At 37.7% G+C, this 288,358-nt stretch overlaps 1 protein-coding gene across 1 annotated transcript; it reads left to right on the top strand.

The window, feature by feature from the left end:
• The first annotated feature begins 123,277 nt into the window (after positions 1-123,277).
• On the top strand, positions 123,278-280,386 carry adarb2 (adenosine deaminase RNA specific B2 (inactive)). The gene is made up of 10 exons (XM_059524286.1): positions 123,278-123,521; positions 226,879-226,965; positions 227,584-228,509; positions 253,213-253,327; positions 264,245-264,413; positions 266,756-266,913; positions 267,088-267,250; positions 274,900-275,081; positions 277,975-278,156; positions 279,795-280,386. The coding sequence occupies exons 1-10, from the start codon at positions 123,449-123,451 to the stop codon at positions 279,954-279,956; spliced, it is 2,217 nt and encodes a 738-aa protein (XP_059380269.1). The 5' UTR covers positions 123,278-123,448; the 3' UTR covers positions 279,957-280,386.
• The last annotated feature ends 7,972 nt before the right edge of the window (positions 280,387-288,358 follow it).

The following is a 288,358-nucleotide window of genomic DNA, read 5'->3' as shown; positions in this document are numbered from 1 at the left end:
TCAGGGAGTACCGAGTATCAAAGCATCATAAACCATTACAATACAATGGCACCGTGCAGCACTTTCTCTAAAGCTTTCCAGCTCCAGTGGAAAGGGTCATCATCAACCGTGACTGTCCTATAAAGATCCCAAAACACAGTGGAGATAAATATCCCTGGCTTACAGTTGGTGGTACAAAGCGTTTGGAGAGATGTTAGCAAAGCACTGTTCTAAAATAGGTTTTTGCCTCCGGATATGTATTTATTCACATACGCTGAGTAAATGGACCACTGCATAATGTTCCTCTCTGCAGAACTACACCTGGGGCATTTAAAATAGCTCGACTTTAGGACTAAATATATAAAATATGCGTTTTGGGACAGTGTGGAAGGATCATGGTGTGACGCAGAGGTCAATCCAACATAAATGAAACACTCATTCATTGTAAACCATATAGGACAACCAATGAGAACGCATCAGTTATATGGTGAACGGGTTTCCAGAGGTCAGCATGGAAAATATTACCCTTGACTGCTGTCTCTGTGTCAGCATCTATCATGGAGATGTATGTAGAAAGCAGTAGCATGAATAGAGTCCCTTCTATTTTTCACCAACAGTCAAGACTGCTAGCTTCGATGCAAATGCTATTTCCTGCTTGAGTTTTTCCTCGGCTGTCTTTAACGGGCCGAAAGAGTCCACTGAGATGTAATCATGCAGCTTCAGCATCAGATATGCTCCCACACCTTATCAGAGGGCCGGAAGAAAAAGAAGAATGGGGAAAAATCACTCCAGTCGCACATGGAATGGGATAAAAATGAGTAATTTATGATCGTAATCAACTGCCACACTTCTACAGTGCCAGGTGGAGAAAGAAAGAGAGAAAGAGCGAGTGATATAGAAATATGAACAAGCAAAATCTGAATAAGTTGAGGAATATAAAGAATAATAAGACCACAAGGCACAGGAATGCAAAGGAAAATCTGAATGACAAAGCTTGAACTGATAAATGAGATTGCAAAAAAAAAAGTAACTGCATAAATTCAAAATCCCTGTCAATGAGGTTTTTTTTATGCAATTTAAATACTCATTTTATACTACACTAGATTTATTAGCTTGTTCTTGAGAAAATGTGAAATGTGAGCAGTGTTTAAAAATGGGACAGACAGATATAGCTTCCTCTGACATTTTTTTCATATACAAAATAAATAATTCAATGTAGATGTATACTAAATAGGGCAAAAACAAATCACCCTAATTTACATTAACCATTTCAAAAACATAACTTTCAAACTGCTGAATCATTTTTGTGAACCAGCCCAATCCGTTCAAAAAAAAATATAAAAAACTTTGATTCTGTTCTTTCAACACTACATACTGTAAATGAGATGAACTGATTCACTAGAATTATTCAGACCTTCAAATGCTACATATGAGAAATATATGGCTACAACAAAGCATCCTGAATTACATAACAAAACCTAATGACAAAGGAAAACATTGTACAGAGACTTGGATATTTGAATCATTTTTGTAAATCTTTTCATTTACGTGAACCTTCCAAAAAACCTATTCACTGGAGTAAAGAGGAATTTTGAATGAATCTGATTTTTTTTTAAAGCTACATATGTGAGGGAGAATCAATTAAGACAAACTTCACATGAAGGAATCAATATGGAGAATGAATCAGAGGACCGTTTCAGATGAACCAATTCATTCAACTTTCCAACACTACATATCAGGAATGAAAGAACAACAGAATTCCTTAAATTGAGTTGGCGTATGAAATTATAATAAAGGGACTTGAACAATTTACTTGAATAAATCAAGAGTCACAAAGCTACTTATCCAAGAAAAAATCATTTAGAATTAATCGATTAACGATATATCCAGCGCTATATACAGGAAAAAAAAGACGATTAGGATGAACCAGTTCACAGGCTCAGAGAAAGAGTGCTCCATTTACGTGGCTGTGGTACATGTGATACATACTGCATTTTGTTTTATAATTGTATAAAGACTCGCAACTGGAAAGCCTGTGAAAAGTATATGTTCACATTGTGCATTATTTCATGCTTGTGTGATACAGATGGCTGCAATTTGAGCATTTATTACCACCATCATCACCTTTCAAAATCATTACAGTCTCTTCTCTGGTAAATAAGTCTTGATTAATGTAGCTAGACCTTTAAAGATTGCAGATCGGAAATGCCTCAAATGATGTTGAAGTGACTTCAAATGTTAAATGAGGCAGAAATACAAATTAGCCTGCAAATGCACAGCACTGCTTATTAATGGACACATTGACTTCTGATGTTCACATAGTCCTCGGAGAGAACAGCAAAACAGACAGTGATGACATTCACACAGCTGATAAAACTGACATATGCACATCATTAAATAATGAGAACAGAGAGATGATAGGAAGAGAAATATTTGAAGGTAATGAACAATGATAAAGAATAAGAATTCCTTAAAAAATCCTATTTGTGGACATAATATGAACCAGTTGCATTCACTGTAAATGTGTCATGTTTAGTTAATGTTAGCTTCATTGCTATAAGATCTTTATTTAAACATTCAGTCAAGGGATTTAAGGTCAATATAAAATCATACATTTATACAAATGCACATTCCTGGTTTATATCATGCAATTCTGATTTTTTCTTAGAACTGTGAGATATAAACTCGCAACTGCAGGTGACAAAACTCAGAATTGTGGGATATAAAATCGCAATTCAGATTTTTTTTTTTTCTTCCTTGAAGATGCAATTTTTTTTTAAATGTGAAATATAAACTCACAGTTGAGAGTTATAAAGTCCAATTCTGATATAAAAAAGAAAAAATTTTTCAGAGTTGAAAATGTATATCTCACATTTCTGACTTTTTAACCCACAGTTTCTTGTTATGAAGTGGTGGTGGAAACAGGCTTCCATGATCTTTAGCCATTGTTTTAGCAAATTTACATTAGTTCTTGCTTTGTTCTTGCACATAGCACCCAGTTTTCACTGTTCAGAGACATTCAAATCATTTCCCACTCTGCATTTTTTCTCCCTGAATAATTTGTTTGGAAATATGTCACATTTATATGCTGTTACATATTATGTCAGAATTTGCTGATTAGTATCTTTGTAAGACATCCGACTTTTGTCAAAAATATATAACAAATCCTAAGAAACCTTTTGTGCTTTGTGCTGTTGAAAACATCTTTAAGATCAGTCTCACTTAGCTAAGTGTACTCGGGGTGCCAGACATTTGCATTGTGAGATTAACCTAAACTGAATGCTGCCTGACATTAATTTACTTCAAAATCAAGCCCCCTAAAAAGTCACTGAATAATTTGTTTACAAGTTTATGGGAAGTCGTGGCCTAATGGTTAGAGAGTCGGACTCCCAATCGAAAGGTTGTGAGTTCGTGTCCCGGGCCGGCAGGAATTGTGGGTGGGGGGAGTGCATGTACAGTTCTCTCTCCACCTTCAATACCATGACTTAGGTGCCCTTGAGCAAGGCATCGAACCCCCAACTGCTCCCCGGGCACCGCAGCATAAATGGCTGCCCACTGCTCCGGGTGTGTGCTCACAGTGTGTGTGTGTGTTCACTGCTCTATGTGTGTGCACATCGGATGGGTTAAATGCAGAGCACAAATTCTGGGTATGGGTCACCATACTTGGCTGAATGTAATGTCATGTCACTTTCACTTTTTTAAGTTTCTGTTCATTATTTTCACCTGTTCTTACTTCATTATAACTTGTTAACAGTTTGATTCAATTTCTCAGTTTCAGAGTACTGGCATTAGGTTTAAGGTTTAAAGGAGCTTTCTCTTCTCTCTTGCTCTTCTATTTCATATGGTGTTGTACTACTCAAATCATACAAATATGCCAACCATTAGCCAAAGAGTAAAATATTTGTTTTCTCAAGAGAAAATGAATGAGGGTTGATTTCAAAATACACCAGGCTTAAATCAGGCCATCAGTTGTTCAATCTCTGAAGACTTTCATTTGCAACGAAGACGCATAAACCATGCTTTACTTTCTTTGACACAAAGATTAGCTGAAAATGTTATAAACTTTTGCCATAACTCCCACTGTAATCCTTTATTTTTCATCCTCTGTCTGTTTTCCACCAAAATAAACATTCTGCTTTATCTTCACAAACACACACTTGCCCATCTATTGATGTCAACTTCTCAACTGCAGACAGTCAGCCCTCCTAATAAATTAATCAGGCAGGTTAAATAAACTAGCTTTCACTGCCAATCATATCTTCTTTCAGGTAGAGGATATATGAAGCCTTTTGATGTGCAGTGAAAAAATGGCAACCAAATTCCTGCACTCTTCTTTAGATGTTCACTTCCACGTTTACCATCTTCACAGCTGCAGCCAAATGATACCTCTGTCAGCAGTGAAGGAAACGTGCAAAACAGCGGTGACAGTAAAGACAGCCCTTATGCTGTCTGATGACATATTGGGGGAAATGTCATGTTATACGGAATGTTATTGATTTGAGCTGAATTTCACAAGTTAAAGTATAAGAATAATGTGAGATGGCATGTAGCAGGGTTTTTATGCCAACTTGCCTCAAACCGAATTAGGATCTTGTTTTTCTAAATTAATCACGTTATTTTTGGTGCTGACAGCTTTGAGTCACAGTTATTCAGAAGCTGGGAAGATCAGTTTTGACACAAATGGAAATGATCCAGCAGTGAAAGGATTGGTGTGTTATCACATCTGCATCTAAGAGTGAAGGCACTGATATATTTCAAGTGTTGAAGAACAAACTGGTATGACAGGCCAAAACAGAGGTCCTTTGAAATACACCTTCAATCTACCATTGGTCCATGTTGATGTAAATGGGTGCCATCAGAATGAGAGTAAAAACATCACACTATTCTGCAAGTAATCCACACCATTGCAGTCCACCGATTAATGTCCTGTGAAACAAAAAGCTGCATGTTGGTAATAAATATATTCCACATTGAGATGTTTTTAACTTCAAATTTGTTGCTTCCTGATGAGTCTTCTATCCATAATTTTAGCTTTTTTCGACCAATTTAGGAGAAACATATGCACAGATCAAGGACTGTTTACAAACAAAAAACAGTCCAAATATGTGGGTGGACTGTGAAGTGAGAGGGATTAAAGATGGACTTTTTCACATGGAGGACGTTTTATTATTGATTATGAACTTGATTTTTGTTAATTAATTTAATTAGTTAATTCATTAATTAATTTAAAAAAGTAAGACTTGCCTGAGGCGAGGCAAGTTTATTTATATATTGTACACAATGGTGATTCAAAGTGCTTTACATAAAAGCAAGTAAAATAATCATAAACAATAATCACATCAATAATTTAAGGAATTTAAAAACATTTATGATTTAATAAATGATTTAAAAATGTATTTATTTTGTAATTTAAATAAGTTAAAAATAATTATATATAAAATACATTGCAATCAGTTAGGACATAGCACAGTGCTCATTGCGTTAATGCACATCTAAAAACAGATGAGTTTTGAGTCTAGATTTAAATGTGGCTTATGTTTTAGCACATCTGATCTCTTCTGGAAGCTGATTCCAACTCCGGGCAGCATAAATCGAACTCCCCTTGTTTTGTAAGAACCCTTGGTATTTCTAACTGACTTGATCCTAATGATGTGAGTAGTCTGTAAGGTTTATATATAATGAGCATGTCTGCAATGTTTTTTGGTCCTAGGCCATTGAGTTATTTATAAGTAAAAGTATTTTATAATCAATCTTAGATGTCACTGGAAGCCATTGTAAGGACCTGAGGACTGGTGTGATATGTTCAGATATTCTGGTTAGTCAGAATCCTGGCAGCAGTGTTCTGGATGAGCTGCAGCTGTCTAATGGTCTTCTTGGGAAGGCCAGTAAGGAAACCATTACAATAGTCCACTCTTCTGGTGATAAAGGCATGAACAAGTTTCTCCAATTCTTGACTGGAAACAAAACATATAATTCTTGCATTGTTTTTAAGATGATAGTATGCTGATTTATTTACTGCTTTGAGATGCTATTGAAACTAAGGTCTGTCTCCAGAATCACACCAAGATTCTTGACTTGATTTTTAGTTGTTTGATCTGTATGCATTTACCTTGATACATTTTTTTTTCCAAATAAGGTTAAAATAAGGTTAGGTAAATCTGGATTTCATCAGCATAGCTGTGATAAGAAATTTGGTTCTTTCTCATTATTTGACTTAATGGGAGCATATACAGGCTAAACAAGAGAGGTGCAAGAATTGAGCCTTGTGGGTCTCCGCATGTCACGGACGTCCATTTAGACTTACACTATGGTCTCCTACACAGGCAGAGTTAAATCAACAGTATTCAAGGGCAACATAGGCAAAGCAGAATCATAACCTGAGTCCATGCAAAGGGTTGAGGCAGGCGGCAAAGAAAGAATAGAACAAATTAAATAAACAGGCAAGGTCAAAGAGGCAGGCAGAAAATGAACAGATGGGTATAAACAATCCAGGTAGGCAACAGGTAATCAAACAAGGTATAAACACTTAGGAATGTCAGCAGTAGCGAAACAAGGCTTCACACAGAGGTTTGGGTAGGCATTGATTAAATAGTCAGGACAATGATCAGCACCCGTGCAGGTAATCAGTCTCAGGTACGGGGAGATGGAAAATGAAGTCTGCAAGAACAGTTAATACCCTGGTGACGGTTCCCTCTGGTGGTAATATGGAGGGAGCAACAGAGGCTAGATACGTGACAAGTAGTACCAGCACTGATATTTGTCTAGAATTAGAATTAAAGCAAATATAATTTATTATCTTATTGAGCACTGTCTCTGTGCTGTGATGTATCGAAAACAAGATTGGAAATTGTCCAGCATGTATCTTTGTTTCAAGAATCGCAATCCCTTGTACGTAGAAGTCTGTGGCAGTTTATTTAGCAAATATGTTCCACAAGAGGCATTTTCTTTCTTGTCTGTTTGAATGTAGGCAGCTGTGTCTTCCCATTTCTGGTATGTAAGCTGCTGGCAGTGGTAGGCAAAGAGTCTTCTTTTTGTGGTATTATTCCAGTGCAGAGTAAAACATTTATCTAAAGTAAAAATGTTTTTTGCTTTAAGTCAGTGGTTCTGCAGAACTGCAAAACTTTTTTATATGATCGTATGAAAATTAATGATGGAATAAATATAATGGCTGAAAAAGTGGTTGATTACTATTCCACCAATGTAAAATGATCTCTGCATGTGCTCATCTTGTAAAATCAATCATTCTGACTTGACTCGAAGGCAGGATAAAGCCTCAAAAGTTTGCTAAAAAGACTGTCTATTTAGCAAACAAAAATCTGTATTTAAAGAGAGATCTAAATGAAACAAAAAAAAATTTTTCCACAAAACATATGCAACATAGGATGAAATACCACAATTCTCCTTCCATCGCATTCTAGAAGTCTTGCAGGACTGCATTTGGAGGTGATCTACTGGGAATCCCTGATGCACAGAGGACTCATAAGTGACATTTAAACAAGGCGCTGCCTGTAATGGTATGATGCATCCCAATGTGCTCACTGATTAATAAACGTTCCCTCGGTCCCATTTCGCAGATATACAACCCCGTCAACACTTCTCCCATTGCTGTCGTAAGTAGTTTTCTGGACAAATGCTTTTCAGCTTCAGCGAGTTTCTCTTGTTTTTTCTCTCGTAGTTTTTATGTACCTTTGTTATGTGGCTTCTGCCTTCATGTCTTTGCCTGATTACCTGTCTCAAAGGCCGTAGATGAACATAAATCAAACCCCTTAAAGGGCTTTTTCATAAATTTCTCCATTAAGTGACACCAGCATGAGGAATGTATATGATCAGCGGTCCCTGATGAAGGACTACTGTAAATAGTCTCTTCATTTTATTATCAAAAGCAATCTGTGCTTTATAATGTTCAGAAGCTTGAGGTAGGTAAGAATTTTTTAATGGTTTCGAAAGAAGTATCTCATGATTACCAAGGCTCTGTTTATTTTAACAAAAATGTGGAAAGATATATTAAAAAATATTAGTACAACAAATAACAGTTCTTTATTTAAATATATTTTACAATGTAATGTATTCCTATGAAATGTAGTCCTAATGTAAACTATGAAACTTTTTTTTTCAAGATTGTTTGATGAATAGAGCATTTGAAAACAGCATTTTTTAAATGATCTTTATATTATTTTTAAATAAAAAAATGTGTACACACATATAATATACATAATGAAAAATATTCATCAATAATTCATCAAATGGCTGTGCATGTGATACAATGTGACATAATAAAGTTGTTATACAATGAATGTTGACATTTTCTTCTTCACTTTGTTATTCCCTTAAAATATTAATGATGATCTTTACATTTTTGAGTGAACTATGGTTGTCATTTACTAAATAACAGCCACTATATCAAACTTCAGAAACAAATTTAAGGTATACATTGTTGCAGTTAATATATATTTTACTTTAAATCAGGAGTTAATATGCAAAATCCCTTTGAAAATATGCTACATCTCTGTATAGAATATCACTCGCAAAAACATTAATCAGTGCTCCTTCACTATAGACTCATATCTTCTTGTGAGCTTTGTTTATATTCATAATTCACTGTCTTATCCAGTGCTTTTAGCTGCCGGTTGACCTTTGTACAAAATCTGTGTTTCAGCTGGTCACCCTATTTGTCCCCTCACTACACTCCAGTGGGAAAGATAATTAGGGTTGAAATGAAGTGTGTGTGTGTGTGTGTGTGTGCGTGTGTGTGTGTGTGTGTGTGTGCGTGTACACACTTAAGGGATCTGCTCTGTGAAAATGGGCTGGTCAGTCCTCACATGCTCAATTTCTTATTTACGACGTTCTTGTGCATCTAATGTAAAATCAATGCATCAATGTGAGGGGAAGTTAGACCCCTGCTAAAGATAATGAGAAACTACTTAATGATGTTCCCGCTATGCTTTATTACTGGAGGAGAACTGCAGATGTCAGATAAGCAGTAAAAAACAGTGCATTCAACTTGAACAGGTTATCTGAGCTAACTTTTGCTCACTCTGTACAATAATGACTGATTCAGCAACTTTGAGGCAAACCAAGAATTTTAAGAGTTTTTAATTTAAAAAAGAAATTAAAGCTGATATCTGAGGGAAATGTAATTTAGTGCATTCAGCAGTATTTTCTTTCACAAATGCTACATTTATAAAGTTTTAATCTGCAATCAATTTATAAAAATTAATTTATTACATTTTATTTTATACTTTAGATATATTTGACAACCACCAACTATGGGGACTGCTCAAGTGCTTCAAAGTTAATGTTTTTATTGATTTGTATGGTATCTTCAAGCAGAAGATGTTTAAATGTGTTTTTGGGTAAAACCTCAGATTAAATCTTTAAATCAAAATGTTAATGTTAAATATATTACTTATAAATAATCAATGCAACAAGTAAATTTATTTTTTTCTGTTTTTATGTTATTTTGTCCAAAATAATGTTAATTTTGGATTTTATGTTTGTAAACATAATGTACTCCAAACATATTAGAGATACTGTCATTTACATGATAATTTATATTAAAAGGTTTTACATTCATTTTGTACTTTTCTACTTGTTTCAACATTTGCTTGAAACATTCTCAACATTTATTGTTTAAAAAAGCTAAGCATTAAATACTGAGTAGGGCTTCTTATTACATGTTTGGTGTTGGAACACAATATATATTTTCTTTCCACTCTCATCGGCACAGGCTAGATTGACGTGCTAGTGGCAGCATTTCCCATACGCCATCTGGTAAGTAAGCGAGAACAGATGGTTCACCTCCAGATTGGGAGTATGTTATGATACTCTCCCACCCCGTAAAGTACAACTAAGTGACAGTGAATATTGATCAGTAAAAAATGGAGTAAATGAGTAGGAAAATTCACTGATGCTGCTAAAATCAATTCCTGTTAATGCTTATGATAATGGTTACAGAGATACTAAGCCACTGGGAACTGTTGTGGCTCAGTGAAAAGAAAAATCTTATTTTGGCTGGATCTTTATAGAGACAATCAATAAAGCGACCCCAGGCCCATGTCTGTTATATGTGATTCTCCACATCTGTTTTTTAGGGGCCCCAACGACAGGTGACACATACAAGAAGCCATTTTCTGTGATCAATGTCCATTTTGTACATTCACTGTAATGCTTTTTCTTTTTGTCCGGCAGTACTTGATGCTCATGAGTGTATTATAAGGCTCATAAGTGATTAGCCATGGTTTATTCTAACCTTGCCTCAGAGCAAGTTAATTTCATGTGTGCATTCACTGATATTTTATATTTGAAAGTTGATGTTATTTTATTGTTATAATTTATAATCTGACACAGTAATGTCGGGTATATGGAGAAGAGAAGGGGGACTAGCACTGAGCTCTGAGGCACACCAATGTAATTTAAGTTAGATTCTATTCTATTCTATTTACAAAGATGAGTTAAATATACTTATAATTAGAACGACATTAACACATACACTTAAACTAACGACATTAACACATACACTTAAACTATAGTCTATTACATTAACAAGCATGCTGTTATACTGAATTTCAGTATGGTTGTGATGGTCTTGTATGGTAGTTATAGCTGAATCACACAAAAAAAAGTGTTACTACACATGTACTCTCTCATCTTCTCCCTGTTTCCAAATTAATGTTATGTTAATGTTATTTTATTGTTAATTTTTTTTTTGTAATTGAGCACAGTAATGTTGGGTAAATGCAGAATTGAAGGGGGCCTAACACTTAGCCCTGGGGCACACCAATGTAATTCAAGTTAGCTTCCTCATCTTGTATATATACAGGTGTGGCCGCTCAGCCCGTGACGAGTAGGTGCAGGTGTGTCTGCGCCGTTGCCAGGGCGATGCTGATGAGCGCTCGGGACACGTGTCCCAAGATGCATAAATTATACAGTACTAATAATTAAAAAGTCATGGACAAGTACACGTAAGAAGTAGCCTATATCATTAGCAAGTATGCAGTTATACCAAGTTTTGGTATGGCTGGGATGGTCTTGTACAGTAACTGTGGTTGAATCACAAAGTTATTCTCTCTCATTCTCTCCCTCTTTCCGAATAAATGATTATTCCATTAAAAAAAAAAAATGCTTTTTCTAGTGAAGTTCAGCTTCACCTCTGAGCTTTTAGAGCTTTTAGCAGGGGTTATCAACTCTGGGCCTCAAGGTCCACTTTCTTGCAGAGATTAGCTTCAGCATTGATCAAACTTACCTAGATGTACATTTTCAGTAATCCTGAAGACCTTGAATAGCTTGCTTAGGTGTGTTTGATTAGGTTTGAAGATAAACTATGCAGGAAAGTAGATCTCATGGGCCAGAGCTGAGAATCCCTGTTTTAGAGAATTGAAAAATATATGCTCTTAAATCTGAGTTTACCAGATTATGCCTTCCTCACAGAGTAATGGCAAATTTCCTGCAGCACTTCTTTTTGAACCCCTATAAAGACCTTGCCATCTGTCAGTGTCACTATGGAGACAAAGGGACCACGTTTAATTGAAAAACAATGAAAGGGCAAACAGGAGGGTCAGAGCAATATTCACTGCTGCTTCCCAGGTCACCTCCCTTCTTCCCTAGCACTGTGTCCTGGTATTCAGAATTAGCCGCAGATATGTCAGGGCACATCATGTTCAGTGAAATGTCCCGTCCTGGTCTTTATCGCTGAGGTGAGGGGACAGATATCTGAACGGCCTTATCCTGCAAGCCCAAAGGTAATCAATGTTGAAGGGAATATGCTTGCGTGATGTGATTGCTGCAGACGTGGTGGTCTATCTGGTGGGTGCGCCTTGACTGGACGAATGTATTTTGTGGCATGATGGGCACTGGCATTTCGAGAAAAGCCCTGGCTGTTTTTTTTTATATATTTATTTTTATGTTTGCTGTCATTTCAAATACCATCACCATGGATGTCAAATAAACTGTGAAAAAAACACAAAAAACAATATCATTTCTGTAGATGCTTGTCGAATAAAATCAGTTGATCAGGCAATGGAATTTTTAATCAAAATGAACTGTGAATTTACTACTTTTAGAAAGGGTATTGTGGAAAGAAAACACTCTAGAGGTTAGGATGACATTGTGCTTTAAGGCCAGATAACAAAGGGTCACTGATGCCCAATGGGCCTTATGTCTTTACACAATGGCATCTTCATTTCCAACACCCACAGTAACCTTGCATTGGCATTGCATCATTCAATCCCCATGGGTCATTTTCAGGAAGCAGAGCCATTTAAAACATGCATGTTCAATAGAAAAGACTATTGCTGAACTTTTTAGAATGTAATATACATTGGAGATCACCATAGGGGGATCCTAAACCTCCCAGTTTTCTGATTAGTGATCATCCAGTATTTTATTTTATTATTATTTTTTTTAATCTCTACTTCTGATATCATTACCCATATCCTTAAACATGTCCTTACAGCATTCCAAGTAACAAACCTCACGTCTAACCCAAAATATTACATAATTGTTACCTTGTTACAGTATATTTGTAATACATTTGAATAGAAAATGTTTTGTTTTGTGGTTGCCCTGATACTGTACATTTAAAATGTCTAGTAACGGCATTAGATAGCAAATACAATCATACAAGATATTTTACTGTCAATACTTGTGCAGTTTCTTGAAAAAAAAAAATTAATGTCTTCAGTTCAATTCTTTACACCAAGTGCAGACATCTGGCAAATAATCTGACTAATTCAATGCACTTTAAATGTTATCAATGGCAAGTCATGGGTACGGTGGCCGAGAGAGATCAACACGCTGCAACTAAAGAAAACACATGCAAATTGAAAAAACACCAGCAAATGAAGAAAACATCTTCATCAGTTTGCAAATAACGAAACGCGCTGCAAATCCTCACAACACATGCAAATAACGAAATGCTGCATATCGTCACAATAAATGCAAATAACGAAATGCTGCAAATCCTCACAACACTTGCAAATTAAGAAACGCTGCAAATCCCCACAACACATGCAAATTAAGAAACAATTAATGAAGCATTGCAAATTTATTTTCATTAACCTTGAAATTATATTTAGTTGAGGATATTAGTTACTAAGTTAGTAACGTTTCATAGTTAATCATGTAATTATTCAGCTTATTTAGGCTAATAATATCCAAAAGATAAAGGAATCATGCAATCAGGGGGTTTAAAAAAAAAAAAAACTCACCCTTCAGTTCACCACTGACCAGTAGTCACTGCCTTTTAAGCAAATCCCAGCCAGGTCCAACACTTTTTGGGGTCTCCTTGAAACATTTCCATTGTGGTCAGTGCTATTTGCAGCATGTTTGTTAATTTGCATTAGTTGTGAGGATTTGCAGCACATTTTGTTAATGCATGTGTTGTGAGGATTGGCAGCGTTTCGTTATATGCATGCGTTGTGAGGATTTGCAACACTCAAACTGATGAAGATGTTTTCTTTATTTGCTGGTGTTTTTTCAATTTTCATGTGTTTTCTTAAATTGCAGTGCGTTGAGCTCTCTCGGCCACCGTACATGGGGTCATGAGAATCTAGGGTGACCATACGTCCTCTTTTTCCTCTGCATGTCCTGGCTGGGATTTGTAAACTAAAAACATGTCCAGGTTTTGGCTTTGCTTGAAGTAGAAAGCATGTCAATTGCAAAACAAAATCATAATCCAGAAAATTTAGGCTATTTAGAAAGCATGGCCAGGACAAAAATAATAAATAAATAAATAAATAAAATGACTATAAAGTCAGTTATATGTGCTAAAGAAAGATATAAAATGCAGGTGACTGTTGATTTCTGTGCACAATGAAAGACTGACATATAAAAATAGAGAAAAAGGAAAGATAGAAAGATCTGCAGGCTCAGCAGAATGTGCCCGCCGGACTCTCTCTTCTCCGGCGTGCTTTCAGGCTTGACTGAGTGCTTAGCAGACCCAAGTGACCTGGTTAAATGTACCTGAGTACGGCCCCACATAAAACAACAGCCTGATTCTCTCAGGGCACGAATCTGACAATGCACCACATCTAACATCATAACACAGCCAGTGTGTGGTGACAGAAGTGACACTATCTGCTCTAACAAGACCTTCATATCCTGTGTGCAGGAACTCTTCTTGTGAACTGCCCATACAGCAAATAGGAAGATATTTACATAGGATTATGTGAAGCATATCACAGCATAGTTTTTCCATAAGAGGTAGGGTGTCTGTGACAGATGGACTGCACAGTCCGGGATCTGGATATGCTATTAAAAGCTTAATGATTACTACTAAAATCCAATCATAAGATGTAATGAACCTATTATTTTATGTGGGGAGTTGTAAATAGGTGTGACTCCACAAAGAAATCCATCACGGTGGCCCACCGAGCAACTCAGAGAAGGCATATCATATTTAATAAGCAAATCAATAACATTCATTATGGACAGATCATCCCCATGAACAACAATATAACAGGATTGCATTTCCAGCACCACAGCCTGCATTAAAGATAATGCAATTTACTGCAGTGTCAAAGAGCAAAGCTCTGGAAATGAGAGATTTTACCATAAACACTTTTTTTTCCTGACAACTAAGGCTGTATTTCAAGGTTTAATATTTTCTAACACATTTTATTTTGCAGTTTAAGCAAGACTAGCACTTCTAGTATTCTGTGGTTTATCTGAACCAACAAATGTGATTTCCATCTCCATCTCAGATTCATTCGGTGGTCGAAAATACATTTTGTAATATTTTTGGACTCCTTTATCTTGCTAACATTTAGTATTTTATCCATCATAAATAGACATAACTTAATAAAATGTTCACTCTTTTCATTTAATTCTAAATTATAATGCCATGTACAGTAAGTATGAATTAAGTTATATGTTATTATGTATTATAGTGTATTATAGTATACTATATTTACCTTGATTTTTTTCCTTCAAAAATCACGTGTCAGATTTAATCTCAAGCTTCTGACTGACACAACTGCCTCACGTATGCTACCTTTTGGGGGTGAAAAAAAAAAGTTGGTTAAAATGACATTTCAATTGCCAGACAAGTCTATAATAACACATTTTACATGTTTAAAGGCTTTTTCACTCACAAAAATAAGAGAAGGCATGGCACAGTGCTTCCAAGAAAGTTTTAATGTGACCTTAATGTGAATAAACACAAGAAGAAGTGGCAACAAATAGTTCTGTGGTCACTAAGGGGCATATTTTACACATTTGCTAGGACACTTTCTCTTATTTCTCTTAAGTCACATTATATGTTTCCACAGGAAGTTGTCTCATTAAAGCTGTTTCTTTATTTTTCGGTCAAAGTAGAGAAAACCTACCTTCGCAAACTTTTGCGTTCACTTGAGGTATCACTCCGTGCCCCTAGATTCCCAAGACTCTAAAGCCTAAAAATAGCCTGCGCTAGCTCATAAAGCATGTGTCCTTTTGACAGATGGATATTAAAACCATCCATGCTTTATGTAATGCCACATTAAGCATCTCTCATCACCCACAATGAAAGGATCTCCACATGTACTCCTCCAGCTTATAATTACCATTAGAATTATTCGTCTTCCCCTCATCAGGTTCCAGACAACCTGTGGTTAGTCTGTACACTTTAGTGAAGAGAAACTGTGAAGGGTTCAATTACTCCTGAGAGCATTCTCTCTTCAATCGGACTGGTAATGCGCTCCAAAGCCAGGATGATTGGATTATTCTGCCTTACTAGATACGCACAGATGCCGATCGCTGTTTTTTTTTTTAATGACAGGCTTTAGGACACGAGTGCAGTCATGGATCACCTATCTGACAGTCATGAACTTGAGCCAGAGCAATAATCGTGTCGAGTTAATTTGAGTTTGGTTTTCTAGAGTTACATACAATGGTGTCAAAATGGTCTAGTAGTCCAGTGGTTTGGGTTCAGGACCCAGATTTAAAATCGGATGTCATGTTGCAGCAGCGGCACTGAAATTATATTAATTTAATATATTAAATATTGTATAAAAATGCAGCTTTATTTACATGTCATTTTTATAAATGTTTATTGTAAATATTATTAGTCTTATTAAAATTCTAAATGAACGTTTTTATTAATTAATAAAATACTTATTATTAATTTTTTTTATGAACTACAGTGTTCAGTGGTGTTCAATTGTCAATGAAAATAATTCAAAACAAAAAAGCAGTGACATTTGTCAAGCTTAAAAAAAATGCATATTTATCTCTTTATTATATTTTATCTTTCCAGGTTTAAATACCTTATTTTTAAAGCAAGCATTCTCTTACTTTGGACCCCGTTTAATATTTTCAGTGTGTGTATAATTGTATTTTTTTATTTTATTTACAGAATTAGAGAAACACTTTTTCTTATCACATTACCAAATGCATGTGCATATTGCACTTTAATAACGTAAATACTTAAATCTGCAATGGATGGTCTAATGATGCCTTTTGATTAAATGTACTGCTGAATTGGTGGGTATGGACTTCATTTACTGTAGTTTAGGAATCACCTTTGCAAATACAGACCCTTTTTAGGATCCCTGTGGGATGCTTAATGTAAATGCCATTATGCATTATACAGGAACTCAACAACATTAAAGGCCTGAGTCTGTGGCGACCTGGTTGTTCACTCTCCCATTACGAGCTGGGCCATCTGTCAGTCTAACCAGAGATAGATTCAGAGAGTGAGTCTGTTCCACTTGGATGAACTCTCTGTAAAGCAATATTTCACAAGATACAACAAAAAATAGAGCCTCCACCTGGGATTTAACCTACAAGAGTAATAACATACTGTGTGCACTAGATCTAGCTCTGCTGTTACTGCCATGTTAACCTTTCCCATTCTACACTTACTAGAAACAAGGGGAAAGTACTGCTATGTGTTCAGGTGTTTCATTTGGTGTAGAATATATTTACAGCGCTGGATAGATGGCATGGTTACATACTGTTTATACAAGAGCAGTAAATTATTCATAATGTACTGATTCAACATTTTTTTATTTATTTTTTTCAGTCTGAAACTCTTCCAGATTCATAGTACAGCACACAGCAGCCACTAGTCAGGTGACTATAATTTCACAGATAATGGAGAGGCCACATAGTTTATTTTGACATTTTTACAATTGAATTAATTAGCTTTTCTTTGGGAACCCCAGTTTGGGAAACCTCTGCACTTCATGATATTGATAACAAAGAACGAAAAATATTTTCTTACCAGTCAGGGTCAAAAGTAATCTAAAAGTTATTAAATTAAATGACCTAATATAAGTAATCCAATAGATTGTGTGACAAACTTCACTTTCTATCATGTAGTCTGTTATCATTAATGGACTACAATTTGAAAGTAGTATTCCCAGTACTGTATACAGTATTTAGGACTATACAGTATTTAATAATTCTAGATTACATTTAATAAAAATAAAAATGATAAACAGTGAAAATACCTAATATCTAAAGATATTAGGTATTAGGTTTTTGTTTAATGAAACCTTGTTTCATTTCACATCGTTTTCATTCATCATGTTTATATTTGACTTGTTTCGTTTGCAGACTTTCACATGTGAGCACTTGGCAAAAGTCTCCACTCTCCATTTCATTTCTCAACAACTAGGAGAAACAAATGATATTTTAATGTCCTATTCAGTTTCGTTAAACTTGAGATGTTGTAAATACATTTCTATCAAAACACTCTATATTGGTATCCTGGCAAAAATAAGCATATTTTGATACTTTTGATATTGATACTGATATTGATACTTTTTTTCTTTTTCTTTTTTTTTCTGAGAATAATCTGAGAAGCAGGACACTTATTGTAAGAAAAAAATATATAAATTATTTACCTCTATTTGCTTTCCATTTGATCTAACCACATTCTAGAAGCAACAATCAATGTAATTTAAAGAGATCTATTTTTTTATTTAAATTTTTTTAATAAAAGGTTTGGTAGTGGTGGGCAAAAGTATGCACTAATGAAACCAATCTCTTCTATTTGATTACACACACACACACACATATATATATATATATATATATATATATATATATATATATATATATAATTTTTTTATGTAAAGATAATCTAAATCCCACATTAGTTCAAATAACACCCGCCTAAACTCGTTTCTAACTCTGAACTACAGACGCCACACTCCTCCACACTTTGACTCAGAAAATTCTCAAAACACAAATAAATAAACAAGATATGAAAATGAAACGCATCAAAAAAAGTGGTACTGCAGTGTTGAAGTGCCGTTTCCAGATGGCGAGCGCGGCACCGACTGAACTACGGAGTGACTGAGGCATCATTAGGCATTTATGAGTGCATATAACCAGCTCATTTGTTTCTATTTCTGTCTGAGCGCAATGAGGCTCATGAAAATCAAATCAGTCTGATAATGGTGTTCATTATGCACAAACTTCATCTGTAGTTGCGCTGTTTGAGGTCCTGCCCCAAAACAGGCATTGTGTTGGTTTGAGTGACACATTAATTTGCGTCGCAGGGACTCGTATCTTCATAATAAGTTTAAGTTTTCCTCTTCTACTCTGCTACAGATTTATAAGGAAGGGCAAAATGAATGTTCAGTTGTGCGATGAACAGCATAAATGTGTGCAAACATATATGTATGCATGTGTGGAGACTTGCAGAAGCACAAAGTCAAAAAGAGTTGTGTTCATTAAGAAATTCCTGGCTCTTCAACGAGGAGTGGGTGAGACCCGGACGATGAATCACTGGAGGCAGTGATTTTTAGCCGCCAACCAAAATACCACACCATATCCACGGCATCTGTTTTCCTCAGCTGACATTTAGATACAGCTATTAGTCAGCCATAGGGGTGTATGTGTCCACAGAGGCATCGATTTACTTCGTTTTATTTATTTTCTGATGTTACGGAGTGGTCGGTTCTGTTAAAAACAAATTAAACCACATCAGACAATTGAAGGTCTTGTCATGAAACGTCAACAGAAAATCAAAACTGATTTTACATCAATCATTCTTTCCGAACTGTATTTCATTAGGCTGTAATAACTTAAAACCGATAGTTTGGACCTCGAATCTTTAGTGGTGAGGATTTTTTTCTTGAAAGTAGGTGGCGACTGTCTCTGAGTGAGTCACTAAAGCATTCGTTCAACCAAATTGTGGAAAAAAAGTGATTCATTCAGGAACGACTTACCACAAATGTACTGTATGCTGTATATGCAATATGAAATCATATTGTGATTCTGCTGTTAAGATTATTTTTCATTGGTGGAACAAAAACTGGCAGTATTTTGTCTAAAATGTAAGATGATGAATGTTAACTGTGTTTATTTAACTGTTGCATAAAAGCCAAATCGCACTCATTGTTTTTCAGCTTAGTATTAAGTAGAGTTAATTTTAAAACACTTGTAATCAGAATACAGTTACTTTTTATTAATTAAATGATTACACAGTATTCATACAATGGCAATAATTAATTCATAACATGTTAATGTTAATAACAACATATGGAATATATTTTCTTTGTGTTTCTATATCCATATGGTACATGATTATCCTATTTAAATCAATGTGATAAATGACAAAAGTAATCTAATCAAAAAGTAATCTGATTACATTGTGTAAAGTAATGGATTACGTTACTAACTACAATTTTTGTCATGTAATTTGGAACATGTAACAATTTCAAAGTAATCTACTCAGCTCTGGTTATCAAACCTCCCACCTTGAGTATTTTGTGTTTTCACTTGTTTTTTGTCTTTGGCGAACATTCTGCTTTTGATTTCTGGGTTTAGACTTTTTTTTTTTTTTTTACTGCACACAGGTACAGATTCTCCTTTTGTCTCCAGTGGTAAATCACTATAAAAATTTTATTATGTTGCTAATTTTCGCAGTTTACCAGGAAGTGACGATTTTGTTCTCTTTGAGTCATTGGATGGAAACTGTGCTTTATTCGCAAATGTATTATGTGATACTCCAGTTTTGTGCATAAATTTAATTTGAATCTTTGGATGGAAACATAGCTAGCAATTTAGCTGTTAATTTTAGGTATTGGGTCGGGTTAAGGGAACTAGAATATGTTTGTGCAGAATAAGGCATTAATATGTGCCAAATAATTACTAATAAAAAGCCAATATGCTAGTAATATGCATGTTAAAGTGGAGAACGGATGCTAATTGCACTTTTACAAGTTGTTTGAACTTAAATGTGTGTTGGCAGTGTGTGTACACAACCATCCTATTATGAAAAAGATCCACCCAGTGTTTTTTATTTTTATTTTATTTTTTTTATCTACTAAAATCTTTATCCTTTCTCAAATCAAGCTGATCTCAGATGCTTGAGTGACGAGTGACTGTCATCAGTCCACCATTGGTTCACCACCGGAGCAGATGTAGACAAGAATGTCTCCTAAGCGATTGAGGTGTTTTTTTTGATGGATGTAATAATGAACATAGCATTGTCATTTAATCCTGACATCAGAGCTGCTGAAGATGCAGTGGATTACATTTGTTTCTAAAGGGAATGCACCCCTGATCTACATAACTGCATCTATCTTCCCACAAATCATTTGTGGTCCAGCTTCACCAACAGAAAAAGTGAGTATAAGTTTTTTTTTTTTTTTTTTTTTAACAAATCTTAGCTAATTTCCATTTCTAATAATGTGTTAATTATCAAGTTTCACAAGAAATGTGGCTAAAGTAAACAGTCTCTCTCAGAGCAGCTTGGAAGAGAGGGGCGGGGTCAGCAGACCTCATTAACATTTAAAGGAAAATGCTACAAAATGGCTTGCGCTGAAAAGAGCTGTTTTGACGGAGTAAAAAAAGTATTTTTTTACACTACCATTGATAAATTTTAACTGCACTATTTTACAAGCTTTTCATTAAGACCCTAAAGAATCAAATCAACTTGTTGAAAATGGCCATCCAATGGCCCCTTTAATAAACAACTAGTTATGAGTGAGAATTAGTCCTTAAAATAAAGTGTTACCAAATATATTTATATGATACCATGCAGTCATCATCTCATGTGAGTGTACACTATTCAGATTCACAAAAACTTTATTTTGTTGTGTGTAAAACTTACAGACCAGGTTGACTCAGTTTAACTAAAATTGTGGATGCAATGTGAGTGGGAGGAGCAAACTGAAGTTAAATTAAATTTGGAGTGTTGCCAATAAACATGGAAATGGAAAGCAGCGGCTGCAACATTAATCTTCCTAGATCTTTTCAATATCATCTGGGATGATTTGAGGAGAATTTGTATTCTGCTTGCTTTGGTAACCTCTTGAAATTGTGCTGTTCTACCTCACAGAGCATAGAGTGAATAGTATCATATTTCACGCTGTTTCAAACCATTAACCTGTCTGAGGCTTCACTCTTTCCAATTTCAAACAGGCTGCTATTGGAAAAAGTACTCGAAGACCAAAAAAAGGATGTTTCGGTCCTTCAAACAACTGGCATCTCTCTTTTGCAGGAATGTTTGAGAGAATGACGGTGTGGATGGGATTATGTATTCATAATGGTTAATTCCAAATGAAAAGCCTTCACATCTCCCTGACATTTTGAATAATTAGTGAATTTCCAAGAATCACTGTTACTATTGCTTATACATAGTGCTTAAATTTTGAAAAAGCTCTAATCCTAAGGTGCTAGGGACTTGAAGTACACTTAAAATCATGCAGCCTGTTTGATAACCATAAACGATAAAACAAGGAAAAAAGACTCTGGGGGTGCTTTCACAACACTGTTTTCAACTAAAAATGGAAAACTTTGAATGCATTTTGGAAGTTCATTTACACAAAAATGCACAACTTACACAAAGGGAAGTCGTGGCCTAATGGTTAGAGAGTCGGACTCCCAATCGAAAGGTTGTGAGTTCGAGTCCCGGGCCGGCAGGAATTGTGGGTGGGGGGAGTGCATGTACAGTTCTCTCTCCACCTTCAATACCACGACTTAGGTGCCCTTGAGCAAGGCATCGAACCCCCAACTGCTCCCTGGGCGCCGCAGCATAAATGGCTGCCCACTGCTCTGGGTGTGTGCTCACAGTGTGTGTGTGTGTGTGTTCACTGCTCTGTGTGTGTGCATTTCGGATGGGTTAAATGCAGAGCACAAATTCTGAGTATGGGTCACCATACTTGGCTGAATGTCACGTCACAACATCAGTTTTTTGAGATCCTGCAAAACGCAAACTTTGGAAAACAGGTTTCAAAGTGCACATTTTTGAAAACAATACCATTGATGTCTCTGTGTAAACTACGAAAACGTGAATTTGTGAAAACGTTCAAGTTATGTGCATGTGTATTGCATGTTCAGTCTATAGAAATGTAAAAAAAAAGTACATAGTGTTTCGTTATAGGGATAGCGCCATCTACTGGGCTGGCATGCACAATACAGCATTTTTAGTTGTTCTTGTGGATCTGTGTGAAGAAGGCTCATTTTGACAACATTGATATCTAACTTTATTTATTTGTTTATTTTTCAAAGTTCTGGTGACCACTTAGAAACACCCTAGATACGGCTTCACAACACCTTGGAGACTAACCTTGACATCTTAGCATCATGGTGGGGAGTTTATCATGAACAAGATCCACTCATGTTTTCTTCAGAATCTTTAAGAATCTTGTTTGATAGTATCATCTGTCATGTCCAAACGTTGTCCAAGGTCACTGAGTAGGGAAGGCTATATTTCAGCTATCAGCTAATTAGAACTCCAGTGATCATAAGAGAGTAATGGAGTATAGAAAATGCCTACATCAGATCACATTAGAGCCAGCAAGGACAGTTTTCAAACCATTGAGCCATTAGAGAGGACGAAAAAGATACATTTTAATGAGTAGCCAATTAGGAGTTCAAAGGACCCTAAAAAATAGATTACGTTATAATAATTGTGACTTTTTGTGTATAAAAACTTAAAAAAAAATATATATATATATATATAATTTGTAATGTGATTTGCAAGTGTTTGCCGTGCATTAAAAATGTACAAAGATGCAATTATGAATATTTGTCCATATATTGCCTGTAGTAGTTAAGGTTTTCTTTGGACACTGGTCTTTACACAAGAACAACACCTTGTGTTAATGAAATAGTCATGAGACGTTATTGCGTGACCATTTTGCAAATGCTATTTTTTGTTGCTCAGGCATGTCAAATTGCTTCTCTTTACGGGAAATTGTTTTTATGGTGCCATAATTAAACTGCTATTGCACATTCTCCACTCACACAAACTGCACATCAGTTCCTTCTTTTTTATTATCTAATTTATGCATCTTGCAAACATACAAGTAACCCCCCCCACCCCAAAAAAAAAAAAAAAAAACTTTCATTAACCTTTGATACAGTAAACGTTTGATTGCAATATAGCGTTTCTCCATCAAAGGGATGTTTTACTTTCCCTTTTTCCAATCGCACTCTTCAAATAAACCATTAAATGCTATTTCACTTCAAAAGTGCAGTTTACATATGCTAATAGGGCACTTAATCAAAAAAGCCACACAGGAAAATGCATCCCACTGATTTGATTGGTATGAGATATTGAGTGGCATTTGAAGAACGCCAAGACGTGACTGTATTTCCCACAATGCTCACACATTGCAGCTGATGTTGCTAATGTCTCACAGAGGTACAAAGGGCTGAAATGGACGCCATAACAGCAGTATGAGAAGTCAGATAGGAGCGTCAGATGGTGGCTGGGGCAGTGAAGGCGAGGGCATGTTTTTCTCAGAAACAGATGTGGGTAATTTTGGCTATGAAAGAAAATGTTGATACAAAATTAGCGAAATCAAAAGGAAATGGGCGGATCGGGGGGAAGTCAGGAAGGTCGCATTAACAGCTTGTTTTCTGAGTGGTGATTAAACTAAATCGCTCTGACACGTGGACCTCTGCTTTAATCATTCACATTTTAAGCAGTCTTAAGATGCTGATTTGGGAGTGGGGTTGTCACCTCTTAGCTCGTAAACCCTTGTTTGAAGTGTTCATGTTATGCCTTGTTTATCGGTGGAAAAAGAACAAATTTGTTGTAACAAAAACTCCCTTTTCTATTCTTCCTCCCATCATGCCTCGCATCTCTCTTGAATGTTGAGCCACATTAGACTTTGAATATCTTTATAGGCAATTAGTTTACTATGAGCAACAACAAGGTTACTGGTCCTGTTGGCAAAAGCCCATTAAAGGGATAGTTCACCCCAACATTTAAATTTGTTAACATTTACTCACCTTCATGTCATTCTAAACTCATTTAACTTTAGTTTTAAATAGTTTTTAGTTTAATGCATTTTTCTTGTTTTTTTTTTTTATTGTGGATAGATAACTCTATTTTAGATAGATAAATCATAGTTGACAATAACAATATCATAAATGTAGTTCTTCTAGCTAAAGAAAGGTATGGACTTGGATTGTACATGTAAATGAACAAGGAACACTCACAGCAAGTTCATATGATGCAATTTCAAGTTTTCCTTTCTCTTTGGAGTGTTACAAGCTGTTTGTGCATAGATAAGATCCCTGAAGTTGCAAAGACTAAAGTCTCAAACCCAAAGATATAGTCTTTATAAAAATTAATTCTCTGCTCATCCTCCTTAAACGCTTCTTTTAAACACACCCCCACACGTCTGCGTCAATGTGTTGGAAGATTTACATAAAACTGCCCAAATGTTTATGCAAAGAAAGAAGGCATAACTTTGATTCTCGCTATAGTATTGTTGTGGAGACGCTGTGTGTTTCATAGTAAAAGTGAAACTACTTTGTTTGGTTTTCCAAAAGACGACACAACTACAAATCAGTGGTTAAGTTATATTTACAACACTGTTCCAGAACAGCTCAACCTAAATATTCAGATGTGTGCAGTGCATTTTACGGAGGACAGTTTCCTGAACCTGGGAGAGGAGCCTGCAATGTTGGCTGTTCTCATGAAAACAAAGTCTGTTTTCATATTTAAAGAACTTGCCACTGATGATTTAAACACAAGTTTTAAGTTGTGTAGAGTAGTAGCACATGTTGTTTGTCGTTTCTCTGAACACAAATCCAGATATGGTTTTATGTTTACACAGCGCGATACCCAACGTGTAAAAAGACAGTATAAGTCATTATAATCCGTAATTATGTCCCCACTGGATGTAGCAAATGCCTCGTTTGTAAAGGGTTTTATTGGTTTTGTCTCGTTGCGCTAGGACATGGGATCACAGTATGGTTAGGGGCATAACATTTCTTTCACATGCTTGAGGCATTCGGCCAATCACAATGAGCTTTGAGAAAAAATCAATGTGTTTCAGAATGGCAGGGCCATTGAACCGACTCTGTTTATATGCATTCTAGAACTTGCTCACTAAAATTATCAACATAATATATATATATATATATATATATATATATATATAAATATCTTTCAAATTCAATGCCACTAACATGACAAACTAGCCCAGAGCCTCATGAACAGAAACAGAACTTTTAATAATACTTGAAAAAGTGCTGATGAGTTCTGACTGCATGTGCATGGATTGATGGTTTACAGAATGTTGGTTAACAAAAATATACGGAAATATATTATTTTATATTTTAGAAAGTGCAGTGCTAATGCTGTATGTTGACATGTCACATATTGATCTGCCTCACACTTTGCAGTTGGCTTTCTAAGTGATGATTAGTTGACAAGTCATTCATTTTGGGCGTTTAGCACGCACTGGTCTAGAATGATGATTGAAAAGAAAACACACACACACACACACACACACACACACACAAAAGGAGACAGGTTCTGATGACTTAGTTTTGATACACTTATCACGTACAATCACTTAATTACTTTGTAATATAAGGTCTTGATTAGGACAGCGGTGACTGAAATATAGAAGCCATTTTGCCTTATCATTAGTCGGATTTTCGACTAATTATAATTTGTAATTAATGCAAGGATAATCTGATTTCTCTGATTATGTGAGTGATTACATATTTCAGATCTGCATACTGCCAGAGATGCTTTCAATTCTGAAAATGCCATCAGTAATAATAATAATAGTTGCATCCACACAAGTGGGTAAAATTATTAGACTTGGGAATGATTAGGTGAAAATAAAAAAATAATAACATGAGAGAGAGAGAGAGAGAGAGAGAGAGAGAGAGAGAGAGAGTTTACTTTTAAACCCAACAAGTAGACCATAATTATTGTTTGAAACTTTGCAAATAATTGTTTTAGTAAATAAACTTAAGGTATATTTTTGGTATAATATTTCATCTTTTTATTATTTCTTAGGAAAATTATTATTTAAATATTATTATTATTATTATTATTATTATTATTTGCCCACAAAATCAAAGTAATTTTACCATTTTTGGACAAGACAAGGTATAAGTTAAGGTTGTAATATATTGTGGTGCAGCTCCACAAAAACATAAATATAATCATGAAACAAACATAGAAACAAACGTGAAGCCCGTTGAAGAGACATGACACTGACGGATCCTCTTTTCCTGTGAACCTGGACTGTTTGCTCCTTGTCTCTCAGCGGTAATTGCACATGTCAGAGTGTAGCATCTACAGTGTCCGTTCATAGCGTTTGAGATGTTGATTAGAGATTCTTGCATGCCCTCTTCTCTGATTTAATGTTACTCTAGTTGAAGAATGAAGATAATTTTCTCTAATGCCACATGTTAAGATAATTGCACTGTAATTGCCTTATCAAGGTGTCATAGAGGAGAGGGATGCAAAAAAATAGAAGCTGCCAGGAGTTCTGCCCAGGATCAGCCGGCAGCGACTGTCATCATTACCACCTTCAACGGCACTTTTTACAGAAAGTAAGGAAAATGCGTGAGCCGTTGTTTTACCTATCTAAAAAAAAAAGAAGAAAAGGTCAGACATTCTGCAAAGCTAAAAAGTGCATTATCATCCCGCTATACAATAAGATATGAAGTAAATTCCCAGGAGCATGTGTAGAAATTCCCACGCTTTCTGTAAAGTTTGATCAATACTTTGATAATGATGTTGATTTGAGAGGAAATTCATATAAATATCAAGTGTTTTTAAATAATAATTTTAACTTACATAAAAATGAATGGGTATCATAAGTGTCAATTGAAAAATTGTAACAATATCTGAAACTACATGTGATATTTATTACAATCTAATGGGTTTTTGATATCATTTAGATGATATTCATTATTAGTAAATTCAAAACATTAAGGTCTAATGGTTTACAGTCTTATTTGTATTAATGTTGTTCATTATGTTAATAAAACTTCAATAATCCCGAATATATATATATTTTAATTATTTATGTATTTGTTTTTTATTAGTGTTGTCATGATACTGGACTTTCTAACTTTAATATGATACCTTCAAAAATATCTACACTCAATACCCACAACATTAAGGACATATATTTCTAGATATGTATTAAAAGATATATGTAACAAAGCTACGACATGACAATTAAGTATTTTATATATTAACGAAAACTGCTTGAAAAATTCACAGTTTACTTCAAAAAGAGAATAATATTTTTTTCATATTTTTGACGCAGAATAGGATGATATATGCATTATTAACACTTTAGCTTACTACAAATACTATAAAATCATATGTTTTCTGCCTCATTCTATGGTAAGAAGCAACATCAGATCACACAAGGAAGTTATTTCAAACACTCAACTGACTTTATAAAGTGGAACTGTGTAAAAACATGTTTATAAATGGTTTATAAATGCTTCTGAGAGAAAATGCAGCTGGTATTGGTGTACACATATTGTATTGAAAAATCAATATTTTTAATCTGCATATGTGTGAAATCTAATGCACTGCCAGTGCCATAAATGTCTTTGCCAAACATTAGTTATCATTTTTCTTTGCATGGGAATGGCAAGCACAGCTGGGGACAATTGAAATACATTATTGATTCCATTATATTGTCATCTAAAACTACATATTCCCTGACTCCTGGTTGCTGTAAAACTGAGTAAAAAAATTACTGAGACATTTCATATTAGAGAAATAATTTGATATTCTCCTCTTAATTTAGAAAGGTATTGAGCAGTTTGGTTTCCTGCAGAGTTTAATATTGAAAAGGGTATGTTGCATGTTAATAATCATCTTAAGCACTACAGATCAATGCACATGTGCATATATTTTAAAATTTACTGTTTGATGTTTAATATTGATGTTTTAATTGTAGAATATGAACGACTGATAGTATAACACCATCGCAAAGCATATTATTTACCATATCATTTTATCACATACATACATATCAGAATTCAGTCCTTACAATCATGCCATGTCCATATCATATTATAATTAATTATTGTAAATTATTAAAGTAAACCATTCAAATCATAAAAGTCACACTGACATGGGTGAAATGGCAGTAAACAGGCAGGGGGTGTGCAACACTGTTGCGGTAATGACACTGCATACCCACAGTGCTCTGATTAATAAGTGATCTCACACAAAGAGGCCTGATTGCTGCACTGTTTCTCACAGAGAAGGACAAAAGAGGTAAAAAAAAAAAAAAAAAAAGAAGAAAAAAATAATACAATTCCAAGGTTAATTTTAAATCTAATGTTTGTGAGTTTGGCCAGATTATATGGTTCTTAATCCCAGACAAATATCATAATACAACTTTTTGATTTAGTAACAAGACATCTATATGTTTCCTTTAAAATTATATTTTAGACAATATTTTTAACTTATAGACTAATAAAGAAATAGTACACCCGAAAATGAAAATGTGTAAATGACTCAGGCCATCAAAAATCTAGATGAGTTTGTTTCTTCATCAGAACAGATTTGGAGAAATTTAGCTTTACATCATTTCTCACCATTGGATCCTCTGCAGTGAATGGGTGCCGTCAGAATGAGGTTCCAAACAGCTGATAAAAACTTCACAATAATCCCAAGTAATCTACAGTCCGTCAGTCAATGTCTTATGGAGTCAAAAGCTATATGTTGGTAATAAACCATCATTTCTTATCAAAACATTATGGTCACACTTTATTTTTTAACAAACCATTAACTCTGACTTTTGCCTCAATAAACCCCTTAATTTGCTGATTATTAACAGTTACTAAGGTAGTTGTTAAGTTTAAGTAATGGGTAGTAATGGGATGTACTGTAGAATATGATCATGCAGAATATGTGCTTTACTAATAAACCTCAAATATGTTAATAGACATGCTTAGAGAATTGTTTCTTATACTAAATACTTATACTTATACTTATAAACTTTAAACTGTTGCTTCAGGCCAAAATATGAGTCCACAATACATAATAACTCTTCCTCCACTGAAAAGGTCCATTCCTTGTTTTTTCACATCAAAATCCAGCCACATATTTGGTTTAGAACACAGTGTGTAAAGGTACAATTTGTAAGATATTTGCCACAAAATATCAATTGCATTGACTTTGTATGTAATCTACTCGCGCAAATCGTTGAACCCACGTTAAATCCATGATTTATCTTTCCGTCTGATTGATGGCCGTCAGCGGTTTGGTACAAGACAACAAATACCATCATTCCACGCTCCTCCTTAGCGTCATCAAACCACGCGATTGTTATTGTTTTGGTAGTGCCCACTCTCGTGGCAGGTCCTACAATCTGTACCTTTAATCTGTGCATATTTCTCTCTTGATTCACATAAGATGACTTTTTCACTGGAGAATGTTATTAATGGATAGAGGAGTCGTATTTAGCTGGAAGCAATGATTTGAAGTTAAAAACATCATGATGAATTTATTTCTTACAATTAGGGAGCATTTCACCAAAAACTATAGAACACCCAAGACGTGTCACTCGTATAGTTTTGAATGGGGAAAAATGCAATGCTCAAAAGCCCTGCCTTCTGAATGAAAGAGCCAATCATTAATTGGTAAAGTCAGCGCATCACAGCAGCTGCTGTTAGACGTCCCGGTTGCTATAGAAACAGTGAGCATTCTGAGACGTGCTCTCTGGACAGCGCATGCACACTGGCAGATCAAGCCTGAAAAATAAGTATTTTAACATTTATGATGGTGATGTCAGATTCCTTTGGTGATTTCGAATATAAAATTTAATCATAAGCTTTAGTGAACAGTTTTGGAGAGTTTGAAGCTTCCCCATTCAAAGAGATAGGAGTTACACTTGTATGCCCAACAGGCCTTTCAAAGATGGCCGCCAATTGACATGACTTGTCTTAAAAGGACTTTGAATTCCCTTTTCAAGACATAAACTGATGGATTGGAGTTGTGTGGATTACTTGTGGATTATTGTGATGTTTTTATCAGCCGTTTGGACTCTCATTCTGACGGCACCCATTCACTGCAGAGCATCCATTGATAATCAAGTGATGTAAATTTCTCCAAATATGTTCTGATGAAGAAACAAACTCTTTGATGGCTGAGGGTGAGAAAAAAAATTTGTGAACTATTCCTTTAAATTAAGGGTTATTCAAATAATTGACTCTAAGTATAGCTGTCTAATTGTCTTAATATATTCATTTAAACACAGGCCTTTTTTCATATTTCATGCACATAAAAGTGAGTCAGCTTTAATAAATGGTGAAGTGCAATTGTACTTAGTAACGTAAAAAATACAGTAACACTTCAGGCTCGAGCCAATGAGTGTTCAAAGAGAATGAAGGACTTGCTTCCTCTTGTGAATGACTGATTTTTTGCAGATTTGTTCAGCAGTGAGTACTGTGGGTGGATTATGGGAATATGAAACCATTGAAGGAATAGCCTGACAATAGTTTCTAAGGTTATACAGTTGGTGCTCTGGATGAGCTCTTGCACTTTCTCTGTCACTGTTTGTTTTTAGGACATGCTGTCAATTCCATCGCAGCTCAGAGATGAAAATCTAAATGGACGCTTGCAGTGACCGATGTGACATCCCCGCTTCAGACGGCGGCAAAACAAAGACGCATTTGACTTGTCAGTTCGCACCTCTTTAAGGAAGCGGTGCACCTAAATCACCCTCCGTCATAAATAACCAGTTCTTAATGGAGTAATTTACACACAACATTCATCGACAGAACTTTTATCCTTCGGCAAATGTCAGGCATTTACCGAATCAATGGTGTGAGTTATGAAAAGGGACGGAAAGCCTTGTCTCCCCTCTCTTCTCAATAACAAAAGCGGAAGCACATTAAAAACCAGCATTGATGGCTTGTCGTGAGTTGCAGCCAATGATCTTTCGCTGCACAAGTTAAAATTAAAAGGCTGTTAGGGGAAAATTGTTTTCTCTGGTCATCGGTCACCTCCTGAAAGGCCTTTTATGGAGTGATTAATTAAAGGCTTGAGGAGAGGAAGAGAGGGGGCGGAGCGGTTTGATCAAATATCCTGCATCACGAGTTAATACTCCTTAGCTTCCCTTGACTAAGAGTTATTGCAGCAGTTCATAATTTCGTCTTGGAAATGGGCGAGAGAGGATCTTCCTTATAGTAATTGAGTATTGATTTGAAAATAAACAGCAGCTCAACTCCCACCCAACTGACAGGCCGTCCCTCAGATGCAATCGACAATAAATAGGCCCCGGGTTCATAAAGTTATGGATCACGCTGATACAGTCAAGCGCAGTGTTCTGCTGCAATCTTTCCTCCGATATATATCAGATTTTAGATGAGCCATTTATGAAACTTGTCGTTAGGCCCAGATTGAGTCTGTAGACTTTTTTTTTTTTTTCAAGAATCTGTGGAAAGGATTTAAAAATGATACAGTGTGACCAGAGAACATTAAAGCATCACCAAATTAAACAAAATAGTTTATTCGATGAAAACACATTAGTCTGTATTCTAGTGTTAGAACAATATATCAGCTGGTAGTTAGCATTTATTAATTACCTACATTGACTGATAAGTTTTTATGTTTGGTCAATGAGTGTCAGAAGCAGAACATTTATTTTGAAAGCACTAAGAAATTTAGTGTTTCTTCCTTTTTATTTTTATTTTTTGTTTGTTTGTTTTTTTCTGTACAAAAAAAATGCTATAATATGATTGCAAAATTAAGACTATCTAACTGACAAGTTTTAATGTTTGGTCAATGAGTATCAGAAGAAGAAATTTTATTTTGACAGCAATAAGAATGTCAGTGTTTCTTCAGCTTTATCCTTTTTTATCTTTATTTGTGAAAAATGCTATAATATGATTACAAAATCAAAACTTTACTAACTGACAAGTTTTAATGTTTGGTCAATGAGAGTCAGAAGCAGAACTTTTATTTTGACAGCACTAAGAATATCATTGTTTCTTCCTTTTTATACATTTAAAAATATATATATTTTTATCTTTCATATTTATTTTAGTTGCACAACACCACTCATTTTGCTGCTTGATACTGCAAAATACCATTATATTTTAGTGTATTATCTTAATTATGTACGCACTGGTTTGTGGTGCAAACAGTTTTACCGTTTACCGCATGTTGTTATTCTTCCCGTTATTTTGCTATAGCGGCTAATGAAACTTTCGCCCATGTGCTTACTTCCACATTTAGGAATAAGGTGGATAATATAATTACAGAATCAGGACAGATTTTGTAAAATGAAAAAAAAAAAAAAATCTTTTTTTTTTTTTATTATTCATTTAATTTAATAGTATGTAAAAATGTGTATATTAGTATCTTGGTATTGGCATTAGATCACTAGCGTGAACTTGGATGCTTCAAGACACACTTAAATTCTTAAATGTGTCTACACACAATCCGTTGAACAAGAAAGTATGCACTGCATTATTATCTCTGCCACTAGGGGCAATGTAGCAGATATTAGCAGAAACTGTCTTCTAAGATCATTTGTTGTTTCAAGTCAACTACTGTCGGATCAAGATGAACTTGCTGGCAAAGTTAGATAAAGGTAACTACAATTTTGAAATGTTTATAGTTAATAATAACACATCTGATATAATGCCACAGACATTTAAACTTAGCAGCCCCTGCTGGTAGATGTTATAATTGCACTATGATGTGGACAAAATACAAGATTTTCAAGAGTACATTTTTATTGTAGATGTTTCGCCAGTGATACGCTTTTGGTGGATTCTTATTCATTTAGATTAATGGGAGTGCTAATAAATAGCTCTCTCCAAGTACAGAAGATCATCTGTTGTCGCCACAGACACAATGTAGATATTTGCATCTGTGAACTTAAAGTGTTCCTGGCCTTAGCTTTGCTGTTTTGCTGTCTCTCAGATACATAAAATGTAGCTTTTCGTCCTCAAGAGAATGATTTCTCTTTTTTTGTTTTAAAGATGTAGTCATAACGAGAGTAATATGTGTAGTCCTAATGAACCATGAATGTTGATGGGGAAAAAATCAAAAACATTTTGGCTGCTAGTTTAGCTCTTACATTTGTAATCACCCAAGACTTTCAGCCACTGAGCCACTGATTAAGACACACACACACTAAAAAGACCCTGTGTAACTGAGGGAGGTTGATCGCCGCAGAGCCGGAGCGCTAACGCTAATGCCGTTCTCACTGTTAACCTTTGAGTAATCACTGTTGAACTGGCATGAGCCGCACTCACATTACCGCATGCCCACGCTCGCCATTAGCGCTGGACAAATGTGCTATTCATTTTCATTAGTGCCAGCTTCACCTCTGATTCCCAGGCAGCAGCTTATCATTTACACCATTCATGTATTTTTAAGTAAATTCAACCATTACTGAGACATTTAGGGAAATTCTAAAAATCATTTCCATGTCATGTCTCTCTCAAACTGAAGATAAATGAAGATAAAATAAAATAGAAATGAAAAATGGAAAGAAAGCAAATGTAACAGTATACATTCATGTAGCATAACATATATAACAGCATAAGATACATTTATATTATTTGGATTTTACATACATAAAATCTAAATTTCTTGGTCTCTATACACACACACACACACACACACACACACACACACACACAGTTCAGTATTATTTGAACAAAAATACATAAAAAATGTAATGTTGCAAAATATTATTGCTATTTAAATATAAGATATTTTATTTATATATACTGTATATTTATAGTATGTACTGTATATAAATACAGTATACATGACAAGCATTTTGGTGCTGGCTTACAGTAAAGGATAAAAAAAATGAACAAATGTAAAATGCCATAGCTTGATGTATTGCACATTAGCATATTCAGATATGCACAAGCTGTTATGTTTGCTTTTTTCAAGTAATTTAAATTAATTCTCTAACAGCTCATTATATTCTACACATTTGTGTGTGCAAATATAAACAAGCTGTTGCATTTGCTCCTGATTTATGTTTTTTTGATATCATTTGATTTGTGATGCTTCGCTAAGGCCATTACACACCATTGACTAACATTTGTAACATGTTTGTTGATTTATCGTAATGAATGCATGCTCTGTAGTCTGTGTCAGAGAAATAATGATTTTTTATGCCTCTGAGCAGCATCGCCTGAGTTTTCTTCTCTTAACGTAGGTTGAGTTTTATCATCTGTGGTGGATTGTGTTGTCCTGTTGTGCTCCGTGCTAGACCGCTGTAGACACAAATTCAGCATTTACCTGAAACCATGCAGCACAGGCCTAAGACGCCATTTGTGCCTTTTCTGACTGGGAATATGAATGGGAAATAGGTTTGTGGACCCTGTGGTCAGTCAGTGACATGCCTGCATGGTGTATCTCATGATCTTCAAAAATCTGTGGAATGGATTTAATAAAGACATTCGTGCTCTTACGCAAGGCAGTGCAGAGACAGAGACATCACAAAAATTTGAGAATCTGCCACTCCAGCTCTTACGAAATAAAAATTAAATATAGTTTTGTAGGAACAAAACTTTTCTGAAGGAAATGTCTGCATGTGCAAAACTTAGTATTCCAATCTTTATCCTGACTGCAGCTATATTGTTCTGATCCTTTAAAATATAAGGGATTATATATATATATATATATATATATATATATATATATATATATATATATATATATATATATATATATATATATCAAAACAATATATATATATATATATATTTTTTTTTTTTTTGGTACAAAACTCAAAACCCAACAGGAAGTATGTTATTTTGTACTTCCTGTGCAATTTTTGTGCAGTTTTGCCATTTCCAGGCCTCGTACTTTGAAGAAGTCCTCCTACAGTTTTAATTAAATCATCTTTAAATCTGGTGAGGGTTATCATTAGGCCATTGTGACGTTAAATTGGCAGCATGAAAAATATTGATGTTTCACCATGAAACAGGAAGTTTTTGTAACTCAGCAAGCATTGTCTGATCTTCCCCAAATTTCACACGCTTGATAGGTGTTCTGTCCTGAACACATACAGTACCCATATTCAGTTATAATCATAGCGCCACCTGCTAGCAACAGGAAATGACTTGGCTTACACTAGCTTAAACATGAAATTTTCTATCTGCCCCAAACATCACGTGTCTGGTAAGAATACTGGCCTGAAGACATCTACATGTCAATATTCAGTTATAATCATAGCGCAACCTGTTGGCAACTCAAACATACCACGTTCAGTCTGCACCAGACTTCCCAAGTTTGATAAAAGTTCTGGCCTGAAAACTTATGAGTTATAATCATAGCGCCACCAGCTGGCAGCAGGAAGTTTGGCACATATAAATAACTTTTATATATACCTTGTATATTTTCCTATTTAAATGCATGTTGCCCACCATCTGCTGTTTTCCTAAAGCCACCAGGTGGCGGTGAACCCTTTCATCGCTGCTGGTAGCTTTAATTTTTTCTTGAAATTCTGAGTTTATTTCTTACGAAGCAGACAATTCTCGGAAATGCAGAATTGTGAGATAAACTCAAAATTGAGAAACGTAAATGCAGTACTTTGAGATATAAACTTGCAATTCTGAAAAAAAAATGAAATGTGAGATTAAAATTTCAAAATTAAAATATATTATAGATAAACTGTATATGTTTGCTAACTTATCTCTTTGCATCTCTAAACAGCACTGTCTTAGTGAGAAATGTCATGTGGCCTTTAAGTTGCTACACTATATAGGCTACCTGATAAAATCGTCAGTGCAGCGCTGAAAACATAAACTGCGTGACCGTTATTACTGTTAACTATGTGAAATGATATGGAGCCGTAATGCGGTCAGGAGAGCTGCCTGGAACTACGTTCGCCGTGCGTTTCCCAGAAAATAATTGCACACCTCAGAATGTTCATCAGCCAATCAGATTCAAGCATTCAACAGCCCCATAGTATAATGTAAGATATAAACTCAGAATCTTGGAACTACAAAAGAGAAACTCAGAATTCTAAATGAACATTAATTACGTTTTTTAAATTATTATTATTATTATTATTATGAGAAGAATTAATTAGATGTTAACTTGCAACTATGAGTTTACACTTTTGCAATTGTGAAGGAAAAAAAACTTAATTGTGAGTTTTTTATTATTTTTATTCTGTGGGAGAAAAAAAAACTGAATTGTGAGATGTAAACTCATAATTCTGAGAAAAAAGTCAGAATTAATAGATATAAGCTAGAAACTGCAAGAAAGAATGTCATAATTCTGAGTTAACATCTTACAATTCTGAGATTGTATATTATTTTATACCTCTGAATTGCGATCTATTCCTTTTTTAATTGGTTTATTCTGTAGTGGAAACAGGCTTTCATATCTGTGCAATGTAATACAGAGAAAAGAATACAGAAAAATAATTCTAAGCAATTCATTGATGCTCCCATGGATGGTTTAAAGACACGCAAGAGAAAAAGAAAAAAAATCTCCCGACAAGAAAATAGCCGAAATACCTATTATAGTGGGAAGTTAATGGTGCGGCACAGGCACTGATACAAATAGCCGAGGAAGGGCATTTCACTCAGATAATGGGGTGGAAGGTTTCTGGCATGAGGAGATTCATGTACAGACAAGAAACCTTTGATGCAGTGACATTGGAGAAGCCATAAAATCTCAGGTGTAAAATAGTGAGGTGGTTGCTGGCCCCTAATGGGATCCTTAGCTTACTGAGGGTTGATTTAAGACGGCCTGACCCGAGGAGCTGAATTATTGTAATTAGATTCAGAAATGGAAATTTAGTGAGGAATTCAGTTTCAATTAGGAATGTGTTTAATCAATAATAACATATGAGTTAACCAGTTTGCAAAACTGTCAAATATCATACAGGTAGTCCTGCATGAGGAAAATCTATACTGTAATTTATAATGAGGCTGACATGCTTGCACCATTTATTTTTCTGTTTTTTGTTTTTTTTAGGCCTGGTAATTTTTGTCACTTTTAAATCCATTCAAAGCTGCAATTATGTTTTATAATTAAGACAAGCCATATTTTTAAGTATCTGCATGAATTAAAATGTCATTATTAATATATTGTAGTTTACTCTGCAAACAGGGCTCATCTAAATGATTTCACTGTGTACTGATTTGCAGACTACACCAAACAAATTAAACCTGTTTTTCTTCTATTCAGGTATAGCAAGCAATAAATATTTCACTGAAATAACACAGAATAACACATAATGTAGAATTGTTCTCTAAGAATTAATTTCAAACACATTTTTTAAAAATATGAGGTCAAAATCAATGCTGACTTACACTGAAAATTATAATTCCATGAGCTGAATGTCTTTTGACATTTTGACATCAATTGTCAATGCAACAATCGAACATAAACTGTTAAAGATTTTGGAGGTCAAAACTTTAAATTAATTGTTAAATAAAAAAGGTTTGTAAACAGTGTGCATGAAAATACGGAAAGCTGAAAGGATCAAAATCATTTGTCATATTCCAATAGAAAATGGACCAAGATGCATTAACAGAGATCTGGACCAGTTTTCACCAGACTTATGCAAATATCCTAATGTCATTTATGGTTAATGGTTGCCTCTAAATATGAGAGTCATGACTTTTAAATCATTTCTGAGTCATCAAGCATATTTTAATTACTCTGTTGATTAGAAAATCAGTGATGAATAAGAATCATTATTTTGTTACAATAGGATTTACACAGTGGTGAATTAGGTGTCAATGTATGCTGCCAGTTATATTTATTTATACATAGTGTGTATTGACTACTAAAATACATAAAATATAAATTCTAGAGCTAAAATATATATGTGCAGGCTGTGGTCTCAAAAAGTACTGCTATGTTTTTAGTTAATGTGATGACTTGTACTGAGCCGGATCATAAGGCTTCGCATTATATTACATATATTATGCTGTTCTATAGTATAGTGAATTATTTTTAGAAGAGTCAATAACAAGCTTAGGGTAATTTTTAATTAAAACAAGCGAAAAGTGCTGGACTGTTTACTGCATTACTCTGTCGCCAATGTCGCATCTTCTCTGATAAGGGTGCGTTATGGCTAATTTATGGCTAATAATTAGGCTGAGCTTCATTCTAAATTTCTCATTAAGCTGCAGGGGCTGTCACTCTCAGTGTGGAGCCAGCGCTGACACGCCGTTGAAAGTAATGCGTGTTTAGAAGGCAAAGATGGCACAAGTCACAAACGTCATTAACAATCTCTTTCAGTGCCCTTGCACTGTAGTCAATTACCACCCTTCATGTTTCATCACTCTAGACTTCATAAAAAACAACATGGGAAGATCAAATCAATTCCATAACAAATTTATGTTTAGATTTTCTGAAGAAATTATATGAGTGATACATGACCATTGGTGTTATTTTAGTATTACTGATTTTATACAGTTATAACTGTTTTAAGTTTTTTTTTTAATATTTTGGATTATCTTATATATATATATATATATATATATACACAGACCAAAAGTTTGGAAACATTACTATTTATGATATTTTTGAAAGAAGTTTCTTCTGCTCATCAAGCCTGCATTTATTTGATCAAAAATACAGAAAAAACAGTAATATTGTGAACTATTATTACAACTTAAAATAATAGTTTTCTATTTGAATATACTTTAAAAAAAAATGTATTCCTGTGATGCAAAGCTGAATTTTCAGCATCATTACTCCAGCCTTCAGTGTCACATGTCAAATCCGGTCTATCACATGATCATTTAGAAATCATTCTAATATTCTGATTTATTATGAGTGTTGGAAACAGTTCTGCTGTCTAATATAATTGATCAATAAAAGGTTAAAAAGAACTGCATTTATTCAAAATAAAAATTCTAATAATATATATTCTAATAATATATTTTCTTTACTATCACTTTTTATCAATTTAACACATCCTTGCTGAATAAAAGTATTGATTTTATTAAAGAAAAAAAAGAAAGAAAAAAAAGTTTGTGTTTTGAAAGTGTTAATACGTTTTTTTTTCATGTACTTTTTTTATGTAAATTAAAATTATAATTTTTTCTCAACAACTAGCTGGAATATCTCAAAATTTCTTTCTTTCTTTCTTTCTTTCTTTCTTTCTGTGACATTTATAGACTCATTTTTGTGGTGTCATATACATTAACACTGACGTACAGAAGCTGTTAAATGATTGATTATGCTGTTTTATTGTTAATAAAACAAACAAGCAAAAACAAATTTTTGCAAATGTGCATGTAAACAATGACTTTTTATGTGAAATTAATTGTAAAAAAAAATGTAATAAAAACTAATATTGAATTTAAACTTAAAATACACCCTTTTGCATTAAGTTATCATTTGAAAATGTTATAAAAGAAAAGTTTACCCAGACCAATCCAAGATCTTTCTAGGGAAAACATCCTACTAGGAAAAAAGAACAAGTGTAAATGTGTGCATCAGTAAACTGCTGCGAGCCTTTCTTTCATCCAGCAATTGTTTGTTTTAATTGTTGAATTCTTTCTTCCCCTACAGATAATCAAAAAGATCCTTTATCTCCCTCAATAACATTTGATGTGCAATTGATGTAGTTTCTTATTAATGATAACGTTCATTCTGATCTTTAATTAGCAGCTTTTGTGTTGAAGACAGATTAAATAAACAAAGGCTTTGAGTTAAACGGGACCCTAATGAGAATACTAGGCAAGAGGAAAACATTTTAATTATTGTTAATTATGCAAATAAAGGTATAGTTTCATTAAAATGAGACAGAAAGGTAATTTTAGTTCAGAAAAAAAATCATACTTATTATTATTATTGTGCAGTGTCTACAAACAATCATTATCAATGACGCTTTAAAAGCGAGTCGTTGTCATTGCTAAATTCAGTTGCTTGGATGCCAAGTGTCTCTTTGCTTTTCATATGAGTAATGCATTTCAACAAGCAAATTAATATGCCTTTTATAATGACTAGACAGAATTTATCAACTCGTACATGTATTTAATTTCTTTAATAATTATTGATAAGTAAATGCTGTTAACAATCAAAACTATACCACTACAAAACAACTCTGGGGCCTCGTCCGGGATACGAACCTGTGACCCCTCGAAAAAGGAAATACTGGGAAAAAATTGCCTTTCATGTTTTACGGTCTCAATGACAGTCGATAACAAACATCTGCAGTATTACACACACACACACACACAAAAAAAAATATATATATATATATATTTTTTTTTTGTGTGTGTGTGTGTTTGTGTGTGTTTAATATGTATATGTAATATGTAAGTAAACAATGTAAACACCTTTGCATACTGTGCAAATCTTATGAACTACATTCCTATTTTTTTAATTTTTCCCTTTTTTTTGGAGCTTCTGGACTATATGGAAAACAGCACATGGGAGAGTCTGCTAAATATTTCCTTTTCTGAGAATCATGGAAGAAAAAAGACAAAAATCGGTTCATAAACTAAAAAGTAAAAGTTTTTGATGTATTGACATACACTGTTGAGACTGGGGAGAAAGTTTCTGATTGCCTTTTGTAAGTATCCCTAAACTTCAAAGCAAACAAACAAATAAATGAGACAATAAATGAATAAATAAGTTGAAGCTGTTTAGGTGGTATTACTGTGATTATGGCTGCAGCTCAGGGAATGAGGGACAAATTTAGCTCAAGGTCCTACTGTGAGGATAAAGCTTATGGAAAAGTGCATGTGGCTGCAGTTCTGGGCTGCACGCTAACAGCTCAGAGATGAAGTGCTGACAGTTTGGCTTTAAATGGGAAGGAGCTCACAGGAGAGACCATTTCTGCTGCTTACTCTCTTCGTCAGAAAGTCCTGATAAACGTATTTAATATTCTGAGCATTTTTGAGCCTCAGAACAAAATCCGTGCAAAGCACAGCCATGTCAACATGAAATTAAAATAAGGATGCATGGGTTCATTATTATACTGTACATCCATGTCTATTAGTGTAATTGTCATGTACTTTCAGGAATAAAGAAGAATGCAGTTTTCTATAAAATATTTATTTAAATGTTAGGTCTATTCCTCAAAACTGTCAAGAGTGATGATACATTTCAATAGCACTTGGACTTACCTTATCTGCCTCTGCATGTTAAATAATTATGGCAGTAGGTGGTGATAGGTTACTCTATGAGTGACAAGTCATTATGATTGATTAACTGAATCATTCAGTCAACTCATTGTTTCAAAAAAAGCTGATTCATTCGTGAAAGAAGAACAAGGGACTGCCTATAATACATTCAGGAACAAGACAAGTTACTGTCCTTTCCTCATGAATAGATTTGTTAAAAATGTTGATTAATTAAAGAAATAAACAAGTTATATTTCTATACAAGTCATTGAATTATTCACTCAACTGAATATTAAGTCATTTAGGATTCTGTGTCAGTCAGAGTTTTGTAGTTTTGTTAAGAAATGTTTTAAACAACGGACTGAAAATAGACTAAATGACTGGCAATTTTGTGTCTAAAATGTAAGTTACTCAGTGTTGATTCCTTATTTATTGTAGTATAACAGTTCAAGCTGCTGCTAATGTCCAACATAAATACAGAGATTGCAATTCTACTTCAATGTTTTGAATTAAATTTAAATATTTTTACAGTATGTTTGAATACAGTTATTTAATTACTTTTTATATTTTTGTATTGTGGACACTGATATTTGCCATTGACCCACATGCATTTTCCTGTCAGAAGTCAGAACAGAAGCTTTGTATTTTCTGCATGCATTCACACATATGGCCGGCAGTATGGACACTGATGAGTGCTTAAGCTTGATGTGTTTTGAGAAAATGTCTCTCAGTCCCCTGTGACACACACACACACACACAGCTGTTACACAGAGCTCTTCTTTCCCTCTGGACTCATTTCACCCTCAAAGTGGCTCACCACCCTCTCCAAATCTCTCTCCAAACAGGTTTACTCTCATCCTTCACGTCCGCTGCAGTCGATAGTCCTTGCGCTGCTCTTAAACCCATTACGGATGTGCTTCGGCCAACTGTGAAACCTCTGTCTGCTCCATATCTGCTGCCAACTCCAGTCAACACTGAACCCCAACAGCCCAAAACATCCACGGCTGTCATACAAGAAGTTTCAGAGACCACTGAAGGACTGAATCCGGGTTCCAGTGGAGAACAGGTTTGTAACTACATTTAGCAACATACAGCTAGACCTCTCAGCTAGTAGCACCACAGCGGTTCTCAAAGAACAAGCCAGGATCCAAACATACCTTAGCATCTCTTCAGAGTGTCATATGCAGAAGGGTACAGTTTGCTTTTTTTTTTTTTTTTTATTGCATTCACATAAAATTTTGCATGAGAAATTATTTTAAACAGAGAATTAATATAATAAAAAACACATTTCTTAATTTAATCATAATCCCCAAACCATAGCATAGTATATTGAAATCAAACAGATGCAGAGGTCTAAAGATGAACTGTTTTTTATGTTAATTACTTTCTAGTTAAAAATCTAAATATCATCACTGTAACACATCAGTTATTGATGTGTACATTACATTACCCTCAGTTACAGTTTATATAATTTACAGAAACAAAATAGGACTGGAAAACAACCATGCTATTAAAGCATGTGGTTCATCTGCATACATGTAAGTGAGCAAGTAGACAATTTGTTATCCTTTGAAGATAATATGTCCACTCAATAAATTTATTACCTAAATGAACACAGAGACCTAGATACTTTGTACACCATACAGAATTACGGTAACAATCAACGGCTAGTGTTTGAGTATAAATGGATCATTTTGAGTTGAGAATTAACTCCAGATATCACAAAAAAGTAAGTTACTAAACCTAACAACAAAATCAACCATAAAACAGTGTAAATACAACTCGAAAACAGTGAAAATAGTAAACGTTTTAAATATTCATGCCCCAGTTCATGATGGGAAAACGGGATCATATTACACAATACATTAAAGCTGCTTAATCGTATTTTGATCTCTAGTAGGCTATTTTATTCACATTTGTATTGAGCCTAAATGTAGGCCATTGTAAGATTGAGAAAGTATTTTCCTACTACTGAAATACTTCTTGAAGTATATTTTGATATGTGAAAGTTGAAACTAAATATATTTTCATTTAAATGAATAAATATAAATATATATATTTAACTGAGCTTCACGATACCTAGTATTTATTTAACACACACACACACACACACATTTATTTTTATTTTTATTTTATTTTTTTCTGCCAGTTAAGTGAAAGTGAGTCGTCAGCTAAACTGTTTGGTTATCAACATTCTTCAAAAATGTTCTTCTTTTGTGATCAGCAGTGAAAATAAAATAAATACATATTTGGAATGATTCATTATTCTCTGCTGGTAGATGCTGTAACTACACCATCCCTTTCAGTCAATCACTCTCGATGTCACGTCGGTAATGACCAACAAATTGAATCTCGCTTATAGAGACCAATCCACTTCGAGTGTAAACTAAATGAGCCAATGCACATTGGCATACGATGATTGCATCCAGCTGCCGCTGATTGCAGCGCAAGTATTTCTGGGCAGCAAGTGTAATGCATATTCAGCTTTTCGCTTCAGAGCTGAGCGATCACATTGCTTTGCTCCTGGCTACTCTAAAGAGAGAAGAAGACTGAATGAGTTCAGCACACTCTTGGAGCTCTTGGTGTTGGTGGTACAGCACTTCAACAGTGGTGATTTCCCAGGCCCCTGTCAAACCTGGTGGTGAGCAAAAGAGGAAGAGGCCCCGGGACGGGTGACCCAGAGAGAGAGGGAACTGATCTCCAGGGGATGGTAAATGCACTTCTTCCTCATCTGGAGGAGGCGGGGTGGAGAATCTGGTCTCCAAAAATCTCAACAAATGAGCGTTTTCTCTGTCTCTGGGTCCCAAAAGGGCATGGAGAGTCGCGGATGGACCAACACCGGGCCACACTCATCCTCCTCTGTTGCCATTAGGCAGCGGCAGACAGTTCGAGAGTATAATCAAAGGCCCTACTCATGCACCCTCTGCCAAACCATGGAACCAGGTAAGCGTTGCACCGCACAGTCAGACCCCTCTTCGATCCACATGTTCCACCTCGCTGCCCCACTGCGGGTCCAGCTTGTACGGTGTCTGGGTGCCTCACTACCCTAACCATCCCACTGGCTCCTGCAGACTTCCCTTCCATTGGGTCGTAGTACACAGCAACGACCCAATGGAATTGGGTGGGTTATGACCGATCTTGGACCTGCTCGTCTTGATCCGGGACTTTCACCGGTTAATGTTCAAGATGTTGACGCAGAAAACGGATTGACTGGAAGGACACATACTTGAATGTATTGATCCTTCTATACCACAATCCATTGCTGTGGTTTCCATTCGAAGAAAGAGCATATCAGTACAGTCTCGCTGCTTTTTCTTCTATTATGGGCATATTCAAGCCGCGCGCTTCAGTTTGAATCTGAATAGCGCGTTCAGCGCGGGGGCGTGGTCACATTAGATATAATGAAGGGAGAAATGAAAAACAGACATCGCGTTGTTTTCATATGGATAACTTTATCACAGAATATCTGTTTTCGGCGGCACTTGTTTAGTTTAAAAGTAAACATGTCAGGCTTTATAAAGATATCTCTCTCATGTCTCTCTGTTGAGTATTCACGGAGTTACAGTTCATTTTAATGACGTGTTTGTAAGTGAAGATCAGCGCAGACAAAGGCTGCAGATAGCACACCTTGTTTGTTATCTTTATTTTATAAGTGCACAAAGGTTTGTTGTTATTATGTCTGTATCCAAAAAAAAGTAGACCCTTTACAGATTCGATTGATGTATTGCTCTTATCTGTACGATTAAAACTGAAAGTGTAATTTAAGTTCTTTTTGGGGTTATCAGGAGAAAATGACACAAAAAAATGCGTATCCGCGTTAATCGACTTCAAAGGGTATAAGTCTATGTGCCTGAGATTGCTGTGTACTACGTCCCAATGGAAGGGAAGTCAGTAGGCAGGCATGATTGGTTATCAGGTTCTTTAGGGGGGCAAGAAGGTTAAATCCTTCCTGGTCACCATCTATACCCTCATTGACCTGACTCTAGTGCTCAGCGCACTAAAGCAGGTCCCATTTGAGCATTTGCAGACAGTCTCTTTCAATGAAAACTCTGTTCTGACTGCATCGGCCTCCATCAAGAGGTTAGGGGACCTGCACAAATTTTCAGTCGACGAATCATGCCTAGAGTTTGGGGTGGCTGACTCCCAGGTAATCCCGAGGCCCCGACCCAGCTACGTGCCCATGGTTCCTACTACCCCCTTCAAGTATAAGGTAGTGAACTTGCAAGCACAGCCTCCGGAGGAGACAGACTCAGCCCTAGCTTTGCTTTGTCCCATCCAAGCCTTGAGTTGCTATGTAAACTGGACACAAAGCTTCAGGACCTGAAATCAGCTTTATGTCTGTTACTGAGGCCGGCAGAAGAGGAATGCCATCTCTAAGCAGAGGATGGCCCACTGGAGAAGGGGATGCCATCACTCTGGCTTATCAGTCACAGGGTGTGCCCTGCCTGCTCAGGTTTCAAGCTCACTCTACTAGAAGTGTTACATCCTCCTGTGCTCTGGCCCATGGTTCCTCGCTGACAAATATTTGTAGAGCTGAGGGCTGGGTGACCCCCAACCCATTCGCTAGATTCTATAGCAGTCATGTGGAGGCAGTATCCTCAGTGTTCTCACCTCAAATGGGTAGAGGCACTGAGAGTCCCTGGTATAATGTCGGCTTGATAAAACTGCTCCAGAGTGTCCATAATGTATACCTTGTTGAGCTCCTCCATCCCCTCAGCAGCTAGACGTGGTGGAATGTCCAGCGCCAGGCCATCACTTGATGAATCTGTTAGAACTGGTAGAGGGCTTGGTTCCATTTGTAGAGACCTAAGGGGATCCCATATGTGTAAAGTCCACATTATAGCCTCAGAGCCTGTGTTTCCCAGGCAGACTTCTGCCATTTCCAAGAGGGTTATAATTACCTCTAATCTTCCATATGCACCTAAATGGTTGTTCATATGTGTAAATGCGTCCGAAACCTCCTTCAGGATGGATGGGGCTTCTGCAACATTCTTGTTCCAAGTGGTATGGGTACGTTTTCCCAGTGTTATCCAATCTCACTGAGTGGGTATTGATATAACAACAGTGACTGGCCTTCTTGTTGTGAGCCCCGGCCTACACCAAAAAAGGGGGCGTAGGAAGTTCACACAGGATGCTGGAAGGGGCAGCATCCATGGCAATTTAGTAGGGATCATAAATGTGTCGGTCATTACCGATGTGATGTCGAGAGTGAACAACTGATAGGGAACGTCTCAGTTACGTATGTAACCCTTGTTCCCTGAAGAATACGTTCACGTCACAGCTCGTCACCACAGCTGATGTACCACTGCAGAGCAACCAGCTCGGCTCCTCCGCAAAAACCTGATCAGCGGCAGCCAGACACAATCATTGCATGCTGATGTGCATTGGTCTGTTTAGTTTATACTCAAAGTGAATTGGTCTCTCTAAACAAGATCCCAATTCAGCAGTCATTACTGACATGACAATTCAGTTCCCTCCTTTAGGGAATGAGGGATACATACATAACCATTTTCAAATCACACTCGTACTTGGACATAACCACAATAGGCCTATTTGATGACAAAAATGCAGTATTACATGTACATGGTAATAGAAAAGCCACACTAAGATGCATTACTGTAAGTAATTAAAAAAAAAAATTACCTCATAACAGTATAGATTCTATAAATCTAAAATAGGGACTGCAAATAAATCTTTGGTTGTTTACTTGATTAATTAGCATTGTTATCATGTTTAGCATTATTTGCTTTGTCCAAAAATTGTTCTTACTGTGCATTTTAATAATTTAATTTTGTTAAGACATTTAAAACAGCCGAATGAAGAATTAAAGCTTTTAGGAAGCTGCAGAATAAATCATACTATCTTAATTAAACCCCACAAGCATTTACACAGAATATGAATAAAATAACAGGCTCTTGTGAAACCGGTCTTTGAGAAGACAAGTTATGAAGATTTATGAACGCTTTAAGAACTTGAAGAATTTCATTATTTTACATCTCTATTATGATCTTTATAAGCATGCATAATGAAATGCCTAATAAAAGATTTAATAAATGGACTTCAGTTTAAAGTCAGATGGATTTGGCACGGGTGGAGAGAAGGGAAGGAGAATAGAGGGGGACGTCTATTGTACACTGAATATAGAGGGCTGTCACAAATGGATTAAGTACTCAGTATAAAAAATGAATTCAGTTTCAATTAAAAGAGGGTGATGGTTGTCTATTTCAAGTCTCTCAGCTGGAATAAAGAGCCAGAATGAGTGGGACCTGTGGAAGGAAATATTGAAATAACTGTAATTACAAGACACATTTTCACTGTCTCCCCATGAAGGCACTTGTCAATAGAGTTTAACAAAAGCTTAACCAGCTTACAAGAACGTTCAGTCTGAAGAGAGCTGGGGTCGGTTACAACAAACCCTTCAAGTTAACAAAACCCTTAATAATACCCTTACAGTTTTAATGAAGGGAGTGAAATGAAAATGATGTGTTGCAATCAGGCCCTTATCATAAAATAACTTCTGATTAATGTTTATTGATTTAAATATTCATGCCAAATTTCATAAAACTACAGTTGGGGGGTCAGGTTCTGATATAATAAGGAAAGAAACTGATTAAATCTGATGTGTTCAGAACACTTGAGGTATGATCATTATCTTTATTTAATTATTTTACAATTTTATATAATTTTACCACAGATACACTGTAAGGGTGTGGTCACATTTGCAAAATGTATGTAAAATTGCAACTTGGATGGGCAAATAATGACCACTGTCCATTGTAATATGAAAGGGGCCATCTAGTAAGAGCTCTGCATGTAAACCTCACGCTGCTGGTGCCAGTGACCCAGATGTGAATGAAGTTTAGGGTGGTTAGTGTAACCGGGACAAGCTTGTATGAGCTGTGCAGGTAAACCTCACTCCCCTGTCCTTAAGAGGTACACTAGTGATACTAAAGGCTTTAGCATTTATGTTAGCACACTTTCCTCAGGCTGATGCTGACTTAAACCATTAGAGTCAGTTACACTGGTGACCTGGGTGGTAATGCTGTTTGGGGGGTTAGTGTAACTGGAGCTAGCTATGTTAGTATGACAGCCTATGTGAGCTGTGCATGTAAACCTCACTCCCTTGACCTCATAATGCATACTAGGCATTGACGCTAAAGCCTTAAACATCCTGGTTAGCATGCCAGCCTCCCATGCTGGTTGATGCAGATTTGAATCCCACTCAGAGCAGTATAAGTAGAACCAGATATATTGGTGACGTGACCCGGATAGGAGTGGAGTTTGGGGGCTAGTGTAATCGTGGGCAAGCTAGTAAGAGCTGTGTAGGTAAACCTCCTTCCAGTTGCCTCGAGGTAAACCAGAGATTGCACTCTTGTGCTTCCTAGTCAACCCTTGTTTTAATCACAGAATATGGGAGAAGGGCTTAGTAATGGGAGCCAGCAAGTAAAAGCAGTGTAGATGGACAGAGTTCTCTTACGAGAGCTCTCTCGTACTGCGTCTTAGCTAAGACACTACGGGGAAAAGTCTCTTTTCACGAAATACTGAAGCAAAAAATTATCCTTAATTTTGTATTTTTGTAAAGTGCATTTGAGCAGTACACAGCCATAGGCGAGACGGCTCGTTCGCTCATTGGCTTGTTCTGCGGCAACTGCACAGCCTATCGAGCGCAGGCTGATGCAACATCAGACCAATAAGGGCGCTTCGCGCCCTTCTTGCCACTTCCCGCCGAAACGGGTGTGGCCCAACCTATAAAAGGAGCTCGAAAAGGCTGACTCACCTGATTTTTCATCTCTTCAGCGAAGCTCACGCATCGCTGGATCACGGAGGAAGCAAGCGCCGTCTGAGAAGCATATCAGCGGGACGAGCCATTCTGAAGCTGATGGCCTCGCCGCCTTCCACTGCCGTTCCCGATGTTCAGCGTCCGCTGTCTGCCGATGAGTCATCCATGGAAGTGGATCTCAGGCCCGCGTCGGAGGAAGAGGACACGTGCTCTCTGCTTGCTTCGGGCAGTGAGGGTTGGGCGAGCTCCGTGGATATCGCGCCCTCTGCTCAGAGGCCTAGCAGACGGGGGAATATCGATAAGGAGCTGATGCGAGTGCTCGCGCTGGCCGCGGCGAGCCTCGGCCTCGAGTGGTCTGCACCAGCGCCCCCTTCCCATTCCCGGCTGGATGGTAGCTATCTCCCGGATGAGCGTTCTTCTTCAAGCTCAAAGCACGCCCCCTTTCTTCCTGAGCTTCACGAAGAAGTGGCGAAAGCTTGGAACGCTCCATTTTCGGCGAGAATCCGTTCATCTGTTTCGCCAGCATTCTCCACACTGGACGGTGCTAAAAACAGAGGCTACCTGTCACTTCCGCCGGTGGAACAGGCTATAGCAGCGCACCTTTGCCCGCCCTCTGCTGGACGGCGGACTAAGGCGGCGTTGCCATCCAAAGCCTGCCGCATGACGTCATCGATGCTCGCACAGATCTTCTCTGCTGCTGGGCAGGCTGCGTCTGTGCTACACACCATGGCCACGCTGCAGATTTTCCAGGGCGATCTCCCCTGCAAGCTGGATGAGATGGGACCTGAAGCGATCTGTCTCGCGGATCTGAGGAGTGCTTCGGATCTCTCCCTCCGCGCTACTAAGTCCGCTGCACAGGCCATGGGACGGGTTATGGCTTCCGCTACGGTGGCTGAGAGGCATTTGTGGCTGACGCTTTCTGACATCAAGGAGTCTGAGCGCGCTGCGTTCCGCGACGCGACGCTGACTCCTGCTGGCCTCTTCGGATCATCTGTCAACGAGTTTGTGGAGAGATTCGCCGAGGACCAGAAAGCTTCGCAGGCATTGAGTTGTGACTGCCTCAGTGTCTTCTGTAATGTGCAAGCCTGCACGAGTGCCCGCTTGCCTGCACAAAAAAGCCGTTATCACGGCTAGCCAGATGTTTCACGAAAAGAGTGTTTTTTCTGGTGTTCCGGCCACGGCCGATGGTGCTATAAATGTAGTGACGATGCCCACTCCTCAGTGCCCATCTCCACATGTAAGCACAGCCCTGCACACAGGGCCTGCGCCCATAAAAGCGACTCAAGTCGATCGCGCACACTGCATAGTAAGCGTGCCCACCCCTCAGTGCCCACAATTACTATGTCACACGTGTCATGTGGTTTCTGTAAAAACGAAACCCGTGCACGCTCGTCCGGCCACGGCCGATGGTGCTATAAATGCAGTGACGATGCCCACTCCTCAGTGCCCATCTCCACATGTAAGCACAGCCCTGCACACAGGGCTCGCGCACATAAGATCGACACAGATCGGTCGAGCGCGCCGCGTAGTAAACGTGCCCACTCCCCAGTGCCCACATACACTATGTCACATACAACGCGTGGCTTCTGTAAAAGCGACGCCCGTGCACGTACGCTCTGCACAGGCAGACAGCGAGTTGAAAGTGGTAAATGTGCACATATGCAGCCCACAGTTACTCACAGACATATCGAGTCCCACGGGACCTGCTCAGCCTTCCCCCAGTCGGTTAAGCGCCGGGACGGGGTCGAGGAGGAGCGATATGCCCGCTGTGATCAGCGCGCTCCCCGCCTCAAATGCGCAGCACACCCGAGCGCCGCCGTTGCCCAGTCAACAGAGCGCGCTTCGCATCCAGCCCTTAGCCATTCATGCAGATGCATGGTCAGCGCTTCCAGGGCTTTTCAGCACGCGTCGAAACTACGGTCAAAGCAGAAGTAGCACACATACTTCGGGCCGAAATATCAAAACTGTTGAGCAAAGGGGCTGTAGAGCCTGTGTCTCAAGCTCAAAGCGAGGGGGGGCTGTACAGCAGATACTTTCTGGTGCCCAAGAGAGACGGGGGTCTCAGACCCATACTGGATCTAAGACAGCTGAACAAGGCATTGATGAAACGCAGTTTCAAAATGCTTACGACCAGGAAGCTCCTCGCGCAGATTCGCAGAGGGGACTGGTTCATATCAATAGATCTGAAGGACGCGTATTTTCAAATACAGATAGCGCCAAACCACAGGCGATATTTGAGATTCGCCTTCGAGGGCCAGGCATACCAGTTTACAGTCCTGCCGTTCAGCTTGTCCGTGGCTCCTCGTACGTTTACGAGGTGCATGGATGAATTATTTGGACGACTGGCTGGTTCTGGCCCGATCATGAGCGGAGCTCGTGGAGCACAGGGCCGTTTTACTCGATCACCTCGAGAAGCTCGGCCTCAGTGTCAATTGGGCGAAGAGTTCGCTGAACCCCAGTCAGATGATTCTGTTTTTGGGTATAGTTCTGAACTCGTGTTCCATGACGGCGCGGCTGTCACCACAGTGCGTAGCGAGTTCTTTCCACTGCGGCGCGACCGTGTCGCTCAAACACTGTCAGAAGATGCTGGCCCTCATGGCCTCAGCATCTCTGGCTCTGCAGCTGGGCCTGCTCCGCATGCGCCCCCTGCAGTTCTGGCTGAAGGCACGGGTGCCGCACAGAGCGCGGGCGTCTGGCCGGCTGCATCTCAAGGTCTATCAAAGCTGTGTCACAGCTGTTGTTCAATACTGCTTGTAGCACCTCTTTGGAAGAACCAACCATGGTTCCCAGATTTGATGCAGTTAGCAGATGTCGCCCTGTGGCCAGTGCCGTTGAGGAGGGACCTCCTCTCGCAGGCCAGGGGCTCGATTTGGCACCCTCAACCGGAGTTGTGGTCCCTCCATGTGTGGGCGCTCAACGGTTACCCGCTGATCTCGCAGTGGGAGTGCTAAATACCATCACTCAGGCTAGAGCTCCGTCGACATGACGTCTGTATGCCTCAAAGTGGTCGGTGTTTTCCAGCTGGTGCACAGCTCAAGGATATTCACCCCTTAGTTGTGAGGTGACGGAGGTTCTCTCCTTCCTATAAGAGCTGTTGGATAAGGGCAGAGCCCCATCCACGCTCAAAGTTTATGTGGCGGCCATCGCAGCATTTTCTGAAACAGCGCTCGGTCAGTCAATAGGAAGGAATGATTTGGTCATCCAATTCCTCAGAGGAGCTAGGAGGCTGAATCCTCCCAGACCTACTGGGATACTGGGATCTCCTTGCAGGATATATGTATGGCGGCAGGTTGGGCCTCGCCGTCTACATTTATCAGGTTCTATAACCTGGACGTTCCCGCCTTGCAAGCAAGGCTGCTGTCGGTATAGTCGAATCAGGGCCCTGAGGGGAATTCTGAGTTCATGAGCGCTATGCGCTGCCGACTGTTATATGGGCAGTATTGCGTAAGACCCGCATTGCCACATTGGTCAGGTCTTGCCTCGGCTGTGTGATGTCATATTGCCGCATCTACGGATGCTGCTAGATATGGGACGGAGGGCTTCCCCCCTTCCTGTCCCTCAGGTGACTGTGCACTGTAAGTCCTGGGTGTTGCTTCAGGTTTATTGGTGTGTGATCCCTGCGCGCACAGCGTTTTACATTGGGTTCCCGTAGCATCTTAGCTAAGACGTAGTACGAGAGAGCTCTCGTAAGAGAACGTACTCGGTTACTAAACGTAACCTCGGTTCTCTCTAGAAGAGCGAACGAGTACTGCGTTCTCTGCCGTGCGCACGATTCACTCTGGTTCGCTTCGACGATGAAATAAATCAGGTGAGTCAGCCTTTTCGAGCTCCTTTTATAGGTTGGGCCACACCCGTTTCGGCGGGAAGTGGCAAGAAGGGCGCGAAGCAATACAAAATTAAGGATAATTTTTTGCTTCAGTATTTCGTGAAAAGAGACTTTTCCCCGTAGCGTCTTAGCTAAGACGCAGTACTCGTTCGCTCTTCTAGAGAGAACCGAGATTACGTTTAGTAACCGAGTACGTTTCCTCCAGCTGGTAGATGCTGTAACTCCATATTGCTACCCAAACTAAGAATCCAGGATCATTTCAAAATAAGAGTCCTTTGAAACAAAAGAACAAGTTACAAATGACAACAACAGAACTGCAGCTGCCATTGAGATGAATGGGAACGCAAACTTAAAGTTTTCTTCAGGTATTATAGACTTGCTTGGAGAAAGCAAACATTTTTTATCAGTACATTCAAATAAACTACATTCAGCTGCTGGAGTTCATTCTAAGTGAATTCCCCCTGAGTGTTTAGAATCGACAGCAGGAACTTAATACAATGCGTTACAAGAACTGATTGATGTAAGCGTCAAAGTTATAATGCCTAAAGCATATCAAAGCACAGCAAAGAGGAAAAAAACGAACTAATTTAAACTTTAAACCCGTCCCTTCTTAAAAGCGTCACCATGCATTTCCTCTGGGGAAGCTAATTTGGGATGTAATAATCTGTTTGATAAAAACTTATCATTATTGATCTCTCTTTAAAAACCTTTTCTAAAAGCTGAAAGTCTTTGAGGGCCCTGTAGAGTAAAGCGACTGCTTGTATTCGGTCATTTATTTCCTGCTCTTTGTTTTCACCCCAGGGCTGGCTCATTGCTCGATAACAAATGAGTGCTTAGAGGGGGAAAGGACCAGAAGACACACAAAAAACAAGGGCTTCATGTTCAGCATGCTATCTGCACACACTTACTCGTGTTTGTTGCTCTTTAATTAAAGTCCAGACCATGTGAAGTCAAATCTCATCCTCTCTGCTGCTCTATCTAAGAAGCACGTCCTGGCTTATCACACGTGTATTGATCGTTGCTGGAAGGTATGTTTGTTGGAGAGAATTTGACTTTATTTTTGAAAGGAAGACGTCTCGAGCAGCGATGAAGACTTGATTTTGTGGGATGCAATGGTTATTTTGTTGAATATACGCTAAGGTATAAAGTTTGAGGCCATTAAGGCAGCATTTTTTTTTTTTTTTATTAATAGTGCCATCAACAGTAAAATTGTAAAATATAATTAGTATTTAAAATAAAAAGTCTATGCATATCTAATTTAAAATGCAAAGTTGAATTTTTAGCATTCATTATTCTTCAGTATCACATGGTCCTTCAGAAATAATTATATCTATCATTCTCAAAGTTGAAAACAATTGTGCTGTTTAATATATGTATATATATTCGTTTTTTTGTGAGAATATTTTTGGAAATTATACTTTTTCTAACTGACATTTGATACTTTTTTAAACCTTCTTGACAAAAAAATTATATTTTATGTACAAAATACTTCTAAATAACTACTTTTGGGTGCATTATACCAACTTTAATCCCACTATGAAGCTTTATTTAGTGATGAACTATGAAGATTTAAAATAAATAATAATAATGATAATAATAAATTAATAGAAAAATACTAAATCTTGTTTAGTATCTCTTGTCCTGTTGTCATATTCTGTAAATAAAATGAATTGTGAACAGCAAATCATGCTGACTTGAATCTCTGTTGGCACCATTTGTGGCTACCAATATAAAATAAATAATAAATAAGTCATTTAAAAGCATAAATTACAAGACAAGCAAATTAAAATCACTAGAAGTACAAGCTGTTTTTGAGATGTTTTTATTTTAATTTTTTTTTTACGAAGCCATTAAGGTCAAATTAATAATTTTGAAAATAAATCCCCCGAAACTAAAGTGATCCATCAGTCACGATTGTTTAAACAGACGTCATCTCATGCAGTGTTTGTGTGAGATGACATTTTGAAATGGCCTGTCACCAGACTCCTCGTGCCAACTATAAGGAGTGAGAGAGCCTTCTCAAGTGTCTGCGGGTTAATCAGGAAATTAATTTATCTTCCTCGCCCAGGACATAATGAAGTGTGGAGGATAGAGGCATCATATAATGGGGTGAATAATTACACTGAGACATGCACGAGGCAGAGGGAGAAATGGGTTGGTAATTAAGACAGAAGGAAAAATGCCAGCGTCAGCCGCGATGCGGGAAGGCCAGGTAAAACTCTACACCTGCAACAAAAGGACAACAACATTAATAACACACCCCATTATGACTCAACCAGGCCGTTGTTGATTTATTTAATCACAGAAATAGAGGGCCAGGATCATAATATTATGCATTTTTGTATGCGTATGAGTTCCACTTCTGCAGAGCTACTTATTCATAATCTAATTGGGTCATCTTCACTGTTGTTGTGCATGGATGAGCATGATCAGTTGTTGTTTTTTTTTGTTGTTGCTGTTTTATTTTTCCAAAGAATGTATGAATCTGACATAAATGGTTCTTTGAATCTTGCAACTAGATGAGGAGAGTTGTTTCTTTTCTGAGCATGTGAATACATTTACCTCGAAAGAAAGAAAGAAAGAAAGAAAGAAAGAAAGAAAGAATGTAACTTATAGCCATTTATTTCTTCAAGCGCTATAATGTTAATTATAATTATAATAATATAACTTTTCTGAAAAATATTCCAGATTCTGCACATATGATTAAAAATTTTAGGTCATGTAAATCCTGAAAAAAAAAAATGAACGAACGAACAAACAAACTATAAATGAGGCATTGAAAGACCAAAAGTTTGAAACAAAGTTCAAGCCCTGATTGAATCTGAAAGAAAAATTGATTCCACATCCCAACGCTTTATAGAGTTGGTAGGTGTTGTAGCAAAGCTTTGAAAGATGTGCGGAAGTGTCACATGAAGTTCACCTCAGTCATTAACATGAAGGGCTTTGTAATCAGGGTAATTGTGGATAATAACTCAGATCAGAGAGCAGCGGTCCCTCCCTCTGCAGGGGACGGGCACCCTAAGGGCTTCTCCCACTGCTTTTGCAGATTAATCAGCTTTTGACTCTCAACATATTGGACAAATAGTTCTGGCACATCATGATTGGAATTAAAGAGATGTTTCGGAAGTTAAAACTTTTATTTTTTTGTTTTGATCCCAATACACTTTTAAGATGCTACCCAGAGAAAAATGTTTCTCTCTGTTAAGTCTACTTTACAGGAATAGTGCACCCCAAAGTGAAAGTTAGCTGAAAATGTATAGTCAGCCTCAGGTCGTCCAAGATATAGATGAGTTGTTTCTTCATGGGAACAGATGAATGAGAAATGTAGCATTTCATCACTTGCTAACCAATGGATTCTCTGCAGTGAATGGGTGCCGTCAGACTGAGAGTCCAAACAGCTGCTAAATCATCACAATAATCCACAAATAACCCATACCACTTGAGTCAATCAGTTAATGTCTTGTGAAGCCAAAACCTGCATGTTTGTAAGAAACAAATTTACTTTTACATTTGGTCATTTAGCAGATGCTTTTATCCAAAGTGACTTACAAATGAGGACAATGGAAGCAATCAAAAACAACAAAAGAGCAATGATATACAAGTGCTATAACAAGTCTCAGTTATCTTAAAACGTAAGGTGTTTTAACATGAAATCATTGCTTCTGGCCAACATAGTCCATAACCCATAATAAAACTTCCTCTAGTGAAAAAGTTCATCCCCTGTTTGCTTTCACATCAAAATCCACCCACATATTTGTTTAGATCTGTTTCGGATGGAGAAAGCAATGTTATAGGTGGAGGTGGAGGTATTATGGCCAGAAACAACAGTTTGATCTTTTCCTGAATTATGTAAATTCGAATTTTAAAGTGTGATCTCACTGATGTTCCAGTCAACTAATTAACCTTGAGTGCTATTTGAAGAGGACAGCTACAGGGCATTTTACAAAACATTACCATGAGATTGTGCTGTCAGTGCTCACAACTGAAAGCACCATTAAACTCCAAAAAGCACAAAAAGGAAAGCGGTTCAAATTATGTGATATATCTAAATTATGACCTATATTCTCAATGTCAAATGCAGAAATGTTCACTCATGCAATTATGGCCTCAAGGTTAGGTTATTGTAATGCTTTATTTGGTGGTTGCACTGTAGTTGCACAATAATAGTGACTTGACTGCATATTCCAAGTTATCTAACGTCATAGATTTTGAGAAACTAAATGTGTGAAAGATAATTAAAATGTTTGGAATGACCAAGGATGAGAAACGATGACAGCTTTTAAATTTTTCGGCTAAACTATTCCTTTAATTAATTTTTTCGATAGATGCGAAGCGTAAAACCAACGTTAGAAAAATTACATAACTAAGTATTGCAATGCCAAAATAAATAAGTATTCTTTTATTCCAGCTGGAAAATTTACAAGAGAAAACATCTAAATACTCTACATTACCTGAGACTATTGAGAAAAGAGGGTCTGAATGCTCTCCAAATGAAAGATTATTTTTATTAATAAGTCCAGCTAAAGCAATGCATCATCTCTGAAACATAAGGAATGAGTGCACAGTGTCTCTTTGTCAGTGTAATATAACTTTATCAACCTGATTAAAAAGTTTGTAAAGTAGGACAGCATTACAGAACAACAACTTGATGCACTGCAGACTTTGCCGAAAACGAAAAGCACCCGTCCTTTGACTCCATTAGTCAGGTGATCCATACAGACATTTTGTTCATGCAATATTTAAATGCAGCACCTTGTTTTATTGGTGGCACTTATGCAGAGCAGATGTCTGTTCACCCGCCACTAATATCATCAGAGCGGGAGAGGAAATGTTTGTCTGGTGTCTCTCTTTGAGATATCTCTCTTAATTGCTGTTATTTGTCGCTGTGGAATATTGATAGCGCTGGAGGGAAAGATTGGCAGCTGCATGAATCGTTATTAGCTGGCCTGTTGGCAGAGGCGAAAGGTTCGATATACAGACGCTCACCATCGGCAGGGCCCGGGGGAGACTGCTACCCTCTCAGAAAAGAGATAATTACCCATCTGAGAACCACTGCACCCGGGGCATCAGCCGTACACACACACACACACACACACACACGTCCCTGGTGCCAGGGAGAGACACATATTGTGATATTTACACAGGTAACTAAGATTGATAATTGGTAAACTATCAGAAAAGAAGACAATAATAGCTCTTAAATAACATGAAAAAATAAGCAGCAACCCCTTCTATGAAATCTATATATGTAATGCATTACAAATGTATGCTTAATGAATTCATATTGCCTCATTATTGTAATCTCACATATAAAATATTTTAAAGCTTAGGCTTACCTTTTCATTATTAAACAACAGTTATTTCAAATGCTGTACTCTGAATGCGTGCAGTGGGATTTGTTTGCAAATATATGATTTTTAGAAAAAAGTAATTAAGACCACCCCAAATCTAACCGTCACTGTAAACAAATTGTATGAAATTTAGGGGTGGGCGGATCGATCTAAATATCGATAGTATCGATGCCAACACTGGTATTGGTATCGGATCGATACAATTGTAATTGAATTGATAATTTAATTTAAATATCTCTCATCTACGTTCATTATACTTTGCTCGTGTCTTCTACCTCTAGTCTACAATCCTGAGCAACCGCTGCAGTGCGTTCACATACTGGCTGGCCCACTTTGCTACTCCTCCCCCTCCTGCTGCTCTGCTCTGTGATTCGTTGTTGTGTCGTCACGTGACTCACTGACACAACGCGCCGAGGATCAGCGAACAGAGTGAGCGAAGCTGATAGCACATTGAAGTCCAGAAGGGGGGCTCAGGGAATGTAATTGCACACACTGTAAAACATCATAGGCCAAATAAGTTATATGAACTTACTTTTCCTCTTTAAATTGTCATTTTAAGTTTTGGATACTGAACTTAAGTTTATAAGTTATTGAAAATTTAAACGTAAAGTCATGTGTTGTCTTGACTTCTTCTGAGTTTTGTCTGGCTTGTAAAGTTCATTTAACTCGTGTCTGTAAGTTATATGTTGGGGGAGGGGCGATACACGGAGAGCGCGAAATACAGAGAGAAGTCATCGCCATTTTGAGTTAATGCAGCTGCCTGGAGACCTTACAGCAATTCATGTCGGGAACACAAAGAATGCGAGGAAGGTGAGTTTTTGTTTTTTTATTTGTAATGATAAATGAATAATGTTGCGATTTATTGCATGTTAGCCAATTTGACTGTGCTTCGCGAATGTAATACGACAACACAAGTTTTCCCCTCATTAATTCACTGTTTTCCAGAGCCTCAAGCGCTAAAATATTTATATCACTTTGGTTCACAGTGCTTATATTTTAATTGGTCTTCGGCCTGAAGTCTGCAGGTATTATTATTTATTGCATTGACCGTGCTCCGCGAGTGACCGTGGTCAGTTGAACCGCCGTCTGTGAACACCCGGTCAAGCCTGTCGCCGCCCGCATTTTGCTGCACGTCTATTTGTGGAATTAAAGTGTCGCGATACATTAAGCTTACAAAAAGCTTCTTTCTCAGCTTTTTGGCCACGCCACGTATTTGTACTGTAATAAAAAAATAGACATGTTCAAATCCAGGCAGCGGCTGCTTGACCTGGTGTAACGTTACACAGATGAAGACTCACTTGACTGGGGCAATATAAGGACACAGGGTTTTCCCTCGCTAATTTGACAGTTTCCTAGAGCCTCAAATGCTAAAATAGCTTAACATTTAACTTCGGTTTTCAGTGCTTATATTTTAGTTACTTTTAAACGTTTCTGACAGCTGTTCGTCTACTAATTTGTGTATAGCACAATTTCATATGCTTAGTTTATATTGCTTCTACTGATATGCTACTGCTTTTTCACTCCATAACAGCTCTTCCTCTTCAAAGTTATTGTCAGCTCAAGATAAGGTTTTCACCCTGCAGAGTTTTCAAGAAGCTGATTTTAAGGACATTCTTGTTACAATGAGGTACAGTTAACACATCCTTATTGAAATTAAAATCTTTTGCTGTTGTATATATAACTTGTATATTTTCTTGCAGGCCTAATGCAGTCACACAACATATTTAATGCAGACCATGCAATTCTTTTTGTACAATTTCATATGCTTAGTCTATATTGCTTCGACTGATATGCTACTGCTTTTCTGCACCGTTACAGCTGTTGATTCCTCTTCAGTTATTGTCACCTCAAGATATAAATGTCACCCTACAAAGTTTTCAAGAAGCTGTGTGAAGGATGTTCATTTTACAATAAGGTAATTGTGAACTTGCTTATTTTTAAATCATTCTTTATTCTTGATTTTATTACTTGTCATGACCTCTATATATGACCTCTTTAATCATTTATGTTATAAGATGGCATGTGATTTACATATGTGATTATTTTTCATCTGTACTTGCTGCCCACTACTAGTCTCCATTTTTCCTCCTGTCTTGTGTCTGTTTCAGATGAGCACAGAGTTCACCATCGATCGTCTGCAGTCATTCTTGGATGGACTAGATGCCTTGGTGTCTTTTAGAGCTGTACAAAGCATCTGTAACATCAAGCAGGAGCTTGAGCCTTAGCAGTTATACAGTGCCTTGATACGGAGGTATGAATAAAAATGAACCCAATTTGATCAGTTTGCACAAATATAAGTGTTTTAATGTATATATATATTGGAGTCACTCAGTCTTGTTTATGATTGTATGTAGGACACAAATTGGAACAGAAGAAAAGCTGCCTTACTTGGCCTTCTGCGCTTCCTTTCAGAGGAGACTTCTGAGATAATCAAGATGTGTGATGTAAGAAAATATATTTAAATCTTGTGAATGTACTGATGATACTGAATTCATTGTAGAGCAGTATGTGTTAGTGTTGTCACGGTACCAAAATTTCAGTATTCGGTACCGATACCAGTAAAAATCCACGGTTCTCGGTACCAAAGCAAAACACAATATGCTAATAAAAAAACACAAAAAAAAACACACTTTTTATCCCTAAAAATAAAACCAATGCCATTCTTTATACTTATTTAAATTTGGGATTAAAGTTTTTTTTTTTTACAAGTATTACAATTAGACAAAAAACAATAAACAAGTTTCACCCAAATTTTATTTGTCTTTTAATTAATGAAATTTGAACACATTCTATTTTTTGGTAAATAAAGGATTTGCTATTAAAATTAAAACATGGAAGAAATATTGTGTGATTTATTTCTTTAAAAAGTTTTATTAATTTTCTCAACAGTAGTAGCAGTATCACATACATTCTACTAAATAATAGTAATATTTCTAGCACACTGCATTCTTGTAAAAATGAACCTGAAATAAATACCTTTAAACTGACACTGGTTTTACTCAAATGAAACGGTAAAATGCTTGTGAAGTGACTCAGAACAGTTCTGCTGATGTTGTTTATGTATTAATGTCCTCATTGAGATGGCAGATGCTGAAATCACTGCAAATGTCACGCGCTTCAGTCTATGCAACCCTCTACGGACACCTCTGCAATTGAATCGCCATTGGCCATTAAATATTTTAGTTTACTCGCCAGACTGATATATAATTAGAACTTTAGTAATTAGAAGTAAACTTGATAACCATGTTTAAATGCATTTTAGTCAATTTAACTGAACATTTTAACTGGAATGGTGGTGGAGGCTTTTTTTTGTCATTCAGTGATTCTGTAAAAAAAAAGGAGGTGAGAAAAACTAACAAGAATACTGATAAGATAATATTGATACGAATTCTAATAAGAAGAACTATAAAAACACACTAAAGATTACTAAGGATTAATTAGCTGCTGGATTCATGAATATTAATCAGGTTTTGTGCATTTGCTGGAACTGATTTGCTGAAATCAAAACGAACGATAATAGGTGAGCGCCAGCCAATGAGATTGCCATTTGCGCATTACCTCCACAAACTTACGTTATCGGAAAACCCAGCTAAAAGCTGACGATTTCCATAGATATGCCACTATTTTGACAGGAAAAAATACAACCAAGAATAGTTTAAATGTAGTGCGTCAATTCTCTCTCTCGGTCTCTGCGTGTGTGTGAGAGAAAGCGACAGCGATCTGTGTGCCTTCACACTAGAGGTACATTAAACACAGGTGCGCTATGCATCCATTGAGATGAACTGAATCACACAGATCGCCTGACTGAGAGTGAAACTTTAAAGCGCTCAGTCAGAGAGTGTTTGGTGAGTCAGGGGCGCTGCACAAGATCCCGGGCCCTATGCATAGGCAGTCCTAATGGGCCCCCCTCCCCTTGAAAATATATATTACAGGCTTTTCAAGGGCCCTCTCTTCCTTTGGGGCCCTGGTAATCAGTACTGGTTTTACCCCCAGTCCAGCGCCCCTGCGCCGAGTGAACCTATATCTGAGCTAAACTTATACTTGGCGTCTAACTCACACAATGGCGAGTAAAATCTGAGAATTTAAGGAAGATTTAGTAGCATGTGCGAGTGGTGTACTTGCAATGTAGAGGGTCGCTATGTAGCCTAGTATACAAACCCGCACGTCTCTGCCATTCATTAATTCACACAGAGACACGCAGAACATGCAGGATTCAGATTTCAACCAACTTTTGCGGCTTAACATTTAAATACTGGTCCATATGGAGATTTGATTTGATTAATTTATGCTAACTCTGAGAAATTCTTTGACTGTCCATATTAAAATGTAAGTTTCATTTTCATGACTGGATTTTGAGATTCCGTCCGCGTCTTCTGCTTCGTGGTAATCATAGCGCTGTATGCGTCAAGAACCGGGTTTGAACGGGACCTCGGTACTACCGGTACCTAAAGAAACCTGGTACCGTCACATTTTCATTTTTTTAGTACCGACTTGGTACCGAAGTACCGGGTCTTTTGACAACACTAGTATGTGTAGGGAAAAAGTAAATCAGCTTAACTATTACAATATATTTATTATTTTATCCCAGTAATAATTTATGCTAAAATGCTTTTTTGACTGTCAGTTAATCTAAGTACTACTCTATATATCATGCCTAAACATGTCATCAATAATATAATGTACAAATATAACAAAATATTAAAGTTTTTTTTTTCCTTTTTTTGGCTTTATCTGGAATATCAAATGCTGAATGTTGGTCAAGTGTTTACTATAAGGAAAAACCTTTGAGCATTTATTGGAAATATACCAATTTCACATGTGTGTTCTTATTGCTTTTAGTGAGAGTTTACTACATGAGTATTGTTCAACACAGTCAATCACCATGTATTGTACAAATCATTCAAAGGTCAGAAAGCTACATGTACTTGTTTATATAGAGAACACTTACAATCTTTAAAGTGATTGATGAGCCGTTATTTTGTATCATTACACACGGCCTGCCACTCCTCATTTTTCCCCAATTCATGCCTTTTTCTTTCCCCCTCAGTTACATTTTCTATACCTCTTTTATACCACTCATCTACCTTTCTTCTAGTTCTGTATATTATTAGAGAATCTTTGATGTTTTGATGAAATGGATGTTTAAGCACTTGTGTTCTTAAATTTTTAAAACCTGTTTTGCTACAAGAATTATGTATATATGTAACCAATGTTAAAGCTTGTACATTACTTGAATTTATTTCAATACATTTTTTACATTTTTGAGCAGAACAGTTACAAGTCTATTTATTATGAGCTGATTTGAGTTTTCTTGAACTGATAATGTAACATAGTAAGTTGTTTTAACTCCATTAGTTTAAAAAATTATAAAACGTAACTTCTTGAGTTGAAACAAAGAGTATCTGTAAGTTGAGTTAACTCACATTTTTAAGGCAGCCGGTGAACTTTCGTTTATAAGTTTAACCAACGTGAAATGTTTTACAGTGCAGGTATATTTGTTCTTTGTTTGTACATCAGTAATAATTGTGTGCACTTTATTTCATTTGCTTTTAAAAAGGGAAAAAAGGGAGAGATTTTTATTATTCTTAATTTTTTTAAAGGCTGTAAAGAAAGACAGTGCCTAATAACTAATAATTTTGTGGACTTCAATACATTAATAAAAAATATTGCCTAAATAATTGATCATTGATTCACCAAAGAAATAATGACATAGACCTACTGCTCTCCCCTACACAAAAGTTTTTTTTTTTTTTTTAAAGTAAAAAGTATCGTATTGGTATCGGTATTGGCAATACTGACCCTATATGTATTTGGTATCGGATCGAATTGTATCGCCCACCACTAATGAAAATGTGAGAATTTAATCATACAAATTTGAGTACAAATTCCTGGCTGGTGGAATCATTTTTTCAACCCATCAGTTTAAAAATAAGTGATTGTGTCATTATGTAAATATGATCTTTCTGAAATCACCAGTAACTCGTTTGAACAAGCAATGTGTTCAAAACCGTGGAATCATTCAGAACCAAAACATTGCAAAAAAAAAAGGGAAAGAGACATGCTGATTTACAGCCATAACACTCTCTAGCTCGTGTGATTTACCTTATTGCTACTGTGAAGAGAATACTGCATAAAAAGTTCATTATGAGCATCAAAAGGTATTTTATTATTAATGTGCTTTATTTCTAAGTAAGCCTAAACTGCCCTAGTAGTTCTTGGTGCCACTGTAGATTTAAAGAAGACAAAATAATAAACTTCCATTTTCGACAGATACCGTGTGTGGTATTTTTACTCCACTTTGTGTGATGTTACAGTTGAAATGTATTTGGCAAACAGTAAACCTGTACTTATCGGGTGTTGTACTGAAGTTGAATGTACATTTGATTGCTTACATTTAATCAATGAATTCAAATGGCAAAGGAGACCCACTATTCGCTGGTTCATCAATCCTGTATGACAAAGTGAAAGTGAGTTGAGATAATTGTGAAGCAAGAGGTTTTTAGTAAAGGTCAAATGTAGTTTGTTCAGAGGCTCAGCGTGAGGATTTGTGGATTGAGTTGGCAGTTTGCCAAAGTACTGCCGTTAACAGAAAAGATGCTGCTGGAATACTTTCTCAAACATAAATGTAATTTATCTGAATCTAAAATGTAAATGTCACAGTTATTGAGTTGAAGTGTAACCATATCAGTTGAGTGTGACTCACTTATTTTAGGTGAAGTATTACTTAACAGCAAAAACATTTGGGTTTCTCATTTTCAAGCAGTGTTAAAACTCCACATGCAAAGCTGTGTATAATCCATAACTACATTGAAAATGCCTTATTAAATTAAATTCAAATCCAACCTCTTGACTTCTGTTTGAATTGAGGTAACAAACAGGATGCAGAATTGCAATTCAGATTTGAATGTAAGAACAATTGAAAGACAGACTGGCAGAAAGAATGACAGAACAATGGATGGATGGATTGATGGATGGATTGATGGATAGATGGATGGATGGATAGATAGATAGATGATAGATAGATAGATAGATAGATAGATAGATAGATAGATAGATAGATAGATAGATAGATAGATAGATAGATAGATAGATAGATAGATAGATAGATAGATAGATAGATAGATAGATAGATAGATAGATAGATAGATAGATAGATAGTGAATTCTCCTCATTGTTTGCGTTGTGTTTTTACGGTCACACAGACAGTACTCTGGTGGCATTTATTTCCTCTTGAATTGTTAAATTCCTCCCAGGATCCTGAGTGTGTATCTCTGCGTATTCTTGGCAGAAGTACAGACTCCTGCACACAGCATTTCAAGTTGGAGTGAGCAACACCTGCCGCATGCCCTTTGGAGTCCAGGCCAGCGGGACTTGATTAATCATCTTACGACAGACTCTCCGTCATCATACCAGCTTTAATTATGAAGGCTATAAATATTTTTTTTTTCTTGAACTGTATAGATCATCTGCACTAAGGCGTCCACAACAGGTAGATATTTTGTCTCGCCGCCGGAGACTCTGGTGTCATTGAGTCAGGGTGATGTATGGCTTAAGTGCCGATTTCTCGCTTGTGAAATACTCCCTGTCTAACATTACTTATTGTCTGTATCTGGCACCAAATAAAACAATATGAGAAATTATATCCATTATCACAGAAGTGCACAGGACGTGTGGGTTTAATAAATAGCTGCATCTATCCGAAACGAAGACAAAAACAATGAAGGAATGGCAAGTCTTTTACTCTAGGTATGAATGCTGATAATAGCACTGTGCTACACGTGGAAGGCAAATGTGTTTGGACTTTATAGACTGATAAATCAATGGCATTATATATTTTTTTCGACTGAATTTATTTAATTTTAATAAAAACATTAGATTTTTTTTTATTTATTTTTTTATATAGTTTTTCAAAACCATATAAAACCAGTTTTTTATAAAAGATTATATTTGTAGGATTTGTGTTTTAAACCAGATGTAGTCGTAGTAGTATGGACATTTTTAATTGCCATTGACCCTAAAAACACAGCGCAGTGCTATCTGTTTGGGCTCTTTACAGCCTGGTTGGTAAATGGGATTCTCATAAAGGGGCGAGATAATAGACCTGCATTTGTCACTCTTCCTAAACATTTATACAAACAGCTTACTGCAAGCTATGCACGGATATCAACAATCCAGATATGCGTTGCAGATACGCCGCACACCAAGACGTATTAGAGATGCTCACGGGACAGAAGAAAGGAGACGGCTCTAATAAATTCAGTAGTAGACATGATGTCCATTCATCTCCCGCTGCCGCTTGTTGAATAAAAGCTTCCATGAATTCAGTTTATTATCTGCCGACTGCAAAGCCTGTGCCACTTGATTTCCCTGAGCAGTCGATAAATTGAGCAAGGCCAAGGCAGCACTGTATATGCTGCCAAATAATGTGTGTAAGCCTGAGAGAAACCCTTTCCCCTGATTCTTCCTCTGAGCATTAAACCTGTGAGAGTGGCTTTCAAAATTCATGGGGAAAGTGGTGTGTATGAATCTCTGGCTGTGCTTTCAAGCTGTATTTTTGGGCTTTCAAACACACTGCAGTAATGCGACTTTCCCTTCAGTCTAATAAGGACTGCACTCAGGATGAAAAGGATTACTTTGTGTATTTACATGGCACTGTGTTCATGAGCCCGTATTTCAAGAAAACACTGAGTGAGTATAGGAAACGAAGAAGTGCAGATTAAAAAATAGCAGTTTATTTCTGGGATATAACAAATTTGACATTTAAGGGAAAATCAGGAAGCTGTTTTCCAGTAGCAGACTGTCTCTTGTCATGAAAGATTTTCCATGTGAAAGTGGGGAACCGGAAGATTCTGGCAAGTAAAAAAAAAAATAAAAAAAATAAATAAAATAAAATAAAATAAAATAAAATAAAATAAAATAAAATAAAATAAAATAAAATAAAATAAAATAAAATTAAATTAAATTAAATTAAATTAAATTAAAAATATTTAATAAGGTATTTGGTTGCAAATGATTTTATATTTCAAATAAATACTTTCCATAATGTAATAAAAAATATCATGTTTTTTTCTCTTTTTTTTGCAAATTTATTAAGCAGTTTTTAAAACTGATAATATTAAAATAAATATTAAAATAGACAGCTGTTTTTTTACTGTAACAATATTTCACAATATTACTCCTTTTTGCCGTATTTTTGATCAAATAATTATTATTGATTGATTGATTGATTGATTGATGGAAAATAAATAAATACTATCAGAAATATAACCTGCATTGCAAACAGTTGTTTGTAAAAGTTAAAGTTTTACATTTATGTCTTTACTTTTTCATTTGATTAACCTCTCTTTAAGGCGTGTTTTGTTTTCTTCAGTTTTACTTTTTGAATGATTATTTCCCAGTGTTCTTCTGGTCACTGTATGCAAATGATATTGGCAAATATAAGCTGTAAACTACTGGTTGGTTACCCTTTAATAAAGACAATTTTACTTTCAGGGAAGCAAATCAAATTGCATTTGACATAGGCTTTAGACAAAGCGCGCTCAATAAATTCCTGCGAGAAAAAACCTCGTCAACGTTTCCTGCCGATTGTCACGGAAGGATAGAGAGGTGAAAGACTTTCAACATGAATGACGCCTCCATGCCGTCCAAACGGACCCAGTCATGAACCTCTCCCTATCTCAGCCCTGCAGACATCCCTTAAAATAGCCAACGTTTGAAATCCCTCTGCAAGATTTCCTCTGTAATGGAAGAAAAGCTGACTTTTCCCCGGCACTGCTAATAAACTCACCAAACCTCGGCCTTTCATCCTGCCATTTCGAATGCAGGAAGTGTTACTTGCTGATTACTTTTAAACATATTGCCTTTGACCTTCTGTCAACTAATTACCATAATACCCATCATGCCGTGCTGAGGAGAATGAGCGGCTGTCTCTTCTTTTGTGTAATAGTAATTGCGTTCTTAATTTTAGAGGTTAAGCGTACTAATGGCACGCAATGATTCGCCTCTTGGGAGGTTGGTTTGGAACAACCTGCAGAAATAACTTAGAAATACTCAAAAGCACCTCAGAAAAGCAGTTACCAGTTCAAAGATTGGCTCAGTTCAGTGACAGTTTCAATGACCTGGTAGATTGATTCAGCTTAGTTCGTTGCTGCAGCTGCTCATTTTAAATTACTGGTAATTTTAAAAGTCTGATCCACAATTTCCAAATCGGTGATGTGACTGTGAAGACAAAACCAGAGACAGCCGGGTGAAGTAGTGCTTGTCCCCAGTTCTTTTTTACTTGCTAAAATTATTCTTTGACAAAATATTAAAAGACTTCATATATTAGCGTTTACCTGCAAAAAATAGTTAAAAAGTTGGGGGTTGGTAAGGTTTTTTTTTTTTTTTACAAAATACAGTAAGATCAGTAATATTCTGAAATATTATAACAAATTTAGAAAAACTGTTTCATATTGGAATATATTTCATATGTAATTTATTTGTATGATGCAAAGCTGAATTTTCAACATTATTACTCTAGTCTTCAGTGTCACATTATCATTCAGAAATCATTCTGATGATTTGCTGCTCAAGAAACAGATTGATTGATTGATTGATTGATTGATTGATTGATTGATTGATTTGAAACTGTAACACATGCTCATGTGTTATGTCTGAATGAATCATATAAAACATAGTGGTGGTCCTGAGCCACTAATCTTTTATAACCTTGTGAAGGTTGAACATTTTCAGATAACAAGATTTTTTCAGTATAACAAGATGAGAGATAAGAAATATACATTTTATAATCAAATATTGATTTTTTTCATCCCCCTATTTAGGTGGCATGGCATCATAGTGACATTGAAAACTGCTGGGAGCTCACATTTCTCCGTAAGAGGTCACTGGGATAATTCTCGTTCCTCTCGAGGTTGGCTTTTGTCATGTTTTATCAGTGCTGACTCTGTTCGATTCAAATTAAAGGTTAAATATTAATGATCGCAGTTCATAGTCGCTGAGAGCAAAGCATGATTGTACGATATCACTTAATGCTTTGCTAGTTTACAGCTATTCCCAAAACAAACAAACAAAGAACATTGTTTAAACGATCAGACGGTTAAATTGAGGACACTGATGAACTCTCTTAGCCGGTTATTTTGTGCCATTTATTTTTAAAATGTGCGCTTGTGTGCACATGTTCCGCTCTGAAGACAGTAATCTAAGTTCTTGGTAAACTCCTACACTGTAATTATGAAGTAAAGCACTGTAATCACCCACTAAGACAGCCTTTAATTACCCATATACCCCTATTTTACATGTGGTTGCTGATGTACACACACTGTTCTGAGCACATACTGGACATGTTAAAACTACAACTTCTTCTTTATATAGATTGTACAGCATGTTACATTACATTACCTTGCTTCTTGTGTGTTACATGACACTTTCACACTGAGTTGTACTAAAAGTGTGTTTAGTCTAAAGATGACTATGAGTGTGGCGATGTTTCATTACGTTTGACTATTTACATAAAGTGGCAGTTCAGAAATGAAATCTGAGTGGCACTAAATGATTAATGCTTCATTGAGTTATAAAATAGCATACCACCTATACTAAACTTTTCTTAAATGATATTAATAGTAAATGTAAACATGACATAGAAATATAATAATTTTGCATGCTATTTTAGCTTCCTTATACAAATATTTGGGATTTGTATGTGTTTGCATCGCAAATGTAATGATGCACCAGGTGTGCTATCGAGCAAGTTTACTAGAGTCAGTTATGTGATGCAAACATAAAAAGGTGTAAGTTTATAAAGCCTGTACTATGGTATAAATGTTTTGTGGTCATTGCACAATATTGATATGAATATTGATAAATACTAATATATATTAATCAATTATCTGCACCTTGAATCATAAATGATATGAAAAGGAATTAAAGTGTTTGGTGAGTTCCTTCCTGTAGTATTCATTTCAACAGGACACCGCAGTGAAATGTATGTATAGGTGTATATATATATATATATATATAGGTACATTATTTAATTTTTGTCAAAATGTAGGCCTAGGGTCACATTTCAGCCTGTGATGGATTTTTGGTATCAATACATTTCAACAGTCTACATGAAACATATTTGACCCAGTTACTTTTCTGCGCAACTGCAGATTATGTTACATATCCACGTTACATTGATTGATTTTTACAAGTTAACTGTTTAATCTGTAATCACAATCAGATGACATATAATAAAACTTCTGTGTACATTCATACCTGTGAAACATCGGCAATATGCTCTAAATTGTAGGTACACGTGACGTGACTCTGCTGCTGGTGTAACATTATTCAGCCCTATTTTTGAAATTGTCTTATGAAAAAAGATTTAAATATAAAGATGTTGATCAAACTATCTTGGGGTGGAATCAAGTTTGAACTGTTAATGTCCTTTTCAGGATGTAAAATCTGATGGAAGATGAAGGAGGGAGATTGTAAAAGGTTGATATGGTTTTAGGGATGGCGGGGAGTCTTCCAGAAATAGCTGAAGGCTGGAAGCCTGTGTTGATACATTATCTGATAAAGAGCAAAGATGCCATCTGTTCTAGAGGTGCCATTATCTACAAAGAAGAAAAGGGGAGCGAGTGAGAGAGAGAGAGAGACTGAGAGACATGACAGCATGACAGCATCACTGCATTGGTCTATTGATGGACAGTCTCCCTTCAGCCCCCTTATGACGACATTCACCGTTTACTGCAGCTGATATCACAAATCCCATCTCTGCTGATGTGCTGAAGAGAATCTGAAGTACGTTAAGTTTACTTGCCAATTACTCATTGGGCCCTATCATGCACCCGGCGCAATGAGGCGCGACGCAAGTGTTTTTGCTAGTTTCAGCACGACGCAGTTCTCATTTTCATCAGAACAGATCTGGAGAAATTTAGCATGGCCTCACTTGCTCACCAATGGATCCTCTGCAGTGAATGGGTGCCGACAGAAAGAGAGTCTGAACAGCTGATAAAATCATCACAATAATCCACCCCACTCCAGTCCATCAGTTAATGTCTTCTGAAGCAAAAAGCGAAATAGAGTCCATAATCCATAACAGTGAAAAAGTTTCTAGTTTTGTTTTGTTTGTTTGTTTTTACTGATTTATGATTTTATTTTTTTATTTCAGATTCACACATTTTTGACAGTTCTACCCCCAAGAAAAAATAAATAAACAAATACAGTAATCTCCACAGCCGCAGCAGGAGGTGGAGATTGATTTACCTGAGTGTGGCAGGTCTTTGGTTATCTTTACCCTGTTCACCCAGGCCTGCGACGTTCCCAGCGTCGGGATGGGAAAAGTGGGGCAGTGAAGAAGGTTCAGTAATGGAACAGGAAGTCTTATCTTCCCCAGCGAGCTCCATCACGCTCCACCTGCCAGGGATTAGATACCACACCTCTCCTGCTACAAAAATGATGCATACCATAGAATGCAGAACTGGTTCTTGCAACTTGATTGTTTCTAGGAACTAGGAAAATATGGCTACACTACAAACAAACATATTATAGTATATGAAGTGAAGTTACTTTGAAAGTTACTAAAGTATATGAAGCTCATTATTACTATTATTATTATTACAGCATATGATTTTTTTTGTAAAAAAAAAATTAAAATAAAAAAAAGATAATAGGATAGATCCTTAGTTTTTAACTGCAATTTCAACATACACAAATAAATAAGAACATACAAACATATTTAATCTAAGTTATAGGTTGCAATATAAAGGAAAGAAACAGCAAATAAAATGATAAGGCATATTATATAAATTAATTTCACCTAAGGAAGGAATTACCTTAAGAAAGAAAGAAAGAAAGAAAGAAAGAAAGAAAGAAAGAAAGAAAGAAAGAAAGAAAGAAAGAAAAAGACAGAATAGTTTTTTTAAAAATTGGTACAAATTATATTGTTTTAAATGCTTTCTTATTAATAAACACTGAGGTGTACTTACATACAAATTCAATTCTGGCTTGAGGATGCTAAAGTGGGGTTTACGTTTTGTGTATTTATATTTATGATAAATATATTACTCCAGAGAGACTGAGTAAAAGAACAGTCCCTAAACAAATGACTTATAGTGTTAGATGAAGCTTCACAAAAACAGCAGAATTTTTTTTTTATAAATGTATTGTGTTATGTGTCTGTAAAAAAAAAATAAAAACTGTAAACCGCGTGTATTCTGAATTTAATGTTTTTAAAAAAAATGTATTGTAATTTTCAAACATCCCCCTTTCTTTCTTTTGCAAACCATTATAACATTGGCTTAGGATTTGTCTTCAGGCCCGGCAGACCGTCATGTGTCCCTGCAGGTAAAATCTGACTCTGTGTACATGCAGGTTTTCCTCTGGAGAGTATTAGCTCCTCAGATCACTGACACCCACTTGACCTGGATAGAGCTGGCCTACTTTAAATGAGCTCCGAGCCTGTCAGGCCCAGAGCAATGAAGATTTAAAACTCACATTATTTACCTCTTTGAGTACTGTTGATCCATCGAAAGACTTTGTTTTACTCTTTGATGCTTCTCCTATGGAAATATCAAATGGTGCTTGTATGCTTCAGATTCTAGACTATATTTTAGAATCACATTCTCACTTAGATTTTAAAGTTAGTGTAAATCTGTTATTTAATGTGATCATCATGTGCTCAGCATTTATCTGTCACATTGCTGGTGGGGTAATGTTACTCTAGCCACATATTTTAAAAAATAGCATGCGTCCTCCTGTGAATACATTGTGCCCAGTCTTTGGACAGTAAAACATGGCTGTGCTAATAACATTTAAGTGTTAGGCTATAATATCCCTACCAGTCCCTCTCTTATAATAACTGCGATCAGAGCCAAAGCCAGCATCAGCGTGGAAACAAGATGATCATATTCTCTTTAGGTTTAATAGCCACATCTATGTAATAGTGCATGGATGAAGCAATTGTCCAGTGCCCATCTGAGAATACAATAGAGCACTGCTAAAATGATATGATGGACTCTCTATTATAAAAATAACTATTGACTTTGCAACCTCAATAACTTTCGATTTTTTTTCCCCTGCTTCCTTCTTTCTGCACATTAAACATGGATTGATGTCCTTCTTCAACTTTTACAGACTTTGGCTTTCATATTCGCTTAGATGTAGTGCTAGGATTAATAAATGTAATTATAAGGGAGATGGATGAATATGATCACCTTTGAATTATACAGCTGTGCTGTACACCTGCCTACTAATATAGTGGCAGTTTGTTAGTCCTGTGTCTGTTATTATCACTGATTCAAGACACTGTCCTATATGATATAGAAGAGTGAGATATTTATACATTTGGCAAATATTTTATTCATAACAATTTGCACTGTATTTAGCTTATACATATTATCAGTTCATGCATTTCCTTTTACCTTTAGGTTAAGAATAAAATTAGAAAATTAATCTATATAATTATTTATGCATAACTGGTAGTATTTGTTGTACTGCCTCTTAATTTATTCTGTATTTAAGTATAAGAATATTTCCATAGTAAATGTCCAGAGATTATTAATGTAGTGTTATAATAATAATAATAATAATAATAATTTCAATAAGGAAAATTTGGAGGGAATAACTGTGAAAGTCTTTCATGTATGTACATTATGTATGCATGTATGTATTTGTTTGTTTGTTTATTCAGTCAAAGAATGATGTTATGTTATGTAATTCAGTTATGATGACAGTTAACACTAAGCCTTTTTGTTAAGAAAAAATATTAAATAAAATAAATTACCCTCAATCTAAAGAGAGGGGAAAATGTTATTTAAATCGCATTATAGAATTAACACAATTTAAGATTTTATTGTAACAAGAATTTTTATATGTCATAGTAGTATTTAGAGTACTGCCTTTTAACCTTATTAAAATCAATCAATCAATCAAATTAAATTTCAAGAAATATCATTATTGACATAGTGGCTATTATTAAACACGTTCTAAAAAAAGGCAGAATGTGAAATAGTAATTTCAAGCTTAAATTTGTGTAATTATCTTAAAAAATGACATATAGAATTTTTTTTTTATGTTTTTCTTTTAATTTGTGGGAGAAATACTGTGTAGAAGATTCACCCATTTATGTTCTGTTTTAAAAACCTGATGAACTGACACTTTAGAAATCCAAGCTGGAATCCACTTACAATGTTTCAACACTTAAAGGTGCTTAAAAACAGAAATACAGTCTAAGAAGCATTTATAAGAAAAAAGTAAGAGCGAGACAGTCAGTGCAAGCGAGTGGGATTGTGTGAGATGTGTAGAGGTTTATAGGAGGAGACATATAGCCTCTGGGTGATTTGTTTAACTTTGAAAGGTTCTTTGGTTTGTGCTAAATTTGCTGCAAGCTACACGGTAGCAGATCATCTAACTCTTTTCCCAAGTGGCACCAGCTAACAGCGCCTGGTTCCTGTGCGTGGGTAAGGAAGTGAGATCCCCATGAGGGAGCAGACGACAGCTCTCGTTTGGTTAACGCCGACCGCGAGTCGCACTAAACAAATGGAAAAAAACACATGCTCAAATACACTCTCAGTGCAGTTGTATTTACAGTTGTTTGGCAAATTGTCACAGTGAAATCAATAAGAATCCGTGTGACAGGAATGCTGTGTGAAGGTGATTCACTGCCCTCCTAGCAAATTCCTGATTGTGTGGATTTGTATTGAAATGGCTGGATTGGTTAAACAAAAATTTGCTGAGCGACAGTAAACGTACATTATGTACATCATGTGCAAAAGGTTACATTGTTTTTATTTATAATTTTTTTTTTGTTTGTTTGTTTGTTTTCAATAAGGACTGATAGTGGACCGGAAAACCCATTGAGACCAGCCAAGGGCGTCTAAAAGGTTAGGAGATGCATTATTTTATGCACACACACACACACACACACATATATATATATATATATATATATAGTAAGGCTGTAAGTCGATTATGATTTTTAATCTACTTAATTACCTGATGTTTTGATTAATTAATCACAAAATAAATTTGACTGAAAATACTTACAAAAGATAATTTGGAGCTTTTTTGTGTTAAATAAGAACATATCAAGTAGATATTACAAATTGTATCTTTAGAAATAGATATTGGTTTGATTCAACATAAAATGAATTACACATATACATTTAGGCTACATTGGCCTAACATAAACTATGGAACATAAAAGAAGATAATTTGAGAAATATCTCAGTATTTTTTGTTCATGCAGTGATAGTCATTGGAAACCAAAACAGCTTTGTTATCAACAGTCTACAAAATATCTTATTTTTTTGTTCCACAAAAGTAGGGTTTGAATTGACATGAGGATGAGTAAACGGTAACAGAATAGAATTGTTTGGGGAGGGGGTGAACAATCCCGTTAATGTTTATCATATGTTGTTGTTTTTTTTTTTTTTAAATGATACTCTACATTAAAGAAACTAAATCTGCCAGCAGGTTCTGATAAATGCCTTAAGGATTCGTTCAAACAGCTGATTCATTCAGGAATGAAGTAAACGTCTCTCTTTATGAATGGGCTTTTGAATCATTGGTTCACATGATACGATGTTTCTAAATGGCGTTAAAGGGGTCAGCTGATTAGGGTTCGGTGAGTTTCTTTGATATGGAAGCAGTCCAGCCAAATGTACCTGTTGAAGCTGTTGTAGCTGTAGCTTCATCTGTTTTTGATGAAGTAGAGCCGTGAAGGAGAGGAGCAGGGGCTGTGATTGTCAGTGGAGGCAGCCTCAAGCTTGGGTCAGCTCCAGGAGTGGAAGCGGAAGAAAGGTGGGTGGTGGCAGGCGTCGGGCCCTAGCATCAAACTAGCGTCTGCTATGGGAGCTGGAGGCCACTGAAAAGGTGAAAGGGGTAAGAAGTAGCAGGAGGAAAGTCTGAGATGTGAGGGACTGTGTTGCAAGCAGAGGCACCTTCACATTTGGGATGGCTCCAGGATTAGATGAAAGAAGGGGAAAAAGAGGGGCAATGGCGGGCGCTGGGGCATGTGCAATTAGTGGAGGCATGCTAACGCTCCGCTAGCGGAAAACTCATGAAAGACTGACATGGAAGAAAAGAACTGTTAAATAAAGTTGTTATTTTTGTTTTTGTTGTGCACCAAAAGTATTCCCGTAGCTTCATAAAATTATGGTTGAACCACTGATGTCACATGGACTATTTAATCGATGTCCTTACTACATTTCTGGTCCATGAACGTGATAGTTCTGTTGCTGTCTATGCAGGGTCAGAAAACTCTAAGATTTTATTAAAATATATCTTAATTTGTGTTTTGAAGATGAACGAAGGTCTTATGGATTTGGAAGGACCTGAGGGTGAGTATTTAATAACAGAATGGGTGAACTATCCCTTTAAGTTTTTCAGCTAAAAATGTCCCAATGTCAATTGTCAATAGTATAGAGATGTTTGAAGCACAACTCACATAGAAGTCACTTTTTTACAGCAAGCAGCTTTCTCTTGTTCAACACGGCAAATTCAACATGTCCATCTTAAACTGTTGCATAGGGTAATAAAATTTCAAATCACGTGTATTCCCATTGAAATGATTGGATTTCACAGAGCAACAGTATGCCTGCACCTTTACACTATGGAATTTATCCACTTAGGTGTTTCAAAGACATTGCATTGGCTAATCTCAGTCATGAATCTGACTGTTAAAAGAGTGAAATGGTGTTAACAAGAGGGGAAGAAATCAGTGGAGTAAAGCAGGCAGGTAAATGTGACAGCGATTATGCTTATGTGGAGATGCTGCAGTTTTAAGGAGTCCAAATCTCTACCTGTCAGTCTGCACAGCTGGAGGGTGTACCCTCCCAGGGGCTGATGGGAAAAAATGCAGATAGGCCGCCATCCTCTTGGATAATCCAGACTGAGCACTAATCTGCAGAAGTGTGCTACAAATCACCTGGGTGCACTTCTCCACGTCATTGTAAGTTTTGAGGTAGCAGCGGAGGGGAAAAGAACGTATAGAAAAAGCTAATCTTACGAAAGAAAAGTAAGATATGAGAAAACGCATGTCTCACTCTGAGTCGACAGATGCAAGGATTTCTCTTTTATCCTCATGCTGAATCATTACACCTGTCGGCCAGCGCTGATGGTACGCTTGAATAAGTGGCCAACTCTGAAAACACCATATTTTGTAAAGCCTGGGCAGGTTGTTTCATTTGAAGAGCACTGAAGTGTAGATTTGAAGCTTTATATTAACCCCTATGAAATCAAAGGCACAGACTATGCCATTTCACTAACACTCCCAATTTGAAACGAGCAGCACCTCCATTCATAATTTAGCTGCCCACTGCTGTGATCCGTCGTATGAACCGGCCCCAGAGCTCTTCAGTCATATTTCAATGTAATGCATTTTGACAAGTAAATTGCTTGCCTTTTTGCTGATAGCGTCGTACATAAATAATTAATACTTAGTAATAGCTAGAGGAATAATACACACCATAGACTGATGCAAATGACATACTTATAATTGACAATGTTTCGATTTATGGGTAAAACTTTATTTAGTGAAAATCGTCATGGATGAGTCAACCTTTTTGTTTGTTTTCATTTCATAACAAAATGTTCTTTAGAAAGTGAATTACCTGTTACCTGCTGGAATTTAGGGTTATAACGGATGAGTTAATCATTATTCAATTCAAGCTGGTTCAGATGGACTACACTGCTGTAAAAATAAACATTTCTAGTCATAAGTGTAATGTTTGCATTTGTCAGGTGTTTTTAACATTTCAAAGCGATTTACAGTGTATTCAGGATATTTACTTATCCATGAATTTAGAGTTTTTGAAAGAAGTATCGTATGCTCAGCAATAAATGTATTTGATTGGAAATAAAGTAATTTTAGTAATAAAAAACAGTTATTTTGTTAAGATTTAAAATAATTGTTTTCTGTTTTAATCTATTTTAAATTGTTCAGCATCAAGAATCAATTAATTTATATATATATATATATATATACTGTATATATATATAATTATTTTTTTATTATTTATATTATCAATGCTGAAAATAGTAAATTATTTTGTAGAAACTGCAATTTTTTTTTACATTTGTTTTTTTGCATTTATTTGAAGTAATATAAAAATAATAATTTGTTACATTTTAAAAAATAGTTACATTATAAATGTATTTACTGTATTATCACATTTGATCAATTTAAAGAATACTTCCTGATTGCTGAATATTAAATAAAAAAAAGAATAAAAAAGGTATTACATTAAAAGGTATTAAACATTAAAAATGTATAATTGTACTCAATTCAAGAAATTCAGGCATTTATAAAGTAAATATTTTTTATGGAAAGTAATTTTCAAAAATAAATAAATAAATACTGTAAATAAATAAATGTCAAATGTATAAAATGAAAAATATCATTTAAAATCGATTTAACTTTATTATGATGATAATAAAGGTGTTTAGTGTTGTGGGCAGCTGGCCTACTAAACCTTCCTTTGCACCAGCTTAGCCAAGGTTGTAGACAAAGTTAAACAGTTTGACAACGTTTTTTAAAGGTTCAGGGCCGTTCACACCGAGTTAAATTTTCTGCTAATTGTCTGACAACTAAGTGGAACACGGTCAGTGAAGCTTGTGTTCTGGCTCATGAAACAGTTTGATCCTTGAGGATGAAACACTACTCAACAGCAGTTAGCAATACTGGATTGAATGAGCCACAGAAACTGATTCTAGAAGAGAAAGAGTGAATTATACAGGGTCTACAAGTCTGTGTATCAGAATGATAATGCATTGTATGCCACTCTCTACAACATTAGACATGTAATGGCAATTGATATCATTAGCCTTTGCCTTCAATACTTTATCAAACAGCTAATAATGTATTGCTAATGTTACAAATTTCAGACCGCTAATGAAATGAAAAGACCCAGCCCACAATTTGACAGGATTGGTTGTATATTTCAAACACCAAAATGCTTAGCAATGGTGTTGACTTTTACCAGACTTTTAACAATGTCAAAGTGGTCATCAGATGCCCATTTTTCACAATTTGATATGATTCTTTAGGGTTTTAATGAAAAGTCTGTAATATAGTTTGGTTATAATTTCTCAATGGTAGTGTAAAACAACACCTTTTTTACCGTGTCAAAAACAGCTCTTTTCTCATTTTGTAGCATTTTTCTTTAAATGTTAATGAGCTCCAGTGTCGGCTCTTCGGGGGATGCAGGGGAGACACAGCGGTGAGCTCTCGAGCCTCCATTGTTAAAAAATTAGCCAATCAGCATTGAGTGTTCACTTTCAACGCTGAGGAGTGTTGAGAAAAGGAACATCATTGAGGAGGCTAGCCTCCCTTCTGGTATATCAACCAATCATCATAGAGACATAAATTACGTGCTATTAATTTGAACGTCTCCCGTAGTGGCTCGGCTGATCATTTACCAAGTATTTATGATGAGTAGTCAAATATTGAATATTTGATCGCCAACAGCTGTCATTCAAACAGTATATATAATGTAACAAATTAAAAATAAAGGGAGCTAGAACTATAGGCTACAGAAGAAGGCCTAATTGAAAAGCCCAACAGGCAGCTCTCTTTTACCACAGACTTTTAAGAAGGGATGGATGTTTGTTTCAAGTGATAGGACAGGTAAGTGAATATATATTATATTGCTGTATGTGTGTCATTTTCTGTACGTTTTCTGAGTAAAAGCCACCAAAAAGCCATTTTAAAGTGGTTAAGCAAATAATAATAATAACAATCAGCAGGGATCCCCAGACCAATTCAATTAGTGTGCCTCCTCTATTTTAAAACCCTCTCTTTCAAGCTGCTCTCTGAGGGACTATTTACTTTAGCCGCATTCATCGTGAAACTTGCTAATTAGCACATTATTAGGAAAGACAATTTGCTAAGATTCATTAACTCACGTTAATCTGTAGGTGAAGATGGACCATGAATGATTGGAGCAAAGATAGACGCATTTATGTATGTCAGGGGTGCATTCCCTTCAAAAACAAATGTAATCCAATGCGTCTTCAGCGACTCTGATGTCAGGAGTAAATTATCACTGCTATGTTCATTATTACATCCAACAACAAAACCCCTTGATCGCTTAAGAGTCATTCTTGACTACATCTGCTCCAGTGGTGAAACAATGGTGGACTGATGACAGTTACTCAGGGGCGGAGCTAATGTAAGACGCTAGTCCAGTCTGTGCTGAAACGCTACTGTCAATCAAACTACCAAGGGAGGGGCATCTGAGATCGACTCGATTTGAGAAAGGGGTAAAGATTTTAGTAGATTAAAAAATAAAAATAAATCATCATAGGGTGGTTGTGTACACACACTGCCAACACACATTTCAGTTCAAACAGCTTTTAAAAGTGCATGTAGCATCTCATGACCCCTTTAAAGATTTGATTGAACTTAAACATTCATAGAAAGTGTTTAGTCTGTGACCTCTGTGTCTTTACCCATTCTATTATTTACCAAGTGGAGTGACCTACACCGATAGCACTCCTGGGAATGACAAAAGCAAGCTCATGTGCCCTCCACACACCGCAGAAAAGGGAAAAACACAGTGGACAGTGATTGAAAAGGGTTTTGTATTTCTTGGCTGGAACAGCTTGTTGTCTCAGACTGACAGATGACAAGACGTTCCTGGGTGCTGACGAGGTAACGATGATTGCGGCAGGAATAATGAAGGGCATGCTGACAGCAAGCGTGATTACATTTAGATCTCTATCTCCCCTGCCAATAAACCAACACGGCTGCTCCTTTACCTGCTGGGATTAATTAAATCAAAGATAAAGATAATAAAGGTAATTGCAACTGCCGTCATCATGGTTCATAGTCGGATTCATGCTCCTGCTGTTTACACATACACACACACACACACACACACACACACGCACACACACACACTCACAGGAGTGAAGGCAGCCACAGGAACACACACATTGAGTGTTTCTTCAACTATAGATATACTGTTGAGCTGGACAAATTGAATCTCTATTTTTTGTTACGTGAATGGTCACATTAAAACTGCCATGCAAGATTGATTCATTCACTGATTGATTTATTTATTGATTGGTTTTACAAAAGGTACCAACATATATAATATAGAGAGCTTCCCAGAAGTTCCCATAACAAATTCAATAAAGCTTATTGTTCACTTTTACATGTCATTTATTTTAATTGACTATTGTGGACAGAATATGACAGGTGTTACATTGAATCTAAAATTATATAATTTCCACTAAAACTATTAATTTTGTCCAATTATGAAAGAGTCTATAAACAGTCTATTTTGAAGTTTATTTGGCTTTTATATTGTTATTTGTGTATAATTATAAATAAATTAGGAAAATGCATTTTAAAATAGTTTCGATGAAGTGTAGCACATAACACCACAAGACTTTAATTGTCAGGAAAATGTTGCATTAAAAATAAAGTTTCTAAAACAGGCTTATAAGGATATAAGATGTAATTTTATTTCTTTCTCTTTTGATTTTGGTGTAGAATATGAGCTGGACATGTTTCCATGAGATCCACACATAAAATGCATTATATTCAGATCAGTGTTCATTATGGACTGTTAGACTAGATAAAGAACTCCGTGCACAGTGCAGTGTTTCATCCCTGAGCCATCATCCTCCGAATCTCAAGACTTCTGACTCCGCATCAAAGCCTTTTGTTATGAAAGAGGTGGAAAATTGCAGAGCATCATCCGATATGAAACAGGAAAGGATATCATCCCTGTGATCTTCAGCCCACGGAGACCCACAGCTATAAACTGCATAATGATCATATTATAGGCGTCATAAAGCTCTGTTTTTGTAGTCCCACAAAGCTCGTTAGAGAGCGATATCAAACTTAAAGCATTACCCTTGAATAACTTTGGCTTCAGAACTTCATTTCTTTATTCTCCGTCTCTCTCACATCTTCGTTGTAGCTGCCAGCTATTGGAATGATTCTTTAATGTGAACATTTTCATCCATTACTTCTCTTTATACGCTCTCAATATAAAACGTTTAATGCAAAAAATAACTTTGAATGTTAATCGAACAAACGTATAAATGAGGCCTAGGGGTATTGTGGTTCTTTGTTCACTGGATAGTTTCTTTTGCTTTTTGTGTTCATTAACCTTTTTCCGTCAGGTTTCCCTTTCATACAAAGTTGGTTACACATTCTGTTCAGTTCTGTTCAGTGTCGGGGGTAATGCGTTAAGAGTAACATGGTTAAATAATCAGATTACTTTTTCAAGTACTTAGTAAAGTAATGCATTACTTTTACAAGTTACTTCTTCAAATAATTAATGCAAGTTACTTTGTTTGACAGTGGCTATTTTTGGCTTTTACTTAAATAAATAGAAGAGACGAAGGATTATAAATATATTTCATTTAAATACATCTATTTTCTGTTTGTATTTGGTGTTTTTTTTTTTAATATATGCTCAGGCCCAATGTCAATTATAATTTATTAATGTATTCAGCTAATAAATGTAGCTGAAGTGTTAATTGTAGATCTAACATAAAAATGCATTGCTGTGTTGGCAAAACACAGTTTGAGATTTTTTTTTTGTTTGTTTGTTTTGTTTTTTTCATTTTTAGCCTAGGAGAAACAATCGAGATATTAAAGCGGTCTCATTTGTGATATTTCTAGTGTGTGTCAGATAATCCCCATCAGTGGACCGGGCAGCGGTGGGCTTGAGTGTCTGCTTGTATTGAGATTACTCTCTAATGACACTTGAAGTCCCTCTCCATGAGGCATGATGAAAACAAACTCTGATCGGAACCCGCCGATGGTGTTTTTCAGGAAATCAGCTGCTGTGTTCGATAAACTGAGGTGTTGCTTGTAAGTTATGAGATCTGAAAACTAAAACTGGTCAATGTACTGTTGTCAATTCCCTGGTGGTTTACTTGGCATTTGTTAAGAAAGTTTTGGCCATATGGGGGATTTACGTGCGCATAGATAGGCTTCCCATTGTTTTCATTAGCTTAAAGACCATATGGGTTTTGACACATTAGCAGATACTTGATGGCCAACGCATTAGTGTGAAAAACACAGAGGTGAGGACGAATGAGAGAAAAATTATTGTGAACATGTAACAGTCTTTACTTGTACACTCATATTGTATTAGTTTATGAGATCATCTCTGAAGCTCTTGAGAGATTGCTGGAGACTTGAGTAGCAGTCTGCATTTGCTGTACAGTACATTTATTTTCATTGCTGTCTATGAGAAACACTTCAGATATTTATAGACGTGTCATTTGTGATTTGTCTTATGGTAATGAGCAGACATGAAGCTTCTTGAATGTTCTTTCACATTTCACTTTATGCATGCCAGATGCATGTCATTAATAGTACATTGATTGGATATTGTAATGATCTGAACATGTCTAATTAAAAGTGTATGTATAAACAAACAAACAAATAAATAAAAAGGCATATGAATTAAAAGCTGCCAAAAACTGCTTTGTAAGTTGTATTTTTAAATGGCATTATTATTATTATTATTATTATTATTATTATTATTATTATTATTATTATTATTATTATTATTATCATTATTATTATTATTATTATTATTATTATCTACCAATTTTTTGCCATTTTAGTTTATGAAAAATAACACTTATTTAATAATATTAATAATAATAATAATAGATAATTTTAGTAGAAGTATAGTAGTATGCGTAGAAGTAGAAAGTATGATCCTCTGTACTAATAACAATAATAATAATAATAATTTTCAATACATTTTGTTTTCTCCAGCCACTGTAGTTTAAGTATGTAACTTCAATAATACTAATAATGAAAATAAAATGTATTTTTATTATTATTCCTTTTTTTCCAGCCATTGTAGTTTAAGAAAAAACACAACTTAATTATATAATAATAATAATAATAATAATAATACAGTTTTAGTAGTTGTATTAATACTAGTAGAAATTATGATCTGCTGTTTTATTATTATTATTGCTAATAATTATATTAATAATATTATAATAATAATAATTTGTATATGTTTTGTTTTCTCCAGTCACTGTGGTTTATTAAATATGCAACTTTAATAATACTAATAATGATAATAAAATGTATTATTGTTTTTGTTGTTGTTGTTGTTGTTGATATTACTGTTACCCTTTTCAACCATTGTAGTTTATGAAAAACGCAACTTAATTATATAATAATAATCATAATAATAACATTTTTGTAGTATAGTATTAGTAATAATAATACTATGTTTAATTTATATAGCTCCTTTCCCAAGCTCATGGACACTGTACAAAAGCAGTAACACAATAGACAGTTGAGTCACATAATCATAAACAGTCATTTCACAGTCAACTAATCAATTAATCAAATAAGTGGACAGCAGACATTTGCCCAGTCCAGAGATAGCCATGATTCCAGTTGCATATCATGGTATAATTATATACTGGAAACAGATATCCATAACCTAGTATAGGTAACAACAGTAAAAGGATAGTGTCAAAGAGTAGTAAATGCAACAACAATACACAGAACGAAAATACTCTACTCGGCTTGTAGTACAGGATAAGCAGAGTGTCTAAAGAACATGTTATGACTGATAGTATTGAGTGAAAAAGTAGGTTTTGTGTTGTGATTTAAATACAGACAGTGAGGTTATCATAGTAGTATTGTAGTAGTAGTAGTAGTAGTAGTAGTAGATTTAGTAGAGATATTATTATTATTATTATTATTATTATTATTATTATTATTATTATTATTATTATTATTATTATTTATAATGTTTAATAATTATAAATAATATTTTTTCAGCATTTTTCATTTAATAAATACGTAAAAACTTCATATCTTAGCTTAAGATCGCATAAACAGCGATCACATTATAAGTATGCAAGAATTGTTCCCACAGATTAAACAACAGAGAATGAAACATCATGGTCATTTTAAGCCATACGCACACGAGCACTGAGATGTGTCATTAAATATGCAAGTCACTTCTTATTTTACTTTTAGGTTGCACAGTTGCTAGAGTGGCGTCTGGCTCTAAAAATGGCAGCTCGCTGTGGTGAGAACATTTTGACATTTAAGCCGATGTATAATCGGACAGGATGTCTAACCGGCATGATCAATGGTGTGATCAAACGTGATTAAGTGGCATGATCTGCTTTTGTCAGATGAACCTCTGAAAGGTAGCTGTTATGGCAAGCATTCACATTCAAGAGCATTTTATTGCGAAAACAATGTTTTCTCATTTCTAAGATATCACCCATACTATTTAAAATCTCTTAATGACAAATGGCTAAATAAATAAATTAATAATGGGAAGTAAAACCTTTCCCGAATTAGAAAGTCCAGCTTTAAAGGGTCACTGGTGTCCAGATCTTTAGAGACCTCTGGCACTGAACACAACATATTTCAAGGTGTCAGGGAGGCCAGTGAGCCAGTTCTCCTGTGTAAGCACTACCGTCGAGAAGAGCCAAAGAGGCCAAAAGATTTCTGGGATGCTGACTCAGAGCATTCGGCCTTAAGAGTCTTAGCTCAGAAAGTGCATCTGAGGAAATACCAGTGTCCTACTTTAAATTCTGTGTGTTTTTATTACATGAACCAACTGATGGGCATATAGAATGCAGCTCCTCTTTGCAAATCACAAAAATAGTATATATTTTTTAATGCATTTGAAACTATATACATACATATATATGAATCACACACACACAAATAAACTGTTAATATAGATTTTTAAATATATTCACAGAAATACATTTATGTAACTTTAGTCAAATTGTCTACATTTTTTTGTATGTTGTAAATCTGTTGTTGTCCATCAGGCGAGCTGTTTATTAGATGAGTAATGGAAACTCTATCTCTGTGTGTGTTGAGTGATTTTTTTTCCATGCTTTAGGTTGCATTGTAGTCCCCAGTGTAAAGGACTGGAGAAGATGGGCACATCTCTTAATCACAGAGCGGTAGCCATACAGAGGCTGCAGGAACACAGACTCATTATGAACAAACCCTTGTGTTCACCGGGACCAGATCAGTCTCTCCACCTCCAGAACCCAGGAGGATTCAGCAAACACCTGACTTAATCCCTGAGCTGGATCAGTGGCCGGACCAGCTGAAGCCCTTTAGCTAATGAGGCGCCACAGAGACACCCTCACACTTAGGATCAGTAAGTACACTAAATCAAAGAGGAGGTAGATGATGGACAGAGACAGAGATGGAAAGGGCACATTTGTTTCTTTTGCAAATTGATCAGTGGATCGGGTGTGTTTGCAGAAGACCAGTCTACCTAAGACCAGTCTACCTAAAATCTAATTTATAAATTTACCTTTGTGTCAGCAAACATGCCAGCAACACAGAAGTAATTATGCAAAACAGCAGTTTTATTGACAGATGGGCTGTGGCAATGAGAAGCAAAGATCAGAAGAAGAGTAATATGCAGATGTAAATGTTTCAGTTCTCTTAGCTGATGGTAACAGAAGATGGCCTCTTGCATGTGATCTGGAGGATCGGTGGAGAATGGGAGCGGTGGAGCAAAGAATCATCTAATGGTGAGTAAACACAGGTAAGTAACAAGGTAAGTAGTCAGGCTTAGTTTGGTAATGCAAACTGTACAACAGATGATGAGGCAGTGGGGATGAGTGCAGTGAATTAGGGAGCCTAATAAGCTGAGACAGGTGTGGGCAATCATAATTTGGGTGATTGGTTAGTCCGGCTTGGTGGGTCCTGGTGCAGAGGGAGAGAAGGGTTTAACGAGGGAAATGTAAAAGGTGGGATGAATACGATACTGTCTGGGGAGCTCGAGTAGGTAGGTGATCTTGTTGATCTGCCTCTGAATGGTGAAGGGAACAATGTAGCGGGGACTCAGCTTCTTGCAAGGCAGGTGAAGACGCAGATCCCTGGTGGACAACCAGTCCCATACTCTATTGCTTGCTCAGAACCAGTAGTCAACAGCTGGAAACTCCAAAGGCTCTTCAGTCCAGGGGAAGAGCAGGGGCTGGAAGCTGAGCATGCACTGAAATGGGGTCAAATTGGTACTATTTACTTGAGGGAATTTTGGACATACTCGGCCAAAGGTGGAAAGAGGCTCTAGCTATGCTGATCTTTGTGGCAGTATGACTGGATGTACTGTCCAAGCTCTTGGATCTAGCGCTCAGTCTGGTCATTTGTTTGGGGATGATATCCAGAGGACAAGCTGACTTTAACTCAGTTGAGCTTGACAAATGGCTTCCAGATGTGGGAGATGAACTAGGGACTCCGGTCCGGGATGATCTCCTCTGGAAGTTCGAAGTTTTGGAAGACATGGCAGAAGAAACATTGCGGTCCCTAAGGCTGTAGGGAGACTGTCACAGGGATGAAATTCCATGCTTTAGAGAATCGGTCCATTGCTACAAGAATACATGTGTGGCCCTCTGATTTGGGGAGATCAGTGAAAAAATCTACACCAATTTGTGACCAGGGCCTCCATGGCATGGGCAGTGGGACCAACTTGCCCGCCAGGAGTTGACGAGGAGATTTAGTCATGGCACAGACTGAGCAGCTGCGGACGTACTGGATGACAAGCTTCACTTTGTCAGACAGGTGCTTGTAGTAGTTCGCGGGAGGAAAGGAAGAGGACAAATGGGTCGGCTGGACTGCTGACGTATTTATTAACTCAAAAAAATAGCTTAAACTTTATAAACACCAAATGGTGACTTTTACTCTGACATCAACACAGACACGTTCGCACAACACTTCCGGTTTACTCGTTCCGGTTTCGGTTTCCAGTTCCCGTCAGCAGTCCGTCTCTCTCTCGACTGCTTCTGTCTCTCCTGGGGTTTTTATACTCTCCCCGCGCCAATTACTGAAACGAGAAACAGGTGCTGATAGTTTTTGCCCAAACCACTCACTTACCGCTCGTCTCCTGATTCTCTCTCCCGCTGCAGACTTCGCTAAACCACGCCCCCCCCGCCACATACCACCACCGTCCCATTTCTGGAGAGGAAGTCGGCGACCGCCATCTGAACACCCGGCCTGTGGATCACCTTGAACTTAAAAGGCTGAAGAGCTAGATACCAACGAGTGATCCGCGCGTTGGGATCCTTCATGCGGTGGAGCCACTGCAGCAGAGCGTGGTCCGAACAGAGGGTGAACTCCCGTCCCAGGAGATAATAGCGGAGGGTGAGGACGGCCCACCTGATGGCAAGGCACTCTTTCTCTATGGTGCTGTACTTAGCCTCTCTCTTCGAGAGCTTCCGGCTGATGTACAGCACCGGCCGTTCCTGCCCCTCTATCTCCTGGGACAGGACTGCCCCCTGTCTGACGCATCTGTCTGCAACAGAAAAGGGAGAGAAAAATCAGGAGAGTGTAACAACGGCCCGCCAGAGCAGCCTTGACCTGGGTAAAGGCCTGCTGCCACGGCTCCGTCCACTGGACCGTATCTGGCACCTTCTTTTTAGTAAGGTCAGTCAAAGGGCTGGTGAGGTCCGAATAATAAGGAATAAACCGTCTATAATATCCCGCCAGCCCCAAGAACTGCCTTACCTCCTTTTTGGTCTTGGGACGTGGGCAGGTCACAATAGTGGCTGTCTTATCAATTTGGGGACGCACCTGTCCATGCCCCAAGTGGAAGCCCAGATACCTTACTTCCACACGCCCAATCGCACACTTCTTTGGGTTGGCCGTGAGCCCCGCTACCCTCAGCGACCTCAGGACAGCCCTCAGATGCTGCATATGCCGCTGCCAATCATTACTAAATATAATGATATCATCCAGGTAGGCAGCCGCATATGCAGGATGGGGCCGCAGAATCTTATCCATGAGGCGCTGAAAGGTAGCTGGTGCCCCGAACAAGCCAAACGGAAGGGTAACAAACTGGTGTAATCCAAACGGCGTTGTGAAAGCTGTCTTTTCTCTGGATAATGGAGACAAGGGGATCTGCCAATAGTCCTTTGTTAAGTCCAATGTCAAATAAAAACGAGCTGTGCCTAGCCGATCAAGCAACTCGTCAACCCGCGGCATTGGATACGCGTCGAATTTCGACACAGCATTCACCTTGCGGTAATCCACACAGAACCGGACTGAGCCGTCCGTTTTCGGAACTAAAACTATCGGGCTCGCCCAGTTACTATTGGATTCTTCTATTACCCCCATGTCAAGCATAGCGCCTAATTCAGCCTGAACTACTGTTTTCTTGTGCTCAGGTAAGCGATAGGGCCGGCTGCGAACTACCACGCCTGGCTCGGTCTCGGTATGGTGCTGAATCAGGTTAGTACGGCCCGGTAGGGGCGAGAAGACGTCGGCGAACTCTGCCTGTAATTTCGTTAAATCAGTGAGTTGGGACGGCGAGAGGTGATCTCCACCTGGAGCCAGGGCAAGGGATTGTGGTTTGATATTCGCCTCTGGTCCGAGATCATCCTCCCCCCCAATCACCGTTGCCAACATCACTGATTCCGCCTCATTCCATTTTTTTAGGAGGTTGAGGTGATAGATCTGACGGGACCCATTCCTATCGGACCGTATTACCTCATAATCGAGATCTCTGACTTGTCGTGCGACCTCAAATGGTCCCTGCCACTTAGCCATTAATTTAGAGCTCGACGTTGGGATTAATACAAGTACTTTCTCTCCCGGTGCAAATTTGCGTAATCTAGTTCCCCTGTTATACAGCTGGCTCTGGCGGTCCTGGGCTTGTAACAAACTCTCCATTGACAGCCGCCCCAACGTGTGGAGTTTTGATCTCAAGTCCAGCACATACTGAATTTCGTTTTTGCCCTGAGATGGTCCCTCCTCCCAAGTTTCTCTCAGTACATCCAGCACCCCTCGGGGCTGGCGTCCATAGAGAAGCTCAAAGGGGGAAAACCCCGTGGAGGCTTGTGGGACCTCTCGCACAGCGAATAACAAGTGCTCTAGCCACCTATCCCAATTTTTGGCGTCTTCATGAACGAACTTACGGATCATGGATCACCGTTTGACTAGGACGTCGGTTTGTGGGTGATAGACGCTAGTTCGAATCGATTTAATGCCCAACAATCCGTACAGTTCGCGTAGCGTACGTGACATAAACTCCGTGCCCTGATCGGTGAGGATTTCTTTTGGAACCCCCACCCGGGAGATAAGACAAAACAGGGCATCCGCAACACTTTTAGCGGAAATGTTGCGGAGGGCCACTGCTTCAGGATATCGTGTTGCATAATCAACTATGACTAATGCAAAGCGATGTCCTTGTGCCGATCGCTCTAAAGGCCCGATGAGGTCCATACCAATTCTCTCGAAGGGGACCTGCATTAAGGGAAGAGGGCGGCCGGTGGGTTCACCAACTGACATTCCGGACAAGACGCGCACCACCTGCGCACGTTGTCATGAATGCTCTGCCAAAAGAAACGGGTCTGCATGTCCCAAATGGCCTGCCATAGGATTAGAATGAGCCGCATGGAAAAGCATTTCACTGCGGCTCTTCGGAATTAACAATTGGGTTGTATTCACTTTTGTCCGAGCGTCTTGAGTCACTCGATACAACCGGTCTTTTAAAATGGCAAAATACGGATAGGTGAGCGGAAGGGCAGGTTGGAGAGGCTGACCATCGATGGAGCAGACCTGTTGAAACGCATGTTTTAATGTCTCATCCTGAGACTGCTCCAGAGGAAAGTCATCACGCTCCGAGAGAATCAGTCTCCCGATTTCGTTCGGTTCCTCTGAAGCAGAACCCAGCGGTCCTGGCTCAGTTTCTCCCACCTGTACCCGCGTGGTCTCCTTCCGTGCCTTATTTCCCCAAGAGGCATCCGCACATAACGACCCCAATAAAACGGTAAACGCGGGCCAATTCGTTCCCAAAATTATTGGATGCCGGAGGTGGGGACTAACCGCCACCTCTACACTATGCTTTTGTCCCCGGAATTGAATAATAATTGGGACAACCGGATACTCCACCACATCCCCGTGTACGCACCGCACCTTAACCACGCGGCTTGTATCCAATGCCCCCGATTGAATCAGGCTTTGATGGATTGAGGTTTGGTTACATCCTGAATCCACCAAGGCCAGATATGTACCCCCCTTGATACTGACCCCTGGGCACGCCGCCATGTGGTCCTCCGCCAGACGGATGGCCGAATCCAGCGACGTCTTCTTGGGTAGCCGAGCGATGAACTGCTCCAGCACCACCAGGTCGATGACATGCTCCACGTCACTTCCCTCGGCCAGTAGCCACTTGCGGAAGGAGTCCCGGAGCTGTTGGGCCATCGCGAAGGGCCGACCGGCTTCGCCCAAGTCCAGGGACCGGAAGCACTGGCGATGTTGCTCGGGCGACCGGCCGACCCGCTGGATAATGGCCCTCTTCAGGTCGTCGAAGACCAGGAGGTTCGCCACCGGAAGTTGTTGCGCGGCCACCTGGGCTTCGCCGGAGAGCAGGGTGATGAGGCGCACCGGCCACTGCTCGCGGGGCCACCCGCACGCCTCCGCCGACTTCTGGAAGAGCTCCAGAAACGCCTCCGGATCGTCCTGGGGCCCCATCTTGTGCAACGGCAGGTGCATGGGCGCGGCAGGCAGCCCGGCGGCCTCGGCGTGAACCTCCCGATCGATCCAGCTCCGGAACCTCTCGCAGTCCTCCTGCTGGGCCTGGACGATGGCTTGGAAGCGCTTCTCCTGGTCGGTCCTCAAGTCCAGCAGGGCCTGGTGTTGTTTGCGAGGGAGGCGATGATGTCCGCAAGCGGCGTGGAGGACGGGCTTTGCATGGCGGCGGCGGCGGCCCTTCTTCCTCCCGGGTTTAGGCACCAGTGTAGTAGTTCGTGGGAGGAAAGGAAGAGGACAAAGGGGTCGGCTGGACTGCTGACGTATTTATTAACTCAAAAAAATAGCTTAAACATTATAAACACCAAATGGTGACTTTTACTCTGACATCAACACAGACACGTTCCGGTTTACTCGTTCCGGTTTCGGTTTCCAGTTCCCGTCAACAGTCCGTCTCTCTCTCGACTGCTTCTGTCTCTCCTGGCGTTTTATACTCTCTCTGCGCCAATTACTGAAACGACAAACAGGTGCTGATAGTTTTTGCCCAAACCACTCACTTACCGCTCGTCTCCTGATTCTCTCTCCCGCTGCAGACTTCGCTAAACCACGCCCCCCACCCCCCCCCCGCCACAGTGCTATTTAAGTAATTTCTTGATTCAACATGTCTGTGTCACCCCCCTGAACTCATTATATTGTGTTTTCCCTCCACATGTGTTCTGTGTCCCTGGCATGATACGGATTTATTATTTTGCACTCCTGACATAAATTACTAAATAACTGTCACTGCAACAATGTTTTATCAAAACATTGGTCAAATATCGAAGCTAGAGTCTTTAAACTTTCAATTGATGTACAGTTTGTCCAGATCAAGTAAGAGAGTGATGTTTAACATGCTGTGAAAGTGAAACAATAATTAACTGGGGCCGTCGCCGATCTTCGATGGCAAAGGGGTTAATTAGTTATTGTATTATTATTATTATTATCCTATCTTTACAAGCCCTAATCCTGTCAGTTTGTGTTTATCGGTTCTTGAACATCTTCCATGTGCTCTATGTTCCTGATTTGAATTATTAAAGACTCTCATTCCGTGAATTCCTTGTCTCCTCATTCATGTCTTCGTTGACTCCTTATTTAGTGTGACAGAAGAACCGACCTAAACAGTTTATTGCGTTTTACCCCTCCGTTTTGTTTCCGTTTTTCTCCCAGTGTTTTCTTTCCATTGTGACCCATGGATCCCCTCCTTTGCCCGGAATACCTCCTCCTCCTGCTGGAGCAGGACGACGTACTCTTTGCATTCTATGACGCCAGTTTGAACATTGCATACAGAGCGCCGTCGTCCAAGGATGGTCCCCAAGTGAATTCTGCCGCCTTCGTGGAGTGGACACTGGTGAGAAATGCATCTCCATTCCCCGCCGGTTCCCAGGAGTTAATCACCAGCAACTGAGTGGAGGATCGCCCCGGATGGAGTGCCCAAGCCGTCAGACCAGGTGCGAGAACCGGCTACAGACCCCACCACAAGGGAGAAAGCCGCAGACGGTGTGAGCAAGGAGAGGAGTTTCACTCCCTGCATCGTAGCTGAGGGTGAGCGGGGTATGGAGTGGTGTTGGTGGCAACACCGGGAAGGCGATCTAATAGACTGGGAGTCTGAAATGGAAATCGAACAGCCCCCTCTCGTCTCTCCGTCATCTCAGCTGGTCCGGTCCTTGGTTCCCTCATCCAGCCCTGAGGGGGCTTGAGGTCCTCCAGTGCATGCTCCTAGAAAGTGCTCTCCAGTGCCTGGTCCTAGAAAGAGCCCCCTAATGCCTGCCCTCCCACCTGCTCCAGCCTCCTCCACTGCTGTTGTCTGGCAGCCCCTCTGCTCGCCCTCAGCTCACCATAATTGCAGTGTGAGCTCTTCAAGCGTCACCCTGTTTGGAATCTCACCTCTGCCACCAGCCTCCAAGGCCTGGACTCCGCCTCAGCCCATAGATCCAGAAGCTCTGTCCACTGTCAACCATCAAATCATCAGCTCCACCAGGCTCCCTCGTCCCTCTGGCTCTGACTTGGTCGGGTGTCGACCTGCCATCGCCTCTGGACTCCTCTCCTCTCCTCTGGCTTTGCCTCGTCACTCCGTCCTGTCAGCTTCATTGGGCTCCTTCCTCCCACCAGCTCCACCTTGGTCCTCAGTCTCACCTTGGCGTCCCTCTGGCTCGTTGGCTCTCCATCTCTGCCTTGGGCTTCTCCTCCATCTGCTTGTTGATCCTGGAACAACATTCCAATCAACCAATCAGAATTGAGATATAACTTTTCAGGAAATATCTGTTTTAGTCTTAAAATCAGGGGTTAGGTGCTCCTACACGCTTGTTAATCAGCTGTAATTTCCCACTGATTTTAGGAATAAATTATGGGTAGGGTTAGTTTTAGGGCTAGGGATTGGGTTAAGTCTATATTTTTAATAATAATGTTGATCCAGGATCAACAAAGGATGTTGATCCAGGAACATGTCGTACTTGGCAAAATCAAGGTGACCTTCCCACCCACTCCCCTCTTCATGTTGTTCCTACGGTGCAAGGTCGCACCTTCCGGGACGGGGGGAGTAATGACACGCCCCTGGACTCATTATATTGTGTTTTTTCTGCATGTGTTCCGAGTCCCTGTTAATTAGTTATTATATGCACTTGTGTTTCCCCAATTATCCTGTCTTTATAAGCCCTAGTCCTTTTAGTTTGTGTTTGTCGGTTCTTGAATGTTTTTCATGTGCCCTATGTTCCCCGTTTGGATTATTAAGACTCTCGTTTTGTGAATTCCTTGTCTCCTTATTCCTGGCTTTATTGACTCCTTGTTTATTGTGACAGTCTGGCAGTAATCATGTCTGGGTGTGGCTAGTGAAGTTATCTTTTAATCACAGTTATTTCATGATTTAAAAAGAGGGGGGCAATACATTTTTCACATAGGGCCAGGTAGGTTTGGACAGCTTTTTTTCCCTTAATAAATGAAATGAACATTTAAAAACTGCATTGTGTATTAACTTGCATTATCTTTGTGTAATATTAAAATGTATTTGATGATCTGTATCTTTAAAGTGTGAAAAATATGCAAAACAAGGGGCCAAAACCTTTTAGATGTTAGTGAAAATTAGCAGCATCTGGTGTTACCATTGGCATGTGTGTAGAGGGGATTCAAAGAGGTCTAACCTCTGGTACATAACCCACTTTCATTTAATGATCAAAGACAGGGAGCATGTGTGTTTGTAAGGGTCCTAAGCAGCAGAATCTCTTATTATGTCTCTTTTTGTGTCTCTATGCATCACACATGCACTATTAAGAATACTGTATACAGACTCACAGTGCAGATCATATATCATACATAAGTACACATGTAAATAAACGATCAACTTGAACCTGCTGTGAAATCTGCATGGTAAAATCTTTCACCCTCACACAAAATTCACAGTTGCTTTGATTTATTTTGAAGTGACTGGATTTATTTCAATGACCAGCAATAGATGTGACAGCAACTTGTTAGGGGGTTGTTCAAACGTTTAACCCTAATTATAAATAACATTTAGTGATAAATGTCATTTGGGTTAAGCTTTATTTGAAGGTGTCCTTTTTACAGTGTAATTATACATTTAAGTACTGAGTAATATTAATTAACTACATGTAATTACTTTATGGTTAGGGTTAGGATTAGAGTTTGGCTTGGGGTAACTTACGTGTAATTATGCATAATTTATTGTTATTATAGTAGTAAGTAAATGTAAAGTGTAACAAAGACACAGAAAAATAATTGTTACCAGCATTTGTTTCCCAACAGTATTCAATGGAAGACCATTTTACCATGAAATGAAAAAAAAAATGTAGACTTTTTATCTCACATTTTAGACTTTTTTTTTCATAACTCTTAACTTTGAGAAATATGTTCAGAATTGCAAGACAGAAACTCACAATTCTGATAAAAAAATACTTTATTCTTACAGTTCTTGCTTTATATATACTGTATATCTTATCTTATAATAATGATTTTATATCTTGCAAAATATAACAATTCTGAATTTATTTTATTTATTTATTTAATTTTTTTGCAATTTCTACTTGTCTTCTCAGAATTGCATTTTGCAAATTTGCAAAGATGCAAATGTGAGGATAGTCTGAGAAAAAAAAAGACAGCTCTTAATAACAACAAAAACCCTTTGTGTGAAAATGTGTGCAGATAACAATGGAATACAGAGAACATGCGAGAACATTCACAAAACTCTTGAGGACAGGCAGCAATCTCGATCTCGAATCTCGAACAGCTTGAATGCCCATTAATGTGTCACTCTGGAAGGCAGTCATGCATGGCTCTGGATTTGTGTTTAATTGCTCCCCAGTGATCACTCTACGGCAGTGATTCTCAAATGGGGGTACGCGTACCCCCAGGGGTACGTTGCGGTACTGTAGGGGGTACGTGAGATTTATAAAAAATAAAATAAAAAATTAAATTAATAAATTTTAATAAATTAATTTAAAAGATACAAAATCATCCATGATTACGAAAATAAGTTTAATAAAATGTTAACCACATCTTTAAATAAAATATTTCTATTTTAAATGTGATTGTAAATACCTAACATTAAATCAGAGAAGAAGAATTTTTTAATCACGCCGAGCGGGAAATCAGTTGCTTAGCTGCTAAATAAACAGACATAAATGAAATCCTGGTTAAAACGTAGCACTACTACAGCGGAGAACAGGGAGGATGAAGAAAAAAAGAAAGCCAAATTGGAGCCAAAAAAATACCGTCAATATCAGGAGGGGTATGTTTTGATGGGATTCACGGCAACAAACGGCAACCCTCCCCAAGCATTGTGTTTTTTCTGTGGGGAGAAACTAGCAAACAGCTCGATGAAACCGGCGCACCTGCAGAGACATCTCAACACCAAACATCAGTGTCATGTTGGAAAGCCACCTGATTTTTTCAAGAGAAAACTTGCTGAGTTTAGATCATCGCAGGAAACAATGCGAAAAATCTCCACAACATCAGCCAAAGCACTTCAGGCGTCATATGCGGTGTCACAGCTCGTGGCTAAAGCAAAAAAGCCGTTCACGATCGCTGAGGACCTGTTACTCCCAGCCGCCGTTGTATTAACTGAGACAATGCTGGACAAAAATGCCGCGGCTAAATTAAAAACGGTGCCTTTGTCTAATGACACCGTTTCCCGCAGAATAGATAGAATGGGAGCGGATATTGTTGAAAAAGTTGTGGGAAAACTTGGCGAAGCATTTTCACTCCAGCTTGATGAGTCGACCGATGTCAGTGGCAAGGCACAGCTCATTGCGTTTGTGAGGTATGTGGATATTGACAACATTTATGAAAATGTACTTTTCTGCAAGAGCTTAGAGGGGAAAACAACGGGAGAGGACCTTTTTAATGTTGTGGATAATTTCTTCATTGAAAACGAGCTGGACTTGGAGAAACTGCAAGAGTGTATGCACTGACGGAGCCGCGTCAATCACAGGCCGTGTTAAAGGGCTCATGACGCGTATTAGAAGTAAACATCCAGAAGTGCAGTGGAATCACTGTATCATACACAGGGAAGCACTGGCATCCAAAAATATAAGTCCTGTTTTGCATGACGTTTTGAATGACAGCATTAAAGTGATTAACTTTATTAAGTCAAGGCCACTCAATGCACGACTGTTTCACCGCCTTTGTGAGGACATGGGAGCAGAACACACGCAACTGCTGCTACACACAGAAGTGCGCTGGCTATCTCGAGGGAGAATACTGAGCAGGCTGCTGGAACTACGGGTGGAGGTGCACACCTTTTTGTCAGAGCAAAGATCTCCATATGCCACCCTGTTTGAAGATAAAGATTGGCTTGCAAAGCTGTGCTATCTGGCAGATATATTCAGTAAATTGAATGAGCTGAATGTGTGTCTTCAGGGCAAGGACACCCACGTTCTGAACCTGTATGATAAGGTGGGTGGTTTTCTGAAGAAAGCAGAGTTGTGGAAACGGGCATGTGTACAGGGGGATCTCACCTGCTTTTCTCAGGTGGATGCTTTCCTCTCCAGGGAAGATGTGGAGAGAGCACCAGTGAAGTCCATCATAGAGGAACATTTGGCCAACCTGATTGTGAGTTTTAACTCATACTTTCCTGATATGGAGGAGAAATCTGCACAGCTCAGTTGGGTGAGAAACCCATTTCTTTTGTCAGAAGAAAGCCGAAACAAGCTCCCTCTCTGTCACCAGGAAAAACTCTTGGATGTGTCATCTGACTATGGCCTACGGATGAAATATGAAAACTCCACTGTAACACAGTTTTGGGTGTGTGTAAAAAAGGAGTACCCTGAGCTGGGAGAAAAAGCTTTGCAGCAGCTACTGCCCTTTGGATCCACATATTTGTGTGAGGCCTCATTTTCTGCAATGACCGTGATCAAAACAAAGCAGAGAAACAGACTGGGCCTGGAAAAGAGTCTGATCACTGCTGTTTCCTCCCTACCACCGAGAATGAACAAGATCCTCAGTGAAGCACAAGCACATGTTTCGCACTAAATTATAAGTGTAACTTAGTTTGTTGTTTATTGTTACAAGTGTTTTTGAGCTAAAATGTTATACACATCATATATACATACACACACACACACACACACACACGTATATATATATATATATATATATATATATACACACAGTGTGTATATATTATTTATATAGGTTTCTTTTATCAAACATGTTTGGGGCCAGTCAAGGGGTATACTTAAACTGCGTTAACAGTAAAGAAAATTAAAAGTACAACTTAGTTTGTTGTTTATTGTTACAAGTGTTTTTGAGCTAAAATGTTAAACACATCATATATACATACACACACACACACACACACATATATATATATATATATATATATATATATATATATATATACAGTGTGTATATATATATATATTATTTATATAGGTTTCTTTTATCAAACATGTTTGGGGCCAGTCAAGGGGGATAACTGCGTTATCAGTAAATATACATTGTTAATTATTGCAAATGTTTATTGCAAATGTTTTATTATTTACATTGTTTAATAAATCTCATAATGATGGCACATCACTACATCGTAGTCATAGCTTTTTTTTTCATCTCAAATAATTGGGGCCGGTCAGGGGGCACTTGGCTGAGAAAAAATTTGATAGGGGGTACGTTATTGAAAAAAGATTGAGAAGCACTGCTCTACGGGATGCGTTCACTTGAGTCTTGAAGGGGTCTGAGGAAGGCGAGACTATAGGCGTTTCCTGGGATGATGGCATAATATATTACTGTACATGTCAACAAGGTAAATTTTCCCCTCTACTGCTGTGGGACACTTGATTGAACTCCTAAATCCTTAAAGGCATAAATAATCTTGCCTTGCTGACATTTCTTTTTAAACTCCAGCAATCTGAGTGTGTGCTGAGTCAAACGTCATTAATTAAAACGTGTGGCACTCGACATCAAGGGATTAATTTTCGAGATTTAACTGTGTGAATAGGTTTTGTGACTGTGTGAAAGTAATGTTTCAAAATCACACCGCTTTTATGAAGCTTTGATTGATGTCAGGTTGTTCGCAAACCTTGGTTTTGTCATGCATTTTAACATGTGAATATAGACTCTGTTCAAACACCTTTTAGCTCCCTTGCTGTCTTTGGTCTACAGCTGCCTAAGGTCAGAATCCTAACTGAAATGTATTCTTATAAGTAACTGACTTTAAACACTCTACTTAGGCCACAACTCCTTATGTCATACAAAATGCATTGGAGATTCAACAATTAATTCCAGTGGAGTTTGAGGTTAGCATGTTGCTAAAATAAAACCACAATGTTTCAACCAAGTACATAGTTCACACGATTATTGGGTAAAATATTAAGATTTGAATGAAACACCGTAAAGGGTGCGTATCAGTATATAAATTGTACATATTAGTACAAGTTGTTGGAGAGTGTTAAATTACTAAGTAGTCAGGGACACTTAGTTTTTTATACAAAGCTATAATATCTCTGAATATATTTTTGGTCTTTTGGCTTCATTTCATATAAACCGTGTTAAAAATAACATCTGTTTCTCCAAGAGCATTGAGACGAAATTTAGCGCCATTCTTGCGAGACAGCTCAAGCTGCTCCTATCAGTAGAAATCACTGGAGAACTATTAAGTTTGATAGAATGATTACAGTTTCTGCAGTTTCCACCGCTGCCAGGATTTCCAGCACTTCAGGTTTGAGACAATGCAACATTTGTTAAACCTTGAATGTGAAAGTAGAACTACACTTGACTTTTTATATTCGAACACTGTTAGTTTATTTCAGTACAGTTCAATATGAGATGTTCATACTTGTAGAATATCCCTGTTTGTTGACAGAGGCTCAAGGCTTTGGAAAAAAAAAATCATTTATTTAGTAACCCACCAGAAGAACCATGAGTAATCCTATTGCGAAATGTCTCCTGGCTGAAATATTGCATTTGTGAAGGAAAGTTTACCTTTCGAGAAAGACGGATGTTGAATTTAGCCTCATAAATGTAATAATAACCTTTCCTTAGGGTCATATAAATCTTTTTTGGCAGGAAGGGAAATGTATATTCAAGCACAATAGCCACCAAGTTGCATGTATTCCAGAATAGAAGATTACCAGTCAACTTTATGATGTCCCGTGTGTATAATCTGACTGTTGATGCACGCTCTAGAATTGCTTTAGAGTTAAGGTTTGGTGAGTTTTGCTGAGTGTAGTCCCTTCCTGATGCAAGTTATCGTAACTTTGCAGAGAAACTTATTGCACAGGCTTCACTCAGTTCTGTTTGATAGCAGCAGCAAATGTCATTTTGGATGATGCAGCACAATGTTTATTTTTACGTCTGTGAAATATGAATATGACAGAGGCCAGAGGAAGAATAAGTTTGTGTGTCTATGTGTGTTTGTCCTTGTAATGTACGTTTTCATACTGCGTTCCTTCGCTGTCCTCAAATGTCCTACGCAAAGCTGATTAAAGAGTGAGAAAATTATTAATATTCACAGCGAATGAGGAAAGGGATTTTAAAGTTAGCACGTTTTAATTATGGAGAACAAAATTATTTTTCTGTGAGATATCACATATACTGTATATATCACAACACAGGTGAAGCGTGAAAGACCTCAGAAATCAAATGTATATGCCTCAACTTATTGTGAATGACTTATTAGTACATGTTATTCCAAAGTTGTTAAATATATTTAAAATATTAAAAAAAGTAGTGAACAACACTAAATCTTCACAACACAACGAAATCGCAACAAGACACCAAATAGGACCAATTTAGTTGTGTTAAGCTAATTTCACCATTGTGCGGCTTTTTTGCATTGTTGTGCAAATTTTGCTGTGTTTCAGCTTGTATCCTTTGCTGTGCTAATTTCATTGTGTTGGAGTTTGTATACATTATTGTGCTAATTTCAGTGTGTTGTTTCTGTTGTGGTGCAAATGTCATTGTGTTGCAACTTGTTTCTGATGTGTTGTGGCTTTCTGTTGTGTTGTACTAATTTCATTGTGTTGTGGCTTGTTTGTTGTTGTGCTAATTTCGTTGTGTTGTGACTTGTTTCCTTTTTGTTGTGCTAATTTTGTGTTGTTGCGACTTGTTTGCATTGTGTTGCGGCTTTCCATTCCATTGAGTGCTAGTTCCGTTGTGTTGTGGAGATTTCCCTGTGTTGTGCACTATTGTGTCAATGTAACTTTCCGCCATCCTTTCAAATAAATTGACAAATATAGTTTTACTTTAAAGTTTGCAAACTTTGTTTTGTTATAACTGAGTTTTCATTAGTTACATTTAAATACTTCCAAGTAATAAGTTTATAGATGGCTCAATCAGACTGACAAGCTTTCATGTAAACATTGATCTGGATGAGTGTGTTATATCTTCTTGAAAATTTGTAAATATTTCTCATTAAGGGTCATGAATGTGAAGGGTTTTGTTGTTTCTTTGTTTGTTGGTTGTTTTATATCATTGCTTCTGGACGAAACGTCTTAATGATTTTTTTTTTTAAACAAACACAGTTTTTCACTTCACAATGTTAATTGATGTGGCATACTTGTGGATCATTGTGATGTTTTTATCAGCTGTTTGGTCTCCCATTCTGATGGCACCCATTCAATGCAGCTTGGGGGAGCGGGATCATGGATGGGGGGGGGGGGGTGTTGGCTCCGAAAAACCTCACTGGTCTATGTTGTTTCCTATTTAAAATTTAAAAAATCAAAACAGAAGCTGGATGTAAAATATTATCTCAGCAATTATATGAACATGGCAGAGCAGCAGATTGTTATTCTTGATATAGTTTTGACTAGTTTTGGCTTATCTGAAGGACATCACTGGACCCTTACTGGACCTTACTGCATTACATTCTGCAACATCTAGACAGACCAGGGACTTTTGTGAGGATCCTGTTTGTGAACTTCAGCTCTGCTTTTAACACTATCATCCCAAACCTCCTCCTGCTCAAACTAACTCCTACCTCCATCTGTCAGTGGATCACCAGCTTCCTGACAGACAGGCATCAGCTAGTGAGGCTTGGAAAACTCTCATTCAGCACCTGTGTGATCAGCTCTGGCACCCCCCAGGGTTGCATCCTCTCCCCACTGCTCTTCTCCCTGTATACCAACGACTGCACATGTAAAGGCCACGCTGTCAAGCTCCTAAAGTTTGCAGACAACACCACACTCATCAGCCTCATTCAGGATGGTGACAGGTTTGCTTACAGGGTCGCCGTGATTTTGCCAAGTAAGACATGTTCCTGGATAAACATCTTTTAATGATCCTGGATCAACATTATTATCCAAAGATATAGATTTAACACAATCCCTACCCCTAAACCTAACCCTACCCATAATTTATTCCTAAAATCAGAGGGAAATGGTTTCCTGAAACGTTATATCTCAATTCTGATTGATTGATTGATTGTAATGTTAAATTATGTTGATCCTGGTGCAGTCTAAACAACCTGGAACACATTCAAAACTGTGGAGATGATAGTGGATTTCAAGAGAAACCCCCATGCTCTTCTCCTACTCACTGTCATGAGCAGCACAGTTATGACAGTGGCGTCATTCAGGTTCCTGGGTACCACCATCTTGGGACAATCACATATACCCCATTGTTAAAAAGGTCCAGCAGAGGCTGTACTTCCTTCGCAAACTGAGGAAGTTCAACCTGCCACAGGAGTTGGTGAAACAGTTCTACTCTGCCATCATTGAATCTGTCCTCTGCACTTCTATAACTGTCTGGTTCAGCTCAGCTACCAAATCTGACGTCAGGACTGCTAAAGGAATCATTGGTACAACCCTTCCTTCTCTCCAAGAATTATACTAATTGAGCAAAAGGGCCAGTAAAATCACTCTGGACCCCTCACATCCAGCACACTTCATCTTTGAACTGTTGCTATCTGGTCGACGCTACAGAGCTCTGAGCACCAGAACGGCCAGACACAGGAACAGTTTCTTCCCTCAGACAATCCATCTCATGAACACTTAACAATAATCTTGGAACACACAACACTATACGCATTACCTATTTAACACCATACTTGTTTACATGTAAAATTTGCACACATCATACCTGTACATCATAATTGTCTGTATTATATTTTGTTTTTGTTTTTTTGTTCATTGTCTATTTTGTATTTTTTATATTATCATTCTTATTATCTGTCCTGTCTTGTCACTGTCATTCTGTTTCATTGTGGAGCCTCTGTCACTAAAACAAATTACTTGTATGTGTAAACATACCTGGCAATAAAGCTCATTCTGATTCTGATTCTATATATATGTTGTTGCTGATTTGTTGTTGCGACTTATTAAATGCAGATGCTCTAGAAAGTTGCTTATAAAATTTTCAAAATTCATTTGAAATTCATTTGAAATGCTCTATGCAATTTATTTACCATAACCAATGTCAGTTCTTACAAATGAGTATGGTTTAGTATCCAGGTTATGTAGTTTTGAGTAAGTTAGCTGATTTATCTACCAATTTTAGAAATTTTTACTCTGAGCTACTACACTTGTATATTTGCGACCATCCCACAAACAGATAAACACTGTCAATCAAAACTCTGCCACATCTGAAATATGACAATGAAGCTGCCAGAAGATTTAAAATCGTAACTATATGGCAAGAACTGATGTCAGATAAATACCGCCCACCTGTTAATTTAGTCTTGCACATCCAACAGCCAGATTTGCTTTTTTTCTGACCTGATTTTCTAGTAGAGTCACACGATATTCTGCTATTTTAAATGACTTCCATTTCTAACACAATACTGCCATTACTTCAGAATGACTGACGTGTCTTGCTGGAGGTTTGATCTTTTTGCTATTATTTTTATCTGACATCTCTTTGCCTCCCAGGCAGGTCTGTCTACGTTTGTCGATGAGGGAAGGCAAATGGGATGTCTTACTCCTGTGTTATCTCACATCGGCCCGACTGCCCACGTCGTCGGTTTAATTTACAGAGGTTTGAGGAAGTGAAACCCCAGACGGTGTTAGCCCTCTGTGATCTTTTACAGGACAAAAGACGAAGCACAGGCCATGTGGCTTAACTTGCAGGATTTATACAATAGCCTTTTCTTTCATTTGTTCCTAAATCTGAGGCTAACTTTGACAGACAGACAAGCTTTGTTCTGTTTCTTCAGTGCTAACATCCCTCTGGAAACAATTAGGAAATCTTTTCCCATGCCCTCATGTGACATCCTTGTACATTTTGAACTTTTTGCACAATCCTAATTAAGATTCCTCTTGTTAAACATTATCATATCATTCAAGTTTTAATGGTAAACTGCAGATGTTACATACCGTTCACTTTAATTGCTGCCTGCATTTGTAGCATGCTAAATTGTCATCTGCCAAAAGCACCAATCTGAGTGGTCCAAAATCAATTCTAAATGTTTACTACTACCATCTGCTGTTCATATGGAGAAATATGATTTTTCTGAAACATGTGGTGGTATATTAAGCAAAAACATTCTAGCTGAGGTAAACCTCCAATATTTTTCCTCTCTGCTCGCCTGTAACCATGTGTATTTAATGTGAGAATAGGCGATGTATCACTTTACTGCATTTAATCAACCATAATAAATGGCTCTAATATGATCATTAACACTCACTTAGAAAACACCCCGTCTCATCCTATTAACTGCTTCTAACACAATAAGGGATATTTAACTCTTCACTTTGAAGTCGTTTTGGAGCCGTTTTACTTATTGTTGCTAAGGATACCCTGTCACCATGGCAGTAAAATCTCTGATACTAATATGACTGCGTTGTTTGGCTGAAGTAGACCGTAGGGAAAAGAAAGCCGTTGAAAGCTGACGAGAATATCTTGGTCCACGTTCTGTGGGTGGTTAAAGAATTCTTTGCCATGTATCTTTTATAATACAGGCCAAACGGTCAGGAATGACAGAGTTTCTATAGTATGGAATTTTTAATATTTAGGAAAATAATCTTTACTAGTTACGCCACAATTAACTATAGAAACAGCATCAAGATCTTGAGATATTGAAAATATGTACACACACACACACAAATAAATAAATAAAAGACATTACTGTTCTAAAGATTTGGATGATTAAGATTTTTTTTTATTAATATTATTCAGCAAGGATGCATTAAGTTCATCAAAACATATATATTTCAAATAAATACTGTTAAAATAAATACTTTCTATTTCTCAAACAATAAAAAAAAACATAATTTTGTGATTTCTGAAGGATGATGTGACATTTAAAACACTGAAGAGTAATGATGCTGAAAATTCTGCTTTTCATCACTGGAATAAATTACATTTGACTACTGTACATATTCAAATAGAATCTAGTTATTTTAGAGTATCATATTTCACAAATAACTGTTATATTTAATCAAATAAATGGACCATAGGAAAAATGTATTGCTCAGTGTTTGTTATTCCTAAGATCAGGAGACTTGGATGTGATTCTCATGTACCTCTCATTTAGTATCAACAGCATTTCAGATGTTTCTCCTAAAAATACTTTGGAAAAAATGGAAGTAGACACAACGGAGACATGAGAAGAAAGGAATCCAAAATGACAATGGGAGAGAAACGTGCGAGAAACATGGAATATCTCTTTATTGTCTTGCTGTAATCTCTTGCAAGACTCCATTATAAAAATGTTTTACTGCTCAGAGGTTACTGTTGCTTTTTTATTGCAACGGGGTTTGTTGAAAGGCTATGTCTAAGCAAAAAAAAAAAAAAAAATAATAATAATTATATTGGAAAAAAAATTTAATGATCTGGACAGTAGGAGAAGAGAATGGAAACAATTGGATGTCTTCAGTTTTATTTTAGGAGAAACGTTAAACTTTTATTAATATTGTAAGTACTAAAACTTTTTTTTTTTCGTTTTGTTTTGGCTTTGCTTTGTTTAGTATAAATATTTGTCTTGTACAGCCCATTTGTGCATGTATGTAAATATAGGTTATTGTTTCCTCTGTCACAGTGCAATAAAACAAAGTCTACATAAAACAACTTCAAATATGACAATGCATGTATTGTCTTTGACTGAAATGATGTAGATAGATGACATTGAAGCTAACCAGAGGGAATAAAAATAAAATAAAAAAGAGAGATCTCTTTACCATTTCAAATATTTCTCTTAGACAGAAATGAGGTTCCCTTAAGACTGAATGGAAACTTTTCCTTGAGTCTCCTCTAATACTCTCACAATGGTCTTTAAAGATTTAGAAGAGATCTCGACAACTTTACACACTGTGCTCAGATATTTCTCCTTAGCTAGAGACTCTCACATTTGTCTCCTAAATGTGATCTCAATAACTTTATAAAGAGTGCTCCAAATCAAATGCCTCAACATGATCTCAATCATTTCTTCCATATAATATGTATTAATAATAACATTTATTTGGTTATTAATACCCCTCCCCCCAATTTAGTGCCTTTCACATATTTGACTTGATGCTCACTTTGTAAATTTGTTGAGATCTCTTCTAATTACAGGAGACAAATATGAGACCCCCAGATTATTAAGCTTCAGAGATCAATCTAAGCACATTGTGTGATGTTCTTGAGATCTCTAACTATAGCTTTAAATGAGACCATTGTGAGAGTGTTAGAGTTTCAGGAGAAAAGTTTGAGAAGCAGGAGACTCAAGCTAAAATCTCCATTCGATCTTTAAGTAGTCTCATTTCTGTCTAGGAGAAATATTTGAGATGTAAAAGGGACCTTTTATTTATTTTATTTTATTTTTTTTCCTATGGGCAGCCTTGATGAGCAGAAGAGACTTCAAGAAACATTAAGTAATCTTACCAACCCCAAACTGCCTCGGGGTCTCTGACTGTCAGTGACCTCTAACTGAAACACTGACACTTGTACACAAGTCATTGCAAACGTAAAATTGATATAGACAGATGATATAAACAGCACATAATACCTTACTGCAGCTTTGATGTTGTATATTATTTGTAGCATTGCTTTATATATATATATATTTATTTATTTATTTATAATGTATACACCGTTAGGGCACCCAAGCAACAGGAACAGATTTTGATCAATTTAGCATTATATCACTTCCTCACCAATTCAGTGAATGGGTGCCGTCATAATAAGAGAACAAACAAAAGCATTTCACTTCTCAAGTCAGTAACTGATGGAAATGAGTGGTTTGGATTACTTGTGCATTATTGTGATGTTTTTATCAGCTGTTTGGACTCTCTTTCTGATGGCACCCATTCACTGAAGAGCATCCATTGGTGGACAAGTGATGTTATGCTAAATTTCTCCAAATCTAGATCTTGGATTGCCTAAGGTTACATTTTCATTTTTATTTAAACTTTTCCTTAAAAAAAAAAACATTTTGCACTGGATGGAAAATGCACTGGAATTTCCATTTCTGTTAAAATTCAATTAATTAATTTTTTAATTGACTGTTAACTGTTTTTCTCCTTCCTCTTGTCTTCTTCTTCTTCTTTTTCCTTCTCCTAGACTTTCATGTAAATGTCTAAGCTCTAAGGTTCTGACCGTCAGACCTTCTCTGCAAACCTTTTTGTGATTGATTATATGCCATTCAGCATACACACAAGAAAAAAAAAAACCTGAATAAGTGAGAGTGAATAAGAGAGAGAAAGAGTTTGCATTCTGTGTGGTTTTGTAATCAGTGGCAGGCAAAAGGAGCTGCATTGGAGCAGCAATCACACGTCACATGAATCACCGCTGGTGTATTCAAATTTAGCAGCTATTACGGAGAATTTTCTCTTATTATTACCAACTTTTTTGACCTTTATATATATAAAAATCCTTTAAAACAGATTTCACACTAGTTCATTTGTCCACAAACAACGTAGAATTGTTTGTTGTTGTTGTTTATTTGGTGGCACTTTATAATAAGATATTACTAGTTAAAGTGGTCATAGGATGCCCATTTACAACAAGCTGAAATGATTCTTTATGGTCTTAAAGGAAAGTCTGTAACATTGTTTGGTTAAAATTTCTCAAAATACATATTTTTTACCCTGTCAAAAACAGCTCACGCAGTTTTGTAGCATTTTCCTTTAAATGTCAATGAGCTCTGCTGACCCCGCCCCTCTCTTCCGAGCCGCTCTCAGACGGTTTTTTCCAAACGGGATATATCGCCCTCTGAGGGGCACTTCAGAGTGAAAGCAATCATAGCCACCATATTGAAGGGTCGTTTCCAAAACAAAATGTGCAAAAAAAATTACCAGCCACTTCAAATGGCCTTTCGGAATGAAGGATAGACACTTTGGGCTCCCATGATCCTTTGCGCAGATTCTTTGCATGATGACGGCGCCTCTTTGTGGACACATGATGATGACGCAGAAGGGCACTTCAAGAAACAGCTGTTTGGTCCCCTACACCCTTTAACCTTTAAAAGCTCCCACTCTGGAGGGTAAACCTTTTGAAAGGGTTAGGGCGTAGGGATGAGCCCTTCCGAATGGAACGCAGAGACTGTTTACTTTAGCCGTATTCATTGTGAAACTTGATGATTAGCACATTATTAGGAAAGGCAATTTGCAAAGATTCTTTAAAAACCTTATACTCACTTCTTCTGGAGGTGAAGATGGATCATGAATGAATCGTGTGAAGATAGACACATTAATGTAGATCAGGGGTGCAAAAACAAACGTAATCCACTGCGTCTTCAGCGACTCTGATGTACTGAGTAAATGATGAATGCTATGTTCATTATTATATCCAACAATAAAACACCTTGATCACTTAAGAGACATTCTTGTCTGCATCTGCTCCGGTGAAGAAGCAATGGTGGACTGATGACAGTTACTCAGAGGCGGAGCTAATGTAAGACGCTAGTCCAGTCTGTGCTGAAACACTACTGTCAATCAAACTAACGTGGGAGGGGCCTGTCTGTGTGACATCACAAAGACAGGCATCTGAAATCAGCTCGATTTGATAAAGGGGTAAAGATCTGAGTAGATAAAAACAAAAACAAACAAAAAAAACCACTGGGTGAATTTTTATCATTATAGGGTGGTTGTGTACACACACTGACAACACACATTTCAGTTCAAACAATTTGTAAAAGTGCATATAGCATCCGATGAACCCTTCAAGGCAAAATCAACGTTTGTTATAATATTTCATAATATTTGTTAATGATACAACTGTTTATTGTTAGTTCTCATTAGTTTAAATAATAGTAACACATTCAACTTTTGATTTTTAATGATGTGTTACTAAATAAACTAAGGTCAGTATATGCTTTAAAAGTATGTCCATTATTTGTTCATGTATGCAAATGTAGTAATTTAAAACAAAATAACAAAATAAACTTTTTTGTGAAAATGTCACTTTATATAATTAACTGTGTGGTAGAAACAACCTTTTAAACAATCATTACAAAATAAAAGTCCTTTTTTTCTTGTCAGCATTTCACACTTTTTGCATAATTTGAATATTACTTCATGAGTGGAAAAGATGCATGCAGAAATAGTGGAAAATACACAAAATATGTAAAGGAAATTAGATAAAATAAATTTGTTGTTTTTTTTTAAATCAACCCCTGGGACGTTAAAGTGCTTGAAGTGGAAGGAACACCCAATTAGATCTGCCACACTATAATTTGAAGTCTTTTAAAGCAATTTATTTAGTCTTTTTTTTCTTGCACATTCCAAACAAGGTAATTTTATAAGAATCATTATCTAAAAGCCATGCTTTTAGCATTAAAATAATTTTTTGACGTACTAAAGACTGAAGTTATGGCTGAGTGACTGTGTTTAATCTGAAAGCATCATCCAAGCAGAAAATGAGAAAATGTTTTATAGTTTCACAAATCGTACAAATGAAACAACAATGCAGGCCATCTGTCGCCAGCATCAAATCACTGAGAACACAGTGACCTTTTCTGATGTCACAGACAGCATATGCTGAACCGCAAAGCCATCCGAAAGCATGTGTGAATTCTGCCAACTTAATAAACAATAGAATTATTACAGTATAGGGCTAAATACTGTGCTTGTATTCCTGAGGATTTAGACACCAGGACAACATATGGCACAATCAGTGTAGTCAAAATGAAAAATACATTGGGAAAAAAAGGCAAGCAAACAAACAGCGACTGTATTTTTCCACCTAAATCCTCCCATGAATGCAATCTGCAGCTACCTTGCATGTCCCCCCCCCCCCCCCCCACCCCATTTTAGTAAATCCAAGGGGGGAAAAAATGAAATGTTTCTGCCTAAGTCCTGTGAAGTATCAGGCAGGATATTGGTGAAGTGGCTTAACATCTTGCGCTTACGTTTCTCTCCAAACTTGACGAGCGGCTTCAGATGTAGCCGAGCTCGGAGGAAGTGGTCTGAAGGATTACTGTCGGGGCGTAAAAGAAGCAATTAATCGCAGGCTCGATATACAGTGGAACTTCAAGGACTTGTGGAGTCTTTTCGGAAGATGATTCAGTATTCGCTAATTTGTGCCGAGTGGGCAGAGTGAGAGAGATGGAAAAACTTCTTTAAAGTGTTTGTGCTAAAGATATGTGACTAATTGAAATATGCTGGGCCGTGCCATCTATAAGCTTGTGAAAATGGTCTACAGTGTGGGATCAAATATTTTACTCAGCTTAATGAATTGAGAATATACAGTAATATATACAGTATATACAGTATATTAAATATACAGTACAAACGTTATAGTTTTGTCACTTAAATAAAGAACTGTGATGTCTAGAATGTTTAAAATGAATGGACATGTTTTGTCTCGGTATAGTGTTCCATCTGGCTTATAGAGCTAATGAAATGTTAGATTTTAAAGTGTGTTTGTCAGAAACTTTTGTGGGTTGTACCTGGAAATTTCAGTTACTTCTTAGTTGCTGAGATCCAACAGGTTTCTGGGATTTCTGCAAAGGTCAGGCTTTTGCCTGGAGGTTTTCTCATCTCTGTGCTTGAGCTCAGATTATAACCACAACAGTAAATGTTTCTGTGTGTATTGTCACTATTGTGTAAATCTTCAGAGAAACAGCATCAAATATTTCCAATATGACAGATGACTCTTGATTAGTGTTATTTTTTTTTTTGTTTGTTTGTTTTTTTTTGCACATGGTATAAACCGAAATCTAAGGAAGCCCTTTTCTAAAAATAAATAAATAAATAAATGATAATAATTCTGAGTTCATATAAATGTGAATAAACAAGTCAGAATTATGGGATAAAAATTCACACTTAACTTCAAATAAATGAGTAAGAATTGCATTATCTAAACTTACATAAACATATTATTTTGAGATAAACAATAAAAACATACAAATAAAAACCTTAAATCAGCATCTTAAAAATCTTTCATTAAAGTTTGGTTTAAAATAGTAATTTATTTTATTTAGAAGAGGGGATACACATATCCCAAACTTGATTTCTTACATTTATGTGTGTGCCTTATTTATTGCAACAAGACTGATAATGCAGAAGTGTGAATAAATTTTAAGAGCTACAGTAGAAGTGATGATTATCAGTCAATAATGGCTCAAATATTGCTCTGTCCCTCAGCAAGCATGTGATTTCTAATGATTTGAAATACTGCAAGCTGTATTTAAGACGTAATGAGGGTGAGTAAATTATGGTCAGATGTGAAGTTTTGCTAGTGTATTTTTATATATTTTTTGACACAGGAGCAATTCAAAGCCTCTAACTTTGTGAGCGTGCAGCTCTTTTGTATATCATGAACACGTGTACTTACCCACTGTGCCACAACTTTGACAGCCCAGAATTTCTATCAGAAACCTTTACACTGTACCTGACAGAAAGCACTAGAAAAGCCCAGACAAACACAAATGCAGTTGTACAGCTCACCTTCACCAGCGCGGGTCGGTCTGATTGGAACTGGCACAGCCGAGGCATTACCGCAGGACTTGCTTTTGCAGTTCTCTGTGCCCTACTGTCATGCTGGATATGTGCTTCAGTAACACCTGACACAAACGGAAGGGAAAAAGCAATTTTACACACTTTAACGACTCATGAAGTCGCCTCATGTCCCCAAGTCTCCGCCTAGCCCTTCCGCTTTCTTGTAAACATAGATATAATTTATTTTTCCCATTCTTTTTGTTTCACCTTTTAACTTTTCCTGTTTTTCTGTGATAAGCTCCACAGACCGGAAATGTGCATAATTAGCCCATTATGAAAGGCCGGTGAGCTGATACACTTCTATGACATTCAGGACACCTGTGTCTGTCTCTATTCTCACACTGGTTTAAATAGAGCTGTTTATTCAGAAAAAGAGCAGCCTGATGAATTTGAAACATGAAAATGTCATAATTCAATTTTTTTCCTTCCCCTGAAGTCCACTAATAATAAAAAAAAGTTTTCATCATCCATCCATCTCCAACTTATTCTTACCATTTGAAGTCTGTAATGCAGAGTACCAAAAAAGCTCATAGTGTTCTATATAGACATGTAAAATGCATGAAAAAGCTTACTGTGCGTTTGTTGTTGTAGTCACATCCTTCTACTTTACTGTAAATTAACTCTGTGTTAAACTGTGACAGGCCAATTTTGGTAGCTCATCTGTTTAAGGAATAGTTCACCCAAAAATGACAGGATGTATATAAGTTTGTGTTTTCATCAAAATATCATCAGCGTGTTATCACTTTCTCACAAGTGGGTCCTCTGCAGTGAATGGGTGCCGTCAGAATGAGAGTCCAAACCACTGATTAAAACATCACGATAATCCAAAAGTAATCCACACCACTCGAAAAGCTGTGTGTCTGAAAGAAATAAAGTCATCATTATGGCGTTTTCACTGCTTAAGACTTTAACTGATAGACTGGAGTGGTGTGGATTACTTGTGGATAGTTGTGATGTTTTTATCAGTTTATGGACTCTCATTCTGACGGCACCCATTCACTGCAGAGGATTCAGCTCTGAAAGTTACAGAATATTTTCATGGAACATCAAAATATATTTTATATTATATATATTTTTTAAAGATTAAGTAAATATTTATTTGTATAAATTAATATTTACTTCCATCTTTATTTGACCCTCTGGCTTTGACACTTGCTATTCTGGTTCTATTCTATCTAACTACCTTTCTAATCTTTTTGTATTCTATTTTCTTTTCATTAATTATGCAATTGTGTGTGTGTGTGTGTGTGTGCGTGCATGCGTGCGTGCGTGCGTGTGTAAAGACCTCTAACACTAGCTTGCTCTGTTCTTTTTTTTATTCTATCTGTTTTCTTTTTATTTATTATATTACTTAAAAGCCCTTGCTACGTGTACTGTGTTAACCTAACTGAGACTTGTTATAGCACTTCTATATCATTGCTCTTTTTGTTGTTTTTGATTGCTTCCACTGTCCTCATCTGTAAGTCGCTTTGGATAAAAGCATCTGCTAAATGAATAAATGAAAATAAATGAAAATAAATGAAAATAAATGAAAATAAATGAAAATAAAAGAAAAATATTTCATAGCAGTTTTCATATTGTTTTAAGATAATTAACAAAAAAGGAGGGGGAAGTCGTGGCCTAATGGTTAGAGAGTCGGACTCCCAATCGAAAGGTTGTGAGTTCGAGTCCCGGGCCGGCAGGAATTGTGGGTGGAGGAAGTGCATGTACAGTTCTCTCTACACCTTCAATACCACGACTTAGATGTCCTTGAGCAAGGCATCGAACCCCCAACTGGTCCCCGGGCGCCGCAGCATAAATGGCTGCCCACTGCTCCGGGTGTGTGCTCACAGTGTGTGTGTGTGTGTGTTCACTGCTCTGTGTGTGTGCATTTCGGATGGGTTAAATGCAGAGCACAAATTCTGAGTATGGGTCACCATGCTTGGCTGAATGTCACTTCACTTCACTTCACTTCAAAAGAACATTCAAAACCTGATTTTAAAATGCAAAACCCTTTTTAAAATGCAACATATAAAAAATAAATAAATGGGTGGAGCTTGATTTGATCTATAAGGCAGTTATTGCATCATTAAAAGTTTAAACATTGACTGAAAAGGGAAGTGGGGATATTTAAGTTTGAATTTAAAAAAGCAAACTGGTCAATTTAAAATCAGCATTTTGATTTGTAACACTCGTTGTTTTCATACTTTAAGATTTACAGCTTTCAGCTCCCATTTGAGCACTCTGGAAAACTTTAAAATGTCCCCGCCAAACCTCGGTGTTGTTCTTGCATAAGAATGGACATTTCTGTCAGGATGAATATATCATCTTCCTCTGTCTTCTTGCAGACATACCTTTGGCACTTCCAGGCTGCAATGTTAAGCACATATTGTGTTCTGTGATGGCCCCAACCCCCACCACAACCCCGGCGACGCCAGCTCCATAATAACAGTCATTTTGAATTAACCTTAGTCCTCCCAGAATGCCCCACTGTCAGTGTGATTATGCTCCGCCTCCACAGCCCCCTGCCACAGGAAGTCAATTGTTTTGTGTTTGTGACCGTGCATATGACTGAATTTATGTGCCTGAGACCAGACAGAATAAGATGTGATATTTCTGCACTGTCAATTTTCCTTCATTCTCCCTTTACTGTCTTTAAATGGCAATATTTTTTATTAAACATAAGTATTGCTATTACACAACATGTGTGCTATGAACATGAATGATAAGCTACCACCATAAACACCCTAAAGCAGCATGACAGCATGTTAAAAATGTACCTGCATACCTTACCAACTACATAGCAACACTATAGGCATGCATAATTAGTGTATTATACATGGCTATGCCAGCAACCAGCCACAACATTGTGACAGTCACTTTTGCATTTTTGTTTGATTTAAATATTTTATAAGTTTTCTGAGTTTGGTTTCTTTGAGCTTAGAGACTGTGACCTGTGAATGTGCTGTTTAGATTTTGAAGATGGAGGGTGAATTTGTGCTTCAGGAGTGTATGTGTGTTTTGCCTATGGACAAGAGGTCTTTGTAGAAGTGTATGTGTGTGTGCATATGTGTGTGGGAAGGGGGTAAGACATCTATGGCGGGCAGATGAAGGCAGATCTTCAGACCCTTCGAAAACCACATGTGAGGCGCCTCAGCACAAGATAAGACCTAATCCCTCCCAGAGAGCCGAAAAGTCAATATCCACACACACACACACACACACACATACACACACCAAAAGAGGCTCCAAATCTTTGTCCATGGTTACACAGTAACTGGCAGAAACGACTACGAATTTTGACCATCACATGGACTAAAGGTTAAAGGATTACAGTAGTTAACTAAAAAAATTAAAACTGTTATTTACACATTCTAAAGTTATTCCAAACCTGTATAACTTTGTTTCCTTCTGGGGAGAACAAAATGAGATATTTCAAAGAATGTTCATGGTGTTACTATAATTACAATTAAAGTGAATGAGAAAAAATGCAACAAAAAGCACACGAAAAAGAGTCCAGAAATTATGTTCCAAGTCAGCTGAAGCCATCTGATAGCTTTGTGCAAAGCACAAACTGCAAATTAAACAATTTGTTGAAGATCTATAAATTCTGTCCATACATTAAAACTTTGTCATTGCAATAAAATTATTCTTAACTGCAATAGTCTTATTTTCTAACTTAGGAATTAAGTTTAGAATATTTTATTTTTCCGAAAACATTCGTAAAGAATGTTCTTGATTTTTTTCCCATTAATTTTTCACAACAGTTCAACTTTAAAAGAATTAAAATTCATGAAAAGAATTTAAATTTTGGATAACGTTAAACTTGGATTAAATCCCCAAAGATAAGATGTTTCAATTCATTTCATGAATCTGTTGGGTTGTTTTATAAATATAAAGCAAATAAATAAATACAAAACAAATAATAATAATAATAATATATAACGTATTCTCAAGTTGACTGTCAGGTGACAAGTGATTATTTAAAAAATAACAAATTAATTACTTAATTAACTCAAATTAATGAGATTAATTAATTAACGTGCACATCATGTGCCGATTAAAGATAAAGTTATTATTAAAGATAATAGCTATCATTGTGTTTAGTAAAAAAAGAAAACACTAAATAGACATTACAAAAAAGTAGCTGAAATATAAGTAGCTTTATATATAAATATATTAATTTAACATACAAAAATAATAGTCAAATATTAAAATATTTAACAAAAATATAATAATAATTATAATACAACTAAAAGTGCCAGTAGGTGGTGGCAAATACCTGTCTTAAGTCAGTTATTTAATCATTTATTCAATTGATTCGTTCAAACAGCTGATTCATTCGGAAACTAAGCAACTGTGTTATATGTTATAATATCACATGCAGCATTCACGCGTATCTGACAGAACCACTGTATTACTTTTAATGTTTATTTTAGCAAATGCTCCGTAAATTCAGATCAACAGCATTCATTTGAAGAGGGTAAACTTTATCACTCGACTGAATCTACACATGCATTTTAGGTGTTCTTGCTCCTTCCAAGCAATAAATGCACATTTTTAATGATTGCTGTAGTGTGTTCATCAACCACTCAGGTAATGTCAATACGACCCATCAGGGGCTGCCAAAATTATATTAAATTTAAAGTATGCATTTAGCAGATGCAAGCGACTTACATTGCATTCAGGCTAACAATTCTTTTACTATCATGTGTTCTCTGGGATTCGAACCCCCAACCTTGCGCTTGTTAACGCAATGCTCTACCAGTTGAGCTACAGGAATCAGCCAGGGCTATAGAAATGCATATAAATTTTTTATATTAAGTAATTCTCCATATTACACGTAGGCTAGCCGTCTTTCTATCCGAACTTACGTCTAGTTTTGACGTCCATTCGGGGGGATCAAGCCTTCTTTAGGCGGGTCAGACCCCTCAACCCCCTCCCCATGCATGATTAATGTTGAAGTTCCATTTTTGTTTGGAAAAGAGCAGCTTGAACATTCAAAAAATAATTCCTTTTGTGTTCAAGATAAAAAATAAAATTAAAAATCATATGGTTTTGGCATGAGATGAGAGTGAGTAAATGATGCCAGGATTTTAATTAAACGGCTACCAATAATGGCTGGAATTCCACTGTCATTTATTATGTTATGATGCTTCATGTTTATGAGAAAGCTGGTGGCAGGCGAGAGTCCTCATCTCCCACATTCTCCTCTCTCGCTCTCTCTGTCTTCCTGTGTTACGCTGCGAGTATATAGAATCTAACGAATGACTAACATTCCCCCGGGGAGAGTGTTAAATAAACAGACCACTAGGCACTCTGACAAAATGGAAATGATCATATCATTAGACATAACGCATCTGTCATAAGAGACAAGACGTTGAATTCACTGCACAATCACAAGGAGTCACACTAAATTTGATTACTGGCTATAAAACACCGCTGCACATTAACAGCCTAATAAAACTGGGCATCTCTCATAACATGCAATGTATTTTATGATTCACAATGCCACTACTGCTGAAAAGTTTCATTTTGATTGGATCATATCAAATTTCCTTGAACAAATTAGGCTTTTCACGTAGCGTAACGTCATGCTTTCCTCACACTGAGCAGAGAACACAAAACATATTGTTTTGATTTTTCCCTTTCCTGTTTTCACAGGATCAGGTGAAGTATGGAGTTCCCAAAAGTGGTAATGACAAAACAAGCAGAAAAATTAAGAGGGAAGAGATTTAAAAAAAGTAAGTAATGTTTAAGAAAAGAGGAAATGTGGACAAAGGGGGAACCACAATTTTTTATCACCTTTTTTTTCTTCATCACATATTTTACTAATCTTCGTAAATTAGATATAATTTGAAAAGTACTCAAAATTCATCATGTGGAAACTGTTATGAAATCAGACTTGTTACTATGGAAATTGTACTTTAAAATATTTTAGCTATTTCCTCCCTCTAGTGGTTGGCGTCAAGTGTCATATTGCAAAGTTTACTGATGTTTCATAATCAAATCTTTTTCTAATCTGACAAAATACATATCGTTGAAAAGGTCTGAGTCTCAAGGTTCCATATTTCATGTATATTTTAATAGAATCTACCAAAGAGCAAAAAACTCTCAATTCTTGATATTTGTTTACATGTCAAGAAACTAGCAAACTTCTTTATTCTTATAAAGGTTCATTTTTCAATTCCTTATTTTGTATTCATCAGTTCCTCAAATATCAACTGAATTGAAATCATGTTACATGTGAATGGAACAAAGCACAAGATACTCCTTTTCTGATATATATATATATATATATATATATACAGATGTAATATTGTGATATAAATTAATATATTTGAGACAGGATAATGCAACAAAAAAATTCTACAGAGTTTGGATGTTATAATTAGTATAACACATAACCTCGCATAACCTCACAGGAATATTTTTTTTTTTTTTTTTTTTTTATCAACTTCAAATTTGGAACATAAGCTATTTAGACATATGCATTTGATTTTATATCAGTTTTAGATTGCAAAATATTTTGAAAATATTTATTTAAAAAAAATAATTCGGTACATTTACAGTAAATTTTTTAAGTTTTTTTTTTAATGCTTTCACTTCAGCAAATTGCCATCTTTGAAAATCACTTACTTTTAACATTTTATTGGTCATCATACATTATGCAATTTACGGTGAAATCTAACCCTAACTGAACCTCTTACTTTTGACAAAAAGCTTTGCCTTGCCCATACTGTAAATCTGGACAAAAGTTGCGTACTGTATTCCAGTTTTTAATTGATTACAGTAGTTGGGGTCCTTAGAGGGCCCAGGCACCCCAGTGGTCAGTCAAGGGGTCATAATAATTACTTTACAGTATACTCCAAGGGCCCTAAAGTGGTCACTGGTCAGCTGTTTACACCAAGGTTCCTAGAGTTATTAGCAGGGAGCTCATGCTCTGTGTGCGCAGGGGCCCGGGGTCCCTAGAGGTCAGCTTGTGCTGTGTGCAGCCCTGAAGGTCATTGTGGTCAGTATACACTGTATGAGCTTAGGTGCCAAAGGGCATAGGAGCCCAGCAGTTTAGTGATTATCTCACACTGAATGCATTAAGGATCCTGGTGTTGTACTGTTTTGGCATCTCAGGTCATGGCCTCTTGTATGTTGTTACTTAAATATGAACACTTTTTTTTTTTTTTTTTTGTAAAACCAGGATTTGCACACATAGGTCTGTCTTGTGCCCCAGTCATTTAACAAAGTTTAGCCCCATGGACAGTGTGATCAAAACTTAGTAAAGTGAAAACTTCCCAGAGCAGTCCAGCCTGTCAACATTAAATTACAATCAATATGAGTCAGACCACATGTGAACATCTACAGTATAAAGCCTTCTGCAGCCTGAAGAAAAAGCTAGAATAGGCTATGATAGCACCTTAACATATAATTGGTATATGAGACAGGGACATTTTATTATTATTATTATTATTATTATTAGTTGTTTTGTTGTTGTTGATGTCACTGTTGTTATTGTCACTGTTATTTTTTTATTTACATTTGTATTTGTTTTATTATTATTATTATTATTATTTGCATCCTAGCGACAACATAGATTGTTTACTTTAATTAATTGAAAGCTGCAGGTTTATCTGTTTTAATCCCTAACAGCAGTTCTTCTATGATCCTGAAAGTATACAGTATGAACACACAAGCAATGGTGTGTTGTTTTCTTTTCTTTTTCTTTTCTTGCAACAACCCTAAGCGCGCAGTTCTTTTCCTGAAGTGCCCATTTGGATTTTGTCCATAAGCCGTAAAATACTTAAAATGAAATGTAGTGCAATGAGGTGTCACAGTGCGTCATGGGAGTGACATATAGACTGATGCCATTTACAGTAAGTACAGGGCAATTGAAGTGAGCACACTGAAGGTCTCATATATGACTGCCACTTTATTTTAAAATATGACAACAACATTAAATCAATGTTCATCATACAGAAGCTTAAAAAACATTATGAAAATTTGTGTTAAAAAGAACTGTCATTCTGTATATTTATTTATTTATTCAGGTTAGTCTGTACTCTTCACTAATGGCCTCAACAATTACATAATAATAATAATTATTATTATTGTTATTATTATTATTATTATTATTTAGGCAAATGCTACTTTACGGATTTACTTTTCCGTCTCAGAATTATAAATTAACTTAATAATAATAATAATAATAATAATAATAATAATCATAATACATTTTGTGTTTGTCACTGATTTTCGCTGCCGTCACATCCTGTTTGGTGAGACAACTTGATGCACACATCCTCTCAGATCTGACCTGAAATCAGTAAATAACTATCTCATCCCTTTTCAGTTTGTGTTGGTCTCAGTTTATTGTCCCTTGTTTACTTGTGCATATAGAAGCACGTCTTCGTGAATAGACGAGCTGTGCACGCACACACACACACACACACACACACACACACACACACACACCCTATGGGGTTATCAGGAGGCAGTTTGCCTTGCCAAATGTTCATTATGTCCCCAGATAGTGGCATTGGCAACTTGTCACCATCATTGATTTCTCTTAAACTGCAATTTACATGGATATTTGTGGGTGTCCTCCAGGCAACCAGTGTCCCCTCAGACCAACCAACACCCTCTCCTATCCATCCATCCACACACACACACACACACACACACACACACAGGTACCCATGCAAACAAACACTTTTCCCCTATAGCCCTCATGGAAATGTTCCAAGCGCACAAAGGAATCTCAAAGTGACTTTTCTGTCAGCAAATATGCCGGCAAGAAACGGATTGTCATCCTGCCCCATGCATGATCTTGTCAGATCCCAGTGCCCAGCCCACCATCTCCCCGCGGTGTGGAGCCAGGTACAGTGTGAGCGCAGAGAGGAGCTCCACCCCCTGCAGTGAGGTAAGCTGAGTATGGAACGGCGAAAGTGCCAAGAAAAAGAGGAGAGGGCTCCAGTCCCCAAATCCAGTCCAGAGCTCCCTCCAGTGCCCATTCCTAGAAAGAGCCCTCCAGTGCTCGCTCCTAGAAAGCGTCCTCAAGTCTCCGCTCTTCCAGAGTGCCATCCTGTTCCCGTGTTCAGACTAGAGGGGGCCCCCGATCCAGAGTTTAACCCGGAATGCCCGGAGGCTCAGAAATGCCCACCCTCCCATCCACTCTTGCCTCATCCACTGCTGTCATCTGGCAGCCCCACTGCTTGCCTTCAGCCCACCATCTATGCAGTGCTATCCACCTACATTACTGTGGCTGGTGTTTTCTTTGACTACTCCTCCAGCCTCTTAGCCCCAGACTCCACCTCGGCCCATTGACCTGTCAGCTCCATCATGGCTCCTAACTCCCTCCTCTCCGCCATGGCCCAGAAGTCCACTAGCTCCGCCAGGCTCCCTCGTCCCTCCGGCTCTGCCTTGGTCTGGCGTCGACCATCCTGCGCCTCGGGACTGAACCCCTCAGGCTTTGCCTCGTCTTTTCGTCCCTATGGCTCCATCAGGCTCCTTCATCCCCTCAGCTCCTCCTCTGTACTCTGTCTCTCTGGCTCCACCACGGCCTCCCGGATCCACACCTTCAGGTCGGTCATCACCGCCATCTGGTCTGCCTAGGACCTCTGGATCCTCCCTGTCGCCCTGGCTCATCTGCTCTCCCTTCATCGGCTCCACCGTGGGTCAACATTATGGCTGTGGCCTGGGTCCAGCTGGGCTCCTCCTACTCCAAACCCCTTCTGTCTCCCCCCTGGCTCCTCCCTCCATCTTCTCCCTGGACTCTGTATGCCGGACTATGTTTCCTCCTGAGCCTCCTCCTTATGGGGGAGGGGGGGGGGACACGGCATGGATCTTAGAAAGTGATTGTTTTTTTGTTTTTTTTTTATTTTGAAAAATTTTGCATTACATCACTTGCTTAGCAGTGGATCCTCTGCAGTGAATGGGTGCCGTCAGAATGAGAGTCCAAACACCAAACACTAATAATCCACACCACTCCAGTCCATCAGTTAACCTTTTGTGAAGTGAAACGCTTTATGTCTTAAAGAAATAAAGTCATCATTAATGTGCTTTAACTTTAAACCATTGTTTCTGGCCAAAATATGAGTTCATGATCTAAAACACATCCTAAACTGAAAAAGTCCATTCGCCGTTGGGATTCACATCAAAATACTCCAACACAGTTGTTTGGAACTGTTTTGGACTGTTTTTGATTGTAAATGGTTTTTGATCTGTGCATATTTCTCTCCTGATTCAGGCGAGATTACCTTTTCACTGGAGAAAGCAATATTGTGAACAGAGGAGCCATATTTTTTTCACAAGCAACAAAGTAAAACAAAAACAAAACATGTTAACAATGGATTTGTTTCTTACAAATATGTTTCTCACTTTACAAGATGTTTACTAATGGACTGGAGTGGTGTGGATGACTTGTGGATTTATTGGGATGTTTTAACCAGCTGTTTGGACTCTCATTCTGACGGCACCCATTCACTGCAGGGGATCCATTGGTTAATAAGTGGTGTTATGTTTCTCCAAATCTGATGAAGAAATAAACTCATCAAAATTTACTCAGAATGGCCTGAGTTAATTTTAACCTTTCTGATTAAATAATAATTATTAATATTATTATTTATTATTTTTAGTTGTTATTATTATTATTATTATTGCTATTATTAAATGCTAATTGACAACAATAGTCTAAGCTATTATGATTTATCCAATATAAAAAGGTAGATTTGCACAGTGCCACTGTAAAATAACTTTCATTAAAAAAGGCTATTTACATTATCACATTATTTAATGATTAGCATATTAATCATAAAACTGGAAGAATGGTCACACTGCTGGATAACACGAATCATCTGGATGACACAAACTTGTCCAAATGCTGTAGTTATATAAAGCAAAAAGGAGAAATTCTCACATTTCTAAGCTAATAATTTGATTTCTAATTTAAACATTTGTATTTTATTGTCCAATCAGAAACATTTTCACTAATTTTCTTAAACTTTTGAGCCTCACTGTGTACTGTAAATTTGCAACTTTTGCTGTCCCAGCCACATCTCACCTCCTGTCTGTCCTCTCATAGGCGCGCATCAGTGCCATAATCAGTGCCATCATCACTCTTTCAGAGATGAAGGCTGAGTTCGCACGGACGCCTGAGATGGGATGGGATGGAGCAGATGGAGGTGTGCCATCGGTCGTGATGTCAGAGCGCAAGGACTCTCATCATTGGCTCTAATTAGAATCTGCGGCAGCAAATAGACACGCGTCCTGCATGATTGGACTCAAAGTGGCTGTTGCCAAAAAGCGCAGAGAGGCGCAGGAGCTCCAGATACGGTCAGACAGGCGAGCAGCACTTTTAGCTTGTTATCGAGATCTTATTAGAAGAGTGTGAGGGGGAATAAAACGCAGCTGATATTCCCGGAGCGTTTCGAGTGCGCAACTGCAGCACGACAACTTCAGAAACATCAAGCAGAACAAGTTCTCCAAAATCTGATCACCATGGCATCGGTCCCCAGCAGCCAAGTCAAATGCAAGTTCAAGAGGAGGAGGAGAAGGAGGTCCAAGCGAAAAGGTAAAGTTTGTTTCGGTCGTAATTGAACGCTTTTCTTCACAAAGCCGAGGTTGCGCGCACGCTGCCTGGTATACACCGCGTTCAGTGGCGGTCATCTCCGCGTAACTGCGCAGTCTGGATGTGTGGACGCGGGTTGGTGTTTGATGCGCGTCGGTCGCGTCGCAGTCGTTCCTCTGTCAAGTTTGTGTAAACATATGACAGCTCGCTTCAGATGCGCACTGATTCACGCTCGCACGAGGAAAGACTCGATCGCGCCGTTTATTTCTCCTGTGCATCCAGTATTTACGGTACTGATATCTGTCCTTGTAACCTCAAATTTAAGATTTGACCTCATTAACGCCCTTCGATTGTAATGTTATACCACGTTTTCAGCCTCGTGTTACCGTTGCATGCGCATTTATGGGATTTTTCTACTACTATGACTAGCCACAGTGAAAACTTAAATGGGGTTTGTTATGAATTCCTTAAGGTGCTATTTCTACCCAGTTTGTACCTGGAAACTTATATAGACGAAATAAATCATAAATGTAGACGTTACAACAAAACATTCTACAGTTTAAACCGTAATTATGTGTAAACGCTCTGTCAAAGTGTTTTATGGCTCTATATCATTTTGTCTAAATTGTGAATGTGAACATATTTTTCTTTTTTAGCACATTAAATATTAAACCGCTAGTGTAAAAAATATCAGTAAATAAAATGATCTGTGACAAACTTCCAGCTACCAAGCTTTATATGGAAATTATGTGAAGTTACAGTATATACCATAAACTGTTTTGTGAGATAACCAAAAATGCACTTTATGCAGTAACATCTGCATTTATTATTAATATGTCAAAGTGAACTTGCCAACATGAGTTTACAGTACAAAATGAAAGTCTTTTTCAAAGGTCAGGTTGTGTAGAAATAGCACCTAAGGTAACAACAGCACGTTTTCACTGTTAATTATTATTATTATTATTATTAACTAGTTATTCTAAATTACCTGCTTTTAATTTAAGTAACAACAACGACAAAAAAAACATTACTGAATTCATCTAAATTAGTTTACTGGTATTTTAATGGTCAGATCATATAGAAATAGCCCCTCAAGGTAATCGATTGGAGCTCCAATGGTACTATTATTTTATTCCTAATAGGTCTAGTATAGTTCTACAAACTAGTATAGAATATATTAAAGTACTCTAAATTAGTTCAGAAAAAATATTTGCATGTATAACATGGCTCTTTTGTTTAACAGTTTAATATTTTTTTAAACAATTATGTTGTCAGCACACAGATTATTATTATTATTATTCAAACGAACAATAATTTAAAGCTATAATTTAAAACTTAGTATTTTTTCGTGTGAAGAAGCAGGAATTTTTAGGGAAATAATTTGCAGCATTTCCATTATCAACTCTGAAATGTCATTATATTGTAATGAGAACAGTGCAGCGTAATGTGATTGAATGACAGCGGGCACGCTTGCTTCTCATCTTACTTTGGTGGCTGGTAATAAATGGAGGTGTGTGACTGTGGGGAGGTTCAGAAACACCTCTGCGTCTGCTGTTGCAGGTTTTGCGCTGCGTCTCACCCCGTCTCCACTTATGGTGTGACCCGAGAGAGGCACGGGCCGTGGGCTGGATGGGCTGATAACGTGACATTGATCAGCCATGTTGCTCGCGGTCAGTCTGTCCGTGTGCCTTTTCGCTGTCAAATAGACACGGATTTGCTTGGAGTTTATTAACGTCTGCATTGCTTGGTTTTGCAAAACTGTTAAACATGTGAACAAACGGTTGTCAATAAATCATTATTATTTTTAAATATAAATATTGAATACCGTGGTTAGGCAGTATGAGACTACAGATCCGTCTCATTGTTCCTGGTTTTGCTTATGAGGACATTGTGATGGAATTACTCTGGTGGCCTGCGGTGTGGAGTCATTTCATGAAGTATCATTAGTGTTGTGCAATACACACTCTGATGTCTGTTGACAACTGCGGCCTGACCTCTAACCCAGAGTATTAATAAACCAAGCAATCGTAAGAACATAGACAATAGTTGTAGTGTAACATCGAGGCAAATATATTTACATAATGCAATCGTAAGAACATAGACAATAGTTGTAGTGTAACATCGAGGCAAATATATTTACATAATGGAAACGACAGAATTGGTCACACAACATTAAGCATTGCGTATAAACATTAGAGGAATGCGTGTGAATGTGAGTGTGTTCGAAGGGCTAATTTATCAGCTGAGCTAATGGGAAATGATGGTGCTGGACAGAAGAGTAGAAACTAGGTACGTAGAAAAACATGCTAGAAAGTGTACGTACTGGTCAGATAATTTCGACCGCCAGATTTTCACAATCATCTTTATCCATTTCATCATCATTATAATAAAAGATTTTCATTTCCACTGGGACAATATACTTTACTCGGGGGAATTCAGACAAAATTAATCACATAAAACCAGATAACGCCAGCAGATTGTTTTAACTTCTCCCATCTAATCTCTCATAATGGAGATGAAAACATAAAGCCGTGTCTCGTTCTAACAAATGCTCATTTTTCTGAAAGCCGAAACAATTCGTTTTATTGTCTTCCTGGCAAATGGGCGCCGTTCCGGGATTATATCGACATGGCATTTGACGGTCTAATCCTCAGCAAATGCTTCAGATTATTACAGAGCATCCAGTGCATTAAAACCTATGTGTATTCAAACGCACATAAGAAGATTTTGCTCCTGATGTGTTTTTTTTTTTTTTTTTTTTGCGCGCCAGTGTAGTGTAGCGGTAATGTTAGCAGAGGTTACTGAGGTAACACGCATACAAACAATAGAGATTAGTCCTCAAAACTGGGACCGTCTCTCTTATTGCTATCAAGTATGTGCTTTTTTAACCTTACATATTTGGTACTCAAATGCTTTTGAACAAGAACGTGTGTGTTGAGGAATTGTAAAGTTGTTTGCTGATAAGTTCAAGGTAAGCAGGTCAAAAGCAAACCGTATTGGTGTAGTATATGAGAAGTATTAAATATTACAGTATTGGATGAGTCAATACATTGGTGCAGAATAACTACATTTAGTTCTGAACTTGTTAAAGGTTAGTGGTTGCTGAAGTGTGTGACTGCCCCGCTGTGGCTCATGGCAGAGGGGGTCGTTCTGTTAGCTGGCTCCGGTGTGAATTAATCACGGCCCAGTTATTTACCCCCCAATCTTTTGGGAAGAGTGTACTGAAACCCTATCCACCATTAGAAAGAAAAAAGTGTTACTTCCAGATAGTCATTTTAATGAAATAAAAGGCCACTTAGGTGTACTTAAGTCCACTTTTATTTAGGTTTAAGATTTGAGTACACCTTTTAAAAAAAATGCACTTTTGAAATATTGTAAATCATTGTTTTAATAATCTTTTATCATGATTTGAAGTACACTTATTTTTTTGTTGATACGTGGTTATGAATTAAACTGTAGTGTGTTATTCATTATTACATTTAGAGTTAATATATATAAAAAAATTATAATATACTAATTTGCTAATTCATCAGTAAAATTTAATTATAAATTTGTGTATGTGAGAGAAATACAACTTATGCTATATATACACCACACATTATATGTTAGTATATCTGTATTGTACGCGTAGTATGAATTGTTTCCATACATTTTTGTCAGTATATTCAGCAATGCACATTAAGCAGATTCCAAAGGCAATAAAAGTAATTCTGGAATTGTGCTGAAATTGTGAAGTCCTATTAAAAAAATGCTCTAGATTTCAGCTAATTGCTTTTAATATGAATTTAAACTATAATGCATTTTAATTTAATTGCAACTAATATAAAATTAAGTTCACACTTAAGTATATTTGTTTAAAGTGTATTGTTTTTATACTTTTGTTACACATATAATATGATTTGACTGAGAGCTGAAATCCTGTTTTTTGTTTGGTTTATTTAAATGGATGTAACAGCCTTGCGTTGGTATCATATTGTCTATGAATGTATCTGCTGCTACTTTTTGCTATGTCTAAGAGTGTGTCCTGGTGTGTGTGGATGTTGACAGACATGTTGTCAGATCGGTGAAGTAATTGCCACACACATCTCGAGCTCCAGAAGGTCGAGCGGTTGCGGCGATGCGGTCAGAGGCCAGCAGAGACTCAAACAGTTCTCCAATGTGGCACATATTCCCCATATATGCCAGTTTGTCTTGTCTTGTTATTACACCTGATTCTACATCGTATTCGTGATTGAAGCAATCGGAGGTGTGTTTAGTTAAACTGCATTGAGCAGTTAATAAGAACAGATTTACACAGCCTTTATTATATCCAAAATAAATATATATAATTGGTTTGAGGATGAAGATTTAGCTCGGGCATAATCCAGACACCCCAAATCGGTTGTACCGGAAAAGGAAACGCTTTTAGCCGTAATCAGATGTAAACACAATTTTTGTCCCGAGCCCTACTTCATTACACTTTCCTCTTTGTGAGCAGTGGTGATAAGGGATTTTTTGGTGAACGCCGGTATAACACTGCTAGCATCTAAGAAGTTAATGAAGGTCGTCACTAGCGTCAACCAGAGACCTGTGTGACGGCAGCGTTTCAATTCACAGACACCTCCCTGATTAAGCGTGAAATATTCCATGGTTTAGGACACGGCGTCCTCCACAGAGCGTTTGGCTGGGAAGGGGAGGGAAAAAAAGATATTAACCCTGAATGGTTTCGGCTTCATCCAGAGGGACTGTCGATAAAATGACCGAAAGAAAGAAATAGCACAACTTTACAAATTAGCATAATTAGTAATTATCTCTTAATAGGCCCTCTTGGCTTTTAAGACTTGCTTCTTGAATTTCTGCTTAAAGTTCACCGAGTGAGAAATAAAAAAAAAAGTAAAAAAATAATGCGTAAATGTCTCAATGCCACACATGAGCTGCTGAGATAACCGTCTAATTGAGGTGAGACCGTCTGTAACATTCACGGGACAGGAAGAACAATCTGGACCTTTAGTATTTAAAAATCATTCTACAACAGTAGTGGTAGATGCTATGTGGCCAACACAGTGATTTAGGTCATTTTATTCCTAAGGTAAAATTTAATTGAATGAAATTGTTTTATATTGTTTGAAATGAGATTCAACATTTTAAATGTGCATTTTTAACCATTCAGGTTGTGATATTAAATGCATATCACCATATGTGATGAGCGTTGACCCTTAATCGTGCTTATCTTTTATATATGTTATTGTTCAGAACTTTAGGGTAAGAGTTTTTGTTTTTGAAAAAAAACAAAACAGGAATACTTTTTATTCATCAAGGATGCATTCGATTGATCAAAAGTGACTTACTGTAAGTTATCGCACAATGTCGGTTTCTTTTTCTTTTGCACTTTTTATTCATCAAGTGAATTAAAAATAAAAAGCATGGGTTTAATATTGTTAATAATGTTTCTTAAACGGCAAATCAGCATAATCGAGTGATTTCTGAAGGATCATGTGACACTGTAGACTGAATACTTTGCATGTTAAAATAACTGGTTTATATTGTAGCAGCATTTTACAATGTTACAGTTCTACTCTTATCTTTCAGTAACATAAAAAAAATCGACCCTAAATATTTGCATGGTAGTGTCATTATAAATTCAAATAAAATAAAACATAATAAAATATTTACCGTTATCTTTCAGTTCTACTTGTGTTGCTTAAAAAAAAAAAAAAAAAAATAGGGAATTATTTGATTTAATTTCATAAGGTGAAAAGAAACTTTCCTTTTTATTTATTTCATGCATCAGATGCTTTGTTGGTGTTATTTCATCACTGCTGTATAGCTCAGTGTGTTAATTATACTTTCGTCCATCACATCACAAGTGAAATATAGATATTTTAGGTTCTGCCTGATAATCAAAAGTACATAACCATGTTTCTGGCATACGCTGCTAGTGGACTCATCTGATCTGCCTGCCCACTTGTGATTGTGCTGCGAGCAGTTATCAGATGATCAGAGTAATAATATTACAGGCTACGAGAGCTGACAGCACAAGCACATCTCCATAAATACCTCCTGCCTGGAAAACGAGCACCGCACTGCTATGTGGGCCACAAATCAATTAACAATGCCCACGAGCGAGAACTACTGACACGGAGGCTTCTAATACTGTGAAATCAGTAGCTTTGCAATAATATTATTAAATCTAATGCTAAACTTCTTATTATTGTTATTATTATACATGCACACTTTTTATTTTAAATGTCTTATTTTGCTACAGGGCCCAAATTGTACATTGCATATGACGAACTACACAGTACTAAAATGGTTTATCGTAACAAAAAGTCCTTATTTACTGTGGTTTAAATGGCAAATATTAACACGACACTGTCAAATAGAAAATGACACATTTTGGTTTCTAAACATGACTTTTGAATCGCTTAACGCAAACCGTACAGCAAGTGAACCGCTATTTAATGGAGTCTGTATTTTTATTTACTTATTTATTTATTGGTTTTAGTGGTTTTCTCGATGGGTTTTGAGGACGGGAGCTTGTCATGATGGCATCCGTCTCATTTGAATGGCTGCTACCCAATGACAGATGATTTTGCTCCAAAAAATAGTGTCGATTTTGGTTTAATGCACAGCTTCAGATGTCAACAACAGAAGATATAGGAAGCATTTTCTTGACTCTGTAAACCATATTAATATTAGTTTTTAGCATTCTATGGGTAGTAGCATTTTATTATTTGCAAATAGCCTTGTTTATTCTTTTGAGGTTCGTTACTAACAGGCCTGTGACTGGTTTTTGGGTTGTGACACTGGTTTCATTGTATATGCTTTTAATATGTTGAAATCATTTTACAGATTTAGAGGATGATGATTCCAGTATAAAAATAAATCTGAATGTCATTTAATGTTCAAAATAAAGATGAATGTGGATTTAGATTGTCAGCTAGATGTTGTTTTATTCCTCGTGACCTTCACGTGAGAGCAGTAATCCATGAATCTCAGTAACAACGTTCCCCATAAAACGCTTATTTAGCACTTAACCACACCGACCGCATCCCCGCTTGTGTATATGCCTGTCCTGGTTGTGGTATTATTTAGATATGATTATTGCGACAGGCGTGAGTGAATGCGATTTGAGAGATTTGCTTTGTCTTTGTTGGCAACGGTGAAATTTATATGACGCATCATTCCACACGTTGCCATCTTTAAATAACGTTTCCGTTCCTCATAGCCTTCAGTAAAGCTGCCCTCATCCATCGATTTCAACATCCTTTAGGGGCCATGTGCGGAGACTAGGCTTATCTTGCAAATCCTTGCCGTGCATTAGCTTTTTCTAATCTAATTCTTGTTGGGTTCTTTTTTTTTCTTTTTTATTCTTTTTTTTATGGTGTCGCGATTTTATTTATATTTTTCACTCTCATTCCTTTCGTTATTGTGTGTTAGGCCTGTTTGTTTCTGGGCAGGTCCGATTTGAAAGGCTTTTGGGGATGCTGGCCGGTGTATTTGTATTCAAACACTGTATGTTCGAATTGCTCATCTATTTCGTGTGATAGCCCAGAGTGTATTTGGTTTTCACACAGAGTGAGCTCTGACACTCTCTCGGGGTGAGATTTGCTCTCTCGTTGTTTGCGTACTGGCTGCCAGGAGTCAGAAAGGACGGGGTTTATGTACTAGAGAGCAACACTTTCTGTCTTGTGTGTTTTCTGTGGTTAAACTACCTGGTCTCCTCCAAAGCTGTGTATGGTCAGCCAATGGAGGTTGAAGGATACGCCGGACCCCGGGCGATGTGTGATATCAGGCTTATAGGACACAGAGGATGTGTTGCCATAGCGAGAGACTGCATGTGCGCTGGCGTGTTTATGTATTGCAGGTTTTTTGGTTTCGGTAATATCGGATCATACAAAAAACTATGCAATCGCTTGCAGTAACTTAGGTGAAGCAGAAAGAGTGACAAACTGACTGTGAATTTAACTGTAAAAATGCTACTGTAAAAATCTGTTAAATGGTTTACGGTAAATTCCCCTACTATATACACTGAAAAACTGTATTGGACATTACATGTAATTTTACAGAAGTATAATTTACAGTGAAAAACCGTAAATTGCATTGCATTTCAAATTTAACATGTTTTGGCTGAAATAACCATGTTTTCTTGGTTTATTCTTGTCAATTTTGTATATTAGGGTTGTGTGTCACATCTAATGTTGTTAAATGAATGTTTATTGCATTACTTCAGTATCATGTGTGTTACATGAATGTGTTTAGTGTCTGTGTGAATGACACTGTGCACCTTTTATGTATGTTATTATTTAAAAGCTGATTGTGATGGGCTTTGGTTCATCATGTGGCTTTCTCATCACCATCTGCATTTGCTGGTTATCAGTGTATTACAAAGGTACAAAAACGATTTCAATAGGTTGGTATATTAACATTATAACAGTTTAGTGTTGTCATGGTACCAAAAGTATTTGGTATTTGGTACGAATACCAGTGAAAATCCACGGTTGTCTGTAGCAATTTCGGTACCAAAGGAAAACACAAAGAAATGCTAATAAAAAAAATGTGGTTTTACAGTGAACGATACCTTCTGTAGGAAAAAAAAAGAAAACAAAATTTCTAAATTTTCACCTCCAGGTAAATTTTTTTCTTTTTTTTTTCTTTCTTTCTTTCTGGGATGTCACTTGTCTCTTGTGTTTATGATAATTGAAACTATCAGGTTTTAGCAATTAAATTATAAATTCATACAAGGGAAAATGTGTCTGATTCTGTGTGAATAAAAAAGACGATGGGTCTCATTTACTAACCAAATTTGTCGGAGTATGAACATTATATATGTGTGTGTATTACATCATTCTATGGCATGGGAAAAGTTATTCTGTGCATATAATGCAATTAATAGTTAATGAGACCCATTATTTGTTTTTTAATACTCTTTGTAAAGGACATTTCCTACTTATATTTGAAAGTAATCTTAATTTGGAATTTTTTTTTTTTTTCGTGCTCAATGTCACCCTTGTGTGCACACACACTCATACAACAAGTCATATCATCTCTGACCGCCTTTCAAGAAAATTCAGTGGCTGTTCTATCATTAAAAAGATTCTTAGCAAAGCCAAATAAGTGCTCTTTCAAGTACAGGCGAAATGAATACCTCATAACACTTATTTAGTGTGAATGTGTGAGAGAGAGGGGGGGGGGGGGGGGAAGCAGTGATAATGTTTGCAGTTGTTTCTATATATAAGGCTGATAATCGTACTCTCTGCCCACAGCTGAAAGAGGGTCATTGTGCTATTCTCGCTAATGTGATGGAGGTTCATTTTAATTTGAATGGACTGTCAGAACAAGAAGAGTCTTGAATGTGTCGCCCACATGCACACACACATCCGTGCATGGTGTTACACACGCGCACACACACATACAGGCTCTGTTCTGAAACCAAGTGCCACTGTATATACTGTCTGCTTACACAGCATCTTAAATTTATAAATCTTATATGTGAACGTTTTGGAACTTTTGACTAAACTAAAACCACTAATAGGTGGTGGTAATTCACGGTTTTAATTGATAATTATAGAAATTGATTCATTCAAATGATTCATTCAAAATGAAGCAAGTGAACTGCTGATTTCAGAATCCTAATTTTGCTATTTCTGCCCTAGTAAGATATGCTAAAAATGGTAAGACTAATATACTAGTATGCAGATTTGACTTTAGCAGCTGTCTTCATGATGGCTTATCGAATCGTTGACATTGACTCAAAAATGCTAAAATAATTCAGGAACTAAACACCATTGTGTTAGAGATGCAATGATTGTCAGAACAGAACAGAACAGTCCATACTGACAATATTGTGTCCTTATAGAACCCCAAATGTACTTCACTTAATGTGAACTTGACCATAAGTTTTTGTTTATTTATTAAATACTATTGTATAAGGTAGCTATAAAATAGTGATCTAAAAATGAGTGTCTTGCTCAAGTCTGTGCTGGTAGACAATATATTTATTTCAAAACTGGACTCTTTGACCTGAAAGCGGACAGATGGCCACCCTAGATCACCCAGTCATTAAAAAATGAAAGGCCTATACTGAATTTTAAAAAAAGCTTTTTAAAGTTATGCAGTTTCTCTAAAATGAAAATTTTTAAAACCCCTTTTCCAGTAGTTCATGATTACTGGATAAGTCATGGACAATTCATTAATCAAGTTCATTAATCAAAAGGTGTGGGAAGCCTGCAGACAGTCACATTTTCATTTACTTCAAGCTTACGTTGATTTTGAATTAATCTGATGGTAGGAAATCCCTGTTTACAGAAATTATGTACGGATCAGATGCATAATCCTAATAAATGAAAATGTTAATTTGACAATGTTGAAGCCATTGCAAGCTTGTTGCAGTGCATGCTGGTATGGCTTTTATCCAAGATACATGTGTTGCTGCCTTAAATTTTGAATTTTAGAACAGTGGTTCTTAAAAACAGTACTTTTTTTTTTTTTTTCTTTAAGACCCAAAGACCAAAAAGTACCAACATAGTGTAGTGTAGAAAAGTAATCAGGCACATGCCTATGATGCCTTCAAATGCAGTCTGCTTTAACTGGATCACTTGGTTTTGGAACAGATCCATGGAGTTTCTCGTACTCATACACGCGCTATGAGATACACTCTTTCTCTATAAAACACACACGCTCCTGCAAAATCGGGAGAGGGCAGTGTGATGAACTCTCTGCAGTGGAAGCTATTATCTTGTTGTCACCTGTTCCTGCAATTCTTCCTGCCTGCCAACTCTCAGTTTGAGTTTGAAAACTATTGGAAGGCAGAGAGAGAGAAAGCGCAAGAGAGACTGCTGTGTGGAGCACTTTATACAGCAAGGTAGCACTTAACTTTCTGCTGTGTAATATGTACTTAACTGAGTAAATTTTGAGTGTAAGTCAAGAATGGAATCAAGAGCCTGTTCTGAGCAATAGTCTGTGTATGCTAGCAAGAGGGTGGTTGTAAATGGTGGGTCGTCTAGTTATGGGCAATAGTAAATCAAATGATGGCCAGCAGTGATTAAATTACTCCTCTCTCATGATTCTTTATTGAATTTGAGGTGTTCGTATGTTGCCCACACTGGATTTGAGAAGCGAGTCGCATGTTATACACGGCTTGCCATTGAGTGTATAGACCAAGCAGTCGCAAAGTACAAAAGGACCCTGACGGGGACGTCCACCCATCGGCCTGCATCCTTATACCTATCTGGGCTTAGCTAAGCAGGAATTGCCACAGAGTATCAGGGGGTGAGGGAGACGGCGAGATAAATGGGAGATGGGGCTTGCTGCCAGATGGAGCTTATAATGTCACTAATCTGTGTCTGCTTGTTTGTGCGAGTGTCTCGGAGAAGAACTTCTGACAGGAACACAATTCACTCCTGTGGCTGGATCACACTGATAGCAATTCAAGCTTCATATAGCTGCTCCTTATCAAGAGCCCAAATCTGGACGATTAGCAGCTACATAAATATTAGTTTTCCGCTTTCTGCTTGCTTAGCAGTTTCGCTTATTTTACCCAGGTTGAACTTTATGGCATGTTTTAAAAAATGAGGACCATCATTATTTGTTTAATTTGCAAATGGCAGAGCTATAGCCTAGCAGTTAGCATACAAATCCAGACATGTATCCACCTTATTTTGCAATGTGGAAGCTATGTTCTGTGAATGTGAGACTCAGGATTTATCAGCCACTATTGGTAAATATCGAGAAGAATATCAAAGTGCAGTAAATGGAAAAACATCTTTCACTACAAACCAGTGTGTTTATGATTATGAAAAATGCATTGAAGATATGATAACAAATACCAGATTCAGGCAGAAGAATGGACTGTTTATGTTTAACTAAAATCACTACAAGGAAATTACATGGAAGCCTCACACATTCAGGTTAGAAATGGCTGCACACACTGAATTTAAAAAGGTAGATATTTGGTGCATTAAAACTCTATTTCTTCCATTGTCCTCGTCATTTCCTGTCGTCTTTCTCAAGATGACCAATCCAGGCTAAGCACTAAGCAAGAAGCTATAAAAAATTATTCTGAACTTAAAAAAAAAAAAAAAAAAAAAAAAAAAAACCTGAGTTTGAAAACAAAGATTTTTAAAATATGCTCTGATTTGGGCTTAATTTTGAACTAAAGATGCTTTGTTATTTTTAATTATTTTGACTTGCTAGGACACTGTCTTCTTTGCTTTTCATTTACAGACGTATCGATAAAAATATAATGATTACATTTTAAACTTAATGAGTTAAATGCTGATTAATGAGATTAATTGCACTTAAATGCATCTATCGATATTTGTTTAAATGGAAAAAAGAGAAAATGAAGATCATTTAAAGACAAGCAGATGGCTGGACTGACTGCAGACATATGGAGGTTGTACTTAATGTTTGAATTGTTCAGATACTAGGAGATTTGTGCGCAGGAAAGGGGACATGAAAAATTGTGTTGGGTTACAAAAAATTGCACCCCTCTTGCAAAAATGTCACAATTTTGTGGAAGTAACACAACTGACTGAATAACATCAGAAACGATAAAACTGTGAAATTTCTAGGAAACTGATAGTGCTGTGTTTCAGAGAGGTGGGCAGAGCGAAGGTGTTAGGTTGATCCCCTACAGAAGATGGATTCTGCTCTGGTGTGTGGGTCATGATCTATTACACACGCAGGGCTAATCGCTCTCACTATAATTCCACGCTCTTGCTTTTCTCTCTCTTCATGCCTCTCCGTGGCTCTCTTCCTCTGACACCGCAATACCACACAGGCCCAGAGGTCAGGATTACTGAGAAATAGCGCGAAATGAGAAATCTTGGTTTGAGGGTACTTTCTGAGAATATGAAATGTGCAAATTTACAATCATTTATAAACAGCTCTGTCTTTTTGATTGGTTTATTCCTCCTATTGTCCCAAGAAACTGCACCCACCTGTGATCCTTTGGTCAAATTTGAAACTTTGGGGCAGTATAGAACTTTTTTTTTTTTAATTTTTTGTCTTTGTTCTACATTTGGTTTGGAATGTTTTGATTTGTTTGCCATGTTTTATTTGGAAGAACATAACATTATATTATCTTTGGGAGGGCCTTTAGCCCCATTGTACTAATCTGTTTATCACCTGCTGTGTTTTTTTTAAATTGGTTGTTACCACAAATTGAGGACCTTTAACAATAGTTAAGAAAACTGTAATGGGACTATTCTTACTTGAGGAATTGGCTTCCTAGGTTGTCAGTTCTAGCCATCCAATCATCAAGTTCTCCGATGCGGATCATTTGGAGATCGCCGATCAGTCCTCTGCTGACTATCTGTGTGGTTTGAATTCAGAGCAATCTTCAGGAAACTATCAGGGGACATATGGACTGGCCCATTGTTAAAAGGCTGAAATGCAATATCATTAAGTTTAGGAGTCCAGAGCCGAGGAGCCAGTGGAATAGATTTATTGTCTAATTTTCACTCATTAGTGTTCCATAATGAACACCCTGTTCACCACACAGAAGAATTTCACTCCATGATTGAAGACATCCTGTCTGGCCGCCTTGTCTATACCTACAAATTCCTCTAGCTCTCAGTCCACGGGCCAACGAAAGATTGCAATTTGATCCTTTATTGGCAATCCACGGGGGCTAGCGGCCAGCCATCAAAATGCACATTATCGCCTCCTAAGCAGGTGTTGCGATGTATTGCACCTTTATCACAATGCAGATTTGTGGCAAGTTGGGCAATCCATTTTTCAATTTGGTCTCCTGCCTGAGATAAATGAACAGATGTCCATTGATTTTCTCCCCACTGCACTCACACGCCTTGTTTACACCTGACAGCCACGACTTTATAACTGAGTGATTATTTGAAGTAACACGCATTATAATTAGCCATTTTTAATTAGTCTGACAATTGGCAGGCCATTTACAGAGGCTTTAATTGTACACATCCCTCGAATCTCTTCTTTCGTTAACCTCTAGTGAAGTGAGTCAGCTGAATTGCTCTGCAGTGCTCAAGTTAAATCAATGTGACCCTCCACCCTTGCCAAGGGCCTCTCTCTACTTGTCACATGGTTCTTTAGAGGGAGCCCCTTTTTTCTTTTCTTTTTTAACACTCTTTTATTTACTGGCCTTGAGTGCCAACACTTTAGTGGAAAAAAACATCAATTTCAACTTAATTTGATAGGCATTAGAGTTGGCACACATTACTACAATTGTTGCTCATAAGGGCTAGATGTCTTCCCTTGATTAAACATACCACTTCAAGGTAAAGCACAACAACTCTTTATTCTAGCACCGAATGCAGCCTGGATCACATTTCAACGTTTGAAATCCCCCAAAGTAGTGTTCTGTTAGGCAGTTGTTTTTGTCTCCTTCTGAAACGATATGCAAAGTCCCCAAGCACTTGTCATCTATGTGTCTCCGACTCTATTTTGACAAGATCACAAAGCCCAGAGCATCTTCATGGGATTCTGTTCACCAGCTGGTTATTTAGCTATAAATATACACATATAAAACAAGACTTGCTTGGTACCATCTTGTACTAATGAATAGAGTCAAGTGGCGCGCAGCAGATATGCCCTCAAATGCATGCTGTCACCAGCGATTTAATTGAGCCTCTGAAAACGGCCCTATTGTCTTAATGTCAGCATCCCATCAGCCCTCAGTAATGTGCAGCTCTTACTGTTGGTGGAGCTCTGGCAGCTATGACAGCGCATAGCTATAATCTCTGGCAGGGGGTTAGGAAGGGTTGAGAACCTTCATCAAGCTCTTCAGGTGGCACAGGAGAGGAAATTGCAAAAGAGGGAGCCACAAAATGGGGTGTGCAGTAAGGCTTTATCAAGAGAGCCAGGAAAGTGGAGCAGTAACCTTCGGTTAGGGTCGGTTTTGAGAGAGCACGAATGTAAGCGAGGATGAGAACGTGATGAATGAGGAAACAGGGACACTTGGCACGGAGAGGTGGGCAGCACGCTGGGATAGAGGGACAGCTGTGACATCTTCCATACAGGGGTCAGTTTGCCTGGTCTTCCCTAGGCAATCCTCTGAAGACCAGTGGTCGACATGGTAAAGGACATGCTCTGCAGGTGCAGGTCAAAAAGATGGATTCCTAAAGCATAGAAAGAAACTGAGGGAAAGAGGGGTTAAGCACTGGGGTGACTGGCTGTCCCAGTTTAGAAAAGGACAGGATGATGGATGGAGTCTGGAGGTGGAGAGGTAAAGGAACAAGGTTGAGGAGACAGGTGATAGCGTGTTAAACCAAGGCCTTGCTGGGAAGGCTGGCTGCTGCTGAGCTGGAGAGTTGCTTGGGTTAAGTGCAATGCACTTGTTTGTGTCGAGCATGTACAGAAAGACAGCGCTCTAAGGCACAAGGCGGAGAGAATGGGAAGGCTTAGAGCACCAAGGAGACACGGGAGAGTAGATCTCAAGCTCCATTGAGCACAATTACAAGGAAATGACAGGAGGATTGGGACAACAAAGAGTGCCGATAGGTGCTGTTATTTGACAGAGCGATCCAGAGGGTGGAAGTTAAAAGGTTAAGGCCTTGCTGTTTGTTGCCTCTCTCCTTTTGCTCTTCCCATGGCCGCAGCCATTTAGACAGTGGTGGAGATAGGAGCCTGGGAGTGATGGGATTAAGTTTGGCTCGTTTAAGGCAAATTGGCAGTTTCAGAGAGCCAGAGAAGAGGAGGGAAGTTGGCGTGCAGGGAATGTCAGTGATTATTATGGGGTGGGCACAAGTTGCTGCTGTCTTGCTGTAAAGGGGCTGTGAAGAACGGCTCTGCCTCTGCTCAGCTTGAAGATGACAAGCACACAGTCTCTGCAAGCTGGTAGTATGCTCATCGGAAACACATCCCCTGCTTCTCTGGCATCTCGCCTTCTAACTGTCCCTCACATTGCTCTGAATGTGTGTCAGAATGAAACTGCCAATAAACTCCCAGATCTTTCTCTCGTGAACCTGGAAGCTCCATTTAAATGGTCTGCTTTTGATTCTGCTTTAAGTTTAAGATGGATAAACAATCCAAAACAAGGTGTAATTTGGCCCTAACACAATTACGGAAGAATTAAAAGCAAATGATTATTATTTATTCAACACTATTTTGGAGGCATTTCAGCAAGGCTCCATATGTGGGGATTCCCTTGCCATGAAAGTTAAGTCCCCTGGAAGGGATAAGCATTTGAAGCCAGGAAACCGATGTTCTGTGACATGTTGGTTTACAGTTTGGCCCTGCATTTTTTAAACTTTCCATTAGTCTAAAACCTGATTCTAAGAACTGCATACTGAAAAAAGGGTAATTAAAAGAAAAACATTTGTGCTGGGCCAGTAGTGAGAGAGGAAAAACGGTTGGCGGAATTAAAAGTGGGACAATGGCACAGCTGTGGTGCATTGTCGAGGGTGCCACTGTATCTCATTGTCACAGAGAGCAGAAAAAAGTCATGACAGGGAGACCCTGTTGCAGGTTGTCTGTTATTTCCTGATGAGTGTTTCTGTGATTTGGAAGCAAGGGATGGAGAGAAAGGCAATAGGGATATAATTTATTGATCAGTTACAGTTATATAGTACAGATCAGTTATTATTCTCTGAGAATATTCTTTCTCTAATAAGCTGTTAAACACAACTTGAAAGTCAGACCTGATTCCTGAACAAATAATTTAAACACGTTTTGTGGAACAGATCAGCTGATTAATTTATAAAGTTCTCAAAAGAGAGATAAGTGAGCTTACAATAGATGTCAAGATTTTTAGTCGGTGTCAGATTTTGACCTGTTCAACACAAAAAGCATGTAAGTCAAATGACTTCTAATATATTTTGGGCTATTTTTATAATACTTTGATGGTGGAAGGTTGACAGCTTCAGTTTCCGTTCATTATAATTGTGTGGTCAGCTTTTAGAATTTCTTCTGGTTCTTTCCTAAATAAAGCAAGTTATATGAGTTTGTAACAACATAAGAGAGATTTAAATAATTACTGAAATTTCATTTTTGTTTAGTTAACCATTTAGCTCCAGCTTGCCTCAAGGGAATTGTCTGTATAATGGCTTATACAAGTTTAACTACATGTATGGAAAGTCTGCAAGTTTCTGCACTGGACTGTTGTCAAGTGGATGTGTTTTTATGGTTATAGTCTGTTAAGCTGAGTCAAAGACCACCACATAGTTGAAGATGGCTGTCCGGGCTGCTATTAACCTACTGATCAAAAAAGAATAGTTTTAAACATCATTAATATTCTCTTCTGATATGTTTATATTTATTGCTTTAGTAGTGGTAGTGGGAGGCCCTTGGGATGAACTCAGAGCTGTATATTCTCCTGTGTCAGAAATGTAACTGCAGATTTTGGGTTAATAGCTTATCCCATTGACCTTTTAATAGCCTGTAGTATAATTCACCCCAAAATACCTTTTGTTTAGTAATTACTGCTTGCAGAGATATTAAATGCCTCTAGATCATTCCAGCACCATCTTCAGTTCAAATAGATCAAGTGAGTTTATAGCCTTGGTTTGGTGTTTATCCCTTCTTTCATGTCATATAAATTAAAGCCATGTTACTGAGGTTGATTCTTACAGGCAGTTGGCACTAGAGAGCCCTGAAGTGAATGATGGTGTCAGTGAATTGCATTGACTCTGTGCCTGAATATATGGGACAGCTAAGGTGATGACAGATAAACGGGACTCGGGAGAGAGCACAGAGAGCCACTCCAGATTCCCATCTCCACGTATTTCATTCTAAATTATTGTTCTCCTTTACCACAGAGAGCCCTCTTGCCTACTTGAAAACCTTGCAGTCAGGCTACTACAGATGCAGACCATGGGTGCACAAACCTGAATGCCAAAAATTGCACTAGGCATGTTCAGAATGTACACATACTACTAACTTTCAGAAACTAAAATATGAAGTGTACAATTTAAGAACACTGCATGGAGTACTGTATCCTACAATACAGTGCTCTAGACTTGACGTTACATTTACAAAGTGACTAAAAAGATCCCTGTTTGGTTACACTTTTTTTTTAAATGTTCAATTTATACATTCTATGAATTTTGCAGCTACAGTAGATGTGATGTGAACTATGTCAACTACACAAGAGTATTAATAGACTGATAGGTTAGGGTTAGTAGAAAAAGTTGACATGCTTACAGATTTACTTAGTTGAATGTTTGGGAACGATCAAAATAAAGTGTTAGCAGATATTAAGCAGACCATTTTCTAATAGTGTAAGTCCTGCTAGTTAACATGTAGCTGCAAAGTTACTTATAGTTAGCAAAGGTGGACCATCAAATTTGAGGTTAAATTCATGTTTCATGTTTTTTGCCAGTTTGTATTGATAATATAAATATTATTTTCAAAACAGTAGTATGCAGTACACTGTATAGTATGGCTAATAGTCTGCTAAATATTTCACAAGAACACTTAACCAATTTATGTAAGCATGATGCAGTTTTCTGTCTTGGCATTAGCAGGTGGTATTTTTGAGAAATGCTTTTGATTGACTCAGTTTGTTTAAGCCCAAAATGTTTCCTAATAGAGTCATCAGGCCCCACTCATTGGATAATAGTTTAATTGGGTCCATCTGGAGGTGGCTGTGATGGGGAGGCCACCACCGTCTGAAGGCGCATAGAGGGTAATTTGTCATCCTGTATTCAGTGACTGGCGTGCTGTTGCAGGAAAAGTTTAGGGAAACTTTTTTGCAAATGCCCAGCCCCTCCAACCCCTATCAGAACTATGTGATGATTGGAGGATTTCACGTTCTCCTGGGATTTTAGAGGAGTCCAGATGTCCTCCATGTACAACCATTCACCATATTTGATAGCAAGTAATAAATGGAGATTACCACACTTTTTAGAGAGCTAAACACCATGTGAGATATGAAATCACATTTTCACTCTAGTATACACCTTATACATTCTTATATTCCATAAAATGCCCAAACAAACTTCTAAAGAGCATGTAGCTGTAGTCAAAGAAAACCAAATTTTATTCAAAGTAAAATTGATACCTCAATATAGAAAATATTATTGGCATAAAGTGCATGTTAAATGCTTGTCTTCACTGATTTGTATGGTTTAATTTGTCTGTTTATTTGAGACTATTTTGCTTTTTTTTATCAAACAAGCATTATTTAATTGAATCAAAAAGATGATTTTTAAAAAGTTAACATTTAATTAGATGATAAAAACATCAAATAGCCAGATTATGCTGCATATTGCCGGGAATACGCAAAATGAAAAGAAAAAAAAATACATTATTACAATACATAGTTGTACCGTGAGACCCTTCAGTTGTACCATTGTCTTGCCTCATATGCTACAGTCTGTATTTCAAAGGCAAATAAGAGCTTAATAAGGCACCCTTGCTGTTTTCAAATGGCATTTTTTAAATGCATATGCTGGTTTTCTTACATGAGCCTTTTACTTTTACACAAAATAAGATGCATCTCACCTGTATCATTAGCTTTTCATATGTTGCGCCACCCAGACTAGGCTTTCTACTAGCCTGCCATTTTCAGGACTTACTCTGCAGCCATGTCTCAGGTTAAAAAGCAGTTTTAGAAGTGCACATAGATGGAAATCCAACCAGGGAAGCTGCTTCCATGGGATAATACAGTCAATACATTCAGTCGCTTCCTCAAATCTTTAGCTGCTGACACACAGCCGGTGAAATATTCCTCTACCAGAACATGCCTTTGAACTGTCAGTGCATTCCCTTCTCTTGTCAACTAGTGTCACTTTACCTCCCTGATCTTTTAATATTTATTTATTTATTTTCCAGTAAAACACATTTGACTTCTTTTCTTTTGCATTAGATGACACATATTTGGGAAAGTGTTGGCGCAGTAAAACACAATCTGTATAAAAGGTGTAGAATCTCATTTGTTAGATGAATGGAGCCACGTTCCATTATAACAATGCTGTGGCCAATGAAATGACCTTTAAATGCAAGCTGGCCTGTATGCTAACTAGCCCAAGGTCACCCATGCATTGCGACTGTACTATAACAGCATGACAATGCCCACGGGTCTGAACCACATCCACTGATTGAGTGTGAGTGTGAACTAGTTGCATTCCCTGCTCGGACGCTTGGAGACCAGAAAGGTTGAATGCACTGTGGCCGTGACCGTAAAATGGAACGCAGTGTTTCCATTAGCTTATAACAAAAGTTGGAGTCACTGGGCCAACCTTTTTCCATTTCTGCAGCAGATACCTGTGAAGTTATGTCTGAGGTCGACAAATTGTGAAGTTATGTCTGAGGTCGACAAATTGACATTTGGTGACACAGTAATATGTGAAATGCTAATTCAATGTGCAGCACTGCTGTTTCATAATGTGACCTAGAACTAACAATGATTTTAGGTGTTTCCAGTGTAGAAGAACAGTATGAATTTATTAATATATTGCATTACTGTCAAAAATATTTGTAAATTCGGGCCCTGTATGTGTCTACATACCTACATTGTTTGGGGTCTATAGTCTGTACGTATCAATAGATTGGGGTCTTAAAATGTAAAGTTAAAAAGTTATTTGAAGGATAATGTGACTTGAAAACTGGAAACTTTTGAAAATAGCTTTGCCATCACTGGAATAAATAAAATTTTTAAATATATTAATATAGAAAACATTCTAGAAGATTAACATGCAGTTTTTTTTTTTTGTTTTTGTTTTTTGAAAATGTCTTTACTTTTTTATAAAGTTTGACATAAAATATGACCAACTAGAAGTAAATATGAAATTGATTTGAATTAATAGTTTAATGTAAGTCAACAGAACGTCTTAAATATTCTCTAAAGCTAAACTTGATATTTTGAATGCGCATTTGAATAAGCAAAATTCCAATCCAGTGCAAACTGCGACTCTGACCAGCATTCTCGTTTACATTATCGCTGAACGTGTGTGCCATCTGAACACAGATGTGCTCTGATTAAGAGGATGCAGATGATGACAGAACTGCATTAGTGTGATGTATGTGCTGTTAGCCAGTGAGCTGCTAATTCCAAATTTAGCACTTGATTCGCACATGTAGTCACGCCTGAGTGTGAGTGAAGATTTAGTGCTCGTGTCTCTGCTTTTGATGGCTTTTAGAAGTGATTTTTTGGAGTTCTGATTTATTTGTTTGGTATCCACTAATGAATTATGTTTCTAGGTCAGAAATGAGCTTAAAAAGCTACATTACAGTCATTCGTGCTAGACCTGGCAGTTATTGCATGTCTGCATGGTGGAAGAAGCATGGCTGTTTATCAGCAGGCCCACCACAGAAATGCCTGACACACAATAGTGAAGGGTGAGATTTATCTTAATTTTACTGACGGTGCACTCACCACACATTAACTCCTGGAGCAGCGCTGACAAGAATATGATATGAATTACTACTGATATCTGATAAAAGCTTGCATGACACTCTATTTGAATAACTGACAACATACAATAGTATCCCATGAATGCATTTGTGCTTTGTTTAGAGCAGTGTATTGTCTGGCTAGAAGCAAGTTCTTATTCTTTCCTTTTGTAAAGGTTGACGTAAAATATCAGACCCTGCTGGAAAAAAATGCTAAAACTTTCAGTTTGGGTGTTTGGTTTCAGTTGTCATTAGCGTAGCAACATGTTAACATTAGACCATGTTGAAAAAATGCTAAAACTGACCTATGTTCTTTGTCTGTGCTTCGCTTGGTTTAAACTGGTCAATCAGGTCAAGCAAAGCAAGTTTGTTGTTTTAGCTAGAATTACTAGCTTAGCACTATGTTAACATCCAACTGAACAGGTATATGAGTTTGAACTTTTTTAAAGTACTTAGCAACATGCTACAGACTATATTGTAATTAACTTCAAAGTGTGCAAACCATCTATTAGAATCAGGTTGCTGCTAAAGAAGAGCGTTTCAAATTAGTGAAGTCCATTATGTTAAAGATGCTCCCTCAGAAGCCATCTATACTTATAGATGGTTGACACCGAGGCATCTCCTTGGATGGGTTCTCCTATCATTACCAGGTGTTTTCCTCTGCTGTGTCCAAGCTCGTATTTTTCCTAATGAGTGCCGTTTAGTCACTCAGACCTCCTCTGAGGCCCTGAGGTTGAATCAGGTCAGCGGTGGCCCTGTCTCCCTCCCTCTCTGCTGTCCTCTATGCCTTTCCAGGTCACCGTCGCACAGTGTGATCATGGCAGTGTCAGCAAGCCACCCGCCCATTACAGACACCAGAATGAAGCTCTGACATTGACACTGTTGCTTTTCCTGAAGGGGCTGGTTTGGCGAGAGATTGGCTGTGTGTGTGCCCCTATGCGTGAGTATTAAAACACATTTCAGGCCAACAAAGATGTTGCGGTTCACAGATTGTTATAATGCCGCACCTGTTTAGCAAGCCTGGCTGTGTCGGCTGATTGGGTCGACTGTTAACGTGTGTGTGTGGAAGTGTTATAGGATTTCCGTGTATTAATCCTCATGTACACATACTGAATATATCTAGTTGCATCGATTTTTTTCTGTTCTTGTTTCTGTTGTTTGAGGGTAAATTTAGAGGATCACAAGAAAACTGATGTTGTACATAAAATTGGCAAAAATGGAAAAGTCAACATGCACAATTTCTTTTGTAACACAAAGAAATTTTTTTTTTAAAGGTGTCGTTGTTGTGAAATAAAACATTCTCATGAACTCATGAGCCTACAAATGATTTCTTGCATAGTCAGAATTTTGATAGCCATGTAATGAAAAACCAATAGGAGGTTGGAAATTGAAGCAATTGCAATTATTCTCTAAACTTACCCGGTGTTCACTCAAAAGGTTGGGATACTTTTGGAAATGATGGGATTTGAAAAATGGGCATTGACGATGTCAGAACGTGTAACAGTATATTCTACAATCTGAAAAAAAAAATAATAATAATGATATCGCACAGTCTGCCTTGGCTTTTATTCAAGATCTCACCAGGGTTATATTGTGTAATCTGACAAGCAACAATTATAAAGAACTGAAAAATATTTTATGCAATACTAAACGTACTTCATTGAATTCCTTTTAGTATTGCCCACAGAGTCTTGTTTTCTACTTAATGTGGAATAGTACAGATGTGAGTGGTCCAGTTGTGGTAATTCGTTGCCTCCCTGTTGTGCCCTCTCCCAGCCCTGACTTGAGGAGGATTTGCTCGCTGAGGCTGGAAGTCATGCTAGATTAATTAAGAACGAGCCTGCTGACTTTCAAGTGGCACTGGCGAAATTAACCTCACATCTCAGCCCCAAATTCAGTGTTATTCCAGCTCTGATTACGACTCTTATTGCTTCTGCTCAAATGAGCCTTACAATCCAGCACACAGTTGGAGGCGGCCAATTCCTCAAATCAGAGCGCTGGAGATGAGGGGACCTTTTTCAAAACCCCATCAGATTAGAGAGGGTAATCATAACACAACAAAAACACATCGATATTTGCAGTCATTTGTTGAACTGTTGAAGGAGGCAGGTGTTGGGTTGAAGCGCTGATTTCTTATTCAAAATGTTTAAAACATGCAACTCAACTGTTTTTGAGTTCTACATGATTAGAATTCATAAGAGTTTCACCATATGAAATTAAAGGTATATGTTTGCTCAGCATCTCACTTCACAACCATGATACTAACATTTCCTGCCAGGTGTTGAATCTTGGATTTTAACTGAATATTGATGTGCTACTAAAACTCATCTTGATCTGGTTTCAATTATTAGTGGCAAGAATCTTTGTTGTATTACATGTATTGCACTGTTTGCATTATATGACCTTAATTGACACAATAACTGATCAAGAGGTGTGCTATTACTTTAGTAATTGAACTCACGAGTTTGGACAGAAAATCCCATTTGCTTGAACTTCTTAGGACCAGTAGTGCATTATAGTAACTTGTTAGTGAGCTCCTAATTGTGCCTTGAGCCAGTAAGCAACCACCCAGGACACTTTAGTAACATAGCATTGGCCTGGCATTATAAACGCACAAAGCATTCAGTCAAATGTACAAATCTAGTTTTATATTTTCAATTTTGTTCATGCAAGTTTCAAGAATGAAGTTTACGGATTATCTCTGTTTTTAGATTCCTCTATGTTCATAAATGTCACCCTGCATTATAGTCAGGCGGCACCTGCCTTTGGGACAATGATTCCTTGTCAGGATCAGACAAGTAGATTTGGAACAGGAGTCTGCAGGAGATTGGCTGCCTCTGCATCTGTAGCATTAGCTGTCCATAGATATCACTCACCACCAGATGTATGAAGCACAAATAAGTATGAAACGTTTTTCAAATTTATGACCAGGTCTAGTCATGTTGTCATGTTTGCCAGGCAGTCAATGTTTGATTTAAAGCCTTCAATAAATGAAACTACATGTTGTCCACCTAAAAAAAAAAATTAGAATAATTGTTTTATTAAAATTGCTGTCAAATTGTAGACTTGTAGGAAATTTTTGTTTATATTCTATTAAGCACCTTTGACTGGTGCGAGAACCACTGTGTCCTTGGACTTTTAATACTCTCAACATTACTTTCCTATTGTCACTTTGCATTAGATCTCCCTTAACATATACACAGCACTTGACATATATACCCATGCACACACACATACACATTTCCCTTGTGTCCCTAACACTGCCCTCCAGGTCTTTCTGTTGTTGTTTTCCTAGCGCTAGACCAGTGCCCCTCCTGCAAGCACTCTTTGACCTTCAGTACTAGCGTCCAACCTCCATCACTGTCTCATGTCAAGTCCACCCTCCCCAGGCTTGCCTACACACACACACACATCAAGTTCACACTTTTCAAGAACTCCTAACAGGTTCCAACAAGGATTGGTGTTCTTCAGTCTTTTTGTTGTATTTGGTTGATGGCCACATACCAAAACAAACATCAACCCTGTTCTTCACTGAAAAGACCAGAATATTTTGGACCGTTTTGGACTGATGTCCTCAAAGCTTTTTAAGTAACTTAACAAGCAAGACTTTCTTAGTCAACCAGCTTCATCAGATTTATTCATCCTGGTCTGTTCTGGAACACTGTCATCCATATTACAGAACAAGCATGTTTAAATGATTTCTTAAGGTTTGGGTTGTGGATCCGGTCAGCGGGATCATTGCATCAAGGCCTCAAGATGCCAGGGGCCTAAGGTAGGCCAGACTACTAATTTCTAACGTAAGATAAAGGTTCATTCAGTAGGGATTGCGACTGGGGCCTTGTGGGACCATAAATCCCTGGTTTTCTTAATGTCTTGATTAACTTGGGAAATGACTTGAACAGGGTTCCCCTGTTCCAGGAGATATGCAAACTGTTTCAAATAAAATATTGTTGGGTCTGAATCCACCTCGTCGAGTGTGAGTCTAGTCCTAGCTTTTAACTAATTTGTGATGAGTGGGAACGGAGCGAGGCAGATGGAGTGATTTGGAAATGAGCGACACCTGCTCCACTCGTCACACAATGGAGTCAGAGTGGGAGATGCTTTCTTAATGTCTTTTTGTCTTATTTTTATAGTGCTACTTAATGTTTTTTATAAATTTTGTATGTTACACATGATGTGGATTCATCATGTTAAAATTTCATCATGCTGAAATTTTTCTGTGTCCAAAATGTCCAAGTCAGAGTCCACACAAGTCCATCCAAGTCCAAGTTCATTCACAATTAGCCTTTCGCCGGCCCCTCCCCCAGAACGGCCATTGTCCAATCACACATCATAGCAACCGTTACTATGTGAGGCAGTTCCGACAAACTTTGACTCCAAGCAAGATGGTGAAGCGGTGCGCCCACGGCGTTTGTAAATCGGACACTAGAATAGAGCTGTAATCGGGCCTTAAAAGTTAGGCCCGACAGGACCCCGAGCCCGACAGATTTCGTCCCGAGCCAGACAAGTACATTTTGATTGACAGCTTTTTAAAAGCCCGAACCCGTTTTCAGCCCGACATTATTCAAATGTACGTACGCACACAGCTCTTTTGCCTTTTGTCAAGAATGAGCCATTTATACATGTTTTAACATAATTTTTACATAACTAACATAATAGGCCACTTGGAACCTCTTCCCGTCATGGCAATCTGTCGCGCTGGTCGTGTTTGACTATTTGTTTGTCGGAAGTAGCAACAGTAACTAAGGGGGGCGGGGCTCTGCGAAAGGCTAATAGCAGTTCGAGCCCAAGTCCAAGTACCCCAATGCTATCAAACACACCAGATTCAATCCATCAGATCATTAGTATAGACTTCAAGACCTGAAATGGATGTAAAAAAAAAATCCAAAATGTGTACTGTTGGTGTGTCTTCAGAAAACAGGTTGGAAAATCCTGGGCTAGCATGTGCACTGCTGCATGGAACCTTAACCGACTCTTTTTTTTTTTTATTTTTATTTTTTTTTTTTTTTAAGCGGTTTCTCTCTGTTAATCTAAAATGCTTGTGTTTGTACCAAACACTAATAATTCACTTTTTTTTCCAAGCCGTTACACAATACTTTCTAAAATAAGCTCTCTCTGTTGGTTACGGAAAATAGACCTCTCTCTGGAAGTTTCAACAAGCCAGAAAGTTCTGACATTGTGTGAACAGCCTCTTATCTGGGGAATTTGACAGGTCGAGGACATACCTGTAGGCCTAAGCCCTAGTTATTACCCAGAACACATGGCTGTTCTCTTTCTGTCCATTGGCCACATACTTTCAAATATATACACATTGTATGAATCTAGAGGGTTTTTTCCCAGTTGTATAAGATATCTGTCACTTATACCAACAATGTCAAGGCTTATGAAGACATATCTCTGACAGACATTTGTTGCTGAATTATGGCTCCCAAAAACATCAACGGGAGCAACATAATAATTATAATTATGATGGTGAAGAGGGAAGATGGTACAATGGGTATGAAACAGTAACTCTGATTAATTACATCAAGCAGACATTTGGCAAAGGCATTACCTAGTGTGCACTCCTTCCGTTCACGCTGATCTCTTCTACTGCTGATGAGGTCCCCTCTTGCTCTAGTACCACAAAGATGTCGGGGAATTGTTCTCCAGACTGAAAGGTAAGGCACATACCTGATTTGGTCATGACTAGTGATAGACTGAAACATCAACCAGGCCAACAATTGACCATTTTGAGATTATCAACATTGGCCAAAAAAGGACCGCCTTGTTTCATTTCCATTCTAGCCATGACAATCTACATAAGCAAGTCTTTCAGGATAGTTTAACTATCAAGAATGACCCTTGATGAGGGCTGTTACAGATATGAATGGCCCTTTGGAAGTAGCTCTGCTGTCAGGTCAAACCTTACAGCCTCCTCTTCTACTGCCGTTAGTTACTTAACCTGTAGAATTTAGGCAGGGTTTGTGCATACATCCATTCACATTTTATCAGTGCTTTCATTGTTTTGTGAACCACTTCATTTCATTATGGCCCAGTATTGGTCACAGTATATTTATTTTTTCCTCATTGTATAGATTTTGCCAGCTCTACTGAATGCTTAGTGGAGCTTTCATACCTATGTCTTGTGATTATTGCAAGTTCTGAATTTGAACGGAGTGGAATGGACTGTTCTGTCAAGAACGAGATCACAACATATCAAAGGTGTAGTATAATAAGAAGTTAAAGAATGTCATTGCGCTTCAGCTAGCGTGTATTCATTTTGCTTTTGTCTGGCACTGGCCACTGCATCCATTGTTACGCTCCTCAGTGATGGAATTGGATTTTTTTTCCATTCCTTCTCTCTGTGTGCTGGTAGGGAACCTCATATGTTGTGATGGGAAACTTAATTAGGAAAGACATTCACAAAAGCCCCCAGATGAACTTACTATTCGCTATTGTGTTTTACTATGTTATGATGTTAAAGGAGAAAATGGCATCCACTTGCTTACTTTGAGCATTGTTCTCGATTTAACCTGAGTCCTTTGGCACAACATGAACTAACTGCCACCTGAGGAGTTTTGGCCATGGTTCAAAAGGCCTTGAAAACTTTCCTCCCGCAGTTGTTGTTCCTGTTGCAATGCTGTGCCATCAGTCTTAATGTAAGCTCTCATAGCTGGCTAATAACATGTTCAGGGTCTACACCCCCCCCCCCCCCCAAAAAAAAAGACTGTTCACAAATCGTTCATGCAGCACATTCATTATCCTCTGTTTGCTGGCAATGAATTTTAAATGGCTGTCTCTGCATGCCTTACCGCACATAAACGATACACATTTAGTAGTGGTGTATGTGTGTGTGTGTGTGTGTGCCAGTTTGCTCTGAAATGGCAATGTGGCCTTTACCACCCAGGCTTGCGCATTCTTGCTCGCACTTACAAATTTAACATGAGTTGTTATGGCATTAGGCCAGGTACCAAAATATAGAAAGGTCACATTTTTAATACCTTTTTCCTACACATGGTAATCAATTTTGGTCTAGGCATGCTAAAACCTTGAAAATGTATATGTATCCCTCACATGGTTAACCTACACAGTTCCTTTTCAATAACTTTGTGTCATTAGCCGTGACCTCCATCTGTCGCAGCTTTGAAATTTCACAATCGTAGTGGAAACACGGCACATGAGGTCAAACTCCAGAGCCCAGCCACATCCATCCATCTCCTCATTGTTGCAAATTAAAATGGAAGTCATGGTGCGTGTAGTCTGCAGAACAGCACACAAACAAACACTTACTCGCCCACTGCAAGAACCCGGGCAGCTTCTCTGAGCGACATGAACCCGAGCATAATCCTTCTTCTTGGAGCCGAGGTAGCGTTAAACTAACTGGAATGAGTGCGGAGCACTGGCTAAATGGAGGGAAACAGCCATTCACAATGTCCCCATAAACTGCCTGTCTTGTAAACTGGAGGATTAAAGCGCATAAAATCCCCTTCCTCATACCCACTGAGACAAAGCAGAGCCAGCCAAACCACTCAACTCTTGCCCTCAGCGACTGGATCACTCCCCCTCGCCCCAGGGTTTCATAAATCTCCATGAAGCCGCCCCGGCATGCATTATACAGTATGGACCTACTTAAAGATTTTCATTTTTCATGAGGAATATTTGTGAAGCTTTACATGCGACCGGACCCAGGCATCACAACAAATCGAGAACACTGTGGCAATTCATACCCATAATGCCAGTGTGCGAGTGCTTTAGTATTCCCCTCACTGACTCTACTAAAGGCCTCTAATTCCCCTGGGACCCACAATCGTATCTACAAATCGAAATCAGCATACGATAATAGTCTTTTAATAGCAATGTACAGACAATATAATGTGACATAACAGTGCATAATTTGAAACCACATTACTGTAGAGAGGCCTGTAAATGTGGAATGTGAGGTGTTGTAGCCTGTAGGGGTTAGAGCGGCGCTAGCAGTTGTAACCAGCCTAATAGCGGAAAGTGAACTCATTAGAGGGCCGTCACCACAAGAGAGAGCCTATTACGGGGATGAGTGGAGTGGAGAAGTGCGTCTTCATTTCTATTCGGCACATGACCCGACGCATGAGGGGGGGGGTACTTTCCAAGGAGCACGGTCAAGCATGACTGGCGGAAGTGATTTCCTTCCTCACCACTCCCTGAATTTATCAGGCGCAAGATTTTTTCCCCTCCTACCTTTTTTGCCTTTCAGTCTCTTTCTTGCTTTTTTCCTGATTTGTTTTTGCAAGTATTTTTTATGTTTTGTTCTCTTTGATGTTATGGGAAGATTAAAAATTATATTTTTCTTTTTCTTTTGTATTCCGTATGAGATTTTTCTGATCAAGGGTGTGTTTCCTAAAAACATTGCAAGCTTCTGTAGATCATAGAGACCATTGGTGCCAATTGTTGATCTACTTACTCTTACAATGCTTTTGGGTAATGCACCACCGGCTGTTGCTACACTCTTAGGCCCCATCTACACTGAGACACGTTTCGCTGTATACGCATAAATGTATTGTATAGGCGTTTCGTCCAAACCAATCCAGCGTTTTGGGAGAGTGAAACCTATGTTGTTGGAGTTCTAGAGTGGATAAATCTGAAAACACTGCCTTCTGCGTTTTCGTCAGGACAGCGAATCCATACATTTTCTGAAACGATGACATCATCAGCCCACGTCTCGCCCTTATTCAGACACAGCTACGTCATGTAACCAAAACATGAACAAACACCGAACGACTGTCTTTTTATTAACTTACATTAGCACAGATTAATAAATTGTTCCATGTTCATTTGTATACCGCGCACAAGGTTTATGCACATAGTCCAAGTCTTCTCCATTTTTAGTGTATCTCTGTGGCAGAATTACATTCCCATATACTGGTCTGGCATGTATACTACATTGTTTTGTGTCTGTTTTGTGGTTTCGTGTAGACGCAGATATTTCTTGAGGCGAGGAAAAAAAAGATCAGATTGGGAAAGCTCTGGCTTTGTGTGGAAATCGCCTTAAAAATAAAGGTTCGTTATTAGTAATAATGGTTCCATTTAAGGAACTTTAACATCCATGGAACATTCAACGTTTTTTCATAGTTGGAAAAAGTTTTCGACTATTAAAACGCTCTTTAAACTAAAAAATGGATTCTTCTGAAAGGTAGTTTGGGAAACTAAAATGTGTGTACTGGAAAAACTCACTTTTCAGAATGTTGTATTTTTAAGAGTGTGGCTATTTTGCATATTAAGTAGTAGTGTTGTTGTGTTTTTTTTTTTTCTTCTTTTTTTACAGAAACCCCATGGTATCATTTTTATCTGGAAAACAATAAAACTATATAAAACTATGAATGGCTCATATGGTCACCCTAGCAAATGGCCTTATAGGAACTGGAATATCATAGAGACTGGGGAATGAGCTCTTTTGACTTGGGCCCGTAAGCAACCACATAGCAACATGCTAAAAACCACAACACACCTGCATTATGGTCCTGGTGCCTTTTGCATGGACCAGTACCAGTCCATATTCTATGTAAAATGTAAAAAATCTAAAGAAATGATTTCTTCACCTGTGAAACCAATGTTGATGGGGGAGATTTTAGGAAACATCTACTGTACATTGAGATTTGTTCAGCTTTCTTGATTTGCCTCTGAGAAAATTCATCAAAAGTCGAACAGCTATTTTAAAAAAAGTGAACCATTCATTTAATGCCTTCATTAAGCTTTGAATCCTGTATCTCCTTGAATGTGAAACAATCCTTGACAACCTTATTATGATTAACATATAGAGTGCAGCCCTTGAGAACACGTCCCTCTTTAATGCCACACAAAGCTTTAATCCGCCAGCAGCTCCCCAGTTAGAGCCCATTAAACTACTGTACTGAGCACCATGGGTAACTTCATCATAGTGGCAGCTGTACTAACTCCATTAAAGAAAGCTTTCTAATTAGCCCACACTGCAATGGGTGCTGTCTTCAGGCATGTACTTACTAAGGGTGTGTGACGAACCTCAGTGTGATAGTCTTGGAAGCGGTTTGTCCTCAGTAATGAGTCCGTAGCATTTGGCTCAATACATTATGCAGAACTATAAATGTGCTGGGGTACATTTGGGAGTAAACACATCCATTTCATTTGAAGAATGATTTCAAAGAATTTTATTTGACAATATAAAACAAATGCAGCAAACAACATCTTCATAAAACTAAATCAGCAGAAAATTAGAAGATTGCACCCATGTATTGAATTTAGCATGGTTCACAAAAAACAAACTACTTTTGAATGATTGACATTTTGACAAGAAAATGGCCACAGACCTTCTTGGAATGATATCGCAAATAAAATTGCACAAGCTAGCTGAAAATGTTCAGTTCTAGTCTAATTGGCTGGCACTATGCAACATCTAAGAGATAAGGTGTACAGGTTTCTGCCAGTCTGCATGTTTGAGTCACAAAGTAGCAAGTAAATTAGATGTCCAAGAAACAGTTTGACATATTTCAGGTTGTCTGACTTGTTCCCGTAGAAAACAAACACACTTGACTACTTATTTGCATTCTGACATTTCAGGTTGTGTTTTTGTTTATATTCTGTCATGAAATGAACTAATTTAAATAACTTCACCCTTAAACATCCTAAATAGTGTGATTTTTGTCACGTTATGTTCCTGTCAAATGAATAATGTCTTCATGTCTAAATGGGTAATCTTGACCAAAATAAGCTGTGACGTACAGCAGGCTTTATTCTAAATTCTAAAAACTCTATTCCATATCCACTACATATTAAGTTGTCACCATGACTAAAATGTTTAATAAATCACTTGTTAAATATCTTTGCAGAAAAGATGCACGAACTACAACTACATCTTGTACAAGCGTATTTATTTTAGTAAATAATTTGAAGAAAATGGTAACTCAAATTCAGAATGACTTGAAGGTATAAGACCAGTAGACTATTATTAACTATAAATGTTCTCTAAAAACAAAAGCAGCTTTCAGCCTGTCACCATGGTGCAGACATAACATGTCAGACATATAGTAGTTAAAGGTTTTTTGTTTTTTTGCGCTTGCACTGCTTTTCCATTTGTTTTGTTTTTTTTTCTATGCAAACATGAACGTGTTTGACTGTTGCGCTCATGTCTCTTGTAGAGTCTCATGCATGAAACTGCATTCTAAAAATGTGGCGCTAAAGTTAAAAGTTCACTCCCATCTTTGCATCTTTTTCCTATTCCACTGCCAGCATTTCATCTTTGTCAACACAAAAGTGCATTCTGTTTGAATGACGCCTAGGGATATGAGCGCATCACAAATGAGAGGTTCGTCATGTGCGCCGACATGCGGTTGGATCATTCTTTTCCCTTTACTGTTATCATTGGTAATATTTCTATTCAAAATCGCAATTCCTTGATTTAATAATTAATTAAAATAATATATTTTTTATATCAGGTGATACTGAAACACTTTTTTTTCTCTCAGGTAATTAAACCAGACATCTGCCTCACATTAGATGCCGTTTCTCCCTATATTGGGTTGGCAGTGACTGCTGAGCCGTCACAGTGTCCACTGCCCTCTCCGCTCGTCTCTCTGATAAGCTCGACACATTTTCACCACGACTGCATGTGAAGTGGCAGGTGGGGAAGCATCAGTCATCAGGAATTCACAGGCTGTTATCTGAGCTGTGGAGAGTTAGTGCTCACACCATCACACACATAATGGGGGTCCTGAGACGGGCTAGAGCACTTTCCGTTTATCTCTTTCCTTTTTTTGTTACTTTTGTCCACCTTGTCCTTGAATTTTGCTGCTGGTACAATATCGGTTGATAATTAAAAAGTCCAGGACCTAGGACCTACTTGAATGAAAAAGCTGAAGGTTTAATCCTAAATGGGGGTAACCTACAAAATTTAAATTCTTAGCATCACTACTGCTATTGCTAACTTTATTGGTCAAAGAGGTTGTTTAAATCTGTTATGTATTTATATTATGTCTGAACGACTAGACTATTTGGCTGCCAAGCATCCAACTACAACATCATAGTATACCAACACAAGTAAAACCACACTGTACACCTTGGCAAACATTTAGAAACTCCCTGGTAACCAGAGGTGGGTAGAGTACCCAAAAACTGTACTCAAGTAAAAGTACTTCTAGAAATATTTACTCAAGTAAAAGTAAAAGTACTTGTGTTGAATAGTTACTTGAGTAAGAGTAAAAGAGTATCGGATAAAAAATCTACTCAAGTTGTTAGTTACTAGTTACTTTGGGTCATATATACTGAGCCTATTTTTATTTAGATATATAGATAAAATGTATGTAATGTATGTGTGCGTGTATAAATGTATATATTTCATCAGCCTTTACTCCAATTTATGTCATTTATTATAAAACCCTGTCTGTTTACTTAAGTAACTGATATAGGTGTCATGCCATAACATATTTTTAATACGACTGACTTTATATTAAATGTGAATTTAACATTGAAAGTTAATGTGATTTTAAATATTCCTACTAATCTTTCATTGTTCAGAAAGAGAGCAAATAACATTTACATTATTAAAGATCATTTTCACTGACAGTCTAGATTTCAATCACTCTCAGAAACTCCCATTAAAAATCACTGAAACTGTTAACACTGTGAAATCAATATCTTAATTAAAGATTCGTACACACATCTGCACTTTGTTGTTTCTGACGAGAGAATTCGCCAGAAAGAGGTATTCAGTCAGCGAGCGAGTGAAGGAAGCACCGGCATTTTAGCGATGACTCATCTGAACACCTCTGATTGGCCAATGCTTTAATAAGCTCAAAAGAATCATGTGTGATTGGTTATAATGCGCAGCGCTGTATAAACGCATCTATCTCTGGCTCAGCGCCAGCAAGCAATCACAGATCTGAATTTAGCAGCTGATGATATGACTCGCTGAACGTCCTCACGCCGGTGTGATTGTATTAAAAGTAATAAAATCTTAATCGGCAATTTTTTGTCTTTTGGAAGCTGCATTCAACTTGACTCCCCTCTGCTATAAGCCACACACGTAAAACAAACTAATGTCACATTGGTATTGTGTACTGTAATCATGTAGCACAAGTTATTACCTGTTGAACAGTAGACAGCACACGCGGTGTTCATCTAATAAGGATCTCCATCGCTAGCAAATAATATCCTTTGCATAATATGCATTTGCTTTCAATTCAGTGCTGTTCCATCCACATTTTCAACGCTCTTTCTGTTCTTAAACGTTACAACTCCGAGTGAACCACTTCAGACGCTCAGCGCGTGCGGCAGGGAACTGAACGAATCATTCAAACTGATTCATGAACCAATTCACTCGTTTGCCAATTGGTTTGATCAAGCCTTTGAACAGAATTGACTCAAAAGAATGAATCATTCGCGAATGAGCATCGCTCATTACCCAGAGAAAAGTAGACGGTGCGTTTGGAATAAACTGAAGCATTTATAACATTTATTGCATTAAGATAAAGTAACGAGAGGAGCGTCGCCCACAGTAACGAAGTAAAAGTACAGATTTTTCCCCAAAAATTTACTCAAGTAAGAGTATAAAGTACCCATCTTTAAATATACTCCGAGTATTAGTTACCCCAAAAAATTACTCAAGTAAATGTAACGAAGTAAATGTAACTCGTTACTACCAACCTCTGCTGGTAACTATCTACAATATCTTAGCAATGTGGTGACCAGTTTTAAATGGGAAAACATCATTCAAATGTTCTTCAAACCTTTTTTTGTTTTAGCCAGTTTTACTTGCAGAGTAGTATAGAGTGAATGGGAATTAAATGTAAACAGTAAAAAACAAAGTTAGACCCACGTCACTCAGTTGAGCAAAGCTATGAGAGGGAATTACTGCGATTTTTAAATTTGTTCACTTAAACCTGAAGTGTACATCGGTGATTACATGTTTGCTAGGGTATATGTAAAGTGTGCAATGTAAATTTTAAAATTTACACATTCACCTGCAGGTCTTTTGCACTTAGTAGTTTGTCCACAAGGTGGCAGCACTGCCCAGGCCTGCTGTTTTTCACGGTCTAAAAAATGAGACGACAACAATAAACTACCAGAGATGTAACAACAGACAACCGTGTTATGTGAAGGGATATGTGCAACTTTACTTTAAATGTGCATAAAGATATTTTTATTGTTGATAACTTCTGGAGAGAAACATTGCAGGCACTGAACAAGGGGGAAACAACATTCAAGTGCGCTTATGTTAGGTGTTTATGTTTGTGCATGCTACCAAATGGAGTATACATTGAAAGACTGTGCGATCGGCTATACTCATAGTGTATAAGCATTCAAGTCTAAACTGAATTATACTTCGGGCTTTAAACCGTAACTCATTGCAGGTAGCCATCCAGACTGGACTGTTCCAACATCTAGTACATTTAAAATAAAATAAAAAATCTTCTAAATATTAAGTGCATAACCTGATTCCACCTGAACTTTAATTTTAAGCACGCTGTGAGAGCTTTAAGCACTCCTCATGTTAGCTGGGTCATTCTGACATAGACCATAAAAGCTGTTAACAAATCATGCTAGTAGCAGTTGTGGATGCTTTCCTCTTCTCTCTGAGCTCTCAGGTGGGTGTATTGGAGCAACTCAACAGCACATTCACTCTATCTCTACCTGTCTATCCACAGCTGTCCTGCAGTGCTACACTGATGATATGAATTCAACAAGACCAGGCAGCTAGTGCATATGTACAACACTAGCTTCCTGTAGAACAGAGACAAGGCTTAGGTTTAGGCTTTAAAAAAATCAATGTGATTAACCTTTGGGCTGCCTTTTAAATGTTCTCTGCTTATTGAGAGAGACAAATCTGTGTGTTCAGGTTTATATAATCATGCTAAATTCATCTTGGGAAAGAAGAGACTTTTAAAAAGGAAGTTATACAAGATATGCCTAACTGTACTGTGCTGTGTGTTAGCTTGGTTAGCTGTGCGTCTGTGAGCTCCTTAATCTCTGAACATAGCATAATCAAAGGCTTTTTATCGCTCTAGAACAAATTAGACAAGACTGAATTATGCTTGATAGCCATGCTTTCACCTCTGGAAGTCCTTGGATTTTCACACCTTCATAACATGCTTTCAAACTTCAGGCTTGCAACAACACTCCCTCACTCTCATTCCCTGCTCCCACACATCTCATACCATGTTCTTTAATTAACTGCTACATCAATCTGTATTAGCAACATGTAACTCTTTACCCCTGGTCCACTCTTGACCTTTTGCATGTGTGGGTGATTGCACAGTTCTGCAAAACATTAGCCCGCATCTTTTTTTTCACATTTTTGTATGCATAGTAAGACTTTAGAGACCCTTGAACAAGTTGAACTCGAGGGTATGTACAGTAGTAAAGTCTCTGAGTCAGATCGGGGGTCATGGAAAGGTTGCACTCTCACCTGTCATAACACAAGGTCATCACGCTGAAATATTCATCTGATTTGTAATGCTTTAATGGACTTGACCATCTCCACCACCTTTGGTTGCTTAGGGAATAGCCTCAAAATGTCCACTGGGAACCTAAGAACATGTCAAGTGATCCCCCTTCACCTCTGAACTTCCTTCCCTAATGGATCTATCCATTTCTATGCACTGGTTTCCATCTGGACCATGAGAAGACCCCTCTCATCAAGGTCAACATTCCAGACTTCAGAGAAGCCTGTCAGGGGCAGTGAGGCGATTATAGTCCTGTCTTTGAGTGACACGCAGGGCAGGCCGGGTGCAAAGAACATTGTCTGACTGACTTGAACTATACAGACTCACCAGATGAGACCCTGTGTAGGATCTAGTCCTCCCGACAGGCCTCTCCTATCACAGACCTTTTGGATTTTACTGATGGTGTCACTGAGTTTGCACAGTGACCCCATTTTCCTCATGCTTTGTTTAGGTCTGACTTTCAATTGGAAATGTGAAGCACTGCTGATTGAATGTGAGCTTTGGGTGCTTCTACTGAGTGGAGAGTCCTGACCCTATAGATGAAGGGTTGAAATGTCTTCCTTAGGCAACAGGTTTTCACACTTAAAAATAAAGAAACCAAAACCGAACATTTTTGCAACAAGATCCTTAACTCAAACATCCATGTAAACTAGCTTTTTTTTTTTTTTTACATGTTCCGACTAAATAGTAACTGACATGGTGGTGGTATGCTGTGAGTAATTACCATGGTGTTGCTCTGCAGTTATAAAATATTGTAACTGGGTAACTGGTGGCTTTCAACTGGCTCAAGTACTGTAGGACCACAGTGAGAGCAAAATAACCTGACACATTGTCCCAGGCCCTGTGATGATAAAGGACCCTCAGTACTCTTATCCCCATTTAAGTTCTCTGTGGCAGTGTTTGAACTCTTTCCAATTAAACAACATTAGCTTGTTACTAGAAACTCCAGGGCCTGAAAGAGATTGTTAAAATGAGGGAGACATCCAAAATGTTTACTATCGGTGTGCCTCCAGGAACAGGTTTGGGAAACACTGCTCCATGGTGTGGTTTAATTGCTGGGAGAAGTCCCAAATATGGTTCCAGTCACCATGAGATTTGGCTGCGAACCTAGGTTCTAGTCCAAAGTGTTGATGTCATTCTGGTCACTACATTGCAATGCTCAGGGCCTTATCTAGCCAGCAAAGTTATCCCTCCCAGACCAGGCTTGAGGGTGGTCTGGTTCACGAAAGTGGCCATGATGTACCAGGCCCTATAGAATTGCTTACTATAGGCCTGATGGGAATTATACAAAATTTATCGCTGAGGATTTTCTTAATTTAAGGGGTTTGTTGCAATTGGCTGCAGGTTCTTCTTGAGAATGTATGTCAATGGGATTTTTCACTCCTTTGTCTGCTAGGTGAAAATCATAAGAATGACCTTATAGAACATTTACATTTATGCATTTATCAGACGCTATTATCCAAAGCAACTTGCAGTGCATTCAGGCTATACATTTATTTGTATTTATTTTTACCAGTATGTGTGTTCCCTGGGAATTTAACCCACAACCTTTTGTGCTGCTAATGCAATGCTCTACCACTGAGCCACAGGAACATTAGAAAAAATAGTAGCAATAGTATTAAATCCCTAAACCCAAGTATAAGTACAGTAATAGCAATTGTAATGCTTGCCTTAGCAAACCCCATTAAAAAGGTTGTCATAGACACGAGCAATCTTTTTTTTTTGACCGTAAAACAAGTCCAGCCTCTTACAGGTAACAGTGTGATTTAGACAGATTTGAGCACTTCTTTCTCATTCTAATGAGACTCATGACACTTCTGTATGTAACCTTTAATGTTAATGAACAGGAGTTTCACAAGGTTTACATTCAGTAGACATCACAGTAAAGTCTCTCTTTCTCAGACACATACAGTCTACATAGTCTAAGAATGACAGCTGAAAGTCTTTCATGAAGCTTGTGCAGCTGCAGGTCATAATTACCGATTAAGGCTTTGCATTGGAAGACAAATACGCTGTATAATCAGGGAGCAGATCTGCTTTTGAAGCCGTCAACAATAGATTGTAATTAACAAGGTAATTGGCCAGAGATGCCTAAGATTTTCTGAGCCCTTCATTATTTGAGATTTTGGTCTCGTCTCTTGCATTCCTTGGTCCTCTGTTTTGAAGGTCTTGTTGATTTATGCATTCCTTGTGGTCTGTCATGGTAAAATCAAATAAACCTCATTTTAATGAAACAACATTTTCAAAAGATGAGTTTTCCCAAGAAAAAAATCGCAACATTTGTTTAGTACAACTCAAAAGCGACCACACACTTCAGAAACTGAAGTTACTAATGCAAGTTAGAAACTTATGGAGCATTTTTAATAATCCTGTACAGTACATTACTGTCTCACTTTCCATCCATGATGTTTTACAGTCTGTAGTAAATGTATGAAGCATGATATTACCTCAGAGAAGTAGATTGTTGCCTCAGTTTGGAGACAGAACATTTATATGGCATGTAGCAATTTTAAATGCCACATCATTTGTATGTTGCTCAGTTTGAGCTGTGGTATGCTTATAGCAGCGGTTCTCAATTCCAGTCCTCACGCCCCCTTGCTCTGCAAATTTTGTATGTTTCTCTTATCGCTTTAGACGTTTGTTCCATTCGAACGTAAGTGCCCTGGGAAGTGGAGATCGCAGGATAACCCGGCATGATTCCAGTTCGAAGCGAACGTATGTTCCATTCAAAGTGCATTGAAGTGTGCAAGATTTGAATTTAAATTGTATGTATTTACAAAGGTATATGATGTCACATTTGTCTGTGTGTGTGTGTGTGTGTGTGAAGATGTTGCACAGCGCAAATCCGTGAATGAGTGTTCTGAAGTGAAGTAAACTTCAACAGATATTTATGCACGGAGCTCACTTCGAGCTGATTATCTGAATCAGGTGTGTTAACAGAGAGATATGCAAAATGTGCAGAGATGGGGCGCGAGGACTGGAATTGAGAACCGCTGGCTTATAGGATACATTTTTAACTGGAAAAGTGGTATTGGACAACTACAGGAAGACTAAAGGGTTGGTCTTTTTTGCTTTCTTGGTCTAATGTGACTTTGCTCATAATATTAAACATGAAGTCATGAAATGAACTGTGTTCATATGCTTCCATAGATGAGAACTTGATTTCCATTCATGTTATTGCTAAAATAGATGTACTTTTCTCCTTAAAGGCTATTTACACGGTTTTGAATGTAGTTCAAAATAAATTTTAGTTTTCCCAACCAACATGGAAAGGTAAAACAAAACAAAAAAGTAAATAGAGGCATAATTCAAAAAGATGCTGCAGAAAAAGACATTCCATAGAATGTCCATGCTACTTGTTTCCATAGAATGCAAGACAATGGTAACAAATGAAAAAAAAAAGGTGCTCTCAAATCTGTCACACTTACCTTTACAATAGTGACCGTGAATATGAGACATGACACACAGTTTTTAATATGTACAAGTGCAAATGAGATATGAGAGCTGCAAGCAAGGGTAAGATTTTTAGTGATTTACTATTAGTGATTTCGGGCTGTTCCTCACACAAAGACTTCATAAGGCTAGTGAAGTCATATTGACTACATTTATGTTCTTTTTCTTGTGGTTTTTGTTTTTGTAATACAAATAGAATATTTCCTTGCATGAAGCAGCATATCCTATTAAGTAAACGCTGTTTATCAGAGAAGTAGGATTCACTTTTGTTGATTTGACCCAGAGTGGATCCACTCAATTTAACCTTAACTTCCATTTTATCTGCCTGAATTTGGCTATTATATTATCCCCACAGCACAATCACTCCATGTGTATCTTCATTATCTACAGTACATTCAAGCTACTATACAGCAATAATGAGCAATCTAGTTTTTTTCAGATAGAGTTCCTCAAATATCTGGATATAAAGATTTTTATCTTACACCCATTTCAAATTACAGTTGTTCAGATTAAAGTGTCACCATGGTGCTTGTTTCCTTGACAACATTGCTGTTTACAAAAGCTCAGCCTGAGAAGAACAAAAAATTCTTCATTTTCTTATTTATTCTTAGTTAATTCACTGCATCACATTGCTTGTTTTAAAGTTCATAAAAACATCTTAATTATGTTTGAGGCTTTTTCAGAATTCAGATAAAAGAATTCAATCGAGTATATATTTTCATGGTCAGTTGACTAACATATTAATAGAGACCGAGAAAACAACCATAAATAAAAAATAAATACAAATTATCACCCAATATTGAAAATATATATATTTTTTGTGTTCCATGGAAGAAAGTTTAAACGTCATGTAAATGACAGTTTAAGACTTTTTTTTTTTTTATCCAAAGCGTAGATATAGTTAGAATATTGATCTACAAAACAAAACCTAAAAAGAACTCTCTTTTGGGAATTGATTGAGCAGGCAAGGACGTAAATAATATATAAAGTTTTCAGAATTTAATCTTGGAATTCTGTCATGTTGTCGAGCAAGAAGAAATGGAGCTCAAGAGAACGCTGTGCATTTCTGACAAGCTACATAGGTTTTTTTTTTTTTTTGTTACTCTCTCGCTCTACATAGGTTTTTTTTTTCTCTCTCTCTCTCATGTAATTGATTTCCACCGCCATTTGTTTAGATTTTTCAAGCAAGGCAAAAGCCGAGATGATAGATGAACTTCTGCGAAAACCTCCAACCACAATCCTCCATCTCTAGCTGCTCTCTCCAGTCCTCCTCTGTGTGGAAATGTTTTCAGTTCTCTTTTGATGTCTGACTGGGTGCTTCATTATTAAATTGTTAATTAGAATATCTTGTCTTACGACGGCAAAGATTTGAATAGGGACTGCTATTTTAATTATACTGCATGTAAACTACACTGCAGATAAAAAAAGAAACCTTGTTAGCATTAGACTAAGTATACCTACATAAAAGCTGCAGGGGGTTATAACTGCAAACTATGTTTGTGTACACACACACAAACACACGTCATGAATATTTCAGTCGATAAGCTATTCATAAGCACAAATATCCATCACATTTCTATGTTGTTGTTTTTTTTCTCAGACTAAGCAACAGCTCTGATCTAAAATTTGACATTAACTATAATCATATGGTTTATGCTTTAGTCATATCTTGTGACAGCTCAGTTGATCAAACTTTGCATATGTCACTAAATCGATAAACTGTCCATTAGCTTCGAGGCTAATATGTCTTGTGTACAGTATATGTGGCTCCCTTTAAGGTCCTCCAAATACTGCCTACTTCTAATTAGCATTAGCAAGGAGCAAATCATGTTCATTGTTGTAATGCAAACTAGTAGCTACTGACTATTTAAAGCAATGTTTGCAATTTTCCTACCAGGAACATCCAGTTTCAAGAGGAAATACGTCAGTACAGGAAAAAAAAAATGCTTTCAAGCAATTTCATGATGGCTTAAAACTCTTCTGACCCCTGTTGAGATACTGTGTGCGTGTGTATATATACAGTACATACCAAAAGTTTGGACACACCCTCTTATTCAAAGAGTTTTCTTTATTTTCATGACTATGAAAATTATAGATTCACACTCAAGGCATCAAAACTACACATGTGGATTTATATACATAACAAAAAAGTGTGAAACAACTGAAAATATGTCATATTCTAGGTGCTTCAAAGTAGCCACCTTTTGCTTTGATTACTGCTTTGCACACTCTTGGCATTCTCTTGATGAGCTTCAAGAGGTAGTCACCTGAAATGTTCTTCCAACAGTCTTGAAGGAGTTCCCCGAGAGATGCTTAGCACTTGTTGGCCCTTTGCCTTCTGTCTGCGGTCCAGCTCACCCCTAAACCATCTCGATTGGGTTCAGGTCCGGTGACTGTGGAGGCCAGGTCATCTGGCGCAGCACCCCATCACTCTCCTTCTTGGTCAAATAGTCCTTGATGCCTTCAGTGTGACTCTACAATTTTCATAGTCATGAAAATAAAGAAAACTCTTTGAATGAGAAGGTGTGTCCAAACTTTTGGTCTGTACTGTGTGTGTGTGTATGTGTATGTGTGTGTGTATATATATATATATATATATATATAACAATAACTGACCTGTCATGAACTTATCAGTGGTATATGCTTTTGTTGAAGCCATCTATTCTCATTAATTCAACTTAAATAAATAAATAAATTTGTTTTAAACACATTTGTGGTAAAAAAACTGCATTTTCCATTTTGCTGTACAGAATATAAATCAGTCACAGGAAGCAAAGTATGGCAAAATAACCTCATCTAATTCTATGGAGCACCATGATTGGCGTACTGTAATTGACTCGGTCTCCTACCGCTATTAAAATACTTGAATATTTGTGTATATAAAATACTGTATGTAATAATTGGCCAATTGAACTTGTGTGATTTAAACTATTTTCTGTCTTGCATTTTATCTCTCCAAATGATGCAAGTTGTTTAAACAAATTTTAAAAAAAATGTATGCAACCTTATGGCCCATTTCAACAGTGCTTTAGTTCTCGGTTTATCATCTTTTTTTCTGCTCCCAATTGCTATAGTTGAGCAGTTACAAATTATAATGTTTTATAAAGTTCTAACATTTAATTAATCAATGTCCATATTTAAATGCATACACATTATGAAGTATAACCATGTGCATGGTGTTTGGCAGTGTTCAAAAGGATTTGCCAGATGTCTTTTCAATTGATCCCTTCTTGAGACTTCAGGTGGAAATTAAATTACCACATGACTCTGGTGTTTGTCAAAAACCAGTAGGTAAATTATGTAGCTCAAACAGTAGAGCATGGCACTGTAAATGCCAAGGTCATGGGTTTGATTCCCAGGGAATGCATTAACTGATAGAACTGTAAATAACTTAACTTTATTTGGATAAAATCACCATCCAGTGCATGAATGTAAATGTAATTAGAAAAGAAATTTGTATGCGGATGATGGGAGAATAATGGCAACATTCTAGAGTTAGACTGCAATAAAATTACTGAGTAACCCCTATAAATATTTAAAATACCTCACATCCCATGAGTGAGAATTACCATCTGAATAGGGCTTATGTAATATACTCAGTTATGTCATGGCTCTTTCTAGTATTTTTACCATGCAAAATTTACTGGATTACTGACTTTACATGTTTATGACAAGAGTTAAACTGCATGCACTTTGCACAAAGTTGGTAGGCAGACTAATCTCATGTTTACTTGTCCATCCATTCAAAACTGCTTTGTAATGTATTCATTTTAAATGAGTCGAGTGCATTACTGTAAACACCTTTTCTTTCTTTTTTTTTTGCTTGTTTTACAAACTGGGGGATGAGTCAAAATTATTGTCTGTTGCAATCGACTGCAAGTCACGGATGCTCTCGATAGAGCTTAACTCACATTGAACCCAGTACATTCTTTTAAACTTCATCAACCAGGCTTAAGAACAAGGTAAACCCACTGCAAATTTTGTGCATTGCAAAAAAGCTTCTGCATATTCAGCTTTAAAGGAACTATGGATGACCAGAATGGGATAAAAGTAGGTTAATACCCAGTAATTAGTGGCTCCAAAGTGCTTTTCAGTATCAGGTATTTCAGATCAGTCAATGGTGTAACAAACTGTCACCCATGCGTTTCACCTCCATTATCCGTGTGATTTCTGTTTTACCTACTGCATTTTTCACTGCAAGCAGTCTATTCATCTGGTTGCTACACACCTCCATTTCTCTTTTCACATTCATATCTTTTTCATGAGAGCTTTATTAGGTGCTGGTAGAGGAGCTTTGGTTTAATTATCAGACTGATGCCAGCTGCACTCGTGCGGTGTTGTCTGACATAAAAGGCTGCTCAGCGGAGCTGGCTATGAATCAATGGCCAATAAAAATGTTTTCTAAGACTGTCTCTTACTTAAAGGCCGTGTTAACGCATTTAGCCTTTGGGGTTTCTTTTTTAGCGGAATGTTAAAAACATAAATTCCCTCTTATACCACAGAACTGTGAGATCAAGCTAGCAGACTGCTAAGAAAACCACGCTGGCTTTGCTCATGTGTAAACATGATGATGTAACACCCGTTTAACATTTTACTTTGTGTTACGCAGTGTTTACTTGTTGACAAAAATAAACATTAACAAGGCATAGTATTAAGCAGGACATGTTCCTGGATCTATTTGCTTTATTGTTCCTAGAGAGGCATCCTTGTGTCATCACCTGAAACTCTTTTACAGCTGAAGTGTGCAATTTAAACGAAACTAGTGTAAGTAAATATAATCCCAGAAAGATCTCCTCAAAAATTCTTCCTGATTGATCAAAGTCCTCTTCAAAAAATAAAGAAACTATTTTAACATCTCAAAGTACACTCTCTACAACTTTAAAAGTACCAAAATCAGACTAAATTGCATTCACGTTGTTGATCTTATGTTGGTCCATTTTATTTGTAGTCTAAACTAAAACTGACTACATGAGATATGACTTCACTTTAATGGTGAGGGACAGTGTAAATGCAAAGAAAATCAGGTTAACTTAGTGGTTTGAGTTTGTTTTGTGAACATTTTTGTGTACACAAAATCAGACAAAAAATTATCTCTTTTCTCTTTGCTATATGCACTATTTACTTACTGATATTTCACCATTAATACACACTTAGTGTAACCGAGATTCTCTTTGTTGCTGTTTGTACTGTGCAAAAAGTATCTACCACTATTTAAATTGTTCGTCTATGTATAAATAAATGCTGCCAAATTTTAAAGCTGTAGTGTGCATGGTTTACGATGTTAATCTACATTTTAAAGACCACATGAAGAAAGAGCTTTTAGCATCAGGGTCAGAAATTTTTGCCCCGCTGGAATTGATTTTAATTTTAAAAGCACATGAAAATGTTAAGCAGTGTGAGGAGATGTAAAAATAATGCCACCATTGACACTTTTCTTTAATTTTCACATTTTAGTTTAATTTTTAATTTCAGTTTAATTGTAATAGACATAATAGATTAATGCCACCATTGACACTTTTCTTTAATTTTCACATTTTAGTTTAATTTTTAATTTCAGTTTAATTGTAATAGACATAATAGATTTAGTTCAGTTGCGAAGAGCCTTACTTTTTTGCCACCTTATCTTGAATTTGTGTTAAAATTTTGTTAATTTTGGTAGCATTATTGCCAAAGCCCCATTACATTTTGACCATGGTTAGTAGCAGTGATGCTTAAGCAGCCAATGGGAGATAAAGTTGCACACGAGTCAAACAAAGCAGGAACATGAAGGTAGTACAGATAGGAAATGTCTACTAAGGACAGCTGGTATTAATGTCCACAGGGCTTTATAAGGACATGCTGTTTGGACACATTGGTCAAGACTCCCCTCTGAATTTATGCTTCCAGATGAATCCTAAACATACAGCCCACTTATGTTCTGTGAGATGCTTTGCACTAAAGTGTATAAACGGTATGCACTCGCAGAAAATGTGTTTATTTGCATCAAGTAAAATAACGAAGAAAACAGATGATTGTGGAAAACGTATTTTAATATTTAAGTTAAATTTTTCAGTTTATTCTAAATAAACAATTAAATCTAATGATGATGATTAGTTACACAACTGGATGATATTACTATGGAAAAACATTAAATATGAAACTAATTTCATGCTGTAGTCTATGCATGACATTCTTCTCAGAGTCGGATATATCTACATTTAAATAAGTTAATTCCAAACCTCTAGTTTGTTTTGTTTATACAGTATATAAATAATAAGCCATGAAACTGAACATCAGACTGCACCATTTAGTCATAACTGCTGTCTGTCAGTCTTTAGATGTCAGGCATTAGTATTGCTCCAGCAGTGAGTCTCTGGGGTCACCAGTCCCTCGAGCGCTAAATTAACCATTTATTTTATGATCCCTTAGACACATCTCTCGCATTGCTGTTTTTATCTTTGATGGTAGAGCCTCAGTCATCCACACAGAGATTAACCAACTAACAACTGAGCCTCAAAATGACCTTGAACAGGGCCAGGCAGGCGGTCTCCCATACAAACGCAATAAATTAATCTAGTCGCTTAACAAATAAGGTGCCCAGCTAATAGCGCACTGCCAGAGGGTTATGTCACCACTTTATAGGAACTGGTTTAATTTGTCTTTCTGCTCGGGAGCAGAAACGGAGGACAAATCAATGAAAGTGCTCTGCTTTCCAACATCAAGATTTTTTTTGTACCTTACCACCACTGAAAGATAAAAGTTTGTAGTGTCAGCAACGGTAGTTTAACTATTGTATTTAACTTTTCTGAATAAGTAAGATTTGAAAGAGGATATTCTAAGGGTAAGAAATACTCATGTAGCTAACTCTTAAAACCAAATTATGAGAAAACCGTGACCGCAAGTGTAAAGTCCAAACAATGTTTTGGTTTATGTCTATGCTGTTACTGTTATGTCTACTTTTTCTTGTAACGTTGTCAGATCTCAACATGTGTTTATAATCACTGTTAAGGATATCCAGTTCAGCTTGAAATTCAGTGTGCATGTGTTCAGAGAGTATTTTCTCTCCTCCAAAAGCAATCTTTTAGTGCTCAAATCATTTGACTATAGTCAGAACATCTATTGATTTTGAATTATACCCCCACAGGGAACCCTTTGTACAACTGAGAGCTGTTGTTCAGGCCAGGTTTCCCTTTTAGTATCAGTGTAGGGACAATCTAATGTTTACTGACACCAGTGCTTGAGTGGTAATGATCGCCTTTGGTGCTTTCCACCATGTTTGTCTCAATGATGGCCGCCAGTGAACTCCAATCAATAATGCAGCCTGAGAAGCCCTTCATGGCATGTTTCCTTCCTAGACTCGTCTGAGCAGTTCACACGGACCCTCAAGAGCTGTTTTTCTCTCTGCCATCTCCGGTCAGACTCACCCATTTGTTTCTTCCTGCTTAAACTATCCTAAGGTGGTTTTCCGGGCTTAGTTGAGCTGGTCTGATGGTTTTAGAGAGCCAAGGACCACCTTGGGAGACCAGCTTGGATGAGTTAAGACTAGCAACTCCGACTGATTCAGAGCTCTTTTTTGCTGCAGGATTTTCACTAATTTGTCCAAGTCGTCACGTATGGCTCACAAACATACACATTTCAAAGCATTTCAGTATAAACTGAGGAAAGAAGACTAAATGATTGAAGTTCTAAGTACTTATCTATTACAACACACAAACCACAAGCCCAGAAACCCACCCACATCACACATCCTCAAGGGCTGTTTGTGCTTGCAGAAGAATATTATTCCACTATTTAATCATTTTAACTCAACAGTCATATTCTTTTCTTTTCTTGATTACTCAGAGTGCAAGAAAAGTGATTTGCATAAACTACTGCACCATTTTGTTACTGTCATTCTCATTAAACATAATTACATCTGAAGATGTGATGATCATGTCAGAGATAATGATAATAAAGAGGAAAATGTGCTCTAAAGGAACCATCTAAATGCAACATTTTGATTTCATTTTCACAGATTATTCAGAAATATTAGATCTGACCATTATTAGATTGTAACTTTAGAAATTAAAGCCACTTATACTTAACATTTGTACACACAAACACTGTTCAAATTAAATAATTGTATCCGATATTGTATGCATTGTATGGAAAGAGCATGCATAATTGGCAGTCTGTATGACTGATGTGTTCACAGTATGGCATTCAGTGATTAGCGGAGGGTGAGACATTCATTATGAATTCCTTTCAGGGCATTTCTAGGACATTCGGTAGGCTGTCTGAAAATCCCCCCTCTCCTCATCAAGCCCCCCTCTTCCATTTCTTGTTAATGAGGTTTATTAAATTACAAATGTTCTTCACACGTTTTAACAAAAGATTAAATTGGCAGAGCTCTATGGGGAATATGTTTTTATAAGGCAAGTGCAATTAGCAAAAGTAAGGCAGCAGTCTGAAGAACCCAAGCAAGTCATGTGGCATCGCACAGTGTAATTCAACACAATGAGTTAGCAGACAGAGATATGGCTAATGTCGAGAGAGAGCCTGCAAAAGTTGTATTACGTAATGGTTGATACCTGAATCCAGCCTGTAAAGAAGACCCTGTGACCTGACTTGACCCTATTGGTACTGTCCAATTTCTAATCTGATCCCGACCTGAAGTCAAAAATACTTGGAAACCGCTAGCTAAGCTAAGACTTAATTGGGATGGAGGCTATATAAAGGCATATGTGACAGTTGACACACACCTGCTCTGAAACACAGCTGTTTGTTTGGTTCCACTGTAATGGAATTGAAACAGACCTTTATTTTGATGGGGGAATAAAATCAACCTTTATATTCATCAAATCAGCTGAAAGACATCTCTATTGTGAAGGATCAAAGTAATGCAGAGTTGGATTGGAAAACACATTTCACACTGGACTTCGATCGCAGACAAGCCTAGATATTTAACCTGCCAAATATTTATCGCGCATTACCATATCAGAGCTTCTCTCAGATTGCGTCATAAAAAAAATCAGGACTAAAATCTTAGTGTGTGAACGACATTATATTATGTTGGAAACCAAATAATACAGTAAGTTTTGTCTGGAACATAAAAACACAGTGATTGTTCCATTTTGCAACTGCATACAAGCATAATTTCTCTGATTTGCAGTAGGGATTGATTGATGACTTGATGAAATAATGGACAATAGATGAATGGGAATGATGGAAACTGTGCAGGTACATTGAGAACATTATGGACGATTCTGATATCATGAAGGATATTGTGAATTAATTACCCTATTAGGAGCGCTTCACATGATTTGCTTTCATGCTTTAGTGCACCGCTAATACAAATGTCCACATGAACACACTGCAGATAGCATCAAGGAGGAGTTTTTATGAGATTGCAAGGTTAGCACAATGGTGACAAGGTGGCAACACTTCTCTAACCTGTTCACAGTCTGAAAAAAATGAAGGAATGGAACCGCAAGAACAAGTCACCCATGTGGACGAGCACTTGTGTGAGATGGTTAAGAGACACACACAACTAGTTTAAACAAGTACAAGAGTATGAGCAAGAGCTGTTAACTTCTGGAGTTATCATTGTACACTATGAAATGGAGTGTTTGCATAAGAACCATAATGTATAAATTTAGCTGAAATAAGCTGAAATTTTTGTGCAAGGGTAATGTGTGTCTTGCTTTGTGGTATTTCAGGTAGACGTGCCCCTAAATGTCATATGAAAACAAAATTAACTGGTTGGTCACTTTTATATTCTGCTTCTGTCTAAGGATGTTTACATGACAATGGGTACGTTTACATGGACATCAGTAATCTAATTCTTTAACTTATTCTGACAATATTATTATTATTATTATTATTATTTATTATTATTATTATGCTGAGTTGCTTTTAGAATATTCCTTTCATGTTCCTGTTTTACGTTATAGTACAAAGACTGATTAATTACATGTCATTACGTTCCTACTCAGCGCCATCCATCGTTCCCTCAAAAATTTCACATAATGTATCAACATACATTTCGTCATTGTTTATGACCATATACAGTTTGGGGTGTTTCATTTTAAGTTTTACGAAAGCCTCAAATGCAGTTAATTATTTAGCATGCAATATGTGCAAACAGATGAAGGCATTGTTGAAGCCATGCTCTTTTGTTTACCATCAAATGATCGACCACATCCATGTGTGTAACCTGTCACAAAATCCAGCAAAAAGTCCTACACTATTGTAATGGTATGATTTGAGGTGTGTATATTTCTATACTCCACTTTGATTGTGTAACTAAAAGAGGAATTCTTCACATATCTTAATTCGACTTGTATTTACTTCAAGTATGACTTTAGCCAAATTAAGGTATGCAAATATGACTTTGTTTACATGAAAATCAGTAATCTAATTATTTACCTAATTCTGAATAAAACAATATTAAGGTGTTTACATTTGTTAGCTTTTAGAATATTCCTTTCATGTTCCTGTTTTACATGTTCACAGTTAGATTAATTGAATTTCATTACGTCCCTTCCAGAATTTCATGCATCAATCTAAAGTTTGTCTTAGTTATGGTGCAATATACAGTTTTGGGTGTTTCGTTTTTAATTTTACGAAAGCTTCAAGTGTAGTTAATTTGTCATACTATACATGGAAAAGACAGCAGCTTTGTTGAAGCAATACTCTTTTGTTTGCCATCAAATGTTTGACCACTGCCATGTGGTCCTGTTGCAACCATTATTGGTACCATTATCCTGTTGCAAAATGCGGCAAAAAGTGTATATACAGTATGTCTATACTGCACTAAAATGGGAATACTCCATGTTTACTTTGAGTATGACTTTAGCTAGATTAAGGTCATTTAAAATCTGTTTACATGGTAGATTCTTAATCTGAATATTGTCCTAATCGTGTTATAATCAGAATATTGTTGTCCATGTAAACATACTGAATGATGCTCTAACTTTTACACAACAATTATTAAAACAATGATGTGGTTTTACCTTTGCATTTTTAAAAAAGATTTCTGTACAGACAATGGTGTTATTAAAACAATGCCTGTTCACACAGATCCGCGAAAATGACTAAAAATGCTGTATTATGCCAGGCCAGTGGTTGCAAAGAAACACTATGTATTTGCACACATACACATTTCTATAGACTTACCACATAGCATGCACAAATGTTCTTTTGATACATCTGACTCCATCGCAGCTTTCATTGGTCAAGGACTGCCAAAGAGGCCGTCTGACAGACGTGTAAAGCAACCAATAGCAGTTTGTTATTGTATACACCGACAGTAAACAAAACTGAGTAATAAATAATTAATTAAAAAATGTCCTCAGTTGTCTAGAGTCTATGCTGTAAACTTTACATACTTTTAGAGAATCCAGCATTTAGCTGATCCTGATAAGTGCTCATCACCACAGTTGTAAAGGTGATGGCTTTCTTCTTCCACAAGGGAGTTTTGCGTCACAATGGCTTTGATTGCAGGCCTACTGTTAAAGAATGTGACGCACACATCAACCAATCAGATGATGACTTTGAGATATCATTCCCAAAAAGTGTCTCCCATTTTGTGTGCCTTATGCAGCAGATGGTCAGCCAGTAGTCTGTGGCCGAAGTTATGCTGCTAATCAAAAGGCTGTAGCAGAAGTCAGTGACTAATAACCCAACTTCCAATTTTGTAGTACAACACAGTGTAACACTGCATCTTGATGCATCAGTCAGTATTGTTTGGTTAATTTGGTAGTGTTGACGTGAGCCATGTGCAAGTATCTCTAGTGTTGTTTTGCTTTTTTTTTTTTCTTGAGTAGTTACCCGAGTGACCTATTGTTGACCTCACCAACCCTACAGCATGTACGGAACAACAACCTTCATATTTTCTAATATACACACTCCTGCTCTAACAACTAACAATCATAATAAGCTTGAGAAGAAGACTTAATCTGCGAGATGGGAAAGGGGGATTTCTGTACAGTCACAAGACCCCATTGGCAACGTGCTCTACTTTACAATTTCTACTAGATGATGCCGGCAGTTCATTTTATGTTCCATTTTTCCCCCCGATCCTTCAGAAAGAGGATGCAGAGTGCCAGGATTACACATGCTCTCTCTCACACACTCTATAACACACATCGCTCAGTCATAGCTCCCAGGGTTGTCTCTAACCATGACAGATAGTGCTCTAAGTCCTATTGACTGGAGGAGGGCAGGAAGGTATGAGAGCAGGAAGAAAAAGAAGGGACCGAAGGTATGAACGAAGGATGACAAGCAGTCCGGTCCTCCAACTGACAAGTCACACCTCATTAGTGGGTCTAGAGGTAGAGAGGGTGTTCTTGGGTATGGGAGAACGGGAATAGAAGGTTCCGGTTTGTTTGCTCGGATGCACTAGCACAAACATGCATGTACACACCCTCTTCTTACCTAACAAAAGAATGCTGATGGGTTGAATTATGCTGACAGGCTCCAGTCAAAGGAAGTGGGCTGTGTCACATGCAGAGAGAATGAAACATGTCTTCATGTCAAGTGCCTCACGTTTTAAATGGATGGCCCCGCAATCTTGCCATCAGCGACTTATCTTCTCAGAAATGGAAAAAAGGGGGCACCTCAAAGAGCTCCACATAATAAATCACCGTAATTTGTTACAATTTTAAAAGACAAATATGACAGGGTGGAATTACTTCGCAGTGCGGCAGACAGTCATTTGCAAATGCCATAAAATACAGGTATAAATTGCACACCAAGAGATGCAACAAATCTGTCGCAGACCACCTATCACACATTTATAGAAGTCTGCATAATTTTTTTGGGATTGTTCTCAAATTGATTGTTCTCTTGTGAAAAAGTGCACTTTATTGTATTTTTTAAAAGATTATCTTAATTTACATTAATATAGTTAAGTGCAAACTAAATGTAATATTTTAAAACACTTAATGACATATGTACTTTACATATGTCGACACAAATTTGCAGTAAACGTTTACTTGCAATTTTTAAAATTCTATTGTATTTGAAATATAATTAAAGTGTACTGTTGAATTTACTGAAAAGGACTTATGACAAACTAATGTATACTTTAATTTCTGTTGAAAGTTGTATGCCATGTATTTAAATATTTGTAATCACACATTTATAATTTACAGTTAAACAAAGTTTACATTGTACATTTAAAATCGAATAACTTTAACGACAGTTAGTTATAATCAAGTGCTTTTACATGTACGTTACATCAAGTGCACACAAGTAAACATGACTACTGAATCACAGCACAGATGACAGTCATGCCAACTAGCATACACTCCAGGAAGTAATAGTACACCGTATATGCTAACTGTTACATGTATACAATTCTGCTAATGCTAATGCAGAGCTAGCTCTGATGCACTGGACACAATTCTATCTTGTAATGAAAGACAGACCTTGATAGCAGTGAAATGATGCTTAAAGCAACAGAGGTTTCTTAAATTCTTCTCTGGATTTGCTTTTCATATTCCATGTGAATAGACCTGAATTGATGCACACAGACATGTGACTGGCTTTTGACAGCTGCAAGAAGTGATTTGCTCTGAGCATGGTACATTTTTACCAGATGCCTTTAGGCACCTGCTTTTTGTCAGGTTGTGAAAAAGAGGGATAAAGAAAGGGCTACAAAGGTGAATAAGAACAGCTGCTCGGATGCGGCACTTTAAGGCCAAACCCACAGCAATCAAAAACTACAAATGTGATCTCTGTAACATTTGTAATCTCAACTGATTTCAGGACCGCGAATGAAGTCGAACAAGAGTTTCAGAGGTTGCAATACAGTACAGTATATGTGTGAGTTCTCATGGCACAAAGGTAGAATGGTTACAGTCTAATAATAAGCAGGTATTTTGGGCCTCCATAAATGATGACCTCCCTAGTTGGTTCTTGAAGCAGTAGATGAACAGGAGAGGTTTACACTAAAATTAAAAATAAAGCGTGTCCATAGACACCTGCCACTCTATTAGCTGTAACTAATTGTTTTACCCAAGTAGCTGGTTAGTTGGATAAATCTGGGCCAATACATTTTAGAAGTAGTAGTATGTGTTTCTGAAGTAGAAAAATAATGACGATTTGATACTTGGTAAGGAGGATGAGGTGAGTCGGAGGTAAAAAAAAAAGTGCTCTGAAATATGACTGTAATTCTGCTGGAGTGCATTGAGGATTTTCCTCTTCCCTCTGACAAAATCCCACCATTTCAAGAGATTAACCTCGGCATGCGATAAATGTTAAACTTCTTTTCCCCTCCAATTTCCTTGAAGCAGACTCCAGAAGCCATAGCACGTGTAAGATAAAAAATGATCACCTAATTCACTCATGCACAAAATACATTTCTGGGGAGCGGAGTAGAGAAGTCGTACTATAGACTCTCTCATTCAGAGCTCTGCAAGTACCTGCAGCTTGGACTGAATGGCCGATATATAATAATTTGTGAAATGCATGCATAATAATTTGTTTCTAGCTAAAAAGACATGAACTTTGGTAGTTTTTGGCATTATCAAAGTCAAATGCCAGAATACAAATTTTCATGTCCAGGTAAAAAAAAATCCAAAGTATTAGATTATGTCTACAGTTTAATTATAAAGACTCAAGTCCTAAATCTAAGTTTGTGTCATGAGCCTAGACCATATTCTTGTGTTAAGTCCAAAGACTTATATCCAACGATATATTTTGCACTTTATACTTCAGGAAAATTAAGGTTTTAAGTTTAAATGTATTGTCCAAACTTTAAAGCATATGTAAGGAGTCAGTGTAAAGTTTAAATGTAAAGTTTAAGTGTAATTGTAATCTTACAGTTAAAGAGCCCAAAGTTCTAAATCTATGTCTGTGTCTTAAGCTTAGATCATGTTATTGTCTCAAGTCCAAAGTCTGGTATCCAAAGACACCTGATCTAAACTACAACTACTACTAAAGTGCAAATATTAAGGTTTAAGTAGAAGTACATTGCCCAAACTTTACACTAACACCTTACCTATGCTTTCAAGTCTAAATGTAAATTGTATGTGTAATTGTACACTCTGAAGTCTTAGATTTAGTCTACAGTTTAATTATAAGTTTCAAAGTCAAAGGTTAAATGTAGGGTAAGAAATAAATCCTTAGACTTGCAGTAGACTTTCAAATTTTGACCTTGAGACTAAGATGAAGGCTACAGGCCAACAAGTCCAGTCTAATATCTCTGCTTAAGACTAAAACACTTAATTTTTAAACTACAAACAGAGGCTTTTGCAGTGTAGTTAAATGTGAACAGGTGGATCACAGCTTGGAGTGGAAGATCAGCAATGCATTCATGAAGACATGTAAGAAAAGAGCTTTGCCAAAAAAAATAAAAAATAAATAAAAGATGAAAGAATAATGAACAAAAAAACCCCACAGCTCACACACCTTGCAAATGCCACCTCCCCCTCTTAATTATGCATGTGGACAAACAGTGAATGACTAATTAATGTCCACCGATGGCACAACAAAGACGTCCCATTGCTCCTGTTTACTGTAAATGAGTTTTATTGCTTTACCTCTTCAAAGCAGGGGGTGCTGGGAAGGAACAGGGGTCTGAAGACAGGAGATGAATATCCTGATGATTATCTTTAATACTTAGGCTCTCACATAGATAGTCTAAAGACTTAACCACCTGCGATCAAGCAGTCAATATGCTTGCGGGTTTGTTTTGAGTGAAAACGTAAATTATTTTTTCCCTGTCTCTCGGCAGTCTTGGCTCGCACGTTGGAAATGTGACATGCTCCCGCCTGCTGCAGTCGGCTGATAATATGATGGAGCTGTCTGAGATGGATGCAGACAGAAACTTAGCTATTAGTATTTGTGGTGGTGTGTGTGTGCGGTTGAAATGTCACACACAATCTGCTGGGCTAATGACCCCTATTTGTTAAGGCAATGTTAATCGCCTCTCTTTGACTTCTCAGACTTCACAATTCAAAGAATTATAGCTTTCTTGAGACTTGTCCTTAAATGGCAAAGGTCAGGTTTGAGTACCACTCGTCACTGCATTATATTTATGACACATTAGCTCTCTAAAAAAACCTAGTGAGCTAGGTTTGATGCTGTGGATTTTAAGTTTTGTTAACAGCAACAATATGCTGTCTTTTAAGATACCTTGTTTTAGACAACATAGAAGGCAGAACTGCATGAATGATTGAAAAAGTAAGCAAAGCAAAACTAGTTGGATGGTTTTAGCTTGTCTTTCAGTCTGCTTAAGTGGAAAGTAATTACTTGTCCAATTATTTTGCTGGCTAGGCTCGAATACTAGTTGATCGTCCAGCTAAAACCAGTTCTGTTTGAAAGTTTAAGTGTTGTTGTTAGCCACATGCTGATGTTGCTACAGGTCACTAAGTTGCATTGGTTGCTACCAGATGTTCTAATTTAAATACTTCACTAACTAAAGACATATCTCAAAACCAATTCCTTTTACCAAACATGCTAACTTTGGAGGTCACCAAGTCTCAATACTGTTGGTTTGTATCAGGCATTGGTACTTGTCTGTTGAATTCAACAAAATCTAAACAAATCATGTAGCTTAAACGTCAATGTGTCTGTTCCTGTCAGTAGTCATTGTTGCTGCAGATATGCATAAAGTTGAACTCTTCTCAATTTTATCATATCGTAAACCGTCATTCATGTAGTCTCAAATCAGGAACTGTCGTTGTAAATGAATGACTTGCTCGCAATGTCAGTGTAAATTGCTGTCAGGGTGAACGCTGTGTAGGAATTCGACAGCAAGACAATTTGCACAGTTTCAAAACTCCGCTTTTGTCTTATCTCTTTTGAATCCTTCACCTGCACTCAAACAGACACTTCAGCTAAAATTGTCTGAGAGTGTTCCTCAGACAGAACCATGAAGAACCACGCAGACTTGACTGTTTTATTCCAATGGTAAAGACGTTTAGCTTGTTCAGTCTTGAGTATCACTGTCTGAAAAAGGCAGAAATAACTGTGCAGGAGACAGGTTGACAGAAGGAAGACTGTTCGTGGTTGTCGGATGCTGAAACCAGGAAGAGAGAACGAGACTGCTGTTAATATCTTTTAGTGAAGACAAAATGATGAAAGCCTGCGTTCTTGGGCAAAAACGATTCAGGCGACTGCCTATTGCTGCTGTCTGCTTAAATCAAAATGTCCATGTATTTCTGGCGGTCAGATCCCCGAAAGGTGGCAGAACCTCTTCTACCACTCTTGTTTTATTCATGGGCTTTCGGTTCATTTGCCATTTCTTCACTTGTAGGTTTAAGAAGACAAACAGTGCAGCAAATCCATTGGAGCGCTGTTTGACTAAATGACATTTTGCTCCACCGCCATGTTAATCGTAAAGAAAACAGTGGCAGATCAGTGCTTAAGACCACTTTGTCTCAGGGTGAACGTTTCTCACCGTGTCGCTGACGAGGCCTTTGAAGTTGCTTGGAAGAGAAAAGACGCTAAACACAAACTCCTAGTTTGTCCCAGCTGTGCAAAATAAGATGCTACATTAGAAAATACAGTTTAGATGTCCAAGTCAGTGTGGATTATTAGTTAATTTTATTTTTTTTTTTTTGCATTTTATGATTTCAAAGGTTCAGTTTGGTTTGGATGAAGAGTCAAGGTTTAAGATTAGTCAGTCTTCATATATCTGCCGCTGATGTCAGAGGAAACAGGCCTGATGCCGTCACCTTCCCCACATTATACGCAGTGCCAGTAGAAAGCCTGAGGGCAGAGAAAACATTATTTGTCAGGAGGGAAAAGACTTTCATTTCCAGTTTGTCAGAGCGCAGGTCAGTGATTGTGTGGTTGATTTATTACACGCCTGTGCGAGACATGAACAGAAGTTACTTTTGACTCTGGTGCTTTGTCAGTCACATTCCCACTTTCATTTTTTTTTTTTTTTTTTTTTTTTTTTTTTTTTTTTTTTTTAGGAAAGTGAAGTAGTCTATGAAACCCAAATATTATCGCGGGAAGTTTAAGTAGGGTTTTGCATTACGCCAACTTACTGACTATTCTGTGACTGAATTCCACCAACTTGAGAGCAAATTCTTGAAATTCAAAATTGAGTCAGATTGTGGACTGGACATTAAATGAACACTCCTCAACTTGTCATTTTAAAATGTATATTTATATTTTTTGCCTTATTCAAAAAGAAGTGTCAAAAATGTAATAAAATAATTGAATTATTGTCCATTGTATTTTTCATCTCCACCCATAGGCCACATCCACACTAAGCCAGAGCTTGCTTTCTTCCTCGTCTATTTATTTTATTTTTTCTCTTTGTTACAATAAATATCTGCGTACACACAAAACCACGAAACTGACAAAAAGATGTAGTATACATGCCAGAGCAGTATGTGACGCTGTAATTCTGCCACAGAGATGCACTAAATCGGAGAAGAATACTTGGATTATGCGCATAAACCTTTAGCGCTGCATACAAATGAACATGGAACAATACCTTTATTAATCTGTGTTAATATTAGTTATTAAAGATGTTTTTGCTGTGGTTACGTGACAGCGGTGTCTGACTAGTGTTAATATTTAGTCAGCCTTGTCCTATTTAGTTTTAGTCAAGTTTTAGTCGACTAAAAATCGCAACATTTTAGTCTAGTTTTAGTCAATGACAACTTGGTGTATTTTACCTCATCTAGTGTAATGATTTATTTTAGGCTTTTTATCGTATAGTTTAATACCAAAAGTGTTATGCAATCTCCGTCTACATTATGAAAACCGCTAAAACAAACAAAAAATATAAAGTTCATAGTTATTCCAAATGGCAATAGCCTATTTAGATTTTGTGACTAAATAGTAAACCAATAATTTAGTTTTTTTGATGTTTTTTTTTAAGTTTGTATCTTTTATGAATACATTTATTCTTGTCTTATTTTGTCAATGAAATTGTATGTTAATATAGTTTTTAGTTTTCATTGATTGACCTTATCTCGTCTTCGTCTCATCTTAGCCATGGGGAAAAAAGCTTGTTAACGAAATTAACACTCTCTGACTAGGGAAGAGACATGGGGTGATGACATCATCGTTTCACAAAATATACGGATTGGCTGTACACACGAAAACGCAAAGGTGTCTTTTTCAGATTTATCCACTCTGGGACACTCTGAATGAAACGCCAATATGATAAAAAAAAATTTATGTATATAGCTACACTGAGTCTATGAACATTTTCAGTTCATAGACTATTTAAAATGAAATAAAAAGTAAGAAATTCAATTGATTAAATCAGTGTTGTGCTGAAAAAAGTAAGACTTTGATCGAAATGGTCATGGATGAGTCCGTGAGTTCAGTGAAAGCTGAAAAACACAACTTCTGCCAGCTCCCAGCTGTTTGGGCGACAGTACCGTTGAGGTCTGTTGTCAGGAAAACATTGCACCCAATGCACCATGGCACAGCACTGGATTTGTCGTGCTGTCATTTAATGAGATCACATTGCTCATCAAGGTTCATTTGCCATGCATAGACAAAATAGATTTAATTAGCCGTGTGTGCGCATGTCTGTGGCGTTTCCTCAGAAAATAATGACACATTTTCATGTAACCATCAAGTTATAATTAGACTGTTGGGTTTATGGAAAGCGTTTAAGTTCAACAAATGACAAACAAATGTGTTGCCAATTAGACAATGTTGACAGGCATCTATGTGTGACTTTTTCCTCACTTGACGCTTTGTTCGTCTGTTAGTCAGTCGGCTTGGGTTCATTGTTTTTAGAGGGAATTGATATTCTAGTGTACAGCTGAGCCATGTACTGGGTCGTTCAGCCTGGCAGTGACTGAATGGTGCCCGTTGTTGGGCTTTTTCAGCAGGATCCAAGACTTGCCAGCTAGTAGGGGCGTGTAACTCTGTAAACGGACCACCAGAGGCAGCATGCAGGCTTGTGGGCTGGATGTGGATGTTGAGCAGGTGGGAAGAAAAGGTTAAGGGTCAGGATAAGAAAAGAGTTCGCCAACACATCGTTTATGATTGGAAGTGAATCTTACAAGACTGGAGGCCCTTCAGTAGGTCAGCTGTATTTGAGCAAATGAGCACGCTAAACAGAGAACATTATTCAACATTGTATTGTTGTTCCTCACAAGAGCTGCTGGATTGTCCTCCAATTACGATTAAACATCAGGTGGCAGGATGTTAATTAATGAAAGTTTAATGAAGTGGAAAACAAACATCATTACAATATAGAAAGAATGTCATCTGCATGTTCTTTAGCAGCTCTCTTAAAGATTACGCCTCATTAAGCAGTTCTACATGTACATTTTAACCACCTACAGCAAAACCTCTCCAATACCCAAAGCTGTAATTTTACGATAAGTATATACAGTAACTATATTTCCCTGTCTGAACTCTTCTAGACAACAATGTAAATTCACATCAGTAAGTTTTGCTCATAATGAAGTTGAATAAACAGCAAGCCTCTTCCTTGCACACTATTGCTGTGACTGATTTATGTTTTTCTGTGGCGTTTGGTCTTAATTGCACAGTCACGCATGTGTGTGAGTCAGATGCTGACTGATGGATTCCTGAATAAGAGAGTGTGAGTCGTCTTTCATTCGCTGGAAACGTTCATCTCGATGGAGGGAGATCTGGCGTAGCAACATGTGGCAGGTGGTGAAAGAGGGATGTGGGTAGAAAAACGAAAAGAGTACATCAGGCCTCGCTTTCGAAGTCTGCCTGCAGCAACAGATACATCAATTATACCACCATGTTTGAGAAATGCTAGTAAAAGTCTGGTCGGTATTAAGGAAAGAGCAATAATTCTATTCTGCTCTATTCTATTCCTATATATACTGTGTGTGTATATATATATGTATATGTGTGTGTATATATATATATTATATATATATATATATATATATATATATATTAGTGGTAGGCCGTTATCGGCGTTAACGTGCTGCGTTAACGGGAGGCGGGAGATATATTTATATATATTATATAATATATATATTTTAAATTTGTATACAGCATGGTTTCAATAGAGTGAATTCAGTTTCTGTCCATAAAGGCTAAAGCTGGGATTCAATCAGTGAATCCAGGAATAAAGTGCTAGATGAGTGTGGCCGGGGGGCTACAATTTTCACCTTCCTGGCCCTGGATCTGCAGAGTCCTGCCCCAGACAGATGAGTTGACTCTTGTGTGGGCAGCACAGGGTACGACCCAGTGTGCAGCCAAAGCCACATGTTAATGCGAATGTAATCCACATCCTGCTATGAGATGATCCCTGTGAACCTCTGCCAACATCACCATGCCTGGAAGTATGCTCTCTATCATGCTTTCTAGTAACTGAAACATCAGCCAGCCCAGCTGAGTTTGAATGAGTATGTGTTATGTCTGGGTTTTAATCAGTTTTATGCGTAGCTCCTTTTGCCATATGGATGTCGAATACATAGATTTTTCAGATCTTTTAATCAGGTATTTAACAAAACCATATCTGTATATGTATCCTGAGAATAAAACCTAAATACATTCACTGCGAATATATTCTATTAGCGCTTTCATTGCAGGAAACATACATGCTTATGTATGTGCATTTAAAGTGCTTATGTTTATAATAAAATTAATTTCCGAAAATATGTTAGCAAGGAACATTTGCAGTCTGTGAACCTTGGAAGTGTGGTAAGTTAGCATATAGCGTCTATTTAATCTGATGACACTGCAACTCCCTGGGAAATGGGCATGTGATATACGGAATTTAAAAGAGCCATTTACTCTGGGCTGAATGACCTGTGATGATTGCTATAGATACTGCCAGTCAAGTACAGTCATCATCGGGAGTAAATAACTGATAATGCTGCTGTCAGCAGGCTATTTATCCTGCCCAATTACAAATGAGTCAGGAAAAGAGAGGATTAATATAAGGGAGACCAGGGCAAGATGTCACATGGGTAGTGCTATCTTAGTAACTAAGATTTTGAGAAATACACGTGTTTCTAGCAGTGCCACTGAATGCTATTTTGGGGTAAGTAGGTAGTTAATTCCATTTTATTCAGCAAGGATGCATTATATTGATCAAAAATAACAAGTGACATTTACATTGTTACAAAAGTTTTCTATTTTAAATAAATGTTCTTTTGAATTTTATCAATTATAGACTCATCATAGACACTGAAGCTAAAAATTCAGCTTTGCATCACATAAATAAATTAAATGTTAAATTATATTTAAATAGAAAATAGTTACTTTAAATTGTAAATAATATTTCACAATATTACCATTTTGCTATTTGTGACCCTGGACCACAAAACCAGTCTTTCTCTAAATGTGAAAGCTGAAATCTGAAAGCTGAATAAATAAGCCATTCACTCAAATTCTTGAATTGATTTAACAATCTTCATAAGGCTGCGCTTCTCTCAGTTGGTTGTGCATCTTTTTCTTCCACACTTTTTCCTTCCACTCAACTTTCTGTTAACATGCTTGGATACAGCACTCCACCGCCAGCTTCTTTGGTAGTGAATGTTTGTGGCTTACCATCCTTGTGAAGGGTGTCAATGATTGTCTTCTGTCAGATCTGTCAGATCTTCCCCCTTGATTGTGTAGCCTAGTGAACCAAAAAGAGAGACCTTTTTGAAGGCTCAGGAAACCTTTGCAGGTGTTTTGAGTTGATTAGCTGATTGGCATGTCACCATATTCAAATTTGTTGAGATAGTGAAGCCAAAATCATCCCAATTAAAAGAAACAAAGAATTAAATTACTTCAGTCTGTGTGCATTGAATTTATTTAATACACAAGTTTCACAATTTGAGTTGAATTACTGAAATGAACTTTTCCATGACATTCTAATTTAATGAGATGCACCTATATACCCTAGCGACTTAAGACTGGTTTTGTGGTCCAGGGTTTTTGATCAAATAAATGTAGCATTGGTGAGCATAATACACTTATTTCAAATGTTTTTTTTTTCATTAACATTTTGTTTCATATTGGTTTCGCTTGTCTTAAATGTTGCGGAGAAGCCTATAATGGTCGAAGCTTTGCAAATATAGTGTGACAAAATGCCTTGCTGTTGCTACATGTTCAATGAACTTAAACTATTTAATAATATTTTGCAACCCAAGATTTTATGATTTATGAACACACAAGTATAAAATGAACTAGACCAACTAGTGCAACATCCACTTTCTTTGGAAAATTTTCACCACCTGTGCTTGAGAAGAAAAGAGCAAAAAAGTCATTTCAGGTCACAAACATTAAAAACTACAGTGTTCTCAAAGCATAACATTCACTGTTATCACATATCCGGCATTCTCAGTGTGGGTTCCTTTACGTAATGTGGTGTGTGATGCGACCGTTAACGCATTTTCAGAATGAAGAGCAGGCGGTCAGTGATAACCTCTACCTATCTCTGAAGATAAGACTGCAATCTGGAATGAAATCTACTGATGGCCTGCTCAAGCTGTCAATCAGCAACCCCTCTTCCTCGCTTTCTTTTCTGTTGTTGGGTGAAAGGTTATGTGAAAGACATTGCAGCAGTGTGTCAGAGGTAACAACTAATATCTGTTCACTATAACATTTTTAATCATCTTTTTCTTTCTTTTGTTTTTTGCCTCTCAAATGGACGTTCACCTCTCTCTGGGACTCTTTTACCGTATGTGTTCCTCACTTAACCATTTCCCCATTACCCATGGTCTTCCCTGACAAGCATGGTATCCATTTTGGCTCCTGCAGGAACATTGAGGGCTTTTTAACCAATGTTCCCTCTTGGGTTTGGGAACAAAGTAAAGGTTTGTCACCTAGAACCCATGATGGAGTAGGGTACCATAGGGCTGGGCGATATATCGAATATTAGCGATAATATCGGAATAATTTTGACGACGATGTACAATTTGAATATATCGGGAATATCGAATATTTCAAATTCAAGCATACTTTCCCAAAAGAACGCGCCGAATGTCCAAAAAAGGAACCTGTAACTGCTGACTGCTCTACGCCCCTCTACTACGAGAGCTGTAATGATAGCGGTTGCCAGATAACAAGAGTTTAAATCTCCGAATCAGAGCTCCACTGTTACAAGGATACATTTTCTGCCCGGTGTTTGCTTATTTTAAGCAATCTGGCAACCATGCGCACGTGCTCACTCCTCATTGCGGAAGAGCCGCTGATGATAATCTGAAAACACTAACAAGCTGGAATTGAGCGATCTAATGAAAGCGTCGTTCAGCCGGTCTGTGTTCTTTCGTGAGATCTCAACTGTATTGTTTGCGTTTGTGATTGCAAAATAAATGCACTTACTCGACCGCTGATGTTTGAATAGAGAAACATAGGCTATGGCCATTTGGAATTACTATTGGGGAATTTCACTGATATGTTTACCAGTTTCCATAATATAGACAGAATGCAAAAGTCTTTGGCATTCATTTTTATATATTTATATATAAGAAATAGCTATGTGCTTCAGCAACTAGCTCCCCATCTAAGAGGGTTTTTAGTGTCAGTAGGAACATAGTTTCATGCCACAGAGCTTCTCTTAAAACCACAGATAGTTGACAGACTTGTTCTTAGCTTAAAAACTTGTTAAAAAAATTAAAATAAAATACTTATCCCAGTTGCATAGTTTAAATTGTGAATTGCATGCACTAAAAAGTTGACAGAATGCACTTTCTGTAACTGTTACTTAATTTGCACTGCTTCAGTTACATATAGGCCTACATGTATTCATTTAACCTTTAATCACTCCTAAAAAAGGACAACACTTAAGGTCTTTGGGGTCATTTTGACCCCAAAGAGTGATTAAAGGTTAATAAAAAGCAGTAAGTGATCTCTTGGTCTAGATTTTTTAACTGCTTAAATTAGCTGTTTAATCTAAATGTTTTTTTTTTTTTAATGGGCAAAAGAAAATCATGTTTTATTTTTTTGTTATTTAAATGCAAATGCAAACATATCGAGATATATATCGAATATCGTAAAAAACTTGTCAATATCGAGATATCATTTTTTTTTGTATATCGCCCAGCCCTAGGGTACCATGTCTTGAACTTCTTGAACTTTTTTTTTTGCCATAGAATACAAACTTTTTCATTGCAATTTTATTTTGGCGAACTGGTGGCTACAGTGTCGTTTACACATTAGGATGGTAATCATAACATATTAATATTTCTTCTAATTCGGCGAGAATGGGGAAGTTCACAACACAAATATAACGATAACCACATAAAGGAACAAAATCTGTGGAATCACTTTCAGAACCATTTTTTTCCCTATCTGATGAACAATAAAAACCAATCAGATAGCCAATCAGAATCCACCTAACTTTAAAGAGCTCAAGCATTTAAAGTGGCAGGCAACACAATACATTTATATAATAAAGACAACATTCTTGTCTATTGGTATGGAGTTAATGCTATAGTTAGTGTAGTCATGATACTGGAGTTTCTAAATCTGAAGACCTTGAAAAATATCGGTATTAAATACCATTTGTGATACCATGGGGGAAAAACTGCTGCAAAATTAGGAGCATACAATTTTAGATTTTTTTTCTTTTTGGTTAAACTATTTGATAAACTGCTACAAATTTACAGACAAACTGTTTAACTTCTTTGGATTGCAACATCTGTCATTTTCCAATCATCTGTAACCAAACGCTTGGTAAAAAAGGTGGTTGGCACAATGAATTTGCTCAAACCGTACACTGCACGATGGACGACAATAGGCTTCTTCACATAATTGAAAAGCTAAATGTAAAAATGTAGAATAGAAGCTAATGAAACGGCTCCTTAAAAATGTGTCCTTTCAGTGGTGCTGTCATATTTCAATTTAAAACACAATGCAAAGCAATATTAGGCTCCAATGAGGCATAATAGAGAACAGGACCTGAGGTTACAATCAAATTCCAAACACCGACCATGATAGAAAGTTTGAACAAGCAGTCATTATTTACCAAATAATAAAAAGACGTTCACCGTCATTATGAACCTTTTTCCTATTATTTCTATACCACTGTGGTAATGTACTATGAAGGTTGCACTTTAGCATTACCATAATTAAAATGGATGCCTGAGGCATTGTGAGTGAGCAGTAATAGATCATATCATTGTGTCGGAGATGTAAAGACACAGATCATTGGCTACCGAGGATAAAGTCAAGTGATTGGGAAAAATACTTCATTTATTGCTACAGTTAGTGGCTAGCAATGAAGTCTTGGTTCCTCAAATAGCTACTTAATGCTACCATTTTGTTGTTGTTTGTTTTCCCCAGAAAATGAAAGCGTAGTTGGCCATTTTGCATTTTGTCATTGCTGAAGTTGTGTAAAAAAAAAAAGTCTCCTAATAATCACTTTAATTAAACACACTCAAGCTAGAGAGATTCTCTCAACAGTGGGTGAGTTTTTGAAAAGGGGAAAACTCTGGCCATGGACTGAAAATCTAAAATGGTTTGACTGACAGCTGGATCAAACGGTATTGATTGAATCTCGCACCCAGTCTGTGTCTCTGCCTCTCTGTGTTTTAGCTGAGCTTTTGTTTGTTTGGTTTGCTTGGCAGCTCTCTTTGGTTATTACTTTGCGTGGTGCCCAAGTTATTGCCTGGTTTGAGCGAGATTGACAATCCAACCATCGTAGCTAGTCCCACCTGTAGATGCCAGTTTGTTGTTTCACACCATTAGTTTAATATGGTATTATGGTGACGACTTATTTAGATTTTAATGTACACACTTGTAATCCCAAAAAAAATTCTTAAGTGTACTTTTTGACTAGAAAACTTAGTTGAAAAGAAAATGATTAACAAATTGAGTTTATGAGAACAGCAACTGTAATTTGCATAATTTCTCATATTATTTTAGTTTGACAACTCTGGCTTATTTTTCTATTGCTAAGACTAATTTCATAGCTTGAATTTTATGTCTACTAAATATACAAAAATAAATATTTTCCCAATTTTACATAAATTTATGAAATGACGACTTGATTACGGATTTTTATTTTTTTAGATTTATTTAGATTTTTCTTGGTTTCTTCACATCTATCATGTCATATTTCATTCATATTTCTCCATTATGATGCATTTTCATATTTTAAGATTAAATGTCCCCATAATTGAAGAAATTTTGGTAATTCCAACATGACATGATTGGGGTTATTTCATAACAAAGTCAACTGATTTTAAACCACTTCCTTTCAGGCATATTAGCATGAACTCCGAATGTTCGGTTTCATAAGCAAAGTTCCTGTTGATTTCAGTTGGCGTTATTTTCCCACAGTATTGATGAGTCATTGTCCAAAGCCTCCGTAAATTCCAGTTAAACGGGGAGCGAGGGAGGGGGAGTATGGCTGCGGATCGCAGAGCGGCTGCTATTAGCCGTTAATTCTAAAACAAATTATGCAATTAGCTCCCCCATTAGAATGTAGGCCATGCAAGAGGTCGAAGCAACCTTCACTTGATCTACTCCTCAGTCGAGACGAAAGAAGAAAAAAAAAGCCCTTTATATGCTAGAATGTTAGCCTCAGTACAGCAGATCTCAAAAGCTCCACACCAACTGCCTTTTATTTATAGGATTTTCCATAATGAAGTTTCAGTGGTATTCGTGTCTTAAACAAAGAGGAAAATTGTCTGCTCGTCTGAGATAATATTGTCAAGGGAACTACATAGGCTGTGAATTTCTTCAGTCAGCCCCTGAGAGGAGAGGTGAGGATTTCAAGGTGTTTGTGAAAACACCACTCTCAATAAACTGTGTATTAATTACAAAATATAAACCATTACCTCAGTGGAAACTCTTTGTCTTCAATTATGTCATCCTGTTATTTGTTCTCATGATTCCATTTCTATGCTGTGAGTGGTTTGATGTTTTTATTTCCTGGAGTTCAAGCGTCTGTTTGCTTATCCTCGTTTAAAACGCAGACTAACAGTCGTGTTATAATTGTAGTTCTGTTCCAAACCTTTGTGAGCTGTATCACTGTGTTTTAAATCAACACAAATCAACTGATACTGATCCTCACAAGTGACCGATTTGGAGTGTTCTACACTGACAGCCACTCTCTTAACGCGCATCAAACAAATAAACTTGCTTACAGTTCATTCCAGTAAGAGTTTGGTGTTAACATGTTTTGCTAGGATACAATAATACAGTTCATTTGAATAAGTTTTAGCTGTTGTTATTTATTTTATTAGTATAATGCTCAACATGTATTTTATGATACTTTTTTGTCATACTGCCAAAATACTATTTTCGCAGTATGTAGTTTGCAAACTATGCACAGTTTGATCATTTTTTTTCACTCATTATGTGATTAGATTTTCATTATTTTCACACTGTCGTTTAAAATGTTACCTAATGTATTCTGTTTCACATACTATGTTTTACTAAAACGATCATCATTAATTGAAATAAAGCAAAAATTACATAATACCAATACTAATAAGAACTAATGTAGTAGTAGTAGTAGTAGTAGTGTTTTATATTTAAATGAAAACTAGAACTAATGTTTTATATCATTTCGACTAAAAGTAAGTTTTTTATTTTTATTTTTTTCAAGTTGGTTTAATGCAGTTAAACTTGAAATGACTAGTCCAAGTTTATTATTGGAGAAAAAATAATAATAATAACAAATTATATATATTTTTTTTAATGACCACTTTAGAATCAGCGATATGTTATTCTTTTTGCAAAAACCTGAAAAATGCTTCCATACAGCTTACTGTGTAAAGGTCTGCTCGATAGGGTTTAAGCCAACGTGGCTGGAGTAATGAGCTGGGATGTTATCTGTCCCCACCAGAGAGGTAAATACCGTTCTTATCTTGAAATGTTTAGCCACATGTTTAAATCAATGCCAAAAGGGCAGACAAAAAAATACATGAACAGTTGAACACACACATATGCAGCACACTTTATGCAATACACTTTCCCCAGTCATGTGAAGTCAAAATGTTTTGTTTTTGAGTTTAGTAGTACCAGGTTTCTGCCAAACATCAGGTCCCAGAAACCTAAACATATTCATCTATAAAGGTGTGTGTGTGTAGAGCAATAATTCTCAATTCTGGTCCTGGCTCTTTATATAAACAAAGTTATATTATTAAGGGATTGGGAACATCTGAGAGATTAAATGAATAGTTTATTCAAAAATTTAGAATTTCATCACTTGTTCACCAATAGATTGTCTGCAGTGAATGGGTGACGTCAGAATGAGAGTCAAAACGGGTGATTAAAAACATCACAATAATCCACATCACTCCAGTCCATCAATTATCGTCCTGTGAAGTGAAAAGCTGTGAAATGTCTGTAAGAAACAAATCTATCATTTGAATATCAATGTATGTTTTTAACCGTTATTTGGACTCTCATTCTGATGGCACCCATTCACTTCAGAGGATTCATTGGTTTAGCAAGTGATGAAATTTAAAAATGTATCCAAATCTGTTCTGATGAAAAAGTAAACTCAGTGTGGCCTTAGCGTTAGTAAATATTAAGGAAATTTTCATTGTTGGGTGAACTACTCCTTTAAGTTAATCTTATTTTAATTGTCAAATAACAAATCAGCTACAAGTCATGTGATTGCCAAATGCAGTGTGTCTTAGAATAACACCCAAATCTAAATCACTAAAAATCTGTTAGGTCCATAGAGGTGTTTTTCCAAAACCAACAAAATGGTGTCAGTATGGGTTAATATAGGATATTTTTTTAAATAATTGTTTGTATATAAAAAAAAATACAGTTAGTCAGTTGCTCTTAATCAAAACCCCAATTCCTCATATTTTAGCCATTTGCTTATAGCCACATGATTATCCAAAGCTCTTTCTAAGACACGGAGTGCATGAATAGCGGAAGTAATGGTACTGACCTCTCATTGTATTGTTTTGGGTGATAAAATGCCGGCTGATAAATGAGACCTAGTAATTGGATTATGATAAAAAGGTTTTCAGATTGCGGAATGAATGGCCATTTGAAATTGCATTAATGTTCCTGACGAGAGGAGAAGGTACTGGTGAAAGCCGTGTCTATTCACACTTTTGTTCTAGCCCCTGAGTCAAAGGGTGTGCGTTAAAAGGAGACTTCCCTTGCTTATTGCTAATGTAATTATCTGTGTGACCGTTGCATACATGAATTATGTAAAAGTGGCTGAATATTGTCAAAGCAGTTTTTGTGGCCTTTCGGAAAAGAAGAACATTACCGCATAGTCCTTTAGCTCTGGCAACTTCTTTGTTCCTCATTATTGTGGCATAAAGGCTTTCATTCGGACCTTATTCTTCTTGTTTTGGCCTTTACAATTTTAGAAATTTTATAATTCCTGCGATGAAATGACTTGCATGTCTAAATCACTTTTAAATAGTGACAGAGAAAATGTTTTGTTTTTAAAACATTTTTTAAACCTTTTCCTTGAGGACAAATCACATTTAGTCCCTGATTTACAGAAGGTATATATTTTGTATTTCTAAATTCTTTCATCATACAGATGCACAGAATAGTATGTCTTTATTTATTTATTTTGCAAATGTATTCAAACTATGGAATTGTGTCTATGCAAATGTATGTAAAGAGAAATCATTTCATATAGTGAATCAATGCAGTTGTAACAGTCACTTTTGCTGTCGGTTTAATATCTGGCACACGCACAAGTGTTTGTGTCCAGTTGTGTATATAGTATAGTATAGTATAGTGCTGCATATTTGTTTAAAGTAAATGCGCCTTTGAAATGAACGTGCAATTTCTAAGATTGCACAAGTAAATTAGTAGCCTTTATTTGGGATCATAATAAATCAGGTACATTTTGGTATTTGTAGTGGAATAATAAAAACTGAAATCATTACTGATGGACATTTACTTTGTGCTCTGTTAAATATTCACTTAAGCTGAAATTGATTTAGAAGGAATGTTGTTTCGAATTTAATATTGGTATTATTTACTTGATTTTTGATTACCTATTTGGTGAAACGGCACCGATGTTTCACCCTCCTCCATCTCCTAAAAGCTGAACAGATGATGTGCTTCCTCAAGCTTGTTTTTTTCTGCTCTGTGCAGCTGGAGAGAGGAGAAGCCAGACAGAATGAAGAATGAGGTGGACGGTGGAATATATATATATACCTGTATATTTAAGTCTAGTTGCTTCATTGATGATAGATTTAAATATAAAGTTTGATTAATGGGACTTAAAAATCTACTTTTAGCACAGGTATGTATGTTAGTCCTTTTGTTAAAGCCACAGACTACCAATACAAATGAATTATCTGCAATAAATATGATCACATTTCTTTATTTTTTTATTCTTTTCCATTATTCATTTTTAATAATCTGTTTCAAAATTTTTGAGAATCCATTTTCATGTTTAGTACAGTATATGTTGCTTGTTCCAAAACTTAGTTAGCTACCAAGACAACATTTAAAGCCACTGTTGGCGTTTTCCTTGCTGTTCCAAAAAAAAAAAAAAAAAATATATATATATATATATATATATATATATGCTGCCCTCGAAGACCAAAGATTACTTTGTGATCAAAAATACTTCTAGCTCCACAAATAATAATAAAAAAAAAATCTGAATACATAAATTGCCATTGCCACACGTTGTTGTAAGAGTTAAATAACTAATCACAACTATTTCCCAAAACTGTAGTAACTCTGTTGCACTTTCATCATTCAAACTGTGTTGGTTAGGCAATACAAGTCTGTCATTAACAACACTGTCACGCGCATGATTCAGTTCCAGATGTTTGATTTTGTCACAGGTTTCTTCTGTCACACTCAAAGGTTCTAATGTACTCTCTTCAAAAGCTGCTTTCATTCTCTCAGCAAGCTAAACCATGTAGGATGATATCTGTAGATATGGAATGACTGATATAGATAAAAATGTGTGTTAGATCGCTTATTTTGCCCAGGAGTGTGATCTATGTCCACATGCTCTTCTAATAAGAAACTATGCTTTCAACCACAGGTCTAGAGCAGTAGACCCAGTCACAATTTGTGATGCTGTTTGAAAATGTTTTTCTGATTTATGGTTGCAGGAAACTCAGAATCGTTGTCCTAACGATAGAACATATGACCATTACTGATGATACTTTTGGAAAATGCAGCCCAGGTGAACCACTGAAATGGATTATCTTGAGTAGGTTAAGTGTCAGTAGGTTATGATTCTTACAAGTTTTGTTCGTGTATATATATATATATATATAATTAATAATATTTTATATATATAATAACTGCATGACTTCAGTGTCGCCACCATTAGGCTTCTGAAAACTCTTGCAGTCTTTATTTAAAAACATTTTCCCAACAATTCTGAGGTAAAATAGTTTGCAAGAATGGGATTATAGCGATCCGTGGGTGTGACGTCTGAGGCGGAGACTAATGTCCTGTCAACTTCTGTAGTCCCATTTAGACACTTGTTAGTTAGCAACCCCCTTTATCAAGACAAGTAAAAGATTTAAAATAAAATCAATCAATGAAGTTTATGAAAAAATATAGAGCTGTTATTAATCACAGCCCTCAATTAAGCTATTTAACCAAAAAGCCATTGACTTCTGGAAGTTCTATAATGAACACTCATTTCTGGGTTTTGGGCATTTATTTTATTTATTTATTTTTTTTTTAAATACACCATCCCTGCAGTACAACACTATGCGTTTATAGCTAGCTACCTGATTTATAACACATTCAGCTTGCAACAGACATTTGCAAGTAACTATCACATTCTCAAATACTGAAATTTATAATAACACAAAAACATATGTAAAGGCAAATATTCAAATGTCTAGCATTATAACATTCAAGTATGCACATCATAACATGACATACGATGAGTCAAGAGTCAAAAAATGAATAAACTTTGTCTTTTTCTGCTTGTTAGAGTATTGTGCTGTTTGCTTGCGACATGCTATAACGTCAAACTTTGTTGGATTCAACAGTGTTTGTTAATTGATTGTGCCCTCATACACTTCAGTTGAGTAATAAAGTTTTTTTTATTCAGTCAGGATTCTGCCTTAGAAGGCTGCTGTACATGTAGACAGTAACAGCGAATCAGCTAACTATGTTTTGGAGCATAGCTTCTATTTAAACTGTTTTTTCTACTTTTCTATATGTATTGTTAACCAAGATTTCCTCTAGGCTGAAAACTAGCAGTCTGGCATTTGGAAATTCACCTGTAAAATGCCTGTGGATGTCTACCAACACCAGAGATACTAGATACGCTGCTTGTTACTGGAGAGTGGCGTTACATTACCTAGGTGGCAAGCCAGGAGTGGACCGGCAGAGTATTGAGGTTGCAAATCAAGCCTTAGCTTCCTAAAGAATTGTTTCCAGTGTAAGCTTCAGGGAAAACTCTGTGGTTGCTCAGGTGTTTCAGTTTGCTGGATCCCACACGTATGCCATGCCCTTTTCCTCTGCTACCAGTGTTTGTTCTTCACACCGCTTGAGACTCATCTGATACTACCATTAAAACGCTGACCTGAGTGGATGAATAATCACTCTGTGCCAATTATCTTTACACACTGGCAGTTAATATTCACTCCCCTGTCTGCGCTCCTGCATGTTGCTTCCGATAAAAGGCATGTTTGTTTAGCGTCTCTGTATATTCACACCTCCATCACCCTCCTCCTCTTACACACAGCTGTGCAAGAAGTGCTCGGTGCCCAGAAATGAGCTTCTTTCTACCTGAACGTCTCCTCTAACAAGCGTATGCTTCGAGAACCGGCGACCGGGAGTAAGAGGAAAAGCTGTAACATGCTGTTAACAATTACTCCAAGAATTATTGTGAATCTCATTAGACTCAAGCTGCACCTTTTAACCTTGTTAGCTGTGCTAGAATGAACACTGGCCCCAGAATGCATGTTGGGTAATTAAAGGTTGGATCAGGTGGCAGCTAGGCCGAGATCTCTGAGCTGCAGTCGCAATTGAAATCCAGATTGTGCATCTGGCTCATAATAATGATACAGCATCTTAAAACAGGATAAAACTTTGCTATTTTGGGATATTTTTGTCGGATGAGGAACTGCTTCACTGGAGCCGTTGAAACATGCCGTTGAAACAGGCTTATCTGTGCAAAGGTTAATGAGGAGCGGTGTGGTGTTGGTAAGTAAGACACAACAAAAGCTCTGTCGTTCATATCACCGAGCGCACATGCCATGGAAGAGCTGCAGGCATCGTCAGGCACACTGAGAAACACCGATATGATTCCTGTCTCTCCAAAAGCATCTTCAGTTTGCCTAATTACTTTTCTGCTACTCCAAGGATGCTGGTTTATGATGGAACCATTATTGTTCCGTGGCTGTTCTTGATGATAGCCGTGATACAGAATTCAGGCATTTTAAGTGCACGTGAAACGAGTTACGCAGTTTCCTAACCAGGCACGACATAACTAGTTTACAGCAAAAGTGATTTTTTTGTTTACGCTGAAAACAAAAATGCTGTGCAATGAAACACAGTTACAGCCAGCAGGAACTTTTTTGGATGTTTAATAGTGTTATACAAAGTTAGGTTTTGCACTAAAGAGATTTCACTGTGGGCAAGTCATGACATGTGTCGGACTCAATAGCTGCGTACAAATTCAGCTGCAGCATCCTTTGAAGGCCGCAAAGAATAGAGAATTGTTCTTGTCGCCTAGCAGCTGTGACATCTGGTATTGACGAGCAGCAGTACTGGACATAATTTGTAACTATCTAAAAAACAAAACCGCATTCACAACCTGTCTAAATAAGTTCACCTTGGTCCCTTTATTTACATAATAAAAAGTATTAAAAATAAATAAAATCTATGAAATTGCATCTTAATAATCACTTAAACTGAATGTAAATTGTTGTTTACTCATGGCTAGGTTAATGTTAGTATACTATAATGTTAGTATATAAAATTTGCTCCTGTGAAATCTAAATTGCTATTATTTGTATTATGTCAATGTCCCTTTCAAGGAATGTGTGTTCACTCTGCCGCCATATTTGCAATGCACTCTGGGCAGCTCAAACAAGACCAAGTCCTATCTAGATGAATGGGGGAATCCAGAAATCTCAAAAACTGCTTGATTAAATTACATATTTCAAATCTGCAACAAAATCTTAAATGAATTGCAATGTGTTGCAGATTCTCCCATTCATAAGCAGTGTTGGGGGTAACGCATTACAAGTAATGCATTATGTAATCAGATTACTTTTTTCAAGTATCTAGTAAACTAATACATTACTTTTTAATTAACAAGTCTCCTGTCCCCATATTGGGAGAAATTGGATGTACAAAGGCGTTGTGTGCTCTGTGTGAACATGTAGTTCTAGACTAAATGTGAATGTGCATTAATTCATCCTGCTCCAAAAAAAAAAAAAACTGATATAGTATTCATAAAAATTAATTAAAACCGTGAAATCCAAACTCAGAATATGATACAAAACTTCAATAATTATGCTAAATAACGCATGTATCTAATCCCATTTTGTTAACTAATGTCTTTGCTGCTGACCTTTTGATCCAGTTCAACAATAGTAATAAACAAAATGACTTTAGATAAACTAACAATTGTACTTCTTTTTTTTCTTGTTTGTTTGTTTTTTTGTTTTTATTGCTGAAGAGTGTTGAACTTTCTTCTCCTGTGTTCTACTGTACAGACATGAATTTACTTTTCCTTCAGCCTGAGGTTTGTTTTTTTTTTTACACTCTTTGGTGTGAAAGGGCTTTTACATTTGCTATAAATAGAACTTCTTATATTAAAAACTATCAAGCCCTGATCTTATTTAAAAAGTAAAGTGAAAGTAACGCAGAAGTCACGTAACATTACTTTCCATAAAAAAGTAACTAATGAAATTAGTTACTTTTTAGGGAGTAACGCAATATTGTGATGCATTACCCCAACACTGTTCATAAGTATAGTAGTGAATGTCTTTGTATTTCTATAGTTTGTGTGTTTGTGTTAGCTTTAAGGCTAATGCTAATATACACCTAAAAGTTGCTTCTCTGAAATCTACATTTGAATGTAGAAGATAGCTACATTTGAAGAAATTGTGAAGAAATTTCGTAAAGGTGGTTTCAAATCCCTTTGATTGGATCAAGATAGGTGATGTATGATTTATTATTATTATTTTTTTTTTTAAGACAGCAAGATTTTAGCTCTACTGTTTTTGAAGAATCTGTTTTTACAACCTTTTTTTCGCTTTTCATATTTTATTCACTTTATGAAAGTGCTATAAACTAAATCATTATAAGTTCTATATTATATTGCACTTGTACAATACCATTTTTTTTTCACATGCAACTTAGCTGGTTTTATTCTAAATGACGAAACTTATTAATGCGACAAACATACTGTCTGTACAGACGGTCATATCCATCATGTAAAAATCTAACATTGTTGTCATAAAATTGTCTCTAGAGTGAAAATGCCCCTCCCCCAATAACCCCTGCTTCTATTTAGCATTAGCAACTAATGTAAATAGCCTATTGAAATGGCTGGTAAAAAAGTATTATGCCCCACTACAACTTCCTGTTTCAGTAGTAAATGCATCAACACAGCACTACTACAATAAAAGAGACATTGAGTTATTCCTTCACACAATGTGTAACTGCTGCAGGGACCATGAGATTGTTGTTTATATGTTGCTGTTATGAGTGTAAGAGAGAATTGTGGTTAATACATTTGTGCTGTACATTTATATAGAAATGAAATCATCGTTTGTTTTGTACTGTGTGGTAGGTTATCCTTTTTAGGCAATCATGACTTGGCAATAACAATCCGACTCAAATTAAACCGTGAAAATAAAAGTGGATCCTGAATTAAGTGGGCTGTGCCATGTCATACAGTCAGACGAACTATATTGAGTTTGGGAAGGGTAAAATTAGAGTCATATGTGTCACAGGCAGGGACAGATTGCTGTAGCACAAGCATGTTGTTGGGTGTTTTTCATGCTTGGCAGTTGCCTGTGTTGCGGCGGCCAGCAGGCGAGAGCTGAACCCTAATTGAAGCGGAGGAAGTGGTTTGCTCAGGGGCCATGCCTCAGTCCCCAGCACCTCCATTGCACCGCTCCGCTCCCCTGGGGGGCGTGAAATTGTTTTATGTGTCCCTGTCATTGCAGAGCTGGAAGCACCACAAATACGCACACATACATACTCATTTACACAATTATAAGCACTGTGTCATATGCCTACCAGGCATACACAGCTATCTGCCTTTGAGACTAGGCTTAGCCCATTATGTGCACCGAGGGTGGGTAATATTGTCCTTTTTATCACCTTTAATTGAGCCGTGTGAAATAGGAGATTTCTGTATGTGGGCAGAATCAAGGTTAGAGCAATTATTAACAATTAGCCCCTTCCGATCAACTGATTCTGCCGTTTTACACTTTAAAGAGTAATAAAGCTGACTCAGCATTTTTGAAAAAGTACCTGATTTGATTTAAAATGTTGCGAATATATATTTTTCAAATGGTATATTTATGTATATACATGTATGCATGTATTGAAACGATAAATTTATGCACTTTTAGAAAAAATTTGTTTTTGAAAGAAATCAATTTAATTCATCAAGGACACATTACATTGATCAAAAGTTGCTGTTCTTCAGAACAGAAGTTTCTATTCATCAAATAATCCTGAAATAAAATATTACACTTTCCATAATAATATTAAACCATTCAACTGTTTTTAACATGTGTAATAACAAATTTTTCTTGTTTAGCAAATCAGCATATTAGAATGATTTCTGAAGGATTGTGTGTCACTTAAGACTAGAGTAGTCATGTAGACATTTTAAAACTGAAAACATGTACAATATTACTGTTTATATTTATTTATTTTGAGTTGGCGACAACTTGATAAGAAACGTAAAATTCTTGCCAACCTTAACTTTTGGAAGGTTGTTTAGAGTTTACTTGAAAGTTCATTAAACATATATAAGTACACACTGCATATCTGAAAACAGAATTATTCATAGCGATGTTGCTTTTTGATTCTTCACTGTCTGCACTAATTGACAAAAAACATTTTGTTTTAATGTCTGGTATGGTGTAGATTTCCCATTTGGCCTGTGGAAGTGCTGGTCTACCCATTAAACTTTCTAAATGGCCCATGTGTGTTTTAGACTTCAAACTTTTCTTAACTTTGCACTATTGCATAAATTGCATGTGTATGCATCATAATATTTTTTTCTCCTACATTTTGTCTGCATACAGGTTTTTTTTTTTTTTTTGAAGCAGTATCACTGACTGTTTCGAACATATTGAGGGCAGTGGAGCCTGGGGTAACACATTGTTGTGGGGTTTGAGAGGCGGGGGAAGTCAGTTTGGGCATGTGGGTGCAGCGAAGGTTGACGTGGTTGTTTGCTGGACTTGCGTCTTTTAGCCCAGGCAAGCCAGTGAGGGAGATAAATGGTCCCCTCCACCCGCCATACTAAGTAATACGGTGGATGATAAATCGCTGCTTTCATTGATGCCAAAATTGGAATCATTGGGTCCAGGAACCAAAAAACTAGGAATGGCCCTTTCGCTAGCACATAGTCATCTGTTAAAGTGCCATACCTGAGGCCACACAGGGTAGTTCCTCCTCAGCCTCTCACTTAGATTAATGATAGGAAATGAGTCTGGGAATAGGGACCTTCTTAAGACACAGCCTCTCCGTGTTTATCATGAACCCTGGGCTCTTGCTTTACACTAAAAGCTTTGCTGGGGGGGAAATGATACCAGAAAAAGATAAACATCCAGGGATCTAAGGAAAGATTGGTACAATCGGCAGTGTAAGCTTCTGCACTGTCAAATAAGAAACGTGTAAAACAAATCCCTGTCTGCACGGAATGACTTGTTCAGCTAATGAGATTTACTAATTACATCACAACACCAAAATGTAACCTTTTCCAGTCAGTAACCCTTAACCTGCAACTACTGCAGCATGGATTAGAAAGAAGTGCTGTAGTACAGACCAGCTCATTGAGACCTGATTCCAGGCTTAAGTCTGAGTCAAGACCGAGTTAAAAGGCTCCTGAATCCTTTACAAGACAATATAAAAATATATATCTTTAAATAGCCGATCCCCAATTATCTGTGATATCCTGCTAATCCGATATAGCTGAGCCCCTTGTTACCCCAACTAAAGAAATTAATAAATAAATAGTTTAAACCAGCATCAGCTGTTTTCTGGTCTTAACTGGTTTAAGATGGTCTTAGCTGGTTTAACCTAGTCTTCAACCTGTGTCAACGTGTGTTCAGCTAGTTCAGATTTTTGATAAAAACTCCTCTAAAACCACCCAAAAGAACAATCTGAACCACTTGGGCTGGTTTAGTGTTAAAGTTGTTGTTGTTTTTTTAGTTGATTTTCATATAATTTTTGCACATTTTATCATCTGCCAGATTAATAGCATCTTGGTTTTTATGTACACAATGTAAAAAAAATAGGTCTTGTCTGGTAACTTGTTTGTGCTTCATAAATCACTTGTATTTTTAAACCATGCGTACTTAAACCGATATATTTTTTTCGGTTGGCAGATGATAAAATAAACAAAAAAATACGTTTTAGAGGGTTTTCGGACAATTTTTTGTGCTCCATTACACCTCTATAATCTGAACTAACCTTAAAGACCTGCTCAAATCAGTTAAGACAAAGAAACAGCTTAGACTGGTTTAAACTTTCAACAGAGACTTGGGGATTGGCTATTTTGACATGGACCATTAAAGGGGTCATATGATGCGATTTAAAATTTTTCCTTTCTCTTTGGAGTGTTACAGGCTCTTGGTGCATAAAGAAGTTGCAAAGACTAAAGTCTCAAATCCAAAGAGATATTCTTTATAAAAGCTAAGAGTCAACCACTCCTACTGTACCTAAAACAGCTCATTCTTACATGCCCCCATATGTCTACATCACCATATGAGAAGATTTGCATAACACCACCCAAATGTTCACGTAGAGAAATAAGTTGTAACTTTTATTCTCACTGTTGCCGCCGGCGCCATGTAATGGAGATGCTGTTTCGTTGTGAAAGCGAAGCTACTTTGTTTAGTCTTCCAAAAGATGTCACAACTAGAAATCATTGGTTAAGTACAACACTGTTCTGGAACAGTTCAATCCAAATATTTAGATGTGTGCAGCGCATTTTGCCGAGGACAAGGACTGTTTCCTGTGAGAGTAGCCCCCAAGGTGCTGGTGTCGGTTTCTATAAAGTAGAGCAATTCCAACTTTGCAAGAACAGTCTGGCGCCTTTGACTCAGAGCCTGTAAGTACGTTTTCATATTTAAAGGATTTGCCACTGATGATTTAAACGTGAGTTTGTTACAGAGAGTGGAGTAGCACTTATTGTTTGTCGTTTCTCGGATCACAAATGCAGAAATGGTGTTATGTTTATGTTGCGCGATACGCAACGCAACACATAAAAAGACAGTACAAGTCATTATAATTAGTTATGTCCCCACTGGATGCAACAAATGCCTCATTTGTTAAGGGTTTTATTGGTTTTGTCTCGTCGGACCGGGACACAGCATCACCGTATGGTAAGGGGCTTAACATTTCTGTCACACACTTGAGGGATTCAGCCAATCACAACACACTGGATAGCTGGCCAATCAGCATGCACCTTGCTCAGAATGATGGGCTTTTGAAAAATTATGCATTTCAGAAAGGCGAGACATAGAGGAGAAACCCTAATGTACAATATGTGTAAAATTTATTTTATTTACCTTTACAGCATTAAACCAAATACTCAAAATAATGTTCTTTTTAGCAATGCCCCTTTAAGCAACCACCTGACAATTACCCAGCAACCCCCCCAATGTCCTAGAAACCACATAGAAATGCATACAAATACTCCACACACCTTAGCAAATGCAGCAATTCCCTGTTAACCAACCACAACAATAGTTTTGTATATCTAGATTCTAGAGTCAAATTACCTTCTTTCTTTTTTTTCTTCAGAAAGTATAAAAGTCTAGTTTTAATTTATCTGTTCTAAATAAATGTATGAGAAACAGAGTGTCGTGGTGACTGTTTAACACAATGTTAAAACACTTCCTAAAATTCTGGCTCAAAGAAAACACAATGAAAGCAAATTGGTGTGCACCAGCATTAATGTGAAGTTGAAACACTTGTCAATGATTATGGACCCAATGTTGGAGAATGATGATTATTACTCATTTGCCACTGTTTTATGTGGAGACTGCTCATTTGCATATTTTACCCAGGTGTAACAATCGGTGGAATGGGATTATCTCAGCAAACATGGAAATTCCTGTAATTAAATTTCTCCTAACAAAACATCCTCTTTGGAAATGTAACTTTTGCCATCACACACACACGCGCACACACACAAAAAAAGAAAGAAAACCTTAGTGAGTCTCGTTGTTACCCTTTCAAATGTTCCTCTGTTTTCCTTAGGGTTTTAAAAAGCAAACCTACAATTAATGATTTAATGAAAGTAAATGTTTATGTTCATCAGAAAGTTCATCAGTTTATTTGTTTTTTTTCTTCAGAATATGAGTTCTTAACATAGAGCTTACTGATTCACTACTTTGCAGTTTTGTCATCATTTTGAAACCATCAGATTCATCTTTTATTTTCTGTTCAAATATGATTTCATATTCTGTTGTTAAACAATTATAGGCACTGTTCAAAACCCTAGCGAGCTGCCTTAAAGTCTACTGTCTGCTATCTACCTAACTTCTAAAACAGAATCCTAACTGAAATGTAACCTGATCTGAAATGTTCTACATGGAAAACAATGTTAATGCTCCATCACAAAAACATTATTTCTACAGTTATCAAAAAATACAGAGCATAAACAGATATTATTTGACTAGTAGTCAGGCCTGTTTAATTCTAAATTATTATATTGTAATAATATTTTGTGCTTGATCCTCTCTTAATTGGACCTTTATTGACTGAACAGTAGTCATTTGTGTAAATCGGTGGTTGTTACAGCTGTGGTTGTTGGAAGTATGCTTGCAGAAGCAATATAATCATAAATGATCATACTCTTGTGAGGAGGTCGAGAGGTGCGGAGCACCATAAATCATTCTTTAGGGTTAAAGAGACCCCTGACTGTTGTTTGATAAGGATCAGCGAGTAGCGTCAACTTATCGTATCTTTTTACTTAACCTCCCTGTTTCAGTTCCCAGTAAATGAGCACATACATTGGTCAGGCATGACAGAATGCTTTCAGCACAGTCAAACTCAATGAATCACTGAACACATAAAGCATTATCAAGCAACACTTGTGTGAGAACACAACATTCCTCCTATGGGGTTTCAAACATGAAATGTTTAGACAAAGTCCTGTAAGTGCCCTGGGCGAGAATGAATGTGGACCGGCTGTGGAGAAACACAGGGATTAGGCTGGGCAGCCTGGGATGGGCAGGCACTAGGGATGGGAAGATTCCCTGATTTGCTCGATGCATCGGTTTAAAAAGTGTGCATCAGAAACAAATTGGCAATTGTATCGTGATGCAAGATTTCTAACATATTTGCAATGGTAAAAAAAAAACTATTATATATTAATATATAATTACTAGTGGATGCGCTATACTTTTATTGTTTAGAAAGTGACCAATAAACTGTGATCAATATTTTATATGTAGGTTGATTTCTCCTCTCTAAACTGTTTAAGCGGATTCTGTCATCACTAATGCTGTGTGAATATACGCATCACAGGAAAAGGCAGCTTGCGTGCCACCCTGTGCCGTCGCTGAGCAAGAAGGTGGCTGGGCCCAGCTGATGAGTTACTTGGAGAGGGGCAGACCAATATGAAGCAAGATTGTTGTCTCTGTGAGACCTGCGAACCCTGACCCAATCTCCAGCCTTTGTCAAGGAGTATAATGAGTGATTGAATTTCTGCTTCATCTTCATCTCCTGGTGGGTGACTCTTGGTAGTAGTCCCTGAGGCAGTGCTGGGCTGAGCCTGTCGAGGGGAAGGTGGAGCTCACAGACAAGCATGAGGAAAGCTGGAGAGACCCCCATCGTAGAGTGTTTGGTGGCCCTGTAGTGCAGCAGTGTGTGATGGATGGCCCGTGAGAAGGTCCATCCCTGAAATAAGTGCACTCAGAGTTATTCAGTGACTGGAAACGTTAAATGCCACCGTTAGCTTGCGGGTGACAGTATGCCGTGTGGATGCGATGAATACCTTTGTTTTTGAGGTATGTTGTGAACTGTTGTGGTATGTTGTGGCCATTGTCAGTAGTGATAGTGTTTGGAAAGCCCCAGCGGTAAAACAGAGTCCAGGAAGTTAATTATGACCTGAGAGGTCACAGAACCAATGGCAATGAGCTCAGTCATTTCAAACATAGACAACTACTAGGAAGCATTTGAGCTGAGGGACTCCCTGTATTTCACCACATATGTCTAGCTGCAGATGGCCCCAGGGCTGTGATGGCCAAACAAGAAGTTGAAGGGTTGGGGTTCCTTGTGACCAGTCTTACCGCTCAAGAGACTGGCAGCATAGACTTTTACCAGTGCATTGATGTCTGTATCTATCCCTGGCCACCAAACCCGGTCTCTGCAGTGCTGCTTCAACTTCACAATACCCAGGTGGCCCTCGTGGGTCACTGCAAGGATACTTGCACGTAGGGTGCTGTGGATGACTGTGCAGAGGCCGCATGCCACACAGGTGTCACCTGTGCACACCTGTGTGAGCACACCTTTAGCATCAGAGCATGCCTGTGACCACACCCATGGCTTATCCTTACGCAGCAGTCACCGTAGTGGAGTAGTGGTAGCAGAATAATGTGGGAGGAACTTCAGGTAGTAGCCTGTCTTGCCCAAAAATGAGGCAACCTGTGCAGCTGAGCTGGGTTCCAAATTGCCAATATGGCACCTACATTTGATTTGAAGTGGTATGACACCATCTGCCAACAGCCAGAAGACCACATTTTCAATGGCCGGTGCAGAGGAAACACATTTTTCAGCATTCAGGGTTAGTTTGTGTTTAACTAGGGCGGCCAACACTGAAACCATGATTTTTTGGAAACAACTGGTGGTGGAGCTGAGTCCAAACAGCATACGCATGTAGCGAAACACACCTGCATGGGTCACTGAAGCTGTGAGGTTTCTGCTGTCGGAGGACTTGTAGGAAACCCTGTCTGAGATCCAGTTTAGAGGACAAGGTCGAGCCATGGATCTGAGCAATGAGCTCTTCTCAGGTAAGCAGAGGGAACCTGTCTGGGATGAATGCCTTTTTCTCCACCCACAGGTCAACACACACCTGTAGGGTCCCTGATTTCCTCTGAGCTACCACCAGGTTCAAGCCTTAGGGTGACGCATCCACTGGATCAATAATACCAATGTCCAGTTGCTGCTTAAGCTCACCCGAGACACCATCACAGAGAGGCAAGGGAATGCGTAAGAGTGGCCATAGCCACAGAGTGAAGCAGAGGGTGCTAAAAGTGGCTGTGCTCTGAAAAGAAGTGCTGTATGTGTGCATATTCAGTAGCGAGACACTGTCACCAGTGTCCAAAAGCAGTCGGATGCACACATCATTTAGGCACATTAAACATGCTTTAAATGAGACTGGTCCAGAGTAGGCATTGTGAATGAAAGTGGGAGCATGGGCTTACATATCTGGAGCAGTGTGGCAGATTGAAGCAAAATGATTGCGTTTACCACAGTTGCAGCATGTTCCGACCAAGGCCTGGGCAGTTCTGTGCTCTAGACAGATGAGAGGAAGATCCACCATTATCACAGGACTGTGCTGTTTGTGGTCGTGGCCAAGACCGCTGCAGAGGAGTCTGCTTCTGTCAATCTGGCTGGGTTGTAATGTCGATTCTGGCATGGGGGAGGGGGCTGTGCAGTCCACAATTGTTTGGTGTCTGGTCAGAGCCAACACACATGCAACTGCACTCTCTACTCGTAATACAATTGTGATTGCCTGGGACAGTGATAAATCATCCGGTTCTAACAGCAGATTTTCACACACTTTTGCATCATTAGTATGTTCAGTTTACTGGTGAATAATTTTGTCCTACAATGCACCGAGCTTGCATGTGCTTACCAGTCCCCGCAAGTTGGCTACATACTGTTGCACAGAATCACTGGGCAGCTGGTGTCTTTGGCGGAACAGAAAATGTTGCAAGAGAGCACTCTGTGGGGCTGCAAAGTGTGCGGTCAGTAGTTCCATGGCTGTGTCACAATTGCTTGTGGTGCCCAACTCAAGCGATCCCAGCACACGCTGAACCTCGGCTCCCAAGCAATGCAGTAACCACACGTTTTGGTGAGCTGCGCTCACATCAGTCAGCCCCACTGCTATGATGAAAGTCTCAAAGGACTGTAACCAGCGAATCCAGGGAATCAGAGGCTCGCTGTGTAGAGCAAGGAAAGGAGCAGGAGGTGGTAGTGCGATGTCAGCCATCCTCATCGCCAAATGTTGCGTTTGATGAGGATCACACTGACACAACCAGAAACATCAACTTATTATATCTTTTTACTTAACCTCTCTGTTCCAGACACCAGTAAACAGACACATTCATTGGGTCAGGTATGACAGAATGCTTTCAGCACAGTCAAACTTGATGAATCACTGAACACTAACTCAGTGCATTATCAAACAACACCTGTGTGAGAACACAACACTGACTACTTTTATAGAGGTCAAATAAAGAGAGACAGGAGAGAAAATGGCCTCTGCATTAGAAAACTGAATTTGCTAAGGAGCAACACTGCCCATGGGACATGTGCCTTTTGTGCAGCTTTTAATTGGATATGAATATCTTGAATGTTGAAAGTTATGGTCAGCTTACACTCAGAATTGTTATCTTGTATGCGCTTTATGAGATGTCCACATAAAGGAGGCCAGTTCCACTGTGGTATGCGTGATTCCTGTTTTTACTGAACAACGTCTTATTTTATTTTCATAATATGACAAATTTTCCAAGTAAAATGTATTAAGACTTGTATGTGTATTAAGGTTTAACCTAGTAAATAATATTGGCTGCCTATTGTTCACCCATCCTGGGTGAAATGAATATTTAATGAGAAACAAAAAATAAGGCAGGACTGAATTTTATCCTTTGGGAATTGGTTGGATTGTAAAAGAGACTGTTTATTTTCTGTGAATGAACATGTACTGATGAATCCTGCAAAATAGGATTGGGAATGTGTATTAAGAAGGGTCAATTTCATGTTGATTTTATTCTGACCACATTTATGCTGATCCTGTTGTGGAACGATGCGGGACGCAATGAATTTAATATTAGATGATTTGGACTTGAGGATGAAAAAAGACACCAATAAAAATTAGAGTATGCATCTTGTCTGTTTTGATATCCTTAAGCTAACAAAATGCAAAACATAAAATGGCACCAAAAAGCATTAAAAACAGAAACCATTCAAAGATCCCTGTTTATTTCATCAGGCGCCAAATTCTCTATAATTTATTGATTGTGAGTGGCCTTAAGATTAATCTGCTTTGAAAGCAATTACGGCAACTTGTCCAGAAGCATCAGGAGTATTCGCACACACTCCATTTTTCCAGCTCTGCCTGAATGCAACAACAGCGACATTATGACCCTGAGCTTAAAATACCAGCTTGTTGCGACAAACCAAACTAAGTGTGCCCTCAAGAGTTGGTTTCTGATCCGCGTCTCCAGGCGTGACACTGGAGCAGAGAGCTCTTCACGTGGTTTCGGAGGCTTTGCTCCTCTTAATGTAGCCGAATGATTTGTAGGGTTCTGAAAATAGCGGTTTTTCACGCTTTCAAAGAAAGGAGGAGATGAGAGCAAACATAAGTCAGGTGTTCCACAATCAAAGAGAAAGAACTGTAGCAAATGAGACCCTTTCCAGTTCTTCAGGCTCTGCTAATGACGCTGCTCTACTCTATGACTGTTGATGACTTCTAAAAACACATTTAGACATCAGAAGGGCTTTGATGTAACATGTCAGTATGATAATTTGCCAATATTGTCATTGAAGGACTATCCGGCAGCATTTTAGCTTATTTTAAATTCCGCCACAACACACTTGGTGACTCAGTGAGGCTAATTTTGGATGCATAATGTGAAAAGACCATGAGGAAGTACATTATGAAGCATTAGGCGATTTTTATTTCATCAGATGTCGACCTGATAGCCACCCAGAAAAAAAAAAGTGACTGAGTCATTAGACAGAAATATGGCAATTCTTTTTAGAGGAAACTAGTGTTTTGCATCAGTACTCCTGAAGAATTGGTCGCACAAGAAAGAACAGCAAAAGCCTTTTAACATCTCTACATATAGAACTGCTCCAGTTTTATTATTCTAAAGACTCTGGCTAAATTTGTCTTGGTTTTTCTTTGTCTTGGTTTTTGCTTGAGTGGTACCGGAGTGTGTTTGATTAGTTGGATTTGACTCTTAAGCAACTGAGATTGTGCTCATCTGGTGCCAGTGCAATTTAGCTCAAGCATGTGTTCTTACATTTGAGAGTGTGAGAGAGTGTTCCTAGAAGCACCACAATGATAGTAGTGTTTTGTTCATGAATGTGTTTTTTTACAGGTCATTCACATGTAGAAAGAATCAATCTTGTTGTGTAAAAAGACATTTTAGTAAGGGTAATAAAGTTTCTAGTGATGCAATGATATAGAAGTCTCAACTGATATGCCACTATTTATTTGTTGTGACTGAAAAATGGCAAGATAAAAAAAATGCTATATTATTTCAGTCAAAATTTTTTTTTAAGAAAATGTGAAAAAGAAATAATAAATAATTATATATATATATATATATATATATATAAAACGGTGTAATGGTTCACAAAATTCACGGTTCGGTTCGATACGATACACTGGTGTCGCGGTTCGGTACGTTTTAGATACAGCAAAAAGAAAAAATTGGCAGATACAGTTCCTTGATTTTTAAAAAAATGTTTTATTTATTAAAACTAACAAAGTATGTTTTTTTTTTTTTTTACATTGAACAATGATGGAGCTATTCTTTACCCATCTTCTATGGTGTTTTCTTAGCAGCATACTGTTTAAAACAAAAACAGGTCCTTATAAAAAAAAAAATGAAAATGTTATATTATTGTAGTAGTTATGAACAAATACAAAGATGTAACTTTTTATATGGAACTCTATAACTCTTTATATTGAGTGTGTTTTTACTCAATTGGTTCTCTATAGGGCTTATGTTTTTTGGAACAAAGCAGGAATTACGGTCTGTTTGAAATGGGCTCGTGAAGGAATATTGTAATGGGCAGGGCCGGCCCTGACCAATTTGCTGCCCTAGGCAAGATTTTACCTGGCGCCCCATGCTTCACAGCCCATTTCACCCTGTCATTGTGTTCATGATTTAGCATATATATATATATATATATATATATATATATATATATATATATATATGCACACACATTACAGCAGAACTGTTTCCAACACTCATAATAAATCATCATATTAGAATGATTTCTAAAGGATCATGTGATAGACCGGATGTCACATGTGACACTGAAGAATGGAGTAATGATGCTGAAAATTCAGCTTTGCATCACAGAAATAAATGATAATTTAAAGTATAATAAATTGAAAATAAATTTTTTTTAATTGTAATAATACATCACAATATTACATTTTTTTCTGTATTTTTGATCAAATAAATGCTGGCTTGATGAGCAGAAGAAACTTCTTTCAAAAACATTAAAAATAGTAATGTTTCCAATCTTTTGGCCTGTACGGTATCCCCCCAAAACTGCACAACTGTAGAGTAAAACATTAATAAAAAAGTGATAATAAAAAATGCGTCTTAAAACTGACATGATTGTACAAAATCACAGTCTGGGCACTCAGAACTCAGAACAACTGCTAACATTAAGTTTAAGGTAAAAATAACTGCCATGAAATTATAGTATCTTACTCCTATGCAATAAATTGTTCTTTCACTACATCTCTTTACCTCTGTCTTTATCCTCTTCTCTTCTTTTTGGCACTGTATCTATCGCAGACTATGCTCATTTATAATGTGTCGTGTAAATTCGGCCTTCCGTCACAATCAGGAAACTTTCACCGTGTCTAGAACTGGCGCGAGCTGCCAGGCCCGTTTCTACGAGCTGTGCGTTAACAAAAGCAGTGCTGTCTACATTGGATGCGGCGTCGGGCACGCTACACAACAAATTACCAACAACTGATCGTGCGCGCGCTCTGTTTCTGACACACTTCAAGCACTCGATGGGCGGGGGAAGATTGAAGAGCCGGACTTTTTTTTTTTTTTTTGCTTTTGGTAGTATATCTATTATAGCTTACAGGGAATCCAAAGTGCACCCAAACACCAGACCTGTTGGTTATTGGAGGATCTTCTATTTCTGGTCTGTTAAATGCATTGGCCATTTTGCAACGAGCCTTCAGCGTGTATTACTGAGTGAGCGAGCGCCTGACTGAGTAGCCTAATATAAACATATAAGTTGGTGTTTTTTTCTTCTTCGGGGGTGTCAGGGGCATTGCCTGTTACGTCGTTTGCGTTATTGGGCTACCTTGTTGAACGCATATCATTATATTTCACAATTTTTTTTTATTTTCCAAATATAATTAATTAGTCCAACGAACCGTTCGGTCCATAATGCGTACCGCGTACCGAACCGAAGGCCTCGTACCGAATGGTTCAATACGAATACGCGTATCGTTACACTCCTAAAATATATATATATATATATATATATATATATATATATATATATATATATATATATCAGCCAAGTTAAATGCTAAGTTAGTCATCACAATTAAAATGTACTGTATGGGGAAAAAAATGGACACTCGTTTTGAGAATTGTTTAAAATTACACGTAACACTATTTAATTATTAGTGTTTTTTTTAAAAGATAATTTTCAAAAGTCTAAAATAAAATGGACAATTTAATCTCAAATATTAACTGGTAACTTTTTATATATATATATATATATATATATATATATATATATATATATTATCGGTTGATGTGGTAGCGATTATAACTTACAGTTCTACTTTTGAATATTTGAATTGAGTCATCACATAATTACACTATATAAAGTATGAAAAATGGATGTCAATTTGAAGGTTTACTAAAGATTTAACTGTTATTTAATTATAAGCATGCTTAAATATTAATTATAACTGAGCTTAACGGGGAAGCAAAGGTGATCTAAATGTAAAAAACAATTAAACATCATATATTTACTTGTAACTGATACATAATAATAATAATAATAACAACGACAACGACAGCAACCTATAGCTTGCACCTCTTGCATCTTGCACTTTTGCCATGATGAAAAGAGTGAATGATTCCGTTGAGTGAATTACTGAATTACTCGCACATAACACGGACAAATTTAACTCAATTGTCGCAACTTATTTGTGTAACAAGGTGCATAATCTGCAGAATGGATCATTAAACGAGTCAGTGAATGAATGTGCAAGACTGCAAGTTTCTCTTGTTACTCCAAAAGTTCTGAAAGGGATAATTGACCACAGTAGACCGTAGAGCACCCCTTGTGGCAACACTGAGAATTCACCGTACTTGTGAAAAGTTATTATTGCAAATATTCAAGATTACAAAGCTAGAATGGTTTGTGTTATGCACAGAGCCTTGTACAGACTCACAGGTGGTATGCAGACTATACTATATTTCCCACACCTGATGACCCGTTTACAGAATCATTCATGTGATTAGAGAATATAACCACTGAGCTTTTAGTATTTACTATCATTACATCCTTCAGCCTCACTACTCAAACAGATGCCATTTATTCATCCTTGTATAATGCCACAAATTAAAGCAAGTGCATGCTGATACCTTCAGCATTGTTAAAGCGGTCGTTCACCCATTGTCTGATATTCTTTTGTGTTCTTGTCTCTCTTTCTTCATGGAACCCATAAGAAGCAGTTTAGAAGAATATGCATGCTGTTCTTTTCAGTAAAATGAAAAAAAATCAGTGACCAGGGCTGTCAAGCTGTAAAAAAAAACAAAACAAAAGACTTAACGCAACATAAGAGTATCAGAAACATATTCTAAATGAGTCATGCACTACATTCCTAGTCTTTTGAGGTCGTATGATGGGCATATATTACAAGTTTGACATCGGAGATAACACAGGTTTTTATGATTTTCCATACCTCTCAGGATGTTTTTTTTTCTTTTTCTTTGTATGTCATGAAAAGTAGTATCTTTAGCAGTATATCACATTTGTCATGTTGAAAGGCTATGTTTAAGCAAAAAAAAAAAAAAAAAAGTTTAAACAAGGTCTGTTCATTTGTAAACTGTTTCTTTATAGTTCACAGAGACGGGGAAAAAACATAAAGATTAGATTTTTTGTTTGTTTGTTTTTTCGGCGCCTATAGTGTCATGGTTAGTGTGCCGACATATAGCACAACTGCGCTCACGGTGACCCGGGTTTGATTCCCGTCTCAAGGTCCTATGCCGGTCCCGCTCCCCTCTTTATACCCAATACTTTTCCTGTCATCTCTCAAACATCCTGTCAAAATGATAAAGGAATAGGAAGCCCAAAGAATGTAACTTAAAAAAAAAAAATTACTGAATTATATTCATATGAAAAATGCATCTTTTCCCCCAGCTTCATATTTCACAATTCATTTTTGGACACCACACTTGCCATTTTATTTATTTATTTAGTTTTTTTAGCATTATACAGTCGTAGCCAAAAGTTTTGAGAATTACATAAATATTGGAAATTGGAAAAGTTGCTGCTTAAGTTTTTATAATAGCAATTTGCATATACTCCAGAATGTTATGAAGAGTGATCAGATGAATTGCATAGTCCTTCTTTGCCATGAAAATTAACTTAATCCCAAAAAAACCTTTCCACTGCATTTCATTGCTGTCATTAAGGGACCTGCTGAGATCATTTCAGTAATCATCTTGTTAACTCAGGTGAGAATGTTGACGAGCACAAGGCTGGAGATCATTATGTCAGGCTGATTGGGTTAGAATGGCAGACTTGACATGTTAAAAGGAGGTTGATGCTTGAAATCATTGTTCTTCCATTGTTAACCATGGTGACCTGCAAAGAAACGTGTGCAGCCATCATTGCATTGCATAAAAATGGCTTCACAGGCAAGGATATTGTGGCTACTAAGATTTATAGGATCATCAAGAACTTCAAGGAAAGAGGTTAAATTTTTGTAAAGAAGGCTTCAGGGCGTCCAAGAAAGTCCAGCAAGCGCCAGGATCGTCTCCTAAAGAAGATTCAGCTGCGGGATCGGAGTGCCACCAGTGCAGAGCTTGCTCAGGAATGGCAGCAGGCAGGTGTGAGCGCATCTGCATGCACAGTGAGGCCAAGACTTCTGGAAGATGGCCTGGTGTCAAGAAGGGCAGCAAAGAAGCCACTTCTTTCCAAAAAAAACCATCAGGGACAGATTAATCTTCTGCAGAAAGTATAGTGAATGGACTGCTGAGGACTGGGGCAAAGTCTTATTCTCCGATGAAGCCCCCATTCCGATTGTTTGAGGCATCTGGAAAAAGGCTTGTCCGGAGAAGAAACGGTGAGCGCTACCATCAGTCCTGTGTCATGCCAACAATAAAGCATCCTGACACCATTCATGTGTGGGGTTGCTTCTCATCCAAGGGAGTGGGCTCACTCACAATTCGGCCCAAAAACACAGCCATGAATAAAGAATGGTACCAAAACACCCTCCAACAGCAACTTCTTCCAACAATCCAACAACAGTTTGGTGAAGAACAATGCATTTTCCAGCACGATGGAGCACCGTGCCATAAGGCAAAAGTGATAACTAAGTGGCTCGGGGACCAGAATGTTGAAATTTTGGGTCCATGGCCTGGAAACTCCCCAGATCTTAATCCCATTGAGAACTTGTGGTCAATCCTCAAGAGGCGGGTGGACAAACAAAAACCCACTAATTCTGACAAACTCCAAGAAGTGATTATAAAAGAATGGGTTGCTATCAGTCAGGATTTGGCCCAGAAGTTGATTGAGAGCATGCCCAGTCGAATTGCAGAGCTCCTGAAAAAGAAGGGCCAACACTGCAAATACTGACTCTTTGCATAAATGTCATGTAATTGTCGATAAAAGCCTTAGAAACGTATGAAGTGCTTGTAATTATATTTCAGTACATCACAGAAACAACTGAAACAAAGATCTAAAAGCAGTTTAGCAGCAAACTTTTTGAAAACTAATATTTATGTAATTCTCAAAACTTTTGGCCATGACTGTACTAAAAGTTTAAAGAGGGTTAATTAATGAAGTGTTGTTTTAAAACCTCTTGCTTTTGATTCAAGACATTGAGTCTCCCAGTGTCTCTGGTCTTTATCGGTGTCTTGTGCATGAAGCCACATCCACCCGCATATATGGGCTGCCCCGTAATTTGAAAGTCTCAAAGTATCAACATCAAACACTTCTTTTAATTGACTCAGAAACGCACTTAGCGCACTGCATGCGATTGGAAATGGGATATTATGAACTGTCAGTTTGCATTCATCGCAATTTTGCTCTGGGATTTGGAAAAGCATTGGAAAACAGGAGCCGGGCTGGAGAGAGGCAGTAAAGGGCTGAGCGAGCGACTGTTTAAAGACTTTATCTGTGCCCTAAACACACACACACAACACACACACACGTACAAACACACTCGCAGTCAATGTTTTTGTCATCCGAAATGCAGCAGCATTGCAGTTATCATTCTTTAAACATTCTGTCTTTTAATGGTTGAAAAGGGGTTGTAAAGAGGTCAGGCGTCTTCTCTGAGCATATTAATAGTAGCCATTATGAAATTAATCTGATCAGAGCATTAACCGGCTTATTTTTAAATTGTCTCTAATATCACAGAAGCCTTCTCTCTTGTTGTCTAGCTAAACTGGGCTATTGCACTCTGGGAATGATGTACAGGAGGCTCCTTTATGAAGTACTTTTTTTAGTTTTCTCTGTTTTTCCCCTTTCATTTTCTCCACTCAGAGGGCCATAACTGAACAGGTCCCTGGCGACTGGCATCTGAAACTTATGACTAGCCATGTCTGCAGACATCACGGCGCAACCAAAGCATGGCAGAATGACAGATCGTGCCTTCAATATGTACTGACAAACAAATTAGTGAGAAGATGCTTTGCGCTGCATAACAGATGTGGTGGGTGCCGTGGTACGGAACAGCCAACAGAAAAAAAAAAAGAAAGAACCGCGCCCCATCTGGACCAGTGCGGGCCCAGCGGCCCACTCATTCCAGCCCCAACAAAAGAGATGGGACACAGTGGAATTACTGCTCACGCGATAATGACAGACATGAATGTATGAGGGAGTTTTGTCAGCTTTGGGTGCTTTTCACACTCTCACCAGTCTATTATAAATGTCCAATGGTGCATATGCAAATATCACAAGAGAATTCTGTCAATGTTTATTTATTTTTTAAAACCATGACAGAATTAATTTTTTCTGAATCAACAAATGTCATTTCCATCCCATCACATATGTTGTATTGGATTTTATTGGAAATTATTCTTTGGAAATTTTTCCAAACGTATTTGGAATAAAAGGGCCAACTTGTTTGTCTTGCTAAGGCTGATTTCATCAGTTAATTTATCCGAAATACATCAATTCTAAATCTGTAACCTTAAGTAAATTAAAATGTTAAAATGTCATACTTTTTGAATATAAACAATTTTGATACACTTTGACAAACTGTATTAAGCTTATTTTACTGGTGTTTTGTAAATTAATATATTGGGTTTTTTGTCTTATTTTAAGAATTACATTTTGGATCAAAGGTAAATATTAAATCCATATGGGTTTTAAATTATGATGGATTAAAACTGACTAAAAAAATAATGTAGAAACAATTTTCACTCAAAAATTGCTTGTAAATTTCACAAACAGTTATGAAGAAATGGTAAGTAACACATTTAATTAAATGTGAAATTTTGAAGGAAAAAAACTGAAATAGTGTTTACATGTAAAATATACTCTTTAATTTAGAACTTGGATGAATAATTTTTACACCGTGTGATATGAAAATGCCCATATTTGAAGAGATCTGTGGCATTGTAAGTAAACATACAGAAGGATGTTTGCTGACGGTAACTGAAATAGATGCAGATGGTTATTGCAACATAAAGAGAAAACAAGAGCAGAATGCATGTGAAGAGAATGAGGGCAGAGGGACTGATAAATGAAAACATTGACTGACAGAAACACTGGGAATAGTGCTGCCAACTACAGCATAGGGAAATAAACCACTCTTGACTCATTTGATTTTTAGCAAAATAAGGGACATTTCTTGTCTTTATAACACTTATTCCAGGTGAGGAGACAACGGACCATTTAAAAACAAAAATAAAGGAACCCTGTAATAAAGCACGTACTGTGTGATGTAAGCATTTAAATACTGAACACATGTATGTTTCCTTTAAATGTATGATGATCCTGTCTTATATGGGATGGTTGACAAACTGGGAAGTGTTAGATGTGAGATGGTGGGGAGGCTGACGAGAGAAAGCCGTTGCAGAGAGAGATGTGTTAGACAGGAAAAGAAAAAGCGAGAAGAAGGTTTGCGAGTGAGAACGTATCATTGTTGTATGGTGGGTGGGGGCCTGTGAATGACACAGAGAGAAACAGTAAACAAGAAGATGCAGTTGATCTGAGGCTAAGCTTGTTGAGAAGACAGAATAAAAGATGGAGATCTGATAATTCGGCGTGATGTATGGAGCCGAGTCTCTGAGGTGAAGGGATTGAGTGTGAGAACTTGACTCAGATTAAAAACAAACATTGTCAGACGGTGTAACTGTTCATCTGTTCGACGCCTCCGCGGGTCCACAGCTGACTCACACACACGGCTGTTGTTAGCTGAGGTGGATATTACACTGAGTCCAGTACTACATTTGTTGTTACTGTGTCCACAAGGTGAATTGATGTCCACCTTTTTTATTCTTTTTTTTTCTCTCTGCATATTTCTGTAATTCAATCCAAACAGCTTAATGTACAGACTCTGTAGTTTATTTTGGTTTTAAATGAATAGTTCACCCCAAAAGTTAAATCATTCCATAATTTATTCACCCTCAAGCCATTTTACAGTAGGTGTATACTGTATGCCTTCTTTCAGACAAATGCAATTGGAGTTATATTAAATAATATCCTGGCTCTTCCCAATGATGTAATGGCAGTAAATGGTGCCCAAGCTTTTGAAGCTCCAAAAAGCCTATCCATCCATCATAAAAGTAATCCATACATTTCCACAGTGTTAATAAATGCCTTCGGAAGTGAAGCAAAGGTTTGGGTAAGAAAAATTTCCATATTTAAAACCATATTTCCATAAATGTTCTTACCGCAGATGACGTTTTTGTGCCTACAAGCTCTTCATCAGACATATTTATATTTAAAACTTTTATAAACCATTTTATTCATATTTAATGATTGGTGCCCATGGACAGAGGCGTTAGCAACAGCTAGCGTGCTAAACCTATGTCCCTGGCATGGAAAAGAGTAACACATGTAAAGCACATGTCTTCTGTTGGCACTAATCAGGTGCTAAATATCACTCGGTCTGCTCACTCGGCCTGATCCTGGAACCCATAGTTTACTTTCTAAACTATTATCGCTGGCTTCTGGAAGCTGGCGTATGTGTGTTCATGAAAAAAAGTCAAGTTATGACGTATGACATATGAAGCAGGTGCAGAAGTGAGAATTGACGCCTCTTTCATTTTGGCTGTTCATCTGGTTTTGTTTTGTTTAGTTTTTGTACTGTAAAACAATGGCCCAGGCCAGTGTTGCCACCTTGTGGACAAAAAAAAATAGCAAAACATTTTTAAGCCGCATGTACGAGCTGACTGTACAGTCTGTGCAGTTGTAGTTGTATCTGTCTGTGTGCATAAAGTTTGTGTAAATATGCTGGTGATTTAAATTTGCACATGCTCACATGCTTCGGTTTTTTTTTTCTACTTTTTGTTAACTTTATAAGTTTTTATGATTTTCAGCTTGTCTGCCTTGAGCTTCATAGAAGTTGTAGCTCTTGGGTAACTTCGATTTCCATGGAACTTTTCAGTCAGGGTTGGCTTGAGGGCATTTCAATTGTGAGAACGTGTCTATGTCTAGCGATAGAAGTTATAGAAGGATACCAATTTCCTTCTCCCTAGCACTCCCTGAATGAATCCTAGACACCTTCTGATGAAGCTGCCTGCGGCGTGGAGACGCGATCAGTCTCATCTTGCCCTGACTGGCCATGCCGTCACGACCATCCAGGGTGGAAGACCGGACAGAGAAAGAGTTTATTTTGGCCATCCAGACCTGTATCATAAAACAGGGTTTTATTTATATTTCTCACCGCTGACAACATAAGGATGCGTCACTGGAAGTCACACTTCATAGCTGTTTTTAACAGCTTTATCAAACTTTAACCGTTTAGGCTAGGTTTTGAACAAGAATTAGTCTCTTGCAGTGTTTCTGTTACACCAAAAGTATTTTACAATAAATCTAGCAAAACGTTTTTTCTTGGTAGAGTGGTATACTGCACATGTGATGATGACATGAGCGTGAGTGTTTGTGGTTAGATTATGAGCTAACTGACATTCTGACAGTCGGGAGAAGAGTTTAAAAAGAAGTGTTTTAGGAGGTATGTCAACACATGCAGTGTGGGATCTCTTATCATGAAATAGATCTTAGTACGGATGGCAACCTTGATGTTTAACAGTGATCTCTCTGTCTTGTCTGCACGTCAAAACAGCCAAAATCACAGCTAAAGGGTCTTACGTAATAATAATAATAATATATAAATATACACATTGTAATACAATTTTATAAGTCATCTTACAGTGTTTTTCCAAGTTCTTTTGCACTAAAAACTATCATTATTTAGGAGGCATGTTTATGCATTTTTGCCATTTAATTTACACAACAACAGCATTTTTGGGGCCTGACAATGCAAAGTGCAGTGTGTTTTTAGAAAGTGACATTGCCAACTACTGGCCTGGCATGCATAATACAGTGATTTTAGTCATTATAACACAGTGCCACATTTAGTCTGTCGGGAAACATTAAGGAAAACCCTTTCCATGTTTGATACATTGTTCTACCCATAGTTTAATAAAGACTTTTCTACTTTCTGACCAATAACAATTAAATTGGTCATTTTGGGTTGTGTTCCTTTAATTACTCTTATTAAATAGACTTTATTGTTATTAATGCTCACCAAACCTGCAATTATTTAATCCAAAATGCAGTAAATACAGTAATATTATTACAATCTAAAAATTACAATCTTATATATTGGGTAACAATATTGCCATTATTGCATATATGTTGGTTTCAATGTAAGCAGTCACAACAGTTTTAATTTTATATTACACTATTTACACATTTATGAGCATGAAACCCATCCCCTGCCCCTAAACCTACCATCTGTCAATAAAACACAAGATTTAATAGGAAGATACAGCTACAGTCGTAATTTATTTAAAAGTCTTCCGCTACAAAACGATTGATTTGTGAGAACAATAGACTCGTTCACCATCTCCGTACACCATAAAGCTCATCCTGTGTGTGCAGACTGTGCACAAATTAAAAAAATGCCGCCAGAAGAAGCGTTACATCAACCATGTTTGTGAAATGTCATTGGCTCTTGTGTGTCTCGTGACCGATTGCTTCATGCTATGGGAGTAATTTTTAGCATCATTACTCTAGTCTTAAGTGTCACTATGTCCTTCAGGAATCATTCTTATACGCAGATTAGCTGCTCAAGAAAAATTTCTGATTATTATCAAATAATATATCAAACAGAAAAAAAGATATATATAATTTTTTACGAATTTTTAACTGTCACTTTTGATCAATTTAATCCATCCATGCTGACTAAGGTGTTACATTTTTTTATTTTATTTTTTTTATCTTACTGGCCTCAAACATTTGAACAGTTGCATACTAAATCTGCCCTGTAACCACTGTTACGATCTTTGGCCCACCCTGACCAATCACTGATCCTCACTCCCACCAGTTCCCTCCTCTTCCATTGTGACACATAATGCCAATAAGCACAAAAGCTGATCTCATAATGTTAATTTAATTTGGTGTTGGATGGCTTGTCTGTGCCCACAGCTGTTGTGGGCAGGCGATTAGGATTGGTGCCCATGGACCGTGGCGTTAGCAACAGCTAGCGTGCTAAACCTCTGTCCCTGGCATGGAAAAGAGTAACACATGTAAAACAGATGGCTGGTGCACTATGTCTTCTGTTGGCACTAATCAGGTGCTAAATATCACTCTGTCTGCTCACTCGGCCTGATCCTGGAACCCACAACACAGAAAAGCCAGAAATTATAGTCTGGAATTATTGTTTTGAAAAAAAAAGGGGGCTTCAAGTCAAAAAGGTTGAGGACCATTGTTTGTTATTTGCTTCATTTGTGATTTTTAGGTTGTAGTTTTTCTTAATGTGGATGACACTGGTTGTCTTCAAAGGGAGATTTTGTCAGATTTAGCTAACTTTTTGGGACAAATTTGTGTTCAAACTTTTGCCAAGTCCAAACACACACACACACACATATATAGATGGTTAGCACACACAAAAGGTGTCTCTGCCAAGCTCCAGTTGAGCGGTCTGACAGAAATCCGATTCCTAGCGTGATGGCGAGACAATGCGGCCTCCCTCATTTGCCACTTCACCAGTGTTTAATCGGTGGTCTCCTAGACAGAAAGAGTGATTGAAAGAAAGGAAGAGAAGAGAGATAAAGAGTGGGAGAGAGAGTCAATGATTTCCCCACTGCCTTTTTGAATAGAGTCTCTAGTGTCTCATCTGACCTGACGGTTATGAGGGCCATGGGAAGATGTGATTGGCTCATTACCTCTGCACGCTCCTGATAGCCGCGGAGGGTGCACCAAAGCCCCTCTCGTCTTCTAAATTTACACCGTTTCTCTCTTTTTCTCTGTCTCCTGACAACATGGCAGTCTGCCAGGCCTCTGGTTCTGACCAAACATTTGCCTTTTTCTTTGGTTCAGAGGAGCGATGTCAAAAGTACTTTGGTACCAAGACAATGCTAAAGAATTACCAGTCGAGAAATACTAGAGAGCTACATTATATTGATTGTTATATATCATGGTATAATATGTTAATATGTAGACTACTGTAAGATAGTTAAGTCAAGCCATCACAGCATCAGTCCAGTTTTTATTGTCACAAGATCCTTGTAATATGATGGTTCTCAATTATTAATAATTATTACTGGTGCTTAGTTATTAAAAAAATTCTAAACCAAAACTTTTGAATGGTAGTGTATAACAGGTAAAAAAAAAAAGTAATAATTATAAATTAATCATAATAAAAGAATAAAAAGTCACTATAATTTTTGTTTTACATCCAAGCTTTTCACTGGTATTGCATATATTAATATTTAACTTTGTACGAGTATCTTGAATAACATACTAGTTTTTGCTCCGGTCTTGAAATTGGTAGTAAGAATGGTGATATTTCGACTCCTGAAATCTTGACAGCCGTAGTTCAGAGAGAATAATGATTCATCCTTCCTCAACATGGCAGCAGTAATGGATTGGTTTTAAGAGCTCCAGCTAGTTGCTCATATTGTTTGGCTTCACAGACAGGCGAGTCAAAGTGCTTGAGGGTGACACGACAAAACATCCAGCGGTGACAGCTGACTGAGCATGATTCCAGCGATTGTGTCTGTTGTCTTCTGTTTCTGTTGTTGATCTATAGGTGTGTTTGTTTTTTACTATCAGAACCCTTCAAAAAGTGTGTGTATACTGTATATTTCATTTGTAAACTCTTTTTATGTGTAACTGAAATTAGAATTTAAACTGACACCATGTCATTGACCCATACCATTTATAGTAGATGTATAGTTGGCAAAATCAAGTACTTTACTGAGCTGTATACACTGTACTCTCGTTCTCATTTGTGAGATTAACAGACTCCACATTTAATTTCCTGTATGCTCCCTTTGATTCTTGGTGTCATCACATCTGTGTAACCTTCAATGACTCTGTAGTGAAGGCAAAGCTCTGTGCTCGTTAGATACCGCTGAACTTCGAGAGACCTCCACATCATCGCTCCGGGTATGAGAGTCTGTCTCAGCACTTTTGTGATTGGTTGATGACAGTGATAACACCTCCCATCACTTATTCATGGCCTGTTCTCCTCAGCCATCATTCAGGAAGTGACACACAGGAAGCGTACAATGCCGCTACCGTATCTTCCCTGCTATGTGCTGACATTCAGCACTTTGGTTGTGCTATATGTGACCTATAAATCCTCCACACTTCTGATGGGAGGGAGAGAGAATCTCTTGACCACTGCTTGGGAAAGCAAAATAATTGGATTCCTGCTCCTTATCACACTCAACACATTACGAGTTGTCAAAATTCCCTGCTGCCAGGGCTTGGTCACGTTTCAGTCAAGCAAGAGGGATTTCATGTGGCTGGCTGATAGGTGAGACTTTAATAGATTGTGTTATTGCCAGTCACTGGGGGCAGTAGTGTCCGACACGTGCCTTAGACACTCACGTGACGATTCGTGGTGGACGTTACTGTATTGACCTTTTTGTCTTATTGTATTGCATCTTGTTGCCATTACAAAACTGCACTCTCTATCATTTAAGTGGCTTCAGTTCATTCTACTTGCAGTAAGTGGGGGAATTTTTTTTGTTTCTCTGCTATGATGTGGAGTTGACAGCAAACCTTTCCTGACCGTTGCAAACAGATTCACTTAAGTGATTGAAACCCTGGCCACAAAATGATAACAAAGTAGATTTTCTGAAAAAATAAGTGGCATACTGAGTTCGATGTTTTCCCATGTCTCTCAGATTGTCTGCAATCTAGGTATGATTGGGGCCCCTAGGGGCCTCCACAGGCTGTTCTCCACAGTCGAAAGGGCTCATCCCCTATTCAGGTGATAATCAGATGCCTAGATTTGTCCTCTAGGGACCTTTGAGGCCCCAAACATGATTTATATACACTGCCTTGACTAATCCCCAAATTTCTATAATATTCTGGTAATAGATACATCTGGGCCACCCAGTTTCCACTATACACTGTCCTGAGTCAAAATAGATGACTTCAGTTTTTCTACAAAAATCATGGCAGATATGGCAGGATCTCTGTATACCATCCTCAGTCAGAATGACCTACCCCAATGTTTCTGGTACTTGGGGCCCCCAAGTACCTCTGTGCACCTCCTGGGGTCAAAAGAGCTCACTGCCATGTTTCTTTAAAAATCAGATATCTATGGGTCCCCATACAGAGTCTCTGTTCACTACCCTCAGTCAAAATGAACCACTCTTATGATTCTATAACATTCTGGTGCTTAACTAGGTCTGGGGTCCCTTTTTACAATACCCCTAGTCAAAACAGCTTACTCCAATGTTTCTATAAATTAGCAGATTTCTAGATATGACGGGGCCCTATGCAGGATCTCTGTCAAAATGATGCACCCCTATTATTCTATCATTTTCTGGTGCCTAGAAAGGGGAACTCCAGTACATTACACTGTGTCAAATAACTCCACACCCATATTTCTATAATAGTCTGGGGGCCTCTAGGGGCCCATATAAATAGAGACAGACAGACATGCACACACAGGACATATAGGAAAATACTGATGCAAACTGTTTTAAACAAAAGAGAAATGTGTGATAAATTAATATTTTCAGATATTCTATTTTTTTTTTTTTTTTTTTTTTTGGATGAAGGTTTATTGATAGAAGTGAAACTTTTAGCATGGTTTGTTTAATATTATCAATGTACTTGCATTCAAAAGGTTATTCTTGAAGGGCCATTGTTATTGGAGTTTAAGATCTCATACGAGGACAGAATGCAAAAAAGTTTAATCAGAATTTGCATAAGTTATTATCCTGTCTGAAGTATTCAGAATCAGAAACATCACATGTCCTGTTCTGAATCATTACATTTCATGTAGCCTATGCGAGTACACACATTTCACTTTGTTCACTCAGTGTCTCTCTTCTATACACACATAAACCTCTGCCTTATTTTTTTCCTTTTTCTTTTCTTTTTTTTGTCTGCCCATTAAAATTATTGATCATTAGGAGATGCTGAGAAAGGTGGGATGTAATTATGAGTCCAGGCAGCTTTGTCAATTCCCCACAGTCTGGGTTGAGCCCAGCGGAGACCCTAATAGGAACCTGTAGTGTTAACAACACACACACTCACATGGTTATAGAGGGAAACGAGGGCTGTGAACACTGTGGTTTCTCGGCAACTCAACCAGAAACTCAGTTTCCACCACCGTTAAGACCAAGAGCATAATCTATATAAGTATGCAAACACTGAGGCATTGCAACTGTGTAATCCCATTGTACATAGTGTTTTCATTTGATTGCCACAAAATGTATTTCAGGCTGAAAAATCACTCCAATCTTTTTATTTATAACTTTGTAAGAAATAAGTATGCGTGTACAAATCATAGTATGTGATCTATTAAAACAAACGTTCTTTTCCTTTTTACCTTTCAGAGAAAATGAACATGTTGACTACACTGATCGCCCCTTACAAGTACATAAGCCCAGCAGCCAATTGCACAGAAGATGAGGACACATTGAGTAAGTATGCATAATCACTGACACAGACCCTTTCATTAAATTAAAACATTAAATTAGATTTGAACATATACAGTATACAGTATGCTAGAAGAGTTGGAGACAGGCAGCACAACAAAAACAACATTTTGGTCCTTTCTCACAATTTAGGCTTGCATCCATGTGTTGAAGTTTATTTTCACAGATGATTTTCATTTGGTTCCATCACAACACAGTTGGGGTGTGAAATAGAGGCTTTAATGTGTGATCAAACTTTCACACACTGAAATCTCATAACCCTCTGCTCTCCTGCATTACAAAAGGGCTTCTCCTTTGCATTGTATATGGGGGAGACGATTTGTACCCACTTCAAGTTTAGACTCCAAGCCAATTTTGTGGGATTATGGAGTGATTTACCAGATAATGCCCCATTTTAGAGGATTTGTCTTTGGGTTTTTGCAACAGTTAAGTTGAGGAGGCTTTTCTCATATGGAACTGTTGCTTTGGGGATGGTAATGACAGTTTGTAATATCAACTTGTATATGACTTTTATCGGATCATGTGAGATTGAGTAGAAGGGTGTAGAAGATAGCACTCATTGAGTGCCTTGATCATAACATGTAATTTCTTCTTCCAACCTAGGCACCAGCAGTGCTGAGGTCAAGGAGAACCGTAACACGGGAAATTTGGAAGATTGCGCTATTGTTTCATCAGACTGCCAAACGCTCTTCCTGTCTGATGCACCCAGGGATGGGGCATCTGGCATCAAGAGAAAGCGACCTTTGGAGGAGGACAATAATGGACATTTGCGCAAATTGCGTCTGTACTGCAAGAAACTGGCATGGTCCGATGCACCAAAGAACGCTCTGGTCCAGCTGAACGAGCTTAGACCGGGTCTACAGTATCGGATGGTCTCTCAGACAGGACCAGTGCACGCACCTCTCTTTTCCATCGCTGTGGAAGTCAACGGACTCACGTTTGAGGGCACAGGCCCTACAAAGAAAAAGGCTAAGATGAAGGCAGCTGAGATGGCCCTGAAGTCCTTCATCCAGTTTCCCAATGCCTCGCAAGCTCACTTGGCCATGGGCGGACTGAACAACTCCACGCCCGACTTCACCTCGGATCAGGCCGACTTCCCAGACACGCTGTTCAAAGGCTTCGAGCCTGATGGCTGCCGCTCTGCCGAGAGCGAGTTGCTGTCTAGCGCCCTCCGTTTGCGCCACACATTGGACTTGATGGTGGTGCAGGCAAGGCAAGGAGATCCCTGTCTTCCCCCACCTCCAGGTCCCACTACCCAGCCCAGCCCGGTCGTCCTGCTCAATGACCTGCGGCCCGGTCTGAGATACGCCTGCCTGTCAGAGCGGGTTCAGGGCAAACGGGCACACCGCAGCTTCGTCATGGCCGTTCGAGTGGATGGCAGGATATTCGAGGGCTCAGGTCGCAGTAAGAAGCAGGCGAAGAGGCAGGCGGCTCTGTGTGCCCTGCAGGCGCTCTTCAACTTCATGCTGGCACCTGAGGCGAGAGCGGGACTCCGGCCCAGTAGGATCAAATGCCCTCATTTGCCCCAGGTGAGTGTGCCAGTCCAGTCGCTGGCAGGCCACTCGTTCCATACGGCGGGCCTTAATAACCAAAGCAGCAGGAATGCTGGGATACAGAACAGCCAGCCAAGACTTAATTAAGAGGGAGGAGATAATGTTTGGGGAGGCATGGGGCAGTACAGATGGATTATAGGGGGGAGGTTAGGCTATATCGCAGAGCAAAAGGTGGAAGCATTTTATGTTAGCACACGGCTTTAACATTTACTTTGGGCAGGACAGGACGGCATATCTAGTATAAACACACACATGTGTGTGTACTTAGGAAAGCAAAAGGGCCAGAGGTAAACATAATCTATTCACAGATCTATTCAGATGGAAAAAGGATGTAAATGAGGCAAATTATCATTTGGAAACCTCTGACTCCAGAGAGACAGCCGATGCGCCAGCAAATTAGTTTTTTTTTTTTTTTTTTACTTTCCATGTGTTTATAGAGCTAAATTGCAAAAGTATTGTTATTTTGCACAATCTCTAGTTTCCTCATGTATGACATGGCAGTGTCTATAAACATTAATTCAATCTGTTGCCCAAAGGAGATTGAAAAAAGCACAGAGCAAATCGACAAACAATCCTCAGACCCATTCTTCTGTTATTTAGTCAGATATGTAAATAGCAATCAGACTAGGGAAATAATGTTTTTTTTTTCTTAGAGAGCTAAAATGTATTTTTTTGATCCCTTGCGTGTCCACACAGAGTCAAAATTTAATCAACATATAGTGATGTCAATCAATAGTAAATTTTAATTTAATTATGTGATATTGTAGTTAATTATATTGTTTTAATTGCAACACATTTCTATGTTGATTGTCATACAGTACATACACAGTCTATAGTACATACAGTCTATAGGTTAATTATATTACTTATTGGAAGAATTGTTTATCATTCTTATAAATAAATTAATTATGGAACAATGGTCCATTTTCGAAAAGCTATATTCCACTCATGACCTCGCATTACAAGAATTTAACCATGATTAATTAATGGAGTTTCCTTAGTTTTTAAGAATAACTCACAGATGTATATGGCTAATCAGTTTATTGTGTGGTGTTTGTGACTTTTTCTCTCCTCAAGTATGCACATGTATATGTGTGCATGTCTGCATCAGCTCTCCTACAGTATGTGTGTTTCTTGTGCTGTATTAGTATTCAGCCCCTTCCTGCACAGAGCCGACAGGCAGAATGTTGTCTTTCCTCTCCTACTACAGCAGCCAAACAACATGCACATGTTTGCCGGAGAGAAACTTCTCTTTTCTCCTGTTCGCCACGCTCTTTAAAAGGATTTATAAGAGGATTTGCCTCACTAGTTTAGTTCCAGAAATGCACTTCCTTGTGGAAATTCTTGAAAGTCAGACTATGGCATTGGCTGTTGAGTCTCTTAGAAATGATGACAGAAACATGCATGTGTAATTAGAAATGTTCCTTCGTTTCCATCACAAAATCATCCAGCATCATCTGGCCGGTGGAACCAGCGTTTGTGCATGTGTGTTTGAGCTTGTATGACGATTTCTCAGTAGTCTGGAGATCTGAGGGTTGGATGGCGCTCAAACCACTGCCTGTAGGGTGTCTTCCTGTGCCGCAGGGCCCTGCTGATAGCAACCGCTGCCAGCTCTGCCGCTGTCACACTGCTCTCAAGACCCAAGGTTTTTCTCTGTCTTTCTGAAGCAACTTCCTTTAACAACATTCATTGCAGCAACTAGTACCTGCAGCTTTTCTATAACGAAATATCATTTTTGCATAAAACTTCAGAAAATTGTATCCACATTTTTAACACTTAATGTAACAGAATATTTTGGTATTTCTTTATATGTTTAATTTTAAAGAAAAATTGTTGCTTGATAATTCTAGCAAATCTGACAATAGCATATCACCTCGAAATCAATATAAAGAAAAAAAATATATATAGTTATTTAAATGACTTCATTACAGTCCTTCGAATATAATTAGAATTGCAATGAATGAATGAATATAATTTATAAAATATATCGAACAGACGCAGAAAGATTAATTTTGAAATTCAGATTTTTACATTTAAGGCATTTTTGCCCAAACCTCTGGAAACTTCTGACCCTGATGCAAGAACTTTCCATTTATGAGGGTTTGTGGAAAATTTAGAATCAGATTTGAGATTTTAAGGCTGTATTGAAACAAGCTGTAAAGAAAGAAAGCGATCAACAAAGTGGCAGAAAGAGTGATTTGAGATAAGGGTCACCTTTAGAGTGGAATAGAAGGACAGGGAGGCTCCGAAGGACTGGGTGGAAGGCATTTCTGGCACAGATGGAATATTCCGTAGGAAGAGCCGACCATAGCAGTGTGATGCCCCAGGCAAATATGAACAATAACTTGCAGGCTACCCTTCTCCTCCACCTCTTAAATGAAAAATTGAACCGTCATCCAGGCTGCATGCCTTGTTGCCCATATCCCTGTGCCTCTTCACATCTCTAAATAATGACACTCACACACATGCACACACACACACACTCCCTGCAGGGATTTACCTGCATGCTCTGAGAAAGTCAATATAACATTGAAGCAGTAATATGAGATCCAGGTACGAAGCAAGACTTAAGTCACCCCAAAAATATCCATCAATCATGGGATCACAGTCCCTCCAGTGTTTTCCTAACTTCATTCCCAGCTAAAAGGACGCATAGGAAATTAGCAAAACCGTGCCCTGCATGACTGCATGCTTCACATTTTCATCACGATTCCTCTGATTTCAGAAGTATAAATGCAGGGCAAACGGATTTGGCATCAGGAGTCTGCCCACATTTTAAGGTAGAATGATTGCAGTGCATGGTTATGTTGATTGGCCACTTAATCTCTCAGTGAAGTCACAAATATCTGCAGCGTTGCCAAGTCAACGCACAGACCCTTCTAAGGCAGGAAAAATCAGAGTCTGAGCAGAGGGTGACGCTGGTGCCAGTACAGGTTCTGACCGTGCCACTAGTATAGTTAACCTTGGAGCACAGCGTATTTGACTGAAGAAATTACCTCAGCATGCTGCTAAATATCAATCACTGCCTAATCATGAGTGAGGTGAGACGGTTGGACTTCCAGTTGCAGCAGATATTTAAAGTGCCCTATTATGGGTAATAAAAGGTTCATATTTTGGTTTTGGGAGTCCCCAACAACAGGTTGACATGCATGCAAGGTCAAAAAAAAACTTGAATTGTCTTAAAATATGCATTTATTTTTTTCCCTGTTTTGCTCAATGACTACCAAACTATTCGTTTAATGTTTAATTTTGCCAAACCCCTCCTTCGCGTGACTGATTCTGAAGTCTGTCATGATTGGTCTTCTGTGTGCAGGGCAGGTCAATAACAGAATGCCCATCAACTTTACTTAGACCACAGCTCGGTGGTAAACTATTAGTAAACACCCAAACAGCCATGACATATGCGTTAGTCCAATGCAGAAACGTATTGATCAAGCACTGCAGTTTGCTCTATTCTTTATCAGAACTGCAAGTAATAACAAAGACAAACATTTGTTATTCATCCATACATTTCTAGACAATTGTGAGTGAACAGATACTACTGTTGGAGAGAGACCTACAAGCTGCACGGAGCGAACACAATACACATAACTAAATTCGTATTTTGCATGCTACAGTAGGCTTCAGAGTACATGACGGCAACCGTTTTTAAAAGAATTACCCCACTTTCAGAATAAAAATATCCTGACAATTTACTCACCCCCATGTCATCCAAGATGTTCACGTCTCCCTTTCTATATTCGCAAAGAATTTATCAGTCGTAACTTTAACGAAACTATCTTAAATTTTTTTACAATTATACGCTTTTTGTTCGTCTTGTTTTGCTCTGTGATGTACAACGGTTTAACACAGGGTATGTCTAAAAACACTTCTCTCCTCCAACTTCAAAACCAACCTACATTGTTTAATTATTATTATTTTTTATTATTAATTTTTTTTTTTTTTTTGAGTGTTTGACCATCCTTGCATGTTTACTTTGTAAATACGGGGTTGGTGCTTCTGCCGGATGTAGGATGATTTTGAAGTTGGAGGAGAGAATTGGTTGGGAGTTTTTTGACATACCCTAAAAGATTTCCCCTCACAGTGCAGAGCACAGCGTCTTCTCCACAGGAATCCACCACGGGGTTTTAGGAAGGAGAGGTTCAAGTTTTCCCGGGTCTGTGCACTCAACAAGTGGGCTGGCATAAATATGCTAATGTTTCAGTTTGACATCACCATGAAACAGCTAAAGATTTGTTTTAAAAATGACTCGTTTTCATGACTCAGAGTCGCCTCTTTCTTTTGAAAGACAATTACTTTATACACCCTGCACTTTTAGATTGAAAACTTTGCAGGATGTTTTAATTCACTTATAGCTGTGTTACACATTGCATGAAAGGTCATTTTCAAAAATCCATAATAGGGGCACTTTAAAAGGAAAGGAGAAAGTGGGTGTTTGAGGGAGGTTCAGAAAGGTTAGGGATATAAAAATTCAGTGTCAAGAGTCAAATTGGAGTGGAGTAAGGGAGTGATAAAGGGCGGCGTAAGCAAAGTAAAGGGGTAGGGCTAAAACAAATGATTGTTTTGATAATCTGGGAAATTGGGGAAATGGTAAGCGGTGGGGTCAGATTGAGGGGTGTTAATAATAGGTGGAAATAAGGCTAATGGTAAGGGGTGAGGGACTTATTCAGGGGTGGAGTCAGAATAAGGGGCAGTATAAGGGCAGAATGAAGAAGTGTGTTAAAAAGGGTTAAAATGAGGGTGAGATAAATAGTGAGGTCAGATGGCGGAAGGAATTCTAAAGAGTGTAGTCAGAATTAGGGAGCACGTAAAAGCCTGGAATCAGAATGAGGGGAGGAGTGTTAATGGGTGGATTCAGAATGAGGGATTGTTAAAGGGTGGAGACAGATTGAGCAAAGTGGAAAATGGAGTTCAGTAGTGTTAAAGAGTGGGGTCAACTCTTTGATGAGATTTGCTGCTTGCAGTGAAGTGTTAAGTGTAGGGTCATAATAAGGGAAGTGTTAAAGGGTGGGGTCAGAGTGAGGGTCAGCAAATGAGGGGATGTTAAAAGGTGGAGTCATAAAGAGTATTAAAAGGCAGGGTCAGAGAGGGAGAGATCAGGTGTGATTGGTAGTGTTGGGCAGGACTGTTACCTTTTTAAAGAGCAGAAATATGAAAGCAATGATGGAATGGTAGAGAGAAGTGAAGTTTTGCATGGAAATAAGAAAGGAAAATAATTCCGAGGCAAATATGAAGAAACCGAGATGGTTGGGTTCAATTTATTTAATAATGTGCTCAACGTCACTGGCAGGTATTTAGCATGGAAAATGAGACGATAAAAACTATCGTCATTACAGTAGCTAATTTGCTTTTCTGTTTTATTGCATAACTATGCACCAGAAATAATCATATACAGAACAATAACACCTAAACCGAAGAGGATGCATGGTGTTATGATTTTGTCTGGTAGGTTTCTCAGTCCTTTGGGTTTTCTTATTGAGAAACGACGACATGTAGGTGTCTCGCTTTCTGCTTCAGTGAATTATGCCACATTTTTGATATATGGATGCAGTAAGTACGCATGGACTTTGACTAATCTAGCATGGTAATTTCCCCAGCAGAGTGAATTAAGACCGTTTTCATACACGTGAAGGTGACCTTGCACCAGCCTGCCATTTGGTGATTATTTTGTCCCTCTTTCTCTCTCGCTCTCTCTCTTTCTCTGTTTTTAACCCTCTGACTTAATCACTCCAGATATAAACAACCCTCCAGCAGCCATGAAGCAAAAATCATTAATTAAGACTGCCACAAAAAAATTTGAGATGGCAGGATGGTAAGAGAGCTAGAGAGAATACAGATTGCAAAGTGTGAAACAGACATTATGAGCATAATTGATGAACATAAGCACCTTCTAGAGGATCTCCACATCACAGGCACTATTTATTTTTTGTAATATTGTTAATAAAGAATATAAAGAGTATTATTTAAATCTATCACATAAGGTCATTGTCATTAGCTGTTGATTAATTTCATCAACATTAGCTCCGCCTGATAGCTAACAATAACAATGAGGAGGTTTTTGCAGTAAGTCAAATGTATTAAAAGCATCAACAAGTCAAAAGTCTAGCTCACAGTTATCTTTTCTAAGCTTTTTGAATAAAGCACCAATTCAGCTTCTGAGGCCTTGTGGGATTGAAGTGTCCATTTGACTTCACTGGCTGCTTTGCATCACGGCCACATTACAACCTCATCTGTGCATTAATCCATTGTCAATTATTCCTTAATCGATTCTTACAAATTTGGCTATTACGTCAGTGCATTATTTGAGGAGTGATTGGCGAGCTGCTCAAACAAACAGAGCAATGTTTAGCTGTAGTGTTTACGGTCTACAGTGAAACCACCTGCAGATGTCTACATTAAACTGGCTTAGCTTGTCTTTCTATGATAACGTTTTGAAATATAATAGGAGCACTTTACACCCAAAAGGTTATCATTATCAGGAACTGTCTCATCCTCATGCAAAATATGAACGATAAAAATCTTTTCTATTATTTCAGCACAAACACACACAAGCTACAGTGCAATCCCATGACATTTTTTTAAAGCATCAGAGGTTTTCTTCTTTCTTTTTTTTCAGTTTTTGTGGCAAGAACAATCAAATATATGATACACTGTTAAATGACATTGAATTAACCTAGAATAGGTATTTCAAACACATCAAGACAACACAGATGCCATTTTTCTGCATCTGTCAGCAAAGTGTTAATTGGCCTTTAATATGATGATTTTGGTGTGAATGCAGGTGTTTTTAGTTATAAACAAATTTTAAGTATCAAAAAAAGTATTCAGCTGTGTCCTACATTTTGCAGGCCTTTTGGATTTTAGAATTGGAATGAAAATAATTTTTTATAGAATACTGTCGTCAAAGATGAAGTTTGAAGCAAAACGCAGATGTTTAAACAGACAGACTATGGATGAAAACTGCTATGATTACTCAATTTATTTAAAGCATAAATTTGATTTAAACAACAGGTCTACATAATACTCAAATATGGAGTTCATAGGGGACGTATTGTATTAGCCCTACAGTTACTATTAACATTTTACATAAAATACATTTATTTAATCTCACAATTCTGACTTTTTTTCCCTTGCCAATGCAAATTTATATCTCCTAGTTTAGACTATAGAACCTGATTTTACTCAACAATAGTGAGTTTGTCAATTCTGAGAGGAAAAAGCTAGATGTCAGGAATCATCATATCTTATTCGGAATTTGCAAGAATAAGTAAAAAATGTTAAATATAAACTACAGTTTACTTATATGCCATGGCTTCCAAAGACTGCTACCATAAAACTGTCATTTTCTGCCACCAGATAGGCTCCGCCCACAAAAACACCACTGTTTGCAAAAACCAAATTGGCGTATAACTTCATATAATCGCTAAATTAATGTAATTAATATAATTATTAAATTAGCTTCAATCTGTGACATTTTAATTGAGGCTTGAAGCTGTTGTTCTACTACTGTCCCATTCTGTCAAAATGGTACAGTAGTAGTCGTTCTGTGAAATATTATTACAATTAAAAAAAATATTTTCTACTTACATTTATTTTCACGTAATATTTAATCCTGTGATGTAAAGCTGTATTTTCAGCATCATTACTCCAGTCTTCAGTGTCACATGATCCTTCAGAAATCATTCTTATATGCTGATTTTGAATATTACTTATAAGTTGAAAACAGATCCGTTGCTTAATTTTTTTTTTTTTTTTTTAGGAAACCGTGATGCATTTTTTCAGGATTCTTTGATTTATAGAAAGTTCAAAAGAGTGCACTGTATAAAAAAAATAAATAAATACATAAAAAATCTGTGGCATTTATGGTAACATACCGGCAGCTGTGGTTGCCAGAACTTCACCGTAAAAAAAAATATGGTAGCAACATTTTAGGTTTCACAGACTTAAATAATTGCTGCTTGCAGTGAAGTGTTAAGTGTAGAGTCATAATAAGGAAAGTGTTAAAGGGTGGGGTCCGAGTAATAATATACTGTGTTTCATTAACTGATTCACTAATATCTGTTTTGCAATGAAAATCCACCAAAAACTGCTGGTGATGAGAAAGTCACAAGATGAACCAAAGCTCATCACAAACACCTTTTCTACAAGCTGAGCAGGGCAATACTTGTATATAGAAGGTGCACAGTGTCATTCATACAAACATTAAACCCCATCATGGTGACACACAATACTGAAATGCAGTAAACATGAATTTAACAACATTAGATGTAAGATTAAACCCTAGTGTACACAACTGATAAGAAACTAAAAAGAAACATTTTCACTGTAAATTGTACAATGATTTTTTCACTTTCAAGAACCGTATTTTTAACAGTATTTTACTGTGAAATCACGTTAAATGTAATTACATTTATTCACTGAATATAGTATGTAAACTTACTGCTAACCAGTTAACAGGTTTTTACTGTAGCCTTTTTAGTCTTTTACTGTTAAAATCAAAATTATGTTTTACATTGTGGCGTTATTATTATTATTTTGAAATAAAATGTAAATGTGATGTTTAAGTAGTGTTGAAAGATTTCATTTGATCCCGATGCTTTCAGTGGCACCTGGAAAAGCCCTGATTCTGTAGGTCTGTTGCCGAGCTTGAATTCTGACTGCCTGACTGCCTTGCTCTTCCCCTGTAATCATCCGGATTGATGGCAGTCTTAAACACACACTCACGCCCACAAACACTCATCATCTCTCGCACCTGATGGTCTCCTGTGATCAGTGCGCATGCTCATAATCACCTCCCAATGAGATGCTCACACTTCATTAAAAGCATAATCAAGTTCATTACTGCGCCATAGACACTCAGCTAGCAGACAGGCTCCGATAAATCACAGACAGTGCCCGAGTGTGTGTGTGTGTGTGTGTGTGGGGGGGGGGGGGGTTTATCTTACTGGACCAGGTGGAAAAAAAGTACAGGCCAGAGGAACCTATCTATACACACATGGCCCTTTACTTGATATTATGCCTAGTTAGACTGTGTATGTGCATGTAGGCTACATCTAGTTGCCCTATCCATTTACACCACACACATTGCTAGGCATTAAATGCTAAGCCTCCACAAAGACTGGATTCCCATCTCTCCAACTGTCCCGTGAGAAATCAACCCCCTCAGAAACCTGAAACCTTTTTGTTTTTAGCAAAACTGACTTTGTAATATTTTGCAAAAGCTATATATTCTCTTTCATTTAAAGCCTTAAGCAACGAGAGGCGATACATTACATTACAGTTATTCTTAGGTTAAAGGGACAGCTCACCTTAAAAGAAACCTAAAAATATCAAATATTCTATCAATTACTCACCCTCACATCGCTGTATGACTTACTTCTGTGCAAAATAAAAGATATTTTGATTTTGATATGTTGATTGTTTTTTTGTTTGGTTTTTTTTTTTTTATATCACATGTGAAATATGTGAAACATGTCTTCATACGTAAGCACATGGGTTTCCCACATGTACACCATGAAAATTTTCCAATGCGTTTCATATATTTCATGTGATTGTGGTTTTATCCGTAAGGGACAGATTTGAAAAAAGTGTGACAGAATTTTCATTTTTGGGTGAACTGTTTCTTTAAGTGGTGATGTTAGGAATGAAGGGGGGAGGGGCATATTTTATATCAAAGATAAGTAATGAGTGATATAGTCTCAGGTTCAACAAATATGCCATATTTTGACAAAATTTCACAAGCAAATTCAATAATTAAATTAAAATCTGTGTGATCATTGTTTCACGTGAGGCAAAAAGTTGCCCATGCAGATTTGACCACACCCAACAGAAAGTCACAAATAACAGCATGGACAGTGGAATTATCCATGCACCCATCCATATGTACATGCATGAGATATGCATTTATTAACTGTAAGAAGGATCACATTAAAACAGATGACTTCTGCTTTCACACATGCCTTGTATTTTATCAGAAACACACACGCATGCCTTGTGTGCACTGTAAGCGTGAGTGCTGTTTATGTACAGGCTGAAACTGATCTGGACATATGAGGAATGAGCAGGTAAAGAAATGGACCTAAAGACAGGATGAGAGATGAGGGTGGGGGGGACTAAAAGACCTTCAGGATTAATTAGGCGTCAGATTGGTTGCGGGGCATGGGCGCTCCTTGCATGCAGAATGTCCTCTCAGCCTGCCGGGTCATACTTCAGCAACATGCTCACGTGCTTTCTAATTTTTGTTTCATTTTGCTTGTGTTTTTGGCTCCTTATTGTGTTTTTTGCAGCTTGTTGACACTTCACACTTTGTTTCTCAACAGAGCACGAAAAATTGCACAAGTCTTGGGCTCGTAAATTATTGTTTTTTCTTTTTAGTTTTCGTTCTGCTGTGCCACTGTGCCAGACGGCTGGCTGTCGCACTGTATTCAGAACAGATGCAAATGATTGTGCATTAACTTGCTGCTGAATTCAGGTCCCATTAGAGCCTTTGACCTCATTCAGTTGTATTTTTAGTTGGGTTTGCCATCTATCTACTACAAAGTGACATGAGCAGCATATCAAAGATGTCAGAAAGGATGCAAAAACGGGACGATTAGTGGGTCACCTTTCAACCTTTCACATTATGTCATTTCCTGAGGCACAGGAAGTGCTCGTCTTTGAATACCAATCGGTAATTCAAGATGAAATGGCTGTTATGAGCTTAATATTCATTCCTGACCAAGAATGCTTGCACTCACTTTGAGAGAGCATTGTGATATTCAGAACATGGCTGATACGACTCACAAAACATCTCTCCAATTTGAATTCATTAATTGTTAAAGGAAGTTGGGCAATTGCTGTGGTGCAGTGACTCACTTTTGAAGCTTTTGTAAGAATCTTACAGTACGTGTAACGGATAGTTCCACCCAAATTGAAAATCACTCATTTCCACAAAATCGCATGGATTTGGAACACCATGAGAGTAACTTATGTGGAACTAAAATAAGACGTTACATAAGTATATCTTTTGAATGAAAAAAATAAAGAAATAATGTTTTCCAGTAAAAATATCTTTAAAACTAGATTATAAAGTTAGCTTGAAAGCAGAACAAATAGAAACATTAATTTATTCCTTTGTATAAAGTATAAAGTAATTATATGGACTAGAGTTTGTTGTTGTTGTTGTTTTAGTTGTTGACCGTTTCAACCAGATTCTTCTTTTAGAATATTACATTTAGTGTTCCACAGAAGAAAGTAAATCACAGGTTTGGAAGGACCCATGAAATTCACTGGTGAACTTGCCCAAAACGCTATGCTGCTTTTAGACCAATGTGCAGTCATCTGGGTTTTAATATTCCATCAGTACATTTATAAAACAAAGTCAGATAGCTTTAGAGTGCTGTTTTGAACCCTTTTTAGCCCTTTTTGCCTTTCAAACAGCTTCATGACATGTACAGTGCCGGCATTTGCGGTAAACTGGTTTGCGTTAGCACCCTACCTCAAACAGGGAAACTCCATTTCCTGCCATTTCTAAAGCAGAGCTTCCCAAGAACTGTCATGTTGCTCACTATATGCAACACTGACATTCTCAAACCTCACCTCTGCTAATGGAGATCACACTAGTGTACGTACCCCCATGCAGACAGATAAATGAATAATGTTGTGCAATTAGTTGAAGGAGACCAGATTCTCCAAGAGCTCCTTTCAGCTCCCTCTGCTGGTGAATTTATGAACATGCTCACAAGACCATTAAGATATTTCGGTGTGAGTGGACAAGGACTCTATCCCTGTGCATGCCTCCGTGACTGCCATGTCAAATTAGGACTTTTCGGGTTTTTTTACAGTGCCCGTAATGACAGTCATAAGTGTCAGTGCACAGTTCGGAGGATGACACAATGTCTGCAAGAGAATTCCCTGTTCTTCCTCTATACCCACACACATACAGCCATTATCCAGAATTGTAAAACATCCTTTAGCAGCAGAACTCTTTCTCGGAGCTGGAGGGTGGGTTAGTGAGGTCTGCCCACGGCAGTTAACTTTACACATCAGCTAACACCTTCCAATCATAGGTGGAGCCGTTGGGACTGCAGAACAGGACTGTAAATCAAAGCAGATGTTGTACAAGCGCGTATTAGGATGCGAAGGTTACGTCTCATAACAAAGACACGTCCCTGGTGATCCACGTGAAGAGAAACTGTGAGAAGTAGTGATACTGTAATAACTTAGCATGTCGCTGCGCCAAGTGTAAGGCAGCCTGATCAAACCAGGGACTAATGAAGGAAATCTGTGTCGTGAGAAGCCACGGATTGATATGCAGACTTAATAAATGTCGTACGCGATGCGGAACGCATCCGTTCATGGGCTGGGGTTTCTGAGAATGTTGTGTTGTGTTAATACAACACATTCTGGCTGTCTTGACTACGGAGTGTAATTAAGTGAATGAAGCACACAGTGCTCTGGGAACACTGTCATTTCTGCCTCCCGTTTCAGTTTCTTCATACGTTTGAGCCCTCCTGTTCACATTCATTCAGGTCTGGGATGTAGTGCTGTTTAAAATTGTTATTGGAGTCATGTTAGGTGGAACACATTATATAAATGGTGAATCTCGTTATCTGCTTGTTGAATCACGAAATATCAAATACTGATTCTGGCTTCAAACCACTACTCCAAGTGAGAACACTATCCCATCAGTCTATTCATTTAAAGCATGCATGTACACTAGAGTCTCCATATGCTCCGGGTCCTGGACAGAAATTATTTAATGTTTTAGTAAAAATGAATCACTGTCTGACCAACCAAGATTTCACTATGGAGGTAAAGGTCATGATTTTTCAGTAGTACTACAGCGCACTGTGAGTGTATATTAGTATTGTTTGTGTTTTACTTTTGGGATCTGATAGAGCTGCTGGACCCAGAAACTGTAGCTATGTTTCCATCCATTTATTTATATGTGCATTTTTGGATTTCACATTAAAAAACACTAGATGGAAATGCCAAGATGCACATAAATGTGCATAAAAACGTACGTGAAAAATTGAGGTGAATACATTTTTTATACACTAAAAAATCATGAGTATAAACTATGATGGAAACATTTACTGACTAATTCCTCAATGCACATCAAAAAGTCACATGACTTTGTGCAATGGGACGGATAACTGGACAAACCAGTAGACTGATTTCATTGCACAGAATCTAAAATGTTATTTTGGTCATTGTGAAATACCTGATCCAGAATCTGTTGACAAAGTGGGTCAGTTTAATTACCTACCAGAACTGTCTTTCACGACTCTTCTCTTCTCTTACTCTTCATCTCGCTGGATGGATATGGTGTTTTATTTGCATTTTTTATGCATTATTACAATTCTGTACTTAAGTTAATTCGCAACTTTGGATGGAAACATAACTAATGTAACAATGCTAACTTTCTACTATCAGAATTAAGCTATTTTGGGGGCTGTGCATTTTTGCATGTAAAAAGAAATGTGAGTGGTTTTTGTTTTCTGCAAAACAATGAATATCCAAGATTTGTTTATAATCATTTTGTCAGGAAGAGTCTCAGCAGGGAACAATCTTACGTCAACCCTGTTAACTTTAATTGTGTATAGTATAAAACAAATAACTTGAAAGTGAACCTATATCAGCATTAAATTCTCTTTCTTAAAAGTATCTGACTGTAACTATGATCCAGAAAGGCGCTCACAAAGACAGAAATCTGCTTCACACATCCATTACATTCCAACCAAATAACTTACTTGAGGCATACTGGCTTTACCAATCACCAACACGGTGCAACACTCATTTGACATTTTCTCTTGATTCCTTGTTGACTGTTTAGAATTTAAAAAGAACACCTGCAGCTATGAATCAAATGTCAGGTGTGGCAGTGTAGTGGAACTATATCAATACCGAGTGATATATGGCCTGCTGGAGGGTTTTTTGCAGGGCTAGGATCAGCGCTCAGGATTGTCCAGATTATTTGACCATGACAGAAAGGGCACTGCATGAAAAGGTTTGGTGCTCTTGCTGTACCCAAGGGTTGGACAACGGCATGACTTTGTTTTTCTTTCTCAGCAAATGTAATTGCTGAAATTGTCAAATCCTTTTACAAACATCATATTTTTTACTCTCTCAAACTCCGAGATTCAGGCAGGGTTTGCTGGTAACCAGGTTTGGCAGCAGATATGGGAGAGTCTGTTCAAAGGAAGCAGACTGGGTTTGAAGTGATGTCTGGGATGGTGCACAGTGCTCTGGCTGGTATCTTCAAGAGAAACAGAAGTGATGGATTTGTGATGTTTCTGGTTGATGGTCAGAACGTTCTGCCTCAAAGATGACGGCAAAATGCTACTTCACAAGGTGTTTGAATGCGTCTCATCTCCTGTAGCACATGAAAGGTCGAGGCGATATTTGAAGTAGTGCATGTTTTCTCTTTGGTAGGATGATTTGTTTGGATGCTGTTCTGTTTTACGCCTCTTCCTAAACAGACACAACTCATTCAATGCTTCAAAGCATTGAGCACAAAGTAATTTTTCTTTCCTGATTTAAAAAAATAAATAAAAATAAATAAAATAAAAACAGCTGTGGATCATGCAGGTAACAACACCGTATTGTGTTGAACGGTGCCATTTTTTTATAAATTAAACTATTATTTTCTCTTGTGGACTAGGTGAAATATCTTATTCAGGTCAGTACTAAATAAACAATAACATTTTGTTGCAATGCAATAGTTTCTTTTATTGTGGTAAAAATGCTGTCCAAACCTTCCTTAGCACATATTATACTTCCAGGGGGTTCTGTGTGAGCTTAGCGGCCATCATTTTGATGAATAGTAATGCTAACATATAGCATTCTCCAGATATCATTTATCTCTCTTTGCTCATAACAGTCTTGTTTTGTGTCATTTGTTTGTAGAGTTAGCTGTATTAGCCAGTAGCATTTGCACAGTTTTACGAGTAATGATGGCAGTGTTTTCCATGGCCTTTCCGTTAGCAGGGCTCTTCACAATCAGGAGTGGATTAATGAGCGATGCGTGAACAGCCCTTGCGGTCAGACGAGGGTCGGCCCAAGAGGTGCTCGTTAAGAGAACATCACACTCTTTCCCTCTCTCCGTCAATCTTTCCTCTTCATCTTCCCATACCTCCTCTGTGTCTCAATCTCCCCAGCTAACACACGAATTCATTCTGAGGGACAGGTCATGTTATTCCTTTGAAGGAGCCTCTTCCCTGTCCTCTTTATTTGATGCATTATGTATAAAGGCCCTGATGTGTGTTTTACACCCTCTCTGGCATTATTAAACCATTTCCACTCTTATCTATGCTTTTCTATCTTGACACACGGGTTAATCAGGTGGGATTGACGCTGAGCCTTTAAAACAAGCTCCCTCCTACTGGGGCTTCAGGTGTTTTTTTTTTTTAACCATGTTTTCCACTCTGGAAACCAGGCCATGCACACTGATGTGTTCGGCCCGAACTTTGAGAAAGTGTTGTCTTGTAGATTTTAAATGTAAGTCAGGAGTACAGGCAAAGGATCAGTGAATTGTACCGTGGCACCTCTTGGCGCACAGATAATACCAGGTTGAGTGCACATGGAGAGAGAATTAAGCCCATGCAGGGCAAAAGCACCATGGTGCCATGATAGTCTGTGGCACAGATTGAACTGATCCTAAAAGCTGCTTTCGTATCTGTGTGCCAGGTCTGTACAATCAGATGGCCTCACTGAAGCAGGACAGTTATTGGGCGTCAAACCCTGCAACCTAACTGCCCACATGAAAGTGCACACACACACACACACACATACTGTACACATGCGTGTACACTCCCTCCCGAAACAACATCTGTTTTATTTGACTGCAGAAGTGCATGATGAGTCCATCTGTAGCATGATTATGATCCTCACTGCAGGTTTGTTTGTGCACATCTGCGTTATGGCCTGGGAAATAAAGTTTTTCAGCTTGTTTGGTTGTCAGTGTGTTTAAATCAGTACTGTCCAACCCAGTCTTCACATCCAGTCAGGTTGGGTAGTTTCTTTAACGAAACGACAACCAAACAAACAGTAACACTTTCATTTTTATTGATGGTCCACTTTAGACATTCTACTAAATATGAGTACTATGAGTAATGTTGCAGCTTTGTCATCTACCAGTTGTTAGACTATTAGTAGACTGTCTGCTTTATCTAATATTTTGACGTTCCCCTTGCAATTCTATTGAGTATAAGTAACTGTTAACAATTGAGATTTTCCCTCATAATACTCCTATTTTGCTGCTTATAGATAGTAAGTAAGGTAGTTAAATGGGATAGGATTAGGGGATCTAGTATATGGTCATGCAGAATAAGGATTTATTATGTGTTTTATAAGCACTAATAAACAGACAATATGCTAGTAATAAGCAACAATAGTGAACAGTGTTCCCTAATGTAATGAGTTCCCATAACTTTGCAAGTAGATGTCAGCTTATTATATTAACCCTAACTTATAAGTCTACTAGCGCTCTATCAAGTGTAGAGAAGTACAGAGGTTGCAAATTAATGAGTTGGTTGTCATGTTGTTTCAAAGTTACTTACAGTTAGTAAAATGTCTAAAGTGGACTTTCATAATGAAGTGACCCAGAAGGCACCCAGAAATCGATGTACAATATAAAAGATTGTAACACAAGGATATTTACATTTTTAAGTTGAATTACATTAAACTTGATACAGCATCTTAAAAATGCAGTGCTCGTGATGTGAGATGCTGGAAGAAACAGTGACTTGTAGCATAGTAATCAGACACATCTGCTTTGATATTGATGTGTAGACCTCTTTGTTCCAGTCTAATAGACATCCCGTCTCACAGTAGTTACGTTTCATTTTACATTTTCTTTTTGGAAGCTAAACAAATCGGACCATTGCTTTACCAGGTCAACTTATTCCTCCATAACCTCTTTCATGATGGTGGAGGTCATTTGTTCCAGGCCACAAATATGTCATGATTCCCGTAGGCTATTGGGGTCAGATGCATTGTCCATCCCTTAGGTTAGGTGACCCAACTCTCCTCCAGAGCGTTAAAGGACCCAAATCAAAACTCTCTGGTCCTGCTATTTCGTTTTGGGTGTTGGGAGTCTTACAACAGACAGATGCTGTTTTTAACAGCACTGGTGGCCCAGCCAGGCTGATCTGACTGACAGCTCCCCGCTGATAGAGCAGAAAGCGTGGCCGGCTGAAAATCTGTCTTGCAGGCTGCAGGGCCATCTGGACCTTCTGCACGCTAAAAGGTTGGACACGGTTTGAGGCGACATCACAAAGCTGCACACAGTTCATTTTAGATGGGCTTCGTCAGCAGTTTCCTCGGTTCCCATTTTTGTTTCCGCAGAATGAAGGGAAAACAAACTGTAAAACAACGCCAACAGAAATGAAAGTGTGGGCTACTTGTAAAGCCAATGCCAAAGATAGACACAGAGAGTTTAATAGCATGGGTAACGGAGAACAAACAGGAGTGAAATGTGGGGCACTGTAGGTACCAGCCACTTTGAGATTTTCCAAAACTTCTGCGGCAGACTTCCAACGGATATTGATTTCCAAAGAACCCACCCTGGGCAGCAGGGCGGAGGATGATATAGCCATGGAAAGACACTATTAAAACTTCCTGAATGAATTGTTAAATAGCACTATAAAGAAATAGAAGACATGGCCCTATTTCTTTGCAGGCACTGCTTCTCTGTTGGGCCCTGATAAGCCGTGGGGGGAGGTTTCTGGAGAGATGGCCCTCACACGCGCCGTCGTATGATTGGATTCTCTCAAGCTGGAGATTGTAAAACGCAGAGTCGTCACAGCTGCACTGCTAGGAAATATATGATGCTTGCGTCATACAATTGAAGCAATTAATTGCAGGAGTGTTATCCAGAGTTTGAAGGATGTTGAGATTTATTGACATGGCCTGTGCAATAAAAGCATAATGATATAAATGCTAATTTCATAATGATATAAAATTGCTTCATTTTTCCTTCATTACTTTGTTGTTGTTGTCTATTTATCACAACATATCAATGTACTAGTTATGCATTGTATTGTACTGGTCCACATTGAATCAATGCGCTTTTGTGCATTTTAAATCACCATTCAATATGACATTTAGGGCTTTTACCTTCGTAAAAAACAAAACAAAAAAAAAATTTCTCTGTTTCTGTGCGGGTAAAGTTGGTCGCTAAACAGTGAGCACTCTTTTGGTTCTCATAGTATATAGAGCTAAATCCCAACCCTCACCTGAGTCTGAAGAGCAGGCAGCGGAATTTTCTGCATAGTCCAAACACTTTTCCCTGCAGAGGAAGTCATGCATTGCCAGGACCCTTTTGTCAGCAAGAAGCCCCCAAGGGATAGACTTCTGGGTCAGGGATCAGTCAAGAAAATTTCCCTGTTGACATTTGTGTTCCTGGCACAATATTGACATCTGAGGAGAGATGACGGCAGCAGTGCTACTGACATTCTACATTACCTTGGGAATAAGAGTTCTGGAAAGAGAGTTGTAATGAAAACTGTTCAAATGTTGTGCAGTTGTTGCTTTATTTGTAGTATAACTTTGATCATTATTACTAAACCTCCACTTAAGCCTAAAGGCCTGTTCACACCAAGGTCGATAACGATAACTATAACGATAAAAAGTCTATCCACAACTACACTGAAACAAAATCACTTTTTTAATTTTTTTTGCAGCTGATTAGTGATAGAAACATTGACAGCCAATCAGAATCATGCTTTAAAGAGCTTTAGCCTTTTAAGTGAAATGCGACAAAACTTCAGCGTGAGCTTTTAATACACAGAACTTTATCATCTGCTCTTGTGAACACTAATATAGTTATTGTTGATGAAGACCAATTTGAAGCTATAGGTTTTGTTTCAACAGCTGCTTTAACCTGCTAAAAAAACAACTGAAACCAGTTTAACCTGGTCGTCGTTAGTTTGCAGGCTGGTTTTAGAGGGGTTTTGATCACTTCTTCGGCTAGTCAGGCTGGGAGACCAGCTTGACCGGGTTAAACCTGCTAAGATCGGCCAGCCAGCATAGGCTGGTTTTGGCTGGTTTTTGTTTGTTTGTTTTTCCAAGCTTGGAGAAATAAGGTTTAAGTTTCAAGCTAATGATAGATGTGACATCGTTATTGGCAGTTAATGCTTAGAGCACTTGATTTTATAGAAATCCCTTCTGATTCTTCTACAATATATTTCATACTGTAAGTACCAAAGCACAGCAGCCTCTCAGGTTGAGTAAAGAAGAAATTATTACTAGTTACAAGAGGTAGAACACCATGGTTGAAGCTAAATATAGCAGGAACATATTTAAGTGTGTGTCATGTCATTGTGTGTTTTATTATTTTATCTTTTTTCCTAGACAGCAAAAATAACCACCACACATCACAAGATGTTATTGCCTGGTCACATGATCCACAACTTTCAAACTGAAAGGAGTTGGATTGCAGTTTTTCTCTGATTTTACAGCTTTTTTTTTTTGTCTGATTAATATTCAGCACAAATTCTCTAGCAATGTGCCAGAGACTAAATCGCAATTTTTCTGCTTTTGGTTTTTACTTCCTTTTCATGGCCTCTTTCAAGGTATTCGAGTCCTTTTTGAGTGCTCTAAATATTTTATTCCTGTCTTTGATAACTAATTTCAGTCCATTACCTGCAAGAGTTTTCCCTTTTTCGAATCAGTGTGACATTATTCCGTATTCAGATTTGTGAATACAGATGTATGCAAAAGACTTCATTATAGTGGCATATCTTCAAAAGGAATCAAATGATTTGATTGCCATTAATGGTTCATGTTGAGACAAGTCTTTGAAACGTAAAAGCTCATAATGTGCTGTTGGCAGGTAGCAAACAAAAGACAGAAGCCACTTAATTTCCCTGAAATGGTCAGTGCTGGGGCTTGTTTCCCCTCCATTTATCTCTTTCTCTTTGCTTCTTTCCTTCCGTCGCATATATCCTCTACCCCCTTTGTGTGTTTGACTGTGTGTGTTTTTATTAGTGGTGCTACACGTCAAGCATCGCAATTACTTTTTCTTCAATTAACCTTAGTATTAAACATTGCCCCATTACTACAGACATAATTGATACCTCAAATCATGTGACTTATAGAGAGACCAGAATACACAGCAACCACCCAAAACATCATAGCAAACACTCCTGACAACATAGCAGCACCCTAGCAATAGCACAACACGCTAAAACCCACATAGACAACACCTTAGCAACTGTTTACCAATGCCATTTCACCTACCAAAGAAAATGTACAAATGTAGCTGTATTTCCAGAGGGGAATGTTGGATCATGAAGGTAGAGGTATGAGCACCATCACTGAAGTCTGGCATCAATCCAACCATAGCTCACGCCTCTGTCTTTGAAGTGTGGAAATGTTTGGCATCCCTTTTAATCCATTTAATGTCACCAATAAAAGATGTTTTATTAAGGTGACATTGGGATTACTGTTTAATTACCACTGAGAGGCATTTAAATATGTCTGCCAGCTTGGCAAGCTCAGGCTAAAGAAGCGCTTTACCTTGAGTTACTGCTCGCTAAAGCAGACAAACCTTAGATTGAGCATCATTTTGATCTTATGTTTAGGTTGTACAGTACGAGACATTTCCCAAGAGGTTTGTTGCTGTACACAGCTGAAAGATTTTCTTACAGTCTTTGCTGCTCATTAAACATGGATAGAAATATTTGTAATTCTAAAAATTAATGCAAAATGTTTTAATAAAAAGCTTTTTTTTCTCTACTGTGCTTTGCCGTTGTAGGGCAGAATATGTACAGTATGCACAATTATGACAAATATCTTTAAAGCAAAAAAGCATGATGCTTAGGAAGATTCACTCCGAATACAACGCACCTAATGCATAAAAGTGTTTCTCTCCCAGAAACCTATTTTGAAAACTGTTTACGCAGCTCAGTGCATTAAGACAATGACATTAAATACCAAATACAATATACAGTTTATAAATGTAACATTGTGTTTTTACATGGAAAACAATTATTTTAAATAGGTGTTTGTATGTGTGTATATACGTATATATATTAGGGATGTGCACGGATAGTCGAACATTCGAATATTCGTTCTGCTCTAATTATTCGATAAATAAAAATGATATTAGAATTTCGCAAAAAAAAAAAAGTTAACAATAAAACCTAATTTGGTCACTTTCTGTGATTCTCCACGGCATATTTGAAGGTGTATGCAAGCAAAACATAATTAATGAATGATTAAGGGGCCGCTTTCTCCTTCTTTCCAAAGCGCTCGGGCAGAAGCGCTCCTGAGGCGACGCGTTCTCTCAATGAAGACGCGGAAATTTCAGCAAAGGATAAATGGATTTGCAGCACAAAAAAAATCGCTTCAGTAGCTCTGCTACTAAATTTATTTCAAAATGGCAATCCATATACAGCTATGATCAGCTGTTCCTTCATCTTGGCTGAGCTTTCAATGTTGTTACAGGAAAGGATGAAGCTGAATGTTTAGTTCTTGTCACATGACCTGCGGTGCGCTTGCGGCATTCTGAAAAGTTGAGATGTTTTTAACTCGATGCTGTTCGGACGCGCCTGGAAAAAACGGGACCGCGTCACACCGCGTGCGCATCGCAACCGCGTCGCTTCCATTATGAGCGCGCATACCGCGCGCCTACATTGGAAATAACGAACTTGAGCATGCAAAAGACGCGATATGTGAACGCCCCCTTAAAAGAACTGCGGTCTTCTACAGTACTTCAAATATGCCGTGGAGAATCACAGAAAGTGATCCAAGAACATTGTTGCGGCATCTCTCAAGCAACGAAAAAACACTGCTAATTTGGAGAATGCAGTGAAAACTCCTCTTCTCGCGTCTGCCCTAGACCCTCGGCACAAACATCTCAGGTTTCTCGATGAAAACATGAGAGAAGTAAGAAAAAAAAGAACATTTTCCTTGATGCGAGTGGTGCGGATGCAGTCGCCACGATGAAGAAGATGCAATGCCCACTCGTCGGAAAAGGCTGAGCCAGTTCTCCAGCGATGATTACAGAGAGTCCAGCCGAGACGAGTGGGAACAGTTCTTGCTGGAGCCATGTATTCCTCCAGATGAGGATCCCATTCAGTGGTGAAACGAAAACACGAAGCGCTTCACAAAACGTATTCGCTTAGCACACCGTTATTTGTGAGTCCCGCCAATGTCTGTGTCGTCAGAGCGCGTTTTCTCCGCGGCCGGCCTTATTGTTAACGGACTAAGGAGCCGACTTTCCCCCGATCATGTTTACATGCCCGTGTTTCTTAACAAGAACATTTGAAACAATAGAAAAAAAGAAAAAAAGATTTGCTGACAGTTTAAAAGTTAAGTGTAAGCTACAATCTGTACAATAGCCTAATTGCTGCAGGCTGCTTTACGTTTTTTCTTTGTTCACTTTTTTTTAATTTTTTTTTGCTTTTAATCTGTACTTTTGTTTGTTTGCACACATTGTTAAAGGTTTTCAGCTACAAAACACGATGTGTAATGTTCAAGCTTATTGTAAGCTTGTTCAAAATGACGAAAACAAATGTTGCTGAAAAATAACGTCTGACTCATTAAACTTAATTTAAATAAACGAATATTCGAATATTCGTTTTTTGTGAGCTCAAATATTCGAATGTGATATTTGTGGAAAACGCCCATCCCTAATATATATATGCAAATACCACTGAAATAGCATAGCGTTTTTGCTTTTCTGCTAAATGTCATTCAGGGTCCACAGACAGGAACATGCCTGTTGTGTTATGACGGTTCACCAATCAGATCATCAGCTGCTACATACTGTGAACATCCTTCATAAAGAGGTGCAACTGTTTTTGCCCTCCATTTTATTTCACCAGACGCTTGGCCCACCCCTCAGAAGTCATTCTTATCATCTGGCACTGTGTGTGTATGTACTCTGTGGATATGTGTTTGCCTTCATAAGACATTAATTGCCACAAACAGCAACATAATACCATCAGTTGTGGACGTGGTATGAAAAATTCACTCACACAGGTTCAGGAACAGCTGGACGGGGCAGGATGAGCCGAAGCCCGTCTGGTGAATGCAAACGCAGGGTCCAGGTTATTTTTCAGCCTGGCAGCCTGAACCCTGAGCTCAGAGCAATGGACAGATGGTCCATTTGAGACGCTACCAAACTAATCACGCTGTTCCATTAGTGAAAGTGTCTCAGATAAATGTCTGACCATGAGCACGCCCGTGGTCTCTTCTCCTTCCAATTACTCTATTGATGGCCGGTGTTTTGAATCAAATTAATTGGGTCACCATGTTGGTGGGGGGGGGGGGGGGGACGCCCCAGGCAAAGTCATTGTGTGGTCATGCAATAGCGAAGCTATTTTCTGAATTTAATTGATTTGAAATTAAATATGCATGATATATATATATATGATTTAAAGGCATGTAAAATCTCTATTATGCAATATCTTGTCTGTATGAAATAATTCTTAATCTTAATGCAACAGTAACGGCAACCAAACACACAGAGTAGCACTTACAATATTGTTGGTAGTTTTATTTTATTAGTTAACAGAGCATTAATTGTTGTAGATACAGATATTTATTATATATTTATGATGTGTTGTGTTTATATTGAGACTATGAAACAAAATAATTGCAAATATCGTATGTATTTGTATTCTAACATTTTATGTAACTTTTAACAGAGCAGGCTAGGCTTCAGAATGCAGTTTTTAGTGTGTGTGTGTGTGTGTGTGTGTGTTGGTGTATATATACAGTACAGACCAAAAGTTTGGACACACCTTCTCATTCAAAGAGTTTTCTTTAATTTCATGACTATGAAAATTTTAAATTTGTATTGTAAAATTGTAAAAAGGCATCAAAACTATGAATTAACACGTGGAATTATATATTCAATTATATACATAACAAAAAAGTGTGAAACAACTGAAAATATGTCATATTGTAGGTTCTTCAAAGTTGCCACCTTTTGCTTTGATTACTGCTTTGCACACTCTTGGCATTCTCTTGATGAGCTTCAAGAGGTAGTCACCTGAAATGTTCTTCCAACAGACTTGAAGCAGTTTTTAAATTAATTTTGCTTTTTAAACACATGCCCCCACTGTCCTGAAAAATTCTACAATAGTTTTCATTCATAAAATTGTATGATGTAATGTTCAACAGATAGATGCATTAATTATATGCATTAATTAAATATAATAGTATAGATTTATTTTTTGTGCAATTTAAATTCTGGTTCAGAATGGAAATTCCTTTATTGAAATATATGTATATATATGTAAATACTATTAGCATGATATACACATAGGTGTACTATGAACATACTATACAGATGGATTATGTAAAAGTGTATGTACACTATAGGCAGAAACTATTAACATATGAACATTATTTACTCTAGTGCAATGGACAGTAAAGTGCATAGAAAATATTTTAGTGTGAAAATGGATTACTCCGTATTCTGGATGAACACAGTAGTGCAAGTAATAACAAGTTTACTGTTACTGTTAAAGATACCCTTGCATTTGAATTTAAATCACCTTTTGTACTGATCTTGAACATTATAAAATATGTGTTACTTAAATTTATTATTGGAAGTTACTATGCATAGTTTTTAGTACTTTACAGTGTGATGATATAGTACACGAACAACAAAATATTGTCAATATGAACATATATTTTTAATAAGGCAATACATTTACCAAGAACCTGTTGTGAATTGCAGGAGTTTGCGGATGCGATATTTCACCTGGTGCGAGAGAAATACACGGAGCTGGCCGGCTGCTCCTCGCTGCTGCATGCGCGTCACAAAGGCCTGGCGGGCATCGTCATGACCAGAGGTATGGCATCATTTCAATCGGCCTGTGAATTATTTAAGAAGTTCAATAAGGGTAGAGAAAGCACCTTAGTGTGGAGCTTTGGATGAAATATTTAGTACTTTATCACCTGTGAAAAAGCAACAGACAAAGATGCACATATATCAGAATGGAGTCAAAGAGCAGATGGAGAATAGACTAAAATGATTTAGAGGCAGTGAAGTCTTGGTTTTTATTCTTTAGAACAATATTAAAGGTGATGTGTGCAATATATACAATACATTTCCAGATGTTTAAATACTTTCCCTTATCCCAGATCGATAGTCAGCAGGAACTATTAATCATTCATAGAATGATTTCTGTGAAATGTGTGAACACTTTGTATCTGTGGTGCTATCATAACAGTGCTACACTGTGAGCATCCAACCATCCTGACATAGCAACAGCTCAAACAATGACAGGGGTTTGGGGTCTGTCTATCTGACCAATGGGAGATAAGGAAACTGTTTGGGAAACCGGTTTATAAACAGTCATTTTAAACATTAAAGGGATAGTTCACTTTCAAATTAAATTTTGATATGTTTTAGCTTACCTCAAGGACATCCAAGATGTAGGTTTCTTTGTTTCCTCAGTATTTCCCATTTTGATATTTTTAGGTCCAACCGTTCTAGTCTGTGACTCACATAATGGATGTCTATGGTCACCACCTCAAAGAGCATGCACAGAGGAGTCAAAATTAAACAATTCCGTAAGTACACATTGATGACCTAATACAAGAAACGAGCGGATTGTGTAAGAAAACGAACAGTATTTATATATTTTTTACCTTTTGTACACAACCACGTCCAACTGATCTGAGTTCGTGAGTGCTTGCTGATGTGACGTGCGTGCGCGCTCTGGCTTTAGTCTGTGCAAGCGCGGAAAGCCCCGGATGTGATGTCTCGCGCATGCACATCACTCATTGTTTACCACACGCTACGCTTTCAATCTGCACTGTCTGAAATATAATGCAGTAATTGTAATAAATTAATGTTTATAATGCACCCTATAATCGTTGCGTTTATAATAAAAATACAACACATTACTCACTCTATTGACAGCGTGCCATTGGGTCCCTCTGACATTGGACGTCGCCTCCAGTTTATACGTGGCAAACTAAACACAACGTGCAAAACGCTGCGTCTCAACAGCGGAGATCGCTTCCGGCGCTATCCGCGCTCGATATAAGTACACATCAATGTGTACTTACGATGGGGAATTGTTTAGTTTTGACTCCTCTTTGCATGCTCTTTGAGGTGGTGACCATAGACATCCATTATGTGAGTCACAGACAAGAACGGTTGGACCTAAAAATATCAAAATGGGAAATACTGAGGAAACAGAGAAACCTACATCTTGGATGTCCTTGAGGTAAGCTAAAACATATCAATTTTATTTGAAAATGAACTATCCCTTTAAATTTGATTTGTTTAGACGACTGTGCAAAACTCACTTAAACTAGTTTGTTGCTATGTGGTTGCTTAGGGTGGTTGAAAAGGCATTGGTAGGTGGTTTTTCAAGTGTTTTATTTTATTTTATTTTATTTTTTTAACCAAATGAAAATCACTGATCACATGATTTGGGGTATTATTCAGTCCATAGAACAAAATGGTTTGGGAAAAGTCACATGCCAAAGTCTAATATTTAGGAAGGGCTTGGAAAAATAATGCTAATTTCTGTGATCATGTGACTTATAATGGGTTTATGTGAATATCATTTTAAATTTATTTAAATTAAAATGTGTTAATGTTCTGTGATTGGTAATATAATATACAAAATTAATAGAATTTTAGTAATTCTGTAATGTTGATTGGCTATAATTATATAAATTATCTTATTATTAGAGGGATTTACTTCTAAAACAAAAGATGCAATTAAACAAATATTTAAAATATTTAAAATACCCACATAAATTTGGAGATTTAAACTGATTAAAATGTTTAATGTTTTGTGCCATTAAATTGTGCTTAATGTGCCATTAATTGCATAAATTTGTGCAATTAATTACCTTGTAATTGAGTCCCTGTCCACACAAATTCGGGTATTTTCAAAACCGCTTTTTCTATGCGGTTTGGCCATTTGTCCACGCAAACGCAGCACCAGATCACTGAAACAGAACATTTTTGGTGGTTAGAGAATCGGACTCCCAATCGAAAGGTTGTGAGTTCGAGTCCCGGGCCGGCAGGAATTGTGGGTGGGGGGAGTGCATGTACAGTTCTCTCTCCACCTTCAATACCACGACTTAGGTGCCCTTGAGCAAGGCATCGAACCCCCAACTGCTCCCCGGGCGCCGCAGCATAAATGGCTGCCCACTGCTCCGGGTGTGTGCTCACAGTGTGTGTGTGTGGTCACCATACTTGGCCGAATGTCACTTCAATAGGATAAATATAAATATATTAAACATTATGCACAAAACTAATAATGCATTCAAAAGTAGTTTAATAACATTTGGTTTGCAAACACTTTAAACAAATAAGGTGCTTTTTACTGCAGTGTTCCTTTTGCATAGTAGCAGTTAAAATATTTATTGTAGTCTAAATCTCAACTTATAACATTAATGTAATTACATTTTAATTTTTTATTTCTATATTAAATTAACATTTTTATAGAAAATATTTGATGTTTTTTATAGAAAAACAAGTTATGCTCAGAGTCCAGAGCCTCAATCAATACACTATAAAGGACACGTTCCTATTAGAGACCTGCACGATCGCGGGACAACACTTGATGGGCGGGTAGAGACTTGTGTGTGCAGGATATGGGAGAATAATAAGGGTGTGCTCACACTAGGCAATCTTAGCCATGCCGGAGCATGTTTCACCCACAAAGTCTGGTTCGTTAGACTAGTGTGAACGCTCCAACCTAGCTCGGTTGGAAGAGGTGGGCAAGAGCACGGTTCAGTTATATACGTATAGATCAGTGAATGTGAGCGCTAACCGTGCTGAAGTGCAGATACATGCTTCTGATACATGCTGCATGATTGCATGAATATTCCTAAGTGGCAAAAGCGCTAGACCTGTAAAGCAATATATTGTGAGAAGGACAGGTTACCGCGTGCCATACAACTCAAAATAATAAACTGCAAAGTTAACAAAATGATTCACTCCACTGTATTGAGCGAGAGCGCTTCTCTACTGTCTTCACGTGCTATCGGAAACTTCCTATTTCCAACTTATAAAGTCATGATTACGAGCTCGTTGCATTCTTTTCTGTTAAAAATAACAGTGGACAGTGGTTTGTGAATGTTGATGCTTAGCTATATATAATTACTAAACCTTTTACTAAAATTAAAATGAAAACCAAGCATATAAAAATAAAATATTCATAATATTAATAGTATATATCTACTAAAAGTATCTCTTTGAGAAGATGCTAAGAAAATAAGTCTTAGAAATAAGTCTAAGATAATTAAAATTCAATACAAAAATAATGCACTATCCATATTTCTTGATGTATTTCTACTGAAATATACAGTATATCCCACGATTATGAATTAAAACCGCTCAGTTACCGAGCAGTGACAGGTTGACGGGATGTTTCAGTGTGTTTGTGTAAGACCCAGCTGCAGGCTTTCAGGAGCCATTGCAGGATCAGTATCAAGTTTTTCTTTTGAAGACCACAGCTCATCAATTTAGACTTCAGTGAGATCTGACCTAATCCCTGTCCTCGCTGCTCGGTCTCGCTCTCTTTCTCTTCTTCCCGCTCTGTCTGCCTCACAGTAATTGCGGAGCATGTTTATTAAGACTGTTATCTTCAAAGATCCAGACATCGGTGCCCAAGAATTTGTGGCAGGCGAGCAGACACGCAAACTTGACAGAAACACTGGGGGTTCTGTTCACTGCTCTTTGAGCATCTATTGAATCTTTTAGACTGGTATGGGCACCGGTGGAATATTAATGCGGGTCCAACTTTGAATCGCGAGACTTTCACAGAGGGAGTCATAACCTGAGCGAGAGTGCTCCTCACATGACTCTTATTGGATTATTTCATCTGCTAACTTAAAGGAAACAGACACTGCTTGAATCAGATGGTGTGAATAATCTTATTTCAACCAGGCACGGTACGGATGCCGGGATTTGGGTTTTGAACATCAGATGCACAGTTGAAGGGCTGGTAAAGGGAACCAGACGTGTCTGCGTCTACATTTGGAGAACAGATTATTGTGTTTGGAGCAATTGGGAAGTGGAAGGACAGATTCCCGTGGTGGAAAATGCATTTTAATTTCAACCAGGTTCTGAAAAGTTGTATTCTAAAGATTAGGTTGTGTAGTTATGTATACAACAATTACTCCCTGTTCAGCATTTGCCAATTCTGAAATCACAGTTGTTTTTCACAGATATTCATGTATTGAACCGTTTATGAATGAATGAATTAAATAATGAATTCATTAATTAATGTTGTTTCAACCAAGTGTCCGTGCTGCCTTTGAATTTCAAGTTATGTCAAAGACCTTTAGAACAAAATATTCCGTCACATTAGTGGTTCAAACATAATTTTATGAAGCTATGAGAATACTTCTTGTTCCATTATTGAAAAAATGACCATGTCATCAAAAATATCTTAATTTGTGTTGATGAATAAAGGTCTTATGTGTTTAGAATGGTATGAGGGTGAGTAATTAATGACTTAATTTTAATTTTTAAGTGAATTATCCCTTTAAAATAAGGCAAGCTGCACATTTTGAAACAAAGTTGAAAAAAAAAAAATTTATTGAGTTTTTTTTATATAGTTAACCACAGCTTAAAGCATTAAAAAGTAATTTACTTAATAAAAATAAATGGAGAACTAAAACTTTAACTAAAATTAGCATTAGAATATATATCCATACATGTATATTTTGGAACATGGAAAAATAATATGGAGCCATAATGTGGTCAACTATTATAGAAAATGAGCACATTTAACTGTTTGTCAACAAGTCAGATTCAATACTTGACAGTGATGATAGTTATTTAGTGTCTTTTTGTAGATAAAGCTCATTCTCGAAGCATATCATTTTATATAAGCATGCCATATCTGCGCAAAGGTTTCCATTTCGGTAGGAATTATCTCAGGAAGTTGTAAATGGTGATGATGTGCACCGCTTTGACCTTATTTAATATTCAAACATTTTACCATGCAAGAGCAACTTGTAAAGGATCAATTCATGAGCCTCTTTATTCCTAATGGCATGTAAATGACTAGGTAGATGATGACCTCGGCCATTTGCTTTACCCCTGAAGAAAATATGTTTAATGCAAATGCACCAGTTTTCTAAAATAATCACTATCTATGACTTTTTTTTTTTTTTTTACCAAAATACACGGTGTCCTTTCTAGCCAATCCAATATGGACTTTCCTAGACCTCCCAAGGCAGAGGATGCATAAAACCCCATCTAATGATTCCTTATGATTTGATGGCCTCATGAAGGAGCTGATGAACTGCATTCTTTCCTTGTTTTGCGAAACAAAACTCATTTAGGAAATGCAGGGGTAATGATGCTTATTAAGCTCATATCAGCATATGGGCTTTCCCCTGACAGACCTCGGCTAGAGTGACCCATGTGCTGATTAATAGTGTCTGTGTCACAGTGAAACACTCTCTTACCTCTCACTCAATACTGCACTGTCTCTTGACGGCAGAGCAGTGGTGATGGCTAGAGCGTCTGCTGTAGTATTGTCTCTGTTGTATTTTATATTATAAGAATTGTTATTATAAGAATTATAAGAGTTGCTATTTTAAGATTTTTTTTTTTTATTATTTTGTTCATAGATTAAGTTCACAAATGTTCTGTTGTCATTGTGTTTCATTGCATTACAGGGCTTTAATCATGAAACTAAGCATTTAACATTATGGGGAGTTCTGGAGTGACACCTGAAATTAATATTAGATATTATTTTATGTATTCTTCTATATAGATCTCACTTTAAACGCTATTAGAATGTAGTCTTACTTTTGGCCATATAATTCATAGCAACTGCATTTTTTCTGGATAAAATTGCTGATGCAATTATATATACATTTCTGGATAAAGATGTTTTTTCCTCCTTGATTATGATATCCATATTTTCAATATACCATACTAGAGAGAGAGAGAAAAAAAGGAAAAACTGATGCATCAAATAAAATACTCAAGAAAACAATATATGCAAATTTAAAAACAATGTTAAATAAGGGTGCAATAAACTGACACATTAAACACATAAATAAAAAGTTTATTATTATATAGTATATTATTTTATATTTCAGGCATTTCTTTTTACTTCTAAACAAATTCAAATTTTTGTTAAAGGAAATATTTCATTCCTCCTTTAGGTCATCAAATATGTAGACAAGTTTGTTTCTTCATCAGAACAAATTTGGAGAAATTTAGCATTGCATCTTTTGCTCTCCAATGGACGCTCTGCAGTGAATGGGTGCCGTCAGAATGAAAGTCTAAACAGCTGATAAAACACCACAGTCATCTAAAAGATATCCACAAGACTCAAATCTGTTAACTGACATTTTGTAAAATGAAAAGTTCTTATTTTTTGGTTTTTAATGATCCATTCCCCTATTAAGACATTTTTAAGCTTTAAACCATAATTTCTGAATGAAATATGAGACCATAATCCATAATAACTCTTCCCCCAAAAATATAAAAAAATAATAAGTACATATGCATCTAGAACTGTTTTTTTTTTTTTTTTTTTGCTTGTAATCGCTGATTGATCCATGCATATTTCTCTCCTCAATCAGTTGGGACAATTTTTTTTGGAGAAAACAATATTGTGAATAGAGAACTCATATTTCAGCCAAAAGCAATGGTTTTATGTTAAAAACGTCTTTTTTTTTATTTGATTTGTTTCTTACAAACTTGCAGCTTTTGGCTTTACAATATGTTAATTGGTGGACTGGAGTGGTGTGGATTGTGATGTTTAATCAGCTTTTCAGACTCTCATTCTGACGGCACCCATTCACTGAAGAGCATCCATTGGTGAGCAAGTAATAAAATAGAAAATTCTAAAAATCTGAATAAAATAAAAAAGAACCTCATTTTCGGATTGCCTGGGGGTGAGTAAATGTTCACCAAATGTAAATGATTTTGGAGAACTATTTTTAAAGACTATTTGATTTTAAGACTACTAGTTGTTCCACTAGTGCGTTTTTTCGCACACTTGTCTTTGATACTGTGATGTTCTCTTTTCTGTCCTTTACACAGCGGTCCACTGAAGGGTAAAGAGAACGGCAGTCATGTTCACATCCAGGGTGTTTGTCTTTGTACCCACCTCACTGGCACAATGTGCTTTCTCAGAGATGTTGATGATTATTGCTCTTCTAAAAGCAGCAGTGCCCACAGGCCTCACCACCCCTCACACCGAGAGAAGAGCCTTTACAACAATTTCATGCCGCTACAGAGAGAAATTACTACACTCTCTTTTCTTTCTCTCTGGCATCACCAGATTGATCTAAACTATCATTAAATGGAACAGCATGGAGAGAACAGGCTGGGAGAGTGAGGTGGCCGGGGCCTTTTAACTTGTTTTTTTTTTTCCTGAAGTGTTTTTGCTTTGGGGGATTGTTGAATAAAGATGCCTGAACACAAAACCTGGGCATGCTGGGTCCCTGCTGTGCACTGTACCGATGCATGCTGGGATAGATCAGGTAAGGCAGGTGGAGACTGGGCAGAACCAGCTGGCATTTGTCTTTAGAGGAACATTTGGGATGTTTGAGTCTGTCTTTGATAGATGGAAAGGTAGAGTTCCTATAATAGTGTGCAAAAAGAAGTGCATAACTCACAGTGATGGTGTTGTGCTGGGCAGCTGCATTGTTTTCCTCAAGGATTTATTTTTCCTGGAGAACCGGGATTCTCTTTCCCTTTCTGCATGTCACATAGGACAGCGATGCTATCATTATTGTCAAAAATATAGTGTAATGCTTTATTTATTATGAATGTGTTCTCACACAAAATGAAAACCCTATCAGCAAGGAGATATTCTGAAGAATGTTAATGACACACTTTTCCTTAAAATGAATGGGAGTGGGAACAAATAAAAATGACAAATAAATCACAGATTTTTACATGTTGTCATCTATTCCATATTTGCATAATGTTATTCATTCCTGTATTTTCAGCATCATTCCTCCAGCCTTCAGTGTCACATGATCTTCAGAAATCATTTTAATATGATGATTTACTGCTCAAGAAACACTTCTGATTATTATCAATGCTAAAAACCGCTGTGAAACTGATACTTTTTTATTTTATTAAATATTTTGTAAACGTTATTTTATTGTATATTTTGATATTAAAGGTTCAAAAGAACCGCATTTATTCGAAATAGAAATCTTTTATATTATAGATGTCTTTGCTGTCACTTTTAATCAGTTAAATGCATCCTTGCTGAACATTTTTTTTTAATAATCTGATTGCAAACTTTTGAATTGTGATATATGTAATTTGCATGCAGAAGCATACATAAATAATAATGCAGGAGATATCAAAATAAATCTCTTAAAATATCTGATATTTCTACCTTTTATGACAAGGTGGTGCAATTCTGCAAAAGCAATCATATGAATGATTAATTTATGATACTGTAATTGTAAAAATAAATAAATACCTTAATACTTTGAATACCTTGAATTAAAAACTTCCATGTATTTACAGTTTTAGGAATATATATGGTGTTTTTTGTAGGTACGTTTCCTTTTCTTTCTTTTTTTTTTTACATGGACCTTATGCTAAAGTTCTGTTTTTGTGTTTTCCAGAAGAAAGTAAAGCATAAGTCCTTGGAATGCCATGAGTTTGTAAAAATGCTTGGCAGAATATCCATTTATGAATGAAATAACCTTTTAAACTCACCGTTTATATGAATGCATGTAGTGCTCCACAGTTAGAACGTCCAGAAAACCTCATATCAGTAAGTAAGAAAAAAATGAGCTATTGACCGCTTCGATCTAGACTTATGGCTCCGTTAGACCCAGTCTCTCTTTTTCTGACTCACGTTTCATCTATTTCTCCTCTTCTCACTGCCTCTCGTCTCTCTCTCTCTCTCTCTCTCTTCTCGGTTCAGCAAGCAGTGAAAGGTGGAAGAATGGATTTCAAAGGCTATGCCTTTAACCCCACCTCAATATTAGTTTTTATTATTGTTATTGCCAGCGAGCCGCGCTGGTGGCGTCCGGGCCACGGCGTGCAATTCCGTCTGGGCCCTGACTGATAAAAGCTCATATGTTGCCTCTCGCCTGCAGGTCTACATGAGGCAGTGAACACTAAATTTTTGAAGCGATTGGGAGATATATATTTTTTTTCCAGCACACATAGCTTTATGGTAAAGCATGCTGAGACATCCGCTCACACGCTTGAGCTGTCCTCAGTGAAGAAATCCCAGTGAAGCCTGTGTGCTCCTGTCGGGGCCGTATCATGGCCGAGCAGCTGTGAGACAGGTACAGCGGGCCGTGGCAGGTGGAGATGCTTTGTGCCGGCGTCGTGGGTTTCGTCTTGCTGTGGCTGATGAAAATGTCACAGAAAAGCTTTGTGCACTGATGACCAGCGCAGCCGCAGCGAGTTAGGAGCTACTCATCCTTGTGTAAAGAACATCAGCAAAGAACAGCTTTTATTGTGAACTACAGCAGAATTTGTAGTAGTATCTGTCTTGATAAAAACCTTGTGCATGCAGCTTATCTTATAAAGGTCACATCCTACATATATATATACATATATACACACACCAAAAATGGTTCAAATTTGGTTCCATTTTCTCTCTAGTCTTAAGCCAGGAACACTTGATGCAAGTACGCAAATGCAGATTGCGAATTCTTGGCAAATAGAAATATTGTGAAATATTATTACAATTTAAGACAAATTTTCTTTTTGAGTATTTTTTTTAAGTGTAATTTATTTCTGTGATGCGCAGCTGTATTTTCAGCATCATTCCTCTAGTCTTCAGTGTCACATGATCTTCAGAAATCATTCTGATATGATGATTTACTGCTCAATAGATATTTCTGATCATTATCCATATTAAAAACAGTGGTGCTGCTTATTTATTTGTGGAAATCATGGTAATTTATTCTTTGATAAATAACTGATAAATAATTTGAAATCGCAAAATCTTTTGTAACATTATATATGTCCTTACTCCCACTTAGATTAACTTGTTTTCAACCATTTAATGCATCCTTGCTGGAAAGAAAAGAAGAATCCTCCTGACCCCAAACTTTTCAACATTAGTCCCTGTCTTTGAATTAAACCGGTTATTGTACACTGGGGGAGAAAATGGTATAGAAAATGTTTGCACTGAAATTGCAAATGGATTTCACAAAAAATGACAAAGAAATAGCAATTAACACATTGAATTAAACATTATATTTTCCAACAGAAAGAGTGAAATTGTAAAACTTACTCCAATAATCTTTGCTTTATTTGCAAATTAATATAAAAATAAAATACAGAGTACCTTTAAGACATATAAATGTAAATGACCTCTGTTATGATTGGCTGATGCCTCTTCACTTGACAACACTTAAGTCCTGTTCACACCAAAGATGATTATGATGAATAAGACTAATTCCCAAAGTCTACACCACAACTATAATAACTCTATAACACAAATACAATGAAGAGGAATGATATAGATGGAATCACTTTCAGAATTATTATTATTATTTTTTTAATAGCTGATGAATGATAAAAAAAAAATTGGCAGCCAATCATAATTCTGGATTAACTAGCTCGCGCATACAAAGTGTCAGATAACAAATCAGCAGTGTGCACATGTAATGATCAGGACATTATCATCCAATGGTTGTATGGCAATATAGTTATCGCTATAGTTGTCTATCGTTCCTGGTGTGAACGGGAATTTATTTGCAGTATTTATTAGCATTTATTTGCTGTCGGATCCAATATTATGACGCTGTCACGTGTTTGTGCTCTTCAGGTCTGGATCTGAGACAGGCCCAAGTGGTGGCGCTGTCGACCGGCACTAAATGCATTAATGGAGAGTATATCAGTGACCAGGGTCTGGCGGTCAACGATTGTCACGCTGAAATCACCACCAGACGAGCCCTGCTGCGGTTCCTGTACTCCCAGCTAGAGCTACACCTCAGGTAAATGACACACATTTACATTTGATCATTTATACTGTACATAAAGCTTACATCATTATGAGCACTAACCCAAACCTTACCCACTACGCCGGAAAGACAACACTTATTTTATTTATGAGTCTTTTTACCTTGTGAGAACGCTCCCAGTGGGAGGGTTTGTCAAATTTAGCTAACTTCTGGACAAACTTGTACCCAGTGTAAGATGAATTAACCTACACTTACACACACAATGCAGTAACTTCAATGTGTAAACTGTGGTGTTCTGATGCAAAATAGATTGTGTTTTTCAAAGAAACCGCTTTAAAAAAAATGACATAAGGAATGAAAAATAACTGCATGCTAGAGAATATGATGTATAGATGCACAAAAAGTTTCCCCAAAACATTAAAGGGATATTCCGGGTTCAAAACAAGTTAAACTCTGTACGCATGTGAAGCATGCACCACACGTACCACAGAAAAAAATGACTTCAACTTGTCTATCGGTTTGTAAAAAGAAGCTAAATCCAATTTATCTTAATGCACTTACATCGGAAGTCTGGTAGAAAAATGCAGTGTGTATTTTTCTAAAGCACTTATTTTGTCTGCACAAAAGAAATGTGAGTGTTATCTGAGCTGTAAAGATGTATATATTGTCTTCTGAGATTAAACTACTATTCCTGGGCAGATAAGCACAGTAAACAGTGTCTTTGTCCATATCAACCCTTCTTAAAAAGACGTGTTTAACTTTATTGAATAAAGATTTGAAGTACACTGCAAATGCACAAAGTGTTTGTGTGTGTGTGTATATATATATATATACACACACAATTTTTTTTATATAACTATAGTTGCAGATAATATAATATTAATTGAAATAAAAAGGGAAATTGTTAATTAGGTTACACTTTATTTAGTGTCCTTGTTACAGTGTAATTATACATTTAAGTACTGAGTAATATAAATTACATGTACTTAATATATGGTTAGGGTTACGTGCATGTAATTATGCATAATTAAGTGTTATTATAATAGTAAGTACATGTAACAAGTGTCTCAACACCTTAAAATCTAGTGTAACTGTTCATGTTTGTGCAAAAAGGTTGCAAAGAGGTAGGCAAATATATATATATATATAATATGTTGACAGGCAGGTAGGACAGCTTATAATAGGGATCTGATTGGACGAACATTTTATGGTCCTACGACTTTCATAGATGATATAAATACATGAAAATACATTTAGACACTTAACTTAGCGATCACTATCAGATGAGAAGATATTTTCTACCAGCATAACAAAAAAACCTAACTTTTAGCACCTAATCACCCACTTAACTTCCATAGTAGCCTAAGTACATTTATTATAAACTTGATATTTGCTCAATTTTCACTCAAGTCAAAATGATTTACTGCACTAATCAACAGCATGTCACAGATTTTGTCAAGAGAGCTTAACACATATTGAACCTGAAAAGCTTTACTCAAACAACACATTTTCTCAGAGAAGCACATTTCGCAGGCGACTAAGGACTTGGATGTACGTTCCAAAGTGTTCATTCTTCTTTCTTAGGGAAAACACATTATCATATGAGTCTGGTCTGGTGTTGGAGGTATCATTGTGCGGCAGCAAAGACTCTAAATGTCTTCCTCGATGTAGCAGATTGCTGCTTAGAAAAGCCTCCTGTAATGTCATATTTGCATATGCGTCTTCCCAGAGTGCATTATCTGCAGCTAAATGGGTCTGGAGTCTAGTTTGGAAGATAAGTCATTACGTTTGGCAAATAAAATACCACGATGGCCATCGGCACCTTCCTCAGTAGACAGATCTGGTGCACCCTTGACATCGCAGGTCGTTTGCCTAATTAGCATAGCTTAGGTGCCAATTAGCGACGATTATGTTTGCTTATGTAATGCGTTCCCCGTGCACAGTTCACCTCGTGCACTATTCCAAAACGTCCTTTGTAAGATGTCACAGTGAGGCGTTAGTGCTAATTACGGTGATATGTGTAAAAGTGGGGCGGCTCCGCAGGAAACGCCGTGTCCTTCCTACAGCTGACTAGCTACAGATCGTCTGGGTTAAAGAATTACAGCTCGCTGTTGTCTCGGCCATTTGTATTCGCCTTGTTCTGACAGACTAATGATTTGAGATTGTGTACCAGAGAGAGAAAGAGCGCGCAAGAGGGGAATAGTGACAGTGATGGAACTAGCCTTGGTCGTGGCAAGGCCAATATTTGTCTCCTTTGTGTCTTCGGCCCATTATTAGCCTGGAATGTGAGCGCCGAACGCTTTCAGACGGGGTTGTTTCTCATGTCTCCCTTTTCTGTTCTCTCTTCCCGCCTGCGGCCTGCGATCACTCTGAAGCAAAAGGAAAGAAGACTGGGAGCAATCGATCTTCGTACGGCACAAAGATTCCTGTGTGAGACTCCGAGAGAACGTCCTCTTCCACATGTACATCAGTACGTCGCCCTGCGGGGACGCCCGCGTCAACTCGCCGTATGAAATCACCTCCGACTGTAAGAGTCTTCGCTCGTCTGCATCATCTCTTCTGCTCGCTTCGGTTTCTAATACAGACTTTTTGAAGTGTCCAGATGCTACGCACTATATTTGTCAAGTTTGATGGTGTCAGGGGTTTTAAAACTTAATCCTAAAGGAAAATGTTTAAGGAAAATGTATGTATTCATTCATTTATTCAGACAGCAGACAGTTGGTGAAGAAGTTTCACAGCCACCTCCGGACAAAGATTGAATCAGGGGAGGGTACGCTGCCCGTGAAGACCACTGGTCCCTTTCAGACGTGGGACGGAGTCCTTCAAGGAGAACGTCTCATCACCATGTCATGCACTGACAAGATTTCCAGGTCAGGATCAAAAACAGAAACATTTCACATGTTCAAAGATAACGAAGTAATCAAACACGGGTCCCAGCTTTGTTTCTGGATGTTCCCGCTATGAGAATGAACCATCTGATCCCGTGTGTAAAATAAAGTGTTTTGAATTAAAGTCCACATTTATGCCCGTTCCTATTTTACTGATATTTGGAACCGTTTCCCCTTGCTACAGTATTTAAATGCAGGTTTTGCATTCCGTTTTGACACTACATAATGTCTTTGTATTTCTATTTATTCATTTCATTTAGATTTTTAAAAAGGTTTATATATTTGATTTGTGTTTTTTTTTTACCTTTTTTCCTCACAGAGTAGGCTCACCATCCCTAAAGCATGATTTGTGGAGTGCTGGACAGTGTATTGATTTAAGGTTTACCTTTATTAGAGGATTAGTTTTTATGAGGAAGAAATAGCTTCGTTTAAATATGCCGACTTTTAAACAGCATTATAATGGCTGAGGGAAAGGTTGGCGTGATATTTGCCTTGAGGAAGGGAGTTATCCAAACCCATGCTGTTTGGGACTGGCATGATCACCTTTATTGTCTTATGATGATGCCTGTGCTTTGATTAATAATCCTTCCATAATTAGCTTCTGTATGGGATGCGTCACACTGTTAATCTGTGTCCTCATGGGCATTCTCTATTTTGATATGTACCTGCGTTTTATATGTAGACTACAGCTTTGTTTTCATTATATATATATATATATACATATATATATATATATATATATATATATATATATATATATATATATATATATATATATATATATATATGTGTATGTGTGTGTGTGTGTGTGTGTGTGTGTGTGTGTGTGTGTGATTTATATATGTGAAAAACACATTCCATTCAAACTTTAAAACTGGTAGGGTTTATTCAACATTAGAGTAGTTTCTCATCATTAATTGTGTCTCTCTCTTGGGACGTTTGGTCATGTTTTAATGAAGTCTCACTCTACATGATCTTAAGGCCCTCAGAGCTTTTCTGGACGTCAGAAGGACACTGCAGGTGATGTGAGCGGATGGATATTTACCAAGCCATTTTTACTCCAGTTTCAGACATTGTGTTGCTTTCACGTCTCGTTTACACTCATTCCTCACCTTCTATAAATGTGTGAATCACACTGCCCAGAGACATCACACACACTTCCTCGTCTCCAACACACACAGCTGTGTTTGAGCTGGCTGCCATATGCTTGATTTAATTACCTCCATCAGTTGACTTTGTTTGCTTATGTGAGCTTTGACAACCTGAGAAGTGTGATTGTGAACGTTTCTGATTAATTGTACTGTTACACACATTTAAACAGAAGTCAAGGCTGTGATCAGTTAATGTCATGGATTTAGGGTTAATAGGGAGTTAATATTCTGAAAATGTTCTTTGGTGTAGAATGATTCAAATAAGAAGTTTTGCATAAAGAAAGTTGGTTTTAGATCCTTTTCTCCCCCTTTTTTTGGCATCTTTTAAACCAGTGAATCACCCAACCCTGCATGTAATGTGTGGATGTTCGACTGGCCACAGGGACAGAGTCACATTAAGGTGAAGCTCTATCCCCTGGGCCATTAATTTGACCAATCAGATTGCATCGGCCAGGACCACAAGGGTCTGATTCTATCTGGCTAGGTCATGGTGCAGGGTTAAAGTAATTACTTTAGAAAAAAACACACAGAATAAGACAAAATAGAGCATCCATTTTTTTTTGAGTGCCACTCCTTTTCCATTTTATATCCCGTTGAGTTATCCTGCTCTTTTGTTGAGCCCACAACTCCGAGGGGTCGTTGATCAAGGTCACCATCAAGAGCAGGCTAGAAAAGAGGTTTAGAGTCCTTATAGTCCCTTATAGACCAACTCCATTCATCTCCACTGCCCTCAACCAGCTCACCCTCTTTTTCATCCTTAGTCGCACTCATTTTTTTCATCCCTTCATCATCTTCCCTGACCTCACATCATTATCCTCCATCTCACCCTCCCGCGCTCCTCCACTGCCTCCGTTCGGCCACAGGAAAGCATTTCTGTAAATCTTTAGATGGCATAACATTTTATTTATATTAGAACATTATATTTCACACACTTTAAGCTCTTTTATTTTCTAAAGAGGAAAGAAATCAATCGGTTTGTAATGTGTACCGGGACTAAAGCATAAAGGTTTAATACATACACGTATTTGTATTAAACCTTTAGGCTTTATGCTAGGTACACATTACAAACCGATTGATTTCTTTCCTCTTTAGAAAATAAAAGAGCTTAAAGTGTGTGAAATATAATGTTGACAGTGCCACTGTGCTCAACAAGGCAGCCTAAATGATGTAAGAGCAACGTGCTGCTCCGTGGTGTAGTAGGCCCTGCTGGGTTGCATCGAAAGAATGTGATCTTGTATCGACGATAGCCAGAGATATTGTCAAAAACATCAATTATTTGCAATATTGAGAGGATTTGGCATTTGCAATTAATGTAGCCTAGGCCCGTTACATTCTTATTTTTATTAAGCTTATTACTACTATGAAGTTAATTTAATTAAATAAAAATTACACATAATCTGTCCCACAATATTACGGCATAACTGACATGCTGCGAGAAGCGAAATATTAGGCTATTTACTCAATAATAATTTTAAAAAAGTATATTATACAACAATTTATAGGCCTATAATTAAATTATTAACATTGCAGTCATCAAAAAAAAAAAGTTAAATAATAAGCTTATCAACGACTTTCAAAAACAACCTGTTTAACACAAAATATGTTTCTTCTCATTTTTTTAAATATTTCTCATTTAAGAGAAATATTAAGGGAATAAATTTAAACCGAATATGCGGCGTCAGATGCCAAAAGCTCATTCCATTTTTACTTTCACTTTCGAATTGACTGAGATTGACATTCACCGGCATTACTCTTGTGCCATGTTTGCAGGTTTTATGTGATATCTATTGGCTCGCCTTCATGACTTGTAACAGAAATATTGCAAAGTAAGCAACTACCAATCATATCAAAAAAATATACAGAACCGTGACACCACTGTTCTATCGAACTGAATCATTACACCCCTAATATATATATATATACAACCCGAATTCCGGAAAAGTTGGGACGTTTTTTAAATTTTAATAAAATGAAAACTAAAGGAATTCCAAATCACATGAGCCAATATTATATTCACAATAGATCATAGATAACGTAGCAAATGTTTAAAGTGAGAAATTTTACACTTTTATCCACTTAATTAGCTCATTTAAAATGTAATGCCTGCTACAGGTCTCAAAAAAGTTGGCACGGGGGCAACAAATGGCTAAAAAAGCAAGCCGTTTTGAAAAGATTCAGCTGGGAGAACATCTAGTGATTAATTAAGTTAATTGATATCAGGTCTGTAACATGATTAGCTATAAAAGCTTTGTCTTAGAGAAGCAGAGTCTCTCAGAAGTAAAGATGGGCAGAGGCTCTCCAATCTGTGAAAGACTGCGTAAAAAAATTGTGGAAAACTTTAAAAACAATGTTCCCCAACGTCAAATTGCAAAGGCTTTGCAAATCTCATCATCTACAGTGCATAACATCATCAAAAGATTCAGAGAAACTGGAGAAATCTCTGTGCGTAAGGGACAAGGCCGGAGACCTTTATTGGATGCCCGTGGTCTTCGGGCTCTCAGACGACACTGCATCACTCATCGGCATGATTGTGTCAATGACATTACTAAATGGGCCCAGGAATACTTTCAGAAACCACTGTCGGTAAACACAATCCGCCGTGCCATCATCAGATGCCAACTAAAGCTCTATCATGCAAAAAGGAAGCCATATGTGAACATGGTCCAGAAGCGCCATCGTGTCCTGTGGGCCAAGGCTCATTTAAAATGGACTATTTCAAAGTGGAATAGTGTTTTATGGTCAGACGAGTCCAAATTTGACATTCTTGTTGGAAATCACGGACGGCGTGTCCTCCGGGCTAAAGAGGAGGGAGACCTTCCAGCATGTTATCAGCGTTCAGTTCAAAAGCCAGCATCTCTGATGGTATGGGGGTGCATAAGTGCATACGGTATGGGCAGCTTGCATGTTTTGGAAGGCTCTGTGAATGCTGAAAGGTATATAAAGGTTTTAGAGCAACATATGCTTCCCTCCAAACAACGTCTATTTCAGGGAAGGCCTTGTTTATTTCAGCAGGACAATGCAAAACCACATACTGCAGCTATAACAACAGCATGGCTTCGTCGTAGAAGAGTCCGGGTGCTAACCTGGCCTGCCTGCAGTCCAGATCTTTCACCTATAGAGAACATTTGGTGCATCATTAAACGAAAAATACGTCAAAGACGACCACGAACTCTTCAGCAGCTGGAAATCTATATAAGGCAAGAATGGGACCAAATTCCAACAGCAAAACTCCAGCAACTCATAGCCTCAATGCCCAGACGTCTTCAAACTGTTTTGAAAAGAAAAGGAGATGCTACACCATGGTAAACATGGCCCGTCCCAACTATTTTGAGACCTGTAGCAGAAATCAAAATTGAAATGAGCTCATTTTGTGCATAAAATTGTAAACTTTCTCAGTTTAAACATTTGCTATGTTATCTATGTTCTATTGTGAATAAAATATTGGCTCATGTGATTTGGAAAGTCTTTTAGTTTTCATTTTATTAAAATTTAAAAAACGTCCCAACTTTTCCGGAATTCGGGTTGTATGTATATATATTCAATTGTGTTTATAAAGTTTAATGCCTCTTGCAGAATATGCAAAATGTTAATAATTTTAACATTCAAAATGTTAACATAACAAGGGGGGATCATTAAATTGCATGTTATTGTTTATTTAATACTGTCCTGAATCAGCTATTTCACATAACAGATGTTTATATATTCAAAAGAAGTAGACAAAATAATAACTGAATTAATAAAAATGACACCGTTCAAAAGTTTGCACACCCTTCTTAATACTGTGTGTCATTTCTTGGGTGATCCACGACACTCTTTCTGTTTTGTGTTAGTTGTTCATGAGTCCCTTGTTGGTCCTGAGCAGTTCAACTCCCTTTTGTTCTTCTGAAAAATCCTCCAGCTACTGCACGTTCTTTGGATTTCCAATATTTTCTGCATTTTTTTAACCCTTTCCAACATTGACTATGATTTTTGTGATCCATCTTTTCACATGGAGGATAGTTGAGGGACTCTTGCATCACTATTATAAGGTAAAAATGTGATGCTCAAGAAGGCCACACAATGCATCAGAGGGTGTAAACTTTTAATAAATATTATTCTGTACTCTCTAAAATATTAAATAAAATTATGAAATGTTATTTGTCATATTTTATGTATCATTATGGTGTTTGAGTAAGATTAGGTAATTCCCCTGACTGATTTCTGAGTCTGGATTCGATACAGAAAGCTTCCTAGTTTTGCAGAGTTTTGATAGATAGGCGTTGTTATTGTTCGACAGTAAGGTATGCCGAGCTGATTGAGTGGAGTGGATGTTTAATTAAGTTGATAAGTGCTTTAATTGAAGGCATAAATGGCATGCCTGTGAATATGATCCGTCATATTCCATTTGAGTTTTATGTAGATGAACACATTACTTTAATGGCCTGCCGTTTTACAGCACTGGAGGGGGTGCTGGGAGAGAGCGAGATGGGGGGTGAGGGAGGTTAGGAGGAGTACGAGGGAGGCTCCCACCGTTACATTTCTACAGCAGCCAGATGGCTTTTCTTGCAAGAGAATTAAAAGATGTTTCTAATTCACAGCGTTGCCTCCTGGGTAAATTAATATTGCAAGGCCGAATCATTTCTATTTTGGCAGAAAGGGAGAGAATAAAAAAATCATTTAGTCTGGATAAGCAGGAGATTCCACAAGCAGATTGTTGCTCAGGTAAACGGATCCATATTTGAGATGCTGGGTTGCAGCTCTTGAACAGCGGTCCATGTTAATTGACTGCTTGCGAAAGCAAAAACTATAATGGCTTATTATTCATGAACAGAGAGAGAGAGGAGCCTGCAATCATTACCGGCATGATAAAGAGGCATTAATTAAGCAAAAGAACAATGATGTAAAAATTAGCTGCTTAATATTTTTTTTAAGTGATTGCGCTTTTCATAAATACGTAAGCTTACAGTCTGAGGTTGAAACAAAATGTTTATTTTGTATGGTGAGATCCTGCATTCTGAATTTAGCTTGTGATCAAAAGCAATTTTATCTATCTATCTATCTTTAACTTTAAATGCGGTGTATATACTAAATGTAGTTATTTCAAATGTTTTGTCCATTTTAAAACAAGGCTGTCTGATGCACATTGCACTCTAAACAGGTACAAACTGGCTGAGATCACAGGCTTCAATCTGTTTGTTTTAACAACTTCCACATTGGTTGGGTTAATACAAAGCACTTTTAAAGAATAAATAGTCACTAGCAATCACATATTTATTCAGGGAAATGTGGTTTGCGAGTGTCGATCACAAGCAGTCTTCCTGGTTAAAGTTGCGGTCACTGTTAACAAATATGCGTGGGCAAATATTTATAATTTTCATAGGAATTCCACTTAATCTGGAATTCCTATGAAAATGACTCTATTATGGCATTTTTAAGGTTCCTAATATTGTTTTGGGATCCTCATATGACAGGTTTGCATGCATGCAAGGTCAAAAAGTACTTTAGGTTTCTCAATATATGCATTTGATATCACCTAATTTTCCAGCGATTCGTAAGCGATTCATTCAAAGAAATTCTAAGATTCACTCTCTCTAAAAACATCCTTTCTGTGAGCCTACTCCTGCTCTGATTGGTCAGATGGCCCAGTCTGCTGTGATTGGTCTACTGCGTACAGCGCATGTCGGAAAAGATGTGCCCAATTGCCATAGTTCTGTAGTTTAAATGCCTAATAGAAAATATAAAAATCTATTATTTATCATATTTACAGGTTTTGATTCAGTTGAGCCAGCTAGTCTAAATAAACTGGGGACTGAGCCATCTTTCAGGAGAAAGTGTTTTGTGAATCCCATGTTGAACTCCCCAAGATTAGAGAAGCGGTTGTCAGTTCAACACAAAAAAGATTGGTGTTGTACTGCTGTGGTACAGTGGAAAAATGCATTCTAACCACCGATTCTTGCAGCCTCATTTTAAGAAGTGAATATAAAACAAATTGACTTTCACATCGTAGGATAAAGCGTCTTCTTGACATGAGGTTATTCACATGAACAAGCTACAGTGTTTAAGGGTGGGTCAAATTGTTCACAGCTAGCCAACGTAGATCATATGTAACCATCACGGAAGTGGGATTCGAATTACTGACGACTCGTTTAGGCTGTTCAGAGTTGATTCTTTATTTTGGGACACAATAACTTTATCATGCACTTTCGGTTTTACAACTTTGCAGAACATTTACATTCATATACAGCTACATTACACACTACATGAAAGGCAATATTCGAAATGGCATAATAGGGACACTTTAAATGGGTGGTTTATGGCCAGAATCTTGCCATAAACACACATTCTGTGTGAGCTGTGCTTCATACATCGTGTCCATGCAATTCCGCTGAAATTTCTCTGTGACCGAACCTAAAATAGGCTGTCCATGGATAGAATATTGCCCATTTGCCAAAAGTCTAGGATGAGACTACACCTTTCTTAACCCCTCTACACTCTCTACAGGTGGAATGTGCTCGGCCTACAGGGGGCATTGCTTAGTCATTTTGTGGAGCCGGTGTATCTGTACAGCCTGACAGTGGGCACCCTAAGACACACGGGTCACTTCTCCAGGATGATGAACCACAGGTTGGAGAGAGTCGGTCCTCTGCCAACCTGCTACCACCGTAACCAGCCTCTACTGAGCGGTATGTCCTTTAAACCCTTTTCATTTTCATCTTCTAAATGTTAGCTAGATTCTAGCCAGGCTTTTTTTTTTGGTCCCTGTTGACCAGTAGATCCCTGTGTAACTGGTCTTACTCACACCTCTCCATGTGGGATTCTAATCATCATCAAACAGCATGGGAGGCTAAAGATGGTGTGAAAGTTATAGAGGCTTAGTAGTAAGAGCTGTGCTTGTAAACCTCACTCCCTAGCCTTAAGATGCTCATTAGCGACTTGATGGCACACCATGCCAGTTGACTCTGGTTTGAATACGTAGGACCAGTTTCACTAGCAAACACTAGGTTGTGGGTTTGAATCCAAGGGAAAACTCAAATTAATAAAATATATGTCTTTGAAGCACAGTTAAACCTAAGACCATGCCAATGCTTTAGCAGACTTGACCTTATGCGCATGGAGGACACTCTGTCTCGCTCCATCACTTTGTTAAACTGCTCTCCTGGGCCTCAGTATGGCAGACGGACTGCTCTATTGGATCTACCCATCCTCCAAATCAATCTCATCAAACACCTTATCACTGCCATTGAATAAGACAGCGATCCATTCACTCTTCCTCTCACACCCAGTGGGCCACACATCTCCGGCACGGCCCTTTTGACCACCATTGATGAGCTTCTCTTCCTTTGTCTGGATTCTCTTGTTGGGGAAAATGGGCTGGTTATTTTAGGAATCGCCATCATAAAGGGTGCAGAGTTCCCAGGAAGAGGCCGAGATCTCCTATCGTAAGGGAAGCAAATGACCCCTTCAGTCAGGAAGCCAAAATGAGGCTCTCCTCGGTAGTCAAACCTGAGCTTAACTCTAAGATTAGCACAGCAGACATATTATCTTAAACACAGCATTGCATTTAGTGTTTTAGCAGCATTTTTGTGTAAAATACTCTGCATGATGTATAGACAACATCATTAGTGACAGTAAATGAAGACAGCTTGAGGGAAAATAAGAATGACTGGTATTCCCTTCAAACTTTTTCTGTGACTCATTATTTGTATATTATCGAATCATTATTTAGTTTCACTTATGCACAAGGGAGGTCATTAAATTGTGTTTTACTAAAATGCAGGTTGCAAATGTTAGATCAAAGCGCCAAACAACAGCATGTTTACAAATAAGGTATATTTAATAAATGTGTGAATATGAAGGTGCTTAAAGGTTGAGAAATTTCATTTACATTATGTACACACACACATTACATGAGATGAAAACTCTGGACATATTTGTCTTCAAGATAAAAAGTTTTATTCTACATGGAGAACAGAATGAGTATGAGTGAAAAATAAAGGCTGGTGCAAGCTACATGTATGTGAAAGCCAGCTCAAACAATGCATGGAAATCCTTTAGACTGAATTCATCAATGTATTGACTGTATTCAAGGAAGTAAAGGAACAAAACAAAAGACAAACAGCTTTGCGAAACAGCCAACTTCATACATCCAGGCCAGTAGGTGTCAGAATATAGAGTCAAGAACTACTCAAATAAAGAAAAGATTACTGATAAACAGAACTTACTGAGCACACCTTTAATTAGCTTAACCAAATAACATAACTATCTTAGGCAGTAAGACTTTCATTATCAACCATTTTTAATAGTATAATGCTAGTCAGTCTGCTTCACCAGCTCAGTATTTGCCAGCATAAACCAGATTGAAACTAGCAATTGGACAAATGTTTCAAAGAGAAATGGTTCTCTTTGTTAGCAAAGTTCAGACTGTGTATGACTTTACTGAGGATATCCTTTAAATACAGGTCACATGCTTTAGCACATCACTTTTAGAAGATATGAAGTGGCACTTAAGAGTAGCCGCATGTCAAACACAGTGATCACATTTAGCAGCATCTTGTGTAAAATACTCTGGATGATGGATCGACAACAGCATTGGGACTGACAGTAAATGATGAAGCCTGCTTGAGGTAAAATATAAATTAAATGCTCTATTACTGACATATAGGGATAAACCAAATGCAAAGTATGAAATGACACTGTGAATGAGCAAGGGCTTGAGAAAGCAGCTGCAGTTACGGCATAAAAGGATGTGCACATTATAATAGGAGACTATTTATTCCACCCGTTTAGATGCACTGAATAGAATATCTGAGATTTGCTGGAGGATTAAAGGAATAGTTCAACCAAAAATGAAAATGCTGTCATTTACCAAATGCGTATGACTTTCTTTCGGCTCTTAATGCATTGTTTCTTTCTGGAGCATCAGTGAATGTTTGAACCTTTTTTAATAGTGGTGTTTGAGTCCCTCAATTGTCCTCAGTGTGAAAATATGGATCTGAAAATCATACAGTCACTGCTGGAAAGGGTTCAAAAGATGCAAAAGATGCTGGAAACTTTTGAATGGGGTTACGTTAATAAATTCGGCTACTATTTTTGTCTTGTGGACTAAAAGTAAACATTTATGTAAAATATCTTACACAGGACATGAAAAAAAAAAATAACACGCGTTTTGTATGATCTCTCTTATTTTGTTAAAATTATTAGGGGTTCCCTGCAGGGGGTTCCCAAACTTTCGCATGCCACTTTATAACAACACTACTGCACTAAAACGTCATTGTGTCTCACATATAGCATTCACAAGTCAGCAGTACAGTACATGGGCATGCTATGATACTCTCCACTTTAAGAAAGAAAGAATGCCATGCTAATTGGTGTAGCGATGCGGCAATGATTGAGGAGCCCGAGAGATCCTTTGTGCCTGGAACCAGTGTTTACCTCAAAGATAGGCACAGACGACACACAGACATGCTCGCCTGCTAATGAAACACTTCAGCAATCACATGCTAAATAGAACCTCCCTCGAGTGCTTTCTTACCAGTCTTGCTCTCTTTCACTCCCTCTCTTTTCTCCTATACACAGGCCTGAGCAACAGCGACTGCAGGCAGCAGGGGAAGTCCGTGTGTTACAGTGTCAATTGGACGGCAGGTGACACCCAACTGGAAGTGCTCAACGCTTCTACTGGGAAGAGAAGAGACTCCGGGGATCCGTCCAGACTTTGCAAGCATGTGCTTTTTACACGTTGGATCAGACTCTATCGCAAGGTGAGCTCACCTTGGCATGCTGGAATAGAATTTCAATACTTCCATACTATAAAACAGGCGAAATACGGAACACAAAAACATAGTATTCGAAAAACATAACCAGATGACCTACCACTTCCGCTGAGATTCTGGAATGTGCAGTTGATCGACACTTTACTGAACTGATTTATGAAAGGCAGTGAAATGACACAGCTGGCACTGGTACCACAGGTCACATGACAGTAACAACACAGTGGATGTAGTGTGTCTGAATTTCATTCATGCAACCCATATTTATACAGTACGACTGTATATAGAACATACCTTTAATGGTCATAAAGTTAAAATTCAAATGTAGTAACTATTCTGACAACATTTAATTTTGTACACACTGATAGTGCTTACATCTTAAACTGTTAGATGACTTGACATAAATGCATAACACAAACTACATTTCATGTGTGAAAACAATTCATAACAAAATAGAGTATGGCGAATTCTGCCAACAATACCAAGCCAAGGGTCACTCATCTATCTATCTATCTATCTATCTATCTATCTATCTATCTAATATATAGAATCTCTCTCTCTCTATATATATGTGTGTGTGTGTGTGTGTGTGTGTGTGTGTGTGTATGTTATTATTATAACAATTATTATATTATTTTTGCTTTTGTTAAAATGACTACAAGAACAAACAAAAAATCTGGTTCTTGAGTGACCGGTTGCTGGAGGGCAGGGATCATTGTCCCGTCCTCACCCTAGTGCACATGTCATCAGAGAAGAGTTCATTGCGAGGGGGAGGTGAATTTAATCATCAGTATTCATTTCATGGTGACTTAAGTCCTGTTCACACTTGATACACAACAATAAATCTGAAGTCACTGTGCTTTTGATATACTGCCTGCTCACCATAGTAGTATGTCTGGACACCAGGGATGCTATAACATGGGAAAATTGTTTAGCGTCAGCTTAGAAAGCCCCTGCTGGCCACTGTATCTTTAGAGTTCACTTACTGGAAGGTTAGGGATCTTGATCAAGGTCACAGTCAATGGACCCTTGCAGAGTTGAAACTTAGGACCTTTCAATTACCAACCCAGTTCCAGTGGCATTTCCTCAGGTCAATATAAAGAACTAGTTGAGGATGAATAATTCTGTTTTTATTAACCACAACAGACAGCTCCCATTTGCTATGAGATGCGGGAAAAAAAAGTGTAGGGCAGAATTAGGCCCTCATCATGAAAATGTATGGGAGAGATGCCGGCTGCTGTACCAAATGCTGGCAGTTAAAGTCTAATGACTGTGGAAATGGTAATCATCTTGAAAAGCACTTGAGCGGCCTCCCAAGGCAAATGCTCAGCGCTCGCAGTAAGGGACGCAAGAGCACACACGCTAATCTCCAAAGAAACTTTTCTTTTCTCCGAGCCCCTCTGTTCACCGTTCCCTCTTTTTGCTCACACTGTTTTTTCGTGTGAGTGTGCGACAAAGAAATGCACAGAGAATGTTCAATTGCTTGTGAAATTTAAATGGAGAGATTACACAGCTGCTCAAACGCCACGTTTGTGCCGGCTCATTCGTTTTGTTTTGCACTCTCACCATCTCTTCTGTCTGTCCCATCCCTCTCTCCTTCATTCTTTCTTTTGTTTCCTCTCTCTATAGCTGGTGGTCCGTGGGGCGAGTGGTACGCCGCTGTACTGTGAAGCGAAACAGGCGGCCGGCACCTACCAGACTGTGAAGCTGCAGTGGTTGAAGGGTCTACAGGAAGCAGGATTAGGGACCTGGGTCAGAAAACCTCCCGAGCAGGAAAACTTCACTGTATGAGTGCAGAAACCTGACCTCGTCACCAAATCCACCTTCACCTTGCAACCAGTCGCCACAGAAGCCCTATATTTCACCCCTAAAGTCAAAAACATCCCACTGCCAACAAATCTCCACAGGGAGATGATAGGAGTCATGACTAAGTGGTAAACCTTGTTCTGTCAAAGTCTCGCAAAATGTTGCTACCAAGGAAAGGATGAGGTACGGAAGAATTTTGTACCTTTATGGCTTCTGTAGGGAGGGGTACAGTTAGGAATGGCTATTTTTTTCCTGACCAGTAAAGTGCAAACTGCCACGCAGCTGATTCTATAGATTTCATTGGTCATGACAGTCACAATGCTGAATACTAACCCCTAACCTGAACCTGAGTTACTTAGCTTTGGAAGCGCATCCCCAATAGATAGCATTACTGTTTGTTGCAATTAAATCCCTGCCAAAAGTCTGGACTTTTAGTAAGGTTGACTAAATGACATAGACTAAGGGGAGGGATTTGCGCTTAACTGATATAGGAAAAAAAAAAACATTGTGTATGTTAAATGTTTCTACATTATAAAAGATCCTATACCTTTCCTCAAAATTCTATTAAAACCGAGAGCAATAGTGCACCACCTTGTTCTAGCTAGTTAAAAAATGTTTCCCAACCAACAAGTGCTATGCTAAGCTACAAGGTTTGGCTACGAACAAATTCAACACAAAATGATTTTCTAGCATTTCTAATCAGGCTCAGAATTGAATAACCAAAAAGTTGTTTCCAATGGAATTGCTTTTGTGTCCAAAGAAGATAGGATCTTACAGGAGATTGAAAGCAATGGCTGCCACTGCTAGGGTTGTCAAATGTTCCGTATAATATGGAATCGTTACATATTTAAGGCATCAAATAAGCTTGTCCCATAATCGCAGGCATATGCCGTAAGACCTAGACCATATGTATAACAAATTTCACAATTGATAATTAACTTTCTTTTTGCACAAATCATTGTTTGAATTGCATTCATAGCATTTGTGCAAGGCTTTAAGACTTAGCAAAATCAGGATGTGCAAGCGGGAGCGACTAGACAAAAAAGGATTCTGCTGAGTTAGATGTGTTCCTGGGTCAACATATTTTGTTGACCCTGGAACAACATTTTACTCCAAAAATATATTCTTAACCATATCCCTACACCTAAACCTAACCCTAACCATGAGTAATCCCTAAAATTAAGGGAAATGATAGATGAATGACACTGCCTCCCGCTTCACATCTAAAGGCAATTCCGTTTCAACGTCCACGTTTTGATTTCGGCAAATCAGTACTGACAAATGCAAACAATGTGATCATTGATCATAAGAACTAGGGGTGCACCGAAATTTCGGCCGCCGAAAATTTTCCGCCGAAATGGCATTATCGGTTTCGGGCCGAAATAAAAAAAAACAGCCGAAAACGTAAACCGAAAATGAATGTCACCCACCCCTCCCATCCGTGAGCAAGCGCTTAGGTTTCACTCACGGTCGAGCTGTTATCACGCGTCTGCCTATCAAAGATTAAGCATGTCAAAAGGGCTGTCACAATCAAAAAAAGCTTGTCACAAAAGCTGCACAATCGATCGGACCAACCAACAAAAGTTTCGAAAACGAAAACAGGGAATCGATTTAACGGCCTTCTCTCGGAGCGCGTCCAGCTCGTCACTATACGCTCGCAGCGAACGCGCGTCACACAGCAACTGCAGGTTCTGACACACACACACACACACACACACACACACACACAGAGCCTATTAGTGCATAATATCAATGTAGCCTTCAGTAATGTTTTTCATTGATGTTATGGCAGTCCACATTGCTGACTTGTGCGCGTCTCAAGCGCCCTCTTTACGTTCGCCCTAATGCCGGTTTAGTTGTCGGTGGATTTGCCTATATTTGGCGTTGAAAAACGGATCAACGCCAAATATAGGCAATTTACTAACGATTCAATGAACACTTTGCCTAGGTCTCAAAAATCTAACAGGATTTTTTTTTCACAAAAGTGACAGCCCTATACGAGAGGACACCAAAGTTGCAATATGTAACATTTGTTCTGCAAAAATCTCCAAAATTGTTGATTTTTTTGCACAATTTTTAAAAAACTATTTTATTTGATGGAACATAAAACTTGAAGAATAATTATTATTTATATTTATTGTAAAAAATATTTTATGTTTTGTTATGTAACTGTTAATAAAAGTTTGATTATTATATTGTGATTTTTCAATTTAGATCCATTAAATCCAAGCAATATATATATACTTTTTTAAAAGAAGCCATTTTCGGCTTCAGTTTCGGTTTTCGGCCAAGTGCATCCTAAATTTTCGGTTTCGGCGCAGAATTTTCATTTCGGTGCATCACTAATAAGAACAGCATCCAGCTAGGCAAAGAAAACATGCAATCTCTCAGAGGGAAGATGTCTTTCGTTAGTTAATATTGTTAAATAGAGAGAGAAACATTTTAATTTGAACGTCTAGCGTGTCTTACACTTGGACTTCAATACAGAAACACAAATTCAAACTCACCAAAAGCAGGCCAAACTCTCCAAGTTCTATTTAATTGAAAATTAATAATTTTCATTCATTCATTCATTCAGGCTACATGGTTGCAATAACATTTTAGTTCAAAATCTGAAATGCCATTAAAAAAAAGTTTATGAAGATGCAGTTGCAGTTGATGAAGAAAATGAAGCGGTCTAATAAAACCAGGGCTCAATTTGTGCCGGAACAAGCCGGATCCAGAACCTCCGAAATCCGATCCGGCACCTTATTTTGGTGGATCCCCCTCCTCCAGGGGCGGCGTTTCTGTATGGCAGACAAAGAATAGCAAGATATGTGCCATGAAAAACTATCCAAAATTCATATCTCTATTATAATTCGTTATTATTATTTAAAATCACAGGGTTTTAGAAATATTTAACCAATGATAAGTATTTAAAGGAGCTTGTAAAACTTCGTATCGCCATTGGATCCTCAAGCTCTCGCGAAACCTCATCACGTCACGCGCCTTCACTCATATTGACGCGCGCGCACAGCCTGGAGGAGACAGATCTCCGCTTATTTGCAAAAAAAAGCGAGGGTAAACAAATAACTTTGAATAGTACAGCATTTCTTTACTCAAACACTTTGTCTGTAAAGGCTATTGTTTTTGTGTGTTTGAAAACTGGAGTAGTAGTTTTTTTTTTGCCATCTAGCCAATATACTTTTGTACGTTTAAAATATCCTGTGCATAAGTGCTTAATTGTTTATATCATGAGATTTTGGCCAAGTGTATTAAACAGCAAAAAAATAAAAATAAAAAACATATAAAAAAAAGAAACGTTATATCCTAACCTGTAAAAGGTGATAATGGCATATAATGCGCTGCACTTTCCTCAGATGCGGACAAAACACAGATCTCCTCATTCGCCGGCCAAAGACCTTGTTAACTCCATTTGAGCTTGTTTTTCATATAGCCTGATGTTAATTGCAAGTGTCTGATACAACACCGACGACGCAGTGTCGTTTAATTATTGATTTGTTCTTTGTTCCCCCTATTCATCCCCCCCCCCCCCCTTATATAAAATAACTCTTATATAATACTCGCGAGTCAGCTTTATACGCACAAGCTTTGGATGTGACTGCGAGGGCACATAATACAGCCTTTGGAGCGCGTGAGTACCAAATGGCTTAAAATTCTTAAAAAGGTGTGCAAATTATTATACAATTTTGAGACTGCAACAATGACCCGATTATTCAAGTGAAAGTTCTGTCAGCTGTCCTGAAATGTGAGTGAGTCTTGTATCGCAGCGTGCAGGTCACTGATGCGCTGATGAGAAGCGCGCTCTGAGAGAGTTCATGGATTCAAATGACTGATTTAATCTTAGACTTTGTGTGGATTTATTTTATTATTCAAACCTACAAGCTATGTTGAATAAATGCAGGAATTTCCCTAATTCTAAACTTGAAAGCTGCGAGATTTATTAAAACCATGCGACACATAGTCCCCCTTAAAATCGCATGGCATTTCCATGTTATTCATGACCTTACAGACCCTATAAAAGCAACTGATGCACGCTCTTAATCACTTAAACTGGTCCACCAATGTTGTTGCACGAGTGCTCCGGTACCTCTCCCTTCTGTAATCGCGTGCCGGATCCGTTGCCCAGCTTTGTTCCGGTACCTCGCAATTTACAAATTAAGCACTGTACATATTACTAGCAAACGTAACTTCACTGATAACCTACATGGTTACAATTTAATTTAACACCACTGATCTGGCTGTTGCAGGCGAAGGGGCCACATCTAGCATTCCAGGTCCCAGTGAAACACAGACCACTGAGACCAGGGATACTCAGCCTGGGGGGCGCAAAACTCAATCTCGCCTAGGGCAACCAAAGGGCTACAGCCGGCCCTCTGTACAACATAACATTAAACTATAACGTTCTTGTAATGAGTTCCATAAGCTTTCTGGAATACCTTTAGCGTGAAGGTAGTTCATATCAAATTTGTTTTGTCCTCTTGTATAACACTCTCAAGATAAAATTTTCTCTGCATTTTAATACACTGCACTACAGAGGAAATTGCAGTGGCCATTGAGGCCAAATGCAGGAGCAATCGTGCATACAGTCCATAATGGCATTCGGATTATCACAAAATAATTTAGTTTTTTTTTTCATCACGTTTTAAAAAACAAAAACATGGAAGGTTAGGGTTACCCTTAGTGTGTACTTTGTTTTGAGAAAGAAAACATGTAGCTTTCGCAAGACTTTTGACAGAACAAGGGTTACCAACAATGGAATTGACAACAAGGGAAATATAAGAAACGGGGACAATTTTCTCACAACACAGCAGATGGAAAGATGGCCACCTCTCTCTCTCTCCACTGACGGCTCTGCTGTAGCCGTCATTCAAACGTGTGCATGTGTGTTAACCTTCACCAAAGTGAAAGGCAGCCGCCGTCTTGTCATTATCTGCCCGTTTCCGGATGGCCTGCCCCTGAAGAGCTCCGACACGCTGCCCAATTAGAGGTCCTGTCAGAGTGATGTGTCCCTCATTTTCCTCTCTCTCCTTTGCCTTTGGTTCATTGGTACAACTTCAAAATGGGGGAAAAAAAGAAAGAGGGAACGAAAAAACAGTAGGGGTTGACATTGCAAAGACAGGTTAATTCAGCTCCATTTGGGGTGTGCAGGTTAGAGGTAATGGTGACAAGCTAATGTAAATGGTGCCATTACGACACCCCAGGTCTCTTGCCGTTTTTCGAGCAGGGACAGCTTGCTGCTTTAATACCTCAATCCCACTCACCGGTGACGTGTCATTTCTCCGCTGGTTTCTCTTTGTGTGTCAGTGCTGTATCTTTACACAGGGTGTTCCAGGCAGAGACTTGCGTGGAGAAAAAAAAGGGAAAGGTTGGCGGATTGATGTAGGCACAAAAGTGCCTAAGAGTGCAAGTAGAGATCGTGATTATGGAGTAATTTGTAGTTAATGGATTCATTTACAAACCGAGCACATTACAAATTGCTTCTTAAAGCCCGACCCAACCTTTGAAACGCATGCCACTTTAACCGAGGTTTAACCAATGATTCTCCTGCATTCGCTTATTTAATTTACAGATACATCCCATTCGTGTCTTTTTGATTTAGTGATTTAGTGTGCGTGCTTAAACCTTGAATTATTTCAAGTTATCATTATTTGTCTTTGATGTTTGTTGTTGTATACAAATACAATCATATTACTCCATGATTATTATACTTTAATGGTGGATTCCTTTCTTGCTGTAGTTCATTGTTATTGCATAGTTTGTTACTGCTTTGAGTATATTATCACAGCACATGTTTTTTTTTTCATAAGCTTTCCGTATGTATTTTCAAATGCCAGTTTGTCAACCTTTGCTGAGATGTCATGTATCCACCCCTTTACAAACAGCTCAAGATGTTACAGGGACACCTAGTGGTGGCACATATATTTAAGGTTTTTTGACACCTGTTTAATGTCTGATGGTATATTATATATATTTTAAATAATGAATCCATCCCAGCTTAAATGTGATCATTTTGTCTACTAATAGAAATAGAATATCAATAGAAAGATGGTGAAACTGACAGATCGAAATATGTAACCCAGCATTACCTACCTTTGGCTTCTTTCCGTTATCTGGATTTATTTTTTTTCCCCAAAAATGCTGATGAAAACTTGATATTGAATGGAATTATCTGTTTTATAGTTATTTGCACCACACTGACAACCCAGTTTTGAATCTGACATGTTTGGAAAGACTGTTAATGCACGTCCGTCTTCTATGTACTTGTTTCACTAACCTTTTTTTTCTTCAACATTTGTTTTTTATGTTTGGGTTGAACCTTTTCTTCATCACAACAGAAACATGAAAAGCCCCAGACAAAACTACATCTCAAGTAATTCAGTCGTAAGGCATGATTGAATGGCAATATTGTACTAATGACTGTACATTTTGTAAAAATTTGTAAGAAAAAAAAATTAAAGAATACCCTAAAGATGTGTCTCAATAAAGTGTAAATTTTAACCCAAAAGCATATGCTCCTAAGGTGTGTACATTGCACTTGAGTTAAAAGTGAATGTTTATGTGAATAAAAACAAAAATGTTGTGTTATACTTTGACTTGATTCTGTTTGTTGTGCTGTAAAAAATACTTTTGGATAATGCATTATAAAAGTAGTTTAAATGCATTAATTACGCCTTGTAATGCACCTTATAATGCATTGTAAAATCTCATGAATAATTGTAACCACAGTTAATACATTATAACAATGAACAATACTTTATCAATTTACTGTTACAAGATATAATGTATTACAATGCACATTATGAATATTTAATGCATTATACCCTCTACTAACCCTTTAAAATGCATTATAAATTTACACTCTGTTACCTATCACTAATATATATATATAATATCAGAATTATTTTGTATACAAAATAAGTTAATTTGTAGATTCCATCAACACAATGCGATTGAAAGACATCTTCACTTTATTCTGAAGCCCAGCAGTGAATGCTTCTGATGCTATATCTCTACATTATTATAAGACGCAATATGTTTCTCCAATACAGCAAATTAAGTTGCTCTCAAATAAAAAATTGAAATAGCTCAAATACCCCACAGAACATTATATCAAGTTAAAGACAGCTAAAATTTCCCATTTTTTAAGGACGTTCTGATGGGTCATATGCGTTGTTGTTAGACAGCTGGATAAAAGATGATTGTTTTCGATGCGTCTTTGCGTACATTTCAACTCTAAAGCCAAACACAGTCCATTAAACATGGACATCACACAAATATACATCGCATAATAAACATCTTTTTGTTAGACCTAACAGATTTAACAGCCTGTGTACGTGAAAAGAACTGAATTCTAGCACAGTCCAAAGTAGTTCTGTTGAAAGCCCAGTAATGCAGTAACGATACCAATTGTAACAATGATGGAAGAGCTTCCATTTAAAGATTATTGACGAATGCCGCGAGTCATTCAAGCGAGATCTCTGTAGATACAGCTAAGCACAGTGGTTCACACATCACAAGAAGACCAGAGGACATCAGGAAGCCTTTCAAGCCTCAGCAAGACCACACTGAGCCACGCATTGACATTTGGTCCGATGATTATCGACGAATATTACAATATCGAAAACTCACTGCCACAAACAACTCTTCAATCTAAAAACTACAGCAGTGAGCAACACGCAAACTTGTTCTGATTCAAATATTTACTTCTACATGACTTGAAAGCCTTCGAAATGGAAGTGAACATCAATCGTAGGGCTTCATAAACGGTCAATAAGTTTTTTTTTTTTTTTTTTGTCATTTTCATATTGTGAACAAGAATACACAGCAATTATACAGCATTTTGCTTCACATATTTGACAAGAGAGGTGGGTTTGTCATGCAAATAGACTACAGCAATACTGCCAAAAGCTGATTGGCCGCTTGAACGGCAATCAGAACATCAAGAAGGTGCGGATCAGTAAATGTGATTGCCGATTTCCGTTAACAAAGGCAGAGTGCTTTAAGTTTCTTTTGCACATCTCATCTCTATAAAAAGCAAAGCAGAACTCTATGCAAAACTAAAGGGGAAAAAAAAAAATCTAAAATGCTATCGTGAAATAAAAAGTAATCTGTACAAAGAACATTGCACAACAAAAATACCACTAAAGTGAAAAATTACTTGAGTGTAACAGCGGCAGGCCGTGAACGAACGTTTCGGCATTGTCCCGGTCTCGCAGGATTCACGACTCACAGTTTCATGCAAACATGTAAAAACAAGACTGGGAGGAAGTTCACCACACTATATGACCTCGATATGCAGAATATCCATGAAATTGCGTTTTCCACACACGTCAGAAAGGCGTGATGGGATGATGACCGCGGGATAGTGTCCGTAGACGTCGATG

Source organism: Carassius carassius, chromosome 35, assembly GCF_963082965.1.
Source record: "Carassius carassius chromosome 35, fCarCar2.1, whole genome shotgun sequence".
NCBI lineage: Eukaryota > Metazoa > Chordata > Actinopteri > Cypriniformes > Cyprinidae > Carassius > Carassius carassius.
Note: the sequence above shows the minus strand (reverse complement) of the source record. Positions and strands in the feature narration are given on the sequence as shown.

What these genes read in the sequence shown, in the direction of transcription:
- adarb2 (XM_059524286.1), top strand. Translation starts at nt 123,449, where the DNA reads ATGGCATCGGTCCCCAGCAGCCAAGTCAAATGCAAGTTCAAGAGGAGG. An exon ending in GGGCATCGTCATGACCAGAG is followed by an intron (nt 253,328 to 264,244) that starts GTATGGCATCAT and finishes TGTGCTCTTCAG; the next exon opens with GTCTGGATCTGAGACAGGCC. An exon ending in AATCACCTCCGACTGTAAGA is followed by an intron (nt 266,914 to 267,087) that starts GTCTTCGCTCGT and finishes TCATTTATTCAG; the next exon opens with ACAGCAGACAGTTGGTGAAG.